This window comes from Lynx rufus, unplaced genomic scaffold (assembly GCF_022079265.1).
Source record: "Lynx rufus isolate CCGP_SWC_20201006 ecotype Redwood Valley unplaced genomic scaffold, mLynRuf1.p SCAF_15, whole genome shotgun sequence".
Classification (NCBI taxonomy): domain Eukaryota; kingdom Metazoa; phylum Chordata; class Mammalia; order Carnivora; family Felidae; genus Lynx; species Lynx rufus.
Window position 1 is genome coordinate 50,264,826 of NW_025814829.1, and position 279,062 is coordinate 50,543,887.

At 40.8% G+C, this 279,062-nt stretch overlaps 1 protein-coding gene and 2 pseudogenes across 1 annotated transcript; 1 reads left to right on the forward strand and 2 right to left on the reverse strand.

Annotated features, from left to right (window-relative positions):
• Window positions 1–16,201: 16,201 nt before the first annotated feature.
• On the forward strand, window positions 16,202–17,620 carry LOC124509871 (adenylosuccinate lyase-like; annotated as a pseudogene).
• Window positions 17,621–36,761: 19,141 nt separating this feature from the next.
• Window positions 36,762–175,542, reverse strand: MROH9 (maestro heat like repeat family member 9). The gene is made up of 21 exons (XM_047076468.1): window positions 175,376–175,542; window positions 174,569–174,638; window positions 110,067–110,146; window positions 95,053–95,188; window positions 94,406–94,492; window positions 91,896–92,000; window positions 77,884–78,019; window positions 71,595–71,719; window positions 69,289–69,438; window positions 65,341–65,495; window positions 62,588–62,753; window positions 61,293–61,435; window positions 60,158–60,295; window positions 58,007–58,127; window positions 51,370–51,507; window positions 48,398–48,574; window positions 45,615–45,767; window positions 45,397–45,513; window positions 44,703–44,805; window positions 38,575–38,637; window positions 36,762–37,048 (listed from the first exon to the last, which is right to left on the reverse strand). Exons 1-21 carry the CDS (start codon window positions 175,540–175,542, stop codon window positions 36,762–36,764), a joined length of 2,817 nt encoding a protein of 938 aa, XP_046932424.1.
• Window positions 88,706–91,601, reverse strand: LOC124510353 (ferritin light chain-like; annotated as a pseudogene).
• Window positions 175,543–279,062: the final 103,520 nt, after the last annotated feature.

Genomic DNA, 279,062 nt, shown 5'->3' on the forward strand with positions numbered 1-279,062 from the left:
CTGCTTGAGATTCTCTCTCTGTGTCTCTCTCTCTCTCTCCCTTTCTCTCTCCTCCTCCCCCACTTGTGCACATACATGCATGCACTCTTTTTCTTAAAAATAAATAAATAAAACTTAAAAAAAAGAGGGGGGGCACCTGAGTGGCTCAGTCGGTTGAGCGTCCGACTTCAGCCTAGGTCATGATCTCATGGTCTGTGGGTTCGAGCCCTGTGTCGGGCTCTGTGCTGACAGCTCAGTCTGGAGCCTGCTTTGGATTCTGTGTGTCTCTCTCTCTGCCCTTCTCCTGCTTGTGCTCTCTCTCTCTCTCTCTGTCTCTCTCAAAAATGAATAAACATTAAAAAAATTTTTTTCATAAAAAAAAGATAATTATGGTTAAATGAGGTCATTAGGATAGGCTCTAATCCAGTATGAGACTGTAGCACAGACATATGCAGAAGAAAGACTGTGTGAAGACAGAGAGAAAGCAGGCGTGTAGGTCAATTTTTAGGCATCAACTTGCCTGGCATAAGTGATGCCCAGAGAGCTGGTAAAACATGGTTTCTGGGTGTGTCTGTGAGAGTTTCTGATTAGCACTGCATCAGTAAAGTGAGTGAAGATCCCCCTCACCAAGGAGGCCGGGCAGCATCCAATCCACTGGGGGCCTGAACAGAACAGAAACAGGGGGGAAGGGTATATCTGGTCTCTTCCTTTTGGAGCTGGGACATCCAACCCCTTCTGCCCTTGAATATTGGAGATTCTGGTTCTCAGTCCTGGCTCTCCAGCTTGCAGAAGGCAGATAGTGGGGCTTTGTGGCCTCCAGAATTACTGAACCCAATTCCTATACTCTGTTACATGTGTCTCCAAATGGCTCTTCGTTCTGTTTCTCTGGAGAACCCTGACTAATCCAGCAGGGAGAGGCCTCAGAAGAAATCCTCATCTTCATCTGGGACTTCCAGCCTCCAGAGCTGTGAAGAAATAAATTTCTGGGTTTTTAGCCACCTGATCTGTGGTATTTGTTATGGCAGCCCTACGAAAGTAATATAGGAGGTTCAGGGTTCTGGAAATATAAGAGGTGGAGGTCCCAAAGCAGGATTGCTTGAATTTAAGATACGAGTGGTGGAGTAATTCCTGGTGATGACAGGGTCCAGGGCGTAGCTGTGGGAACAGGGGCTAAGTGGTGAGGAGGTGAAGGTTACTAGATACAAAGAGAGCAGAGCACACACTGTAAAAGGGAAATGACTTAAGACCAGTTTCATAATGTCATAAGAAACAGAAATTCAACCTGTTGTTGGCAACTGAGGGATCCGTTTACAATAGGCTTTGTAAATGTCTTTTCTAACAAAAATGCTCATGAGATAATCAATGTGCAAGTGGCTTTTTATTTCAAACCATAAAATAAAATCTCTGAAGCTTGGTATACATGAATATAGGCCTGTTAAAGAATAAATGCTCTCTAAAGAATGATCTGATTTATCTGCCCTACAAAATGCTTTCACCCCATGACTTTTCCTCCCCTATAAACTCAGTTTGATATGGCAATGAAATTATATGGGTGCATAGTTCCCAGGGACGGCCCAGAGCCTGGCATGCAACATGGTGTGTTTGTTGAACTGGTAGTGCCTCTGCAAAGGGAGAGCCATCCAATTCCTCCTTCTAGTGGTGGGCTTGCCCAATTGCCTGAACCTCCCAAGATAAACAACGTTGGCAATAACAGGATATCACCAACCCACATAGGAGAAGTCCTCCCTGGAACTTCTACAAGCCCCCATGTCACTGTTTTTCTCAAAGCAGGTAGCTTCGCGTCCTTCGTCCAAGCAACTCCAAGAAGAGTAACTCGTAACCGTGATCTCCAGTGGTAGGGACAAAGCAAACCAGCCCTGCTGTGAAGCATCTAGCACCGAGGTGGCCTTTTCTGGTTTTACTCCCCAGACTTGTGCAGAGTTGGAGAGGTTGCTTGGAACAGCTCGCTCTCACCCACATTTCTCCCCTTCCCCTACTTTATGGTTCCCCATAGAACTTCCCATGATCTAACCTTTATTTATTTGTTTTGTTTATTATCTATTCTTGCCTTCTGCTGGATATAAGCTTCATAAAGGCAAAGACTCCTTTCGATTTTATTTGCTGCTGTATCCTCAGCACTTAGAACAGTGCCTGACGCACCGCCAGGCACTCATTAGTAATAATGTGAGTCGAAAACCCCGGTAAAATGGATTGTCTTTGCCCCAACTCTGCCTGAGAGTTTTGACCGATTCACTGGGTTTGACCCATTCACCAGGAAGTTGGTTTGGGAGCTGGTTTTTTAATGTTCTTAGGGCCCAGGGAAGAGTTAAACCAAGTGAGGATTTTTGGTTTTTTGTTTTTTAAATTTTATTATTTTTTTTAATGTTTATTCGTTTTTGAGAGACAGAGAGAGACCAGGAGTGAGCGGAGGAGGGGCAGAGAGAGAGGGAGACACAGAATCGGAAGCAGGCCCCTGTTTTGAGCTGTCAGCACAGAGCCCAAGGGGGGGCTCGAACACCAAACCGTGAGATCATGACCTGAGCCGAAGTCAGACGCTTAACTAACTGAGCCACCCAGGCACCCCAAAGTGAGGGTTTTTGGAGTTCTTAGAGGACTACTAGTTAATAGGCTGTGCAAATCCAGGCCACAAGGCTACTGGAAGCTGTTTTCATTTACACAGCAATATGCTTCCTACAGCTACCTGTGAGCATGTCAGAGCTATAGTGGGAAATTAGAAGTGTCTGTGGGGTGGGTGGGTCACTTCACTCAGTCTTGGTTTCTTCCAGGGCAAACTAATGATAATAACACCTACATCACAGCAACGTGCTGCAGATTCAATGAGGTCTATGTGATAGTGTCTGGTTCCCCTTAAGCATCCATTGTAGAGCAACAATTTTTGAGTTCCTACCACATATTGTATAGGCATTGCCTCTAATCGAGTCCTATAAGATAGACGTGACCTTTTCCATTTTACAAATGAGCACCAGTGCTCAGAGGAGGTTAAGTGACTTCCTAAGGCACATAGTTAATGTTAAATCTCGACACACTAAGCACAGATATTTTACATGAACTGGGCTGGCCCTAATGTGACTCAATACTACTAAGCCACAGATAGCTTAACATTTTTTTTTTTTTTTTTTGAGAGAGAGAGACAGAGAGCAAACAAGGTAGGGGCAGAGAGAGAGGGAGACACAGAATCCCAAGCAGGCTTCAGGCTCTGAGCTGTCAGCACAGAGCCTGACGCGGGGCTCGAACCCACGAACTGTGTGATCATGACCTGAGCCGAAGTCGGACGCTTAACTGACTGAGCCACCCAGGTGCCCCCCACAGCTAGCTTAACATTTAACATGGATTGCAAACTGTGACAACATATGCATGATGATCTATCTGTGTCTCCCTCCTTAATCTGGGCGTTCTCAGAATAATATTCCTGGGTTTGGAGAATTTTTCTCCATTGCCTGGTAACTGTTATCAGGATTGCCGAAAAATTCTTGAATGTCTTCCAAAACAAGCAGAGAATGAATCTTAATTATTTTAACACAGGCTTTGTATCATTTGGGCAGCTGTTTATTCTTTCTCAGTTTATTTTTGTTGTCTTCCTCCACCAGAGTGTGAGGGCCATGGAATCCAGACTGTGCCCCCAGTTTCTAGAGCAGCGCCTCGTGCTAGTAGATACATACTTAATTGAATAAAAAGAAAATAAGTGAATAAATGAAGATAGGGAGTCTTTTCTAACAGTATATGGCTCCATAGTTCTAAATTTATGTTCCATATCTGCCTTTTATGCTGTTAAGGGTAGGGATTGTAATGTCATGTTATGGGCTCACATACGACATTTTCTTCTGAAAGCAACACAGTGGTTTGTTTTCTCCAACAATTACAGGAACCAGTGATGGATTTCTGCCAAGTGTTAGAAGGGCCCGACAGGCTTAGTAGTCGTAAAGCAAACACACTGCAGGCAAGATGTGCACTATTCTGACATGTTCTGACATTAGTGATCTCATTCAATTCCCAAAACAACACTGTGAGGGAGGTATTATGATCATCTCCAGGACACAAATGAAGAAATTGAGGCACTAAAAACAATCACCCAAAGTCATACCGCTAGCAATTAGCGCACAATTAGCAGAGCTGGGATTTGAACCCAAGCCTTCAGCCTCCAGAGTCTAAGTGCTTAATTACTTCTCTACAGAGCCTCTTGAAATCAGTGAATTCACAGTAAATATGAACAGCGATAATAACTATATAGTGGGACAGTATTTTGATATATTAAAGAATTTAGTTGTTGTTCTCAGTATTTCCTGAACTGTACAACCCTTTCCCTCCTTCAAATCTCAGTGATTTAGTATCTTCCGGGGGCATAGAACACAGGAAAAAAAAAAAAAAAGTAAGCTCTGTGCATAAACAAAGGCTTTGAAAGAATACCATTTTATCTCACCCCCGGGCCAGGTGGGCTTATCTTCTCATTGGAGGAGATAGAACTGGAAATTGTGGTGCTGGCTTCCCCTCCCTTAAGTTCTCTTGATGGGAGAGAGGGAAGAAAGTACTGCAGGGATCTGCAGGTGTGAGACCGAAAGGACCTGAGCCTCCTGCCCATCCCTTATAGGCCCAGGGAAACACCAGGAGGCTGATAAGCACCCTCCCCCCAACCCCCCAAAGTCCCAGGCTTCTCTGGTCCGGCATGAAATGGGGACAGTGGAATATAAAAGGCAAAGTGCCTGAGCTAGCCCCATCTAATTTCTCATAGTTGGTGTTTAGAAGAAGGAACAGTCTTTCTCATGGATCAGAGAGGCACGCGTGGCAGAGACAGCTGAGTGTCGTGAGGTCTTGAGGTGGGAACGAACAGGGCCCAGGGATGACTTAGTGGATGAATGACAGAACACCTGACAGACATGAGGTAGTGTAGGCAGATATCACTGTGGTGATGTCGAGCAAAGACCAGCTGCATCAACCTTCCTGTCCCCCGAGCACCTTGATGGCTTGGTGCTAGGGAGCCATTCAGCCTCCCCCTGCAGGATGGAGCTGGGGCAACACTGGAACTGACTGAGGAGGCTTCTGTTACCAGGCAGAAAAGGGGCTTGTAACAAAAATTATTATAGGAAAATACAATTAATATAGACAACTAAATGTCTTGCATATTAGAATTCGTGCTTGTGAATCATCTTCAGTAGAGCAGGTAACATTTATTGTTTGCTACATGCCAAGAACTGTGCCAGTATCTTGCATCGGGTCCTCAGGCTTTATCTCCTTGGAGTGAAATAAAAGAACAGAAATTTGGAATTAATGTTTATCATCTTGTTTCTCTCATCCTTTATATTCAATTTCCAAGACCTATGGCGTCTACATCCAAAATACACATGGACTCCATCCACTTTTTATTTTGCCTGGTACCACCATAGTCTAAGTTACGGTCAAAGCTGCCACGTATAAAGACCAGGAGAAAACAGGCAGACTGTGTAAAGCTGAAAGAGGACTGCCTTGACAACCTTTGACAGTGTCTTAAAAGGGGACGGGGGGGGGGGGGGCTAGGGAAAGGTACCTACACATTCTGGAGGCTGGGGTTATCGAAGGGAGGTTTTAAGACAGAAGAAGGCAAGCAAGGTCTTGGTTAGAATGTGTGAACTTGGCAGGAGATGCTGGTCTTCTCTTGGAATCTGTTAAAGAACAAAAATTCAACGGAGTAAATTTGAAGATCTAATTGGCTCTGTTCAACAACTCATGCGCTGGTCATGATTGCTTCTGGTAAATGGAGGGGCACGCTGAGGAGTTGTACAAAATGGAAGGATTTTGTAGACTGGAACAGAGCAGTTGGGACAAGGAGGTTATTAGCAAATGAAAAGAAAGGACTATTTCAGGCAACAATGAAAAGAAAGGACTATTTCAGGCAAGATTAACTTCCCTTAAAGGAAGGTGGTAGGAGGAGGGGGTGGGGGGAGTGTTTTACCATGCAGACTACCTAACTAGTGCTGGTCAGAAAATTCCAGACTGAGTGCTTTAAAATTCCACTCCTGGGAGAGGCTGACATTGCAGTTACCTTAGGTATTAAATCTAGTAGAGCTTACTATAAGTGACTCCATTTGGGGCCTGTTTTTTGTTTTTGTTTTTGTTTCTGGGTTTTTTTGTTTGTTTGTTTTGTTTTAATTTTGTTTCTGTTTTTGTTTTGTTTTTTTTAATAGAACACATGGGTCTGTTCAGAATTATTTGTGGTCTTCTCTTGGTACATATGGATGGGTCTGAATGAAGTGATGGTAAAATTATTTGACCTTGTTTAGTGCCATACATCATGGTTTAGTATGGTCTGTCTCGGTATAATTTGTTACCACTTCTTTCTTGGCCTTGTGCAATGACCCAACTAGTTTCCCTGCTTCCACACTTTTCCACCTCGATTTCTTTCTTGACAAAGCAGCCAAAATGACCTTTTTAAAAAGCTCACCTTGGGCATCATTTTCCTGCCTAAAATGCTTCGTTGGCTTCCCACTGGACTCAAAATAAAATCCAAAATTCTTGGTGCAGCCTGCACCCCTGTCGATAATTCCAGTATCATCCTGTGCAACCCCCCACCCCCAGCTATGTTCCATTAACCCTGGATTCGGGATCTTTGCCTGGATCTCCAGAACCTGAAGTGTGCCTGAGATGACCTGTGCTTCTGGGGAATGAAGGGCACCACCCGTGTTCAGGCTAGCTTCCTGTAGCTCTTCGAGGGAGGTGACCAGAGGATACAGCAGCTTGACAAGACGGTATCGGAAAAGGCAGGATTTAAGGGTTTTCATCACCATACGGCCGACCTGATGTGGGCAACAAAGGCAAGTCGAGGGCAAAGCACAAGCTAACAGTTGTCCAGGTGGGATATGTGTGACATCCCTCAGGCACTCCTGGCTGCCCAGGAACAAAGGAAAGGGAAAAACCAATGGTTAACTGATAGAGGTCACAGTCATGCAGGACGCGAGTCTCCATCAGTTTGCAAATGTCTTAATGGTTTACAAGGAAAAAAGCAATTTTATCAACAGCCAAACTTCCAGAAACCTATAGATTCAATTTCCTGGGACCTTGATGTCACCCTGCCCCCCATAGGATAGAAAATTCTTAATATAATCAGTTAGTTCTTACACTTATAATGCAGCTCTTTCTGCCCATGGGTCCTGTCCTCAGGCTTTTAAGAAGCCACCTTTTTTGTACCAAAGATGTCTCAAGAATTCTTTCCTGACCGTGGGCTCCGAACCCCAACACTATAGATTACATAGTTTTGGTGTCCATCATGGGGCTTTGAGTCTTTTCATCTGGACTCTGAGCCTTGGTGCACATGTGATGAGTACTTCCTCTTCTCTCCCTTTACTTTCATTTCACGGGCTTTTCAATGAATATGGTCTTATTTGAACACTTTCATGTTGATTGCTCAGGCTGCAATCCTCCAGCCTGTGGCCACTCTAAAAAGTAGCCTGCTTTTTGGCTGGAAGCTAGTACCTTGGCCAGAATGGTAGTAAGAGCCACAAACTTGATGCCCTCTCTTTATTCCTGTCCTTATCCAAAGTTGTCTATTTAGACACGGGACCATCAACTAAGTGACTAGCATGGCTACTGATCTTAAGACTCCTGTGTAAGGTTTCCTCCTCACTGGTCTAATGTGATCCCCTTTATATCTCTGGTCTAACTGTTTCTGGCCTAGAGACCTCCGCTCAGAGCTGGTGGAAACCAGTACTTGATTGAATTAAAGCCCAACTGGGGACCCTTTCCTAGGGAAGTTGGCTGTAAAGACTACATGTGCTGGAATGTCATTTAGACCATGATGGATTTCTTAACTGACTGAGCCACCCAGGTGCCCCTAGACCATGATGGATTTCAATCTTTACCGTTCTCTGTCAGTGTCCTCTACTAACTACTTAAACTACAAAATTGGGTAATTTCCCCTTGTAAAACTTTTCTAGTGTTTTCCATAAGGTTAAAAACAGCGGGTTCTTCAAGGTAAACTAAGGCATGGTCTTTTATGGCATGGCCTTCAAGGCATGGCACGGTATCTTGGTCCATATTTTGGCACCCATTTCGCGGTCTAGAATGCAATGGGGACGTGAGGGGATGTTAGCCTCCCTCCTCCAGGGCCTTTAATGGCAGGTGGTGATCATAGCAATTTCATTTGATTTCAGGTCACTTTGACACCAGAAACCTCTTACATATCCTTCGTGGGACACTACCTGGGAGGCGGGGGGGATTTTCTTGGTAATGGACCTTCTCTACTTTTCTAGGAGCATAGGAGCTTCTTCTTCAGCCCCCAAGGATTCTTTCTTGGGATGCCTTTTAAACCACTGGAATCAATTTGGATTGCAAGATCTAAGGAAAAAAGAAAAACTGATCTTCTTCTGTAACATTTCCTGGTCTCAGTACTCCTTAGGAGAAGAGGAAAAATGGCCCATTAACAGGACATTACAACAGGTTGACTGTTGATTTCGGCTCAGGTCACGATCTCACGCTTCATAAGATCGAGCCCCACATGGGGTTCTGCACTGACGGTGCGGAGCCTGCTTGGGATTCTCTTTCTACCTTTCTCTCTGTCCCTTCCCACCCTGTCTCTGAAAATAAATCAATAAACATTTAAAAAAAGAATAGTGTATGGACTCGGCACTATGGGATGAACAGGCACTATTGCTTCATTTATAGCTAAATCGTATACCGTTTGATAGTCTCCATTTGCCTTTTTTACTGGCAAAATTGGAGTGTTAGAAGGAGAGTGACAAGGCTTTGACCGTGTTTAAGAAATTTGTCTATAAGTGGTTGTGATTTGGCCTTGGCCTCAAGTATTAAAGGGTATTGTTTTCTATGCGGTACAGTGGTTGGGACCTTTAAAGTCACTTTAATTGGTTGGGCTCTCAGAGCCCATCCTGGAACATCATAATCCCAAACCTGTAGATTTACTTCCTTCCAGATATTAGAAGGGATATCAGGGTAAGGTTTTAACTCTCCAGGTGTTAAAGACAACGAGCTGTCTCCTTATTTAGTAACTGCTTCCCAGTTTATATGTTAAATCTCATCCCAGTGATGGAGTGGGACAAGATGGAAGGACTAAAAAAACAGGAGCAGCCAACTGACTTTTATATTTATAGGTTAAAGACATTGCTTGATGGCACATTTTAGTTTTCCCCTCTATGCCAACAACTTTATGGTTAGAAAGACAAGTAGGGCCAGTGTGCTGAAAAAGAACAGAATAAGTGGCTCCTGTATCAATAAGAAAATTGACAAACTTACCTCCCACATCCAGGGCAACCCGGGGCTCAGTCATCTAGATGTCAAAGGGAGCCAGACCAGCCTCAGGGCCCTGTCATGCCAGTTTCTCTGGTTTTAACTCTTGGGCAGGGTGGCAAGTGCTTGACCTTCTCTCTCTCTCTGGACACAAGGACAGTCTCTCATCCGATGTCTTTGTTTTTACAAGCAGGGCATGACCCAGGGGGAGAGCCCTTGTTGGGACAATCTCTGCTCCAATATCCCATCTGGCCATGTCTGAAACATGGGATCTTGTCTGACCTGTCATCTGGAGTCAGCCCTTAGCAAGGGCTTCTGGCTAGTCTGGTGTTGTGGGAAGCTCGAGATAGCGGCAGCCAATATTTGAGACAATTATCACACCCTGTAACTTAGCCCTCTGGTCCTTTTCTGGTATTAATGCCATGTCACTATTATTGAAAACTCCAAAAGCCACCTCTAAGAGGTGCTGAGTGGGAATTTGAGAGTCTAAAGTCATTTTTTGTTAACTTCCAGCGGATGTGAAGTGCCCACTGATTTATAAAATGCGTGTTTAAAATAGTCATTCCTTCAGGTATAGTTGGGTCCAGATTTGTATATTTAGGATTAGCGTTCTATTAAGCAACCCTGAAATAGAGCAGGATTTTAATCAACTCTTTGGGTGACTTCCTGATTTTTGTTAAAATTTACAGGTTTAGTAAATCCTTTTTTCATTCCTTCTGTCAAACCATACGTCTCGTCTTTCCCTTTCCTGACTATCCTGATAGTTTCAATGTGGTTCAGTATTTGGGACAGCAGCTCTCTCCGCAGATAATGTTCCCTGTCTCTTGTTGCCAGTTCATCAGCGAACTCTTGATCTCCTGCCCAGATGCAGTTCTTTTCCTCAAGGATTCAACAAAGGGTTAATATGATATCTACATATCCAGGTCATATCCTACATGACAGATATTTGTTGAAGGTCCTCAATAAACTGAGAGTATTTTCAGAATATCATCCTCATTGTTGTCTTATCTGAGCCAGGTCTGCCATGGAGACATGGACTCTCATTGTGCCCATTTCTCCATTGGCAACTTCCTAAAAGGGCGGATTCCAAATTTAGGTGGATCTTCTGGAAGACAGGGAGTCCCACTCCAACTAAGTCCCAGCTGGGCTTGGAGCAGAGAGGTCTTGGGTTTATAAGGAGAAGGCATAGCAACAGAGCCAGTATCTTCTTTGTCTGGACTGACTGGTGATTCCTCCACTAAGCCCAGCTTTATTAGGAGGAATGGGCCTACATAGACATCATCATCCAGTATGTCCAGAGGGATTTTATTAACCTGGTTGGTGGCTAGAAAAATTCTTCAAGAGGACCTCAGGTCTGGATCCTGATTTAGGGACATGAAGGCCTGAGCATAGGGTACCACAGTCCATTTGCCCTGCTTCTTGCAGAAGACATCTGATAGATCGTATTGAAGCTTAATGTCCTGTTAATGGGCCATTTTTCCTCTTCTCCTAAGGAGTACTGAGACCAGGAAATGTTACAGAAGAAGATCAGTTTTTCTTTTTTCCTTAGATCTTGCAATCCAAATTGATTCCAGTGGTTTAAAAGGCATCCCAAGAAAGAATCCTTGGGGGCTGAAGAAGAAGCTCCTATGCTCCTAGAAAAGTAGAGAAGGTCCATTACCAAGAAAATCCCCCCTGCCTCCCAGGTAGTGTCCCACGAAGGATATGTAAGAGGTTTCTGGTGTCAAAGTGACCTGAAATCAAATGAAATTGCTATGCTCACCACCTGCCATTAAAGGCCCTGGAGGAGGGAGGCTAACATCCCCTCACGTCCCCATTGCATTCTAGACTGCGAAATGCGTGCCAAAATACGTTCCTCCAAACGCAGCAGGAAAACAGGGACAAGCTTTGGGGGTTCTTACCCAGAAATTAGGAAATGAAACAAGACCAGTGGGCTATTTTTCAAAGTCACTTGATAATGTAGCTCAAGGATGGCCAACTTGTCTCTGAGCAGTGGCTGCAACAGCCCTCCTGGTAGAAGGAGCCTCAGAACTTAGTATGGGACAGTCCCTGACTGTGATGACTCCACATCCGGTCCAGAGTGTCTTAGAAACCAAAGGCCACCAATAGATAATGGGAGGCCGACTTACTAAATTCCAGGCTATGCTTTTAGATACATGAAATAACACTTAAAACCTGTCAAATTTTGGGGCGCCTGGGTGGCTCAGTTGGGTGAGCATCTGACTTTGGCTCAGGTCATGATCTCATAGTTTGTGAGTTTGAGCCCCGTGTCGGGCTCTGTGCTGACAGCTCAGAGCATGGAGCCTGTTTCAGATTCTGTGTCTCTCCATCTCTCCGCCCCTCCCCTGCTCATGCTTTGTGTCTCTCAATAATAAATAAACGATTAAAAAAATTAAAAAAAACAAAACCTGTCAAATTTTAAACCCAGCTACCCTTATACCTGGGCCTGACCATCGTACTTCTATGTTGGAACATGACTGCTCAGATTATCAATCTTGTTCATTCTAGCAGATCAGATTTAAAAGATTCCTCTATTGAAAATGCAGATGATAATTAGTTTACTGATGGCAGTAGCTTCATGGATGAGGGAGAGAGAAAAGCTGGATATGCTATAGTTAGTCTAATTAAGACCATTGAGGCAAAAGCCCTTCCAATAAATACTTCTGCTCAAAAGACTGAATTGATAGCTCTTATCCATGCTCCTCGATTGGAGCTTCAAATATGTTTTTCTGATGCTACATATCCATGGAGAAGTCTGGAAGGAAAGAGGACTAGTTTCAAGGCATAATTCCCCAATCAAATATGGGCCTGAAATTATTACTCCTCTTGAGGCTGTATACCTACCTAAGGAGGTACCTGTAATTCACCTCAAAGGATATCCAAAGGATATGATCTAAAATCTAAAAGAAACAATTCAGCAGACCATCATGCCAAGCAGGCAGCGTGGGATAAACAAATATTTGATCTTATACCAGTCTTAACTCCAATAAAGTCCATAGCTCCAGTCTATTCAGGCCAAGAAATTCATATAGCCCAGGAACAAGGATATTAAAAAAATGCACAAGAGTGAAAAATCTTCATACCCAAGAATAATCGACAGAAGGTAACACAGGGTTTATAAACACCAGGCTATTCATTTGGGCAAAAATGCTTTAAAACATTTAATTAAAAATATATTTGATGGAGTAAACTTCACAGCCTCAGTAAAGCAGTTCCACCAATCCTGTATTGTTTGTGTGCAGGTAAATCCAGAAGGCACCATCCGCCCTCCCCCACTTTTAAACCAGTCCAAAGACTTGGATCATACCCAGGAGAGGACTGGAAGCCTGATTTCACACAAATGCCTCCTTGCAAAGGCTGTAAGTTTCTACTAGTGTTTATTGATACCTTCACTGGATGGATCGAGGCCTTTCCATGTGAAACCGAAAGAACCACAGAAGTAACCAAAGTTTTGTTGCGAGAAATTATTCCCACATTTGGCCTTCCACAATCCCTTCAAAGTGACAATGGTCCCTCTTTTACTGCAGAAACAACTCAACAAATAGTGCAAGTTTTAAAAACTAAGTATTTTCTGTGTTCAGTCTGGCATCCACAATCCTCTGGGAAGGTAGGAAAAGCTAACCATACTTTAAAATGACACCTTACTGGGGCGCCTGGGTGGCTCAGTTGGTTGAGCGTCCAACTTCAGCTCAAGTCATGATCTCGCGGTTTGTGAGTTCGAGCCCCGCCCCGGGCTCTGTGCTGACAGCTGGGAGCCTGGAGCCTGCTTCGGATTCTGTGTCTCCTCTCTCTGCCCATCTCCCTGCTTGGGCTCTGTCTCTCTCTGTCTCTCAAAAATAAATAAATAAATGTAAAAAACAAGAATTTAAAATGACACCTTACTAAACTTAGTCTTAGAGACCCAGGAAAATTGGGTTACTCTTTTACCAATATGATTTCTCAGAGCAAGAACTGCTTCAAAACAACCTCTAGGACTCAACCTTTTGAGTATTTTACGGAAAGCCATTTCTTCCAGTGGATCTGTTATTAGATGAAGATTGTAATGCTTTGTTAAATTATTCACTTGAGGCTAGTTTAATTCACAAATTACTTAATGAGTATACTGATCAATGCTCCCCAAACCTGATTTAACTACAACTGAAAGTCCACCCCATGTAAGTCCTGGAGATATAGTTTATTGAAAGAATTGGAAGTCAAATACAGCCGGAGACTTAAATCTAAAATGGAAAGGTCCATATCGGGTCATATTATGTACTCCCCCTGCAGTAAAATTAGAGGGACACTTCACGGGCTCATATATCTAGAATAAAACCTGTACCTCCTTCACAGGAGACCCATGAGCAAACAAATGCACCTCCAACTCTGTGAACCTGTAGAAGATCTCAAACTCCTCTTCAAATGATGTTGAAGGTTGTATATTTCCTCTTTGATTTCTGTCCACCTATCTTGGCTGACAATTCCTTTCTACAATGGGCACAACATGATGCTAAACTACAAAATCAAACAGCTAGTTGCATATGTGGAGTTTTGCCCATGTCAAGTACATCTGGGTTACCCTGGTGGGTTTCCCTTTTACAAGGCACAGATTGGCTCTCTCTCTATTCTTATATTTCAGTGAGGATATATAATGATGCAATGTCTTGTGATAAACCTATCACTAATTAGGATGTTTCTTCCTGGCCCATGATCGATAGGATATGGAATTTACTGGGACATAACCAGACTTTTTCATGCCCTCAAACTATTACAATCTTAACTGATTTTATAAACCCACAAATTGCTGCCTGCCAACAAGTGCCATAGTTATGAAACCCTACTTATCACTATGCTGAGAATGGCATATATCAAATTTGGGATGTATATTTATGGCTCACACCCACGACTGGACAGCTCAGTCAAAAGGCACTTTTATGCTGGGGACAAAGAAATCTTACATATGATACCTGGGAAAATAGCCAACATCTGGGCGTTTAGGATGGCTATCATTAGAAACAAGTTCCCAAACCATTGTGCTCCAGGCTACTGACAAGTTCGCTACTGATTGGATAAGGCAACCTGGAATCAGACAGCCAGCTCCAAACAGAACCCACTGGTTATGTGGGACTAACCTATGGCCCTGGCTTCCTCCAGAGTGGATAGGTTGTTGCACCCTAAGTTTTGCCTGGATTCATGGGCACATTAACAAAACCATCTCTACCCTGACTAATCTTCCCAATTTAAAACAAAGGTGGGAGCACCCGGGTGGCTCAGTTGGTTAAGTGTCTGACTTCAGCTCAGGTCACGATCTTGTGGTTTGTGGGTTTGAGCCCCGCCCGCATTGGGCTCTGTGCTGACAGCTCAGAGCCTGGAGCCTGCTTCAGGATCTGTGTCTCCCTCTCTCTCTGCCCCTCTCCCGCTTGCCCTCTGTCTCTGTTTCTCTCTCTCAAAAATAAAAACATTAAAAAAAAATAAAAAAACAACAAAGATGGACACGATCTGGTTTTCAATGGTATGATCATTTGGCATCCATTTTTCTCCATCTGTAGGGTTAGAACGTATAATTTGGCACATGGAAGTCCTCAGTAAATACACCATAAAGGCACTCAGTGATTCACAGAACAGTATCTCCTTACTTAATACTGAAGTTGCACAGATGAACAAAGCAGTTCTACAAAATAGAGTGGCTTCAGATGCTCTAACCACAGCACAAGGTGGCACATAGGCCATTATTAAAACAGAATTCTGTGTGCACAACCCAGGTTATCACAGAAATGTCACAGGGTTATTTAAAAATGTGAATATCCAAATTGGGGCTCTACAAAGTCCTTCTCTCTCGTTTTTTAAAAAATTTGTTTTTGGGGCACCTGGGTGGCTCGGTCGGTTAAGCATCTGACTTCCGCTCAAGTCATGATCTCAAGGTCCGTGAGTTCGAGCCCCGCGTCGGGCTCTGTGCTGACAGCTCAGAGCCTGGAGCCTGTTTCAGATTCTGTGTCTCCCTCTCTCTCTGCCCCTCCCCTGTTCATGCTCTGTCTCTCTGTCTCAAAAATAAATAAACGTTAAAAAAAAATTATTTTTTAAGTGGGGTAGGGGCAGAGAGAGAGGGAGAGAGAGAATCCCACACAGGCTTCACACTGTCAGTGGTGCAAGGGCAGAGCCCCATGTGGGGCTTGAACTCATGAACCGTGAGATCATGACCTGAGCTGACATTGAGACTCGGATGCTTAACTGACTAAGCCACCCCAAAATCCTTCTCTCTCTTTCAATGATTGGTTACGTTCCTGGCCTGGGGAGGGTTATGGTCAACAATTAGGGATCTTTTCATTGGACTTCTCATTCTTTTTTTTTTTTTCACATTTATTTATTTTTGAGAAACAGAGTGAGACAAAGCGTCAGAGTGAGACTGAGCCGAGGTCGGATGCTCAACCAACTGAGCCACCCGGGCACCCCTGGACTTCTCATTCTTTTTTTTTTTTTTTTTTTAATTTTTTTTTTCAACGTTTATTTATTTTTGGGACAGAGAGAGACAGAGCATGAACGGGGGAGGGGCAGAGAGAGAGGGAGACACAGAATCGGAAACAGGCTCCAGGCTCTGAGCCATCAGCCCAGAGCCTGACGCGGGGCTCGAACTCCCGGACCGCGAGATCGTGACCTGGCTGAAGTCGGACGCTTAACCGACTGCACCACCCAGGCGCCCCTGGACTTCTCATTCTTATAGCCACACTCATCGTAGTGTGTTGCTTTCTTAATAACTCACTACTTGGTGCCAAGACTCCTTCCCCGCCATAACTTCAAGCTGCAGGTGATCCTTTCCACTCCACACGTGTGGCCCCCCCTTGGACTTGCTGCTTCTCCTTTCTTAACTCCTACTTACAAAAGCCCCCCACTGACAGTGTTGACCCATAGTTAGGGACATCCCCACGCCCCTATTCAGCAGGAAGAAGTTACAGAAGACAAGACCTTCCACTCTCAGCAACCTTAAAGATTTAGAGGTTAAAATTGTTCAGGGTGACGAATGATGTGGGGAAACCGAGGCAAGCTGAGGTCAAAGCACAAGCTAACAACCACCTGGGAGAGGGGAGGAACCTCCCAGGTCAGGTGGGATGAGTGTGACATCCCTTGGGCACTCCTGGCTGCCCAAGAACCAAGGAAAGGGAAAAAACTAATGGTTCACTGATAGAGATCCCAGCCATGCAGGACAGAGTCTCCATCAGTTTATAACTATCTTAATGATTACAAGGTAAAAAGCAATCAAAAAAACTTTTTTAATGTTCATTTATTTTTAAGAGAGAGAGAGCGAGCGAGCAGGGGAGGGGCCGAGAGAGAGAGGGAGACACAGAATCCGAAGCAGGCTCCAGGCTCGGAGCTGTCAGCACGGAGCCCGACGCAGGGCTCGAACTCACGAACAGTGAGATCGTGACCTGAGCTGAAGTCAGATGCTTAATGACTGAGCCACCTAGGCGCCCCTAAGGTAAAAAGCAATTTTATCCATAGCAAACTTCCAGAAACCTGTAGATTCAACTTCTTGGGACCCTGACGTCATCCTCCCCTCCATAGGATAGAAAATTTGTATATAATCAGTCACTCCTTACACTTACAATGCAGCTCTTTCTGCCCATGGGTCCTGTCCCCATGCTTTAATAAAACCACTTTTTTTTCTGCAACAAAGATGTCTCCAGAATTCTTTCTTGGCTGTCGGCTCTGAACCTCAACACTTCAAACCACATCAGACCTATATACGAAAAGTGGCTATTCAGGTGCTGGCTAGGTTGGGGGCATTCACGCATAAAATTTGTACTGACATATGACTCCTGGCACACCTCAGGGAGATAAGGGAACCCTCTGAGAGACAGCAGATTGACCCAAGTGCAATGCCACGCAAGCGGAACCCTGTGTGCTCAGAGCGGTGCTGCAGCATCTGTGCATTGGTTTGAGGGCACAGCGGATGACAGTGTCCATCTATGTATCTGTTTGGCTGACAGTGTCCATCTATGTATCTGTTTGGCTGAGGCACTTCTCGCTGCAGATGTTACACTGAATACGCTGCAGAACATTTCTGAAGGATTGGTGGTATACCCCAAAGTAATTGAGCAGTGCGTTCAGCAAGAGTTGCCTTTCATGGCCACGGAGAATGTCATCACGGCCATGGTGAAAGCTGGGGCTAGCTTCCAGGATCGCCACGAGACAATAAGAGTGCTTTCCTAACAGGCAGCTGCTGCGGTCAAGCAGGAAGGAAGCGGGTGACAATGACCTCATAGAGCGAAGCCAGGATGATGCCTCTATCAGTCCCATTCACTCCCAGTCGGACCATCTACTGGATCCTTCTTTTACAGGTTGTGCATCCCAACAGGTGCAGAGATTCTTAGAAGAGGAGGTTTATCCCCTGCTAAAACCACATGAAGGTGTCATGAACTTGAAAGCAGAATTACGTCTGTAGAGTTGGAAGAGAATTAAACAAGAAATCCTCATTGGCTCTGTTAACTTTTGTTACTGAGTCACGGAAACTTGCTCCTCCAGTGCCTTATTTTACCTCAAGAGCCGTTAACCTGCAATTGATAGGGTACTTTTTGTTTGCATGACACATTTCTCAACATTCACAATGCAGAAATAAACTACGTTAACTTGGACTCTGTTTTCTCTGTGTTTTCATTTGCCTGTTCTAACAACAACCCAAAAATGATCTATCTGTAACACAGCCCAGTCTCTGTCACTTCGGCACATCACAGGGGTAGAAAAGAGTCACACGGCTAGCACCCTTTCGTCTAAGGCAGAACTTCATGCCTCCCCGGACCACAAGCCCATTTCCCTCCAGAGATCCAGCCCAGAGCCCAGCTGAACACACAAATAGGCAAGCAGAATGAAGTTGGCCCCAGGCCTCCGCACATCTCACCTCCCCCCGCCATGGCCCTCCAAGCTTCCTGGCTACACCCTTCTGCCCCCCACTCCCAGGCCAACTCCTAGCCTCTGAGTCACCGGGGAGCTTTCTTTGTGGGATAGTTAACCAGGGTTTCAGTGTTAATATAAAACAATGTCCAGTGAAATCCATTGTTTCCTAAGTGACTCCCCTATTTTAATGACAACTGATGCTGCCTCTGTGCCTTCATACATGATGTCCCCTCTGCCTGGATGATCCCCAACTCTTCCAGATACTACATTCCTATAGAATCCGTCTGTGCATAAAGAAACCTCTCAAATCCCCATTTTATATTGGGTCCTTTAGGACATGATCTCAGCTCCTGTTATATTTTACAGCATATATTTTATAATCGTACGCTAATTTGTACATTTATATGTCTAATATCGCCTCTCTAGTAGATCGTAAACTTCATGAACTTACTACTAACTCAGTGCAAATGAAAGAATTGTAGGGAGTGTGTGTACCCAGGCTTGGCTTTGGAAAAGAAGGTGGGTGTCCTTCTGAAGCCCTGGGCTCACTTCTGCTCCGTATACCTAAAGGTAGCTTAGTCTGCGACCAGGTCATAAGAAAGGTAATTTTTAAAATTTTAAGTAGCGATACAGTAAAACCTTGCATTGCAAGTAACTTGTCAGTGAGTGTTCCCCAAGATGAGCAAATGTTTCTAATAAATTTTGACTTGATAAATGAGCAATATCTTGCCATATGAGTAGTGCATCATGCCAAAAGTCACATGACTGCAACTGAGACAATAATTCTTGAAATTCGCTTTGATAGACAAGTGCTCTGCGTTACAAGCATGTTTCTGGAGCGAATTATGCCCGCGAACCAAGGTTTTACTGTAGATCCTTGCTACAACAAATAACTGTGTTGTGAAGGTGACAGATGTGTAAAGTGTGGAGGCCGCTTTTAGGCAAACAGGCTCGAGTGATGGGATACAGAAAGGGCCTGGTGACCACCTGGCTGAATACAGACAGGCCCTTCGGGCAACTCACCCTGAAATATCCATAGGCTCTAACTGACCAGCGGGCGACTTGCAGCTAGGCACGCTTACCCAAAAAGGGAAATTCTGTACGTCACCATACCTCCTCACTTTCCCTCCTTGAAAGTGGCCTCCACCCTCTGCCTCCTTGCAGACTGCCTCTCCTCTGCTGTCCTGCGACGCCCCCCTGTGGTGTATTCCATAAACTTCTATCTCCTTTGTTCTGCCTCGGGTGAATTCTTTCACCTCCCGTGCCACTGGCATCCACCTGATGGTTGCCCCACATTTGGAGGTCCCCATCGAATTGAGAGACACCATTTAGGCACCACATTAAGGTTGATAATAATTAGGATCTTTAGATGAATGTAAGATACTGTAACCAAAGTGTGATGCCCTCATGTCATGAGCCTAAAACAATTGGAAATAGCAGAGCTTGACAATCAAAAGTTGGGTAGGCGAGAGTCAGAAAATTTGGGTTTGAATATTTGAACTTTGCCTACTGGTTATGTATCCTTGGGCAAATTACTGTCTCTGTGCCTTGGTTTGTTTATCTATAAAAAAGGAATAGGGGCTACTGGGTGGCTCAGTCGGTTAAGCGTCCGACTTCGGCTCAGGTCATGATCTCACGGTCCGTGAGTTCGAGCCCCGTGTCGGGCTCTGTGCTGACAGCTCAGAGCCTGGAGCCTGTTTCGGATTCTGTGTCTCCCTCTCTCTCTGACCCCCCCACCCCCACCCCCATTCATGCTCTGTCTATCTCTGTCTCAAAAATAAATAAACATTAAAAAAAAAAGGAATAAAAAATTCCTTGCCTTCAGAAGGCCGATATAAAGATAAAATAACACATATAAAGTGCTTGGCTCTTAGGGGCTGTTAAAAATAAAACAAAATTCAACCAGCAATTTTGAAGATCTAATTGGCTTCCTTGAGCAATTCGTGAATTAGGAAGCTTGCCGTCCAGCAAGTAGAGAGGTGCTGCGAGGAATTGTACAAGATGAAAGGTTTTTACAGGAAAGAGGTTGGAGCAAGGAAGCTGATTAGCAAAAGAAAAGAAAGATTTGCTACATCTTCTTTTGGCAGGGAAGGGAAAGGCAGGGTTTGTTTGTTTGTTTGTTTGTTTGTTTAAGTGGGACACATTTGGCACAGAATGCTACATTAGTTTCAGGTATACGACATAGTTTTTCAATAAGTCTATGCGGTCTGCTATGCACATCACAGGTGTAGTTACCACCTGCCACCAAACAACCTACTAGAATACTATTGACTGTATTCCCTCTGCTGTACCTTTAATCCCCGTGATGTATTCATTCCATGTCTGGAAGAACGTGCCTTCCTCTCCCCTTTATCCCCTCCCTCTCGCTTCCCGCAACCATCAGTTTCTTCTCAGTATTTGTGGGTCAGGTTCTGCTTTTTGTTTGTTTATTCATTTGCCTTCTAGGTTCCACATATAAGCAGAGTCCTGTGGTATTTGTCTTTCTCTGACTTATCTCACCCAGCACAGTACCCTCTAGGTCCATCTATGTTGCCACAGATGGCAAGATCTCATTTTTGTGTGTGTGATTTGGTAATATTCCATTATATACATCTTTACCAGTTCATCTCTTGATGGACATTGGGGCTGCTTCCATATCTTGGCTATTGCAAATGATGCTGCAATAAACATAGGGGTGCATATATCTCTTCGAATTAGAGTTTTTGTTTTCTTCAGGTAAATATCCAGAAGTGGAATTACTGGATCGTATGGTGGCTTTATTTTTAACTTTTATGAGGAGCCTCCATACTGTCCTCGACAGTGACTGCATCAGTTTACATTCCCACCGGCAGGGTGTGACGGTTTCTTCTCCCCACATCTTCCCCAACACTTGTTATTTCTTGTCTTTTTAAGACTAGCCATTCTGACAGGTGTAAGGTAATAGTTCACTGTGGTGATTTCAAGGTGATATTTCATTTGACAGAGTTGGTTGTGTTTTTTGTTTGTTTGTTTGTTTGTTTGTTTACCATGCAGATTGCTTCTAGCACTGATCAGGAAATTTCGAGACTGACTGTTAAAGGATCACATTCCTGAAATGGTTGAAACTGTACAGGTTGAAACCGTAGTTCTTGGTTTGCTGTCCTGGGGAGCCAATGACTCCATTTGGAATTTGTTGTTTCTTTCTTTTTTTAATGGAAGAGCCCTGTACAAGTTTACTATGACCTGTTGAGACACAAAAGCATACTTCAGGGAACAGGTATGGGAAACCCATGGAAATGACAGAACCAAGCAGGTGTCTGTTATTTTGTGATTCTGGCTTAACAAATTAAAAAATCGCAAAGAAAGTTTAGAAGTCAATGTTTATGCTTCAAGAGAATAGTACTTTTTATAACTATTTCATTTAGTAAAGACTTAAGAGTTTGAAATACCTGTAATATCCTCTGAATGCATGATTATGCTTATTTTAAACTTTTCTGAAGTAGAGAATATTTCATTGCTGGGATTAGTTTATGAATTTTTTTGTCACTAAACACATCTGTAAAGTGATAGACACTTTATGAGTAAGGAATGACCTAAAATACTCTCAAACTTCAATATATTATTCAATGGCTTTTGCAATTACTAATATTGCATGTATTTTAGGCCTTACTGACTTATGGTCTCTATATCTTTTTTTTTTTTTTTTTGAGAGAGAGAGAGAGAGCTTGAGCAAAGGGGGAGAGGGGCAGAGGGAGAGGGAGAGAGAGACTTAAGCAGGCTCCACACTCAGCTTGGAGCCCCATGCTAGGCTCAATCCCATGACCCTGGGATCATGACCTGAGTCAAAATCAAGAGTCAAAGGCTCAACCAACTGAGCCACCCAGACACCTCTCTGTATCTTCTTAAACAACACAGTGGGAGCACCTGAGTGGCTCAGTCAGTTAAGCATCCAATTCTTGATTTTGGCTCAGGTCATGATCTCACAGTTCGTGGGATGGAGTCCTGCATGGGACTCTGTGCTGACAGTGCAGAGCTGCTTGGGATTCTCTCTCTCTCCCCCTCTCTCTGCCCCTTCACTGCCTTGTTTGCTCTCTCTCTCTTGCTCTCCCTCTCTCTTCCTCAAAATAAATACATAGACATTAAAAACAAACAAAAAAAAGAACACTGTGAAACAGCCTTTCCTAGCTTATTTATTGCAATGAACATCATGGTCATTAGCCACTGTTGGTCCAGATAACCCCTATTACTTGGGGCTGTTCCTCCACTTTCCTATTCTTCCTGTTTTTTGCTACTCTTGACTATAGTTATAACCCCTTAATGGAATACCTTCCTCTATAGCTTGACAGTTGGTGAAGGAAACTATGCTGGGACATATTCCATATCTGTAGGTGGTGAAAGGGAAAATAAAAGAGAGGAAGGCATTAACTGAAATCAAGCTGTAAAGAAATAGGACATCAAAATACCAGGGATTAAAGTCTCCGACACTGTGGGCTAGCTTAGTGCTTCTGGCCTCGAAAACATACTTCTAAGGAGCGGTCCAGTTCCAATCAATACATGATTATAGAATTGTGGTTCCCGTGTTTCTTGATGAAGGATCTCCAAAAAAGAATATTTTTTAGCATTCTCCTTCCAAACTATAGATTCGCAGTTCTCGACTTTTTCTCTATGTTGTGGTGAGGTGGTGGGGGAAGAGGGCCAGAGAGAAGGTTTCCTAGAAAAGGAATCAGCAGAGTCTAGTGAAACCAGAGCATTAGAAGCAAACTTATGAGTTCTAGCCCAGCTCTGTGACTGAGCATGGGGTGGCTGAAGGAAGTTGGCTTAATGTTTTGAGGCTGTACTTTTTGCGTCTACTTTTTTGCATCTACCCAACTCACTGGGTTGGGAGGAATAGAGAGGGATACTGCCTTTTGTGATAAGTGTGATGCTGAGTTTTGAAATATTCAAAGTGAAAGGAAAATGTAATGTTCCATCTCTTGTTCCCCGTGTCAGCCTGGACAGAAGCCCTCACGAGACCTCATCTGTCGGCGTGACTCACTTTCCTGACTCTACCCTTGCTTCTTCCATCTCCAACAGATTGCCACCAAAAGAATGCTTTTCCTGAGAGTCTGATTAAATCACGGCTCTGCCCCACATTGCAATGGCACCCTCCACAGAATGAGCTTAAATGTCTCTGCAAAACATTTTTTTAATTCCCCAAATATTTACCCTGTTCCTAATATGGACCAGGCATTGCACAAAGCGCTAGGGATTCAATGAGAAATATGGCACCGCCCTAATCGCAGAGGAACTTGTAGACTAATGAGGAGAAAGCAGACAATTTCTGTCTTGGTCTGTTCAGGCCGCCATAACAAAGTACCGCACGGTTGGTGGCTTATGAACAACAGACATTTATTTCTCACCGTTCTGGAGGTTGGAAGTCCGGTTTCAGGGTGCTGGCACCTGGTCAGCTTGCAGACTTCTTACTGTATCTTCACATGGCAGCAGGGACTAGGGAGCGCTGTGGGATCTCTTCTCGAAGGGCTCCACACTCATGACCTCATCACCTCCAAAGACTCCACCTCCTAACACCATCACATTGGGGGCTAGGATTTAATATATGAATTTGGGGGGAACACTAACATTCATGCTATAGCAATTTCTTCATTTACTTTTTCAATGACACTGGCTTATTTAAAAAATCATTCACCTGATCAACATATATTTGAGTGTCTGTTTTTTTTAGATATGAAATTTATTGTCAAATTGGTTTCCATTGAGTGTCTATGAAACGATAGGACTAGGACTTGGGGTAACAGTGGTGGATGAAATTAAATATTCACCCTCTTAGTGCTCTCATTCTGGCTTAGATGACTCCCAAAAATACTACATCTCAGAACTATAGAAAGGAAAATGCAAAAATTAACTTTCCTACCCTATATCTTTCATTTCTACTTCCCAAAGGTAATCATCATTAATGACTTTTTGTGTTTCCAAGATGTTCTATGCTTATGCCAAATGCAGGACTATTTTATTTTTAAGCGAATGGATCAAGCTCTAACTCTACACAATGTATTTAACTGAGTCATATTTAACACGATTGCAATAGGTATGTGTCTTACAATCAATATCATCTTATATTTCTGAGGGACAGAATATTTTTCTTCTATTCTTTTCTTTTTGGTACATAAAATCAGGGTGAGTCTTAGGGTTGAGTCAATAAAATATGGTATTTTAATAGTACAGGACTTGACTACAAGAACACAATACTGAGCCAGTCAGGATTGCATTAATTACATTAGACTACGAGTAACAGAGATTAAAAACAATAGCTAAAAAAGGAATGTAATTTTTCCTTACCTAATAAGAAGATCAGGAGTTGAGAATGCAGAGTATATGCATGGCTTTAATAACCCCCCAGGGTTCAAACTCCTTTTGTCTTTCTGCTTCTCATGGCGGTCACACTTGGTGGCTCTTTTCTTCCCAATAGAGTGACCACATTCCAGGCAGGAAGAAAGATGTCATCTGCCTCTAACCACTCAATATGCAGCAGTGGAGAAGGAACAGGTAAACGTAATAAACAAAAACTACCATTCAGGAAAGGGGACGATGGGAAACATGTGGTGGTCACCGGTCCATAGCTATCATCAAATTCTGCCTGGCAGACGTGGTGAGGACTCTGGGCCTTAGCACAGGGGAAGCTCATTGGTTACACAAGCTGGCAACTCCCGAGTCTGCTTTCTGGGAGCATCTTCCTTGTGCATTGTCCTCTGTGGACCTCGATCTTTCCTCTCCGAGGTGAGGATTATAATGGATGCACTTCTAGGAGTTTGCCCAGCTTTTGAAACCCACTTATTTTGGTGGCAGCTTGAGTGCACTGAGATTATTCTAGCACCTAAAAGCTTTTACAGGCCAGGTTTAGGGCACCTTTGACCACTTTATTCTATCTAGATTTTGCAAGCCTGCTGTCTGTTTGCTTCCAGTCATTTCCACACATCAGAAACAACGGCCAAAGATCTTGTGAAGACATACTTTTTACATGTGACAATTCTGACCTTTTCCCCACTGGCTTCTGTGCTACCTTTTCAGATGGCTCCTGCTGTGAGGAAATTTGAGAAAATGGCAAATTCGATCACACCAGAAGCTTTCTGCTCTTTTATGAAAGTAGCACTGATTTTCTCTCCTAAGCCTGTACTTATAATGCCTTCTGTTTGAAGTAGGGTAGCAGTTGGCTTTCTTAACTCTGCAAGGCTACAAACTATGGAACTGTGGTAGGTTGTACTGTCCCAGAATGGGTGCATTATCCCCAGTCCCCCGTGTTCTTCTTACAATCTTACTGTGACACTCCTATTGAATGATGGGTTCTAAGCTCCTTCCTTAAGCATCCCGGTTGCTTGTGGCTACTGTACAAGTGACATTTTGGTCATAAAAGTGATATGGCTTCCTTCCATTCTCTTAGAAGGCTCACTCCTAGGACTGTGAGAAAGCCCAAGCCACATAGAAAAGTCATGGTAGCTATTCTGGACAACAGACCCAGCCCCCATCAACCTCCCTTCATATGAATGCTGGGGACTGTTCAATCAAATGAAATAAAAATAAAAATGACCATTTTCAGAAAATACTGAAAGTAGACATAGATGTGTAGCACGCTGGGAGATAAAAACTAGTCTCGATGATGTTTGAATAAAGTGTTTCAATTATGGATCGATGAATTAAAGACATAAATCATTGTGATCGGTTAAAACTATTGAAGGGATAACCTCATAGGACTATTACTCTGAAAAATACTGAAGGTTTTTTGCTTGCCCATAGCAAGAGTTTTGTTAAGATAACAAGTAATGTTTTTAAGGTTTGAGAATTCTCACTGTACATACTTTTTGAAAATATGCTTTTGAAAGATACTTTTGAAAGACAGTTCCTGATTTATTATTTAAAAAAGTTTTTTAAATATTTATTTATTTTTGAGAGAGAGAGGAGGGGCAGAGAGAGAGGGAAATACAGAATCTGAAGCAGACTCTAGGTTCCGAGCTGTCAGCACGGAGTCCAACATGGGGTTTGGACCCACCAACCACGAGATCATGACCTGAACCGAAGTCGGACGCTTCACCCACTGAGCCACTCAGGTGCCCTGACAGTTGCTGAGATATTAAAGGGAATACTCAAAATGGTAAACAGATAATTTGAAACGTAAGAAACACTGAATGTGTATACTGAGGGTAAAATGTAATGATAGAGAAATATGAAAGTTTTACATAAAAATGTTTTGAAGACCGTATGTCTCAACTCATCTATTGTTTGATTTGTAGACAGCCATCATATGTGAACATTTGCCCATATATCTGAATTCCACACGAGATGCTATGTTAGTCAAGATAATTAGGATAAACTTTGGGAATACACAGACTTGGAAATCCAATGGTTTAACATTAAAAGCATATTTTTTACTCACATAATGTGGGTTGGACACTTTCTCTGGGACGTTATCCTCCAAATGGAGACTCAAGGATCCAAGGACCTTTCATGATATATTGCCATCATCTTTCACAAATGACCTTTGATGCAGAAAGGGAAGAGCAAGCATATCTAGTGCTCACACCTCAACACAGAAGTGACACTCGTCGCTCACTCGTATTTGACCGGCACTTGCCAACCTAACTGCAAAGGACTCTGGGAAATCTTCCTCTTCCTATGTACTAGAAAGGGTCAAGGACTTGCTATCGATCACATCACTCTGCTACAAACTCTATTATTAAACTGATTATGCTAATAAAATCCAAGCTCTTATAGACTTGTCCACTTTCTGCACTATGCAAAAAAAAAAAAAAAAGGATCGGAATAGAGCTCTACTGTTGTCTGTCCAATGAAGAGTAGCGCGTTGTATATCAGATCAGGCTACGGGAAGCCACGTCCACTGAGGAGTGGCCGCATCACCCAGATGTCACCAGATTCGAGCAGAGAGCATTAACTGGATGAAACTACTGTCTTTCTTGGGGGAAAGGGTACGTTCTGACGGAATGGGAGACTTGTGTTATGTTCTTCATTCTCCTCCAGAAAGAATCCTTTAAACTCACTTATTTGAAGACACAATTGATGAGTACTATATTTCATTAGGATAATCCTTAAGGTAGAGCACTGACATCTCATCTCAACAGAGAAGTTTTTATGGCGAAGGATGAAAGATTTTAAAGTGTAACTTCGGGCTGTTTGAGCTGGGTATTCGGAGTGGGGCTATATTCATCGGAGTGAAGATAGTTGTTTATTTCTGTGTCATATAAAAGTACGGGATGGGCAGGGTCTACTGAGAAGCCATCCAGATGCCCAGGCTAGTGGGGGCTCTGCCCTAGTCCAAAGAGCGTGTTACTGTCTGCAGGGTTGAAGCTGAGTTCCACCTCCACATGCAACCAGCCGAAAGACACAAAGCAGATGACCAGGCTGTGGGATTTCCTCTTAAGCAAGTGATGCCAAAGTTGTACACTTTGCTTCTACTCGCCTTCCATTGGTGTGAAATTTGGCCACCTCTAGTCTTAAAGGGACTGGTCTCTGCTTGAGAAGCTAAGTATCTATGTGGGGACATTCAGCAGACTCCGCCGTGGAGGGCTTTCCTCTGCTTTGAAATCACTTCCTAAGACCTTCCTCACCAGAGAACTCCATATTCAGAAGTTATACATTGTCTCCCTTCTTTTCAAAAGGAAGAAGATATCTTAGTTGCCATGATAGGCACAGACCGAATATAGGCAAACCATCCCCTGCAGCGTGTCCACAACCGTAGAAAGTAGCTTGTCTTTGGGTTTAGGCTCTGAAACCTTCACTTGCAGACTGGCCTCACTCGCCAAATACATTCATTGGCTGATCTGCGGGCCTCATAAGGACACACTGAGGCTCTGATTCCAGATGCTTGCCCTCTAGGCGAAATGCACCTAAGGTCGCATAGCAGGAGGGAGATTTGAGAGAGATTCCTCCCAGGCCATGCCATCATGGGCAGGGGGGAGTCATGTACGTTGTAGTAGAGGCAAAAAGCATCACTATGTGTGCAGACCATGGTTCAGGGAGGGTAGTGGTCTTGGTCGGGATGTTGGGTCGTGTTCTCAGTGCTCAGGGAGAGTGGAGCCATTTTCTATCAGTCTTCTTAAAAAAATATGGGGTAAGATTCACACAATCTAAAGTAATTTAAAAGTGTACAAATTCATGACATTTAGTACATTCATAATTTTGTACAACCATCACCTCTATTTAGTTCTTTCTTTTTTTAAAGTTTTCTTTTATTTTAATTTATTTTGAGAGAGAGAGAATGAGCAGGGGATGGGCAGAGAGAGAGGGAGAGAGAGAATACCAAGTAGGTTCCCTGCTGTCAGTGTGGAACCTGATGTGGGGTTCGAACCCACGACCATGAGATTACGACCAAGAGTTGGACATTTAACCGACTGAGCCACCCAGGCGTCCCACCTCTGCCTAGTTCTAGGACATTTTCATCACTCCAAAAGGAAACCCTATATATTAAACAGTTACTCCTCATTTCTTCCTGTTCCCTGCTGTGGCCCCACTAATCTGCATTCTGGTTCTCGAATTATCTGTTCTGAAATTTTGTATAAATAGAATCATACAGTATGTGGTCTTGTGTGGCCGGCTTCCTTCACTTAGCATAATTGTTTTTAAGATTCATCCATGTTGTGATATGTATCAGCACTCCATTCCTTTTTATGGCTGGATAATATTCCATTGTACGAATAAACCATATTTTGTATGCCCATTTATCTGTTGATGGGCATTTGGTTTGTTTCTACCTTTTTTCCTTCTACTTTTGACACACACACTGTTATGTAATTTTTTTCCCCTGAGAATCCCAGTGTTCAGGTACCATTGGCTTGTTAACTAACACACCAGGTGCTTTGGCATTTTGGCTCTTGGGAACAACCTGTCACACGGCCAGAGGAGGAGGCCAGAGGACCTCCAGCTACATCCTGGGAGAAGCCGGCTCTGTGGAATCCTGCAGAGCTGTGTGCGAATCTGGTGTCTCTAGCCTTAGTCAAATCTTAGAGATTTTCTTCATTGGCAAGCCTGGGATAATAAAGTTCGCCTTAAATTGTTACTGTGAGGATTGCGGGAGGTGAAATGTATATGAGGTAACTTGTACGCGGATGGGCACACTTTGTGCTTGTCAGTTCCCTGCAAATGTGTAAAGGGCTTCGGATATGTTTCAGAGGAGATGGGCTGTGAAGACCGAAGATGTGTTGCGATCACTGTGATATACGTTCCTGACCCCAGATGTCAACGGCAGGCCCTCGGGCCCAGCCCAGGGGCATCTGGCTGGTGGCCCTTGCTGGTGTCAAGTCAGCTAAAGCTTCCTTTCGATTTCAGGGCAGCATCGGCTACTCACAAATTCCTATTCCTTTGGTAGCACCCTCTCCTCGGGCCCTAAGGGTTGTCTCACTGCTTTATTGAATCTGGCACTCTACCAGGTGCACGGGCATGAACACAGAAGACTCTTTTTCTCAAAAGACTCCCATCTAGTGGACAAAACATCTGAATGCAGCAGTTGAATTTTTTTTTTTTAACGTTTATTTATTTTTGAGACAGAGAGAGACAGAGCATGAACGGGGGAGGGTCACAGAGAGAGGGAGACACAGAATCTGAAACAGGCTCCAGGCTCCAGGCTCTGAGCTGTCAGCACAGAGCCCAACGCGGGGCTCGAGCCCACGGACCACGAGATCATGACCTGAGCCAAAGTCGGATGCTTAACCGACTGAGCCACCCAGGCACCCCTGAATGCAGCAGTTAAAATCTGCTATCATAGATATTGTGACTCTGGCGGGGAGCACAGAGGGACACCGCCGCTAGTCTTAGGAAGCCAAGGAAAGGCACCAGGAGGGGGTGAAGAATTAGCCAAATCCCCAAATCAAGTGGGAATTAATGAAGTAAAAACATGATTCGGATGAAGCAGGCTGAAATCATTTGACCTTTCTGAGCCTCAGTTGTTATGTCTGTAAAGTGAGGGCCATATTAGAGTTCTTGTGATAAGTGAAACATAAAAACACTATGTTTAAAATTCCTGGGGGCAGTACCTTGAAATTCATAGCCTTGTGATAAATGGGAGCCCTTGATTCTATTATTTTAAAGGGAAAGAGGAAGAAGAGGGTTGTAAGGGCAGGAACAATAATAAAATTAGTAATAACAATGGTAGTAATGTTTATGAATGATTAAATATTAGACAGTGTACTTAAGTGGTCTTTGCATACTATCTTAGGACAAGTTAGATGAGTGTCATCACACTTTAAGAGTTGGGTACAGTCCGGGGCACCTGGATGGCTCAGTTGGTTGGGCGTCCCACTTCAGCTCAGGTCATGGTCTCAAGGTCCATGAGTCTGAGCCCCACGTCAGGCTCTGTGCTGACGGCTCAGAGCCTGGAGCCTGTTTCGGATTCTGTGTCTCCCTCTCTCTCTGCCCCTCCCCCGTTCATGCTCTGTCTCTCTCTGTCTCAAAAATAAATAAACGTTAAAAAAAAAAAAGAGTTGGGTGCAATCCGTATCCCCATTTTATGGAGGAGGAAGCTGAGACACAAAAGTGTCAGCGATCCTGCCCGCACCCACGCAGAGCTAGCACGCGGTGGGATCCAGGTCGACAGATTCTAAAGTTTTGGCTCCCAATCGCTGTGTGGGGACAGCTGCATGTGGTCCCTTAAGACAGCAGCATAGATAATAGGAGGAGGTCAGGACATAACGAGGCTAGAGAAGATAAGCAGGGCCAGGAGAGGGAAGGTTTGCCAAACTCAGGAGTTAGAATTTCACGCTGAGAACAAGGACTCACTGAAGACTTCTCAGGAGAATGACGTGCCTGGGTTTTCTCTGGGGGATCCGACAAAAGGAGCAAGACTTCTAGTGGTGACCCCCAAATCAGTGAGAGGCCAATGGACAGTGCACAATCCAGGGAGGGAGCTCGGCTGCGAAAGATCACCCAGCCATACGTTCTCTTAGTCCCTGCAGCCTGAATAGCTGAGGATGGAGGGAGGGGTGTGAACAGAGGGAAGGTGCATGGAGAGAACGTCTCTCCCAGCTGAGAGGCTTCCAGGAATAACCACCACTCTCAGGGATCCAAATAAGGGGGAAAACCTGCACTAGGGATTTGGCCTTTACTGACCCAACGCCTTATGTTAACACAATCCGTTCTAAGGCGTTCACCTATAATTACACCGTGAAAGCTTCATAATAATCCTGTTTCCTGGGGAATATTAACTCCATTTCACAGCAAGAGAACCTGAAATGAAATGGATTACCTAAGGCTTCGAGCTAGTAAGTGGAGAGCGCAAGACTCAACCCCACGACTCCTCAATGCGAGTCTAGATTCTTCTATCATTATTCCGAGAGGGAGACCTTGGAGTAGTGGTTCGCTTTGAATGCCGCCAGGTTTTAAGACCACCACAATACTTCCTTGCCCAAAACACTCCGTTCTTCATCAGACGTGCCCACGTGATCTTTGCCTCCACCTCAACACCATGTGCGTAATTTGCCTTCTATTAACTCGACATCGATGTCTATTTAGATATTGCAAAGAAAGCAAAATCTGCTGGAAAGTAAGCAAATTGATATAAGTGTAGTAAACATCTAATTTTTACTTCGTCAGTGTTTAGAATCCTGACTATCCTAGTCCACACAGGAGCTCTGCTTAGAATTTAGGTACTTTTTCTTTTTACAGGGAACTAGACTCTCTTTTCCTGCTGCTCACCGCGCTGTAGAAGAACTGACTGGCAATATCTTATTAGAATCGTGTGTCTGGAAATGCTTAATTTATATCCTTATTCCCCAGGAGAGTGCCTTGCTTACACTAGACACTTAACAAATGTTTGTTTATAAATGACTGGTTCCTGTCTAATTGGTTCCTACGGCGCAATAAATCATAGATACATTTTATAAGGTTTTTCTTCACATGTCAGACACAGTGCTGGATGCTGGGGATACACAAATGTCTAAAACCAGTCTCCAGGATGAACTCATAACATTGATTTATAGTATTGTCTTCCCTCTAGATCACCTGGATTCTTTTTTTTTTTTTAATGTTTATTTTGAAAGAGAGAGAGAGAGAAAGCAGGGAAGGGGCAGAGAGAGAGAGAGAGATAGAGAGAGAGAGAATCCCAAGCACAGAGCCTGGTGTGAGGTTCGGTCTCATGAGGCATGAGATCATGACCTGAGCCCAAATCAAGAGTCAGACGCTTAACCAACTGGGCCACCCAGGCACCCCATCCAGCTGGAATCTTAAAAAACATTGATGCCCAGGCCTCAGACTGGAAGATTCTGATGTAAATGGTCTAGATTAAAGTCAGCTTGCTGTTATTTAAAAAACAAACGAACATGGGGCGCCTGGGTGGCTCAGTCAGTTAAGCGTCGGTCTTCGGCTCAGGTCATGATCTCGCGATTTGTGAGTTCGAGCCCCACTCTATGCCGACAGCTCGGAGCCTGGAGCCTGCTTCGAATTCTGTGTCTCCCTCTCTCTCTGCCCCTCCCCTGCTCATACTCTGTCTCTCTCTGTCTCTCAAAAATAAATAAATGTTAAAAAAAATTTTTAAAAACAAACAACTGTCCAAGTGATTCCAGTATATATAACGAGGTTTTATAGCCAGTGGGAAAAATCGATCCCTAAAAGGCAAATACAATGTGGTAGTGATTGAGATCCCTGGGTCTGGAGTCCCTGAGGCTAAATATTCTATCTTCCTCTCCCTAAGATGGTGACGATTTACACGACCTTTCTGAGACTTGGATTCCTAAAGGGTAAAATAGAAACAGTAATAAGAGTCAACTGCTGAGATATTTGGAAGAATAAATTTGGATCGTACAATAGAGCACCTTGTACAGTGTCTGGCATATAGTCGCCACTCAGTTTTGTCAATTTCTGTCGCTATTTTGTTCGAAGGAAGTGGGCAGAATGTGCAACAGGAACATACTGAGAGTTAGAGAGGGTATCTCAGTGGGAGGCTATTTCCTTCCCTGACCGGGTGCCACCATCATTTTGTTGCATAGAAGAGAGGCCGGTGGTCTTTTCTGGAACAGTGACCTCACCGGGGACCACTTACATTCTCTCCAGCTCCATGGACATCAAAGCTAATAGAGTATACGGTAGTGCCTCATCTGCACAATGGGGCAAAAATATACCTTTTCCAGGGTTATTGTGAAAATGAATTAAGATAATCATAAGACAAATGCTGACCACATAGTAGGTATCCAACAAATGGTAGCCCATTCCTTATACCACGGGCCACAACAATGTACCTAATCAAGCTTTGGCTGAGTCTTCCCATTATTATTATTACCAACACATCTAGCCTCTTAGTATCAGAAAACCTGGTTATGTGTTCATTCGTTCATTCATTCATCCATCCATGTGATAAATATATATTAAATATTATTATGCATAAGGCACTGTGCCAGGCCCCTGGCGGATACAGGGGCGACCAAGCAGACACGGTGCATGACCTTATAGAGCTGACGTTTTAGCAATGGGATCAGGGCATAGGCAACTCATTGTAAAATAAATTACTTTTTTCCATTAATTTGTTCCGTAATTATCCTAGTTATTACCCTAGTTATTCTAGTAATTGTGGTTAGTGCTACAGAGGCATATAGAGGGTTCTGTGAACATGAATTTTGAGTTGGCGTTTGCAAGATGGGTAGGGGGGCATCTGGGTGGCTCAGACGATTAAGCGTCCAGCTTTGGCTCAGGTCATGATCTCATGGTTCGTGAGTTGGAGCCCTGCTTTGGGCTCTCTGCTGTCACTGCAGAGCCCGATTCAGATCCTCTGTCTCCCTCTCTCTCTGCCTTTCCTCTTCTCTCTCTCTTCCTCAAAAATAAATAAACATTAAAAAAAAAGAAAGAAAGAAAGATGGGTACTAACTGGCTAGGTGATGATGTGTTTCAGGCACAGGAAGAGCATGAGCGCAGGCCCTAATGCATGGGTCACACAGAGATGAGAAAGCCAGTGGCCCCGGAGAGCAGAGAGCGAGGGGTGAGTATTCCAGGATGGTGGCCATGTTCTGCACAGCACCAAAGGTCACATTCATGATTGCCATGGGGAAGCCTGCAAGAATTATTAAAATTTTTGCAAATGGCAGTAACACAGACATGTGCCAGCAGGGAATGTGCTATTTATTTAGAATCACAATTGGACCTCAGGAAGATAGGACGTTTTGCAAGAAGGCCTTTATGTCTTCAGAGCATATGGAAATTCAGGCTAGAGTTGGAACCTGTGGAGAGCCAACTGTTTTACAACAAAGTGAAAAGAGCTCATGATTCCTGGGAAGTCAAGGAATTCAGGGTGGTGGGCGGCGGGGTGGGGAGAAGAGATGGGAGGGAGAAAGTGGAGAGAGAGCCGGGAGATGATGAAGAGGCTATAGTGTCAGTTGGGTGTGAGGATGGGGTGGCCTAATGGACTTCGAAGAGCATGTCTAATGTATAAATAGCACAGAATATCAGATATTTTACAGAAACCTCGACATTTGCGTAAGGTCCATTATACTCATTGCTGTCTGTGTGCGTGCGTGTGTGTGTGTGTGTGTGTGTGCGTGTGTGTTTGAGTGGGGAGAGTTAGAGTTTACTTTGGTTTGCTTTGTTTTGTAGAAATCTAGGTATCTTAGTTCCCTATTTCTGCTCTGCCAAATGTAGTGGCTTAAAACAGCATCAACTTATTGTCTTACAGTTTGGGGGTTCAGATGTCCAAAATGCGTTTCACTGGGAACAAAATCAAGGTGTTGGTAGCATTGTGCTCCCTCTGGAGGCTCTGGGAGGGAATCCATTCCCTTGCCTTTTTAAGCTTCTAGAATTGCCTTCCTTGGTTTCTGGTCCCTACCTCCAGCTTCAAAGCAAGGGTGTTGCATCTCCAAAAATCTCTTTCCTCTCTGGCCTCCCGTTTTGTTCTTATAAAGAACCTATAATTATATTTGGCCTACCTGGATAATCCAGGCTAATCTCCTCACCTCAAGATCCTTTAATTGATCATGTTTGTAAAGCTCCTTTTGCCACGGAAGGTAAAATATTCGCAGATTCTGGGGATCAGGAATTGGATATCGTTAGGAGGGTTGTTATGTAGCCTACCACACTAGGTATCCTGCTCACTTAAAGGTGGGAAAGGAAGTTGCTTTGATTTTGAGAAGTGAGGTCTGGAACATCTGGGTAAGAATGAAGTAATATGGACTAAGGAGTAAATTAAAAGTATCCATTCTTTCATTATGTTTAATATTAACCAACACTTATGAATATCTGAAAATTCTTACTGAAGCGTGAGGGCAACATGTCCTGTTAGCACTTCATTCATTGGCATGCGTTCACTGAGCATTCATCTGGTGCCAGGCACCACGGGGCTCTAGAGTACTCCACCAGGCATAAGATACAGCATTTACCTTTAAGAAACTTCAATGTTGTGGGGCAGGAAGAGAAAAAAAACAATGATTTCACTACAAGCTGGTAAATGCAACGAGAGCACACAGAGCATTAAGGCAAAACACAGGAGCAACACTCCAAAGGGTCCTGGAAAGTGCATCTTCCATACACGGGTCAGGGTTGAATTAGAGAGGCACGACCAAGGATGTGACTGCAAGCAACCATGGGGGACGTAGTCTCTGCAAGACTGTCGTCTTCACATTGATGCCAAGTTTGAAGTCTCAAGCTCAATGCGGTTGGGAAGGGAAGGGGGGGTGTAAAGTAGGACAGCAAGGACGGGGTAGAACCCACAGTCTTGGAGCGGCGGTAGTCTCCTATGGCTTCTACCGTCCATGGCTGTCCCACAGGGGAAGCTGGTGTCCTTTGTCAATGGAACTAAACCCACTGGCTCAGAAGTCAGAGAGGTGGAAGGAGGACCCCAGGGGAGATGCAGTGACTGCTACCCCACACCAGTGCGGTGGGCCCACGAAGCAGTGGAAATGTGCGAGCGTTGCGAGTTGACACATTACAAAGACACAACACCTGAACCGTAGGGGTTACCGGTAGTTTCCTGCGGCTGGAGGGGTTGATGCCAGAGAGGGAGCACAGGGTGGGAGGGAGGTAGGGTGAGGGGAATGAAAGATGAGCCCAAGCAACAGGTCAGGCAAGACCATTGAGGACTTTCTGATGGGTCAGGATGGCGGGACACCAGATCCTGAGGGCAATGGTCACCACTAACTAGGACGGGTTATCCTATTTTCATTTCAAAAAGTTTAAAGTGATGGGCACAGCATCATCTTCCCCTCAGGCCTCAGCTCTCCCCACTCTTTCCTTGCCCGCCTGTGTCCTTAACAAAGTCTCTAGCTCTCCCCCAACACTCTTCTTGCCTCAGTGTCTCCAACAAGAATGCAAGAATACAGGGGCTCCCCTTCGTCCTGCAGTGCAAGTTCCGTTCCTTCCTTTTTGAAACTGCCCTGGGCAGCATTTGCCCAAGCAGGATGGAAACAGCCATGCTGTGACTCTCCTGAGAACAGAAACCCTGTTTATATCATCCAGATGTCCCCACCGCCTACCATCGTGCCTGGTACTTGGAAGGTGTTCAGTAGACGCAGGTTGATTTGATCAAAATCAAGAGCTTCTCATCAAATGCTTTGCTTATATGATTTTTCAATTTTATTAGCGGATTTGATGAGGTGAACTCTCTGCTCAGCATCAAACATAAAGAAGCAATAGATTTCTCTATTTGAATAGAGAGTTAAGAAGCGACAGGAAAGGCTTCCAGCATCCTTCAGAAAAGCACGTACCTATAGACTCAAGTTATCAGGTGGGAAAGGAAAATCATTCCTCTTCTGGGAAGTTCTTCAAGTCTCATTCTTTACAAACATGTATACATAATTCTCATCGGTAAGTCCTTCCTTGTCACCATCGGTTTCCTTAATCTTCATAGGACTGCTGGCCAGGTTGTTGGGCCAGTTATAATTGTAAAGAGGCTTCAATTTTTTTATATAGATGAAGTGAAATAATCTTCGGAAGGTTTGTTTAACATGTGAGGACGTCAGTCTATGGGCTATTTCCTTAAAAATTTTGTGGGTGATTTCTGCCAACTGCCTGATGATGGGATCTTCATCCCAAAGCACTCTGTCAATAGCTGTTAAGAGCAGAAGAACCTTTAGTTCAAGACGTCTCTTTCGTGGTCGAGAAGCTCGAACCCTGAACAAACACCATGTCTCACAGAGTCTCTCCTTCTCTCCTCTCCACCCTTAAATTTCACTATTTTGGCTAGAAGCAGCCAGGAAGTTTTGCCTGCTATCCCCACCAGACCTCATTAAAAGAAAAATAGGAATTCTCACTAAACATTGACTGAGTGCCTGTCATGTGCTAAGCATTCTGCTACATGGCATAAATATATATTCATCAAGAGGCTCAGTAGTACTCATAATAATGAGAAAAGTTGGAATCTGTCTAAACATTCATCAACAGAGAACCACGTAAAAATCTGCCATATCATAAAATGAAATGGCACACACATATTACTACGATCATGCAAACCCCTGTTTCTTGGCATGAATATATGAATATTGGCATGAATATATGAGGAAATGAGAAAGTTACACAACTTTTTGATAATTCAAAAAGTAAATATATAATAGCTTATATTCTTTAAAAATATCTGAGATAATACATATACCAAAAGGCTAATGTCATTATATCCAGACACCAGGCTTGTGGGAGTTATTTTCTTCTTAACAAGAAGAAATGGTGGGGGGAGGGGAGGACAGATGTGGAAAAGGGAGGAGAAGGAGCAGGAAGAGAAGGGGGAGAGAAAGAAGATTCTGAGGACACGGAGGCAGAATTACAGGGCTTAGCATTTGCAGGTTGTCCACAGATAGGTATTGAAGAAATGAGTGAATGGGGGGAATGAGGGAATAAAAAAGGAAGATCATAATGTGTCGATGTCGGTTTATCAGTTGTAACAAACATCTGGAGTGGGGGAGACGTTGATGGTGGGGGAGGCTGTGCAACATTGTGAGGGCAGGAGGTATATAGGAAATCTCTGTACCTTCCTGTCAATTTTGCTGTAAATCTAAAACTGCTTTAAAAAATAAAGTCTATTACACACACGCACACACATACACACACACACACACACACACACACACACACACGGAAGGGAGGGAAGCTGCCACCCTATTTTCTATCCCACCTGTTTGTAAATCTGATCCTGATGAGGAAATAGAGGCTAAGAGAGAGATGCCAAAGTTCGGACATCTCGAGAGCAAACACTGTTCCTTAATTCTCTCCGGTGCAAGTGGAGAAAGGGGAAGGAACGGAAGGGAGGAAAGGGAAGCAGAAAAGGGAAAGGAAGAAAAGAAAAGAAAAGAGAAGAAAAGAAAAGAAAAGAAAAAAGAAAAGAGAAGAAAAGAGAAAAAAAGAAATGAAAAAGAAGAGAAAAGAAAAGAAAAAAGAAAAGAAAAGAAATAAAAGAAGAGAAGAGAAAAGAAAAGAAAAAAGATACCCTTTAACCTAGTTTTTCCATTGATTCCTCCCTACCACCCTCCTCCCGTCCCTGGCACCATTATAGAACACATATGTGAATTGAATCACAGACAGTGAATTCACTTAGACTTATACATAACTCATACATACAGATTTCATTATAACTTCAACACTTACCTTCAAGCATGACTTCAATTTCATCTCTGAGCAGTAAATGGCCACCTGATTTTGCCAAGTACCCTACGCACAAAGTAGTATTAGAGTGACCCCAAAATACATTGTGGAAATGCATCCTCTAATCTAGCTGCCTCCATAGCTTTCCTCAAAGCAAACCGTGTCTTAAGATTATCCTTGGAACACCTTTTAGTGCTTTCAAATAATTATTATTTAATGATACTTTTTATGGAGATATATTTATGTGTATCAATGTGCATAAATCATATTGGCACAGCTCAGTGCATGATTACTGAGAACATTTCTAGCTCCACTTAGGTCATTAAATAGAAAAACTGCTACCATTCCAGAAGTCTCTGGCATGCCCTTCCCAATCTCCTCCCCCACCCCTTAGATTATTCTTTAGCTCAACTTGTTGTTGAGCATTATTGGGAGATTCATCCAACTTCTTTAATGAAGCAATAGTTCACTCATTTCCACTGCTACATATCAGGAGTTGGCAAATAAAGTTTTCTTGGAACAAAGCCAAGCTCATTGGCTCATATATTTATGTATTATCCATTGCTACTTTTATCCATTCTACTTTTATGGCAGAGCTGAGTAGTTTTGACAGAGACCAGACAGTACTCATATTTTAAAACAATTACTATCTGTTCCTTTACAGAAAAAGTTTGCTGAACGCTGTTATGTGATACTCCATCTTATGAATGCAGCATTTAAAAAAATCCATTCTGCTGCTGCTGAACAATTTGAGGCTATACAAATAATGATATTATCATGGGCATTCTTGTACATGAATTTTGGTATGCATTTGTATGCATTAATGTTTGGTATGTAGCTAGCAGAAGACTTATTGGCTAAGGGATATGCTTATCTTCCCCTTTAATTGTTACTGTTAAACAGTTTCCATAGTGGTTGTATCAATTTTCACTCCCACCTGTAACTATGAACATTTCCATTGCTTTGCCTCCTACCACTTGACATTGTTAGTCTTTTTCCTTTCAGTTATTCTCATGGATTTGGTGGCATCACACTGTGATTTTCTTTGCTGTTTTGGTCATGATTAATAAGAATTTTATATAGTGTTTATTGGCCACTTTTATATTTCTTTTGCAAAATGCCTGTTCTGACAAGTCCCTTGCCTGTTTTTATATTGAGTTGTCTTTTACTTATGTATTTGTAGGCGTTTTTATTCTGGGTACTAATCTTTTTAAATGTTACATGCCTTACAAATTCTTCTCCTGCTTTGGGGCTAAACTTTTCCATTTTTTTTTTTAATAAACAGAAGTCTTTAATCTTAATGTAGTCTAGTTCACCATCTTTTTATTTATGGTTAGTGAATTTTGGGGTTCTTATAAGAAATCTTTGCTGTCTCAAGGTCATCCTGATATCCTACTACTCAGTATTTACTTCTAGAAGCTTTATTGTGCTACCTCTTACACTTTTGGATTGTAGATCCAACTGTAATTATATTGCATAAAATAGGAGTCAAGATATTTTTTATATCCCTGTGTGATTAACCCAGAACCATTAAAGCAAACACTGTCCTTTCCCTATTGCTGTGCAGGGTCACTTGTATCATAATTGTGTGTGTGGCGGGGGCGGAGGGGGGGGGTAGTGTCTTGACTTCATTCGATCACAATGCCACTGCCACATTACCTTAATGTATACTGTGTCCTGATATCTACCCAGTAGTATAAGTTTTCAACGTTGTGGTTCTTCCTTAAATCATCTTGGCTATTCTCAAACCATTACATTTTCATGTAAAATTTAGAATCAGCTTGTCTCATTTCACACGCAGACACACCACACACACACACACACACACACACACTCACACTCAGAGCCCCTGGTGAGATTTTGTTTGGGATTGCACTGAATTTACAGATCAGTTTGGGGAAGAGTCGAAGCTACCATACTCTCTGATCCTTTAGTTCACCAACATTATATATCTAAGTTTCTAAAAATTGTCTCAGCATTTTCTGGTTTTCTGCGTACCCATCTTGGGCATCTTTCTGTAGTTTTATTTTGAGTTATTTCAGGATTTTTTGGTGCTATTGTATTAGGCATTTTCAAAAATTTGATTTCCCGATGGTTTATTCTTAGTATATAGAAATCCAGTTGATCTTTGTATTTTGATGCTGTGTCTAGAAAGCTTGCTAAATTTATGTATTAATTCAAACAATTTTTCTGAATTCCTTCCAGTGTTCTAAATATTTTTAAATATAATTATTTATCTACATATTTTAAAAGTTTTATTTTCCTTTTACAAACCTAGATGTGTTATTTCTTGTTATTACCTTATTTCAGTTTTGGAAAATTCTTGGCCTTTACCCTTCAAATATTTTTGTCTCATTCTTCTTCCTCTCTCCTTATGGATGTGTATTTTTCACCTTTTCACCATGTCTCATACTCTTATGCTCTTTTCCTATTTTCTACTCTTATCTCTTCAAACTTTGATCTTGAAGCTGAATATTTTGTTCTGACAGATCTAATTCTCAAAGTCTCTTTTCAGGTCTTTCTAATCTGCTGTTAATTTTACCCACTGAATTATGCATTCCATTTTATTAATCTCTTAAACACATTTATAATTTCTATTTTAAAGCTCATTCAAGAATTGTATATCCTGGATTCTATTTCCACTGTTTGGTTTTTTCTTGCATTAAAAAATTCTTTCTATATGTCTGTTTTTTTTTAATTTTATTTTATTAAATGTCAGCTATTTTGTACAGAATTCTATGCCAATAATGGGAATTTTTAGGAATTTCTTGTCTTTTCTTATGGATTTATAAAGAATCTTCAGACAGTGAGAACTCACCCTTCATTTGTGGTATCATCTCAATTTGGGTTCTGACTGTTTATAGTGGTTTTGCCCTGCAGAAGTATTTACTTTTTTTCATAGTTTATCAATCTTTTCCTCATGGTTCCTAGATTTTGACCCTTACTTTAGAAAGGTCTTGTCCACCCCATGACTATACAATAAATTTTTCCATACTATTCTACTTTATTTATCATTATGGTTTCATTTTTAGCATATGAGCCTTTGACTATCTGGAATTTATTTGCAGTAAGTAAGTAAGATAGGAATGAAATAATTTTTGAAATTCCAGATGGCTCACCAGGTGTCCCGAAGCTATTTAAGGAAGATTCTATATTCTCATCCCTGTTAGTTAAAGCCAATGATTCACTTTAAAACACTGCCTGTTTTGATAGTTGTTTCTGGACGGTACTTTGTTCTAGTTGTTTGTCTATTTATTCTATGTGATTTTAAGTACTGTAGCTGTATTAATATCTGATAGAGCTAGTCCCCCACCCCCACCCCTGGCCCCATCTTTTTTTTTCTCTTGATCAGAATTTCCTGGATATTCTTGTATGCTAACTTTCCACATTATTTTTAGAATCAACATGTCAGTTTTGCAAAAAGAAAGCCATACTGATATTCGAATTGGCAGTGCATTCCATGCATAGATCCATGTAGGAAAGAATTGGCACATTTTATTTTCTTTGGTTTTTTTTAAGTTTATTTATTTATTTTAGAGAGGGGGGAAGGGACAGGGAGAAAGGGAGAGAGCGAATCCCAAGTAGGCTCTGTGGAGCCTGATGCGGGGCTTGGATTCACGACTCTGAGGTCATGCACTGAGCTGAAATCAAGAGTTGGATGCTCAATGGACTGAGCCACCCAGGCACCCCAGAACTGGCACATTTTTAAACTTGATTCTTTCTTTCCCAAAATTTGGTTTATACCCTTCTATTTTTTCAGATCTTCTTTGTGTCTTTCAGTAATACTTGCAAGGTTTTGGTTTTTTTTTTTCCATAGAAATATTGCACACATTGTACTTTCTTTTTCCATCTCCCTTCCTTCCTTTCGTCTGTCCACACTTCTTTCATTCCTTCCTCCCTCACTCATCTCCAACCCGCCCCCCAGGACTCTTATTTCTTTTTCTTTTCTTCCTTTCCCCCCTTTTTGCTGCTCTCTCCTTTTCCCTTCCTTCTTCTTTCCTCTCTCTTCTTTTCATTCCATTTAGGATTTTGTAGGCACTATTCTACTTTATTTTAGGGTTGAATACCGAAGTGGAGAAATCTAAGGCCAGATTTACTTATTTTGTAACTTATAGATGACATTTCCCCCCCCCCCCCAAATGCTCAAAGAATTCTTTAACTGTGAAGTTCCATAACTTCATTAGGAAATGTCTTAATGCTGCATTCTGTATAAAATGTTTCTTGAAAAACATTTTATCAAACCTCAGTTTATTTAATTCTTTTATTTCTTAAATTATACCTTTTTTTAAAGTTTATTTATTTTGAGAGAGACAGAGAGCATGAGCAGGGGAGGGGCAGAGACAGAGGGAGAGAGAGAGAATCCCAAGCAGGCTCTGCACTGTCAAGGCAGAGCCTGACATGGGGCTCAAACTTAACCAAACCATGAGATCATGACCTCAGCCGAAACCGAGAGTTGGATGCTTAACCGACTGAGCCACCCAGGAGCCCCTTAAGTCATACCTTTGGAATGAACGCCTTTTTGCTCTAATCATTTTCTTTAAAAAAATTTTTTTAATTTTTTTAATATTTATTTATTTTTGAGAGAGAGAGACAGAGACAGAGACAGAATGCGAATCGGGGAGGGGCAGAGAGAGAGGGAGGCACAGAATCCAAAGCAGGCTCCAGACTCTGAGCTGACCGCAGAGAGCCTGACACGGGGCTCAAACTCACCAGCCATGAGAACATAACCTGAGCTGAATTTGGACGCTTAACTGCCTGAGCCACCCAGGCGCCCCTAATCATTTTTCTTCTTCAGGGATATTTATGCATAGTTGGCATTTCTTTTATCTATCTTCTGGATTGCTCATTGTCCCTTAGCTTTTCAAACTGTTTCTTGCCGGTTTTCATTCCTCTTGCTAGCATTTCTCAACCCTGTACCTGTTGTTCCTTCCTTCCTAAGGTTCTCAACAATCTATATTTTCTCTTCTGCTGGTTATAGTGTACTAATGGTTATATAGTTTTTTCTTACGCTTTCCCCCCATTCTTTGAAAGCTGATTTTTCCTGTGCTCCCGTTCTCCTATCATATACTGCCCGTGTGTTGACATTATACCTTAGATCTTTACATAACAAAGTTTTGGGTTCACAGAAATCTATATCATGGTTTTTGTCTGGTCTGTAGAAACATTTTCTAATTTTTTTTTTGTCCTCCATTTTCCCCATGGAAATACCTCTGTAGAAAGATAATGCCTTTTTCAATTATTTATTTTGGGATCTTGCAATATTAGTTATAGAGGACTGTTTGCAGAAAGTTCCAGGGTAGAATTCAGGATAGGAGCTCTTTCCGGTTTGAAATAAAGTTCTTATGACACAGGATTTTCTGCACGTTTGTGTTGCATTGCTCCTCTAAGCCCCAGAGAGATTGTGAGCTCTAGTGATGAGCCTGGTTTGATTCGTCTTCTACCTTCGCTGACTGACAGACTCCTCTCTACAAGTCCGACTGACATGACTATTTCCTCAGTTCTGGGTGCCCCTACTACTCCATGATGCTAAATAGGGTCAAGGGAAGATCCCACTACCAAACAGGGAACTCACTTCCTGTCATTCCAAATAAAGGTTTATTAATTTTGATCTTTATGGTAACAAACTAGTGAGGGGGGACAAAACCCCTGTTTGGTCAGGTTTGTACAAGATCGAAAACTTTAGTTGTCCTCTGTTAGAATCTTCCTGCACCTCCCCTCCCCCCACAACACTTTTGAAAGAACTTTATTGGATTCAGTAGCATTTCCTCATCTGTAATTTGTAGTTACAGTTGTCCTGTTTTATTGAAGATGGTATTTGTATTTTTTATATTCTTCTTGCTCTTTGGGTAGATTTTTAGGCAGTGAAGGGGAAGAATTAGCAATGGTTTGACACCATCTTAAAATCTGAAATTCATCCTGTTGAATGCACTTTGTATAATAATACTTACTGTGTTAGCAAATAGAACTCTATTCTCATCACATATCTAACTTTGATTAATAGATACCACCATGGCAGGTGCTGCCCCTCATAAACCAAGAAAATTTGTATTTTTTTAAGGAAGACTTCAAGCTGCTACCCCATTCTGTACCTTGTAAGGCAAATTAAAAAATGAGAATTGAATTTTATTTACCAATTAAAATAACTGATGCTTTCCTCAGATATATTCGGGAGCTTCTCAGGAACCCCAAGGTGTCAGATATCAAATCTGTAATGTAGTTCTCATGAGAAACAAGCTGAAAATAAAATGGGGGGGGATCTCAGTCATTGGCAAAAGCATGTTTCTTCTAGAGAGGCTTCCAGAAAAAAGAGCTTGGTTGCTTATACCAAATTAGGACCAATTTAAACCTTGGAGATTTCTACGTATACACTTTACCCTTTTGTTTGGAGATGTTATTCAGTTTATTATATGATTCCTAAGCCCAACTTTGTGTTTCCAACTTTTGCGTAGCATTCTTCCAGCCCCACTTGTCTATTGCTGCAATTCATGCTGGTTTCCAGAACACCAGCTCATTAAGATGATGACAAAGTAACTCCAGTTTTGCTTCTGGTGATCTAAATGCTGTTCCTACGTTTATCACCATCCGTAGCTCAAAGTAAGTGGGTTGGAGAAAGATAATCAGAGGCGATCCATGTTGGGGAAGAAGCGGAAAATTTAATTTTTTTCTGGTCTTAAGCCCTGGCTTGTAACTATTCATGTCTTATCTTTTCTTCACATTCCTTCTCCAGGGTCCACTCCTGTCCCTGCCACACCTTTCATCACTTTGGGTCTCCTTTCAAGTTATTTCTAGAACTCCTAAGGTAGTACACATTGTGGGGTTACTTACAAGATTGTTACAGATGTTGAGCACCACCAGCTCAAAATTGTAATATTTGTCTTTGAGCAAATAAGATGTTGACCAGTTTAATTCTGATGTACAGATTGTTAATGTATGTCTACATGCCTGTGAAGCAGAAAAAGGTCACTGAGGATCTGCTCGTCTGATGTTACCAAAAACACTATGATTCTCTGCAAAACTAGGAAAAATGAGATCACAGGACTTACTTTAACTACACTGATATCTGTGTCCTCCAAAAACAGGATCAGGGGCACCAAGCCTCCAAGAACCACATCATTTAGCATCCACATGTAATGACTCATGTCCCTGAGTAATTCACCAAAGTGTCGAATGGCCATACTCCGAATGCCTTCATTACTCTACAATATGCACACAGAGAAAGGTCACATATGAGGATATTACTAAGGCTTTTTTCTTTAAGCAGTGGGAGATACATATCTCACACTTGTGTATATATGTTTAAATATATTTACATGTATATATACTATATGTGTATATATACCATGTAGATATATGTACATACATACATATATATAATTATAATTATCATTTATTTCTAGAAAAGATTCATCTCAGTCTAAGTAGTCAGCTTTTTTCTGATTGGAAAATAAAGATTCGCTTACTCAAATTCAGATACATTATGAAAATTCCCTGTGAAAAGTGTTTCTTAAATTCAGGAAGACGGTATTTAAGAACGTTCTAAAAATATAAATTGGAATAATCTGTATAACCTGGAAGTAATTTCTATAAAGGTGCTTAAAGTAACCATGGTGCATTCAAAGGCTGTAGGCCTTTGCAGATTACTGGTGAATACCAATGGGAACTCTTTGCATATTGGCATAAGAACCAGGTTTCTAAGAGCTTGCTTATGCCAAATAGGAGGGTTTTGGGATTATAAAAAGCTAGGAGAGAAAAACTGCAAGTCAGAGAAGAGGTTAATCTTTAAAAATATCGTATCACTTCCCAGTTTTTGTTCATGATTTCATTAACTGCTTTTCCTTTCTGTTTTCAGAAATATATTAGATATATTCCCAGCAAAATACAAATGGCTAATGTGGCTTTGTATGTTCCTTCCCGGAGGTAACAAATGTGGATCAAAGCTCAAACCTAAAGCAATGGTCATCAAGTCATGTCCTTGGGGCTAGGAAGCTGATGTAAACAAGCAAAGCAGGTAGCAAGGAGAGGAGGGGGGCTTGAAGCAGAGGGCTCGGGCCTGTCTCAGAGAGGGCACCAAGCTCCTGCAGACTGTTGCCAAATGGGTTTGTGGGCTCCAGTATTCTCAAATCTTCTGGTATTTCATTTACAATTCAGATTTCTGGAGAAATCTCCCAGTTTAAAAATAATGGACTCAGACAACAGTCTAAATGTAACACAAATGATATAAAATGACAGCCAAATGTAACACACCCACGAAGTGCATTCATCTGTGGGTTACCTGTTGTATCCTTAGTCTACAGGAAGATATGCTAACCATTGAAAGCCTATCTGGACCAGTGGAAAGAGCTTTTAGTGCCCCACACCTGATGAAATCCTGTTTTTATTCCCCATAGATTAAGCTTGAGCAAATTATTCTTTTCTTTTAAAATGGAGACACATAGTGGGGTGCCTGGGTGGCTCAGTTGGTTAAGCGGCCAACTTCGGCTCAGGTCATGATCTCGCGGTCCGTGAGTTCGAGCCCCGCGTCGGGCTCAGAGCCTGGAGCCTGTTTCAGATTCTGTGTCTCCCTCTCTCTGACCCTCCCCCGTTCATGCTCTGTCTCTCTCTGTCTCAAAAATAAATAAACATAAAAAAAAAATTAAAAAAAAATGGAGACACATAGTGTCATAGTTTCATTGATATCCAGTAGTTTTCAAATACTCTATGTCCGAGGGATGACTTAGGGTAAATCGATATTTGGTACTTTCCTCTCTGATTTTGCCTCCTTTCATTTGGTTTGGTTTGATTATTTATTTATTTAGTTTAGTTGAGTTTAGTTTTTTTTTTCCCAAGTGATTTCATTTTGAAAATAATTTATTACATGGACATTCCCACTACTTATTAGCTGTGTGAACTTGGCCAAATATTCATTTCTCTTTGCTTTATTTTCCTTACATGTAAACTGGATAATAGTAATAGAGTTGTTTAGAGAATTATATGAGGTAGTCCATGTAAATCCCTTAGAATAGTGATTGGTACTTAGTAAATGCTCAATAAATCCATTTACCATTATTATTACTATGTCCTTATGAAAATAATTTTTGCCACTAAATTTATTCTTTTTTTATAATTTAATAATCTGTGCCCTTCTTCAATGAAACCTGAATAATTAAGAGCCTATAAATTTTGGCAAAATAATTTTCTACGAAATAATTCTCTGGTTCACAAGCAACTCATAGAAGTGTTTAAAAATAAATAGATTCTCCATGGCATACCAAAGTGTTGTTGCTTATTAAAATATCTTGCTTTCACCCAACTTTTCTGGAACACATTTACTATACAAAATGAGAATTTTCAAAATGCACAACTTTTTGATGAAAGACCCTTTACTTAGAGTTTTATATGATAATAACTAACACATTTGGGGCATTGTACCCGTCATCTCTAATGCCCATAATACACGTGCCACTCTCTCTATTTTATAGGTGGAGAGGCTGGAACATTAAGAGACTAAATCACCTGCTCAACATTTCACAGCTCATAAGAGGCAGAACAGGGATTTGAACCCAGGGAATCCAGACCCAGGGTTAGCCGAGATACAGCTACTGAGCTACAATTCCTCTTTCATGCAAAGACAGAGGCTATTTTTTGCTTCTCTTTTCTTATGGGCCGACTTTTCCAGGTCCTCACGGGTTAGTTTTATATGTATATAACTATATAGAGAGAGATTGTACTTCTTTGACTCATATTGTTATCTCTGGAAAAGATAGTGCTTCTGCACAAAATGACTATTTTCTGGGCCTTCAGCTTATCTATAAAACCGAATGATGTCACGTATGTAACTGTAACTCACGTGATCCATCAGAGGGCAGTAGCTGGAAGCAATCCTAATACACAAAGAAGAGTAGGTCACCTTGTCCAGTTTGCCTAAAAGTCTTCGAAGGGTGAGTAAGGCCCGAATTATAACAGTCTTTTCTTTTGAGAGGAAGGCATCCAAGATGGATATTAATAAGCTGCAGACATTTTCTATCTATAGATACAAGAGGAAAATGGTTGGATTTTGGAGCTAGAAGGAGACTTGAGGTAGCATTTGGTACCAAACACACCAGAGTTTGGGCAGGATGCAGGGGTGTGGGGGGGGGGTTGCCCCCAGACGGTCAACTGTCACATTGTCAAAAATTTTGTAAGCTGATTGTTAAAACAGACTCTCAACTCTAGACAACAAACTGATGGCTGCCAGAGGGGAGGGGGGTGGGCAGAGGGTGAAATAGGTGAAGGGGATCAAGAGTACACTTATCACAATGAACACCCCATGGGTGACGTATAGAGTTGTTGAATCACTCTATTGCACACCTGAAACTAATATAACACGGCATGTTAACTACACTGGAATCAAAATTTAAAAAGTCACTATTAAAAACCAAGTTTGGTAAATCCGTAAAGAAATAAAACAACGGTAATAAATACTCAAAACTTATCACTTCCTATTTCTTTGCCTCCAGTTTACTCTTATATGCCATTGAGGGCATATGATACACGTATCCTATCTGTATGGTAGGAATATTAAATTGTGATGTGCTACTGTGTATCTCTCCCCAATTCTTTGTTTAATGACGCCCCTTTGACAGCTTGAAATTAGCCGCATGGAGAGTACCTACACCAGAGAAATTGGTGTTATTTCCAGAGAGGTGACCGTTAAGCATTCACCAGCACATCACGAACAGTGTGACCTCTAAACCGGGTGCCAGTGACTTGTGTGGACGTGAGAGCCACCGAGCTGCTGAGCCAAGGCCTGGGAGTCAGAGACAGCAGATTATAAAGCAAGGAAAAAGGCAAAAAGGAGACACCTTCTCTTCTCAAAGAAGAGAAACAAAGGCTGGAAAGAAAAGAAGCGAAAGAAACAGAGACCATTTACCAAAAAAATAGCCAGAGGCCTTGCATCTGGCTAGAAAGTTGTCTTTACCAATAGGTAGTATGTGATCTCAACCCAGCTCCCTCTCCACTGTTTCTCTCTTTCTCTCCTAGCTAACCTTGACATAGAATCTTCCTTTCAGTTGTTAATAACATTGGGAAGAGTGCCAGACAAGGCAATAAATAACTCTGATTACTAATAGAATACACACTGACATGTGTGATTTATTTAAAGCAAACAGACCATGGCTCATGTCTCTCTAAGTGCAAAAATGGGTGCCCACTGACCGGCTTTGAGCATTCAGAGACTATGCTTCATAGATAAACAAGGATTTATTATTAAATTTATTATTAAATCAACAATGGGTTATGGAATCAGCATAATGCCATTATGCGAGATACTTTGGGATGGGTGAAGTAGGTGATGGGGATTAAGGAGTGCACTTGTGATGAGCATTGGGTATTGCATGTAAGTGCTACTAAATTGTACATAAGAAACTAATATTACACCGTATGTTAACTGACTGGAATTCAAAAAACAACTAAGGAAAAAGGAATTTATAAGAGAATTACAAAACGTAAGGGTATGCTTAGATTCAATCTTCCTGGAAAGCAAGAAGTGTTCACATGATTCAGTAGGAAACAGTGTAAGACAGTGATTCTCAAGTTTAAACTGTGTTAGAATCACTTGGAAGACTTACAAAAACACAGGTTGGTGTCCCCCCCACCCCCACCCCCACCCCCACCCCCACCCCCACCCCAGGATTCCTGATTCCACAGGCCTGGGGTGGGGCCTGACAATTTGCATTTCTTTTTTTTTTTTTTTAATTTTTTTTCAACGTTTTTATTTATTTTTGGGACAGAGAGAGACAGAGCATGAACGGGGGAGGGGCAGAGAGAGAGGGAGACACAGAATCGGAAACAGGCTCCAGGCTCTGAGCCATCAGCCCAGAGCCTGACGCGGGGCTCGAACTCACGGACCGCGAGATCGTGACCTGGCTGAAGTCGGACGCTTAACCGACTGCGCCACCCAGGCGCCCCAACAGTTTGCATTTCTAACAAGTTTTCTGGGAGATGCTGACACGGCTGGCCCAAGCATCATACATAGAGGATTTTTTTTTAAGTTTATTTATTTATTTTGAGACAGAGCAAGAGAGTCGGGGAGGGGCAGAGAGCGAGGGAGAGAGAGAATCCCGGGCAGGCTCTCCACTGTCCGCACGGAGCCTGACTCGGGGCTCGAACCCACAAACCGTGTGAGATTATGAGAGTCAGACGCTTAACTGACTGAGCCACCCAGGTGCCCCATAGAGAATTTTTGATATAAAGTATTGTATAAGCGAGTGCTGACAGTTGGTGTGGCTCTGAGAAGAACGAGGCTGCCAGGTCAGAATATTCCGCGGAATTTGACTTGAGCTGAAAAAGGAGACAGATGTGAATATGTATGGGTGAAGGAGGAACGTGTTGTGAGGTGTGGAAGAAAAACCTTGAGCGAGGGCCCCAAGATCGGAATTAATGTGTCAGCACCTGTGTGTATTGAAGGGGAAATTAACTTAACGTGTGCGTGGTTTCGACTGAAAGAAAAGAGTTTGTGTAGGACGATGCTGCTCAATTCCGAGGGCAATGAATGATTTTGTGGGGAAAATGTAAACAAGGTCATTACGCTCCTGAATTTACTTACACCACCAGTTCTACTCAACCCAATTTTCTTGCCGACAAAACATCAGGCTTTGATACTGGGTTAGCTGTTAGAAACTGAGAAATATCAATGTTTTATCAGTAAAGATATTGAGCAATATCAAATCTCAGGTTAACTTTGATGGTGATGGCATTCACAAACCACACCCACCCCCCTCCCCACACACGCACACACACACACACACACACACACACACACACACACACATTCGCGCGTACCTCATTGATAACTGGTGCCATGTTGGCAATTTTCTGGAGGCTCAGTTTGCTAACTGCAGGATTGGAGTCATTGACCCAGTTTCTGAAGAGAACCAAAAATTCTTCTGGGAATGGGTCCTTGAAGAAGTTATTCAGAAGCTGCAAGAAAATAGTCAACAAGATCATAAGCAGAATAAAGGCCAATGCACGATTTCTGCTTCAGCCATAAAAATCAAGACATTCTTGGTAAAACGTAGCATGAATGTCACTAAAATTCCAAATGCGTATATGTATCGCTACACACATTTCTGTGTTCATAATTTCTGAGTTCTCTGGAAGGAGAAGTAGCAGTCATAATAGGAAATACATGCATATATATCTATATATCATCTGTATCTATATCTGTATATGTCTATAGTTGACCTTTGATCAACACAGGTTTGAACTCTGTGGGTCCACTTATATGCAGATTTTTTTACACCACAGTACTATAAATGTATTTCCTTTTCCTTATGATTTTTTAAAATAGCATTTTCTTTTCTCTAGCTTACTTTATTGTTAGAATACAGTATATAATACATATAACATACAGAATATGTGTTAATTGATGGTTTATGTCATTGGAAAGGCTTCCAATCAACAGTAGACTATCAATGGTTAGGTTTTGGGGGGACTCAAAGTTACATGTGGATTTTTGATGGCATGGAGGTCAGTGTTCCAACTCCCATGTTGTTAGAAATTAAATATATATATATATATATATATATATATGTATATATATATATATATTGTTTTTCTCTCCATTCTCGGGAACTTAGTGACTCAATTTAAATTACCTCCCTCTCTCAGATTGTAGTTCGGTAGGTGAATTCCTTAACAGAGAATGGTTATATATACTCAGAGGCCGTGCCTACCATGGGCCAGGCACTATGCTAGTAAATGGGGAAACAGTAGTGAGCAAAACAGTCTCAATCTATGACCTTGTGGTCATGACTGGCAAGAAAGGCTGATACTGTACAACAATGCTATACTACACTATAAGAGATAGGATACTATGCCAATGAAAACAGAGTTGCTAATTGTGATCAGTACTAGCAAGAAAAGCTACAAGGTGCCACAAAAACATTTAAAGGAGAAGTGAATTTAGATTGTGCACTTGTAGACTGAAATTAGAATGAGGATTGTTATTTAGATTTGGACTTGAAAGCAGAGTTGGCATTAGCTAGATAAAGTGTTTGGAGAAGATAACCCCAAGGAAGGTAGCCCATGTGCAAAGGCCCTGTGGTAGATGAGCAGGGTGTGTTTGAACATCTGAAAGAAGGCCAGAGTGATAGGATGAGAAGGGAAGAGAAGACTGAAAGGTAGTGAGGCTGGAGGGCGGGCAGGGATGGGGAGGCCAGTTTATGGAGTTTTAGTATTTAATAGCTAATACCCAAAATGAAGATGTGATTACCACGAGCCTTTATACATCTAGTAACTAGCAGCCAAAATAAACATATTTTAAAAATGTCTTAGAAACACAAGTGACAGTTTAACAAAAAACATTTCAAGAATCTAAAATATGACTAAGGTCAAGTACATAGAAAAATAGAGAGCAAGAGAGCAAAAGTGAGAGGGAAGGAGAGACCATATATTCTTTTCAACATTCCAAACAACTTTCACAGAAATTGATTATCAGATCAAAAAAATCAATAACTTCCCTAAAACAAATCATTTAAAAAGCACCTTTAAAAAAATCATGATGTATGTAAGAAAAGAAGAAACCAAGAAGAAAGTTTAAATGGAAGAAAAAAAGCCCATAAGCACTTGGAAATTTAAGAGAATTCTCCCTTTTGTGGATCAAAATGGTAAACCACAGAGGAACTCAAACATACAACAAAGATTACTGCAGAACAATGAAAATAAAAATAAAATGGATGTGTACACGGTGGTTGGAAGTAAATGCACAACTTGACTTTGCTTGAAAAGAAGTGTTAAAAATGAATACATTGTTTATTTCCTGAAATTATGAGAAATAAAATATCACAAGCAATAAGAACATGCTAAAGAAAATTGGTGTAAGAAAATAACAAGGAGAGAAGCAGGGGTTATGGACTTGGGAATCAGAAACACAGTGGATTAATCAATCTAATGGCTGTGCTATGGGAAAAAAAGCATTATAATAGACAAATTTTGACCAATATCATATTAAAAAGAACAAACAAAATGAGCAGTGAGAAAAGGGGTGTGACATAGATTGAAATTTAAAGAGAATATTGGATATTCTCTGTGTCAATGGTTTCTAACCAAGATGCACAGTAGGATCTTCTGGCACAGCTTTGCTTTGCTTTTCTTTTCTTTTCTTTTCTTTTCTTTTCTTTTCTTTTCTTTTCTTTTCTTTCTTTTTTTCTTTTCTTTCTTTCTTTCTTTCTTTCTTTCTTTCTTTCTTTCTTTCTTTCTTAATGTGTATTTATTTTTGAGAGAGAGGGAGAGCACGAGTTGCGGGGGGGGGGGGCGGACAGGAGGAAAAGGAGGAAAAGGGTTAGAAGCAGGCTCTGCCCTGAGATTAGAGAGCTCAAGGCTGAACCATGATGTATTCTTTTTTTTTAGTCAGGAGATCATTTGGACAATGTTGATATATTCAGTTCAAATCTAATAAAACAGAGTTTATATTAGCTTTTTATGGCTTTATGTTTGCCTCATCTTTCTCTCACCTGGAAAAACTTGGTGCCAACAGTATTAATATATTTGCTTACTTGCTTTCTGCTGTAAAATTTATACCATAGTCTTAAAATTATAGTATCAACATACAGTATCTATAAACCTCCTGGATAAAAGTGAATATTTCTTTATAGAATTTTTTTTGTCCTTAGAATATATTTCACTAAGGATATATTTATTGTCAAAGTACATGTTCATAGATCACTTTATATCCTTCACAAATGTGTGTATTTGAGGGAGAGACACAGAGACAGAGAGAGAATTATACCATTCACTGAGAAAAACACCAAGATCGGAATGGGTAAATGGGCAAGGGAGAGGTCAGATAATTCACAAAATGGAACTTTAAAGGCCAAGGCAAAAACACATGATTCAGGAAAGTAATTTGAACACAAGTAACAATGTGGTATCCTTATTCTTCATACATCAGGATCATATACCTAGAAAATCCAAGGGAATTAACAAAAATATTATTAGAATTACTGTTAGGGCACAGGAGAGTAGCTGAATTTAAGACAATACAGTCTAATTTTCCTGAACATCCCCAGCAATAATGAGCTTGAAAATTGAATGAAAAAGGCCACATTTGGGAAAACAGTATGGAGGTTCCTCAAAAAATTAAAACTAGAAATACCATATGCTCCAATAATTCCACTATTGGGTATTTTCCCAAAGAAAACAAAAATACGAATTCAAAAAGATACATGCACCCCTATGTTTATTGCAGCATTATTTACATTAGCCAAGATATGGAAGCAACCCAAGTGTCCATCCATAGATGAATGGGTAAAGATGTGGCACACACACAGCGGAATATTATCCAGCCATTAAAAAGGTGAGATGTTGCATTTGCAACAACACGGATGGACCTAGAGAGTATCACGCTGACTGAAATAATTCAGACAGAGAAAGACAAATACCACACGGTTTCACTCATATGTGGAACCTAAAAAACAGAACAAACAAATAAGAAGCAGAATCAGGTTCATAAATACAGAGAACAAACTGATGTTTGCCAAAAAGAAGAGGGAGGGGGAGAGGGACAGGCAAAATGGTGGAAGAGAGTGGGAGATACAGGCTTCCAGTTATGGAATGCATAAATCACGGGAATAAAAGATACAGCACTGGGAATACAGTCAGTGGTATTGTAATAGCGTTGCGCAGTGAAAGCTACACATCGTAGAATCACTATGTTGTACACCTGAACCTACTGTAATATTGGGTGGTAGCTATCTCAAAACACAAAACAAACCCGAAAACCTGTACCCAAAGTGATACTTAATAAAGATAAATTTGAGAACCAAAACAAAGAAGCCACATTTACACTAACAGCTTAGAATAATACAAAGTACTTAAGAATTCCAAAACTAATATGTAAGACTTATATGAAAATGGCAAAATATTGAATAAAAAAAGAGAAGTGGAAATATTGTAAAGATTCCTAAGAAGCACATAGCTTTAATTCAACTGCATAGTTTCAGTGAAAGTGTTTTTCCTTTAAACCTGACAAAATTACTTTAAAATGTAACCAGAAGGGCAAATACATAGGAAGGACTAAAGACATTTTGAAGAGAGTGTAGGGAAAGTCGTTTTGCAAGATATTAAAGTTTACTGCAGGGGCCCCTGCGTGGCTCAGGACTGGTTAAGTGTCTGACTTTGGTTCAGGTCATGATCTCATGGTTCGTGGGTTCAAGCCCCGCGTCAGGCTCTGTGCTGACAGCTCAGAGCCTGGATCCTGCTTCAGATTCTGTGTCTCCCCCTCTCTCTGCCCCTTCCCCACTCATGCTCTGTCTCTCCCTCTCTCTCAAAAATAAATAAACAAAAATTTTTTTTTATTTTATTGCAAACTGCCATAATTCCATTTTGATATTTCCACAGGAGTGAAAATATAAATGGAGCCTAACAGTGTAATCCGGGGTAGACCCTACTATGGGTGTGTGTTGTGTGTATGTGTGTATGTACATGAAATTAATAATAGAATTCATGAAGTTAGTATCACCAGTGAGTAGTGAATTTAAGGCTTATTAATTAAATGATGCTGGGATCGGAAGTTAATTATTCACTGAAAACTAAAGTTATATCCTACTTCATGGTATACCATATAAACTTCATGGGAAACGACATTACATGTAAAAAATTATACAAATGTGAATAGATTATAAACGAATATTTGTCAATTCTTCAGCCACAGTGGATTTTTAATGCTTAATTTTTAAAAAAAAATCATGTTTAATAAACAAAATTAAAAGGCAAACAACAAACTGGGCCCCGATTATCAACAGGCATTATAATTAAATGTGTAACATACTTAACATCCTTCACAAATTTCTGTGTGTGTGTGTTGTGTGAGAGAGAGGGAGAGACACAGCGACAGAGGATCACACAATTCATTGAGAAAAACACTAAGACTTTTGTAGGCAAATGGGCAAAGGAGAGATCGGATTGCTCAGATTATGGAAATTTAATTTCTGAATGATGATAGTTTTAAAATGTTCAACCTCTCGAAACATTTAAAAATTAAGGACAAGTCAAATCACATCCTCCTCTGAAATTGGAAAACTCATCAATAATGGCAAGAGTGCAGTGGGAGGACCCACAAACTGCACGGGAGCCTTCCAGAAATCAGTCTAGCAATAACAATCCTTGGCCTTGAGAATGCTTATACTCTTCTGTTATCATTTCAGATACTTGGAATCTATTAGAAGGAAGTAAGCTAAAATACTAAAAGAAAGAAGATTTAGGCACAAACATGTAAACCCTATGGTTACTTAGATCAGTAGAAAATTAGAAATAACATATATAAATAAATGTCATAAGCATCAATAGTACCGTGTTAAATATTGCTGGCTGACAAGACTAAACTAAGGTAAAATACATAGATTGTGCGCTCAGAACAGCTAAAGGCCACGTCACCTCATAGTCAACTGGACAGTTGAGGATTGCCCAGAAGCTTCAATTAGAGAAAGCAGTAGAAGAATGTGGTCATTACTCAGCTCCTGGAAGGACAGGCCTGCCAATCTCCAATAGCAGTAAGCACCATATTCATGATTAGACAGGCAATCAGGTTTCGCTATCGTCTGTCACAGTAATAACGCTTCTATCTATAAATATAAATAAATCTTAGGTCATTTGTAAACTTCTTTTGAATGTATCATTTTATAGGAGCAATTATGTATGTCATATTTAGGCCTACTTAATGTTTGTATATACTTAAAGGACAATACAATGAAAATAATGAATCGTATAATAAAAGTAATGAGAGATTCAAATGGATCAAGCAAGTTTGAAACCATTGGTGATTTGGTACCGCAATGTTCAGTTAAACTGATTTATGTATATTTCTAAAAGCTTTAGAAGTAGGTAGTATATAATCTTTTATAGTTTGTTAACTGTTTCGCTGACTATGATGTTTGAAATTACATCAAAATTTTGAGAATACTTAATATGGTGCCTTAGACCAGTACTTAATTATATATTACCTCTATGGAAAAATTATATTTGACTCAGATAATTTCAACTTAAACAACTTTCTACCTGCCTTTTAGAAATCAAAGGACTTCCTCAATTTGCTTGACTCTAGTATAGTATTACAATCTATGGTAGATATTTATACACAAATTAATGTAGCTCTATATCTTCATTTTACTCAGTCATTTGGACCGTTCCTTTTTTTCCCCCCAGTCTGAAGTATCATTCATTTCCCAGATGCTACCTGCTATCTTTAAGTAAACTCAATTATCCCTTGATATACTTTCACAAGCATGCAGAGATATACGACTACAAAAATAACTGAGTCTTTGCAAATCCACATCTTCTAGGAAACGACTAAAGTTATCCGTCATTGTCTTAACCCTTGATAAGAATCAATATTCAGAGAGGGAGATAAAAGGTTGGAGTGTTGCCTTAAGTTTGCGTAAGGAAAGAGGACCTGGTTGTTCATTCTCCTAATAAAACTCACTTCAGTGAAGAATATTACTGTGATGACACTGTCTTCTGACCGTCTAGGACCTTCCACTGAGAGCTTGTAGAGATACTGCAAAGTCTCTGGAAACTGTGGAAAGTTGTATTCACTGAGGGTTCTGTAAAAGAGAATAAGGCACTGAATTAGCAAAGACGATGAAAACTCTTCCTGCATCAGCAAATGCTACTGGTATGCTAGAGAGAAGCATTATCCTCATATTTTGTACTCCCAGGTAAAAATAAAGATCTTTTCTAGGGGCGCCTGGGTGGCTCAGTCGGTTAAGCGTCCGACTTCAGTTCAGGTCACGATCTCGCGGTCCGTGAGTTCGAGCCCCGTGTCGGGCTCTGGGCTGATGGCTCAGAGCCTGGAGCCTGCTTCTGATTCTGTGTCTCCCTCTCTCTCTGCCCCTCCCCCGTTCATGCTCTGTCTCTCTCTGTCTCAAAAATAAATAAATGTTAAAAAAAAATAAAAAATAAATAAAAAAAATACAGATCTTTTCTAATCCCTAGTCCAAGGCAAACTGCATCCCCATTCTGAATTCTATGCAGACTCCAGGGAATTATATATACCTGGATCACTGACAATGTCTCTTTCTTTAACATCACTCCTTTTCCTATCTTTCCCCTCCTGTGCCACGTAACAGAATGCCCTATAATACCGCAAGCTCCTTCCTGCCTGACCAAAAGAAGAGAAAACAAATAGCGCAAAATAAATACCCTAGCAATCCAAGATGGCTGCATAGGTCACCATCATGGTTTTAGACCAAGTCCTTCCTTGGAACGATACAATGAAGAAGAGAGTTTGGGACTATCGTGTGTTACTTGGGAGGAGAGGTGGTGAGTCCCGATTCACTAAGCCATTCTGGACAGTGACCAGGCTTACGGTTGTCCTGACACACTGGTCTGGATCAGATGGGTGGTGGCAGGCCTGGGAAAGTTGCCGTGACAGGTTTCATTTGAAGACTCTGGGTTGGCATTCTAAACCAGGGCTTCTCAAACTTTAACGTGCATGCAAATTACCCAGGGATCTTGCTAAAAAGCAGATTCTGGTTCAGTGGGTCTGGAGTGGGCCCTGTGAGATCCCATTCTGCTTTCTATTTGTAACTTGCAGGTGCTGCTGTAGCTGCTGGTCTGTGGACCACACTTCGAGTAAGAAGATCCAAAAGTACTAAGGATATTGTGGTTCTTAACTAGTGGCCACTTGTGGGGTGCAGATGTATCATACTTTTATAAAATGTGTTCCTGAAATCTATGTGCAAATAATATGCCATGTGAAGTGCAGCAAAAGCCCAGAGACCATAGAGCCTGTACTTTCTGAGTTGTTACAACTTCAAATGGTCTATTATGTGGTCAAGTCCATGTATCTTGATTTTTGATCAGAAAATCTGATCCCTATAATCAGAAATTTGCTATTCACTAAGAAGCTAACTAGAAAGAAAAAAAAAAAAACCTCTGGTACAAGAAAAATCAAACTTCTCTTTCCTGCTTTTCCAAATTTGTCTCATTGAGAACAGATTTCTATTGAACCTCTTTAAGTATTTTTTTTAATTTTTTTTAACGTTTATTTATTTTTGAGACAGAGAGAGACAGAGCATGAACAGGGGAGGGGCAGAGAGAGAGGGAGACACAGAATCTGAAACAGGCTCCAGGCTCTGAGGGGTCAGCACAGAGCCCGACGCGGGGCTCGAACTCACGGACCGCGAGATCATGACCTGAGCCGAAGTCGGATGCTTAACCGACTGAGCCACCCAGGCACCCCTCTATTGAACCTCTTTAAAGTGGGAGCACATCCATAACTGTCTGATGCCTGCAGAGCGGGAATCAGCTAACAGTAGAGGAAAGAAAAAGTAAATTTACCTGGTTCTCCATATCTGAAAGAGAAACCTGCTCTTTGGAGGGAGGATGACTAGGTATCTTTATCATCAAGTAGGAGGACAAGGAAAGGGAAAACTATCCCAATAAGTAATAAACTCCTCAAAATAAGGGAAGAATTAGAAATCAAATGGCAATTCAGGGCAATTTAGGAGAGACTGGGAAGTCGGAGTGGATATTGATGGCGTTCACACATGGCTTCACTGAAGAAAGATGGAGACAGAGACAGAAAGATGAGATAGAGACAGAGAACCCTGTGCAGAGCCCCCGTTCTTACTTGGCAATAAGGTAGACCCCCTGATGGTGAAACAGCTCTTCGGAAAACTGGTTCCAGCAATTCTTTTTCTTTAGAGCAATATCCACCTGCTGCAGTCCAGAACAATTCAGCAGAACTCTCAGGGCATCCCGGGCATAGCTAAGGCCCCAAAGAAGAGCCGAGTCACCACTTGACAGTGGCCTTCACATAGTGAAGTTCGTGTGACCTGCCTTTTCATTCTGTCTGGGGCAGGATGCTGGTTTGGGGAAAGGGGATGTTTCAAAGGAAACCAACTTTCAGTGCTCTCCGTCTTTCCTGATTAACAGTACATGGGATTGAGGGTTCAATTGAAATGGTGGCATGTAAAATCTGGGATTAATCATGGAGCAGCTTAGTCATTTGTTAGCTTAACAGGTTATTAGCACAAAATATTAAATGATGTGATAATTTGCTGAAAGTGTCCGCAGGGTTTCTTCTGCAGATGGCTTTAAATAAATAGATACATTCTCATCTGTGTGGGATGATTTGGTGCATGTCTGCTTGAAAGACAGAGAATGGGTTAAATATCTTAATGGGATGCGTTGTGCTTTGGAGTTTTGCCTGGCTTAGAAGTCCACCCCTGATGCGGGCAAATAGCAGGCAGTGGGTCCAGATTTCCCTGGGGCAAAGCTAACTGTACCGCCTTGGGTGAAAGGGAACAGCTGAATCTTACATGGACAGAATGTGTACCCTCTTAAGCCCACACGTCACATCACCAATCATAAAACTTCACAGTTCATAAAGCACATTTGCACGCGTTATTTTAATCTCACACGTACAATTACCCTGAGAAATCACTTTCAGGGAGTAAATGGCAGAGCTAGCATGGGCCTGGCTTTGGTTCTAAAGCTCCTACCTGCTCTCTCTCCCCTTGGTGTCCCCCAACCCGCTCCGACTGTGGCAGAAAGTGGGGGTGCTTCTTTATACACGCCACATACACTCGGGGAGGGTGCTAGCTCACTTCTAGGTACTCGGGGTAGTTTCACAAAGAAAACTGTAATAAATGAATGCATTGCGTAGGATTATAAGGAGTTCCACATGAACCCGAGGGACTAGAAATAGTTGACAGCTGGGAGCTTATTTCTTATTGACTCTGAAATAACCACTGCAATCTCACAACGGCCTGTCCTCTGTCACCAGTCTCAGTTCACTGATGTAGAAGACTTGGAGCATGAGGGCCATCAGGAGCTGGGGGAAAAACTGGGCCACTGCTTTCTTGTACGAACCAACAGGCAGCAATGTGCACAGGGCCTGGGATGCCTACAAGGGAAGGAAAAAGAAGTCAAGAATGTAGCCATCTGCCTCTAAACCCAGTCAGCCTTAGTGAGGGGGAAGGGAGGAACACCGCAATCCCTCCTGCAACCCCCTGAAGGCAGCCTGGAGCGTGCATGCATATTCATTCATTCCCTAACAGCTATGGAGTCCATTTTAAATGGAACTATGCCCAGTATTCTATGGCAATGAACTCTCAAAGTACTATCAACAACCCCCTAGGTGCCAAACTGGAGGAAGCAAGCTGGTTCCCAAGGACAGTATACTTCCCAGTGCCCCTTCATATGTGGCCATGAAGGATGGTCCTACCAATAACCCAGGTCCTTCCCGTGCTTCAACAATCCAGGCCAGTGAGATGGTTAAGAGGAGACAGGCCAGATCACTAACAGTTGTTGGGCCCACGAACCACTGCAACACCCACCTGCCACATCAGAGAAACACATCGCACCACCTCACATTTGTGGAGCACTACCCATTTTGTTTCCCATTATGTCTCTGTAAGACTAGAATTTACTCCCAGGAGTGGTGAGTTTAGTCCTTGGGAGATACAAAATGGTGGGCGCAAATGACATCAGGGCTTCACATGCATATCAAAGTCTATCCAGTCTAGCCGGTGGCTAGTCTCTGAGACCATCTCCAAACTTCCGCCCTTGCTCCATTTTCTCCTTTCAGTTTCCTTGGAGTCACTCACTTACTAGGCAAGCTCCCATCTACAGGGCTTTTGTCTTTCTGTCTAGATATTCTTCTCTCTTGCCCAGGTATTTGCAAGGATCACTCCTTCACTCTCTGACTGGATGCCACCTCAGCAGAGGCCCCTCCCCTGACCAACCTTCCTAAACTCCCTGTCACTTTCTTTTACTCACATCACTTTATGTCTTTTCTCAGCTCTATATCATCTGATACATAACACAGTTTTTTGTTCATTGTCTGTGTCTTTTACCGAATGTATGCTTCCTGGTCGAGGTGTGGCATGCAGTAGGCGCTCAATAAATATGTGTTGGATGAATGAATGAATGAATGAATGAGAGGACAGTGTCCAGAAGTATGACCGAGTCCGTGGGAAGATGGGGATTTTCATGATCAGAAAAACAACACCAGGACAAGGAAGCACTTAGTACTTAATACTTAAGTATTACTTACCGCTACAGGCATCATATTAGTAGTATCGAGAGAGAAACGTCTTCTTTCCGGGAGGCTAGCATGCACTTCCCCAGGCTTTCCTTTCAGTATCAATAAGATTGTTTTCAGCACATGAGGGGCCACGCTTGACTCAGAACCTGCCGCGTGCCACATCAGTATCAAAGTGCTGCAAACACAGCCCCCACCCCCCGCCCAACCATCACGATGAGAATCAGGTTGTTCATTTCCTGCTTAATACAGTGTCATGAATCGAAGTCTTTTTTTTCTTTTACTTGTTTATATACCAAAGAGATCACAGACAAGTCTAAACCAAACTGGCATGCTCATTTCCAAATGATCTCATTAAGTCTCTTGTCCTTGAAAACAGAGGAAGAGTGTCCGTGAGATCTTATGGAAAATACAGTCTGCAAGTCTGCAAGTTGATTTCCTACCACATTTAATTTTTTTAAAATGTTTATTCATTTTTGAGAGACAGAGACGGAGCATGAGCCGGGGAGGGTCAGAGAGAGGGAGACACAGAATCCGAAGCAGGCTCCAGGCTCTGAGCTGTCAGCACGGAGCCCGACGCGCGGCTCGAACTCACGGACCGCGAGATCATGACCTGAGCCGAAGTCGGCCGCTTAACTGACTGAGCCACCCAGGCGCCGTGATTTTCTACCATATTTAAATATCCATCCAGCTCAGTATCAAGAACTGATCAGCTTTCCCCACTCCGTGCTCTGGTCCTCCCATCTTGTGACCTCGTTTCTCCAGGAATAACAGAATATTTAAAAAACTGGTATGGAAATACAAATTAACGTATAAATAAATATATCAATTAAAAAAAAAACCCAAAGAGGTAGAAATACTAAGTAAAAGATTAACTATATAAATTTAAATATTAGAAAATTAGATTTAAAAAATTGAGCTCAGGGGGGTGGGCCCTTTAGTGAAAGGTCACACACATTCTAGTGGCACAGGTGTCACTAGCACCCCGGCTTCTCTACCTCCAGTCCCCTCCCTCCCTCTGCACACCTAGCCACTTTTCAAGATTATTTTTACTAGTGCTCATCTTAAAAACTGCTACACATCTCTGTGTGGGTACATTCCTGATACCTTGTCAATCCGTGTGGGGTTCTGGACCCTAGTGCTCAGTCTCTCTGAGTTTAGGTTCCTAATAGGGGGCCTGGTCCCCTGGAAGAGACATACCAGCTCTTTAGAATCCCTTACTCAACGGTTCCTGCCTTTGGGGCTCAGCTTACAACCAAGCTTAGACCCACACGGACATCAGTTTCACATGGTCTGTCTCATTCCCTTACCTCTCAGATCATACCTTCTAACCGATCAGACATTTCTCCTGTTTGTCTGGTGTAGCTCAACTCTAAATCCCACTCTTTTCTGCCTCAGCCCTCACCTAGATACACAAGATCTGCTCATGACTATTTAAAAAAAAATTTTCTTAATGTTTATTTTTGAGAGAGAGAGCGCACAAGTCAGGGAGGAGCAGAGAGAGAGGGAGACACAGAATCCAAAGCAGGCTCCAGCCTCTGAGCTGTCAGCACAGAGCCCGACGCGGGGCTCGAACTCACAAACCGTGAGACTGTGACTGGAGCCAAAGTCAGACGCTTAACAGACTGAGCTACCCAGGCGCCCCTGCTGGTGACTATTTTAATGAAATTCACTTAACTCTATGCTTGCTTTCTGTACTCCCTCATTTCATATCGTTTGTACTGGATTCACTGGCAACTTGTACCCATTTTCAACAAAATGCTCGAAGGCTGGTAATATTTTACATACAATGGGGTGCTTAATTCCTGAATGAGAAAACACTGAGTCTTATGAAGATTTTTAATTTCCAGGAATTTTCTAGGTAGTAAAATACTTTGTGAGTTTAAACCTCCTAAATAAATACAAGCTTTCAGTTGGAAAAAGAAAGTCAGTCATATAATTGGTTTGGCATTTTGTGAGTTTTGATGTCCTTTTACAGATGTTAACTCATTTAACCCACAATAATTGCTTTACAGATCAAAAAGAATTTTCCTCATTTCACAGACAGGGAAATCTGATCGAGGAATTTAGAAACTTGTGTGGCTGGGAAGGAATTCAGGTTCGTTTCCAAAGCCTGCATCCTTTTCGTAATGTGACTTCCTGCCTTTTACACTGCTAATAGTAGAGAAGTATTACCTTCCTTCTCAAGGTACCTTCTCAAGGTAGAAATGGAGTGATGTCCTTTACTCTGCTCCTCTAATGTGTGTTAGGCTCATACTGTCCCATAGGCTCACACTGGTATTCTTTTCCCCTTAATATTTTCTGTGATCCTGGATCATGAATTTCAGATAAACATGTAAGTAACAGGGCACTCTCCATTATATCTGGGAATTTTTAATGTTTCATTATTTTATTGGCAGGTGGAAATGCCTTCCATCTGCTCTTCATAAGTGAGAAAAAAAGCACTGTAAGTTTTATTACTTATGGGGAAAACGTCCATCATCACTCTGAGGAGTGATTTGTTCCCGTGGTATATGCAGCAGAACACAATTTAAAGCCTCAGATAAAAAATAGTGACGATGATCATTTGTCAGTGGTCTATAGTATTGTGTAGATATCGTACAAGAATATGAATAACATGTATGATCTTATTTAAGCTTTATGATCGTCCCGTGTGTTACAAACATAGATACCCTCTTTGAGAAAAAAAAGAAGCCCGAGTCTAGCTCTGTCTGATTCTGGAGACTGGGAACAAAGCACTGTAGGAAGGGGTGAGGGGGCCTTACTCGTCCGCTGGAACTGGATAATCCATAAGCTGAAAGATGACCTTCTTTGGTGAAGTACGTGTCAGCAAGGTAGTGACCCGCAGCATAGCTTGCCTCATCACATGAGAAGAGTTTTCACGGAGTTTCTTATAAATAGCATCCACAATCTTAGACACCTGGAAAAGTAATTTCAAGGGTCAAACAAGTGCCTCTTGTTCCATGGCAACCTGTCAACCAAGGCATTTCTTGGATGTAAGAATTCGGTCCTTTTCAGAATGGCCACGGCAGCAATTTATACACAAATACGCACTAGAGGAAAGCATATTCACGTGTGCGACTACACAATGTAAAATACTTATTTGGATGAGAAGAAGCCTGTCTATTTACTATAGTGGAAAAATACCTGTTTTTTTTTTAATTTTAATTTATTTACTAAAATTTTTTAATGTTTATTTTTGAGAGACAGAGCATGAGCGGGGGAAGGGCAGAGAGAGGGGGAGACACAGAATCCAAGGCAGGCTCCAGGCTCTGAGCTGTCAGCACAGAGCCCGAAGCTGGGCTCGAACTCACAAGCCACGAGATCATGACCTGAGCCAGAGTCGGACGCTCAACCGACTGAACCACCCAGGTACCCCAAAATACCCATTAAAAAGTTTATTTGGGGAAGGTAGGCTTCATGATATAAAACACATAGGCTCAGTGTAGAAAACGTGTATAATTCAAGTCCTTTAAGAAGGAAGTCAAAATAGGGGCGCCTGGGTGACTCAGTTGGTTGGGCGTCGGACTTCAGCCAGGTCACGATCTCATGGCTCATGAGTTCAAGCCCCGCCTTGGACTGTGGGCTGACAGCTCAGAGCCTGGAGCCTACTTCAGATTCTGTGTCTCCCTCTCTCTGTCTCTGTCTCTGTCTCTCTCTCTCTCTCTCTCTCTGCTCCTTCCCCACTCATGCTCTCTCTCTCTCTCTCTCAAAAAATGAATAAACATTAAAAAAAATGGAAAAAAAAGAAGGAAGTCAAAATAATGGAACAGAAAAACAATGGAACTGTATCCTTTAAAAACTTTCTGGCAATTAAAGAAGACTTGAATGTGCATATGGAATGGGGAAACTGTGTTTGGAAGAATGGCCCAGAATGGTAAACACTGAGTCATAAGCTTGCAAATTTTATTCATAAGTCCTATGTGTGTTCAATGTTTTCCCCTTTTTATGCATTCCTAAACAAGGAGATTTCTAGTTAGACCTGAAATTTGTCTCAAGCTAATGGTTGTAGATTCAACATCAATTTTCATCTTCCTGGATGCCTGCATTTTTTATTTGGAAATACTCCTCAGAGATCATAAGCTGAGATGTTGGTTGACGTAAATTTACATCCCATTGTGATTGCCTCATGTACAATTCGGTTAGTTATCTGTGCACAGCCCTCTACTCCAAACAAAAGAAAAAAAAAAAAATAAGCGAAGTGTTAAGAGTGCAGGACATTCCTTCCGCCATATATGCTCCAAGGGGAGCACGAAGTGGGAGACAATTAAACATTACTCTTCTCCATAGACATTTTTTAAAACATTTACTTATTTTTGAGAGACGGTGAGAGAGCGCAGGCGCTCTCATCCCCTTTTCTCCTCATCCCGTTCCTTTCCAGGCAGCGCGCCCCCTACAACAAGCCAGCTATGTCACTGTATGCTCAAGTGTGCTGTAATGATCTGCTTTCATTCTCGAGAAAAGACTTGCTGTGTTAAGGTTATTTAGAGACTGGAAACACACAGACTCCATATGCAGTTGCAGTGGTTTCCAGGGATAATTTTAACTATGCACAATTTCCCACTATAACTGATTTTAGAACCCAGCCCTGTTTAAGATGACAATCCACTGTACTCAGTACTTTAATTGTTTGTGGGAGCTTGGGTGGAGCGATGAATTGCTGAACCCCGTTTCTGTTCGGTTGCTTTCTCTCTGTTTAATGATTTTACTGCGGCAGAGGCTAGTTTCACACGTCTAGTTTTCTGTTGGGCTCCTCTTCCCCTCCAGGGCCTTGGTATGGCTTTATCCACCCTCTCTTTCTCACCGCATGAGAGAAGAGCTTAATTTATCAAGGAAAGGACTGTCGCCCTCCAGCTTTCCCCTTGGTCCAACTTGCCTTCTGGAATGCTCCTGGATGTAGCCATGTTGGGAGTTCTGTAGAAAGCTTTACCTCCCCTTTCCTGCTCGCTGAATTTGAGTATGAGCTCTCAGTTTATTTTCTTTTTTCGTTTTTTCAAACATTTTCAAACATTGATTCATTTTGGAGAGACCGAGCGCCCGTGGGGGAAGGGCAGAGTGAGAGGGAGACAGAAGCCAAAGCTCTGTCAGCACAGAGCCCGACATGGGGTTTGAACCCATGAGCCGTGAGGTCATGACCTGAGCCGAAGCCGGATGCTCAACCGACTGAGCCACCCAGGCTCCCCTCTCAGTTTATTTTCAGTCGAATAACACCATGTGTCAGCATCAGAAACTGAGAGTTCAGCCCTCATGTCACCATCAGATCAGGGCTGGTTTCATGAGCATGTGACCTATGCATTTGACAGGGTTCCGCACTTAGAAGGTTCAGAGCTTTGCTGTCGCCATCTCGAATATTGAAATAATTTTATTTTTGAGCTTGTGTTTTCGAAGTGAAGTCCCATGGGACCATAGAGCATGCACGTGAGCCGGGAAGTTGGTGGCTGTGGCTCCCGTGTGCAGTCCCGTTCACATGCAACGTGCACAGTCTAAGTGCACAGACTTCCAGCGGACCCGAGATGTGTAGCAGTCAGTGGGAAATCACAGCGCGTATAAGATAAGCATTCATTGAAGCCTCAACCACTTAAATGGAAAATGATGACTCATCAATCAGCTGAAGGTAGAAGGCGTTAATAGAAAGTGTGAATGTCAGAAATGAAATACAAACAATCGAGTTAGTTTTGTGTATTGCTTCCACTCTTTTGGTGCGAACGAAAACATATTCATGTATGAGGGGTCACTTGCATTATTTTCTTGAGTTAAACACTTCTGTGTTTTCACCTGTAAATGGCATGGCACGATGTAAAAATGGCTGGTAAAATTTGTGCTACTTTAAAATTTTAGTTTTTTTTTTTTTAACTTAAAGACATTAAGTAGAAAATAAAAATGCTATGACAAATTGAGAGAAAGAGAGAGACCATGGAGGAAAGGGGGGAAAAACTTCATAGGACTGTATATATATTTTAGGTTTTCATTTAAATTCTAGTTAGTTAACATATAGTGTAATATTGGTTACAGGAGTAGAATTTAGTGACATATGATTGTATATTTAATGGCACTTTAAATTTTTTTTTTCAACGTTTTTTATTTATTTTTGGGACAGAGAGAGACAGAGCATGAACGGGGGAGGGGCAGAGAGAGAGGGAGACACAGAATCGGAAACAGGCTCCAGGCTCCGAGCCATCAGCCCAGAGCCTGACACGGGGCTCGAACTCACGGACCGTGAGATCGTGACCTGGCTGAAGTCGGACGCTTAACCGACTGCGCCACCCAGGCGCCCCTTTAATGGCACTTTAAATAATAGCACATGTTTTGAACAGGAAGCCCCACGTTTATTTGCACTTGGCCCCACAAATCATATAGCCAGGCCTGCGGCAAGCTGAGGGTCCCTGAAAACTTTCCTTAGTGGCTACGCAGGAGATTTCAATTATATCTGCATTATTCTACAGTTATTAATGTATTTCTTTAAAAAAACTGACACAAATGTGGCAAAATGTTATTATTTGGTATGATTGGCAGGTAAACATTCATGCCATTGTTTTCCACACTTTCCGTATGCTTGAAATATTTCACACACAAAAAACCCTCATTTGATCAAAGCGACATGTTGAACAATAACAAGAAGTACATAGGAAAAGAAGTAGCATATAACAAAGGCAACGAGAGAACAAAGTTAGAGAGTAAACTCCGTGCCCCCTACTCATTGTCAAGTGTCTTACCATGGTGACCTTATGGGCATGATACTCCAGAGTCAGTTTCAGTATGGTTGATGCCTTGAATGCAGTTACACAATTAGGTGAAGACAGTGTCATCAGGAGACTCCACACAAAGTCGGTCAGCAAGGACGGCATTAAAGTTTGTCCTACGCTCTGAAACCAAAAGGAGAGCCATGACCTCAGGGCTGACCAACAACAACATAAGAAAGACCGCTGAATTCTATCATCCTGGAGAAGCTCCAGGCCCAGGGGCCAGGTACCGCTACATGGTTTTGGGGGGGCCTTAGGCATTTTTGCAGTTCTAGCCCTCTTCCTTCACTCAAAAATGTTAAAAGTCATATTTCACAAGTGTGGTGATATTGAGATGACTAGAATTCAAGTGGAATTGCATTTTTTTTTTCTTCTGATTTTTAAAGCGGCTCAAATATTTTCATCTGGATAAGTCAGCTGTGGGGCCAGGCCAGGAAGAAATGAAAAACTATGAACCGCTTGCAAGAGGCTCAGAGGAGGCTGCCCATCCACTCATTAGCCTAATCATGGCACTCAGGGTCCCGAGTCCAGGGCACTGGATGGAGGATGGAAGGAAGTAGAAGAACTTTCTAGTAAATTCTAATTTTTTTTAATGTTTATTTATTATTGAGAAAGAGAGAGACAGACAGACAGAGCATGAGCAGGGGAGGAGCAGAGAGAGGGGGAGACACAGAATCCGAAGCAGGATCCAGGCTCCGAGCTGTCAGCACACAGCCCGATGCGGGGCTTGAACCCATGAACCGTGAGATCATGACCTGAGCCGAAGTCGGTCACTCAACCAGCTGAGCCACCCAGGCGCCCCTCTAATAAATTCTAGATGCTTGGTTTCTTCATGTAAATGGATAACTTCATAGTCAACCAGGCTTGTGATTTTTGAGGTGTGGGGTGGGTGAGAATAAATGCTTGATTCTGGAAAAATGCACTATCATCTGTGTCTCTTTGGTGAAATGACTCAGTAATTCAAATTCAAATTTACGGTGCATATTTAAGACATCTATGCAGTATTTTTGACTATGTTATGTAAGATGTATCACTTCCACACCTCAGCTTCACATGATTCTATCCCCTCGGCCATGGGAGGAGAAGACACTGCTTCACGTATGTACTTTTTAGCAGGAACCAAAAGACTCTCCCACTTCCAGAGATGAGCTAGCCTTGAAGGGCGTCCCCAGCAACTGTGCTGAGCTGTTGGCTCCATGTGTGTGGCTAGAGGGCCAGGTATTAGACAGCCCAACCTAGGCTGCAGAGCTGGGTGACCTCGCAAGTGTGTGGATAAGCCCATGTACCTTGAAGAAAGCGAGGGAGTGTACAGAGCCCCGTAGGTTTCCCCAAGGGTTGGGGTCAGTGTAAAAATTATTTACGCGGTACTGAGGTTTATCACTTCAACTTAAAATTTGTTTTAATAAGGTTTTTATTTTTTAGAGAGAGAGTACAAGCAGGGGAGAGGAGCTGAGGGGGAAAGAGAGAGAGAGAGAGAGAGAGAGAGAGAGAGAGAGAGAGAGAGAGAGAATATTAAGCAGGGTCCATGCTCAGTGCGGAGCCCAATGTGGGGCTCGATCTCATGACTGTGAGATCATGACCTGAGCCCAAATTAAGAGTTGGATGCTTAACCAATGGAACCACCCAGGGACCCCTAATAGGTGTTTTAAAACAAAATCTAAAGCAAGTTATTTTGATGTTTGCTGAGTAAATTATAATACTATTGAAAAGCCTGTTGATTGATGACTCCACTAACTTTGCTGAATAACCAGAGTTCCCCATCTTTAGTGACATATTTATTAATCAAACAAAAGAAGTATAAAACTAGAAAATACCTCATGTGCATGCTATAAGGATTACATAAAAATAATATAAATTGCTATATTCAGGAATATTTGGCATCATTCTTACTCATAGAGATGCAAATCATGAAGGCAAACACTCTACATATTATTTACTCTGTGCTTCACTGAAGTTTAAAAACATGGAAAAATTTATTAAAAGTAGAAACTGTTGAAATCAGTTGCCACTACGGACTCCTGGGTGGCTTAGTCGGTTAAGCATCCCACTTCCGCTCAGGTCATGATCTCACTCCTGGTGGGTTCAAGCCCTGCGTCAGGCTCTGAGCTGTCTCCCAGTCTCTCTGCCCCTCCTCTGTCTCTCTCTTAAAAATAAATAAACATAAGAAAGAAGAAAGAAAGAAAGAAAGAAAGAAAGAAAGAAAGAAAGAAAGAAGTTGTCACTAAAAGTAATAATACACATGAAAGAAAAGCCATTGGATAAAGCGGGGGGTAAGTTACCTGGGCAATTTTAGCTCTGTCTCGTTGCAAGACTTTGGGTACAAATTCTGTATCACAGGATGGAGACAGGAGGCAGTGATTTCCATGCTTCTCATACTTTGTAGATTTAGTTTTTTCAATGTCCTCTGTATTGAGAAAAAGAGTTTAAGGTTTTTGTTGATCATCAGTTCCTTCTATGACATTGCTGTTTCCAATTTCTCCTTCCTATCCGATTCTGGAGATATAAAGTGTTCTGAACATTTAACTCTCTGCTGACAGTTTGATCACATCAGATATTATGACAGCACAGACTCAGAGTCTATAAAGTGTTTAAGTGAGGCCTCTGTGAAATACGAATGAAAGACATAGATCATTTTAATAGGTTCAGCAGATATTGAATATATTTAGGCCATCAAATGCATCATTCAGCGCCCTGGAAAAGCTGTCGCTAAGGTGGAGGGTTTCTTGATAGGAGACCAGACTTGGAGGCATTTTGCAAAGAGCTGGGAAAGTCATATAGCAGGAAAGCCAGGAGCTCTCAGTGAAAGCTTCAGGTGCTGATGTCTTTAGTTCCAGAGAAGGTAACTTGCAACGATTTTTGTTTGTTTGTTAACAGCTCCATAGGGATATAATTGACATCCAGTTTGTCTAAAATGTACAATTTGGTAAGATTTTATATATGTATATTATATACTCACAAAAACATTACTGCAATAAAAAAAATAAACAAAAAATTTAAAAAAACCCAATCATATTCATTGCCGCCACCACACCTGCTCCCCTGTACCCACCCCTGATCCAAAGACATCCACAGTTCTGTTTTCTGTCATTGGCTTTCTGTCAAGTGTTTACTTTCTGATCTTAGATAAGTGGATTCATATAGGATGTACTCTTCTGTTGTGTCGCATGTTGCCCTCAGCGAAATTGTTTTATGATTTACCCAAGTGGTTATAGGTATAGGTATAGGTATAGGTATAGGTATAGGTTATCATTCCTGTTTTACTGATGAATACTATTCCATCGTCTGCTTACCCATTTGCCTATTGATGGACATTTGGGTTGTTTCCAGGGTTTTGTCTTTTCCAAATAAAGGTGCTGTCAACATTTGTGTACATGTTTTGCTCTGGGTATCTGCTTTCATTTCTCTTAGCTAAATCCCAAGTTATGGAATGACTGGGTCATTTGGTCGATGTGTGTTTATCTTTTTAGGATAAACGGCCAAATTGTTTGCCAAAGTTGTTGTACCATGTCACGCTCCCTCTGGCAACGTGAGAGTCCCAGCTGCTTCACATCTTTAATAACATATGGTGTGGTCAGAGTTTCCATTTGAAACATCCTAATGAATATGTAGTGGGATCTCGGGCAGTTTTTAAGCTACACGTCTTTTATGACCAAATATTGAACATCTTTTGATGTGTGTCTTTGCCATCTGTGTCTCTTTGGGGAAATGACTCAGTAATTCAAATTCAAATTTACCATTTTTTAATTTGGTTGTCTGTTTTCTTACAGAGTTTGGAGTGTTCATTTTTAAATTCTGGGTGTGAGCCTTTTGTCAGATATGTAACTTGCAAATATTTTCTCCCAGTCTGTGGCTTATCTGTTCTCTTAGCAGTGTCTTTCAAAGAGCAGAAATACTTAATTTTTCACTTTTAAAATGTATAGGTCATGCTTTTGGTGTTGTGTTTAAGACATCTTTGCCTAACTCAAGGTACAAGGACTTCTTGTTTCATAGTTTTAACGATGGGTCCATAGTTATGGACCCACACGGGCCCATTTTGAATTAACTTTTGCATTACATATAAGATATAGATCAAAGTTCTTTGGCATAGATACATAACCAATTTTTCTTTTTTAAAATTTTTTTTTCAACGTTTTATTTATTTTTGGGACAGAGAGAGACAGAGCATGAACGGGGGAGGGGCAGAGAGAGAGGGAGACACAGAATCGGAAACAGGCTCCAGGCTCTGAGCCATCAGCCCAGAGCCTGACGCGGGGCTCGAACTCACGGACCGCGAGATCGGGACCTGGCTGAAGTCGGACGCTTAACCGACTGCGCCACCCAGGCGCCCCCATAACCAATTTTTCAACACCATTTATCGATGTTTACTCTTTCTCCATTGAATTGCCTTTGACTCTTTATCAAAAATCATTTGACCATATATGTGCGGATCTATTTAAAAACGTTTGCACTTATGTACTTGAGGAACATTGGTCTGTAGTTTTTTGCTTTTGTTTTTGTTGTCATGTCTTTATGTGGTTTTGGTATCAGAATGTTGCTGGCCTCCTTGAATGATTTGGCGTGTTTCCTCATTCTCACATTTCTGGAAGAATTTGGGTAGGATTGGAATACTTTCTTTTTTTTTTTTTTTTTTTTTAATTTTTTTTTTCAACGTTTATTTATTTTTGGGACAGAGAGAGAGACAGAGCATGAACGGGGGAGGGCCAGGGAGAGAGGGAGACACAGAATGGGAAACAGGCTCCAGGCTCTGAGCCATCAGCCCAGAGCCCGACGCGGGGCTCGAACTCACGGACCGCGAGATCGTGACCTGGCTGAAGTCGGACGCTTAACCGACTGCGCCACCCAGGCGCCCCGGATTGGAATACTTTCTACCTTTAAGTGTTTGCTAGAACATTACAGTCTGGCGTTTTCTTTGTAGGTATTTTTTCATTTAGTTCAAAATGCTTTCAATTTCTACTTTTATTTCTTTTTTTTTGACTCATGGGTTACTTAGAAGTGGATTACCTGGTTTCCGAATATTTTGAATTTTCCAGGTATCTTTCTAGTTTTATTTCTAGGTTAATTCCATTTTGGTCAGAGAATACATTTTGGACGAATTAAAGACTTTACACTTTCTTAAGATTTGATTCATGGCTTGAATGTGGTCTATTTTGGTAAGTTTTCTGTTTTTCCCTTGAGGAGAATGTTCGTTTTTCCATTATTGGTGGAATGTTCTCTATATATTAATTAGGTCAAGTTGGTTCAAGTCTATATCCTTAAAAATTTTCTGTGTGATTATGAATTATTGAGAAAGAGATACTGAATTCTATGACTATAATTGTACATCTGCTCCTTGTAGTTCTATCCTTTTTTAAAAAATTATTTTTAGAGAGAGCATGTGCACAAGCGAGTGGGGGCAGAGGGAGAAGAAGGGAAAGTGTCTCAAGCAGGCTCCCTGCTCTGCATGGAGAGTGTTGCGGGACTCAATCTCATGACCCTGAGGTGGTGACCTGAGCTGAAATCAAGAGTCAGATGCTTAACCGACTGAGCCACCCAGGCGCCCCCTAGCTCTATCCATTTTTGGTTAATGTATTTTAATTTTTATAAATTTTTTATTTTAGGGACATACATGTTTAGCATTGTTGTCTTATTAATTAATTGACCCCTTTATCATTATGAAATGATCCTCTTTTTCCCTGGAAGCATTCTTTGCTCTGAAATATATATTTTTTGATATTGATTCAGCCTCTCTAATTTCTTTTTGACTAGTGTTACTGTGTTATCTTCCAACTTTTAACTTTTATTCTATTTATGGCTTTGCATTTAAACTGGGTTTCTCATAGGGCAGCATATAGTTGAGCCTTGCTTTTTATCCAATCTGATAATCTCCACCTTTTCACTGGAGGTGTTCAGAATATTTACATTTACTCTAGATGGCTTTAAGTCTTCACTATTTGTTTTCTATTTTTCCCATCTGTTCTTTCTATTTTTCCTCTTTTTTGTCTTCTTTTAAAGTAGTTTTTAAAACATTACATCTCAATTTGGCTTACTATATGTACCTCTTGGCTATATTATTTAGGAGGCTGCTTTAAGGTTTATATTACACATCTTTAACTTATCACAGTTTACTCGTTAAGTGACATGTCACACTCTGTTTGCAGGAACCTTAAAAAGTAATCCTACTTCCTCTTTCAAGCCTCTATTGTTGTCATATAGCTTTTACATTATTATTTTTTGCCTTGAACAGTTGATTATCATTTTAAAAGATTAAATAATGAGAAGGGGCGCCTGGGTGGCTCAGTCAGTTAAACATCCGACTTTAGCTCAGATCATGAACTCACAGTTCATGAGTTCGAACCCCATGTCGGGCTCTGTACTGACAGCTCAGAGCCTGGAGCCCGCTTCGGATTCTGTGTCTCCCTCACTCAATGCCCCTCTTCCCACTCATGCTCTCTCTCTCTCTCAACTAAATAAACATTAAAAAAAATTTTTTTAAATAATGAGGACAGAATATTTACCTACGTAGTTGCAACCCATTACTCTTCATTCCTTTATGCGGATCTAGATTTTCACCTGGATGTTTTTCCTTGAAGGATTTCCTTTAATATTTCTTTTAGTGCAGATCTGCTGGCAATGAATTCTAGCAGCTCTTGTATATCTAAACATGTCTTTATTTCACTTTTGTTTTTAAAAGATTTTTTGCTGGCTAAAGAATTCTAGATTGCCTTTTTCCCCCCTGTACATTGAGAGGCTGCTCCATTGTTTATGGCTTTTACTGATAAGAAATTTACTGTCATATTTACTTTTGTTCCTGTGAATGAAATGTGTCTTATTTTCTCTGGCCCTCTTGAAAATTACACTGTTAATTTTTGCCAGAGTGTTCTTCACCTCAGATATTATGCTTTTAATCTCCAGACGTTCAATTGAGGTCTTTTAGAAATTTTTCTATGTCTCTACTTAACATGTTCATCTTTTTCTTGGACTCTTTAAATAATTGGAATATATTGTAACAATTGTTTTAACATCCCTTTCTACGAATTATATCATCTGAGCTATTTCTGGGTCAGTTTTGATTCATTTCTCTCCTCATTATGTGCTGTGGTCTGATTCTGTGCAAGTGTAATAATTGTTATTGGACACTGTGAATTTTAACTTGTTGACTGCTGAAATATTGGTATTCCTAGGAGTAGGTTTGAGCTTCATTCTGATTAACATTTAAAGTATTTGGAGATAACCTGATCTTTTTAGATCTTATTTTTAAGGTCTGTTAAGTGGCACTAAAACAATGTAGTCTAGAGATTGTCTTTTCCTTCTAATGAAACAAAACCCTTTGAGTACTCTTCCTCATTACTTGTGCATTATGAAGTTTTAAATGTTGGCTTATCGTCATAGGCACTATTCTCAGCCTTTGCGAGTTCATTGGATTTTTCTCCCTAAACATTCTCCCCTGGCCTCAGGTAGTTTCCTTCACATTCGTATTCTTTTTGTTGTTGTTGTTGTTAAGTTTATTTACTTCTTTGAGAGAGTGAGCATGAGTGGGGGAGGGGCAGAAAGAGGGGGAGAGAGAGAGAGAGAGAGAGAGAGAGAGAGAGAGAGAGAGAAAGAGGATACCAAGCAGGCTCTGTGTTGTCAGTGTGGAGCCTGACACAGGGCTCAAAGCCACGAACTATGAGATCATGACCTGAGCAGAATCAGTTAACTGAACCACCCATGCATCCTCTCACATGCGTGTTCTGACCACTACCTACCTGAATAAGGAGAACCCTGTGCAAATCTCTGGAGCTCTTTCTTTGTGCACTCCTCTCTGGCCCTCAGACCTGTGGGCTCTAGCTATCATGACCTCTCTGGATCCCTAATTCTGTCTCTTCTTGGTGACACCATTGGGTTGCAGTCTACAAACTTACTTTAGGTGGTAAGCTCAAGCAACTGTAGACCCCACCTCATTTTGTTTATTTATTTCCCTCTCTCATAAATCATTGTCCTTTGTTATCTGATGTTCAATGCCTTACACACAATTATATATATATATATATATATATATGTGTGTGTATATATATATACACATATATATATATGTTTATATTTATACATTTAGTCATGTATTACAGGATGGTAAATCTTTTCTCTAAGTTATTTGGAAATAGTAAGATACTTTCAGGACTTGCTTTTATGCTTTGTTAGGCAGGCCACAGAAGCATTTACTGCTGGTGGCTAATTTTCCCCCACCCCTGAAGCAAGAATCTCAATATTCCATTTGATGCCCCATTAGAGGGGGAAAATATACCTCCTTTTTTAAAAAGTCCCATTGGTACCATTTCTTCTCTTTCTCCTCTTCTTCCCCACAGCATTCCTGTCCCCAGCATTAACACCCAACACTAATCCAAGTATAGTACTTTATAGATCTTGAAGAACCATGATTGGCATATCTTGATCATTCTAAAAAGATTATGAAAGGCGTATTAGAAAGTGGAGCTATAGATGTTGGGGCAGGCTTTAGAAATCTACAGACATAGAGCCTTCTTGGGACCCACAAGGAGAACAGTTAGGGACAATTTGTAGTACCCCTTAGAAGAGATGGTAAATCATTCTTACCGTTCTGACACTTTGCAATGCAGAGGAGGTGATGCATGCCCAAGGATGCTTGTTGTGTGATTGAGACGTCATTATGGCAACACAGAAGAGACAATTCTGCTGCCAGGACACCCAGACATGGAGCGTCAACACTTGCCTAATGGGAAGAAACAAGGGAGAAAAATGCATTTTCTGTGCCTAGTCAACATCGAATGTCGGTATCCAATCCTCTAATATCTATATCGGACTAGGGTTAGAGGATGAGCTTCCAAATTTACCAAATCTATGTTCAAATATGTTACTACCTCAGTTTCCTTCTCTGTGAAATGTAGATAACAAATGCTGCCTTATAATAGTTATTGTGGGGACGATTTACGACAAAAAAGCAAGTTCTTAGCAAAGTGTTTGGAAATAATGGGAACTCAACTAATGTTAGTTTCTATTCTGTAAATTAGGTAGCAATTTTCAGGCAGCACATTCCAGGATATTGGGGCAGAGGGAGGATATCCAAAAACTGTCATGTGCTCTTGTCTATGTATGACACACTTCAGATGCTTCTGTAAGCCACTGGAGAAATGTAACTTTTCCTCCTGGAGTTGTTCTGATTCTTCCCAAAGAAATTCATTTTTTAAAAATTCAGAGCATTTACTTTTGATGTCAAAGCTACTATCACAACCTTTATGTATTTCTTCCTACAACGTCCTGTGACACAGGCTGTTCAAATAGTTAGATTTTCATCTTGATTGACTAGTCAAGAAGAAAGGAGAGGTGGAAGAGACATTCTGGTTTTGTGAAGGTTTGAGTACCGTTACCAAATATTTTTTAAACAAAGGGGGCTCTGTTCACAGGTAGGTTTGGTAAACTAGTAGGCCTTCTTGTTTCTAAGACAGGTGATTATTTTTCTTAAATAGATGTTTCGAGGATTAGAGCAAATGTTGGTGGTAAAAGTTAGAACCAAGTCAACCCTGTGGGAGGATCCCACGGCCTGTTTCTCTTTCTTTCTACTTCTCTCATATGTCTGCTTAGCTCTGCCTCTCATATTGCTTGATCCACCCCTTTCTCTCAACCTTAAACACACACACATGCACACACACACACACACACACACACAGTCATTTCTAAAGAGGAATGTGAAGTGAACTGGGTCATGGGTCAAGGGCATAACTGAACAAGGTTACTGGGAGTGATGGTCTCAGAGGAAGAAGGAGAGATAATCCTTTACTTCTGTGGATTCTTTGTAAGGCTGGCCTTGGGGTCCCTCTACTCTAGGAGTCCTATGAGTTAGGAGAATCTAGAAGCAGACAGTACAGACATTACTCTGGGCTCTAGGGAGACATGTTTTCCTTCCCTGGGTGCTCTTTTCTTTGGAATTGCAGCCCAGGTTTCTTTTTCCATCTAATGGCAAGATTTTAAGAACCACCATCACACTGTGGGACTGAGTGGTACTTCTCTTTTGGGCCTGATGGGGGAGTAATCCTCTCAGCTTAGTTCACAGAAGTTGGGAACCCTTTACAAGGGATTGCCCCTAAAGTCTTATTTGCCTCCAATGGCTTTTCTGATTATGCCTCCTCAAGAACTTGTGGATGTGCAATTACCAGGTGTTTTTGTAAATGAAGCTATCAGTGGTCTATCTATTCTGTTTGCCAGGTTGGGTCTGTCTAATTTCTGTCTCTATTGTAGGTGTGGCTGTTTCTAGATTGCATGGCACGTTTGAGGAGGATGGGGAACATGACAGGAGAAAGGCTCTGCACTGTGGAGCACACTGATTATGCCCTTCAGAAGTGTACCAACAACAGCTACACTCTCTCCAACACAAGACTTTGGGAACTTCCAATACAATATGGCCCTGCTTTTATAGAAAATCTATCCAAGTGCTGAAAGGAAAATAAGCATTAAGATCTGGAGAAAAAAAAAAAACTTCTCAGAATCCATCCCTAAGCTGGAGTATTTCTGCTCACTTTTCTGACCCTTTCTTACTGGATTCCTTCTTTGTAGATGTGGCCTCTCCGGTTCCTTGTCTTAACAATAATGGTAGTTTAGGTACTAAATTCCAGAGGCAACCACTCCTAAGTGTTTTTAGCTGCTTCTTCTGGAGGTCACCTTTTTATCTCTAAATAATGGACTCCCATTTCTGTTCTAATATCAGTTTGGGACATTGCCTATCTATTCCTGCTGTGATAAATTAGGGGTTATCACATCTTTCTGTTTTACCACCATCCTCTCTATACAGCTTGTTACTCATTATGGCACATTACTATTTGTAGTCCTTCCCTTTTCTGTTTTCATAATATGGCAGTACTTTTATTTCTCGTTTCATAGTATACAAATACCTTGTTGATCTTCTGCTTTATAGAGTAAGTGTTTTGGAGCCCTTGTATTTCCCTTCAACTTTTTTCTACCATGTCTTCTACTTTCTTACTACTTTTGCCTGTACTTTATCGTGCATTTATTTATTGTGGCAAAAAATATACATAACCTACAATTTACCATTTTAACCCTTTTAAAGTACCCAATTCAGTAGCATAAATCACATTCACAATGTGGAACAACCACCACCTCTCTCTAGCTCTAAATCTTTTTCATCACCTCAAGTGAAAACCGCTAACCAGTCAGTCTTTATTCTTTGGTAACCACAGTCCCTGTCAACCACAAAGCTGATTTCTGTCTCTGTGGATTTGCCTATTCTGCCATTTCATGTAAATTTCATAGACCATGTAGGCTTTTAGGTCTAATTTCTTTCACTTAGTGTAATGTTTTCCAGTTTTATTAATGTTGCAGTATATATCCGACCTCATTTCTCTTTTTGGTGGAGTAATATTCCATTGTATGAATATACCACATTTTATCTGTCCATTCACTTTGTTGATGGACATTTAGGTTGTTTCCACGTCTTGGCTATTGCGAATTATGCTGCAATGAACATTTGTGTAAAAGTTTTTGTTTGACCAGCTCTTTCAAATTCTTTTGGGTATATACCTAGGATTGCTGGGTCATATGGTAATTGTGTATTTAACTTGTTGAAGAACCACTAAACTCTTCCCTGCATTTTTGCTTTTGCATTGTTAAGTTATAGCATTTAATGGGATTCGATAACTTATTTGAGTTTTCTGTGATTGATCCTAAAAGTTGAAAATCAATAATGTGGTCTTATTATTATGATTAAGTAAAATTGTTTAATGCATAGGCCATTTTTACTTTAATTATATTTTCTTTTGGCATATAATTATGTTTTCTCTACTCTTTTCAAGGCTAAATTCTCACCTGTGACCTGAATTGACTCTTTATTTTGATAATCATGTTTCTCTCTTTATTTGTCTTGGGCTGACTCTGGTATTGGGAGGGGTTAATCCAAATGTCTGACAAATCTTGGTTATCTAGTCATACTTACAAATGCAATGCTTCTTGGCAGAATTTATGTATGTGAGCAAGGCTCATCAACAGGTGGGCTTTGCTTTAGAGTGGTTAGGTGGGGACGCTGGGGTTACACTGAAATATTTCTGAACAATCAGGATAATTTTCTCAGGGGATTTTCTAGCCATTTTGAGGAAGAAGTCCTCAAATTTTATCTGCCAGTGGACCCAGGTCCCTGTGGAATATAGTACATGTGTAAAGGGGGATGGAAGGCAATAGAGTCTTCTGTATAAACTTTCAGTGAATCCTTTCAGTTAATGCATGTATTTTCAACTCTGCTTTGCCTCTCACCCTTCATCATTACTTGGGCCTCCAAGCTCCAGCTTCTCCAGAGTTGCATAGGGCAAACTGCTTCCTAAAAAGCTGTACCCCATCCTAATGTTCACATGCACCTGTCTTTCAGCTTCCTTTGTGAGGCTTTGTCAGTTACCATTTTCTATCTTTTCTATCATCCTATTGACATCTAGCCCACCTAAAACTTTACTAATTTGACAAATTTCATCACTTCCATTTTGTGAGGACTTTAGAGGGAGAGGAGAGAAAGGCATGCAGATAATCTGTTAGCTTTGACTGGAAATCCTCCACTCATCTTTTATTTATTTATTTATTTTAAAATTTAATTCCAGGTAGCTAATATACAGGGTTGGTTATATTACTTTCAGGTGTACAATGTGATTCAACACTTCCATACATTACCCGGTGTTCATCATCACAAGTGCACTCCTTAATCTCCATCACCTATTTAATCCATGCCTCTCCCCACTTCCCCTTCGGTAACCATCAGTTCATTCTCTACAGTTAAGAGTCTGTTTCTTAGTTTGTCTCTCTCTCTCTTTTTCCCTTTGCCCATTTGTTTTGTTTCTTAAATTCCACTTATGATTAAAGTCATATGGTATTTGTCCTTCTCTGACTTCTTCTATTTAGTCTTATACTCTCTAGCTCCATCTATGTCATGGCAAACAGCGTGATTTCATTCTTTTTTATGGCTGAGGAATGTTTCATTGTGTGTGTGTGTGTGTGTGTGTGTGTGTGTGTGTGTGTGTGTATAGATACCACTTCTTTATCCATTCATCAGTTGATGGACATTTAGGCTATTTCCATATCTTGGCTATGTAAATAATGCTGCTATAAACATAGGGGTGCATGTATCTCTTTGAATTAGTGTTTTTGTATTCTTTGGGTAAATACCTAGTAGTGCAATTTCTGGATCACAGAGCAGTTCTGTTTTTAACTTTTTGAGGAATCTCCATTCTGTTTTCCACAGTGGTCGCACCAGTTCACATTCCCAGCAACAGTGCCAGAGGGTTCCTTCTCCTCCACATCCTTGCCAACATGTGTTGTTTCTTATGTTTTTGATTTAGCCATTCTGAGATGTTGGAGGCGATATCTCATTGTATGAATTTACATTTCACTGATGGTAAGTGATGATGAGCATATTTTCATATGTCTGTTGGCCATCTGGAGGTCTCCTTTGGAGAAATGTCTATTTATGTCTTCTGCTCATCTTTAATTGGATTATTTGTTTTTTGGGTGTTGAGTTTTATAAGCTCTTTGTATTTTGGATACTAACTCTTTATCAGATATGTCATTTGCAAATATCTTCTCCCATTCAATAAGTTGTTATTGTGCATGGTGTAAGAAGGGGTCAGTTTCATTTTTTGCATATAGCTGTCCAGTTTTTCCAATACCATTTATTAAAGATACTGTTTTTTCCCCCACTCAATATTTTTTCCTGCTTTCTTGAAGATTAATTGACCATGTAAATGTGGGTTTATTTCTGGGTTTTGTATTCTGTTCTATTGATACATGTATCTGTTTTTGTGCCAGTACCATCATGTTTTGATTACTACCGCTTTGTAATATAAGTTGAAGCCCAACATTGTGATCCCTCCAGCTTTGTTTTTCTCTTTCAAGATTGCTTTGGCCATTTGGGGTCTTTTGTGCTTCCGTACAAATTTTAAGATTCTTTGTTCTAGTTCTGTGAAAAATGCTGGTGGTATTTTGATAGGGATTGCATTAAATCTGTAGATTCCTTTGGGTAGTGTAGACATTTTAAAAATACTTGTTCTTCCAACCCACGAACATGGAATGTATTTCCATTTCTTTGTGTCGTCTTCAATTTCTTTCATCAGTGTTCTATAGTTTTCAGAGTTCAGGTCTTTCACCTTTTTGGTTAGGTTTATTCCTAGGTATCTTATTATTTTTGGTGCAATTGTAAGTGGGATTGTTAATTTCTCTTTCTGCTGCTTCATTATAGGTGTGTAGAAATGCAAATAGATTTCTGGGTATTGATTTTTTTATTTTTTTCAATATATGAAGTTTATTGTCAAATTGGTTTCCATACAACATCTTGGTATTGATTTTGTATCCTCTGACTTCACTGAATTAGTGGATCAGTTGTAGCAGTTTTTTGGTAGAGTTTTTAGGTTTTCTCTATATAGTAGCATGTCATCTGCAAGTAGTGAAAAGTTCACTTCTTCCTCATCATTTTGGATGCCTTTTATTTCTTTCTGTTGTCTGGTTGCTGTGGGTAGGACTTACTTCCAGTACTGTGTTGAATAAAAGTGGTGAGAATGGACTTCTTCCTGACCTTAAGGGAAAAGCTCTCATTTTCCCCCTATTAAAGATAATGTTAGCTGTGGGTTTTTAATACATGGCCTTTATTATGTTGAGATATGTTTCCTTTAGATGTACCTTGTTGAGGGTTTTTATCATGAATGGACATTTTACCTTGTCGAATGCTTTTTCTGCATCTATTGAAATGATCATATGGTTCTTATCCTTTCTCTTATTGATGTGATGTATTACACTGATTAATTTGCAAATATTGAACCATTTGCATCCTGAGAATAAGTCCCACTGGATTGTAGTGAATAATTTTTTTTAATGTATTGGTGAATTCAGTTTGCTAATATTTTGTTGAGTATTTTTGGATCTATGTTCACCAGAGATATTAGCCTGTGGTTCTCTTATTTTGTGGTTATATTTACCTCGTTTGGGTATCAGGTTAATGCTGGTCTCATAGAATGAATTTGGAAGTTTTCCTTTCTCTTTTATATTTTGGAAGAGTTTGTGAAGAACAGGTATTAACTTGTATTTAAATGTTTTATAGAATTTGTTTATGAAACCATCTGGCCCTGGCCCTTCATTTTTTGGGAGTTTTTTGATTACTGATTTCATTTCTTTGCTGGCTATTGATCTGTTCAAAGTATGTATTTCTTCCTGTTTCAGTTTTGGCAGTTTATAGATTTCTAGGAATTTATTCATTTCTTCTAGGTTGTCCAATTTGTTGGCATATATTTTTTAATAATATTCTACTATAATTGTTTGTTTTTCTGTGGTGTTGGCTGTTAGTTCTCTCTCATTTGTGATTTTATTTATTTCAGTCTTTTTACTTTTTTTCATGATAAGCCTGGCTAGAGGCCTATCAATTCTATTGACCTTTTCAAAGAACCTGCTCCTGGTTTCATTGATTTATTCTACAGTGTGTGTGTTTTAGTTTCTACATTTTATTACTTATTATTCCATATTCATTTATTCCTGCTCTAATCTTTATTATTCCCTCCTTCTGCTGGTCTTACGTTTTGTTTCTTGCTCCTTTTTCTAGCTTATTTAGGTGTAAGGTTAGGTTGTATATTTGAGGTAGGTATGTATTTCTATAAATTTCCTTCTTTTTTTTTAAAATTTTTTAACGTTTTTATTTATTTTTGAGACAGAGAGGGACAGAGCATGAATGGGGGAGGGTCAGAGAGAGGGAGACACAGAATCTGAAACAGGCTCCAGGCTCTGAGCTGTCAGCACAGAGCCCGACGCGGGGCTCGAACTCATGGACCGCGAAATCATGACCTGAGCCGAAGTCGGCCGCTCAACCGACTGAGCCACCCAGGCGCCCCTAAATTTCCTTCTTAAAACTGCTTTTGCTGTATCTCAAAGGTTTTGAACCACTGTGTTTTCATTTTTATTTGTTTCCGTGTAATTTTTTATTTCCTCTTGTATTTCCTGGTTGACCCATTCATTGTTTAGCTGCATGTTATTGAACTTCCGTATGTTTGTGGTCTTTCTAGAATTTTCTTGTAGTTGATTTCTAGTTTCACGTGTGATGGTCAGAAAAGATCATCTTTTTTGCATTTGTTGAGACTTTTTTCCTGGCCTCATAGGTGATCTATTCTGGAGAATGTTCCATGTGCGCTTGAAAAGAAAGTGTATTCTGCACTTCTATGATGGAGTGCTCTGAATATATGTTAAATCCATATGGTCAAGTGTGTCATTCAAAACTACTGTGTTCTTATTGATTTTCTATTTGGATGATCTCTCCATTAATTTAAGTGGGGGTGTTAAAGTCTTTTATTTAGTGTATCACTATCAACTAATTCCTTTATGTTTGTTATTGTTTTATGTATTTGAGTGGTCTCATGTTGAGTGCATAAATATTTATAATTGTTGTACCATCTTGTTGAATTGTTCCTTTTATTATTTTATAGTGCCTTTCTTTGTCTCTTATTACAGTCTATTTTAAAGTCTAGTTTGTGTGATCTAAGTTTTGATACTCTTTCTTTTGACATCCATTTGCATGATAACAGTTTTTCCATCCCTTTGCTTTCAATCTGCACGTGTCTTTAGGACTGAAATGAGTCTCTTGTCTTTTGTCCAGTTTGTCATCCTAGGTCTTTTGATTAGAGCACTTAGTCTATTTCCGTTCAAAGTAATTATTGATAGATATGTATTTATTGCCATTTTGTCATCTGTTTTGTGGTGGGTTTTGAAGATTTTCTCTGATCCTTTCTTGTCTTTCTTTTGTAGTTGGCTCATTTTCTTTAGTGATATATTTGGAATTCTTTCTCTTTATTCTTTGCATGTTTATCAGTGGTTTTTGATATATGGTTACCATTGGTTTGTATATAACCTCTTCTGCATGTCACAGTCTATATTAAGTTGATGGTCACTTAAGTTTGAACCCATTCTTTTCTCCTCTCCTCCCCACGTTTTAGTCATATGTTGTCATATTTTGCATCTTTTTATTTTGTGACTTGACTGATTTTTTTTTTTTTACAGAAATAGTCCTTTTTACTGCTTTTGTGTTTCCTACCTTCATATTGTCAGTTTTGGTCTTTGCTTTCCACTCACAGAGTCCCCTTTAGTATTTCTTGCAGGGCTGGTTTAGTGGTCATGAACTCTTTTAGTTTTTGTTTGTCGGGGAAACTGTTTATCACTCCTTCTATTTTGAATGATAGCCTTGCTGGACAGAGCTTTCTTGGCTTCAGATTTTTCTCATGCAGCACTTTGAATATATCATGAACTCCAGCCTGCCAAGTTTCTGTTGAAAAATCTCCTTCTGGCCTCATGGGTTTTCCCTTGTAACTGACTGATGCTTTTTCTCTTGCTATTTAAACCATTTTTTTTTCTTTATCATTATATTTTGCCATTTTAATTTTGATGTATCTTGGTGTGGATCTGCTTTTGTTGATTTTGTTGGGGAATCTCTGTGCTCCCTGGATCTGGATGTCTGTTTCCTTCTCCCCAAATTAGGGAAGTTTTCAGCTATTATTTCTTCAAATAAATTTTCTCCCCACTTTTTTCTCTCTTTTCTTCTACTGGGACCCTTACAATATGAGTGTTATTATGTTTGATGGAGTCACTGAGTTCTCTAAGTCTATTCTTGTTTTGCATAATTCTTTTTTTCTTTTTTCAGTGTGATTGGTTTCCATTACTCTGTCTTCCAGGTCATTGGAAGACCTTGATTCATTCCTCTGCTTCTTCCAGTCTGCTATTCATTCCCTCAAGCATGTCTCTGATTTTATTTATTCAGCCCTCTATCTATGCTATGTAATTCTTTATCATGTGTTAATGGTCTCACTGATGCCTTCCACTCTCTCTTCAAGTCCAGCAAGTATCTTTATGATCACTACTTTAAATTTTCTATCAAGCATGTTATTTATATATTTTTTACTTAGATCTGCCTGTAATCTTGTCCTGTTCTTTCACTTGGGACAAATTCCTCTGTCTTCTCATTTTGTCTAAGTCTCTGTGCCTGCTTCTCTGTGTCAGAACAGTCAGCTATGTCTCCTGTTCTTGAAGGTAATGGCCTTATGAAGAAGAGGTCCTGTAGTGCCCTATAATGTAAGCTCCCTTATTCCCCAGGGCTTGTCACTTCAGGGAGTATCTTCAATGTGTGCTGTGTGTGCTCTGCTGTTGTGTCCTGGCCACTTTATCCTGAAGCTCAATTGTCTGTCTCTCTGCCTATTGTGGGAAGTGTTTGGTCCTTGGTTCGAATGTGACAAGTTTTAACTAGGTGTGCTCTGGTCCGCTTGTGAGATGATACCCATTGCCACCTCTACCAGAACTGAAGCCCTGCAAAACTCTTGGGACAGGAGACTCAACATGGGCAGGGGTTTGGGCCAGCCAGTTTTCTTGGAAAGGGCACCTGCTGGGCTGGGACCAAGCAAGCATGATTGGGAAGGGTGATTCTGCTGGAGCATGGTGGCGGTGGTGGGGGGGGGGGGTCCGGGCTTCATGTAAGCAAATTAGGTAGTGATTGCGCTGTCCTGGTTGCTGCACATGGGTCTGTGTTAATGCTGAGGGGAAGGAGAAGGAAACGACATCTGCCAGTTCCCTTGTTCATGGAGGGGGGTTTCTGCATGAATGTTGCCTTTCTGGGGCACACTCAGAGAAGAGCAAATAACCTCCTCACTGTGTGCCCCAAGTGCTTTTCATATCACTGTTTCCATGCTGTATGTCCATAGGCTGCCTGTTTGCTTTCCCTCTAAGAGCAGCACAATGTCCTCTAAGCTCTTCTAGAGCCAAGTCTGCTGACCTTTAAAGCTCCAGGCTTTAAGCCCCAGTGATTGCAAGAACTCATGAAATTTGGCTCCTCTCACTTTCCAAGCCAATTGCCATGGGGATTCATCTTCCCCGCGTGCTACCCACTGTGCTAGTCTGTCTCTTGCCCTTCTCTTCGACCACATCTCCCTCCCTACCACAGAATTCATGATTTGTTTTTTTCCCAAATGGTGTGTCCACACTTCCTACCATCTTTGATTTGGGCTCTTCTGGACTCTTCTCTACTTTTAGTTGTGGAGTTTATTCTGCCAGTCTTCAGGTTGATTTCTAGGGTACTTAAGATGATTTGGTAGTCACCTACTTGTATGTGTTGGACAAGGCAAGCCTAGGGTCCTCCTACTCCACCCCCATCTTCCTCCCTAAATCCCACCCATCTTCTTTTGGTGGGGGGATTCCCACTCATCTAGTTATTATTATTATTATTATTATTGCTGCTAAAAGCTTTATCGTTTACATTTGGCCCATAGCTTGGGAGAGGGCTGCAGGGTGGTTAAAAAGCTGCCTAGTGGCTGCGGGAAGAGGCTCAGGCACAAGCCCTCGCACCAGGGGGATGCCAGAGGGGCCCCTCAAAAAGGCTGCTGGGCTCCAGAAGCTCTTAGTTATGCTTCGGGGTGAGGCTTTTTAAGAGATACTCATTCAGCCCAGCCTGGGGGTCAGCCAGCCTATGGAGGTTTGTCAGGTGGTCGCCCATCTTCTTGATGACTTTTACCGCTTCATCGAGGAAATGATTCTCTAGCAAGTCACAGAAATGGGGGTCTGCATGGGCAGAACGCAGGGCACGCAGACCCAAAAGGGGCTGGTTCAGGCTCTTCTCCAGAACCAGGGCGGCTTCCGTGGAATCCAGGGTTTTACCCCCACTCATCTTGATATGGCTTCTGCATGTTCCAGAAGAGGGCATGGCTGCCACACTGGTTTTCCATCTTCAACAGACGCTCAGTGCCCTCCCACTTCTCCTCAGCCAATTCTTGAAAGAAGTGGCTTATGCCTTTAGAGCCACATCCTCATGGCAAAATAGAAGCCCAGAGAGAGGTAGGTGTAAGAGGCCCACAGATGTCTGTTGACCAGGCAGTTGACAGCGGCCTCCACCTCTGTGGAATAATTCTGACGAATCTGGGTGCTCCTGGTTGATCGGTAATAAGGAGTTAAGCTCAAAATAGGGTATCGGCTGGTCCTGGAAGCAGAGGGTGGCCAAGAAGATGGCTCCAAAGGTTGCAACTGGAAAAAAGTTTGGAGAGTGGTTGGAGGCTGATAAAAGGGGCGCCCCTGAGTCTGTTCCATCCAAACACTGTTGAAGCAAGAGAAAGATTGGCAGGACCACTGGTGCGCTGCCCCACCCATCTCTCAAATGCTGAAAGACTGTGCCAAAAGAACAAACCCAGGAAAAGTCTTTCTGTTAATGATATAAGATGACACGATTAGCTCACGTTTCTTTGCCTGTTTGAAAATTGAATAGTTTAATTGAAGGGACAAATATTCTTTGAGTGTGGAAGTTCTTCACCCTGATAGGCACATAGGTCATATAAGGGGAATTACTACAGGAAAGAGTATTTTTGATAGACTATAAATGGTAGTTTGGATTATTTAATAATACAAGGGCCACTGAGATTCTGGAAGGTATAGAATAGGGTAATTTATTTTTTTATGTTTCTTTATTTATTTTTGAGAGAGAGAGAGCGAGCGCCCACAAGTCGGGGAGGGGCAGGGAGAGAGACACAGAATGTGGAGCAGGCTCCGGGCTCAGCACTATCAAGTGCAGAGCCCGAAGCGGGACTCAGACTCATGAAGCATGAGATCATGACCTGAGCCGAAGTCAGACGCTTAACCGACTGAGCCATCCAGGCACCCCAGGATACAGTAATTTATGAAAGAAAAAAAAAGTCTTTCCAGTGAACGGACAGCACGTGAGCACAGAATAGGTAGTTATATATAATTAGAGAAGGGCAAAGCAGATCTTCACTGATTATCTACAATGTGTCAGACACACAGATACAGAGACAAGGCCTGGGGGAAGCCTAGTTTTAATTTAATAATGCATTCATCTGTTTTATTTCATATATTTGTCCTCTCTCCCCCATTAATTTCACTGACTTAACCATGTTTAGAGGACATTATCCTAAAGAGAAAGTTAACTTAATAAAGTTTTATGCCTGCTTGACTATGACGAACTGGTTGATGCTAGCTTAGCTTCTATGTTCTGGAACATGCTGGTGTGCTTCCACCTGCTGGTCCTTAGTGAACATTGCAGAACAAAGTAATCCGTTACCCTGTTTGACTTCTCAAATCTCAGTTGTAAGCAGGGACACCCAATTTATGACAGGCTTCTGCACACATGTGAATTTACAGATTTATTTTTTTAACAGTTGAGGGATGAGATGTGTGTAGGGGAGAATGAACTTCACGAACATAATCAAAATTGAGAAGAGGTGATAGAAGATGACAAAACTCCAAAATGTCATACCTGCTACCTGAGTGGAACTCACTAGAATATAAATGAACAAGTATATGTATACTGAATACAAATGCAAAAGCAGACAGCCGCTCATGAATAGATCTTGGTCAGACAGTCGCCATCAAAGACTTGCTGAGTGCATGAAACATTTAGAAACTGTTCAGAAAACAGGCTGGAGTTGCGAACTGCACTTAATCTCAAGCCTTGCTGCAAAATTTTGAATGACTAGCCTTTCAGACATATGAACGGACAACCAAGCCATTTTAGAAATAGAAGGCTGCCTTCCCTGGCCAGGCAACCAGAAGATTGAAGCAAATCACTCCATCTCTCTTTTGAAATAGAGAATTAGCTGATGCAAAGAACATCCTGGACTGCATTTCCTCCTGTAAGTAAACTATGTTACCTTCCAAAGCTGATTTTAAACAAAACAGTAAAAATTCAGGTATATTGTAAAGTGTATCTAGGCTTTTTGTCTCAATATGTCAAAAGCTCTCTGTATAAGAGGTAGAAAATGGGTACGTGAAGGTGTCATCACGAATGTATGTTTCTGGCCCCCTTTATTCTGAACTCCTGAATGATTCAAACAATCAGGTGAGCAATTAGAAGACTTATGTTTAAAAATCACAGTTTAAGAATGAGTTTCAAAACAGAGACTGGATACACGCTATCCAAAAGGGAGAGAAATGTTCATAGACGGCAAGGATTTTTAGGAGGCAAGGAATGATGTTATTAAAAATACAGAAAACCCCAGTAAATACTGGCAATTATGAGATGCCTGTTTGCTTTCCAGCTGAAAGGCAACCGTTAGAAAGTCCAATCACATCCCAGTGTTGGTGAAGGTGTGGGCAAATGATTACTCTAATATCCACAGGAATACAAACCGGAGGATAATTTTGTAATGCTAAAACTGTAACCTATCCATACTCTTTGATCTATTATCTTTCTAAGCATTTCTAAGTGAACAAGCACTTGAAAAAAGATAACCATTTGTATATTGTTTGAAGTAGGAAAAAAAAAACCCCAAACATACCCGAATTTCCATCTATAGTTAAATTACAATACATCAAAACTACGGGGATATATGCTTTGGCTGAAAGAATGAGATACACTTACATGCATTGCCATGAAAATATCTGAGGGACAGATTGTTCAGTGAAAAAATCGAGTTGCAGAGCCATGTAAAATCACGTAGGATATTGACTCTTCTCAGTATCCCAACCTGCCCGCATGCTCATACCAAGCAGGCATTTAGAACTCTCCAGCCTCAAGACTTGGAAGGCAGCACTACAGGGACTCGGCCTTCAGGAGCGGGTGGCGTAATTGCACTGTCACTTACGTATCCCCTGACTTTCCTGGAGGCAAAGCTCAGCACCCTGCTGATGACCACCATGGCTCTTTCCTGCAGGTATGAACTGTCTTCATTCATCCACATGGCCATGTCCTGTGGGAAACACAAGAATCATCCTAGAGCGTGGTGTTTCCGTTTCTATAAGTCCCCTCCTTTTAGTCTCCGTCTCCACCATGTCAAGGGTCCCCGGGGGGCTCCTGATTATGTCACATCTAACCTACGTTGCTCTCAAAAAGACGGACAACCGGCTAGTTGTATGCTGCAAGCTATCTAGCACACTTCATCTATTGTAGCAACTACACCTGGGTAGCATGTTACTAATGTTATTTGTTTGTTTTCTATTTACTATGATATTTTTTACTTAAATTCCAGTTAGTTAACATATAGTGTAGCATTGGTTTCAGGAGTAGAATTTAGTAATTCACCACTTACATGTACCACCCCGTGCTCATGCCAGTAAGTGTCTTCCTTAATGCCCATCACCCATTTAGCCCATCCCCCCCACCCACCTCCCCTCCAGCATGGGTTGTATGTTACTTAATTCTATCCAACGAGTCTTTACTAATGTGCAACCTAACGGTCACTTTGTCAGTCATCATAAAGAGCTTAACATGAGGCTGTGATGGGATTATCTGCTGCTTCTCGTCTTTTTCTTTCAAAGTACTATCCTCTCTCTTTAATCACAGGACCTGACTTTCTATTTTAAAAGAGAATTGAAATGTCATCTGATCCTGAAATGTCATTTTACTCCAGAATTTCCTCTGCAGATTCAACACTCAGTTATTTTCTGGCTCATGGGTGCAGAAAATATTCCTGGAGGCAGCTCGGTTAGAAGGTTCTTGCTAATTTTGATTCAACTCCATCTTGCTGTAACTTCTATTTGTTCTAAATCTCCAGATGCAGGGACATATTTACAAGCTTGGGAAGGGAAGAAGACTGCCTATGCCTCACATGCCAGCTACCATCAACAGATTTCTTAAGGCACTCTGCTGGAGTCCATGGAATTTATGCTAAATGTCCTCCTTTCACTTGCTCCTATTGTATAAAACTGGTCTGACGTCCATTTCCCAGGGCAGAAGAGTCTAAATCCCTGGAGGTCAGTCTCTGCCTTTTCTACGTGTGGGCTTTCAGCTTTTTGAGGATCAAGAGAGTTTCTAGACATGGAAGGTATAAGAGCAACATGGTTAAGTACCAGGTTACCAAGTTCGAGTAGCTCCCCCATTCATGAGCATTGTACATACTATTCCTCCTCGCTCTGCTTCCATTTCCTTATCTGCATAATGGGGGTGGGAGGGATGATGGTAACTTCCTCATAGGTTTATTGTAAGGATTAAATGAAATAACCCATATATGAAGTACTCAGCTTAGTGCCTGATGTAGAACAAATGCTCAATAAACAATGGTTTATTGGTTGAAAGAGCATGCATGGGGAAATAGTTCTAAGAATGGAATAATCACAACTACTTTAAAGGGCTGTGAGGTGAAATTTTTAAAGTACACAGAAAATATTTGGCTTAAATTAGGCACAAAGGAACTCAGCAGATTTTATTTTTCCTCACATTCCTTCTTGTCTTCATAGATTCCAATTCTGCTTCTTGACTTGAACGTATTTTATAGTTTGCACAGACTCATAATGCTCCTGGTAGAATCAGTCACTCTGGTTCCCCAGTATTTTCAGACAGGTTCCCCTGATGCCATCTTGCTAGAAATGCACAGCTAAAGGTCGTCAGATATCCTGAGCAGTCTCCTGTCTCTGACTGAGATGTTAAAAACAGTGAAGTCTTGATGTAAGTGGGGTTTGGCGCAGCTGTTACACCTTCCTCTGTTAGTTATCATGGTGTCCATGAGGATGGGATGCTCATGGGATTCTCCAGTCCCAGGGCTGTGGGGGAACAAGCAATCATATAGACACTATCGAAGTATGATTTAATGTCGCACGGACCTGAAGGCGATTTAGGCCAGTCACCCTCTCCTCTCTGTTAACCCATATTGGATTCACTTTTACATTGCCACATAACATTTATCTTAAGTGTCTGGTGATGCCATCTTCCCCAAATTGCATTCTTTTTTTTTTTTTTAATGTTTATTTATTTTTGAGACAGAGAGAGACAGAGCATGAACGAGGGAGGGGCAGAGAGAGAGGGAGACACAGAATCCGAAGCAGGCTCCAGGCTCTGAGCTGTCAGCACAGAGCCCGATGCGGGGCTCGAACTCACGGACCGCGAGATCATGACCTGAGCCGAAGTCGGACGCTCAACCGACTGAGCCACCCAGGCGCCCCATCCCCCAAATTGCATTCTTAAAAGTGTGTCTCTGTAATCCAAATAAAGGGAAGTGATTTCATTTGGGGGATATTTTACACCTTCGGAGGAAACAAAAGATCAGCCACCAAATACTTGAAGAAGATGCAAATATGACAAAAGGGAAATGATCAGTGAAATACAGTGAGCTCTTTTAGATTTCAGACCAGAGAACAAAAGTGCTTGCTTTCCCTTTACCTTTAAGATTTGCAGTTTGTAGAGGTCTTTAGACACCAAGATGAGAAGAGTGTCTTCATACATGTTTAAAATATTTTGATATAAATTCTGAAAAACAAAAATATTGCACAAACAGTCGGCCAGATAAAATTAGATGTAATTGTACTCCACGTCTATAGTTTTGTGTCCCGGGGCCCTGAGTTCTCCCCGTACACCGAAGGCAAGAAAGGAACGAGGTAGCTATAGAGATGGGACCTCACGCAGTACAATGTGCCGTGAACCGCTCCCCCATCTTACAAGGCAGGTGCACTGTGTAGCTGTGCTGAGGAAATGGAGACCAGAGGTGTTGTTGACCTTACTGTAGGGCTCTTCCTCTCTCCACCTTTCTTTGCTCCTCTTTTCTTCTTTGCAGCCTTGGCCCATAAACTCTGTCCTTGCTAAAACAATTAACCTAAACTCTCTTCACTCATTTGTTCTCATAACTCCTATACGGTCCATTAAATCCCAAGGATTGTGGAATTCACAAGGAGTCCAGAGGCGCTGGAGTAGACTGTTTATTATATCTCAAAAGAGTGAAGGAGGTAGCAAAGGGCATTTGGTGCAAGGGCATTTGTCAGGATTGCTGTGGCGCATAACAGTGCCTCTTCCTAACTGAAGCGGAGACTTACCTCTATGTCCTCTTTGTCATCTTCACTGCTCCCCATTTGCCTCACTTTCTCAAGACTTGGAATAGAAAATACCTTTTTAAAGGATGACTCTATTATCTTCAGTTGGGATTCAAATTGCAGAGAGGGATCTACAAAGCTAATGAGAAAAAAGGTACAATTATTCAACAGAGAAGATAACAAATGCAACCTAACTTTGGTGGCTCGTCCTTGGGTCAGAGAGAATGTGCTAGAAAATGAGACCCAGCTCCTGGCTTTATATAACATGTGGACTTTTAAATATTCCCATAAAGATGACAATGGCACTGTAAATACAAAGGAATGAATTTCTTTGTAAAAAATCATCTGTAATCAGTTATTTAGAAACCAGAATATATTTCTCCATAGACACAATAATGCAAAGAGTGGTTATATTTCCAGGCAAGCCCACAAAGCCATGCTGAGCTTTAGTTGAAATGTATTACTGCCACATTTTCTCTAAACCACCATACAACGTTTCTCACATTTAATATTTCTGATACTATGGGGTTGCATCCCTCCAGTTATTGGCAAAAGAAACCTGCCCATCAGCAGTTAGATCAATTATGACATAATTGTTATTCCTTTGATATATGTGATGTGGATAACAGTCCTTCCTGATTTTTGGGGAGGTGAAAATGTTTTCTTATTTTTTGAAAAGATGGTGATATTGACGGTAAGGCAGGAAATTTTGTGCTGGATTCGGAATATCTTTTCTCTACTGGACAGGAAAATTGAAATATCTAATACCCACTGTTTGAAATGGAAGCTCTTAGAATATATTAGATCATTTTCAAATCTTGGGAAGATTAATTTGACTTCTTTATGGTGTATGGATGATCAGACTCTGAATAGACCCCCAACAAACAAAAGCTCAGGACCAGATGGCTTCACAGGTATATTCTACCAAACATTTAAAGAAGAGTTGGGGCCCCTGGGTGGCTCAGTCGGTTAAGCGTCCGACTTCAGCTCAGGTCATGATCTCGCGGTCTGTGGGTTCGAGGCCCGCGTCGGGCTCTGTGCTGACAGCTCAGAGCCTGGAGCCTGCTTCGGATTCTGTGTCTCCCTCTCTCTCTGGCCCTCCCCTGTTCATGCTCTGTCTCTCTCTGTCTCAAAAATAAATAAACGTTAAAAAAAATTAAAAAAATAAATAAATAAAGAAGAGTTAATAACGATTCTTCTCAAACTTAACAAAAAAAAAAAAATAGAAGAGGAAGGCAAACTTCCAAATTCATTCTATGAGGCCAGCATTATCCTGATACAAAACCAGATAAAGACACCACGTGGACACACAAAAAAAGAGAACTACAGGCCAATATCTCTGGTGAACATAGATCCAAAATCCTCGACAAAATACTAGCAAATGGAATCCAACAATACATTAAAAATATCATTTATCACAATCAAGTAGGATTTATTCCCTAAATGCAAAGTGCTGTTCAATATCGGCAAAGCAATTAACATGATACATCACGTCAATCAGAGACAGGATAAAAACTATATTGATTGTTTTAATAGATGCAGAAAAAGCATCTGACAAAGTATAACATCAATTCATGATAAAAACCCTCGACAAAGTACATCTAGAAGGAACATATCTCAACATAATAAAGGCCACGTATTAAAAACCCACAGCTAACATCTTTAATGGCAGAAAAACCGAGAGCTTTTCCTTTAAGTTCAGGAAGAAGTCCATTCTCACCACTTTTATTCAACATAGTACTGGAAGTAAGTCCTACCCACAGCAACCAGACAACAGAAAGAAATAAAAGGCATCCAAAATGATGAGGAAGAAGTGAACTTTTCACTACTTGCAGATGACATGCTACTATATAGAGAAAACCTAAAAACTCTACCAAAAAACTGCTACAACTGATCCATGAATTCAGTGAAGTCAGAGGATACAAAATCAATACCCAGAAATCTTTGCATTTCTACACACCTATAATGAAGCAGCAGAAAGAGAAATTAACAATCCCACTTACAATTGCACCAAAAATAATAAGATACCTAGGAATAAACCTAACCAAAGAGGTGAAAGACCTGTACTCTGAAAACTATAGAACACTGATGAAAGAAATTGAAGACGACACAAAGAAATGGAAAGACATTCCATGTTCATGGATTGGAAGAACAAGTGTTGGTAAAATGTCTACACTACCCAAAGGAATCTACAGATTTAATGCAATCCCTATCAAAATACCACCAGCATTTTTCACAGAACTAGAACAAAGAATCTTAAAATTTGTATGGAAGCACAAAAGACCCCAAATGGCCAAAGCAATCTTGAAAGAGAAAAACAAAGCTGGAGGGATCACAATGTTGGGCTTCAACTTATATTACAAGGCAGTAGTAATCAAAATATTATGGTACTGGCACAAAAATAGACATATAGATCAATAGGACAGAATAGAAACCCCAGAAATAGACACACAATTACATGGTCAATTAATCTTCAAGAAAGCAGGAAAGAATATTGAGTGGGAAAAAGGCAGTCTCTCCTAAAATGGTATTGGAAAAACTGGCTACATGCAAAAGAATGAAACTGCTCGCTTTCATACACAATACACAATAATAAAGTCAAGGTGGATTAAGTATATAAGTGTGAGACCTGAAACCATAAAAATCCTGCAAGAGAATACAGGCACTAATTTCTGACTTTGGCCATAACATATTTGTAGATAGGTCTCTTGAGGCAAGGAAACAAAAGCAAAAATAGACTATTGGGACTACATCAAAATAAAAAGCTTCTGCACAGAAAAGGAAACAACAAACAAAACTAAAAGACAACCTACTGATTGAGAGAAGATATTTGCAAATGACATGTTCAATATAGGTTTAGTATCCAAGATATATAAAGAATTCATGAAATTCAACACCCAAAAAACAAATAATCCAATTTAAAAATGGGCAGAAGACATGAATAGACATTTCTCCCCAGAGGCCATCCAGCCAACAGACACATGAAAAGATGCTCCTCATCACTCATCATCAGGGAAATTCAAATCAAAACCACAATGAGATATCACTTCCCACCTGTCAGAATGGCTAGAGTCAACAATACAAGAAACAACAGGTTTGGGCAAGGATGTGGAGAAAAAGGAACCCTCTTGCGTTGTTGGTGGGAATGTAAAATGGTACAGCCATTGTGGAAGAAAATATGGAGGTCTTTCAGAACATGAACAATAGAACTACCCTACAATCCGGTAATCGTGCTACTGGGTATTTACCCAAAGAATATGAAAACACTAATTTAAAAGGATATATGCACCCCTATGTTTATAGCAGCATTGTTTACAATAGCCAAATTATGGGAGCAGCCTAAATGTCCATCCATAGATGAATGGATAGAGAAGTGTGCATACACACACACACACACACACACACACACACACACAACTAGAATATTACTCAGTCATGAAAAGAATGAAATGTTATCATTTGCAACAACATAAATTGATCTAGAGAATATAATGCTGAGCAAAATAAGCTGGTCAGAGAAAGACAAATGTCATATGATTTCACTCATATGTGGATTTAGGAAAAAAAACCCAAATGTACAAAGGGGAAAAAAAAAAGAGGCAAATGAATAAACAGACTCTTAACTGGAGTCTGGTAGCAGATGGTTACCAGAAGGGAGGGAGGTCAGGGGAATGGATGAAATAGGTGAAGGAGATTAACATTATACTTATCTTGCTGAGCACTGACTAATAATATATGGAACTGGTGAATCACTTACTATATTGTATGCCTGAAACTAATAAACACTGAATGTTAACTACACTGGAATTAAAATAATAAAAAATTAACCAATTTCATTTACGAGTATAAAATTAAAGTTTTTAGAATAAGAGTTTTTTTGAAACGATAAAATAATTTTGAAATGCCACCAATTATGGTTTATCATTGGAAGGTAAGGATGGTCCAATGTCTTAAAAACTATTGATTAGCACATGCCTATTAATAGATTAAATAAAAAAATCATGCTTTAGTCAATCTTGGAAAAGGAATAAATATCAACATCATATTCTAAGGAAAAAGATCTGTAAAATAATTTCTCGAAAGGTTTTATTTAAACCAAGATCCACCATTTTGCTAATTGAGAAGTAGTTTTTATTAAAACAACTTTATTTTTATTGAGAAGAGTTTTTATTAAAAACAGGAACAACATAAGGGTTCAATTTCCAATTTAAAATATTATGTCAGAGTTTGCTGTATTTCGAATAAGACATGGTCTAATAAAAATAGTTCAGTGAGCTCAATCAAACACAGGATAAATATGCCCCCCTAAAAATCCCATATGCATCCCAGTATATCAGAAATTGCTGTTCAAACAAAATGGGGGGTAAACCCTGAAATATAGTATAACTAAGAAGCTAGTCTAGTAATGTGCAGAATCTATGTCAAATATACCTCAAATTTAAAAAAAAATTTTAATGTTAATTTATTTTTGAGAGAGACAGAGACAGAGACAGAGCATGAGCGGGGGTGGGGGGGGAAGGGGGAAGAGAGAGGGGGAGACACAGAATCTGAAGGAGGCCCCAGGCTCTGAGCTGTCAGCAACAGAGCTCAACGTGGGGCTTGACCCACAAACCATGAAATCTGACCTGAGCCGGTCGGATGCTTAACTGACTGAGCCACCCAGGCACCCCAAAGATACAATCAACTTTTAAGAAAGAACATAAAACAGAACGTGAATAATTAGAAATATAGATTTATAAAGAGGAAGAACATTTATAAATGTCACTTAATCTCAAATCGTTTTACAAACTCTGAAAATGCAATTAAAATTTCAGGACATTTTCACCAGAAGTTGACAAAATATGTTTACCTTTCACTTAGAAAGATAAAAATTTATCTTAGGTTACCATGCTGGAAATGATCAATAAAATAAGGAAAATCCAGCTTGATCAGATAATAAAATCTATTACAAAACAGCTCTAAATCAAACCACTTTAGTGGTGGGACTACAACAAAATTCTAAACAATGGAAGAGAATGTATATTCTAGAGAACACCCTAACATGGGAATAGAAAATATCTAGATAAATACTCCATTGCCCTTACCAGGCCAAATGTGGGACTAATTTATTGTGATAGTATTTCATGTTGGCTCAGAACGCGCTTTTAGAACACTTTATTTAATTAAAAATTTTATTGAGATATTTGTAGATTCACATACTGTTGTAAGAAATAATATAGAGAGGGGCGCCTGGGTGGCTCAGTCGGTTGAGCACCCGACTTAGCTCAGGTCATGATCTCACAGTTTGTGAGTTTGAGCCCTGCGTCGGGCTCTGTGCTGGCAGCTCAGAGCCTGGAGCCTGCTTCAGATTCTGTGTCCATCTCTCTGCCCCTCCCTTGCTCGTTCTCTGCCTCAGTCTGTCTGTCTCTCTCTCAAATATGAAAAATAAAAAAATAAATAAATGAAGGAAATAATACAGAGAAACATCTAACACGCTCACCTCAGTTTTCCCAAACGGTAACATTCTCCAAAGACTATAGTATATCGCCATCAGAATACTGATATTGATTCAATCCACCAATCTTGTTCAGATTTCCCCAGTTTTATTTGTGCTCGTGTGCATATGTGTGTGTGTATTTAGTTCTATACAATTTTATCACACATGGAGCCTCATATATCACCACTGCCATCAAGATGCTCAAGAACAGCTTGGAACCCTTAAACCCATAGCTATTCCATTACACAGATGAATTAAAAAAAAAAACACAGAGTGTTTGGAAATGAGGCATTTTAAATAAGTGTTATCTGTATTGGGGTCAGCCAACATTGTCTGTAACTGCCCAGATAAGAAGTATGTTAGGCTTTGCTGGCCAAATTGTCTATGTCTACTTATTTCTGTCATTGTGATGTAAAAGCAGTCATAGACAATACGTGAATATATAAACGTAGCTGTGTTCAACAAAACTTTCTTTATGGAGCCTGAAATTTGAATTTCATATAGCATTTACATGTTATGAGATAGTCTTCCTCTTTTAAACCCCCTCCAACTATTTAAAAACATAAGAGACATTCTTTTCTCTCAGAATGTACAAAACCAGGAGGCTGCAAAAAACAGCAGGATTTAGTTCATAGACCATAGTTTGTTGACTTCCGGTCTGTATTATGGAATTGGAAAGATATTTTAAAGTAGTTCATACATAAAAATATCTATTATAGACTGGAGGGTAACAAAAATTGAATAACAGAAAACTAGGAGAAAGTGAACATAATATTAAAGTGCAATGGAAAATTAATTTTATACCAGATATCACATAAAACATGAACAAAAATACAGCTATGACTATAAAATCAATTCTAACAAGATAAAAAAGAATAAAAAATTTTAAAACCATAAAAATATCATGAGAAGCTTACTAAATATATACCACCACTAAAACCCTAATGAAGTGACAGAGATAATGAGAAAATTCTCACATGAGAAAATTTATAAATATATAAACATACAGAAAATATTGAGTCTTGCTTTTTTGAAAGGAATACAAATTAAAATAATAATGAGGTATAATTTTGAACCTATTAAATCAGTAAAGTATAAAAATGTATTTATATATCTGTATCTTCTTGTGGCTAGGCTTTGAAGAGCCATTATTAGTGAGGTTTTTCTGGACAGCAGACTGACTCCTTATGAAAAGCTCTAAGAAACTTTTCATCCCATCTGTGTTAGTTTGGGTCCAGGGGAAGCAGACACCAAAACAGGATGAGAGATGCCTGAGATTTCTAAGAGAGAGAAGGAAGGAAGGAAGGAAGGAAGGAAGGAAGGAAGGAAGGGAAGGAGGAAGGAAGGAAGGAAAGAAGGAAGGAAGGAAGGAAGGAAGGAAGGAAGGAAGGAAGGAAGGAAGGAAGGAAGGGAAGGAGGAAGGAAGGAAGGAAGGAAGGTAGGAAGGAAGGAAGGAAGGGAGAGAGGGAAGGAGGAAGGAAGGAAGGAAGGAAGGAAGGGAGAGAGGGAAGGAGGAAGGAAGGAAGGTAGGTTTGGGTAGAAAGTAGCTGAGACTACAGCAAGTTCCAAAAAGGCTTCAGCGAGGTAGATGGGTTTCCTCAATTCAAAGACACCCATCAGAATTGACTGGCCCACCATGTTGCCTGGACAAATGTGCTGATGAATCCACATAGGCAACAGCTGGGATTGTCAACTAATTAGGGTCCCCAGCCAAAGGGCATTTTTGTAGTTACCTATCATCTAAATCAGTAGCCTCACCCTCAGAAGGCTATTTCAAAAAAACAGAGAAGATACGATCTTTTATATACAAAGATGATTATCATAATATTGGTAAAATAAAATGCAATTTAGAAAATTTCAAAATTTGGGAATATTCTAGTGCCATTAAAATGAAAATATGATTAGGCAGAAAAAATAAACTTAAGACATAGTGCCAAAAGGAAAAATATTACAGAAAATTGAATTGTACAATCTGCTTATTTAAAAAAAATTTTTTTAATTTTATTTTTTCTAATTTACATCCAAATTAGTTAGCATATAGTGCAACAATAATTTCAGGAGTAAATTCCTTAATGCCCCTTACCCATTTAGCCCATCCCCCTCCCACAAGCCCTCCAGCAACCCTCTGTTTGTTCTCCATATTTAAGTATCTTATGTTTTGCTCCCCTCACTGTTTTTATATTATTTTTGCTTCCCTTTCCTTATGTTCATCTGTTTTGTATCTTAAAGTCCTCATATGAGTGAAGTCATATGATTTTTGTCCCTCTCTGACTAATTTCGTTTAGCATAATACCCTCCAGTTCCATTCACGTAGTTGCAAATGGCAAGCTTTCATTCTTTTTGATTGCTGAGTAATACTCCATTGTGTGTGTGTGTGTGTGTGTGTGTGTGTGTGTGTGTGTGTATGCCACATCTTCTTTATCCATTCATCTATTGATTGACATTTGGGCTCTTGCCATACTTTGGCTATTGTTGATAATGCTGCTATAAACAAGGGGGTGCATGTGTCCCTTCGAAGCAGCATACCTGTATCCCTTGGATAAATACTTAGTGCAATTGCTGGGTTGTAGGGTAGTTCTATTTTTAATTTTTTTTAACTTTTTTTTTTAATGTTTATTTACTTTTGACAGAGAGAGAGAGACAGAGCATGAGCAGGGGAGGGGCAGAGAGAGACGGAGACACAGAATCCAAAGCAGGCTCCAGGTTCTGAACTGTCAGCACAGAGTCCAACACGGGGCTCGAACTCACAAACTGTGAGATCATGACCTGAGCTGAAGTCGGTTGCCCAACCGACTGAGCCACCCAGGTGCCCCTAATTTTTTGAGGAACCTCCATACTGTTTTCTAGAGTGGCTGCACCAGCTTGCATTCCCACCAGCAGTGCCAAAGAGATCCTCTTTCTCTGCATCCTCTCCAACAGCTGTTGTTGCCTGAGTTGTTAATGTTAGCCATTCTGACAGGTTCATGAGGTGGTACCTCATTATGATTTTGATTTGTATTTCCCTGATGATGAGTGAAGTTGAGCATCTTTTCATGTGTCGGTTAGCCACCTGGATGTCTTCTTTGGAGAAATGTCTATTCATGCCTTTTGCCCATTTCTTCACTGAGTTATTTGTTTTGTGGGGGGTGTTGAGTTTGATAAGTTCTTTATCGATTTTGGATACTAACCCTTTATCTGATATATCGTTTCCAAATATCTTCTCCCATTCTGTCAGTTATCTTTTAGTTTTTCTGATTGTTTCCTTCACTGTGTAGAAGCTTTTTATTTTGATGAGGTCCTAATAGTTAATTTTTGCTTTTGTTTCCCTTGTCTCCAGAGACGTGTTGATAAGAAGTTGCTGTGGCCAAGATCAAAGAGGATTTTGCCTGCTTTCTCCTCGAGGATATTGATGGCTTCCTGTCTTACATTTAGGTCTTTCATCCATTTTGAGTTTATTTTTGTGTATGGTGTAAGAAAGTGGTCCAGTTTCATTTCTCTGCATGTCACTGTCCAGTTTTCCCAGCACCACTTGAAGAGACTGTCTTTATTCCTTTGGATATTCTTTCCTGCTTTGTCAAAGATTAGTTGGCCACACATTAGTGGGTCCATTTCTGGGTTCTCTATTGTGTTCCATTGATCTGAGTGTCTGCGTTTGTGATAGTACCATACTGTCTTGATGATTACAACTTTGTAGTTTAGCTTGAAGTCTGGGATTGTGATGCCTCCTGCCTTGGTTTTCTTTTTCAAGATTGCTTTGGCCACTCGGGGTCTTTTATGGTTCCCTACAAATTTTAGGATTATTTGTTCTAGGGCTGTGAAGAATGCTGGTGCTATTTTGATAGGGATTGCATTGAATATGTAGATTGCTTTGGGTAGTATCGACATTTTAACAATATTTGTTCTTCCTATCCAGGAGCATGGAATCTTTTTCCATTTTTCTTTGTTTTTGTTTGTGTGTGTGTATGTCTTCTTCAATTTCTTTCATAAGCTTTCTATAGTTTTCAGTGTATAGATTTTTCACCTCTTTGGTTAGATTTATTACTAGGTATTTTACGGTTTTTGGTGCAATTATAAATGGTATCGATTCCTTCATTTCTCTTTTTGTCACTTCATTGTTGGTGTATAAGAATGCAATCGATTTCTGTGCATTGATTTTATATCCTGCAACTTTGCTGAACTCATGAATCAGTTCTAGAAGTTTTTTGGTGGAATCCTTTGGGTTTTCCATATAGAGTATCATGTCATTTGCCAAAAGTGAAAGTTTGACCTCCTTCTGGTTGATTTGGATGCCTTTTATTTCTTTATGTTGTCTGATTTCAGAGACTAAGACTTCCAATACTATGTTGAATAATAGTGGCTAGAGTGGACACTCCTGTCTTGTTCCTGACCTTAGGGGGAAAGCTTTCAATTTTTCCCCATTGAGGATGATATTAGCATTGGGTCTTTAATATATGGCTTTTATGATCTCGAGGTATGATCCTTCTATCCCTACTTTCTGGAGGATTTTTATCAATAAAGGATGCTGTATTTTCCCAAATGCTTTCTCTGCATCTGTTGAGAGGGTTCTTGTCCTTTCTTTTATTGACGTGATGAATCACATTGATTGTTTTGCGGATATTGAATCAGCCCTGCATCCCAGGTATAAATCCCACTTGGTTATGGTGAATAATTTTTTTAATGTATTGTTGGATCTGGTTAGCTAACTTCTTGAGGATTTTTGCATCCATGTTCATCAGAGAAATTGGTCTATAGTTCTCCTTTTAGTGGGGTCTCTGGCTGGTTTTGGGATCAAGGTAATACTAGCTTCATAGAAAGAGTTTAGAAGTTTTCTTTCCATTTCTATTTTTTGGAACATCTTCAAGAGAGTAGGTGTTAACTATTCCCTATGTGTTTGATAGGATTACCCTAGAAAGCCATCTGGCCCTGGGCTGTTGTTTTTTGGGAGATTTTTGATTACTAATTCGATTTCTTTACTGGTTATGGGTCTGTTCAAATTTTCCATTTCTTCCTGTTTTAGTTTTGATAGTGTATATGTGTCTAGGAATTTTTCCATTTCTTCCAGATTGCCCATTTTATTGTCATATAATTGCTCATAATGTTCTCTTATTGTTTTTATTTCTTCTGTGTTGGTTGTGATCTCTCCTCTTTCATTCTTGATTTTATTTATATGGGTCCTTTCCTTTTTCTTTTTGATCAAACTGGCTAGTGGTTTATCAATTTTGTTAATTCTTTCAAGGAACCAGCTTCTGGTTTCATTGATCTGTTCTACTGGTTTTTTTTTTTCTTCTTCTTCTTCTTCTTTTTTTTTTTTTTTTTTTGGTTTCGATAGCATTAATTTCTGCTCTAATCTTTATTATTTCATGTCTTCTGCTGGTTTTGGGTTTTATTTGCTGTTCTTTTTCCAGCTCCTTAAGACATAAGGTTAGGTTGTGTATCTGAGGTCTTTCTTCCTTCTTTAGGAAGGCCTGGATTGCTATATACTTTCCTCTTATGACAGCCTTTCCTGCATCCCAGAGATTTTGGATTGTGGTGTTACCATTTTCATTGGCTTTATGAACTTTTTAATTTCCTCTTTAACTTCTTGGTTATCCCATTCATTCTTTAGTAGGATGGTATTTACTCTCCAAGTATTTGTTACCTTTCCAAATTGTTTCTTGTCGTTGATTTTAAGTTTCATAGCGTTGTTGTCTGAAAATATGCATGGTATGATCTCGATCTTTTTGTACTTGTTGAGGGCTGATTTGTGTCCAAGTATGTGGTCTATTCTGGAGAATGTTCCATGTGCACTGGAGAAGAATGTATATTCTGCTGCTTTAGGATGAAATGCTCTGAATGTATCTGTTAAGTCCATCTGGTCCAGTGTGTCATTCAAAGCCATTGTTTCCTTGTTAATTTTTTTATGAGATGACCTGTCCATTGCTGTGAGTGGGGTGTTGAAGTCTCCTACTATTATGGTATTACTATCAATGAGTTTCTTTATGTTTGTGATTAATTGATTTATATATTTGGGCGCTCTCACATTTGGAGCATAAATATTTACAATTGTTAGGTCTTCTTGGTGGATAGACCCCTTGATTATGATATAATGCCCTTCTGCATCTCTTGATACAGTATTTATTTTAAAGTCTAAATTGTCTGATGTAAGTATGGCTACTCCGGCTTTCTTTTGTTGACCATTAGCATGATAGTTGGTTCTCCACCCGCTTCCTTTCAATCTGAAGTTGTCTTTAGGTCTAAAGTGGGTGTCTTGTAAAGAGCATATAGATGGATCTTGTTTTCTTATCCACTCTGTTACCCTATGTATTTTGATTGGAACATTTAGTCCATTGATGTTTAGAGTGAGTACGGAAAGATATGAATTTATTGCCATTATGTTGCTTATAGAGGTGGTTTCTGATGGTGTTCTCTGGTCCTTTCTAGTCTTTGTTGCTTTTAGTATTTATTTATTTATTTATTTTTCATCTTTTCTCCCCTCAGAGAGTCCCCCTTAAAATTTCTTGCAAGCCTGGTTTAGTGGTCACAAACTACTTTAATTTTTGTTTGTCTGGGAAACTCTTTATCTCTCCTTCTATTTTGAATGACAGCCTGCTGGGTAAAGAATTCTTGGCTGCATATTTTTCTGATTCAGCACACTGAATATATCCTGCCACTCCTTTCTGGCCTGCCAAGTTTCTGTGGATAGGTCTGCTGCAAACCTGATCTGTCTTCCCTGGTAGGTTAAGGATTTTTTTTCCCTTGCTGCTTTCATGATTCTCTCCTTGCCTGAGTATTTTGTGAATTTGACTATGATATGCCTTGTTGATGGTCGGTTTTTGTTGAATCTAATGGGAGTTCTCTGTGCTTCCTGGATTTGATGTCTGTGTCTTTCCCCAGGTTAGAAAAGTTTTCTGCTATGATTTGCTCACATAACCCTTCTACCCTTATTTCTCTCTCTTTCTCTTTTGGGACCTCTGTTCTGATGTTCTTCCTTTTTAATGAGTCACTGATTTCTCTTAATTCTTAAATTGTGCTCCTTTGCCTTAATCTCCCTCTTTTTTTCTGCTTCATTATTCTCCATAAGTTTGTCTATATCACTGATTCTCTGTCCTGCCTCATCCATCCTTGCCACCGCGGCATCCATGTGAGATTTCAGCTCAATTATAGCATTTTTTAATTTCATCCTGACTAGCTTTTACTTCTTTTATCTCTGCAGAAGGGGATTCTAATCTATTTTCAAGTTCAGCTAGTATTCTTATTATCATGATTCTAAATTCTGATTCAGACATCTTGCTTATACAAGCAAGTGTTAGTTAAGTCCCTTGCTGTCATTTCTTCCTGCTCTTTCTTTTCTGGTGAATTCCTTCATTTCATCATTTTGAAGGGAGAAAAAGGAATTTGATGGGAGAAAAGAAGTAAAAGCTAGTCAGGATGAAATTAAAAAATGCTATAACTGAGCTGAGATGTCAAAGGGATGCCACGGTGGCAAGGATGGATGAGGCAGGACAGAGAATCAGCGATATAGACAAACTTATGGAGAATAATGAAGCAGAAAAAAAGAGGGAGATTAAGGCAAAGGAGAATAATTTAAGAATTAAGAGAAATCAGTGACTCGTTTTCTCCCTTTTCTCCCTTCAAATTTCATCATTTTGAAGGGAGAAAAGGAATTAATGAGGTAAAAAAATTAACATTAAAATATATATTAAAATTTTAAAAAATATATTAAAATTAAAAAATTAAAAACAAACACACACACAAAAATCAAATAAATGATGCTACATCCTGGGTATGTTTTGGTGTGTGTGTTGAAAGGGGCTTGATAGATTAGAGAAAAAAGGAGAAAGAAAAAAAAAAGAAATCTTTTGAAAATTTGAAAAAATGAATACACTGAAGTAGACTAAAATGAAATGATGGAACTAAAATAGAATTTAAAAAAACTTACACAAAAGTAAAAAATACAGTAGAAAAAAATTAAATAAAAATATTTTTAATGCAAACTGAAAGTAAAAATGAATTTTTTCTCTCTCTGTATTCAAGAAAAAGAAATGAAAAAGAGAAAAAAGAAAAAAAAGAAAATTGAATAGATGGACCGGCAAACAGACTGAAATACGATTGAAATTACTTTGTTTTCCCCTAGAAGTGAAACTATGAAGGGCTTTATAGTCCATAAACTAAGCAGGCAGAGAGACTTGTGTCCTGAAGAGGGAGGTTGGCCCTTTGGGTGGGGCTTAGTGTAACGACTCCGTTGTCCACTAGATGGCGCAGCTAGCTTACTGGGGTGGGTTGTTGTGGCGCTGCAGGTGTGTGTGTGCGCGCGCGCGCGCATGCGCGGGACAGTGAAAATGGTGTCACCTGGTTACCCGCTCTCTAATATCGGAACTCTGTTCTCCCTGATCAGCAATCGCACACCCGTCTTCTGTCTTCAGCTTCCGCCCACTCCCCGCTCTTACACTGTCCATGACCAAGCCCCAGGCAGCACCTCCCTCCTGAGTTTTATGTCAGATGCGGCTGTGTCTCCCGACCCCTTACTTCTGAGGGACTGCGGCTCTGACCCTTTCTGCCCCTCTGCGGAGGGTCTCACCGAGCAATGGCCGGGTGCCGGCCGCACCCGGGAACGTTCGCCGGACCCTGCTGGTGCCCACGCCCTGAGACTGCAGCCGGGGGCCAGCCCGCCCCAGAGAAAGTTGGCGCGATCGTGTAGCAGCGGCGTTTCAGGGATTATGGAAAATCACAACACGCATCTGGCACTGGGCTCCACCCCCAGCGTCCTTGTTCCAGCACCAGGAATGTGGCCATTCTCCCGGGTCTGCCGGGGTCTTTGCCTGTGCGGGGGCCAGGCTGCCTCTACCAGGTGTCCTCCCAGCGGGGGAACCATCTCTCCCATGTGGCCTGAAGCCCCCCGGACTCCACTCTGCTCCTGGGGATTCGCCCTTCCCACCCCAGCACCACCAGGTATGGAGCTGTGGCATTTCAGCCTCTGTGCTCCCCCTATTTATAGTCTTAAGGGAATTTAAACCCTCTCCTTTCTCCTTTCTCCCTTTTTAGTTCAGTCCCTGTGGGTGTTTCCACTTTTCCACTTTCTCTCCAGCTGCTTTTGGGGGGGGGTGCCTTTCCCGTATTCTCCCCCCGTCTCCATCTTCTCTCCGCACACAAAAGTGGCTCCTTGTCCTATGTGGCTTCTCTCTCCCCCAGTTCACCTCTCCACACCGTGTACCTGCTGAGTTCTGTGGTTCAGGTTGTGCAGATTGTTGTGTGAATCCTCAGATCAGTTTTCTAGGTGTGCAGGACGGTTTAGTGTTGGTCTGGCTGTATTTCATGGATGTGAGACACACAAAAACTTCCATGCTGTTCCGCCATCTTGGCTCCTCCCCTCTACAATCTGCTTATTTTTCTACAATAATTAGACTGTTTATCTATGCAATACAGAAGAGTTGAGGAAGAACATGAGAAAGAAAGAAATAACAGCTGCTGAATTAGGATGGTAGGATTTGGAGTAATTTTCTGTTTTTCACAAGTGTGAGTTTTCTCTATTGTGTTTTAAAGATATTCAGTCAGTGAAATGCGAGAGCATTATAGCTTCTTGTACCTGGAGTTCACGGCGAGGATCATGGCTTGATCACCGAAAAGGCCTGAGTATACATCCCATAGGCTGGTAGCTATGTGCTCCTGGAAAAAAGAAAAGAATAAATGATGGCAGCCCTTGAGGCATCACACGTAGTTCTCTCCTTCACTGAGAGCAACGGACCAAACTGGACGGGACTAGAAGTCCAAGAGTTCATAGTGTTGAGACCAAATTAATTTAAACTCATGATAGCATCTTGGCCTAAATGGTGGCCTTTTACATTCAACCACTGTGCTTCTATAAGTAGCATTTCTGGACAAAATGTTGTCGAGGATGCCCTCTACGACACCGTAACTGTTAAGTACAGTCTACTCGGTGTGGGGTCTCTTGATAAAAATACCAGCAGGATGATTTAAATCAGGACTTAGTGAAGAATGTCTTCTGCTATAGAGTGAGAACCATGTTATAGGTTAATGTACAGTGATTTAAACTTATCAATTATAATCAGTGAGATCCTATGCAGACTTTCCCGATCTTTATTGAAGAAACTGGAGACCTGGGGCAAGTCTGGTGGAGGAGTATCTCTTTTCTTGTGTGCATCCTTATCTTGTTTATACAAGCCTCTGTGGCAATGTCACTTCTTGCATCAGAACCAATAGTGCTGTTTCCGGAAATTCCCAGCCTGTACTTCTGAAACAACTCAACGTTCTTTTTTAGGTGCTGCTGTAAAATAATGCTATTTCTGAGGGTATTTATTCTCTCTAATGCATAGGCAAACACCTGCCACTGACTACTTATCACCCTGAAAAAAGCCCTGTCCTGTCTGCTCAGTGCCGCTCCTCTGACTCCAGTATTGAGTACCTGTGGGGTCTGTGTCTTACCTTTGTGGGATGTCAGAATTAATCCAGTAGATAGGGCTATATGCCTGTGAAGTCCATGTTATGGACTGCAAGTTTGTGTCCCCTCCAAGACCATATGTTGAAACTCGAATCCCCAATGCGATGGTATTTGGAAATGGGCCTTTGGGAGATAATGAGGCTCAGATGAAGTCATGAGAGTAGGACTCCAAGATGGAATCCGTGCCCTTATAAGAGAGATCCAAAAGAGCTCACTTTCTCTCTCTTTCTGCCACGTGAGGATGCAGGGAGGTGGCCGTCTGAAAACCAGGGGGACCAACCTCACTCAGACATTAAATCTGTTGTATTGTTTTTAAAAAAATTGTTTTTAATGTTTATTTAATTTTGAGACAGAGAGAGAGAACATGAGCAGGGGAGGGGCAGAGAGAGAGGGAGACACAGAATCTGAAATAGGCTCCAGGCTCTGAGCTGTCAGCGCAGAGCCGGCTGCAGGGCTCCAACTCGTCAACTGCAAGATCAAGACCTGAGCCTAAGTCAGACGCTCAACCGACGAAACCCCCCAGGTGCCCCAAATCTGTCATATTCTGATCTTGGCTTTCCCAGACTCTAGAGCTGTGAGACACCTCCGCTGTTTAAGCCACTCAGTCCATGGAATCTTGTTAAATCAGCCAGAACTAAGACATTTAAGAAACGTCCTGTTTGGGATTGGAACTAAAAACTGGCATTTCCTCACTAGGCACAAGTATCCTGCCATGACCTTCCTGGGTAATAGCACCCTGAACACTTTCTAACACCCCCCTCCCTGGGCTGTGCTGAGACCGAGTGGTGTAAAAGACTTATTCTTCTTTCTCTAGAATATTTATATCCATACCTATCGTTGATTCCTAACAACACCAAATGTGATTTTATTCAATCTTAAGAGAATAAGTCTTTGCTATGTTGTTTATTAGCATATCACATTATCATTACGTAGAGAACATAAAACCTACATGGCAGACAACTCTCACTGTGACATGGGAACTATAAATGGTGGTTTGTCTAGTTTGAAATTAGACATTTTTGTCCTTGGCACTGTTTTCTTTCAATTTGGCCAGAAATACACTAGTATTTCTCTGGGCAGTGACTAATAGCATGTTCTGTCACTATATAAGCAATGTTCTTCTGGGACTATTGCCTCACTGGGAACTTTCCTCATAGACAGAGTTCTAATTGGGTGTTAGTCCTTGGAAATCAATTTGTAACACTTCAAATTGAAATCTGTGGTTCTCAACCCTGGCTGTACACTCAGGGCCTGAAAAATAACCAATTTTGATTCCTGGGCCACACCTCCAGAGATTTAAGAGGTCTGTATTCAAGATCACGCGCACACACACACACACACACACACACACACACACACACAGAGCAAGGCTTCCAGGTGATTCTGAAGTACATCCAGGATTGAGCAGCACTTTTTAAGTGAACTATTTCCACTCAACCCTGGAGCTTGCTTCACAGTAATACATTGTCAATTAGTTGATCTATAATAACACAGACTTCTGTTCCCCATCTGTCAGCCAGCTTCTCTTTATTTTCGTGGAGCCAAATTTGTTACTACAACTCCATCACCAGGTTATTGTTCTGCTCACATTACCTTCACATCACACTGTTGTTGATTAACTGAGTTACAGCACACCCCTTCCTTCTCGTGAACGTGCTTTTGCCTGTGCTATAGGTACCACTGATATTAATGTAATACCCAAAGCCAGTGCGCATCTCAGTAAGCAATAGGTTTGTCTAACATCTATACGTGGGTTCTGAACTGGTGTGAACCTAGGAAGTTATAGGAATTGGCCAGGAATTTTACCTGCTTTCCCCAGTTAGGCTCTTTGTTATTATTCAGACTACATAACATGCTCACCGGAGTTCCCCGAAATTTCTCAGGGCCACCTCTGGGGAGTTAGGACTATCATTCTGGCTTTAACTTCTGTTATATGGATAAGTTCTCTTTCATCTCATTTTCAATTACTCCTTCATCACTATGGCTCTTCACTGGAAACCCACAGTAAATGATAAGATGGTCACAATCCTGGAAATCTATACTTTGTAATATATTTCATAATACTAGCTTCTAGGACCAGCCTGGTAGGACTTAAGCTTCCATATTTATTATTTTGGCTTTCTTCTTTAAGCTGACCATCTGCTTTTTATATATATCTTATATCACTGACATTTTTGTTCAATATCTGTTGTCATTCTTGGCCAGAAAAATTGGAGTCGTGCCAGTTTGACTAGTTCCTTAAGCCTCAGATGTTTCAAATCACAGACATTATGTGTTTCTGATGCCACCTTAGCCCGAGGGCAAATGGTATTATCATAATAATCATTATTCTGAGGGAATTTGAACTCCCTTCTAGTAATTCTCAAGCAATCCTGGGAATGCTCAAAGGGAACCATTTGGTTCCATTCCAACCATTAACATTGCAATGGCCGAAGGGATCCAAGAGGACTTGGTCCTCTAGAATATAATGTGAGTCTGCACCTTTTCCTTCATCTCTAGCTCCCTAGAATGTCTCTTTCTTTGACAAAAGCAAAATACTAAAGTGCAGAGAGATGAGGAATCTGAATTGTGGGCATGAATATCCATGCATTGAGAAAGGGTTTAATGCTTTCGAGAAGTAGCTCTCAACCCTGGCTGAGCCTTAAAATCATCTTCGGATACCTTCAAAAGATCCACATGCCTAGAACTCACCCCACACCAGTGAATCCAGATCTCTGGAGGTATGGCCCTAGCAATAGTTTTTTGTTTTTGTTTCTGAAGCTCCATATATAATTGTAATATGAAGCCAGAATTGAGAACCACTGTGTTACAGGACACGAAAGAAGGCCTTCTGGCCAGAGCAAAGCATGCTAAGTCATGGGCCCAGAGAGGCCAGATCACAGCAAGTCCTCTTGTGAGGCCTAAAGATTTGCTACTCATCTTTAAGAACAAGTGGGTGTGTGTGGGGGGGGGGGGACGTAGTCATTTAATCAAAAGGGGGACAAGGTCACAAGTCCGCTTGATTGAACAAGGTAAACTGATTACAAGGAGAACAGTTAAGGCTCATGTTACTCAGGAGAGAGACTATAATAGAAGAGGGTTGGTTCCGGTGTTGGCAGAGGAAATAAGAGAGATTTAAGAGATACATAGTCACTGGTGACAGTGCTTAAAGGTCCCAAAAGAAAAAGACGGAAAAACATCTTTAGGATTTGGAGCCACAAAGGCCACTGGAGACTTGGGTGGAAGAGTTCGGTGCAAAGTTGTGTCGATCCTCACATTGGCGGGTTCTCTATGCTGAGCATTCAGTGCGGGTCTCACATTTGGATCTGAGATCCTCAGCTATCCTCAGACACAAACGAACAAAGAAAAAGGCACTACTGGCCAAAGGTTACTTTTCCTTTCTATAAGACCAAAGTCAACACATGAGGCTCAAAAAAGCAAGTCTATATTATTGTGGCAAAATCAAAACCATGTGTACCTGCCTTTTGACTGATTCTGGTGTAAACGATTAAGACTCATTGGGGCACCTGGGTGGCTCAGTCGGTTAAGCTCTGACTTCGGCTCAGGTCATGATCTCACAGATCGTGAGTTTGAGCCCTGTGTTGGGCTCTGTGCTGACAGCTCAGAGCCTGGAACCTGTTGCAGATTCTGTGTCTCCCTGTCTCTCTCTGCCCCTCCCCACTTGCATTCTGTCTCTGTCTCTCTGTCAAAAATTAAGAAAAAAAATTTATAAAAAGATTAATACTCACTGAAGAAACCTTGACATTGCGTGCCTGGAGACCTCAGACCTTTCTTTTTATCATTTTTTTCAGGTAGACTTCTGTGCTTTCTCTGATTCCTCTTCCCCAAACAGAGCAGTGAGCGTTTCTGCTGAACTGCATTAGTAAAGGCCACCAGAGTGCACTCTCTTGAGGTAACTCAAAAGTTACAGCATGCCTGTAAAATCAAAGGGTGTCTACAGACCCAGAGACCCAACTATCCCTGACTTCCTAAATGGGAAGGATTTCCACTTTCTTGACTGGGGCCTGCAAAAAGAGGAACTTTATTTTTAAGCTTAAGTATACATGGATATCATAACCAAGTTAGTGTGTCCTGTATCTACTTGGTACTTGTTAGTGAAAGTGTTGTTTTGGGTCCAAATCTCAACGTGACTTCATTCATGCAATTCTCAAACTTGCCGGTGGTGGCCCACTGTGCAGCCCTATGTTCACAGATATCTGTATCAGTACCTGATAGAAGTCTGCTGATATAACTTCCTGCTTTCTTCCCCTCCCACCTCTTTAATGCCATCTTTTAAACCCTCAGAACTTGTAATAGATATTACTTGGTATGTAATATAAAAAAAGAAACTGAGTAAAACAGATCATGAAAACCATCACGTTCGCATCAACTCCGACAGCTCAAGAGGGTGCGGGTCTCTGATTATTCTCATTTTTAAAAATAAGAGTGTCCTACTTCCATAAAACTAGAAGAACATCGAAAATTTATCATATATCCACTTCACAAAGAAAATCTCTTTAAGTTCCCAGAGATAGAAATTATGCAGGTCACGTTGTTTTGCAACAATGCGGGATGTGAAACAGAAGAATGGGACAACAGAGATTCATATGTAAAAATACATATTGATATTTTTACCTCATGCCTACACAAAAAGAACTCAAAATGGATGATAGATCTAAATGTAAAAGCCAAAACTATAAAACCTTTAGAAGAAAAATAGGAAAACATTTTTGTCATTTTTGGTTCAGGGACAGTTTTCTTTGATATGGCTGCAAAACACAGTCAATAAAAGGAAAAAAACGATAAATTAGACTTGATTAATGCTAAAGCCTTTTGCTCTTCAAAAGATACCATTAAGGAAAAGATAAGACAATCAATGTACTGACAGAAAATATTTGCCAATCATATAATCTACACTCAATAACCGTACAGTCTATAAAATACCCCAAAATAAATGGTTAAGAAATGTCCAAGGTCTACACGAAGAAAAAAACTTTACTGAAGATTCAAGTAAGGGGAAAGAAACATACATGTGCCAGATGACAAGACAGTAATTTAAAGAAGTAAATTCTCTGTAAATTAATCTGTAATTTTAGTGCAATTCTAATCAAAATGCCAAAGAAATTCTGGGAGAAATTTGACAAGTATATTCCAAAGTCCATCTGGAAGTACAAATGAGTAAAATTAGCTGATATATTTTTGAAAAAGAGAAATAAGGGGATAGATTTGTCTAATTAGAGACAGAAAGATTTTGGTTTATATATTTCCGCTATCTTTAGTAGTTTTAAAGTGTGATAACTCCTTTATTGCTGACTTGCTATGATGGCATCGCCTATCCCTGTGGAAGCCAAAACATGCTGCTGAGGCTGTTCCCGCCCTCTGGTCAAAGGCATTGATGCTGCTGCTAATCCTTGCTGATAGGCTCCCATGGCTGCTGGTAGCCGTTATCAAGAGAATCGGGGTCGCACAAAAGGGGCTCTTGCTTTAGAGCAAGAGCCACAGGCAACCTCATTTACTGTCATCATTTCCAGCTGCTTGTTGCTTTTCTCTCTCATAGCAGCCCCATCGTCCTAGCACTCAGCAGCTACCTCAGTGAGAGCCTCTCCTCTCCTCTCCACCATCTGCTTACCCTTGAACCACACCTTGATAATCTCTTCACATGAGATGTGCTCTTTTCCTGCAGGCTCTTTCATTTGTTAGTTCTGTCTCAATGGGAGTGGTCCAGACGTCCTTGAAGCCTAGCAGGAACTCAATTTAGGCTCAAACCCCGACGCCCATGTCAAACAAGTTTCTGTTTTATATCCTATGGGCCATCTGACCATGTTTTTCTTTTTCTTTTGTTTCCTGTATTCGACTATTTCCAACCTAAGTCTATGTCACAATTTGATTTCTAGACTTGATCGTTCCACAGCTAAGAGAAACAGAGACCCTGCTCCTGAAAACAAAGTAAGGCCTGAATTGTAGTGCAGTTTTCACCTTTGTAGGACCATGTTCTTGAAGCTGTCTCACTAATTCCTACTGTGACTCCAGAGACCCTGGAGCTCACTCCATGAGCTTGTATCCTGGCTCTGCCGCTTGGCAGCTAAATGGGCAGGTCACTTGCTGCCCTGTCTCTTCAGTTGCCAGGAGGGGATAGCAATAGTACTCACCGTGGAGGGCCGTCACAAGGATTAAATGACTTAGTTATTTAAAGCCATTGGAGCATGACTACCATGTTATAAATGCTATGGACGTGTTAGCTGTTCTCCCTATGATTGGAGCAGGGAAGGGGTTCCCTCTCTCATGGCTCCCCTCACCTTCTTGTCTTTATTTCTCCAGGTCATGGCTGTGAATTGGGAAAAACAGTTTTCTTTTTCTGTCTGCTCATGGCATTACTTCTGATCCAGTTTGGTGGGAAGGGGTTTCACAGTGATGACGGAAGGAAGGATATGAGGCTGTTGTAGGAGATCATTTAGGAGATGGGGGGTGGGTAAGTGGGGAAAACAGTGGGATGGTGAGTCAAAACTTTCATCCTTTTGAATTAGTGTTGAAAGTCATTTCCAGGGGGCACATGAGGGTAAGCAAGAATATGATTCTTCAGGGAAGAAAAAACTAAAGCCAGTTTTCAATCAAACTGCCTCTTTCCTTGCCCCAGATACATGTATTTTAAACACGAATTATGATACCCTTGTAATAGAGACAGTGAACAAGTTATTTTGTTTTACTTTATTTTTATTTACCCGGGAGATTTCAGTTACATTAATGTCTTCTAGAATCTCACTTACCAGGCGATGCCATTTCACGATGGACCGTAGACACTGGAGACCGGTTACTAGTCAGGGAGAAGAAGGAGACTAGTTAAAAGGGAATCAACTTAATCTCTTATCATCTTAGCGGGATGTATCCCCAAATTTGAGGCTAGTATGATCTTGATGGCAAAACCCATCAAGGATAGTATGCACACACACCCACACACGCGCACACTAAAACTTCAGATACTGAACAACACTTAGTAAAAAGGTTAGCAGACAGAATACAGAGACACATTAAAAGAATAATAAGCTATAACCAAGTGGTATTTATTCCAAACGTGCAGGGATGGTTCAATAAAAGAGAGCTCATAACACAATTATTAACATTAATTGCTTTAAAAAGAAGAAAATTTACATAATAATTTTTGTGGAGGCAAAAAAATCTGATAAAATTGTAAGCATATTCTTTTTTTTAAGTTTATTAATTTATTTTGAGAGAGTCAGAGACAGCACGAGTGAGGGAGGGGAAAGGGGGATGGGGAGAGAGAGAGAATCCCAAGCAGGCTCTGCACTGTCAGCACAGAGCCCGATGCGGGGCTCGAACTCATGTACCCAGAGATCATGACCTGAGACGAAATCAAGAGTCAGATGCCTAACTGACTGAGCCACGCAAGCGCCCTGTTTTGTAAGCCTATTCTTGATAACAGTTCTTAATAAAGTAGATATGTGGTTAATTTCTCAATGTGATATATAAGCACAAAAGCTAGGACCAGATATAATAAGGAAATGATTAGAAGCATTCTCATTGAAATAAAGAATGAGACAAAAATTTCTACCACTATTTGCCATTTCTGCACATAACCATCCAGTATTTTTATTTAAAAAAAATTTTTTTTAGTTTATTTATTTTGAAAGAGAGAGTATTAGCGGAGGAAGGTCAGAGAGAGAGAGACAGACAGAATCCCAAGCAGGCTCTGCACTGTCAGCACAGAGCCCGACTCGAGGCTCAATCTCACTAACCATGAGGTCATGACCTGAGCCAAAATCAAGAGTCAGATGCTGAACCCACTGAGCCACCCAGGTACCTCATCATCCAGTATTTTTAAAAATAGAAATAATATATTACAAAGGAAAAATATATTATTTTTTATTTACTCACTCCATGGACAATAATGTGAATGCTCTTTAAATTTCTCTATGTTATCAGAATGACGAGTTAGATTGGAGTTTATCAGTTACTGAAATATTTGGAAAATTCTTTTATAGAAACTTTAGGACCTGGGATACTTTGTTTGAGGAGATAGCCCTTTGGTAATTATTCTTACTTCTTCCATTTTAATTGCTCTGCCTAGATTTTCTAGGTCTTCTGAAGTTCTTTAGATTTTTTTTTTTGGAATAATTTTAGATTTTCAGAAAATTTGCAAAGCTAGTAAGAGATCTCATATACCCCTCACGCAGCTTCCCCTAATGTTAGCATTGTACGTTACCATGGCACATTTGTCAAAGCTAAGAAATTAATATTAGTACGGTTCTATTAACTAAACTATAGAGTTCATGTGGATTTCACCCATTTTTCCCATTCCAGGATCCCACTGCATTCAGTCATCCTGCTGCCTTAGTTTCCTCTGACCTGTAACTGTTTTTGCAACTTTCCCTTGTTCACGACCTTGACAGTTTTGAAAAGGACTAGTCAGGTATTTTGCAGACTGTCCCTTGACTTGCATTTGTCGGGTGTTTTCCTCATAATAAGACTGGGTTTTTAGGAAAGAATGTCACTCAAGTGAAGTGTCCTCTTCATCATGAGAAGGTATCAAAATTTGAGCTTAGTAGTCTTCTTATTCCTCTCATCAAATTCAGGAATTCAGCCTTGTCTTTATGTATGCCTTCTTTTTTTTGTTTGTTTTTGTTTTGTTTTTAAATACGAAATTTACTGTCAAATTGGTTTCCATACAACGCCCAGTGCTCATTCCAAAAGGTGCCCTCTTCAATACCCATCACCCACTTTCCCCTCCCTCCCACCCCCCATCAACCCTCAGTTTGTTCTCAGTTTTTAAGAGTCTCTTATGCTTTGGCTCTCTCCCTCTCTAACCTCTTTTTTTTTCCTTCCCCTCCCCCATGGGTTCCTGTTAAGTTTCTCAGGATCCACATAAGAGTGAAAACATATGGTATCTGTCTTTCTCTGTAGGACTTATTTCACTTAACGTAACACTCTCCAGTTCCATCCATGTTGCTACAAAAGGCCATATTTTATTCTTTCTCGTTGCTGTGTAGTACTCCGTTGTGTATATAAACCACAATTTCTTTATCCATTCGTCAGTTGATGGACATTTCGGCTCTTTCCATAATTTGGCTATTGTTGAGAGTGCTGCTATAAACATTGGGGTACAAGTGCCCCTATGCATCAGCTCTCTTGTATCCCTTGAATGCATGCCTTCTTTTTTGACTGCCTTTTTTGGATTTATTTACTTACTTACTTACTTATTTTCTAACTTCTTGCTTTGGATATATGATTCAATTACTTTCATTCTTTCTGGTAGTCTAAATATTGAAGGTTATGGATCTTTTTCTGTTTGCAGTTTTGGCTGTGTGCTGTAGGTCCTGCGATGTGTTACCAACATTCTGCAATTTCCGTATTAATTTCCTCGTTGACCCAAGAATTGTTCAAAATAGAGTAGGACAGATGGCAAAATGGTAGGTTGTTTTTTGTTTTCGTCTTTGCTTAGTCTCATAAGTTTGTTATTACTTTCTAATGTTTTGCCTTGTGATCAGAAAGTATTTTCGCTATTTCTACATTTTGGAACTTATGCAGAGATTTCTAACCTAACAGGGTGATCTTTTGTGAATAGACCTTTTGTGCTCACTGGGAAAAAAAATACATTCTCTGTTTTTAATGGATAGAGACTGATATACAGATCTCTCTCACACAACATACACATACATATACATATTTACCTTTGTCTTTGCTGTATCCTAAATTCTTACTTGCTTTCTGAATCTTTGATGTCATGCTGACAAAGGTGAATTAAATTCTTCTAATAGTACTGCAAAAGAGTGTTTTGTGTTAGTATATGAACTAGTAACGTTCTTATAGTTTTGTTTTGCTCTATCATTTTTTTTTTTGCCCAAAGGTACTTTTATTAAGGGGTAATATACACAAAGTGCATAAAATCTTAAGAGTACAGCTCAATGACTTCTTACATATTTATACAACCATGTAACCATGAAGGTGTAAAACATTTCCAGTGTCTGAAAGGGTACCCTTGTGCCCTTTTCAGTGGGAACCCTTCTCCCTCGCACCCTCCCTGTCCCCCCCTCCAGCCCGAGATAACCACTATTCTGACAGCTAACATCAGAGGATTAGTTTTGCCTTTTCTTGAACTTCATGTAGGTGAGATTGTATCTTTTGCACACTATTTGATTTCCTGTAAGACTTTTTTTTGTGCTTGGTGATTTGTAGTTGTAGTTAAATTTCAGGAATTTCAGTAGATTTCAGGAATACGTGTATTATTTTCCATTGCTTTATCGTTTTCATGCTACTATGTTGTACGGAATGCACATTGTATTTATTTTCTTTTGCTGTGTAACAAATTACTACAAGCTTAATGGCTTAAAAAACCATCCATTTACTGTTTGACGATTTCTACAGGTCAGAAGGTTTAAGCTCTGCTTAGGGTCTCACACAGCTGGAGTTGAGGTGTCGGCAGGGACTGCAATCTCATTTGAGGCACAGGATCCTCCCCTAGGTCATTTGGGTGTTTGGCAGAAATCAGTTCCTTGAGACCGTTAAGATTGGAGGGCCACTCTCTTGCTGGCTGTGTCTGAGTGCACCTTTCAGCTCCTAGAGGCCATCCCTTGCCACGTGGGCAAGACCTTCTCTCACTCCAATCTCTGACTTCCGTCTCCCACGTTTAGACCCAAACTTGCACCAGGCCCACTAGGGCAACACCCATTTTGATCAACTCAAAGTCAGCTGCCTAATAACCTTTATTGCATCTGTAAAATCCCTTTTGCCATATTATGGAACATTGTCATATCTCATCACAGGCAGAGAGCAGCCCACATCCTGCCTTACCTTTCCAGCTTCATGGGGGAGGGATTTATTCAAAGCATGGATACTGAGAGACAGGAATATTGGGGGGCATCTTACAATTCTTCTTATGTAGATTTTTATAATTATTTTGTCTTCATTATGGATTATACATTTTCTCATTAAGTGCTGCTTAAAAATACATTTAATGTTTTAAAGTCTTTTTTTTTTTTTGAGAGAGAGAGAAAGAGAGAGCTCGAGTGGGGAAGGAGCAGAGAGAGAGAGGGAGAGAGAGCGAGAATCCCAAGTAGGCTCCAGGCCCAGTGTGGAGCCCAATGTGGGGCTTGATCTCAAGACAGTGAAATCAAGACCTGAGCCAAAATCAAGGGTTGGAGGCTTAATGGACTGAGCAAGCCAGGCATTTATTTCCAAGTGTGGAATTCAAGTTATCTGGATTAAGATCTCAACTCCTAATTTGCTGTCACAATTATTTGTGTACATTTTCCTGGAATGCTTTTTTTCCATCTTTTTATTTACAACCATTTTGAGATCTTTTGTTTTATAAATGTCTCTAGTATGTAGCATATTTCTGGGTTTTATTTGTAATTCAGCCAGATTCTTTCCTTCTTTTTTTTTTTAATTTTTTTTGAATGTTTATATATTTTTGAGAGAGAGACAGACAGAGCATGAGCAGGGGAGGGGCAGAAGAGAGAGGGAGACACAGAATCTGAAGCAGGCTCCAGGCTGTGAGCTGTCAGCACAGAGCCTGATGTGGGGCTCAAACTCACAAGCCGTGAGATCATGACCTGAGCCGAAGTCGGACGCCCAACCGACTGAGCCACCCAGGTGCCCCAGATTCTTTTCTTCTTATAGGTGAGTTTTGATGTATTTACATAATGGATTTGGGTTTTTACTTTTGTCCTATTTTTAAGTCTGCTTTTGTTGTAGCTACCTTTAAATCCTTTATGATTTGGTATTTTCTCCCTTACTTTGTGTGTGTGTGTGTGTGTGTGTGTGTGTGTGTGTGTATAATGTGATGTGTTTGAGTGTTTCTTTAATACGAAAGGCTTATATTCCTCTTGTGATTATGATTAATATGACTAACTTTTTGTAATGTATTTATTCTTCAAAACTTTAGAGCGAATCTGTCGAGTCCCAACTGTGAGCCAAGATGAAATTTTTGAAATCAACAATGAATTTTTATTTCCTCCCCTCCCTCATTCTCCATATAATTTTAGCTGATTACTTAGTGAAACCTTTATGCTTTTCTGTTTATATTACAGTGGACCCTTGAACAACAGGAGTTTGAACTGTATGGGCCCATTTATATGTGGATTTTTTTCAGTGTATACCATAGAGTACTATAAATGTATGTTATCAGTAAGGCTTCCAGTCAACAGTAGGCTATCAGTAGTTAGGTTTTTGGGGAATCAAACATTATATGCAGGTTTTTGACTGGCACAGAGTTTGATGCCCCTGACCCCTGTCTTGTTCAAGGGTTGACTGTCCTTGATAACTTATTAATCCCTAAGCTTTAATAATGAAGAAATCAATGTCCTGACATTACCTTCCCTTTTGTTTTCTAATTTTTATGTTATTAGTTATATCATTTCTATATTTTCAAAGTTTATAATATTTATATTCAGTTCTGAAATAATAATCTTCATTTTCCTTCATTGTCTTAGCCCTACATTGAGCTAGATCCACTGTCATCGGCCATACTTTGCCCATTCATCTCTAGTTGGGTTAAAGTTCATTTTCTGTTAGTCTATTGAGGAGGGGAATCACGTGAGTTCTTTCATGTTAAAAAATGTGTGTTACATTCACTCTGAATTAAAGTCTGGCTGAGTCACAACATTGTTGGGCCACAGCATCTTCCTCAAGGATTTTAGAGGCTCAGCTCCAGAGTCCTCTAGCATTGAATAGATTAATTGAACGTTTTTCCCTTTTCTTGGATTTCCAAAGCATCTTTTATTTACCTTTGAAAATCACCATTTTCGATGTGATTTCAATCAGCCATTTTCAATGGCTATAACTCACCATTGATTGTCTTGAGTTAATTCTTCTGGGGACGTAGCCTGGTTTTCAATCTATACATTCATGGAAAGTTTTACTAAAATTTGTATTTAAATACTTTCTTCTGTTATTTTAGTTCTCTTCTTTGGTGATACCAATTGTGCTTACATATGATGTCTTAAAAAAATTTTTTTTATTTTTTTATTTTTATTTTTATTTTTTTTTTATTTTTTCAACGTTTATTTATTTTTGGGACAGAGAGAGACAGAGCATGAACAGGGGAGGGGCAGAGAGAGAGGGAGACACAGAATCGGAAACAGTCTCCAGGCTCTGAGCCATCAGCCCAGAGCCTGACGCGGGGCTCGAACTCACGGACCGCGAGATCGTGACCTGGCTGAAGTCAGACGCTTAACCGACTGCGCCACCCAGGCACCCCAAAAAAATTTTTTTTTTTTACTGTTTCTTTATTTTTGAGAGACAGAGTGTGAGTGGGAGAGGGGCAGAGACAGAAGGAGAGACAGAATCCAAAGCAGGCTCCAGGCTCTGAGCTGCCAACACAGAGCCCGATGTGGGCCTCAAACCCACGAACCGTGAGATCGTGACCTGAGCTGAAGTCAGGCGCTTAACCGACTGAGCCACCCAGGCACCCCAAAAATGTCTTTTAAAAAGTCTTTCTAGGTGACTTCAATTTGTCCTTCCTGCTCCTTATCATGTTCGCAGCAATGTTTATTTTCTTTGTACTGTTTCCGACATGCCCTTTGTTTTTGTAGAATATTTCTCTCCTCCATTTCTTTTCTGAGCTGCACTATTCTTCCCTGAATTCTTATATCTCTATTTTATCCTCACATTTTATATATAAAATTGTTTCATTGAATTGTAAAGTCTTTGTCATCTGCTCTTTGAAAATATTTTTCTAAAATTATTTGTCACTTATTTTTATATTACTTTCCTGCTTTTTTTCTTGTAAAATCTTTCTTTGATTCCTTTGTAATCATTACTCAGTATCGAATGAGATGAACTATCCTCCGATCAAATGTTTGTTGGACCTTCATGTGGAGGAATTCTCTTCCTGACCCAAAATTGTGTGTGTGTAAGTTTGCTCTTTCAGCCTTATTCTTCCCCAGCTATTTGATCCTGTCAGCTTTAAAGCTACTACGGAATATCTCGTATCCATCCTGAGCCCTCTGCACTAGGGCTTATCTTTCTGACTCCTTGCTTAGTTCAGCGTCACCACTTATCCTTGGTTCAAAACCAGAACCAAAGGTTATCCATTCCCAGGGAGGCATGTCTGGATCCAAACATGGGAACAAAAGCCTCATCCCCGAAATGTTGTATGTGCTCACAGTTTAGCTCTTTTTTCATTTGTTGAGTGTTTGCATTGTCATTTCCAAACACTTTGCATCTTACTACATGAATGTGCCTAGTCTATCCCACCAAAGATTTCGCTTTGGGAAAAATTCACTCTTTAAAATTCTCATGGGATTAAATACATAAATTTTAAATTTATGAATAAATTTTAGGACAGATCTAGGATTTTCTCCCTGATCCGATTTTTGTTATTCTATGCTTCTATGTGTGTCTGGTTTATTTTAATAAATTGTGATTAGCGTTTCTTAAACTGATGTGTACACTGATTAGTCTCACGGGCTTTTCACCACCTGATGGATTTGTTTCCTGATTCCTTGAAGTCCAGCTTCATTGAAGAAAATGAAAGGTTTTCTGGATGGGAATTCAATTTTAGACTTTGGGTGCTTGGGTTGAGTCCAAATTTTGTGGGTGCCAGCCAATAGGTGGTTTAGATGGCCATCAGCTAACACAGGAGCTCAAATGCCTGCAAGGCAGAAGAGATGTGGGCAGATCGTGGAAAAGATGATAGACATGAAGTCAGGAGATCAATGAACAAAGATGAACTCTTCCAATTGGCAAATTTGGTAAGAACTTTAGAAGAGGGTAGATGGTGAGGTACATCCTCATGTATCCGTACTTGTTTCTTTTAACAATACAAACTAAGGAAAGTGGTCACCTGAGAAAGAAGACAGGCTTTTGACTGACTGAAGGGTTAATAGGAGAAAAATTACTTACTTGTGTGTAACCTCTCTGTTATTGGTGATGAGGCACAGTAGTGAAAAGAAACTCAAGTACTTTACCTCTTAGCCAAAAGTAAAATACTCTGTCAACTAAAGGAATCCTTTGAGATGTTGTCATTTGTCATGGTAACCATGTGTTTCAGAGATTCCATTCTGGAATGGATGTGGTTCCCTCTCGAAAGTACTGACATGTCCAAGTGGCCACTAATGCTTACTTGTCACTGCTGTAGAGGGAAGCTTCTGGTTCATACATCACCAGCACTGAAAGGTAGTTTTGCACACCACCAGCCCAACAGAAGCCAGGCAAAGAATATGGATAAAAATTCACAGAAGAGGAAAACTAATCAATAAATATTAAGGGATGCTTAAGCTGCCTTGAAGTCACTGGAATGTACATAATAAGATAGCATTTCACAACAAATAAGTAAAAATAAAGATACAATTCCCACTCCATAAAATTCATTTTCTAAAAGTTTGCAATTCAGTAGTTTTAAATATATTTACAGAGTTGGGCAACTATGTGTCCCTATCCAATTTTAGAATATTTTCATTAATCCCAAGAGAAACCCTGTGCCAATTTGAAGTTACTCACTGTCTCCTTCCCCTAACACCTGGCTGTCACTAATCTATTTTTTGTCTCCATGGATTTGCCTATTCTGGACGTTTCATATAAATGGAATCCTACAACGTATAGCTTTTTGTGACTGGCTTCATTCACTTAGCATAATGTTTTCAAAATGCATCCATGTTGTGGCCTGCATGGGTACTACATTCCTTTGTATGGCTGACCAATATTCCAGGGTATAGATAGGCCACATTTGTTTATCCATTTGCCAGTTAATGTAGGTTTGGGTTGTTTTTTTACTTTTTGGCTATTATGAATAATATTGTTATGAACATTCATGTACAGAGTTTTGTGTGAACCTATGTTTTTATTTCTCTTGGGTATATACTAGAGAAGGAAAGTTGCTGGTTCATATGGTAGCTTTATTTTTAATTTCTGAAGAACTACCAACCTGCTTTCCAAAGTGGCTTCACCATTTCAGAATCTCATCTGCAATGTCTGAGGGTTCCAATTTCCCCATATGCTTGCCAACACTTAATATCATCTTTTTTAATTATTATTATAGCCATCCCTGTGGGTGTGAAGTGGTATATCTCACTGTAATTTTGATTTGTATCTCCTTTGTGCATGTTTTTATCTACTAATTAGCTATTTGTGTATCTTCCTTGGAGATGAGTCTATGTAAGACCTTTGCCTATTTTTAAATTGAGTTATATTTGTCTTCTTATTGTTGAGTTGTAAGTGATTTTCCAGATACTCTGGGTATGAGACACTTACCAGATATATGATTTGCAAATATTTTCCCCCATTCTGTGAATTGTTGAAGGGTCCATTGTAGCACAGTTTCTAATTTTAATAAATTCCAATTTATCTGTATTTTTTCTTTTGTTGATTGTGTTTTTGATGTCAGATCTAAGAAAAAATTGCTTAAACCAACTACACTCTAAGATTTAAACCTATATTTTCTTCCAAGAGTTTTACAGTTTTAGGTCTTACATTTAGGTGTTTGATGCATTTTGAGTTAGTTTTAGTATATGATGTAAAAATAGGAGTTTATTCTTTGCATGTGCAATACCTACTTATCTCTACCATTTCTTTTTTTTAATTTTTTTAAAACATTTATTTATTTATTGAGAGAGAGAGACAGAGCATGAGTGGGGGAGGAGCAGAAAGAGACAGAATCCAAAGCAGGTTCCAGTCTCTGAGCTTCAGCACAGAGCCTGATGCGGGGCTCAAACCCACTGAGCCGAAGTAGGATACTTAACTGACTGAGCTACCCAGGTGCCCCAATCTCTACCATTTCTTAAAAAGACTATTTTTTTTTTCTCTATTGAATTGTCTTGGCATTCTCATTGGAAACAAACTGACTAAATGGTAAGGGTTTATTTATTTCTGGACTTGGTTCTATCCCATTGATCTGTCTATATGCCTATCCTATGTCAGTACTGTCTTGATTACTTTTCAGTAAGCTTTTCAGTAAGCGACTTTTCAGTAGCTTTTCAGTAAGCTTTAAAATCACTTTAATTTTTTTTTTTTTACTTTACTTCAAAATCACTTTTACTTTTAAAATCACTTACTTTTCAGTAGCTTTTCAGTAAGCTTTAAAATCACTAAGTGTGAGTCATCCAAACTTGATCTCCTTTTTCAAGATTGTACTGGCCATTCTGGGTCGCTTCCATTTCTATATGCATTTTAGGATCAACTTGTCAGTTCCTACAATGAATACAGTGGGCATTTTGGTAAAGATTGCATCAAATCTGTAGATCAATTTGAGGAATGTTGCCATCTTAATGATATTAAGTTCTGATACATGAACATGTGTCTTTCCATTTATTTATCTCACATCGTTTTGTGGTTTTCAGTCCACAAGCCTTGCATTTCTCTAGTTAAATTTGCGCCTAACCGTTTATACTTTTTAATGTGATTCTGAAGGAAATTGATTTTTCTTAATGTCATTTTTGGATTGTTCACTGCTAATGTGTAAAAATACAAGTGATTTTTATATACAAGATTTTTTTTTATCTGCAAGTGAAAAGAGTTTTACTTTTTTCTTTCCAATCTGGATGCCTCTTCTTTTTTTTGTCTAATTACCCTGGCTAAAACCTCCAGTACAGTGTTGACTTGTAGGTATAGATAGAAGTAGTGAGGGAATTCAATTTTTCACCACTAAGTATGGTGTCAGCTGTGGGTTTTCATAGATTCTTTTTATTAGGTTGAGGAAGCCCCCCTTCTAACCTTAGTTTGTTAAGTATTTTTTATCATGAAAGGATATTAAGTTTTGTCAAATGTTTTTCTGCATCTATTGAGGTGCTCATAAGGTTTTTGTCCTTTATCATATTAACATGGTGTTTTGCATTAATTAATTTTTGGATGACAAATCACCATTGCATTTATAAAATAAATTCCACTTGATCATGGGATATAATCCTTTTTATACGTCACCAGGTTCAGTTTGCTACTCTTTTGTTGAGGATTTTTACATCTATGTTTAATAGAGTTAGTGATCTGTAGTTTTATTTTCTTGAGATACCTTTGTCTGGCGTTGCTTTCAGAGTAATGCTGGGCTCACAGAATGAATTGGACAATGTTCAATCTTCTTGTTTTTTGTTTTTGTTTTTTAAGAAGAGTTTATAAAGAATTGATGTTGATCTGTCTTTAAACACTTGGTAGAGTTCACCAGGAAAGCCGTCTGTTCTTGAGATTTTTCTTTGCAGGAAAGTTTTTGATTAATAATTTAATCTCTTGTTATAATTACATCCAATCTAATTTTTTTCTACTTCTTGAGAAGTTTTGATAGTTTGTGTCTCTCTGGAGATCTGTCCATTACATCTATGTTATTTAGTTTGTTGTCATGCATTTGTTCAGAGTGTTCCCTTATAATCCTTTTGATTTCTAGAAGGTTGATAGTAATGGCTTCTTACCATTGATTTTAGCCATTTCAGGTTTTCCCTTTTTTCTTGGGCAATATAGCCAATGGTTTATGATTTTGCTATCTTTTCAAATAGCCAAGTTTGGGTTTCAATTAATTTCCTTCCCTCCCCACCATCTCTATTTCATTTATGTTCACCCTAATCTTTGTTTCTTTACTTCTGTTAGCTTTGGATTAAGTTTGCTTTTTTTTTTTTTTCTCTAGTTTTTAAAGTAGAAAGTTTGTTGTTGATTTGAGATCCTTTTGCATTCTTTATTTTTAAGTTTATTTATTTTTTATTTTATTTTTTAAAAAAAATGTTTATTTATTTATTTTTGAGAGAGAGGGAGACAGAGAATCCCAAACAGGCTCCACACAGCCCAAAGCCCAACAGAGGGCTCAAACTCCTGAGTCATGAGATCATGACCTGAGCCGAAGTCAAGAGTTAGATGCTTGACTGAGCTACCCAGGCACCCCTATTTTTTTTTTAATTTTAGAGAGAGAGAGAGAGACAGACAGACAGACAGACAGAATCTTAAGCAGGTTCCATGCTCAGTGTGGAGCCTGATGCAGGGCTCGATCTCAAGATCCTGGGATCACGACCTGAGTTGAAATCAAGAGTCGAACATTCAACCGAGCCACCAAGGTGTCCCCTTTTTTCTTCCTTAATATATGCATTTACTGCTATAAATATAGAGATGTACTGAAGGAGCCTGAGTCAGGTAAAGATAAGCCCTGTAAATGGTATTTTTCAAGGGGACAACAAACAAATCAAACAGGGGTGGTTATTTGGAGGAATTAGGGGGAAGCTATACTGCCCTTTCTAGCAGCGTCTGGGCTCCTAATTTTCATAGCTACTGTGGTTTTAATGTTGTGGATTTTCATCCTTTTTTTTTTTTTTTTTTTTTTTTTTTAGTAAATAGTCCTTAGATGACTGCAAACCTTTGACTGGTTCCCCAAATTCTGAAAAGAAGTTGATTTTGACAATTTTGCCAGTGTCCTCATCTCTTTTATGGATGAACAGAGTTTTAGAAGTCCTTACTCCACCATTACAAAAGTACCTGCACAGTATTGTTTCCAATAGGAAAAAAAAATACTGTTGGGAAAAAAATTTCTTACAGTAAAGAGAATGGACAGATAAATTGTGATCTCTTTATACAATGGAATTCAGCAGTTCAAATAAAGGACTAAGATTATATATCCATACATGAATAGCTATAAAAAACAAAGTATAGAATGATACCTACAGTACAATAATATTTATATAATTAAAACACACACTGAATAATATTTTTGATGGGTGCATATATAGAGAGAAAATTGTTTCTACAAAACATTGGCTAGGAGAATAAATACCATATGCATGATAGTGATGGGGAATGGGATTGGAATGAAGGAAAAAAATAAGACCAACTTTTCCCATAATATTTTCTTTATTTTATTAAAGAAAATGGGGACACATGAGTGTATGCTATATTTTTTTTGTGCTTTTTTCTACGTACAAGTTAGGAAGAAAGAAGAAAGTCATAATGGATTAGATTCCTCTGTTCTCTGGGAATTCATTTAACTCTGCCCAATTTTTTGTAATCTATGGGTTGAGAGAAAACAAAAGACAAGAGTAAAATAAATTTCAGTCGAACCACAATTGGATCTGTTATAAAATGATTTTGAAATAGCTTTCAAATCTGGAATGCCAAATTCTGGTTTTCGTTTTGCTTTTAAATAATTACAAGTTCAAACCAGACAGAAAAATGTGAATCATTGGATTTCTTCCTCTCTAAAAATCTCCATAGCATGTCTCTGCTCCAACCAGGGAAAGGGAGTGGAAAATTTTGGCATTGCTTTTCTACTTTTCTCCATAGTGTTAATTTGTAACACCTTCATAGTTTCCTAAAGTAGGAAAGGAAGTTGCTTTATAATTACCACTTGAAAGAACATAGTACCTCTCTTCCAGAGATATTTTGACATTCTATCAATGATGTGGGGGCACAAACATTCTATTTTGCCAGTCGGAAGTGGGAGAATCTGAATTTCCATGATACAAAGACATTTTTCCCACCCGACTACTTGACAAGGAGGTTAAAGGTGAAAAACAAATCCCAAGCCTAACTCCTCTTGGCCCGTGATTTCAGCCCCGTAAAGGATCAAAGCTGAGATGTTTGCATTATAATATGTAACCACTAGATGTCACTAAAGATAAAACTTGTAGGCACTGGCCATTGTCACTGGGAAAGCAGAACAGGCAAGTGAAATTCACCATGTTAATGGAGAAAACTGAAATTTATACCTTTAGGTGAGAAAATGGAAAGAGGCCTCTCTCTAGCCCAATACCCCTAGGAAATGGTTTCAGACTCTTTCATATCTGTGTGTGGACCCATTTGGGTTGGCATTACCTTTTAACCGAAAAATAACTATATGAGCTCACAACTCAACAGATATGTTATAGGATGACTGTTAATAAAATGAAGTTAAAATTCCAAGCTTCAAATGCTGGAGTCCCTCCTGGGAATTGCGTCTAAAATTCCAACAGCTTCTCCCAGGTGGTAATGAGGCAGATACATCGAATTCTCTTTAGACAAGAAGTGATTGAATTCTTTTTAGACCAGAGATGTGAGATAAAGATTCTTCTTTTTCAAATCCACTTCTACTGTTCGCTCTGATGTTTTCCCCCTCCTATGTTTTTATTCTGAAAACCATAATTGGCAAGTAGTATGAATTCAATGCATAGTTGTGGAAGGAATAATAAGAATCAAGGGAAGGAAACCAACATTTATTTAGTGCCTCTCTAAGCCTTGTTCTCTGCAACTTTCTTACATTCTTCATGAAAAATCCTGCGAGGGAGTTCTTGCAACCACTGCTTTGTACAAGCAATGCTCACAGGATATAATCACGAATGATCTTTGCTTTTATTTCTCATTGTTCTTTTAAACTTTATTCAGAAGAAAAGCTCTTTCCCTGATCCTGGATAAAATCCCCAGGTGCATCTGTGACATTTCTGATCTCTCGTATAATCACTTTTACTGTCACAACTTAGTAATTAAGACTGTCCAATTTGGGGGCTTCTCAGTGGCTCAGTCAGTTAAATGTCTGACTCTTGATTTTGGCTCAGGTCATGATCTCACAGTTTGGGAGTTTAAGGCCCACATCAGGCTCTGTGCTGATAGCACAAAGCCTGGTTGGGATTCTCTCTCTCCCTCTCTCTCTCTCTCTGCCCCTCTCCTCTTTCAAAATAAATAAATAAACTTTAAAAAATGTCCAATTTTGTTTAAGAACTTATTTCAATCAAAATCACAGCTTTCTCCTCCCCAGGCTAGGGCTGGTGTTGGTCTGGCCACCTCCATGAAGGGGTAAGGTAAGGTTCTTCTCTTTCTCGTTGAATTCCTCCTCCAACCCCTAACATGGGTTGGACAGGGTGGGAAACAAGGAGAAATGAGGAGGGCAGTAAAATTTCTTTCTTTGAACAGTGCTTTGGAGATATTCAGAGGTTCCTACTAAAAACATGTAATTGCACACTTCCCAAGGTAGAAGAATTTCTGGCTGGCCATTCTTCCTCAGTTTTTTTGTATACCTTATTTTCTTTAACAGTTTCATTTATATACTTTTCTTTCCTTTAACGTATCAAATGGTGTGGCATTTTCTTCTTCTATAATAACAGAATCCCCAAATTTAAGCTGAATACATGGCTGCTTGGAATAAGGACTACATTTCCCCACCGCCCTTATCATGGTCTACATGCAAATTCTTGGAGGCATCAGTAAATGGAGAGATTTTCTTTGTTTTCTTTTTCCTCTTTCCTATTGTCTGCATGGTAATTGCAGACTGGACAATGAGATGAAAGCCCTGTGCCGAGAGCCTTGGTGATCACGGGACTGACTTGATAGCCTTGCACTGTCCACCTCTGGGCCATATTCATAAACAAACAAACTTCCAACCTTCTGTTTTAAGTTTTTGTCACACACAAACAAAGTTCTAACCGATAGAAACACACAACTAAGTGAGATTTAATTTTAGGAACGCTTTTGCTGATAAAGTCACCAACTGAACAACAAAAGTGTTTTTCCAATTTGTGGATAAAAGGTGGAGAAAAGTTCCTTAGTTTAAAATTATTCTTTCATAAATCTCACTTGCATATTTGGTGTCATTACTGATGATCTGTTTGAATAGATAAATGAGTAAGTACCAAGCATTATTACTGGGAGAAGTTTTAAGCAACCAGTCTTAGATTCATGGCTTCTTTTTCCAAAGTAACAGTTTTCACAGTTGTGATTTTATATTACACATCTATGGTAACACAGATTTGTTAGAAAATTATTCACAGATTTTTGATCAAATACATTTTGATACTACTTCATGGTAAGTCTCAAACTACAACTGAGGAGCTGGAGAAACACTACTTTTTGGGTTGACTGGTGGACATTTGAAGGAGCAGGAAGGCTTGGGGCACCCGGGTGGCTCAGTCGGTTAAGCATCTGACTTTGGCTCAGGTCATGACCTCATGGTTTGTGGGTTCGAGCCCCACATCGGGCCCTGTGCTGACAGCTCAGAGACCGGATCCTGCTTCGGATTCTGTGTCTCCCTCTCTCTTTCTGCCCCTCCCCCACTCGCACTTAGTCTGTCTCTCGAAAATGAATAAAGGTTAAAAAAAATTTTTTTTGAAGGAGCAGGAAGGCAGTTGTGTATGGGAGGGGGAAATTGGTTTCTTATTAATGAAAACTTTCAAAAGTTCACCTTTCCTATGTTTATAAACTAAAGTGTCCCAAAGAAACTTTCTTGTTTTCTCCTCCCATGTTCCACCCCCCACCTTTGCTCTTTATTTTCCTTTCTTTCTTTCTTTTTTTTTTTTTTTTTTTTGGTTGTGTTTCAAAATAGAAAGGGCATGGTTAAGATGAGCAGAGACTGTTCTGATTCTTTTATTACCTAGCATTTAATTATAGGAATGGTTAATATGTGAGGCTAAAAATATGGCTAGTGGAAAACCATACCTAATGGAAAACCCAACTGGAAAGCAGCAGGTTGGCACCAGCCATGGCATGTGCATTAGAGCTCAGTTCTACTGTGTGTCTTATTTCATTTAGCAATTTTATTTACTTTTTTAAAATTAAAAAAAAATTAAATGCTTGTTTATTTTGAGAGAGAGAGAGAGAGAGAGAGAAAGCAGGGGAGAGGCAGAGAGAGACAGACACAGAATCCGAAGCAGGCTCCAGGCTCTGAGCTGTCAACACAGAGCCCGACATGGGGCTTGAACTCACAAGCTGAGATCATGACCTGAGCCGAAGTCAGACACTTAACCGACTGAGCCGCCCAGGTGCCCCTTATTTAATCATTTTAAACTTGGCTTTTAATTAATAAAAAACTTCTTCAAGACTACAGCAAATAATTATGCCAAGTTTTGGTAAAACAAAACAAAACAAGAACTCCCCTTCCCACCTTTGCACTGAAGAAAATTACCCAAATCATAGGCCCTAATTTTGTAAGTTCTCCTTCTAGAGATGTGGAAATTTGGGAGGAGGGTGGGGCAACTAGTTATACAACATTTTCATTTAGACATGGTAATTCTTAGAACAGATTATTGAATTTAGAATGAAATTCTTGTGACGGGAAATGGGAAAAAAAGAGGAAAGTCCATAAACAATTATAACACACAATTTGTTATATCCTATTATACAGCAAAATTTGAGAAGTGTTGCAAAAGGACAAGATTCTCCCGTGGAAGTCTTTAAATATGAAAAATCTGTAATATTCTAACACCAAGTGTTTATTTTTATTTAAAAAAAATTTTTTTTTCAACGTTTATTTATTTTGGGGACAGAGAGAGACAGAGCATGAACGGGGGAGGGGCAGAGAGAGAGGGAGACACAGAATCGGAAACAGGCTCCAGGCTCTGAGCCATCAGCCCAGAGCCTGACGCGGGGCTCGAACTCACGGACCGCGAGATCGTGACCTGGCCGAAGTCGGACGCTTAACCGACTGCGCCACCCAGGCGCCCCCCAAGTGTTTATTTTTAAAAGACTTTTGGTAAAATGTAGGGCACAGAACATTACACAATAATTTTTCTCACCTTTTATACTACCAAATTTCGAAAGTAGATAGAAAACATAGAAACTCATCTACATTCGGTAAAAAAAAACAAACAAAAAATGACTCTAAAAACTATGATCTACTTAAACACCTGGAGTTGTTTTTTCCCCCCTGAGCATTAAGGAATGAAACCCTCAAAGAACACTTTGATGGGATTATGAATACAAAAACAGAGACTGAAGATTTACCAGTGAAACAAAGAAACTTTATTGCTCTCATGGTCTCCTTCTAGTGTGGGGAAATGGACAATAAACAAGTAAATGAATACAAATGGTAGTATGCCATCTAGTTCTAAGTGTTACAAAGTAAAACAAGGTAAAATCAGAGGCAGAAATTTGGGGCATAAGAGGAGTGAGTGTAGTTTGCAATTTTAAAGAGTGTGGATAGCAAATGCTTCAGTGAGAAAATGATATTTACGCAAAGGCCTACAGGGAGTGACAGTGAGAGCCATGCATCTACCTGGCCAAGGGGCACTTCTGGTAGAGGAGAGAACAAGTATAAATGCTCTAAGGCCAGAACATGCTTGCACTGCTCAAAGACCAGCGAGGAGACCACTATAGTTGGACAGAGGTGAGAGACAGGTCAAGCATTAGGAGAGGTAAGAGGGGGATGCCACAGGCTAGGGTAAGGACCTCACCATTGTATGCCATTGGGAAGGGCAAGCCATTGGGAGTTTTGGGCAGAGGAAGGACAGATGTAACATACCTTTCTGATGCTGTTTGGAGAACACTCTTGAAGTTAGCCTAATGCAAAATTACACAGAGCAGGTAAGAGATGGCTGTAATAACTTAGGCAAGAGGTGATGGGGCTGGAGCAGAGTGGAAGCAGTGTCAGTAGGAAGAGTGGTTGGATTCTGACTGTTTTCAATGTAGGGCTTCTGCATTAGCTGAATGGAGTATGTGCTGGTGTGAGAGGAAGAGAGAAGTCATGAGCAAATAGAAGAATGTATGCGCCATTATATAAAACAGGGAAGCCTGGGAGGGACGGGAGCAAGGATGGTATAGAAGAAAAGGAGGCCTGTTTTATACGTTCATTATGCAGATGTTCAAGTAGAGATGCTGAGTGGACAATTGGATATGATAATTTTTTTTAATGACATAGGATGCATTACAAGGCTCTGGAGAAGGTATGGATTAGACAACAGAGAGTATAGGCAAAACTGGTTATTCAGGGGACAGCAACAGAAATTTAAGTTGGATTAAAGAGATGAATGCTGGGGCGCCTGGGTGGCTCAGTCGGTTGAATGGCCGACTTCGGCTCAGGTCACGATCTCGTGGTCCGTGAGTTCGAGCCCCGCGTCGGGCTCTAAGCTGACAGCTTGGAGCCTGTTTCGGATTCTGTGTCTCCCTCTCTCTCTGCCCCTCCCCCGTTCATGCTCTGTCTCTCTCTGTCCCAAAAATAAAATAAAACGTTAAAAAAAAAAAAAGAGATGAATGCTTTTAAAAAATCACAGCAGAAAATATGAGCAAATTTCTGACCTGAATAGAAAAAGATCTGAGTCTAAAAATAATGGAGGGGCACCTGGGTGGCTCAGTCGTTGACAAGTCTGACTCTTGATTTCAGCTCAGGTCACGATCTCACAGTTCGTGGGATTGAGCCCCACATCAGGCTCTTTGCTGACAGCGCAGAACCTGCTTGGGATTCTCTCTCTCCCTCTTTCTCTGCCCCTCCCCTGCACGCTCTGTCTCTCTGTCTCTCTGTCTCTCTCTGTCTCTCTCTCTCTGTCTCAAAAATAAATAAACTTAAAAAAAAAATTCAAAGGCCATGAAGATACAATTTACTGAAAAAGAAAAGGCCAGTAAATATATTCTAAGTGTTCAAACCAACCAATAATCAAAATGATGAAAATGACTACATAGCTCTCCCCATCTTTTTTTGCTTATCAAAACGTGTGTCCCCAGCAGCATGGGATGCTGTCATTCAATGCTGTGGGGACATGGTTGGACCTCCTATCACAAAATTAGGAGACATAAATCCAGACCCTTGGAGGAGTTCCTACTTTGTGACATCACAACAATCCCAGTTCAAAAGATCTAAGAGAGATAGAGACACATTCAAAATCTTGTTTACAGAGGCTTTCGTTGCAGTGTTATTTATACAGTGAAACATAGGAATAATGTAAGTCTCAACAAAAGAAATATGGTTAACTCAATTATGAGGCATACCTAAAACCAAAGAATACTGTGCAGCTATTAAAATTTTGTTTTGGAGAATTTTTCAAGATAAAGGAAACTCTAACAATGTAATTTTTTAGTAAATAAAATCAGAATACGAAACTGTGCACAGCATGAATCTAATGACATAAACATTAAAGAAAAAATATGTGGGTCAAAAACTGTTCCCCATATAAAAAAAAATCACGGGATGCCCCATGTACGTAATAGACTAGACGATAGACATTACCCACAACCCGGAGATGTAAGTGAAACCATCCTAGACCATCAAGCCTCAGCTGAGCCATCCCAGACCTGGAGAATCTCACAGACAACCCAAAGGATTGAGAAACCATCAATATTGAAAAATAATAAATCTTTGGTCTTTTAAGCTACCATGTTTTGTGCAGTTTGTTATGTCACCAAAGCCAATGGATACACTTAGTTCCTCAAGCTCAGAAAGCAACTGTTCTTTTTCCCATGATTATGGCATCTAGGAAAGGAAGGATCTTATTCTCAACAGGATGAATGGTACCAGTGAACCGGCAGGCAAAGGGCACACCGTGCACCCCCTTACCTCAAGAAAAGCAGGCTTTATCACGGATGGAAGCTTCCTCCTGTTAACTTTGGGCGGTAACATCATCTTGCCCTGGCCCTTTGAGAAGCCGGTGAGCAAAGGCTCATCAGAGGTTCAGTACTTCCAGAGTTTTGCCTGCCTCCCTCTGCCTTATTCTAGGTGCCCCAAAATGGGAAGAAAGACTGGACCTAGTTAATTGAATGAATAAAGTCATACTTCAGGGTAGAGGAAAGCAGCTGACTATCAAACACTTTTTTTTTTTTAATTTTTTTTTCCAACGTTTATTTATTTTTAAGACAGAGAGAGACAGAGCATGAACGGGGGAGGGGCAGAGAGAGAGGGAGACACAGAATCGGAAGCAGGCTCCAGGCTCTGAGCCATCAGCCCAGAGGCCGACGCGGGGCTCGAACTCACGGACCGCGAGATCGTGACCTGGCTGAAGTCGGACGCTTAACCGACTGCGCCACCCAGGCGCCCCTATCAAACACTTTTTGTCAGGTACCTGAGAAGAAAGGCAGACAGAGAATTCAAATGGCATTTGAGTATTGGAAAAACAGGTTGTCATTTTTTGGCAACACATTCCAATGCTTTCTTAAGGACCTCTGGTGGACGTTTTTCCCTCCCTTCATTTTTCAGCCCATTTATGCTTCCAGGGAAAGCCAATCCTTATGCTTCTGATTCATTTACACTTAACTCATCACAGTGTTTTCCAAAACTATTTCCAGTGGGTCTGTAAAACATGATTTCATGTACCAAGAGAATGAGTTCCTAATCCTTCCTATCCCAGATAGCACACAACGAAGTGACATTCCCTAGGAAAATTATTAGAATTCAGCTTCACAGGGCAAATAGGTCTCGGCTGGATAATTTGCTTTACTGCTCCCCATGCTCAGTAGAACTCAACAAAGGAAACCAGAAGGTCCTGGTGGCCCGAAGCAGCTTGGAATTAGTTTGGTGGGGAGAGACAACCAGAACTGTCCTGGACATGTTGACAGATTCCAGGCTTGGGACGATGCACACATCACCTCATCTGACTGAGTGGGCTGTCGGTAACAACTAAAATTGTAGTGGGGGCTCTGGGGTGCAAGAGCTCCTGACTCCTGGGGTTGCCAACAGACCAGGCTTGCCCGCTCACCCCTGACAAAATCCAAAGGCTGAGAAACAAGGGCTGGTGAAAAAAGAATTTATCTCAATGAGGCCAACACCAGGAAGATATCCGGCTACAGGCTCAAAGACTCTCCAACGTGCTGAAAATTCTTCCAGGTTTATATAAGATAATGCGGGGCAAAGGTGGGTGAGTGCCTGCAGGTAGGCAACAAAAGTCAAATCAGTCACTGCCTTGAAGTCAGTCATTGGTGGCATCTTGCTGGCTCAGGGCAGGGGGTAGTTTTGTTTCCCATTGGAATGCCTTGCCCTCGGGGTCTTCTGCCTGAGTCAAGGGACAAGCTGGAAAGAAGAAATTAGAAAAGATGAGGTCAAAATAGAGGCAGCTGAAGTTGTCTTTTACAATAACTCACTGGAGCAGCTCTTATAGCCAGGCATTGAGTTATATTCTCCTGGACTGGATTAAGCAACCTTCTTAATGGCAGTGAATAAACGCAATCTGATGAACACTTCTAGAGAAGCATTTGCTATCTCAGAGAAGTGTTGTCCTACTTCCTTTGCTTAACCAATTTAACTACCTGGACTCTATCCTAATGAAATTTGATTCATCAAGCATCCTCTCCCTTTTGTATTCTTTCTCAATTGTTTCCTTCCAGTCAGCATATAAGCATGCATGGCCCTCCATTCAAATTCCCTTCCTTAAACCTCTGTCTCTACCATTCTACCTTCTCCCCTTCAGCTAACATTCTAGGAAAATTGACTCATACTCCTACTATCCATACTTTGATTCTCAAATGCTTCTCAACCTGTTTTTTTTTTTTTTTTTAAACTCTACCTACTTAAAATTGTTCTGGCTAAGCTTGGCCAAGATCTTCATAATTAGTATATCTAGCGGAACAGACATGTTGTGTAACAGAGCCAACATGAGTTCACTCCTTGGTGTTGGAAACTGTACCAGGTTGAGTTGTCGCACAAAGTAAACTTGTATTTGCAGTCAGTAAGGAGATCACAGGGAATGGCTTCCAAAGTTGTGACTCTCCAAGAGAGGGTGAATGGGTTTCTTTTGTTTAGGGTTAGGATGAATATTTAGATAAGGAAGCCTTGTCATCCTATGTAGAAGTGGGCATAAGGTCACGTATGTGCCTTAACCAAACATGCTTAGATATACATTGTATGTTATGTAAATGAGGCTGAGGCTCCTCCTTGGGCAGAGATTTTAGTATTATAATGAGGTAAAGGTAATTGTAGGTCATGCCAGAGGTCATTCCATGGTCCATCTAGGCAAGTGTGAGTCAGGTTAGCTCAACCAGTCTGGGTGGTCTGTGCCTGCAAGAGGTCTTGTCAGGGCAGTCGCCATCGACTGGGGGTTGGTTTTCAGATTTTATTTGTGTATGTTTTTAAAATTTTTTTAACGTTTCTTTATTTTTGAGAGAGAGAGAGAGACAGACAGACAGACAGACAGAGCTCAAGAGGGGAACGGCCAGAGAGAGAAGGAGACACAGAATCCGAAGCAGGCTCCAAGCTCTGAGCTGTCAGCACAGAGCCCGATGCGGGGCTTGAACTCACGAACCCCGAGATCATGACCTGAGCCAAAGTTGGATGCTTAACCGACTGAGCCGCCCAGGTGCCCCTCAGGTTTTATTTGTTTGAGTTAAGGGGAAAGCTCGAAAGGAGAGCTTAGGGGGAAAATGTGAGACAAAGGTTAGTGAGTACAAGCAGGTGGGCAGTAGAGGCCAGGTCTTGGGGTCTCACTGGTGACAGTTGCACTGCATATCACTCTCGATGTCTCTGCTGCATTGAATCTTATAGGAGTGTCTCCCTACATTGATGTGTATCACCAACAAGGAAGCTCAGTTGAGTTTCTGTGTCCAGAATTTTATTGGGGTTTCATTACATAGGCATGATTAATTGAATCATTGATCATGTGATTGAACTAGATCTCCAGCCCCTCTTCCCTTCCTGTAACTGTCTGGTGACAGTTCTGGCATGGCCAGAAACCATCTAGAGGCCCACCGTGAGTCACCTTGGTAGCGTAAACTCAGGGGTCCATTATGAATAACAAGACACTCCTCTCACTAAGGAAATTCTAAGTGTTTGGAGGCTGCCTCCCAGGACAGACAGGGATAAACACCAGCCAAATTCTTTTTTACACAACACTCAACTAAAACCTTTGCAGCCACATTGGAATTCTGTAGGGTAGGGGTGGTTTACAGAAGGACGCTATGGGGTTTCAACACACATGAAGCATGCGTGTTTAAAAAGAATCTGATGTATGGAAATCATATTTATAAAAACAAATTGAATACAACAATAATGGAAAGGTATCAAATAACCATATGACAGTTTAATATGCAGGCATTAAAATTATGCTCAAAGAATTAAAAAAAGGGTTTTTTTAATGTTTATTTATTTTTTAAAGAGACAGCAAGTGGGCGAGGAGCAGAGAGAGAGAGATACAGAATCTGAAGCAGCTCTAGGCTCCAAGCTGTTAGCACAGAGCCCCACACGGGACTTGAATTCGTGAACTGTGAGATCATGACCTAACCCAAAGTCGATTGACTGAGCCACCCAGGCACCCCCATGACAAAATTTTTTAAAACATAAAAAAATACTTAGATAACGTTAACCTTTTCATATGGACAAAGAACAAGCAAAAAGGACAAAAACACAGTGAATGAATGTTAGCAATAACTGTAGTTGGGAAGGAGTGGAAAATGGTGAAGGAGGCATGACTCTCTCCAGTAGAGTCCAGGCCCAAGGGCTGGAGCTCGGGGGGCAGGAGGCTGTGAAGTCCGTACCGGCTGTGAGATTAAAATGGTAAAGCTTTGTGTCGTCTCCTGTATATCAGCATGAGATAGGAAATAAAGCTGCAACCTAGCCTCATTAAAGGCAATAATGAGGAAAAAATATAAAACACTTTTGTGCTTTTATTTCTACTGAGTTCAGACTGCTTAACTGCTTAACTGGTTTAATGAGAGGGAGGCAAAGAGAGAGGGAAGTGTTAACAGTGGTTTCCATTTTTTTTAATGATTCCTATTTCTTTATGCCAACTTTTATTAGTAAATTTTAAATTTTCACAAATTTTTTTATAGTGAATATGTATTTTCCTCTTAAAAAAATCCCATAAGTTACAAAATGGTAACGTGGCATTAAGGATGATTTTTCTATTGTCTTTCCTCACCCCCTTTTCCCCCTTTGCCCCCAGAAAAAATGTAAAACACTTTCTACGTGTTCTATAAGGAAAAGGCTTTAGTTTTATGCTTAGAAAAGACAACCAGTAAACGTTTAAAGAAATAGGAAGTGATTACCTGCCTGACAAAGGTTCATCTGAGAATTCTTTTCAAAACCAAGTTTTCTTGATGAATATTTGATACATCGATGTGCAAAACTGTGCTATCCGGTTGGCCCACACACCTATTGTATCAAACTAGCTATATTTGCACCTAACTTGGCTTTATCTGTTACATTACTTTGGTGGAAATTTCCCCCCAATTATGAGGTTAACAATAGAGTTGCTATCCAATGCTGGTAAATTGAAGGCAAAGATTTTACAGTCCTTTGAAATGCTAATGTGAAATTCTACAAAAAAGGAATGATCGTTCTTGAATACTCTACAAAAACTTAAAGTCATTCCTAGATTGACTAAGAATTGTCCCATCCAATTTCTTCCCATGGTAGAAATTCCAAATGTATTTTTCACATTTCAGATGCAAAATGCTTTTATTGTATTTAATGTAATTTCTCATTTTGTATTTGATTTTTATCTATTTACATTTCCTTTCTTCATTTACCGCTTAACTATAGGATCAGTTTGTGGCCTGCCCTGAAGATACTCTCTTCTATCTTCCATTAAAGGTTACTTTTGATAGAACCCAAGTAGGAATTAAGCTCTTTTTAAGAGCCTTTTCTTCCTCGCCTCTCCTCTAGTCTTTATTCCTTTTTTTTTTTTTACTTCAGATTATAGTCTGTCAGAATCTATACGCTATACGGCAGCAGTTTTCAGTGTCATCAGCGGGTGATTTGTTGGCCTCTGAGAGCCTATCAGGGGGTCCATGAGTCAAAATGATCTTCATGATAATGTATTTATGGTCAAAAGCATTGGTAGATAAGACTGCTAGTCCTTTAATATAATCAATACAGGGACCCCACGCTGTTCCAACAAGCACTGTATTTTTCACCACCATACACTCACAGTAAAAGAAAAATAAAACAAAGCTAGTGTGTGTCCTTTTAATAGTCTGTGTAACAAAATGGGAAGATGCACAAAGCACTTCTCTCTAGATAATGAAATATGGCAGCTTACTATGTTTAAGGATAAGCACACATGTGATTATTTGAGTCGTGAGCTGAGCTCTCTGCCTTTATTCATGAAACCTTTTTTTTTTTACTTGAAGGAAGGAAGGACACACTACTGTTAAACAACAAAATTCAACTGTGGAAATTTAAAGATCAAATTGGCTTTATGAAAAGATTTATGAATCAGGCAACATCCCATCTAGTAAACAGAAAGGAGCCCCAAAGAGCTACAGAAAAGGAAAAAAAATTAAAGGCAGAGGAGGGGTGGGACAAGGAGGTCATGAATTAAAAAAAGGATTATTTTGGGCCGGGACATGTTTTTGGGGGAGACAAAAGGGTCTATTAAATGGATTATTCAACTGTTGCTGCAGAGAATCCCAGACTGTCTAGTTAAAATTGTATTCCTGGGCGGGGACTAAAACAGCAATTAAGTTAGGCATTAAGTTTTGGTTTGGTGACATCAGCTTAGCACAAGTGAGTCCATTTTGGGTGTGTCGTTTCTTTTTTTAACACTGTGATTATTCATACTCAGGTATTTGGTGGACATTTTCTCAAAAAGAAGTGAAGTGAGTTTGTCACTTCAGGGAAAACAAGTATCTGTTGCCAATGATAAAATTAGAGGTTTAGAAAGAAAATGAGAATCTTGGAAAATTTTGTCCACCACCTTGAGTTTGACAGCTTCCCAATACATAAAGGTTTTTCTGATGAATTGGTGGTGATATTAATAAATGTGATTTGGTAAGCCAATATGTTTCAAATTACCAATGTATGATGTCACAAAATCAGACATGAGTGAAAGATGTTCTCAGGGTACAAGAAGATAAATGGATTTTAATGTAATAGAGTATGAAAAGTTTGTTGATATGGTTTCAGATTCCACATTGCAAGTAATTTAAGAAATTACTGCTTATTAAGTTTTAGCAAAGAATAGCCAAAAAGGCATGTGAAAAGGCACATGGAAAGACATGATGTCCAGGAGGCTACAGGTAAGTTCAGTCGTTACTAGAACAGTGGTCCTTTTGCAAGCGTATTTGCTACAGAGAACTGTTTTTAAGACATCAAACTCCTTTGTGAAAATTACTGCTTAGTTTATGAAGTGCTTCCCTGTGTGCAAATGGCCTCTAAGAGCAGTAACTGGTTCATAGTTTTCTTTCCCATCAAAAATTTACATGGTGAGGATACATGAAAAGGGTTGATTGACCTTTGTGAAGGGCTGTTTTGCTTAACAGTACGTTTTAAAGACAATATTTTGAATTGACTTCAATTTTTAATTTCCTTGGGAACATTTCTTCAATTTAAGCCACTGAAATGTCCCAAGAAGAAATGACCTGTTAACAGATAAGTTTAAAATGTCTTTGAAATACACTTTCACTCTCAAGTGCCTCACAGATTAAAGCTTTGTTCTTGGCAATGCGAGAAACATACACCCTTCTTGAAAACTGTTTTTGGGAAAGAATATGCTTACTTTGGATGTTCCTTGTGAACAGTTAGGACACTCTCAAATAGAACAAATGTTTCCTTTATTTCAAGGCAAATGAATGATATTTTCAGATGCCTCCGAACAGACCTCAAAAATGATCCCTGCCCCAGGAAACCAGAGATCTAAATGGTGATAGGCACTAATGTGTAGGGTTTGACCTATACAATCCTTTGGAAACTTGACTCTGCAAAACAAAGAGATGAGTGGTGGGGAATGATTCAGTTTCCTACTAACCAGGGAGTGGTGTTCTGGTGTCTGCTCCACCCCTCCTCAGCCCCACCACACTGATTCCATTCTCTTTCTCAAGATTTTGGGAAATCCCAGAATAAGATAGCTTGTGACTCTAGTCATAATTAGATTCGTGGGTGAATGCACTTTCCTTACAGATGTGATGTTGGGATGTCAGAAACACATAACTTGTCTTACTGGGATCTTGAGATCTGAATTCTATGGGCTGTAGAAATGCCAGCTGTGTGATTTTTAACACGTTACTTGACTTCTCTGGGCCCTAGTTTTCTCCTCGATAAAAGAAAGGGAAAACACATGCTAGTTTCACAGTGCTATAGTTTTATGAAACTTGTCCGATCTTTGGTTCTTGGACACCACAGAAAAGAGTTGGTAAGTATCTCCACACACACCTAACTTTCCCACCTTTGCAGACCTAAGCCGAATTTTCTTTTTTTGTGCTCACATTTGGTCTCAAAATCATACTCATTTCAAGACTTTAGGAAGCTATGACCAAATGATTAGAGTTGGAAAGTTTTCCAGTTGAGCTTCAAAATTAATTCCTGGTTAGAATGACCTCTCTTTATTTTTTATTTATTTTAAAGTTTATTTATTTATTTTGAAAAAGAGAGAGAGGGAGAAGGTGGGAGGGGCAGAGAGAGAGGGAGAGAATCTCAAGCAGGCTCTGCACCATGAGTGCAGAGCCTGATGCAGGGTTCCAATCCATGAACCGTGAGATCATGACCTGAGCCGAAACCAAGAGTCTGACACTTAACTGACTGGGCGCCACCCAGGCGCCCCAAATGACTTCTTTAAATAGTTAACATGTATCAATATAAACTGTGTATCTGTCACAGTTCTAAGTGCTTTGCATATATTCATTCATTGAATCTTGGCAACTTTTGTTAAGCAAGGACCATTACTATGCCCACTGAATGAATGAAGAAACTGAGGAATAAGATTTTTTTTTTTTGTAGTACTTATTACTGTGGTTACTCAGCTGATAAGTAGTAGAGAGCTGTAGTCTGAACCACAATCCTGCATTGTTTTAAAAATTCATTGGGGCGCCTGGGTGGCGCAGTAGGTTAAGCGTCCGACTTCAGCCAGGTCACGATCTCGCAGTCTGTGAGTTCGAGCCCTGCGTCGGGCTCTGGGCTGATGGCTCAGAGCCTGGAGCCTGTTTCCGATTCTGTGTCTCCCTCTCTCTCTGCCCCTCCCCCGTTCATGCTCTGTCTCTCTCTGTCCCAAAAATAAATAAACGTTGAAAAAAAATTTTTTTTAAAAATAAATAAATAAAAATTCATTTCTGCTTGTTTTTCCCTTATTTTACACTGTTTATTATGGAAATATTAAAACATATGTGAAAGCAGCAAGAACATTATAATACCTATCACCCAACCTCAATAAGTATCAAACATGACCAAACATGTTTTAACTATACATTTCTTATCTTCTCCAGCTAGATTAATTTCAAAAAAATCCCATCTATCATATCCTTTCTCTGCAAATACTTCAATAGGTATCTGTAAAAGATTCCCACCAATACCATTAAATAAACTAACAAATAATTCCTCAATATGATAAAGTATTTAGTCAACACTCAGACTTTCTTGATTGCCTGATAATTGTTTAAAATTTATTGTTTTACAGTTTGTTCAAATCAGAACCCAAAAGTGTTTACACTTGCATTCGATTGATACATGTTTTAAATCCCTTTCAAACCATAGGCTTCTCTCCCTCTTGTCATATATTTGTGGAGGAAATTGGTCTGTTTATTGCGTAGGATTTCCTAAGGTCTGGATTTGTTTATTGCATTCTGTGGTGTCACTAACGTGTTCCTCTGTCCCCTGCAGTTCCTGTAAGCTGGAAATTTGATCTAAGGCTTGATAAGATTCAGATTTGATTTTTGGCAAGAATACCTGGCAGATGTATTGTGAATGTTTTATGTATCGTACCAGTAGCCACGACATGCCTGGCTATTTTTCTTTTTGTGATATTAAGATTGATGGATTCTGGTATTGTCAGTCTGAGCCATCCGTTATAATGTTCCCTTTCAGCCTTTCAACTAATGATTTTAGTATCCACTGATGATTATTGGTTACATCTGCTATTTCATTAAGGCTTGCAAAATGGCGATTTCTTTTTTTTCCATTCATATAAAGTGTTTTTAATTTTATTTTTAATATATTTATATAAAAATGTATTAATATAAATTTATTTATATAAACAATTTATTATCGATATAATTTATTGATATGAATTATACAAAATTATATATAGTTTATTGTCAAGTTAGCTAACATACAGTGTATACAGTGTGCTCTTGGCTTCCGGAGTAGATTCCCATGATTCATCACTTGCAACACCCAGTGCTCATCCCAACCAGTGCCCTCCTCGATGCCCGTCACCCACCTCCCTGCTCCCCACCCCCATCAACCCTCAGTTTGTTCTCTGTATTTAAGAGTCTCTTGTGGTTTGCCTCCCTCCTTGTTTGAAACTATTTTTCCCCTTCCCTCCCCCACCATGGTCTTCTGTTAAGTTTCTCAACTTTCACATATGAGTGAAAACATGATGTCTGTCTTTCTCTGACTGACATATTTCACTTAGCATAATAATCTCCAGTCCCATCCATGTTGCTGCAAATGTTAAGATTTCATTCTTTTTCATTGCCAAGTAGTGTTCCATTGTGTATAAAAACCATATCTTCTTTATCCATTCATCAGTGGATGGACATTTGGGCTCTTTCCTAATTTGGCTATTGTTCATAGTGCTGCTATAAACATTAGGGTACACGTGCCCCTATGAATCAGCACTCTTATATCTGCAAAATGGTGATTTCCAATTCTATCTTTCCTTCTGTATTTGTTAGCTGGAATTCTGATACAAGAAAGAATCTCTCTTTATGAACTATTAGCTTAAGGTAGAGGTCCCATATTTTTCTGCCTATCTTTATGTGGTTGACATATGTGTCTCACCTTTGGCTTCTAAAGCAATGCACAACTTAAACTAGTTACAGTAAGATTCATATGTTGGAATTTTGGAAAAGGCAAACAATAAAATAGAAAGATAATAATAAAATATCATTGCACACCAGTCTTTCGACAACTCATCAAAAATTATAACACATGAAAGATGTGTTCATATTAAATTTTTATCTTAACTTTTGATTCCAGTCTGGACTGGTTTACTCACTTGTTCATTTATACGTTAAAGGAATGTGAATTGAGACCTATTGCAATGTGCTGTGCCAGTCACTGGCTACACAACATCAAACAAAATGGTCTCTGTTCTTTCTGGGCTCCCAGTCTAGTGGGAAAGAGAAAAATTAAGTAATTACACAAATGTGACTTGCTATATGAATGCAGAAAAATCTCAGAGGTGGAGTGGCTCATCAAGCAGTCTGTTTTAAGTCTTTTTTTCTTTAGAATCTCCATTTCTAAATCCTGAACCATGCAGGCAGAACACTAATGCTTTAATTGTTCATGAAAATCACAAAATGACCAATTAGATTCACTACAATAACCTCACTGAAACTTGCTAGAGAATGCTGTTTCCCCATAGCTTAATGATTATATTCCACCCCCACCCCCACCCCCACCCCTGAGTGGCTAATGATCAGCAGAATGTTCCATGATCTTCATGGAAGCCATGACGGAGGTAGTGTGGTGGGGTGTGGAAGGGGGTGTGGTTCAACCACAGTGACCAGCATGTGTCTTCTCAGCGCTCTGTGCAGGGAGATGAGAAGAATTACACACGGATGTTCCTTGGCTTCCAAGTTAAAGTTCTCAACTTCAAAGTTCTGAAATGAGGAATGATATTAAAGTTTGATGTTCCTTGGCTTCCAAGTTAAAGTTCTCAACTTCAAAGTTCTGAAATGAGGAATGATATTAAAGTTTTCTTATTGACACTGTAAATTCCAAAATGTCAATTTTATAATTGCCAAACACTTGCTTTGGTGATATATTTTAGCAACATACAGCATTTATATGGCCAGAACCTGTTAGTGTGGGGACAGTAGTATCACCATTTGCATTATTGAGGATGAGATATTAGGATTAAAACAATTTTTTTAATGTTTATTTTATTTTTGAGAGAGAAAGACAGAGCATGAGTGGGGGAGGGGAAGAGAGAGAAAGAGAGAGAGAGACAGAATCTGAAGCAGGCTCCAGGCTCTGAGCAGTCAGCACAGAACCAGGAGATCAGGACCTGACCCAAAGTTGGATGCTTAACCTACTGAGCCACCCAGGTGCCCTAAGATATTAGGATTTTTAAAATTATTTTATTTTATTTTATTTTATTTTATTTTATTTTATTTTATTTTATTTTATTTTATTTTATTTTATCTTATTTTAAGAGAAAGCATAAGCAGAGGCAGAAAGAGAGGGAGAAGAAGAATCTTAAGTAGTCTCCATGCTCAGTGTGGAGCCCAGTGTGGGGCTTGATCCCTGATCCTGGGATCATGACCTGAACTGAAATCAAGAGTTGGTCACTTAACTGACTGAGTCACCCAGGTGCCTCGATATTATGATTTTCAAAAGAAGGCTAAGCTGACCCTGTAGTCGCTCACAGAGGTCTCAGTTGTTCCACATTTGGGGATTTCCTTTTCTCTCTGGAGAAAGAAATGAATGATTTGTTAAGAACTGAGAAAAGCAAGAGTAAACAAAACAAAACAAAATAACACACATAAGAGAACTAAGAAATGCTTCCACTGCCAAATGGAAACAAAAAATGAGGAAATTATTTGGAAGTTAAGGTTGAAACCTTTTTTCTTGCCTATTTCAAATGAAGCTGGCAGAGTTGGCCATTGACACAGCACTGATTTCAGTGAGAGATGTCAGCATCCGGGGTTCAGGGTTGATTAGGAATATCTGGAACTATCTGAGAGAGTCAACAAATGCTCTGATTCCTAACAAGCTGTGAGTTGATTTTTTTCTAATTTAGTAAACTAAAAAAGGAAGAAAAGAAGCATGTGATTAAACAATACTTCGTGCTGATGGAGTGTATGCTAACTTATTTATGGTCACACAGTCAGTAAGAGGTAGACTTGGGTTTTGAAACCAAATATTCTAATCCTGGGACCCCACGTTATATCTACTGTGTTACACTTTGTTCAGAAAGAATCGACTGACCTACACGTCAGGTTGTTTCACCGATCAAGAGGTAAATACATGGGCTGACAAAATTTGCAAATAATACCCCTAAAATAAAGTAATCATCATAACAAAAATTTTTAATACTAGGATTTCTGATTATTGAAAATTCTGATGACTGAATTTTAAATTGATATAAAAATTAATGGTCTTATGAATTGATTGCTCAACAAAAAGCCTGCAGAAATGTTGCTTTAGGTTATACCACTGCGGGGGCACCTGGGTGGCCCAGTTGGGTAAGCATCTGACTCTTGATTTCGGCTCAGGTCATATCTCAGGGTTTGTGGGATCGAGCCCCACATTGGACTCCGTGCTGACAGCATGGAGCCTGCTTGGGATTCTCTCTCTCTCTCTCTCTCTCTCTCTAAGTAAATAAATAAATAAACATTAAAAAAGATTATACCACTGTGAAGAAAAATAAAATCCATGAAGACTAGCTCTAGTATATGGATACCAAGAAAAAGAAAGGGGCAGCAATAAAGAAGTAGAAGGAGAAGAATACAAGTGTCTCCTTGAGGTTCAGAATAGAATTGCTTGATCTGGGTTTGCCTGGGGATCTCAGGGCAAAAGTCCTCAGAGGCAGGACGTAAATGCCATGAAGGTGGGGCCTATACCCATTTTGATCACCAATGGCTTACCCAGTATTTTAGGCACACACAAAAATTGCTGAAGAAACAAATGAGTGTTATAAAAATGTTTGAGTCCTCAGCAATGAGGCCCAGTGGCTTCACAGGGAATGGGGAAAGAAAAGCTATGAGCTTCCCTTGAAACTGAGATCCAGAGGTTAAAAATGGGTACTATCCAATAAAATCAAGTATATTTGCATGGAAAAAGGAAAAAAAAAGTACTAATCCACTTTCTAGAGTCAAGGCAACATTTTACAGAGAACTTCAATGCCTTTAGGGTCTATTGGGGGCTGTAGTTACATCAATCAGTGCATGTGTATTTTTGAGGATAACTTGCCTAATGTGGTAGCCATGAGCCACATGTGACTATATATAAAATAAAAATCCAGTCCCTTAGTTGCTCCACCCCCATTTTTCAAGTGCTCAATAGCCACATGTGGCTAGTGGCTACCAAACTGGACAGCTCAGCTCTAGAATACTCTCATTATTACCGAGAGTTTTACTGAATATTGCGGCTATAAGGAATGAACAGAAAATAATTATTATGTTCAAAGAGTGGATCTTGATAGAGTTCAGACAAGCAAGTCAACTGCCACCATCCATGCTGACAGCAGCACAAGAAGAGTCCTTATTTTTTACCCACACGACTAGATAAAATTGTCTTTCTGGGGTTTGCTGCTTCCCACCTCTGGGCGGAAATCTAGAGCGGTTCCCATGAGTTTTGTGGTCACTCTCAAATGTGATTTTTTTATTCATGAAATTTAGTTCAGTAATTATTTTGTCTAATTTTACCTCATAATCAAAATTCTAATCTTCACTACTAAGATTAACTACTAAGAGTTCCCTTAATGAGTTCCCTTAAGAGTCCCTCTGGCTGGCAAACACCTCTCTCTCCTCTGGCCCTGGTTTTCAAGCCCCTGTGAGACTGCCTTCTTCGGAGATGACTCTAGGCTGGTCGTTGGGAAAAAATTCATTGTTGTATTTCCAGAACACATAACAATGCCCGGCACTGGTACTCAATATGTCCTTGTAGTTAAATAAAGATAGTCACTAGTTTTGTAAGTAAATGAAGTTTAATTTTATACTCAAGTACTCATCAAGAGTGGAAAAAAAAGGGGCGGGTAGGCATTTAGGAAGAGATGGGATCAAAGAACAAAATTATAGTATGAGTTTTTTTTCATTATAAATCTTAAAATGAAAGTATAATCTATATCAAGTAAAATATACAGAATTTAAGGGCTGAAGAGTTTGCTCAAATGCATACACCCTTGTAGCCCATATTTCTTCCAAGATATGGAACATTTTAATCAGGCCAGAGATATCTTTCCTGCCTCCTTACAGTTAATACCAGTTAATCACCCATTACCCCACCCCTGAGAACCATAGATTTGTTTTAACTGTTTTAGAACAGTTTAATATAAATCAAATACCATTACATAAAATTAAATACTATCAATTCCTTTGTGTCTGGCTTTTTTAACTCTGCATGTTTCTGAGGTTTAGCCATGTTATGTGTGGTATTACACTCTATGGATGCGTGACATTTTGTTCATTCATTTGTTAATGGACATTTGGGGCATTTTCAATTTTTAAGCTATTATGAATAAACTTGCTTTGAACATTCGCTTTTTAAAATATAGGTTTCCATTTCTGTCGGTTAAGTACCAAAAAGTGGAATTGCTGGAATATAGATAAGTATACGTTTGACTTTATGAAAGACTGACAGAATGTTTTCAGTGTGGTTTTACCCTATAATATTCCCGCCACCAGTGTATTAGAAATTTGATCATTCCCCATATTCATTGGAATGAACACCACAATTGGTGTTATCAGTCTTTCTATTTTAAACATTCTAATGAGTAACAACTGGTATCTCGTTGTTATTTTTTTAAATGTTTTTTTATGTTATATTTGAGAGAGAGACAGACAGAGGACAAGCGGGGGGGGGGGGGGGGTGGGCAGAATCTGAAGCAGGCTCCAGGCTCCAAGCTGTCACCAGAGAGCCCGAGGTGGGGCTTGAGCCCACAAGCAGTGAGATCATGACCTGGGCCAAAGTCCCAGGCTTAACTGACTGAGCCACCCAGGTGCTCCAGTATTTCATTGTGATTTTAATTTGTATTTTTTTCCCTGATGACTGATGATAGAGTATTTTAAACTTTTTCATATGCAAATTGGCCACTTGTATATTTCCTTGCACAATGCTTGTTCAAGTATCGTGTCCTTTTAAAAATGTATGTATAGGGGTGCCTGGGTGGCGCAGTCGGTTAAGCGTCCAACTTCAGCCAGGTCACGATCTCGCGGTCCGTGAGTTCGAGCCCCGCGTCGGGCTCTGGGCTGATGGCTCAGAGCCTGGAGCCTGTTTCCGATTCTGTGTCTCCCTCTCTCTCTGCCCCTCCCCCGTTCATGCTCTGTCTCTCTCTGTCCCAAAAATAAATAAACGTTGAAAAAAAAAATTTTTTTAAAAAAATAAAAAAAAATAAAAATGTATGTATATATAAATTAATAATAATATATAAAAAATAGAATATATATACACATAATATATTTTCTCCCAGTCTGTGGCTTGTTTTCAGGTTGTCTTAACAGTATCTTTCAAAATGTTTAATTTTGCTGAAGTTGATTTAACATTTTTTGTTTTATGATTAGTGTTTATTAGGTCATGTTTAGGAAATTTTTGCCTGCACCAACATCAGGAAGATATTTTCCTTTTGTTTTTGTTTTTTTTTCTTTTTTTTTTCCTAGAAACTATATATGCTTGACTTTTATATTTAGGTCTATGATCCATCTCAAAATAATTGTTTATGTAACATGTGAGGTATAGGTTGAGGCTCATTTATTTTCATATAAGTAGTAGTTGGTCCAACACCATTTATTGAAAAGACTTTCTTCCACTGAATTCCTCTGGATTCTTAATTTAAAAAAAAAGTCAGAGAGCCTGGGTTCAGTCAGCTGAGCATCTGACACTTGATTTCGGCTCAGGTCATGATTCTAGAGTTGTGGGATTGAACCTGGTGACGGGCACCACACAGAGCATGGAGGTTTCTTGAGATTCTCTCTCTCTCTTTCTCTCTCCCCCTCTGCCCCTCTCCCATGCTCGCTTGCTCTCTCTCTCTCTCTCTCTCTCAAAAAAAAAAAATCAATTGAGTGAAAACTATGGGTTGATTTCTGAACTCTTTGTTTTGTCTCATTAACCTATTTGCCTGTCTTTATGCTAATATCACACTCTCTTGATTATTGTAGCTTTATATTAAGTCTTGAAATCAGCAGTCTGTGTCCTTCAAGTTTATTCTTTTTCAAGTTTGTTTTAACTCTTCTTGGTCCTTGGCATTTTCCTAAAGATTTTATAAAGAGGTTGTCAGTTTCATTAAAAAAAAAAAAAAGGCCTGGTGATTTTGATTACTGCTGTTTTGAATCCATAAGTTAATTTCAAAAGGATTGATATCAAAACAATATTGAGTCTTTTAATCTATGAACATGGTATATCTCGACATTTATTTAGCTCTTTAATTTCAGCAGTGTTTATAGTTTTGCATGTATAGGTCTTACTTAAACATCACTAAATTTGCCTCTAAGTATATAATATTATTGGAAGCTATTGTAAATGGTATTGTTTTCTTTAATTTTATTTTCCAAATCTCAATGTTAGTATCTAGAATTAAAATTAAAGTTTTGTATACTGGCCTTACATCCTGTGACCTTGCTAAATTTATGTATTTGTTATATTAGATTGAGGATTTGTTTAGAATTTTCCATGTCACCTGTGAATGAAGATGGTCTTATATCTTCCTTTCCAATATGCATGTCATTTATTTATTTTTCTTGTCTTAGTCAATTGGTTGGGATCTCCAGTAGAATGGTGAATAGAAGTGGTAACATGGATTTCTTTCTTTGTCACTTCCAGAAATCTATATTGAAACTTTGGCCAAATCATAAGCTACACATGCTCAGGGCAAGAGTCTATGAGGCTGGACAAAGTAAGACTACCAGAGAAGAATGACTTCTGAGGCACTTTGAGCTAAGCAACTACTAGAGCTCATGCAGGGGTAGAAAATGTTCAAGGTTCAACAGAACGAGTAGAAAGACCTTATATAATAGCCTAAAAATCCAATAAAGATCTAATAAATGCTAAGCCTACTTAGTGGCCTGCTCTCTCCATCATAATAAAGTTGGAACTATCCTAATTCACTCATACATTAAGCTGTCTTTGATACTTCATTTTCCTTTCAAGGTACCATCTAATGATTACCTTAAACAGATATCACTTCTTGGGGGTTGGGAAGTCCTCACTCAGATTCTTTAACATCTTCTCCCTTACACATACCTATCCCTACTCTCAGTACATTAACTATACGAAATGCTTAAGTGCCTTTCTTAACAAGAAGGTCATAACCCATGTTAGGATTACAGCACAATATAGAAGAATGTAATTCAGAGAAGTATGAGTAGAAATTTTGGAAATGAAGAAAGGAAAACCAAAATCAGAAAGAAATAGTTAATAATAAGAATCACTAGATTGGGAAGTCATATGCCAGAGAGAGTAGTGAGAGCATTACCATAATTTAAGGTTAATTTAATTCATAGAAGTCTTAGAATACACAGCATAAGAATAACTCTTTGGCCAGAGCAATAGAGAAGATAACTTACTTTTTCTCAGTTTTGGAAAATACCACATTACCACAGTTAAAAAAATAATAAAAGAAAGAAAAAAATACCACAGGCAAAATTTGAGCTGTTTTGCCTTGCCAAGAATAACAGGAAGACACTTATGCCATCACTCAAAGCATAAAAATACAGTGAACTGCGGTCTAAATCCATCATCTGCCTTTGACACCAAATTTTTACCAGCCATATAGTCTGTCTGCCTTCTTTATCTCTTTGAACTATTTGGAAAGTAATTTATTTTGAGCCACTTTGGGCTGATGCTGGCCCTCAGTTCTGTGCCTGCCTCTCCCAATGCGTGTTTTAGGAATTGCATCAGCACACATGAAAGGAATTCCAGGTTGGGTTAGTCTTTCTGGCTTTATCCAGTCAGGGGAAGCTATGGGTGTAAACAGTGAAGGCAAGGGAGTACAGTGACGAATGGGTTGAGGCATCATTGTCTTTTCAGTCCACAGTAGAAGGGGTCTTTCCCTACCATTTTATATCTCTCTGCAACATAGTGCATTATACACTGATAGGGAGGTCCAGGCACAGTTCCGTAGTCTGGAGGATGTTTTTAGAACTAGTCTTTAGCTGAAGTGTCTCTTATTTTGAGTTGCAAAGTAATCATAAGAATGGAGTGGATCGCAAGAAGAGATTAGTGGGATAGACTGAAATGGTCAGGACACAGAAACTGGCTCCAATCGGTTGTCAAAACAAAGAGGGATCTAAAGCAAGTAATAGGAGCTGGGCTACAAAGCCAAAAGATCAAAGGCCCATGAGATGAGAGATAGAAAAACCTGGTCAAGTGAGCAAGTGAAGAAGTTGGAGGGTGCTTACAGCAAACACTGGCAACAGAGAGCCATTATGTGGGGGGGGGGGGAGTTTTACTTTCTCACACTAGTATGAAGGTGGACCAAGATTAGAGCAAGCAGTTGTATTCAGTTAAATCCAGCTGATTCTACCTGGGCTGAATTGATATAAACTGAAAGAATGGAAAGAAATGAATAGAAATTGTATTGGATTTCACAATTTCCCTTTAGAAACAGTTTATATCACATATATTTATATTTATATAATATAATATACAATATACAAATTTTAATGTCTGTTCCTAAGCCTAAGCTTATGAATAATTTAGACAAAGCATTGTGTTATCTGAATTTAATAGTTGTGTCTGGGTATATAAAATACTATCTATTATATACCATTACGTATAATGGTATTTACATATATTATCTGTGCCCCTGTTCTTTGTACATCTTAACCTGGTATAATGCTATCGATGCTTCACGACGGAAAATAACTTTGTAAAAATATGAGCCCAAGTATGGGATGAGGCAAAAAGAATGAGATAAAAAAGAACTTGTAGACTGAATTAAACAGATTATGAACTAATAACAGCGTTGCAAAATTCATAAATGAATTAGGACAAGGAAGTGAATAGGCATGATTGAAAGCGGAGATAATGGCATGTGGCAGATGTTGACAAAAGATTTGAGCCACTAGGGGAAGACGATAGTTGTGAGAGACAAATATAATCTAGCATTGAAGGAAGTATCCCTGAGATAATAACAAAAATTTCCCTGAAATAAAAGAATGAATTGAATTTACAGCTTGAGAGGGCACTTTGCATATTAAAAAATGATAGAAAATTAGTGCTATCTAGAATCCTGGTTAAATTACTGAACTTTAAAAAAAAAAAGCTTTTTAAAAAAGAATTGCTTTAGATAAATAGGCAGGAAAAGTGAGACACCAAAGGAGGAAAAAAATTCCAGAATATCATGAGGCAGGTCTACAAGCCTCTATAGGAACAAATGTCAGACCCTAGAATATTTAACCCAGCCAATTCAAGAAATAAGAGAAACGACCAACACCTCATATATGAAAAAGATAAAGGACTGTAGAGCTCAGTGAAGATTTCTTGACTAAAACATTCAATAATAATAAAAAGAAAACCCAGCCAATTAAGTGATTTTTAAAGAAATTAAGAAACACCAGATTGGAAAACTGGTCAAGTTAAACCAAATGCTGGTGGCTGTTGAATCCATTTAAAAATAGGAAGAAAAGAAAATTGTAGGCATTTATGGTTGCAAAACACAATATAAATGTTGTAACCCTTAAATAAAAATAACATAAGTAACAAAATCAGGAAGGTGGGGTATTAAAGGAAGTGTAACAATACTAATTGCTTCATTGTTGGTGGGAGAGAGGAAAATGGGTCTGATATTGGGAATGTAGCTACTAGAAAAAGTGGCACCAATTTAATTTTCTTCATATATTCCTATTAAAATTAGATTTTTAAAATCAATAAGTGACACAGAAGAAATTTTGACCTCATATTTAGTAATTTATTTGCTTCTTTTTCTTCTTACAGTAAAATTAAGTGTTTGGTATTATTTAAAATAGCATAAAGAGTATGATCCCGTTCTTATAAAATTAATTCCGTCTATCTACCCTGCTGATACCCTCGATTGCTTTGTTGTATTCAAGTTTTATTAATTTCTTTTCTTCTCTAGAGTTAATTTTTCTTTTACTTCTATATAAGCAGCACATTAGCAAACAAATTACAATTATCCTAACAATTTTTTTAAATTATCCTAAAAAATTACAAAATTTAGTATTTTCAACATTATTTAGTTGTAAATATATTTCTATTTTGTTTTATACCATGAGTATTTTTAAGTTTTTTAAAAATTTCATATAGAGGGGATATTTTATCTTTTTGTTATTAATTTTTTGTTTAATTCTATGCTATTGTGTGGTTAATTTTTTATACATATTATTTTTTTGGGGGGGGAGAGAGAGAGAGTGCATGTGGGGGGCGAGGGACAGAGTGGAGAGAGAGAGAGAGAGAGAGAGAGAGAGAGAGAAACCCAAGCAGGCTCTATGCCCAGCATGGAGTTCAATGGGGGGCGATCTATCTCATGACTGTGAGATCATGACCAGAGCTGAAATCAAGAGTCAGCCACCCAAGTGCCCCTATACATTTTATGTTCTTAAAAACAGTGTATATTTTCTAATTAAAGGGAGAAAATTTCTATGGATATAAAAATAGAAATATGGATATTAGATCAAGCTTGGTAATGGTTGATTCAAATCTTGTATATTATAGTTAATTCTTGGTTTGGTCTGATGGAGGACATATTTATTTCAGATTTTTCTTTATATATTAGAAACTATGGCTTTCAGGTGCATATAATTTCTCCTTGGTGATTTCTCTTTATATTGTTGTGTTGTATTACACTTTATTTATATTAACTTTCTCTAAATTCTATGTTGTCTGGTATGAACATTATAAAATAAGCTTTTTCCCCTTAGAGTTGTATGGTGTATCTTCTTTTCATAACTGCATTTCAGCCTGAATCATTTTATTTTAGTTTTAGGTCTTATAAGTAGCAGATAGCTGGATTTTATTCTTTATTTTATCCAAAACTTCTCATCCCTCTCTTTTAATAGTTACTCTCATTGCATTTACACTTATTTTAATTATTAAAATGTGGATTTATTCCTTCGGTCTCATTTTGTGTTTTTCTATTTACTACTGTTTCTTTTCTTCATCCCCCCCCCCTTTTTTTTGTAGGATCATTAAAGTTCAATATATTTCCCTTTTATTTTCTTCTCTCGGTTCAGAAACTAAATATTTCTAATCCTTTAGTGCCTACCCTAAACTTTCTATTGTTTTACTGTGCATAGTCAGCTTTAAATATTTTAATGGCATATAAAGTTATTCATTACTTGTGTTCTTCTCTTGAATAATAGGATGTAGCACTCATTGAACCTACCAAAGTTAATCATTAGGGGGTGCCTGGGTGGCTCAGTCAGTCAAGAGGCTGACTCTTGGTTTCGGCTCAGGTCATGATCTCTTGGTTCATGGTATTGAGCCCTGAGTTGGGCTCTGTGCTGACAGCATGCATCCTGCTTGGGATTCTCTCTTTCCCTCTGCCCCTCCCCACCTCTCACTCTCTCAAAATAAATAAATAAACTTATGAAAAAATTAGTCATTAGTGTTTTGGTTTTTTTTTATAGTTGCTGATTAATTAATTTATGGACTTGGTTTATTAATTTCATACCTCCTGCTGTTTTTTATATTCTACTCCTGCCTCATAAGCTCCTCTTTCTTCTAGGCTTCCCCTAATATTTACAGGGCTTTGAACAAAAATATGAATAAAAGTCCACAGATCCTGTGTTTAAATATGTAATAGTTGTAAATAAAGCCCATCAATTATAAGTAAATGGTATTCTAAAATCCTTCTTGACAAATATGCCTTTATAACAACCTCAAAGTCTAGGTTCAAATTCAGATTTCTTGGACTTCCAAGCCAGAAAATCATGGCTCGGGAGAGCAGTGTCCTGCAGCTTGCACCCATTCTGCTCTCAACGTGGCTCCATCCAACACAATTAAAGACCTTACGTATGTGTTTAAAGATCTCCCCACCATCCATCCACGCCCCATCCACACCCTTGCAAACAGTTCCCTTTTGGTCATCTCTTGGGTCACAGGGATGTGACCACTGGTGGCAGCTCCCACTCTTGTAACGACAAACTAGGGAAAGAGACCTATACAGGATCTGTAAGTAGGCTCAGGGCTGTTTGGGCAGGAAATTCAGAGGTTCTGGGTATTGAGACCAGGGTCAAGAAGGTGGGCACATCCCCTTAGCTCTATAGATTCTGCCTGGTAGTAGAGGTACAGAAAAATGCAGAAGAAAAGGAAAGAGCTATAGCTTAGGGCTTAGGAGAGTTACCTGATTCTTTAAGTGAAAATGTCATGAAGCACATCCTTTGATAATACTTTCAGTGCAAAATTGCATAGTAAGCTGTGTTTTCCCTTTCCCTCTTAAATAATAGTTTAGCTAAGTAAAAAAATCTAGATTTATGATTATTTTCCCTTCACCATTGTTCTGATTTCTACTGCTTGAATTAAATACCTGATTTTAATCTCAATGTCATTACTTTACAGGCAATCTGCAATTTCACTTCATGTATCAGTTTGAAGGGTTGTCATGAAATGTTAGCCCTTGTCGTTTATGGACAGCAGTCTCATCAATCCATGGATGCATAATAAATACCAGCAATGGTCTTAGAAGTCATTTGTGGAGGAGAGAAATTGCAATGCTCTTCTGCTTCTTCTCCATCCCCTGCTTCTGCCTTCGTTTATTTGGAAGGGGAAGTTCACCCACATTTTTGACCCTATGTTCCTGTGAAGTTGGGTGGCTGAGGCAGGCTAACTGTTCTTATCCACAAGGCTAGTTATTTCAGTAAATTTAGAGTATGCTATGCTAATTATGCTAGATGGGAGTAGGGAGAGAAGAGCCCAGTCCTGCCTCAAAGCCCAAGATGGCCGACAAACCCTCCACCTGAAATGCTGGTATGTCATTCCATATTTGGCTATCTGGCCTTGCTCCAATATCTCCTTCAACAGAGAGCCCTGAGGTAGGGGCAGGGTGGGATATAGACACTAAAACCTCCCGCTGGAATCTTTAGCAGAATTAAATTCATCTTCTTTATTGGATAGAATAGATGGTACAACTGAAGCACAGAGAGGTGAAACTTTATACCCAAGTTATAAAGTTCGTTACTGAAGTAGCAGAAAATTGAACTTAGATCTAATGTCTGGCTCAGGAATAATTCCAGGATCCTTTATTGAGCTTTTCACTTCTCTATTTTCTCAACCTGCTTCCTTCACCAAGGGAGTTTCCTGCACCACATTCTCTACCAATATAATCCTTAAGACAAAAAAAAAAAAATAATAATCCTTAAGACAACTGCATGTGTATGGAAGGGGCAGAGATTTTGGAGTCAGGAAGAGCTGGGTTTGAATTCTGCTTCTACCATTTGCTAGCTCTGGAAACTACAAGTGTTAATCTCTTGGAGCCTCAATTTTTTCATCTTTAAAATAGGGATAAGGACACGTGTTTCAAAGCATCCTTCTAAGGTCACTATGAAGCTCCTAGCTCTGTACTTGGCCCACAGTAAGAAACTAAATAAGTGATTGGTGTTTTTATTGGTGTTTTTTTTATTAGTGTTTTTCATTTGAACGCATTGACTTTGGCCCCACATTCCTCTTTTCTTTAAGGGAGCTCTTATCTTCATCCCATATTTGCCTTTGTGGGTGTTTAATGAATTTATGGAAAGTTCTCCGGGTAGAGATACATCTCATTTGCTGAGAGGGTAGAACTTCATACATTGTACACGAAGACTAAGAAGTGGTGATTGATATTATTATGTGATAAATGGAGAGTTGACAAATAGAACATAGCCATTTGATGCAGAATTCGTGCTTGGAGTTTGTTCATAACTCATTAGTCTGCTCCCAACCCAGCATATGAGTCATAGCCCCTGAATGCCAGCCTCGGGGACATGGAGACCAGCTTCTCCTTGACCGCATAATGTCAGAAGGCCCTCAGTGTGAATGTGTTAAGATGCTCAGCTACTGCATAATTAGTGTCTTGGTTCTCCTTCCTGGATTTCCAGCATTTGCCCCCATATCGCCCTGGGTTGTGTCACCCTGTACTGCCTCTCACTTGACATTCTCATGGGAATTCCTGACTGATTCCTGGAAAATGGGGGATGGGACTAAGTTATGAAAGTTTCAAGGATTTTGTTACAGATCCGTGTAAGTCATCAGAGAAAGAGAGCGTGGGATAGTCGGGATAACATTTTAACTCCAAAGGTGGAAATTATATTACTCAACCTCATGATTCTTGGGAAACAAGGAGAGTCTCTGCTTCTTGGCCAAGGTTCATGAGATCCAAAAGCTACACATACTCAAGCTTCTGGAAACCAAAGTAGCAGGCTGTCATTATGAGAAGACCCAGTCAGTGTACCACTCCAGGAACTTCAAGGGAGAAGTGGGAATGGGTACCATTGTCCCCCCAAATTATGATAATGTGGTTTCAGATTTTAAATACATGGCCGTGAAGTCCCTGAGCTTTGATGTATTAGAGGCAGGCCTTCCTGAAGGACACTTTGAGCGGTGTGTAAGAGACAATAGAGAACATGTATGAATATTGACTTTCAATTAAGACAGATTCCTTATCTCATGTTGGCATTTACTACTAACTGACCGACCCCGGTAAGTTATCTGCCATGTATAGGCTTCAGTTTCCACATCTGAACACTGGGGATATTTAATACCTATTTCACAGAGTGCTTGTTTCTTTTGAGGATTAGAGGAGCTCATGTGTCTAAAACATTCATCACAGTGAATGGACCTTATTAAAGGCTCAATAAATGGCAGTTTTCTTAGGTGGTAACCAAGTCACATATGTCTGTTGGGCTAAAGTAATTGAATATTTATTAAACACCAACTCTGCCCCAGACACCTTGCATCAGATACTAAGCACAGAGATGATCTTGTTGTTCAGTCCTCAAGATGCATGGGTCTATGTGTCATGTCTTATGACCATTTTGTTTTTATCTCCAAGACTCCATGAGAGCAGAGACTTTGTATGTTTTCTGTTAATGCTTCCCCATGGTCCAGAAGAGTAAATAAATTGAACAAATATTCACTGAAGTTTTATTTCTACCAGGCAGTGTTCTAGGTATGGGCAGATGTAAATGTACAAATCAGTCCCAAATCTGTAAGTTCCTTGAGGAACTTACATTTTGGAGGAATGAAGCTACTTAATAATAATAATAATAATAATAATAATAAATTTGCCACAAACCTTTTTTTCTAACTTGTGTATAGAAACTTTCCCTGAAGAACAGAGGTAATTCAGAAATACCTGGGCCCCAGGTAGCATGATGCCATTTATAAGCCACCACCACAGACACGTTTTCCAAGGTCACCAAGCCTCCTTACAGCTTCTCTGAGGGTGACATGTAAATGTGGGGTCTAAGAGAACATTGGGCTCATTTGGGGAGAAGAGTTTCACACTTCTAGCTTAGGAGTCTGGTCTCCAGCCCATAGGACCACTTCATCGTTCCCCACCCTAGAAGGCAGCACGGGGCCAAGCCTGGGGCCCCGGGGGGGGGGGGGGGGCGGGGGTTAAGAGAACTTGCCCTGACCAGTAGGTGTGTGCCTGCTGCATTTCTAGATCTGTTCTCCTCGGGGACCGAGTGCCTCCTTCATCAAGAAAGCTGCCAGCATTCACAATTGGAACATATACAGGCCAGCAGGTTCTGATTAATCCAAATTGGAACTATTCAAACAGTCACAAGAAGAGATCTTTTCCCCTGAAGGAATTTACATGTGAGGAGAGACTAAGATGGGAAATAAACATTTCTATAATGATTAAAGTTAATTGGCTTGAAAGGATGCCTCTGAAAGAAATGCTTTCTGGTTTTAGTTCCAATCTATTTCGGGACAAGCCTGTTTTTCATAAGATTGGTAACTGCAAACAGATACTGCCCTTTCATTGGAAACAGATGGCACAGGACATAATTAAAGAAGTATGCACTGGCATCTCAAATAACTGCTTTCAATTACAGCATTTCAAGAGTATTAAGGGGAAATATTTTAAACAAGACCACTGCAAAAATAGATTTTGTCATTAACTTTGAAATAATATTTGACTTAAGGCTGAAATTTCCATGTGCCAGGTCTGGATCTCACAAGCTGATGCTGATTGGTGCAAGAGAAATTGAATCATTATGGTCCTATCGTTCAAGGGGGAAAAAAATCTTCTTTCTCTCTCTCTCTCTTTTTTTTTTAACACAGAGAAAAACTGTATTTTTCCTCTGGTAAGACTTGCATTTTATTTTGCACTTGAATCTCAGTCATATTTCACAACCTTGAGGGGCTTTCATAGTGAAACCATTTCAAGGTGAAGTCCACGAATGTGTTATGAATGTGGCTGTCTCTGTGTGTATGTAGGCGGTGGGGATAGGCCTGCCCCCCACCATGAAGTATGTTTATATGCCCTGTAGCCCACATTGTTAAGTATATGCTGTACATGTTCATGCTGAGATGTATACATAAAACCTCCATATTAGGTGACGGGCAAAGTGGGCAGATTGCCTGGGCTGGTACATTCGTAATCTGAAGTTTGCTTATTGTAATTTTTCTCATTAGGTCATTTTAATGGAGATTATAATAATTATAAGATAGTTGCACAACACTGACAAGTTACAAAATGCCTCCCTCGTATTGTGCTGTGTAACGTATTGGAATGCTGTTTATTTCTCTGAACAAATACTCATTTACTGAGCGTCTAACATACGGCAGGCCCCGGGGCCAAGCGATAAACAATGAAGCTCCTTCCTTGCCCTCCTGGAGCTTATGGTCAGATGGTGGGTATAGACAAGTGAAAGATCAGAATGCAGGATGGAAAAAAAGCTACGGTGGAGGGTAGTCAGGGTGGCACAGAAGCTCTGAGTAGGGTACCTCACCCCAAAGGTGGCTTCTCCTCTTTAACCTTAAACTTGGTTTTCGAAACAGGTTAATGCAACTGTCCAATACAGGTATCCCCTCCCCCTTTGCAAAAGATGGCAGTGTGCCCCTTTGCTTTGACAGAAGGCCTTACATTTGTGCCTGTTTTCATGAACCAAAAGAAATCGGAAGAAGATGTTTGCTTTCACACACACACACACACACACACACGCACACACACACACACACAAAAGGTGAAAAGTGAAAATAGCGTTTCAGGTTTGTTTTGCAGAACTGTTAGGAAGGGCAGCGCACACCCTGAGAGCCACGGTGAGGCCACCAGGTTCCTTCCCCGGAACTTCCCTGGGCATTTCAGCATCCAGCTTTGAACTGTGTCTTATGAGCATGTTTGCTTTATCGAGTTTATTTTTGTATCCATTAGCAAGATGTGCCCTAAGGTATCAGAAAAGCCTGAGAGAGGTTATTTTTGGGGTCTGGGCATGCCCAAAAGGTTTTCCATGTAAATTAATGGTAATTGTTTCTTCATTTTACTCCATTTTGGCTTATAAAAGATTTCATAGGAACACTCCACTTTCAGACAGCGGGGGTGGCGGGGGGGGGGGGTGGAATCTATATATCACCTTAGCGGCTCAGGCACATATACTTAAAAAAAAATTTTTTAACGTTTATTTACTTTTCAGAGACAGGGCATGAGCAGGGGAGGGGCAGAGAGAGAGAAAGAGACACAGAATCTGAAGCAGGCTCCAGGCCCTGAGCTGTCAGCACCAGAGCCCGACGTGGGGCTTGAACCCACAAACTGTGAGATCATGACCTGAGCTGAAGTCACATGTTCAACCAACTGAGCCACCCAGACACCCCCACATATACTTTTTAATGGACCAATGGCTCCTAATGATGATAGCAGCAATTGGGCAGATATCGTACAATTTACTGATCACTGATGGGCATTAATGAATCAATAAACACAGCATACATTTACTTTTGATTATATGTACACACTCGGGTACACACGCGGGGAGAGACAGAGACAGAGAGCACATGCACGTGCCATACTACTCCTTATCCACCAAAGATGGGTGTTAAGCTCTGTCTACCTGTGGGGATGGGTTAGGTCTAAGCTATCCCTGCTGTCACTCACCCAACTTTCACTAATGGTGTGCATTCTTAAATTTTTTTTTTAATGTTTTATTTATTTTTGAGACAGAGAGAGACAGAGCATGAGCAGTGGAGGGCAGAGAGAGAGGGAGACAGAATCTGAAGCAGGCTCCAGGCTCTGAGCTGTCAGCACAGAGCCTGACACCGGGCTCGAACTCACCAACTGCGAGTTCATGACCTGAGCCGAGGTCGGACGCCCAACCGACTGAGCCACCCAGGCGCCCCAAATGGTGTGCATTCTTGACATGGCTGAAGGAAGGGTTGTGGTGAATAACAAGTAAAAGAGCAAAAAACTAACCAGTCCATGCAGCTCTCTTTTCACCATATGGATAATATATAGAATGTTGCAATTGGATTTTTAGACTTTTAAAAATTTTTTTGGAGTAATTAAGGCTTTAAGGAGCTTAGTAATTTCCTTCAAGGTTGTACTCAATATTCCACTTATCCATGAAGACATTCAGATTAACCCTACCCAATAATTAGCTTTTCCTTATTTTGGATACTCTCTATAGTTTGTGTGTGTGTGTGTGTGTGCGTGTGAGCAGGGAGGGGCAGGAGGAAGAGAGGGTGAGATTGTGTATCTTATATCCTTTATTTTTATTTATAGGGAGTGAAAGGCAGTATCATGAATGTTAATTCCATGTGTTCAAGAAAACAAGAATTCTGGACTCTGGCTAAGGGAGGGGTGAAGGAGATTTAATACCCTAAATGATGATGAAAAGTGAAGGAAGAAAAATCCTTTTAATAAGGAAACTTCAAATTCTTCAGGGGAAAGCCCTTTTTTTAAGGGTTGGGGATGACCCAGATTGGTGGACTAAATGACCCCTATTCTCCACCTTCCCCTGCATCCATACCCTTACCACAGTCTCATTGTGGGGGTGCATTTCCATGCGTCTCAGACTTTGGGCTCAGCCGTGTGACTTGCCTTGACAATGTAGGTGGGATTGACCGGGCCAGTTCCATGCCCAGGTCTTAAGAAGCCTCACATGCTTCCTCTCACTCCCTGTTGCCTCTGCTCCTTCTATGAGAGAAACATGCCTTGGCCAGCTTTCAATCCCAGGACAATGAGAGACATGTGGAGCTGAGCCACCCCAACTGGCCCAGAGAAACACAGTCACCCAGGGATCTACCCAGCTGAGCCCTGCCTCGCCTCAGCTCAGCCAACCCACAGATTTTAAAAATAACTGATTGTTTCATTAAACCCCTGAATTTGGGGGTCATTTGTTATTCAGAAATATTGTGTCAAAACTAATTCATATACTGCGGAAGAAATGTTGGTGTCTGGAGGGAGGAAGCACGTGGAGCTAGACACAGGCTTCCTTCTGGCTCTTCCCCTGGGCCTCCATAATCTCTGGAGAGGCAGCTATCTGGGAAAACGGCCGGCTTGCCTGGTGGTCAGCTGAATTCCTTGACTTGGTGAAATTCATTTCCTGCTTATTTGACCAGAAACTCTGCTTTTCAAAATTTAGAGCAAGATCACACAGTTTGAGGGGTGGGAGGGTATTACTTGTGGTTCATAAATCTTCAAAATCTGACAATAACCAAGCTAAATGCAGTCTGGGGCCAACAGATTAATTTAGGATTGTCTATGCTTCTTATATTCTAAAATACTATGTAAACTCCTGGATTATAAAGGATAATCCCAATTTTTTTTTTTTTGGCCTGGTTTAGTGCCAGGTAAATACAAGAATTAATTAATTAATTAATTAATATATAAACTCTTTTGCTATAAGGGCAGTTCTCCAGTGATGTGGTCCTTATTGTCAGCCGGGCAGGGGGTCATACAATCCAAAATCCCATTTTTAGCATGTGCTTTTGGGATCATTTCTGGTAAAGATTGCCTAAGGTAAGTTTCTCAATGAAACAGTCTCTTTGCAACAGAGGTCACTGGCAATTTCAGGAGCAGCTCCAGAGTTAGGATGTCCCTTAAGGAGAGTGAGACAGGAATTTAAATTCTGCTAAAGAACTAAATGTTAAAGGTTCCTGGGTTGTCAGGCCTATGTTGCACAATCTGGATAATCAGCTGAATGTTCAATTTGTCCCTTTCTTCTCCAAGCCATTCTCAATGTCACCTAATAGCTTTCAGATTCCTTCTTGCCCAACTTTCTCCCCCTCAAATCATGGGATTTATATTCCGTGATTTCGGAAGACATAGGCTGAGACTTTGAGTGATTTAATCTTTCTTAACCAGTCCTTATTAGGAAATCTAATCACCTATACTTATACAGACTGAAGGCTAATTGCCTCAACAAGCACGCATTGAGAATGTCAATGAGCAATTTAAAACTATCTCCAAGGTCAATGTCATTGGTCCCATCTGTCTTCTCTCCTTGATCTCAGAAAAATCCATCTCTGCTGTACAGGATTATACCTTTGAGGTGATGACCAGATGCCCAAGTGGAAGCATCCTGTTGCACAACCCTTGGACTTCACTGAAGAGGTACGTCTAGAAAAAATAATCATAATCATTATCATAACAGCTGGGATATTTACCAGATGTAGGATCATCAGGGAAGTTATGCTTTACTAAGTGCTTTACTTTCATTAGCTCATTGAAACCTCACAACGATCCTATGAAGTCGTAACTATTGTCAACCCCAGGGATGTTAAACCACTTGCAGTTAATAAGTAGTTGGGATGGGATTTGCACTCTGGTCTATCAGACTTCTCAGTTATTGCTTTTCACTACTTTGCTGATGCTGCGTCTGCTTTCACGATTTTGCTGAGACATGATTTTGCTTATTTTCTCAAAAGACAAGGACATTTTTTTCCACTTGTCCTTTTTACAAGTAAAGGGTACTCTGAATCTCACTTCATGCCAACTTTCTCTTGAGAGAACTCCAACAACACTTAACAGCTTCTGAATGTAGCAGTGAATGACCCTAGCTCTTTTCTCATTTAGACTCTTTCCATTCAGTCCAAGGGTCACCACACTGAAGTGTCAAACAAGATGGGTTTATGAAGGAAATACAGAAAAATCTAATGTGTTACTGAGAATTTCACAAGGTAACAGACACAAGAACTACTGTGGCCTTACCCCAATGAGGTCCTTACCTCTGCTGAGTTTTACCATAAACATTAACTTTAAAAATAAATCTCACATGTTTAATTTGCTATTTTCTTCTTTCTGAAAATAACAAAGCATTCCCAAGAGATTACCTGGGGCTAAGGAGAGTAAATCACTGTTTTAGGCAGACCAAAGTTTTGAAGAAAGTCTACTCAAAGAGATTTCATGTGGCAAGCTGTCTAGGTCCTACTCGTGGGACAGGCCATAGAGTTAAAAAAAGAAAAGAAAAAGAAACTTTTTCAAGACTATGAGAAAAGCAGTACTTTATGCTATTTAGAGGAGCTTGGGAGACTTTCCCCCTCTTTGGTAAATGCCACAAAGGAGGCATTTCTCATGAAAACTTAAGTAGGAGACAGGCTGTAACATGGTGAGAGCTGGCCTCTGGGAATAGTTATGGGAGAGAGCGTGGAGCCAGGACCAGTAATTATGAGACACCAAGGAAAAAAGCAGAGGTTGCATAGACGTAAAATATTCCGAGAGGAAGAAAGAGAGTAAATACTTTAAATGAAAGTAGTTCTCACCATACAAAACCCAACAGCGTTCACATCTGGTGTAGCAGAAATTGTATTAGACTTGGACATATCCTGGAAAGTATATTGAAAACTTGGATATATGTTTCAAGCTATGCTGGATCGTCGAGAGACCCGGCATTTGAATCTTAGACCCACGTTTAACAATGTGAGTGACCTTGAGCAATGTATGACAGCCCCAAATTCATTATTTGCAAAAACGGAAGTCATGAAACAACATATGTGGAAGGACCAGCATACCTAGTAGGTGTTCGAAATGTATTTGTTGCATCTAAATCATATAGCCAGTTTACACGAGGGACAAGAAGGCCTATTGTGGCCAACAGAACTGGGAATGGATCTCAGATTTCTCAAAACCAATCACTTGGTAACCATCAGGACAAGAGGATAGAGTTCGGCTACAGAACTAAAAACGAACAGGGTGGAGTCACTGAGTGCCTAAGCGGACAGCACTGTGGTAGGAGCAGAGAATAAAAAAGGAGCACCTATTGGGCACTGCTTCTGTCAATCAAGTTTAGGTGGCTCGCCACAAAAAGAACACAAGCATTGGGGTCAGACTTGCTTTCAAGTCTTGACTTTGCGTGTGTGACTTGGGTATAGCCTTTTCCAAGCCTCGGTTCCTGCATCCATAAAATGGGCACAAAAATACTGCCCTGCCATTGAAAGATTACAGATGATTATGAAAAAATGCCCAGCAGTTAGTAGACGTTTGATGCATGGCAGTTATTGTTACTTAAAAGGCCGTAGCTCCTTCTGAGCAGAAACTGAACCTCATGAATCTTTGTATTCTTCATTGTGTTTAGCACAATGCCTGTCATATATTAGGTATAATAAATCTTCATTAAATGGATAAATAAATAAAAAAAAAAGTGTTCAATGTTCTTGCACTAATTGCCATCAGATGGAGCTTTTGTCTCACTTGAGAGTTTTTTCCCCTAAAAGACCAACCGAGCACCACCTTTGACTTCAAGACAGAAGAACTACTTGGGAGTGTAGCATATCTTTAAGACAGAAGAACTACAATAGACATAAATTGGCTGGCTGGGGGTGTTTGCCTATTAATGGCACATTCAACTCCCACCTAAACATTGGTCATACCTTTGGTTTTGGACTCAGTCCTATATTCATTTCCCAGCGCCATCATGTCTGACAAGTCACTTTGGGAAAGTTAGTTACCTCTTTGAACTTAATTTCCTCATTCATAAATAATGACCTTAACAGTTGATGTGAAGATTGAAGGAGACAGCCTACGTAGAGTGCCAGACATATAATAGGCAGGGCAAGATTTGAAACTCGGTATATGACACCAAAGCTCAAGCTCTTTATATTACATTTGATTTCCAAAGGGTTTTAAACTCCTTGAAGAAAGGAGCCATATCTTATTCAGAAGCACTTTGCATATACCTTAGTGCCCAGCATAACGCAGGGCAAAGAGTAGACATGTAATCAATACTTGTGGAGCTGAATTGCTTCCAACTGTTATCCATTCTGTAAGTGAATCAAGAACATTTCTGCTGGAAAATATGCCTTTGGGCCCAAGGAACCATAATTGATTCACAAAAACAAGAATACCGAAGAAACTTTCTTTCCCTTCTTAATATTATGAGACTGGTTGTTTGAGGGGAAAAAACACAGACATTCTATCGTTTTGCTTTAATAAAGCTTTAGGCGAGTTAAACACTTAAGATGCTTCTAGAAGTGAGTAACAGAAAACCTAGATGAAACTAGCTTCACGAGTAAGTACGTTTATTGGCTTGCATGCTTGGAAGTGTGTGTCAGGACTGGTTCATCCAGTTCAGCGATGTGATCAAGGATCCAAGTTCCTTTTGTCTCTCTTCTGATAACAGTGTTGGCTTCATCACGGATGTAAGTTGCTCACTGGTAGAAACTAGGCTACATGTTGCCTCATTCATTTCTGGAAAGAACACATGAGAGAAAGTATGCCACTCCCAAGCCCAGAACATATTTTTTCCCTTCATAACGTTCCCACTCCTCAAACAGTAATTGTCCTTGGGACGCCTGGGTGGCTCAGACACTTGAGCAGCCAACTCTTGATTTCAGCTTAGGTCATGATCCCAGGGTTGTGGGATCGAGCCACACATGGGACTCCGTGCTGAGTGTGGGTGGATCCTGCTGGGATTCTCTTTCTCTCTTTGTCCCTCTCCCCTGCTTACACACTCTCTTTCTCCAAAAAATTTAAAAAAAAAAATAAAAAAAAACCGAGTACTTGTCATCAGTGGAATGCCATGCACTGATAGGCTTAGATTAGGGATCCTGGCAAGGGATATGATATGATGGTTGGAGTTGGGGTCAATTTCTCAAATGCCATTGTTTCTACATAGGGGTGGGAGTGGAGTGGGGAAAAGAATGAAGGGGATTCAGTCACTGTGCCCCAGCAAAGAGTAGCATGTTTGCAGAAAAGATGTGGAAGTTTTGTCTAGATGATATAATTGGGCTGACCCATAGCTGGTTAAATAGTTCCCTGGCTAACAAGCTAGAGAGAGAAGTGACATATCACATACATCGGGAAGCTTCCATTCCTTTACCCTGCCAGCCAGATTGGGTTAAGTGCTCCTCCACCCTGCTTTTAAACAAAACTAGGAATTATTTCACACAAATACAGCCTGTTTATTATATACTTATGTAATTAGCTTCCAACCCAACCACGAGGCTGTCGAAAGCACATGTGGCCTTACCATCTTATTAGCCTCACCACATGACACAGAACCTGACATACAAAGAGGTCAATTTTTAAATATGACTGAATGAGCAAAACAATGGGTAGAAGTTTTAGGAAGGGAGATTTCAAATCCTCGTATGGGTGAAAAGAAAACTTCCCAACAATAAATGTATTATGTAAATTACTAACAGTCATCAATCACTTAACCATAAAGAAGATGGATGTTGGATGAGGATACCTTTTAGGTTTCTTTTGATCTTGGAATTCAATGATGTTCCGAGTTTACTGATGGTGATCATGATGTACACCACATGATGGTGGCCCAGATGGTTCCCATATAGAAGTCAGGACATCCTGGGTGACAGGAAGGTGCTATGATCAGTTGTTTGGCTCATGAAAATTTGAACCTTCTCTCCAGGGCCACGATCTCTACAAAGGGAGCACATTCCATTCTCCATGTCAGCTGTGATGACCAGTCCTTGCCGATTGTGATGTGGTGTGCACTTAGCATTCTCTGTTTATAGGCCAGATTCCAAGACAACAAGAAACATAATCGAAAGAAGCTCGTGAGCCACTATAGTACCAGAGACGGGGAAGGTATTTCTTAACAGCTCGAGCCATCTTTAGCTCTAACAGTCTTTAAGGAAGAGCATAAACAAACACAGAAGTCAACGTGGCAGACGTCCAGTGTTTACCTGGTGCTGGGTATTGCGCAGGCCCTCTGTTTAGGGCAATAATGAGCACACGGAGACAAGGTTCTGGCCTACAATGAAGTTTAGAGTTTAGTTGGATATTTGCAAGATGCACACATTGTGCGCGCGTGCGTACACACACACACACACACACACACGCAATACTTGAGAAATGTACAAAACAACATCCAGGGCAGCAAAGGGGTGATCAGACACTATAACACCCAGGAATGTTCTACACACAGAACAGCCTTCTACTCACCTCCTATCCTGTGCTAACCGTTCAGTTTGCTTCTAACACAGACACTTTATCTTATTAGGACTACTTTTTAAAAAAATATGTATTTATTTTGAAGGAGAGAGAGAGAGAGAATGCACACAAGCAGTGGAGGGGCAGAGAAAGAGGGAGAGGGAGAGAGAGAATCCCAAGCAGGCTCCTTGCTGTGAGCATAGAACCCAATGGGGAGCTCGATCATACGAACTGTGAGATCATGACCTAAGCCAAAATCAAGTCAGACTCATAACCAGCTGAGCCACCCAGGCACCCCTAGAACTGACTTTCTTAAACTCTTTGAGTTCACTAAATATTTCATGCAACCTTAGCTTGCTCTCTGTTGAAGTCATATTTTTAGCACCATTTTTATTAGTATAAAAGTGACACATCATTCTTCTACCCCTCAGAACCAGTGAGCATAGTGGTATATGTTCTCTCATTGTGTGTGTGTGTGTGTGTGTGTGTTCTTTCACAAATTTATGAGGTTTTCACATGCTAGAACACTACATATATATATATATATATATATATATATATATATATATAGCTCAGTCTTTAAGGAAGAGTGTAATATATACCTAGACATATTCTATATCTTTATATATATATATATATATATATATATATATGCAAAATTGTTAACTGTGGTTTTCTCTGGGGGAGGAATAGTGTTGGGACTTTTATTCTACACTCTTCTACATTGTTCTTTTAAGGAACAAAGAAGTATTTGAATAAATTACTGAAATTTCTAAGGGAGAAAATACAATCTCTAGTTGCCAGTTGTCCAGTTGCCAACGAAAAGTACCTATTCTCTTAATCTGACTCATGACAGTGGTCTTCATCTTTGGGGGCAGGGCAAGAAATGAAAAAAAAAAAGGTACTTTTTTTTCCCTAGAGGGGAATAAAGACAGAAAAATGAGAAAGAAGAGTCTTGAGTTTTTACTAGAGCCCCAAAGTACTTAATGATTAAAAGAGCAAGTTGCAGGGTGCCTCGGTGGCTCAGTCAGTTAAGGGTCCAACTTCGGCTCAGGTCACGATCTCATAGTTTGTGAGTTCGAGCCCTGAATCTGGCTCTGTGCTGACAGCTCGGAGCCTGGAGCCTGGGTCAGATTCTGTGTCTCCCTCTCTCTGCCCTTCCCCCACTCATGCGCACGCGCGCACGCTCTCTCTCTCTCTCTCTCTCTCAAATAAACATTTAAAAAATAAATAAAACAACAACAACAAGCAAGTGTCAGGGGATAAAGGGCACTCTACGCTGGAGAAGTAGTCATTCTCAGAGGGCTTCTCAGGGGGCAGGAGTCTTGTGTAGAGAAAGCTGAACCACCTGGAAATGAGGGAGCATGAGTCTTAGAGCTGGTTCTGCTAAACCCAGATCTTTGAACCTGGAGGAGTCATGGCATCTCTGTTGGCTTCAGTTTCTCATCTTTTAGGATAGATAATTCTGGAATATTTGAAAACTGAAAATCACCAGGGACTCTAAACTCTTCAACCTTACCAAGTAAAGGCAATGAAAAGGAAAACGCAAACAAACTGCAAAACGAACATCTGTCATGGCGTTCCATCATCATGTCATACACGAAAGGACACATTAGTGCCAAAGTGCAAGGACACAATCTTACGTTTAAAAAATTAGGGGCGCCTGCGTGCCTCGGTCAGTTAAGCGTCTGACTCTTGATTTTGGTTCAGGTCATGAACTCATGGTTTGTGAGACCGAGTCCCAAATCGGACTCTGTGCTGACAGTGCGGAGCCTGCTTGGGATTCTGTCTCTCCGTGTCCCTTCTCCACTTGCACTCTCTTTCTGCTTCTCTCTGACCCTCCTCCGCTTGCATGCTCTCCCTCTCTGTCTTAAAATAAATACACATTAAAAAAAAAACTTTAAAAAAATCAGCCTTGTGTAAAAACTCTCAAAATCTGCCCTTATTTGTCTCTTTGCTTCATCGGCAACTGCAAACTTTGTCATGGACTGCACTTGGGAACCTCAACGCCAAGCCCTGTGAATTTCTTCCTGGGGCTACAGTGCCTTCGGGCTCTGATCCTGTGCCTGACCCCAGACAGCTCACCGAATGGCAAATTCAGAGACTGCAAAGGTGGAGTAGAAGCCACACCGCGGGGCACCGAGGTTCAGCACTGAGAAAATAATCATTATTGAATAATGGCCACACGCCAGGTACACATGTGGGTGACGAAATTCCACGGAGAACAAAATAAACACAGGAGCTGCCTTCATGGAACTTATTCTTTTCCATTAGGGAACCAGATTACTAACAAGGACACAGGAAATATGGAGTATATCAGAGGGTCTTAGATACCACAGAGAAAAAATAAAGCCTAGTAACTTTGATAGGTAGTCATTCAAGTGTGAAAAGTGGTCAGGAATGGTCTTCCTGAGCAGAATCTGGAAGGAAAGGAAGGAGTGAACCGTGTAGATATCTAAGGGAGAGCACTTTGGCACAAGGTCTAGTAACTACAAATGCCCTTAAGTAGGAAGTGTGCTTGATATAGTCCAGGAACAGCTAGGCTGGGAGGTAAGACAGGGAGGAAGTTGAAGTCAGAGGTAGTAAACACACAGGACCTTAGGAGCTCGGAGAAGGACTGGCTCTTCTGAGTGCACAGCGAGCTAGTGGAGGGGGTCATGCAGCAAGTGACACAGTCTGATTTATGTTTTAATAAAATTGCTCTGCTACTGTATAAACTCTGGGTGGACAAAGGCAGAAGCAGGGAATCCAGCTGATGTTGTAATTTCCAGCCTAGGGAATAAAAAGAATAGACAGAGGAAGGTGCTCCCTGAAACATACACACGCCTGTGCTGTTTCTCCTGCCGCTTTCAGGGTTGGAGAAATAGGGAAACAATGTGTTTTTCAGTGGGAGGAAGGCTAAGATTTAGAAATACACATATCTGTACCTGTGTATATATGTTTACTATATCTCCGTATGTTTGCTATATATCTTTAGATATTTGCTTATACTGTATGCTACACATGAAATGTTTCTTGATGACTAAATGCTTTCCCTCTAGTTCCACCCTAATTTTAGTTCCCTTAAGACTTTCCTTCTTACTTCTACTTTTATTAGTTAATTATTTTATATATTCCATGGAAACCCCATGTATCAGTCAAGATGGACCAGGTTATGCGGCTGTAACAAACAGACCTCAAAATCTTGATTTAACACCACAAAAGTATATGCCTAATGTGAATCAGCAGGCGGACGCTGATGGTATTGGTTACAAGAGACCAGATTGAAAAAAGCTTCACTTCAACCCTTGGATCCACAGTTGTTGAGGCAGGAAAAGGGTACGTGGAAAATTCTGTACTGCCTTTTAAAGCCCAGAAATAACATCCACTGTTTTCCCTCACACCTCACTGGAGTAAGTCATACAGCCCTACTAACTTCCATGAGGAAGGAAAATGCAGTTGTACCAAGTACCTGGAAGAATAAGTGGAAAAACGTCAGACAGTCCTAATGATTCCCATGGTCTGGCTCTCTTTCTGATTGGATCCCATGTTTGCTTTGCTTTTACCCTTACAATTGGAGCTTTCCTGGATAAATCTTCCCTGTTTATCTTAATTGAAATTTTTATTACCTATAAATACCCCCAATCACTCATACTCATGTTCAGATGACATTGTGCATTACCTTATATTGTAGTTATTTTTGTACAGACATACAAGTGACATCTGCTGTTCCGAGTGCTCACCTATCTTTTTCTTTACCTGACTAGGTTGGTCTTTGTAGCCAGAAAATCAATCCAAAGAGGTCCTAGGGGGAAATGTATTTCACAAAGATTAAAAAAAAGAAAATGGAGATGCCTGTTTCCTTTAGACCCCTTCTGTTCTTGGATAATACAACCTTCCCTTCCCATCTGTCATGCCCTCTTGGGTTTCCAATACATGTGGCAATGGGAGCAAGGAATTCCAGATGTTCTCTGCTGCCTGAAGCCCAGCCAAAGTTCATTTTGTTAAGTGCTTGCTAGCAAGGGAAAAGCAACAGCATCAAGTGGTTCTGTCGTTAGACTGACGCACTGGTGAGTGGTAGGGCGCCATCTTGAACAGTGGTGTTAGGCTTCCAACTCTGAAGACACTCTAAGACGGTCCCAAACAAAGACATTATTTTGATTTTCCAGGTTGGGGACTGAGCTCCACATGTCATCTCACTATTCAGAGTATCACACTTTCTTTCTTGACATTCTAGAGACTCCTGACTGCATAGCAATATGACGTGGAGAGGAAAGTGCAAAGCTGCAGAAGCCTTCCAGGTGGAACCATCTTTTCAGACTTCTTAAACAATTATCTGATTTATTAAAAGTAAGGTCTCCTCTTAATTAAGTAACCTGTGTTAAAGATTGCTATTTTTGTCAGCAGTCCTATAAATAAAGGAGAGTGAACACGCAGGGTGAGAAGAAGCAATAGAGCGATGCCAAGATAGACAAAAATCCTTGGGAGGACCTGGGTGGTGGCGGGGGGGGGGGGTGCGGAATGTCATGTTTTAAAACAGACTCCTACATTTTGCCATGAGTAGAAACAATATTTCATTTGTTTGACTAAATAGGATGATTCTTGCAAGCGGGGACTGTTTTTCCTTTTTTTCTTTCCTTGCATACTGCAGCCTAACATTTTGCATCAATGTCTACAGGAGACATCAATAAACACTTGTCCAATGAACAGACAGAAATGGTACCAAGCTTTCTTTTTCTATCCAACAGGTGGCATTGTTGTTTTATAATTGGCCTTAGAACCAGCCCAGCAGCTAAGCAACCACCAACATCTGTTTCTGTTGTTGTTGCTGTTGTTTAAAAAAAAAAAATCCCACCTATTGTTCATGGAATAGGGCAGAAATGACGAGAACACATATTCTTTTTAGAGCACTTTATTGTTGAGAAGACAAATATGGCTGATGAGTCATTTCTATTACAGGGCATTAGCGAATGATAAGAAATACTTAGCTTTCCCCCTTTCGATTCCTCTGGATGGACGGAAAAGGAATTCTGTGTTTTCTTTGCATTTCTGTCAGTGACCCATTTAACATAACGCACACAGCTTTAATTTACACATTAATTCCCTAAATCACTTACGTATTGAAACAGTGGCATTTACAGACTGTGGGTTTCATGCTTATTATTCAAAGCTGGAGAAGGAGGGAGCTGCAAAAGAAAGACATGACCCTACCTCTGTCGACCCTGCCTCTATCGTCCAAAATTTGTTGCAATCTAAGTAGTGAGATAAGATATATAGAAATCATATTAGTAATCATCTAGGCAATAATTTAGTAATCTAGATAACCTAATAATCTAGTCATAATCTATGTTAATTTTCATGCTAACAATTTGAACTAAGTATTAAACATTATCTTTATGTGACTTTTATTTCCTATAGGAGCTTAATTAATTAGTGCACTTCTCTCTTGACTCCTTGAAAACAAGCATAAAGATTTATGCAAACATGAACTTATTAATTTAACTTCAAACATGACTAAACTCCAGAATGCCAGTAATTTACTAAATATCATGAGAGTGTGCCTCTTTTCCCAAAGGTACCTCAGTTACATTTTATCCATCCTCTTAGTAGAAATTAAAAGTGTATATATATTTATACTTCTTCGTTGCTTCCTTGTCAGGAAAAAACTGTGTTCAGCTGTGAGAAGAGTGGCCAAATGACTAATTAGGATTACTAAAATTTCATCCATTTTGATTCACTAATATAAAGCCTTTAAAATAGGGAAAGTGTAGGGGCACCTGGGGGCTCACTCGCTTAAGCGTCCAACTTCAGCTCGGGTCATGATCTCACAATCCATGAGTTTGAGCCCAGCCTCGGGCTCTGCACTGACAGCTCAGAACCTGGAGCCTGCTTCAGATTCTGGGTCTCCCTCTCTCCCCTGCTCGCACTCTGTCTCTGTCACTGTCTCTCTCTCTCTTTCTGAAAAATAAATAAACATTAAAAAAAATTTTTAACAGGGAAAGTGCATAGACACATATATACACATAAGTTGATATATATATCCAAAAAATAGCTCATCTTTTTCTATCCTTCAAGAAATAAACAAAAAACCCACACAAACTCCAAAAATCTATAACCTTTCTTTCAGTCCAAAAATAAAATATTTCCGGGGAATGAGGAGTGAGGGTTGAGGGGAAACAGCAAAAAATAAGGGAGATCCATTTAGGCACAGTTTGATTTCTAATCAGGGTATAGGTTAGCAAGAACATGTAAATATCATAATCTTATTTAGAAATTTACCAAGCCACTTTGACAGCTCATTTTATGAGCTTGCAAGTATTTTTTTTTTCATTGTTGAGGAATGGGGTATTTTGGTTAATCTAATAATCTGGTTTATCCTTACCGTGGGTACTTATTAACTCATTCCAGCTGAGTTTCAGGATTCCTAATTGGGCATCTGGCCACTTTACATGCAGGCTGAAAAGATTTTATTTTCAAAGGGAAATGACTAAGTGTTATGAATACACATTTTAAATTTCTACTAAGATATCAGTAGGAGTATTACTGGTATCCCTCATCGCAAATTAGAACTATAATAAATTGCTAGAATTCTGAAGTTTATTTGTCTGACATTGTATTAGTACTTGAGTGTTTGCTTAATCACAGTTCAAAAGAATGAAATGTTTTCTTGTGATTCCCATGCTTGTTTTCAAGGGTTGAGAGATGATGCCTTTATATTTATTCTTTAAAAAAAAAAGTAAAGAAGAAAAAACTTGGACATAATTTTGACTCTGGGGGAAAATCCATGGCTCCCTACATTGCGTAAGATCTATTTTTGCATATTTGTTAAGACACTTCCTAGGTTTAGTTACTTTATTTTCCCATCACAGGGAACTAGTTATCAGGGTATCAAACATATAAAATGTTGCCTCGATGCTTTTCAACTTCTTTTGTTTTCTGGAAAAACCCTAAAGTCAGGTCAAGTTTTATTTCCTAGTACTAGGAATAGCCTCCAGAAGTTTCTAGATACTTCCTAAGTACTCATGAGGCAATGTGTAATGAGAAAGGGGAAATGCTGAGTGCACATCTGGACAAAGGCTTTGGGAAAAATTAGAGAGAAGGCTGATACCCCAACATGGCAAGGTGTGTGGAATGCAGGCGTTCTTAACTGTGTTGGTTGGGAAGAGATGTTGTTTATAAACCTTCTGGAATTCACTTGAGTAATTTGTGTTAAAAGAACCTTTAACAACGTGCAAACTCTTTGACCTTGCAATTCTTAAGGAAACAAATGGACTTTTGTACAGGATCTATATACAAGGATAGTCAACACAATGGTTTTGGTTTTGGTTTTTTATAACAACTAAAAATTCATAATAACCCGGTGGCCATCAATAGAGGATTGGTTAAATAAGGTATACCAATTTATATATAACAGAATGTTGTAGAATGATTCAAGAGGAAGAAATAAATACCTTTATTTATTAACATGGAAAATGTTCATGGCATATTGTTGAGTGATAAAAAGGAGATTACAAGTGTTGATACCTTTGTAGGAAGAAATATGAACATACATATGTGTGCATGTACGAATAGGAATAATCAAGAAGACTACCTACTAAAATTCTAACCATAGGGTCACCTGGGTGGCTCAGTCAGTTGGGCGTCCGACATTGGCTGGGGTCATGATCTCGCGGTCCATGAGTTCAGGCCCCGCATCAGGCTCTGTGCTGACAGCTCGGAGGCTGGAGCCTGTTTCAGATTCTGTGTCTCCCTCTCTCTCTCTGTCCCCCCCCCCCCGCTCACGCTCTGTCTCTGAGAAATGAATAAACCTTAAAAAAATAAAATAATATACAATACAATACAATACAATACAATACAATTCTAACCATAATTTTGTTTAGGTAAGATTACGGATTATTTTATTTTCTTCTTATTTACTGTGCTTTCTGCATATATATATATTTATGTATACACACACACATATGTACATAAATACACCCAGGAAAGTAAAAAAAAAAAAAAAAAGCCTATTTTTATTACACACACACACACACACACACACACACACACAGCAATGAAATGAGCTCCTGAAGGTAATGTGCATGCCTTGGTTATCTATCTCTCCAACTAATAGCTTTAACTTCCAATTTAATAAATATTTTGAACAACTCAATGTGCAAGGCTCTGTACTCCTTTGTTTCCTCATCATTAGGCCTCCCTTCTGCTCCCTTTCCTTCCTCTCTGCCCCCTCCTCCTGTCCCCTTAGGTCTCTCTCTTCCTTTTCCTCCCTCTTAGTCTCTAGTCTCTTCCCCTCATTTCACAACCCCTGCACTGGCTCTCTTCAAACACCTGCCACCATGCTCTGAGAGATCAGTCTTCACTCACGCTTCCCATTCCCTTCTATATTCCCTTTCAGTTTCATTGGCTCACTAACCTTCTGCCACCTGGATTTTGCCCTTACCTCTCAAAGAAAATTTATCTGGCAAAACCATGAATAAATTCCCAATTCTAGTTGTTCCTAACGAACCGAGAATTCCAGTAGTCTCATATGAGGGCTTATTTCTGTATTTTCTTCTGGTCTTTCCCCGTGTGTGTACATAATTTCACAGAGCTATAACTAGCATAGAAACAATCTTTGTATTTTCTTTCCTTTTTAACATAATACTGTTACTTTCTATACCTTCACTCCATATGCATCATAATCACCCTCAACATTTGCACAGTAGTGGATGATTTTACTTATGGCTAAGACCCTAGGCTTTGGAGTTCTCTTGCTTGTATTCAAGTCTTATCTTCACCACCAACTGTCTACGTGACGTAAGTTAGCTAGGAATGCACCCTTTACTTTTCTCATCAGTGAAATGGGGTAATACAGTACTACGCCGTAGAGCAATTATGAGGATAAAATGAGATGATGTATACTAAACTCTAGAACAGTGGCAAGTACATAGTAAATATTCAACAGTAGCTATTTTTATTATAGTCTATCAAAATGCACCTTCCTTAACGTGTACACTCTCTTTTCTAGACTTTTAAGTTATTACCTATATGTTGTTATCATAAAGAAAGTTGCAGTGGGCATTTGGTGCAAATAAGTCTTTTTCTGTCTTTTAAATTTGGTTTGATTTTAGAATATAATGCCCTAAAAAAAGAAGTCCCAGAATTGGAAAATGAGAGGGTTCAAGAAGCCTGGACATCTCATGTCTCTGGCACACTCTTCTTCAAATGACAATTTTTATCTCAGTTGTCATCTGCCGTTGGTGCTTACGCAAGTTCTCCCAAATACAACTGACACGGATAGCGTCATTCCTTCAATGACTGACAGGGCCATAGATGTAAAATTGGACTCCATTGTCACGTCAGTAAGAATCTCTTTGACTTTCTATTGTGGCCAGTCTTTTAGATGCTTACCCACCTATTAAATTTTGTCTTGCATAAATCAGCTTCTCCTTAATGTTCAAAACTATTGATTTTCCCCCACAAAACTGCTCTGCCTCCTGTCACCTCCATCTGCCCCTTATAGAGGGACACCTCTATGCACCCAATTTCTCAGGACAAAAGCTTGGCGTCACCCTGGGCGCTCCACACCCAGCCCATCAGCAAGTCTGTCTCTTTTTCCTCAGTAGAATCTGGAAATACGATTCAATCAAAGACAACCCATGCTACAGAGGTGCTCGAGTGACTTTTTTGGATTGACACAACTGTTCCATATCTTGCTTATGGTGTGATCACTTGACTGTGTATATTTGCCAAAGCCTATTGAAATGTACACTTACCACGGATGAATTCTCTATATGTAACTTACACCCTTATGAAACTGATTCAAAATTTTTCTCCTGCAAGCAAGACAATCTTGCATTCGACTTACAGTGCTTTGCCCTTTGTGCTCTACAAGAAATCCAGTTTTCCAACACATTTTGGTCTTTGTCCTTGATTTCCCATTTGGATCTAGATTGTGTCTTTCCCCAAAGCTGCAAATTCATAAAGGCCTCTCCCTACTTGGTCTTGTCTGAAGAATTTGCTTTTACAAGAGGACTCGGGCCATGTAGTCAATTTATCTTGCAGCAATTCCACCTGACAGGGTTGCCCAGTGGGAGAGGGGTCATCTGTCCTTGAAGCACCCAGCACCTTCTTGAGCAACTGTGCATAATGGCCCCTCATGCATGGCACCACCTGGAGCTAGCTGTTAACAGTGCTTGAAATGACTGCCCTCATCAATTTTATTTTGAGGCTGAGTGAAGGCTTGGGAATGCCAGAGGGACGACACTGTGAGTAGTTATTCAGATGTTGACAGTTCACATCCCAAGGGAGTGAGATTCAAGTTAGGGGAAAGGGATAAATCCAGAGAAAGAAGAGTGTTCAAGAAGGCCTGACATAAAGAGTTCTGGGGAATTAGGGCAAACACTGGGTACCCAGAAGAAGGAGTGAAGATTCATGAGAAGCCAGATGCTCCGGAAGCAAAGGCAGGAGATCCTGTTTTATAATTGTACCTGGCTTCTTGCTTGGGTTGGAGCTCTACAGATACCTGGAGCTTCTAGAAATAGAGCTGAATTCCTAGTCCCCCTTGGATATTGAAATGCAGACCACTCCTTTGGGAACCCGCCCTAAAAAAACGTATCCTTTCTTTTTTTTTTTAAGTTTTTAAAATTTATTTATTTTGAGAGAAAGAGAGCCCCAGTGGGGGAGGGAGAGAGAGATCTCAAGCAGGCTCCATGTATTCACTGCAGAGCCAGATGCAGAGCTCGATCTCAAGAACCATGAGATCATGACCTGAGCCGAAATCAAGAATCGGATGCTTAACTGACTGAGTCACCCAGGCGCCCCTGCAAACTCATCCTTTCATAAGACTACATTCCTTGCTTCCAGAGCACTTATCAGTTTGTAACAGTAGATTAATTAATGCACTGTTTTCATTACAGTCCCTTCCTGTCTGAATTCAAATCCCCATGAAAACAGTACCTCCCCCTATTGTGATCATTATTCTATCCCTAGTACCTGTCATATAATATTTATTTAACTAGTATTTCTTAAATAAACAGTCCTAAGAGGTAAGTACTGTTATTACCCCTGTTTTCCACAATGCAACTGAAGACAGGTTAACATTAAAAGCATAAAAGGCAAAATTTTTTAATGTTTTTTAATTTATTTTGAGAGAGAGAGAGAAAGAGAGGGAGAGACAGAGGGAGAGAGACAGAAAGAATCTCAAGCAGGCCCCACACTATCAGAGCAGAACGTGACGCAGGGCTCTATCCCGTGAACTGTAAGATCGTGACCTGAGCCAAAATCAGGTGTCAGACGCTCCACCGACTGAGCCACTCAGGTGCCCCTAAACTGCAAATTTTAATTGTGTTATGGAATATGCTACTGGGACGGGTAATGTGAGTTAGTTTTGTCTGGTTCCCTCATTGTCACATGGCAGCAAGACAGACTTTAAAGAAAGGGAAATCAGAAGTAAGGTTTGATGAAGTACCATGAGGCAAGAAAAGTTCGAGCACGCTTTCGGCTAGAGTCCACGAGAAATGAAATACACCAAAGACAAATGTCTCTCCTGCCCAACCGATGTCATGGAAAGTACAAGGTCTTTAGGCTCAGAGAGGCCTGGGGTTGGGTGTCGGTATTTACCTCCCACAAGGTAAATAATCTTGAGAAAGTAACCTAACTCTTCTGCGATTCCTCATTATACATAGAAACAATTGATCTTTCATGAGCTTCCTGCAAGAACTAAATTACAATGTAGCTTGAATCCAGCAATAGGATCCTAAGGCATTTGCATAAAAGCGATGAAAATGTATTTCCGAAAAACCCTTGCATAGAAAACTTTATAGCAGCTTTCTGAATAATAGCTAAACACTGGGAGCGGCCTGCTGGTCTATCAATGAAAAAATGGAAAAGCACACTGGAGTGTATTCACCCAATGGACTACTTTTCAACAATAGAAAGGAGCAAAGTACGCAACGTGGATAATGTCATCAACATATTATAAGCTCAAAAGGCCAGACAAATGCTGTATGACTCTATTTACATAGACTCTATTTACAATTTTACTTTGTGAAGTAAAATGTAATAGAAATGATCGATAATGTAATAATTAGAATAAATGGTTGCTTGTGTAGAAGGAGGAGAGCAAAGATTGACTAGGAAGGGGTAGGATGGAATTTTGTAGGGTAATAATAGTATTTAATTTCTTGAAAGGGATTTAAGTTTACATGTGTTGTATGTATATATGTTTCTCAAAACCCAGCAAGTGTTTGCTTAAGATTTACGCAAAGATTGGGGCGCCTGGGTGGCTCGGTTAAGCGTCCGACTTCGGCTCAGGTCATATCACAGTTCGTGAGTTCGAGCCCCACGTCCGGCTCTGTGCTGACAGCTCAGAGCCTGGAGCCTGCTTCAGATTCTGTGACTCCCCATGTCTCTGACTCTCCCCTGCCCACATTCTGTCTCTGTCTCTGTCTCTCTCCCAAAAAATAAAAAAATGTTTAAAAAAATTTATGCATTTCACTGTGTGTAAATTCTACCACGGAAGAAAATTAAACTGTAAGCAATACTGAACTAGTGATGTGGTATAGGCAGGGGTAGCACGGTCATGGCTACAGGATAACTAGACTAGAACTAGTAACTGTAGAACGACTAGAACTAGGCCCCGTTTACCGAGCTTGATGGCATTTTTTAAAAAGGTGGTTTGCTGGAGGGATGAATAGATAAATAGATAGTTAATGAAACAAGTCTGGTGAAGTGCGAACGGTAGAATTTCAATGGCGGGTCAAGGTAAAACACTTTGAACTTCTCACAAATCCTCACAAACCTGGGGCCACGACCTCAGCTGAAATCAAGAGTCGGATGCTCAACCAACCGAGCCACCAGGCTCAGGGATCTCTGGACACGCACAGTGCTTCGTTTGATGCTCTCTGTGCAAACTGGGCCTTTTTGTCAGCTGCGTGTTAACCCGTGGTCCCTAATCAGCTGCTGGCTCTTGGAGAAGAGTGTATCTGATCCATCTGTCCCCCTCACAGTTCCCAAAAGACAACCTTGCACACGGTAGAAAGTAAAGATCAGCTGTTTGCCTAACTGATGAAAGCTCTATCAGGAAGAAAGTAAGTTAGAAGAAATATGGGTATTTGGAAACAGGTCCCTCTTTGGCATTTCCATGACTACACAGATCACTGTTTTCAGGTGTAAATGATTGCTCAGCCACTTTTTTTTCTTTGTGGCAATTCTCTTTACACCCATCAGGTTTTGAAACTGTTGGTGACAGATTCTTTTTGCGTGTGGAGTACAGTGGTATCTTTCAGAGGCCAGCCGAAACAACACCAAGAAACAGCACCACCATACTGGTGAATGCACGCATAGGGTTATGTTCAGCTGTTCTCCCCAGATGCTTGTGCCCAGTAGAAAGCTGAATGTCATTTGGGTGTTGTAGCCAGAATAGTGTTTATCAGTTCAGGCCACACTAGGAAATTAGCATGAGGTTATAGTCTCTTGTTACGTTCTCTCTTAACCCGAAATTTACAGATAGTTTCATGTCACAAAGAAAATCTAGTATAAATCTGCTACTCCAGAATGCACATAATAATTAGTGGTCAAAGAGGGCCAGGTTTAAGGGGGGAAACTGGGCATTTATTGCAAAGGAAGTATTAGAGAAATTTAGAGCTAAACGCGACCTTGGGTATTTTGAACCCACAGTTTCACTTTCATGTTAGAGAATGGAAATCTAGAGAATGTAAGTCATTGGCTAAAGAAACTTGGTTCATTAGAAGGGTTGATGGGGAAGGAGGCTCCCGATTCCCCTACAGTGCTCCTCACTTATCCATACCATGTGATTTAAGAGAATTTGATGTAAAAGAGTTTTCCGTGTCTTTCCTTTAGCCACATCATCGTCACCATCATTGCCACCCATAACTACGCTGCATCTGACCATGTGCCAGGTACCGGCAAACCTAATTCATAAATTATCTGACCACATGCACATACGTTATGTCTTCATGCATTACCGCCTTATGAGGTCGCATCAAGTTGTAAGAACCCTCCACCACCATCTTCTGAGATATTTTTAATCCCATCTCACAGATGAGGAAACTAAGCTCACCGTGCCGGGAATCAACTCATCGGCAATTCCTGCTTCAAAGGGTTCACACCTGAGTGCAGGAGAAAGTCTTTGGAAAGGGAATTCCGCCTCTCCCTCACAGTTTGATCAGGTAGTTTCCAGCGTGCCTTTGCTCGCCACAATTGAAATCTGATGACTTTGTTACCGTCATGATGATCTCATGGGGGAAAGGACAGGAAAAGGTAGAGGTCTTTCCTTCTCTCATTCATGTTTCTTCTTCTTCTCCTTTCTTATTCCAGGGGCTCCATAGGTACTCTTCACCCCAATTTCCCTTATATCTTACAGCTATCTGCCGCAGAGACTTGTTCCTTCTTTCTTAGTATTTACCGTTCAGTCCTTACCATATACACACTACAACCTGTCACAGTTCAGCACCCTTAGACAACATGTTTGTCATGAGAGCCAGGAAATAATGCAGGTAGAGTGACGGATGGTTCAACGTCCTTTCCAAAAAGAATCTGAGGGAGCAAAAAGTCATCAGGGTTCTGGGCTTGGGGGTAGGGGGTCAGTATCAGGCGGAGTATCTCGTAGCTTGAGGGAGAGTCAGTTTTCAGGAATACCATTTTGGCTTTCCCTTTTCTTGATGCTGAAGTGAACACAATTGTATTTCTTGATGGGCCACGTGTTCATTTCTGCAGCCTGCCAGCCTGGGTACGATTTGGATCGACAGGTAGTTCCATTCTGTGTAGGGTGTTGGTGTCACAAATGACACCTGTAAGAGATTTCAAAATCTGTCCCGTGACTTTTTAGTCATTCCAAACAAATCTGTTTTCCCAGCGCCGCTATTCCTGCCCTGGAACCCACCTCTGCTCCTTTTCTTTTCTTTTCTTTTCTTGACCAGCAGTGGGAGGGACAGGGGCAGGGACAGCCTTGGTAGTGGCACCTCTGGTCACCGTGTTAATGACTTACCCATTTATTAGGTGCCTGACCTTGGCCACATTACCCGATTCCTCAAAATCTCCATTTTTCTTTGGCAAAGTGGGTATAAAAATAGCGCTCGCCTTGTGTAATGATTAAGTTAGATGATGCGGTATTAAGTACCATGCATGTCACGTGGTGCTTAATAAACATTAGCAAATATTATTATTAATCTGTCATGATACCACCATCCAATAGCAGCTGAGACCAGAAGCAAGAGACCGAGCAGAAAAAAAGAGTAGGAGTAGATTTGAAGCAGAGCAAGCCAAGGACAACACCGGACAAGAGACTGTTCTTGCTCCGCATTTCTTGAAATCCCTGCTGCTGAAATGCTTACAAATCTTGGGCTTATGAATAAAGCCTTGCTTTTCTGTAATTCACAATCAAAATGTAGGCATTGACAAAGAGGAAGAAAGACATCTTTTTATCTGCTTTTCTACATATGGGTAAATGAGAAACAGAGTACAGAGAGACGGGTGGAAGGGTTCGGGTGGATCTCTCCACATGTGCCCCAAGATTGCTCTTTGTAGACAATGTCTTTATAGACATTGAAGGGCTAGCATCTCTCCTTTCCTTCAAGCTAGGAAACGGACCCACCTCAGCCTGCCACGTGGGCAGAAAGGAACTGGAGTTTGACTTTCAAAAGGGAGACGGATGATCTTGGGAGGAATTGTAGTTTTCACTTACTAGGTAACTGTGTGAGCTGAAGGTTTACTAGATAAAATGCACAGCTTATTGGCAGAGAAGTGTGATGTTACCTGGTTGGAATACACATAGGTATCGTGTGGTACAATTAACATTTGGCAAACCCAACCCAGGGCACATGACCTTGATTTCCAAGGTGGACTTGGCCTTAGTTGAGCTTCTTCTTTTTAAGGGGAGCAATGTGGTTGGGTCCCTACATATCCCTTTCCATTTTTTACCAGGAGTCCAAGTGTAAGCTACTACAGTTCTTGGATCCATATTACAGTAATAAATAATCATGGTTTTGATGGCACCTTTGTGTCCCAGAAGCCACACCACAGTGCATTTGTATTTCTACCTCCCAAGATCTGCTCTCTCCTCTTCTGTAGGAAGAAAGACAACATAGGACAGGCTCACAATAACACATCAGTGAGGCTTATCCAGAATAAATGGGAAGAAAGCTGCCACAGATCTATACAACGTTCAGATTTCTTGACTAGCTGTGTGTTTGAAAGTAAGTGGGAGGGCGCAGATGGAAAGAGGAAGAAGACTCACCGCCTATCTTGCAACCCATCACTGTGTCCCCAGAGATTCCCAAACCTCCATTTTACCCAGCCTGCTAAGAATGAGGACTGATTCATTGATTAACATACTAAACAAGTATCAAATATGTCTTATAGTCAAGACACTGGGGACATGGCAATGAACAAAACAGACAAAAGTCTCCACCCATGAAAAGTGGTAGGTAAGATCAGAGATTCAATGTGGGTGTAGGGTGTGCAGTGCAGTGAGCAGGAAGAGTGGATATAGAGGCCATTGCACGGACTTTGGACTTTACTTTGGATGATACGGGAAAACGCTGGAAAGTTTTGAACACAGCAGTGACGTCATCTGACTTACTTTTGATCTTTCTGACTACTGGGTGAATTTAGCCTAAGGAGACACAAGGGCAGAAGCAGGAAGAGGGGCTCTGAGGTTATTGAGACCACATAAACAAGCCATGATGACAGGTAGGGCCAGGGATGACAGTTGGGGGGTAATAATTTGGGTGTCATCGTTATATAAATGGCATTTGAAGCCTGGAAAAAGGTTGAGCTCACTTGGGGACAAAGTTCGGCCAACTACCGAAGGCTGGGCTCTCCAACATTCGGAGGACGGGGAGTTGAAGATGAACCAGTAAAAGACACGGGGAAGGAATAGCCGTGAAGGTGGCACTACTTCGGACCCCAAGTGAAGGAAGCACGTCCAACACAGCTGCTAAATCAAATAAGATGAGAATTGAGGCGTGATCCTTGGTTTTAGCAACTTAGAGGTCATTTGAGACCCTTATGAACTGGTTCTAGTGAAGGGGTCAGAGGAGAAAGAGCAGAGTGGAGAACAATTATCTGGGAGACCAGGAGAAAGAACAGGGTAGGGGAATAAAATAGGCCCCCGGGCAGCATTAAGGATCCACCTGAGTTGGTGGTGGCAGTGACTTTAAAGATGACCAGTCTTGGGGCGCCTGGGTGGCGCAGTCGGTTAAGCGTCCGACTTCAGCCAGGTCACGATCTCGCGGTCTGTGAGTTCGAGCCCCGCGTCGGGCTCTGGGCTGATGGCTCAGAGCCTGGAGCCTGTTTCCGATTCTGTGTCTCCCTCTCTCTCTGCCCCTCCCCCGTTCATGCTCTGTCTCTCTCTGTCCCAAAAATAAAAAAAAATAAAAAAAAAAAAAAAAATGACCAGTCTTTCTGCAGCCGCATAGATGCTGGTGAAAAGGAGGCAGAGGGTTGTTGTAACCAAGGCGGCAGTTTTATCAAGCGAGTACAATGAAGTCAGATGGGGGCATGGGACTGGACAGTGAGTGGAAAGGCCCCATTATAACAACTGATTGGAGAATTTAAGCTGTGTAAGCAAAGTGCAGAGGAGTGACAATAGGGGGAAATTCATAGGATCAATAAATTAAAGGGGAAGTGACATTAAAGGATGCTTGACTTGGGTGCCACAGTGAAAGAGTGAGAATTTAATGTGGGCCAGAGCACGGGGTGTTTGAGATTGATACCAGAGAGAATTGTAGTTATTGATGACAAAGAGGTCTACAGTGTGACATGATTGGCTAGCGTGGCTGTAAAAGGTCAGAATTTATGCTAAAAATGAAAGCTTTTATTAAAAGTTCATTAGCCCACAAAATTGTCCTTGGCCCTCCTTTTTTTTTTTTAAAGTTTATTTATTTTGAGAGAGAGAGCACACGTGTGGGCGTGAGTGGGGGAGAGGAGAGAGAGAGAGAGAGAGGAAGAGAGAATCCCAAGCAGGCTCCGCACTGTTAGCCCAGAGCAGGACGTGGGGCACAAACTCACAAACCATGAGATCAGGACCTGAGCCAAGATCTAGAGTCGGCCACTTAACTGCCTGAGCCACCCAGGCGCCCTGGATATTGTTGCAATTCTTATCACTATGATTCATTGACATACACAGCCCTTCCTTGAGCTAACATATAATCATGTAAGCCATCATAATCAGAGTTTCGGCTCTTCTCTCCTTGTGAATTTCTGTAATTTTGCATTCTAGAAACCAGTTAGGTAAAAATCCCAGTGGTTTCTTCCTTAAGCGGTGAATGGCAGAATTAAGAGTTATCCAGAATGTCAGAATATAAGTGAACATGGTATGATTTAAGTCATTAGCGCCTAGGTCAACCTGCTGGAAATAAGTGAGGTCAGACAATTTGGGCAATTGCTGCATTTAAGTGCACTCGAGGCACATAGCAATGGGTAACTAAAAGCTAAAATCAGGGAGCACAGGCTCCTCAGGCAGCAGAGTGAGATGCTCGGGCAGAGAGAGCAGACCTGGCTCCCATGGCAGCTTCTGGACCCATCTGCAGAAACCAAACCCTGGCCACCTGCCTATGCACCCTGGCCACTGCCCTGGGAAGGTCTGACAAGGATCTGGAAGGGATTATTGAGTTTTATAGCTGCAAGGAAATTGGACTCTGCAAGGCAATTATAGTGTGTCAGACTGTAGAGCCCTTAATAATTTCAGACGTTGGGATTTGGTTCAAAGGGGAGCAGTATGGCTGGCATCGGGTGAAATACAGATAAGGACCTAGGGGTAGTAAGGAAGGCGTTTCTGAATACCTGAGCCTAGCCTGTGAATATCTCTTGGCGGGGAGAAGTGGGACTCAGCCTTTTTCTATTGCCCTATGTGTTTGGGGTTCGAGCACTGTGCTGGGAAAAGTCAAGGCTGGGAAGAGGGCAGCCCGTTGATGTGGGGAGAAAGAAAGAGAAGTGGGCAACTCACTTGCCTATCACATGTTCAGCACCTCCCGTCCATTATTTCATACAATCGTCATAACAATCCCATGCAATTGGTATTAATGTTATGCCGATTTCGTAGCTAAAGAAACTGAGGTTAAAAATATAAGTAACTTGCCCAAGATTACCCAGCTGAGCACAGCTTTGACCTCAAGTCTGCCTGATTCTAAAGTTCTTATCTGTCACATTAATTTGACTCCCCACTGTGACCACCTTCTATGAGCTTCTCATGGGCAGGGCAATGTATTAGGCCGTGTCTATCTAATGCAATGTCCTCAGTTCACAGAGAAGGAAATAGAGGCTCAAAGAAATGATACATCTAAGTTCACACAACCGGTACATGGGGGGTCAACACTAAGACACCCTGTTTTTCTTGAGTCTTAACCTTCTTTGGGTGACAGTCAAACAGGAAAAAAGAGAATAGTTAGCCAGCCCCCTTGCTCTCTTTATGGTTAACAGTCATTTCCACACACAGCTATTTCATTTAGCCTTCAAATAACCTGAAGGCATTTAGTAATACTGTTTCCATTTTTTCTTTCCGCATAAAAAAACAAGTTTAGGAAGGCTAAGTGACTCTCCCTGTAATACTTAACTTGTAAGTCATGAAGAAGGGCCATGTGTTTGGTCTTTGGACTACAGATCGAATTTACTTATTCATTCAACATTGGTTGAGCTCTTCCCACGTGTCAAGCTTTGGGTTAAGAACTGCAGCCATAGAGGTAAATGAGGCACAGTGCTGGTTCTCAAGGAGCTCACCGTCTAATAAGGGATTCAGCCAAAACAAAAAACAAAACAAAACAAAAAACAAAACAAAACAAAACAAAACACAAAAACACCCAGACGATGTCAGGAAGTAACCAGCTCTTACTCTTGGTTAGCACAGTCCCAGCGTTCTTATGGGGATGTGGGACTGAGGTCTCACTTGCCAGAACTATTAAGGTACCAACAGTGGGAACTCCTCGTTCCTCTTCAGCCTTTGTCAACAGCAGTAATTTTGTGTATGTGTGAAAAGTAAAGTGTAGCCAAGTTCCCACTGAAGCGAGGAGGGAATGCATCACTGGACAGAAGGACAGTTCTTTTCAGGGTTTCATGACCCCAAATGCCTTTACATGTTCACGATCAAGGCACCGTGCTTCTCTACTTCTATCACTTCCATGAGTTCCTCTCAGAAATAGCAGTTAGGCCAGAGAAGGAAGCTCGCGTCCTTGACAGGGTAAGAAAAGGAAGAATTGGGGAGTGTGAAAGAATGGTAAAGAGGGGAAGAACACGGCTTTGTATGGGCTCGGATAACAAAAGAAAAGGCTCTGGTGAGAAAAAAAGCAAAGTAATATTTTCATAAAAATTCCTTTTGGAAGACAGCCAGACAGGCCAGGTCAACTCTAGCCTCGGAGGCCAGCCTCCATGACTATTTTGGGATTTCCAAAAGGGAAAGCCACAGCGATGAAGCACAGCTGAGCAAGAGGAAGCCAAGAGTTTCATCAGCAAAGACTTCATCTTGACTTGTTTTGCAGGGGAAACAAAGGTGGGGAGGCCCTGTGCTGTCCCTCAGGGATGTGTGGAATATTCAAAAATATTAATTTTGGAACAACAGTGCCTGTGGTTCTGAAAACAAGATAACTAAGCCAGAGATATGGTTGATTGGATTGGCGAAAAGTCCCTCTGAACCCCCTGAGGACGCCCATTCCAAGTCCCCACAGGCCTTCAACAGAAAATCAAAATGACACAATATACAGCCAGATGGACTGCAGCCTCGGGGTGCCTCCAAATATCTCACACAAACCATAATCTAGCAGGGTAGGGGGAGGCCAGAAATTTTAATAATTACAGAGGAAATCAAAGCTTGATCTGACTAGCCACAAACTCCTTGCTACAAAGTCTAGGTGTTTTGCAGCTGGCCCTTCCAGAATACAGGGACAACTCCACACTGCAATGTCCCTGACATGTGTATGCACTTGGATGCCCTGTTTCCCTGCCCCCAAATGCCAGGTTTAGTCCTAGTGCGTAATAGCCACTTGGAATCACCAGCACAAGTCTTAGCCTTCTTTCCTGTGTCTGCCCAGTTCAAAGCTTGCCTGTGCAACTCAGGAAATTCTGCCTAGTAGCTGCTCATTTGAATGTATGGATGTGTAGACAATACTAGCGGTTTGATGTGTTCATTCTCCTAGAAGTAGGCTGTTTTAACCTCTAGATTCAGTGCATTAACTCAAAAGAATGACTACCTGCTGATGGAACTTTTGAGGAACAAGGGCAGATTAGAGAGGGTGTGTGAAAGCAGAAGGTACCTTCCTTATCTCTGTACATTATAACACAGAAATCATTACGTGATCTGCTTCTGGGTAAATTTAACTCTAATTCCATGGACACACTTAGAAATATATTTTGGTCACTCATAATAAGATTTATAAACTTCTAGAATCCCATTTCACAGGGAGGAAAAAAAATCTGTTAGTGTCTTGATACATTTTCTTCTAGTCCTGTATCCTAGGACTCAGTATTGTAAAAAAAAATGTCAAATTGCCACGAATTGATTTGTAAATTCAAAGGATAGTGGGATAGATACGTGACGAATCAAAAAAGTAAAATGTTAATGGTGGATGAAAGTGATGGGTCTGAATGTATTCACTGTAAACTTTTTTTTTCAAATTTTCCATATGTTTGCCATTTTTCATAATAAAATGTTGGGAAAGTATATTATTGTTGTGACTACAATTACAGAAAAACACTTGCCCCCTATAAACTCCTGGTTTAGGATGAACTTTTAAAATTGGAATTACTGAGTCAGAAGTATGAGTATGTCAAGGTTTTTTATACTGACATGAAAATACTCCAAATATTGATTCCAAGTTATACTCTTACTGGTAGACTATCTGAGACTATTGAGATAGCATTTTCAAAAATCATGAACAACTTTAATGAGTTCTAATTTACAGAGTGGAATTCACAGATCTTACATGTATAACTCACTGGGTTTGTATAAATGCATTCACCCGTGTAGTCAACACCCCTAACAAGATATAGAACATTTCTATCACCCCAGAGAATTCCTTCTTGCCCCACCTCACCTCAGGCAACCACTATGCTGATTTCTTTCTACATGATTACTCTTGTCTTTTTGGAGTTGCCTATACATTGAGTGATACGGTATATATTCTTCTGAGTCTGTCTTCTTTGCATGTGTAAAAGATCCATTCATGTTGTTGCAGTAGCTTGTTCCTTTGTATTGCCGAGTAACATTTCATCGTAGAGGTAAATACAGTCATTATTCATCGCCTTGTTAATGGATGCGACATAGCATTTTAAATTTAAAAAAAAATGCAATTCAATGTACCTATATTCCATTCATGTGGGAAAGTAAATTGTGTGCATTTGACCAAGGTCTTTTGACGTCAATGTCTGTGCACAGATAAATAGATAATGTGTAGTGGGGGGTTGGGAATCGATTTTAAATCCGAGGAAAGCGATCTACAGAAGGGTGACGTTGGTCGCCACCTGGAGGTTGGACCTGATTACGACACAAAAGCAGCACCCCAAAATTATCTTCATCCACACTGTATTTCTCGTAAAAACCTATAAATGATCTCTAAGAAAAGACTCAATGTTCTATGGCCAATTTCTATTTTCCTTCTGTGGCATATATTTCAAACAGTGGGTGAGAATTTCCCAGGAGAAGAAATTCGTTTTATCTTCTCTCTAAACATTTCACTACAACTTAATTAATTGGCAATAATTCTATTTTTAATCCTCACGGAATTAGGTTTACGTAAGACATGAAAGGCATCTGGTCAAAAAATCACAAAGTAGTATTCCAGAATTTTAGGACCGGAGGGGACACTTGCAGTCACCTAGCTCAAATTCCTTATTGTTCAAGTAAAGAAAGTGAGGCCCGGAGAGATTGTGGGATCTGTCAGAGGTCTTAAGGCAAATTGTACCAGACATGGGACCAGAATGTTGGCTTCCTGGGGTACAGTGTATCTATCACCATCCCACACCACCTTGCCTTTCTATGGGCTGAGGTCAGGCAGCCTTGTATAACTCGGGTCCTACGAGCCATGAGCTGTTTTCTAGGGCACAAGGGAGCTATCAGGACCCAATCGGGAGTGTGTCCCCCTCTTCTATGACCGTGCGCTTACCTTCCAGCCCTGAGGTCACGAAGCCTCAGGCCTCTCTATTCTTTCCTGCATGTGGATGTCTCACAATTGGGCCATCCACGACTCTGGCCTCATACTTTAGTAGCCTACCAGGAATGTGTCAAGCTCAACACCCATGAAACTTAACAATTTCTAATTTTTGCTTTTGAAAATTTTTATGTTTTTATAGCAGCTGTGATTACTCAGAAGGTCTACACAGTGTAATGGGCCTCTAATTCAGCAAAGGCAACAAGAACAAAAAGATCTTTACTAAACACCCAGCCCATAGCAACAAACTCAGACTTAAAGACATTGCCATAAATAAATAACTTCCCAAATGAAAAATGTCAGCAGGCAAAGGTTGGTCTCTATATCAGAAAAACATAAAGTAGGATGAGGAAGGACAGCGTTCGCATGAAGCTTTGGTGCAGCCTCATCTAGTAAGATGACACAAGCTTACTGCTGATGGAAAAATCCTGGGTGCAAGTTTGCATCAGCGCAGTGAGTCCCCAAGGTGTCCCTGGCTTCGTGTTTTGCAATATTCTCGGGTAAGGGCTTAGCAACACCTCTTTGCTGGTGGAAGAGGGGAATGTGATGCCAACCCACACCCCACTATCGGTTAGATTCTTAAGTCGGGTGGTTATCCTCAAACTGGTTCCAGAAAATACCTAGAGGTCATGATGCTCCCTGTAAAGAAAGTATCAGGGAACACTGATCTGTCTCATCGCACCAAATATACACGAACAGTTTTCACTAGCAGAAAACATGTCGCTGTTCTGTATAAGCAAGGTGAAGTCATAGCCACATTACACTGCACAGAAAAGCAAGGGATTATGTTAAGCACCCCTGGTTGTTTACAAGCACTTTCTGTTTTTCCAAGAGAGCAAAAGCTCAAGGCAAAGTTAAAAAAGAAGACATTCTATTCACTCTTTTTTTTTTTCAGTGAGAAAATGTGAGAACAGAGCCACTATTTTAGGAGCTGAAGACTTTTTCCCAATACTCTGTTGAGATTCAGTTTGAGAGCTACTATTGTAGAAGAAAATATTCTCCCTGAAGGGCCCTGATTCTTCTTTCTCCTTCTTCATTATCTACCCTCCTCAGCAGGCACATAACCCCCTAAGGGTCTTCTTGCCACCCCCTTTCTAAAAAAAAAATGATGGGGCACCTGGGTGGCTCAGTCGGTTAAGCATCCGACTTCGGCTCAGGTCATGATCTCATGGTTTGTGAGTTGAAGCCCCGCGTCGGGCTCTGTGCTAACAGCTCAGAGCCTGGACCCAGCTTCAGATTCTGTGTCTTGCTCTCTCTCTGCCCCTCCCCTGCTCACGCTCTGTCTCTCTCTGTCTCAAAAATAAATTTGAAAACATGAAAATTTTTTTAAAAAAATGATGATGATGATTGTTTAATAAATTCCTTTGCAATGAGATATAAATTACCATTAGGGCACAATGTGTGTGTGTGTGTGTGTGTGTGTGTGTGTGTGTGTGTGTTTAAATTATATCCAAGGAGGTTTACTTTTGATTTAATAAGAATAAATAGTCTTAAGTCAAAGGAATGAAGCTGTAATTGTAGGCATCAACAAACAAGGTAACAAGCTCAAATGGCAGCCAATGAGGACACTGTCACAGAGTTAAAGGCAACATCGCATATGCCAAAAAGAAATGGCTGAGCTCTGAAGGGTATAAAGCTACGTAAAGAAAAGAAGGCGCAGGAAAAGCTATTCCATCTGAGGGTGGCTTGCCTGAAGTTTATATTCCAGCATACGGATGTAGCACTGATGAATGAAGGATTGTTGGAGGTTTAGATATTGGTGGAGTTTCAATTCTTTTCCATCTGAAACTGGAACCTCCCTGTCCATTTCTCTGTATTCTGAGACTTCAGCTTGAATTGATTTTTCTTTTAATTAGGATTATTTTTTAACTTGTCCTTTTGAAATAATGTTAGATTCATGAAAAATTGCAAACCAGCGCAAGAACTTTGGTCTACCCTTTCCACAGTTTTCCCCATGGTACAATGATCAAAACAAAAACAAAGGAAACGAAACAAAACAGCAATCCTGATACAATACTACTAATGAACCTACAGATAGACCTTATTCAGATTTCACTGGTTGTCCCACTATTGTCTTTCTTTTTTTTTTTTTTTTTTTTTTTTTTTGGTCCAGGAACTATTTACCGGTCACGTTGCCTCAGCCTCATCCAGTCTGGGACTGTTCCTCAGCCTTTCTTTGCATTTCATGACCTTGGAACTTTCAATGAGCTCTTCCATTTGGTTTGTCTGATGCTTTCCTGTGATTAATTCGGGATGCTCATTTTTGGCAAGGATTCCACGGGAGGGATTTTGCCCCCTTCTCGGTGCATCATAATAAGAGGTAGATTATGCAGAAATGTCTCATTGCTGCTGATGCTAACTTTGATGAAGGTGGTGACTTCCAAGTTTCTATACTAAGTCACTACTTTTCTCTTTGAAATTAACAAGTTTCTTGTGGGAGATTTTTTTAGAAAATGCAAGTATCGTGTCATACTTCTGTCTACTGACTTTAATATTCAGGATCATTTTTGCCTGCAACAGAAATAATGGTGGTACTTGACAAATGGTAATTTTCTGTAACCTCCTTGCTTGCTTTTTGTCTTTTCTTCTTTTTCTCTCCTTCCCTCCCTTCCGTTCCCTTCCCTTCTCTCCTCTCTCTCCCTGCTTCCCTCCCTCCCTCTGTCCTTCTTTCTTTCCCTTTAAATTGTCTCTATTTAGCCTTGGGAGTTCTTCCAAGTCAGCTCCTATGTCTTTTCAATGTCCCTCCATCACTTTTGAGCATTTCCTTAATTCCTGGCACCACAGAATATTCCAGGCTATTTCTGTATTTTCCTTGGCCCAACCCTGGAATTAACCATTTCTCCAATGAACCCTGGTTCCTTTTATTGGATGGTAGTATTTAGAAACCAAAACCCGGTGCTAGTTACGCTCAGATTCTACTGCCATTGCTTCTAGAAAGAGCAGAGAAAACTAGGAAATACATGTATGCCCATACGTACACATGCACATGTCTGTCACCTGTCTCCATCTATCTGTCAATCATCCATCACCTGCGAAAGGCCATGAGATCGTACTGATACCTCTGATTTGAATTCAACACCACAGGTTTCATTATCTAGACTTCTCTCTTTTTCTGACAGGGATAAATCTGGCTCTCATTTTCTGCAGTATATTTTTCTATTTGCTCAGTCCTAGAAAACACTAAACGTGGTTTCAGAACTCGTAACCCATACTCCTGTGCGAAACAAGTTTATTAACTAGAGTACGACATGTGTTACATTTGGTCGGGTGGGGGGATTTACTCTTACAGTACATGATACTGTACATAGTCAAATACTGTCTTCCAAAGTTACTTAGGCTAGTTGTTTTCTTCCCTGTGGTTTGGTTATTCAGTTATTCATTTTTATATATTTAGGCTCATTAGTTACTGTTTGTATTACATTACCCCCACACCTCAGTCCATCTAACTACTTATTTATTTGGGAGGTATATGAAACATTCCATGGTTCCAAAAGTCTGAATTAAACAAAAGGATGTGCCCAGAGAAGTTTGGTTGATGGTTTACAGTTAATATTTTATGCCAATTATTTATTTATGTCAGTGTCTCTCTGGATGTTATTTCAGCCCCAGATGAATGCTCAATTCATGATTTCTCTGTTCTTATCTCAGACAGTTTGTAGAAGGGAACTCAAGTTATAGACAAAGTTATGGATACATAAAGGAAGATATATCCAAGGATTTATACAAGTATATATTTGCGCGTTAATGGAAATCATTTTTGTCTTCAAAATGTTTTTTACTCAATAGTCTACACTCAAAACCAATATTTCCAGGGCAGTCCTGATCGAGTCGAAGTTGTTAGGAAGCTCTGGTAGCACCAGAGCCAGCAAAGGCTGCTGAGGGGTCTGAGAGAACCGTTTCCCAAACTTCTGAACCACAGCACGTGTGCCTACAGAAGCAAGGACATGTGCGGGACCACAGTGGCTAGCTGAGTGTTTCTCCTTGCTTGTTTTCTCTCCTGTAGGGAGCTTTGGGCTGTGCTGAGTACTCACTCCCTTTTATCTGGCCTTTACAACCCCATATTCACGGTTGCTTTTTCCTTTTTTCTTCTTCTGTCCCTCATGTTTCAAACTCAACGTGCAGAAATCTATTGCATTGCTAGACACTAATAACGAAGCAGCAGAAAGAGAAATTAAGAGAACAAATCCATTAACAATTGCACCAAAAATAGTAAGGTGCCTAGGAATACATCTAACCAAAGAGGAAAAAAGACCTGTACTCTGAAACCTTTAAAACACTGATGAAAGAAATTGCAGATGACACAAAGGAATGGAAAGACATTCCACGCTCATGGATTGGAAAAACAAACATTATTAAAGTGTCTATACTCTCCAAAGCAATGCACACATTCAGTGCAATCCCTATCAAAATACCAACAGCACATTTCACGGAGCTAGAACAAACAACCCTAAAATCTGTATGGAACCACAAAAGATGCCAAATTTCCCAATGTTTCAAACTCTTGTTCTCCCATCAGAGAGTCTCTGATCCACATTTGTTGCCACAAATTCTGAGAAAAATGTAAACACAGGATCAAAAATCCAAACGTGGGCTGTCTTCTTTATAAATGGCTATTTGTGTTCTTTCTTTTCCCTCCAAACTACTGCGGATTGTTTTCCCCAAATAGCCAGAACAATTGGTTCAAAGCAAACATAAACCATTTAGTGAAGAACAAATCCTTTCCAAATCCCTCTCCATCACAGACAGCACGAGTCAGGAAGGAAGTAGGATCCTTACTGGAAGAGATAGTGTGTGGGAGGGGGGTTAACGACCGGCTCTGCCCAGAGAGTTTAACTGTGCCAAACTAGCAAGGTCATCGTCTCGCAAACGCACAAGCTTAGTCTTCTTTCTTGTGCACCGTAGACTCTGGTATTAGATTTACTTTTATATGAATATAACAGAAGATAAAGAAATCATGGTGAAGCTGAAAGAACGATGGACTTCAGGTAATCGTTTTTCCACGTGAGTTATTATTAATGCTTCAACATACCCCCTATACTGAGAGGCACAGTGTTCTGAGAAGCATTAGTCAGTTGGAATACTACACTGGAAAAATGTACTATTTAATGCCAGACAGTATGTAATGATTCTCTACTATGGCATGTGAGGAAAATAATTCACCCGAGGTGTGTGCAAATTATGTTATTTTTACAATGTCAAAATGTAAGCCCATTGAATCTTATTATTTGACTTCAATGTCATAGTTATTTAATTCTATGTTCTGTGTTTAAATCAAGTCTCTAATTTCTACCAGTCCTTGTATCATCATGACCTGTCCTTTGCTGAGGTGCTCTGAGTTCCTGTAAGCATGAAAGCATGTGTCTCTTGCATTTGTACCTCGACGATCTTTGTCTAGCAATGAAAGTCTTTGTTTTCATTTTTGCCTACCTGCGGGTTTTATAGACCTCGTTCCTCTGTCTTCCAGTATTGACCGCTACAATGTCAGGTCTGACACCAGTGCCATTTCTTCCCCTTTTATGAGTGATTTTAATGTCTGTTTTGCTTCTTGCCTGGATGTTCTGACGTTCTTTCATTTTTCTTCAAGTTCAGTTACTTCACCAAGAGGTGTTTCCAAGTTCCTGCCCTTGTCTCTTTTTCCTAAGACACGTTTTGACCTCCAAGTCCGACACATCTTGCCCCCCCCCCCACATCTTTTCCAACCATTGGTCTTTTCCAGCCTTTTCTACAGTAACCAACTTGGTAAGACGAGACCTGGCAGAATCTTGCATCTGACAGCACCCAAATCCATCCTTTTGTGCCGAGGGCTTCTCTGAGGTAGAGATTCGGGATTCCTGTGGGGACTCTCTCCGCACCTGTTACATGTGTAATCCTGGAAGTGCATGGGGTTAACATTCAGTGGAGATGACCTTGATGGGGGAGGGCAGGCGATGGTGCATTAATGCTGTTCCTTCTATCCTGAGTGCACATCCCCTTCAGTGGTTCTGAGTGTTCCACAGTAGTGCCTGACTTCAGAAAACCCACACTGGCTTGTCTTCTTTCCCTCCTTTATTCTTCCCCTATCTTCTCCTGTTGCCTGCAACTATTTCCTCAAATAACTACCTGCATACAGAGCTGGTCTCAGCTTCTGCTTTCTGGGGACAAATTGATTCCTAAAAATTTATTATAGGTCTGCAACTTTTCATTCAATCATTTTTTGTCAGGTTTTCTTCTCTGTAAATGTTTTCCAGTCTTCACTTTTCTCCCCCCATGGTATTTACTGAAATCTCCTCAAGTCTGCCCCGAGTTTTGAAACAAATTTTCACAGTCCCAAGTGATGCAAATATTTGAAGTGATATTATTTTTCTCTTTTATGTCTTTCCAGAGCTCTGCCAATCTACTCTTCACTCCTTTGGGTAGATGATCCTTCTTTGAACTCTTGTTTCACCTATTGGTATCTTTTTTTTTTTTTAATTTTTAAACTTTCAAAGGATCACGATGTATGTGAGAGTAATTATAATTTCATGATGTGTGTACTTTACATGCTTCTTGCTTACTTTCCTTCCTTTAAAAAAAAATAAAATCAAATCATTGCTTTATATACGCCTGGATCCCATGCAAGTTTCTTTCTGCACAGATGCCATTTCTAGTGAGTCCTCAATTAGCTGGAAAAGAGTGGGAGGGAGGGCGGTGTGAACAAGGAACACAGTGTGTATTGTGGGGTCTACGTTACTCCCGTTTCCTTAAGCAACCATCTCAGTTCAGCTTCAGAGCAAATAGATTATGTAGCACCCAGTGATGCCCTTTGTACTGTTATCTGCATTACACTCTCATGGTTTCTATTTCTCCTCCCCTTTTCACCTCGTTTTCACCTCTGGTGCCTCTCTCAGTCAAGAGGTGGGATGAGAGTAGCTACCCTCCTTGTGTTATTTTGTGGCATTTCACGGAGCAACTCAAGAGACAATCCTCGACTTTCCAAGGGCCAGTACCAACCCCTAGAGTTCCGTGCCCTAATTAAAAAATTATAGAGGGTTTTCAAGTTCCCAAATTCTGGTCCCCAACTAATAACATCAGCCTTCCCTGCGAACCTGTTAGAAGTACAGATTCACAAGGGTCACCAATTGAGTGAGACACCCTGGGGGCCGAGGCAGTTTTCTGTCCCTGGAGAAAATCCCTACTCGGTTCTGATGCAAACTAAAATTTGAGAACCACTCTTCAGAAGAATCTCTTCCTGAAAACAAAGATGGAGAAGAATCTGTCTTAATTCTCAATATCTTCCCTCATTTTTGGTCCACATTACACAGCATTTTGGGTTGAGAATTGTAGCTTAGGGTTCTGGCTTTTTCTTTGCCATAAGAAGATGGAGGGCATTATTCTCCTTTAATTGCTTTTAGTGTGGTTCAAGGGAGGAGGCAGGAATAAAATAATTCAGGTTTGTTCTTGTTCAGAGATAGTGACCCTTTCCTCCAAGTCAGGGCAATGTATTCAAATTTCAAGTCTTCATCAAAGCTGTGGAGCCTAAGCAAGGCCTGCTTTCCATTTGACCAGGGATCTGCCGTTTTAGGGGTAGAAAGTTCAGGAACAGAACAAGCTGACTCCTGCTCGCAAATTGTGAGACTGGTTCAAGTCATCACAAGTCTGCGTGCTGTTTCTTTTTCTTTTTCCTTTTCTTTTCTTTTCTTTTCTTTTCTTTTCTTTTCTTTTCGAGAGAGAGCTGTGAGAGAGAGAGCATGGGGGGAGGGGCAGAAAGAGAGGGAGAGAGAGAGCATCTCAAGCAAACTCTGTGCTTTCAGCACTGAGCCCAACTCCGGGCTTGATCTGACAGCTCTGACATCTTGACTTGAGCCCAGATCAAGATTCAGACGCCCAACTGGCTGAGCCACCCAGGTGGCCCTCTGTGTGCTACTTCTGACTTTTCCTGTGCCTCATCTCGTCTTAAATTGAGGTCATGACACGCCTTCTTCTTGGCTGGATGCTTGTCAAAAATGTATCATCGCACGTGGCCAAGCTGTGGCACACGGCAGGAACACCCACAAACAAAAGCCACCCCACCCAGTCATTTCAAGCCCTCCTGCTCCCAACATCCAAATGGATTCGCTTATTCTTCATTTTGTTGGTCACCGATTAAATGTGTAGGAAAAGACTACCTGAGGTGCATCTTGTCTTGTTGGCCAATCTACAGCCGGTTGTTACCAATCTGTGCTGAGACTGGTCCAGAGAGACTGAGCACTTAGAAACGTATACAGCAGTTTGACAACGCTGTGACATCCCAGCAGGTGGTCAGCAGAGGAGTATCACTGGAGCAGGGTATAAGCCAATGTGAGTGGGCTTACACTCAGGAAGTGAGTTGCATGTGTCTCGAGTTATCAGGCTGGCTAGAACTGGTTGCATAATTTTCAGGGCCCAGGGCAAAATGGAAATGTGGCCTCCCTTGTTAAAAAATGATTAAGACCCTCAAGATAGCGGCCAAGCATTAAAGCCAGCCAGGGGCCCTTCCAAGCACTGGGCGTTGTGCAAATGGACAGGTCACACACCCACGAAGCCAGGCCTGCATGCCCTGCGGGATTGTGTCATAACCTGTGATATTTTACATCACCTGTAAACGAAACGTGTACAAAAATCTCAGAAAGGATAAGCATATTTTCTTATAACTGACTGTTTTTATTCCCAATTTGAATTTGAATTTGGCTCAGTTTAATTTGAACTCAGGCCTGCTTTTCAGTTTACAGTTTAGCATTATTAGATCAGTTAAGATTATAAATTGTCGTATTAATTTTTAACTCATATTTGCAGAGTGTAAAATCTCCCTGGACTTTTTGTCAGGAAAAGGTGCACCTCTTTTGAAGGTAGCAGTGGTGATAAAGCAAATGATGACAGTGGAAGTAATTTAAAAATTCAAAATCCAAGGAGTTTGGATTAGTTGGATTGAGAAGTCTCATGACCCGCGCCTATTGGATTCTATATTGTAGTCATGACAGAGGGTGGCATGAGTTATTGCAGAGATGTATTATTGGCGGATAAAGCAATGAAACCACCAAAGCATGAGTACCATTAACATATAAAACATGAAGAACTAAGTTCAAATCCAACAAATATTTTTATAAGACAAGACATATTAAATAAGCTTTTTCTAGTCATGAGTCTTTGGAATGTTTTGTTACATTTAAATGTTGACACAGCATTGATTGCCTGTAGATTTTCTTTCATTCTGGTATGGTCATATTCATCTTATCAAAAACGGGAGTTGTGTCAAAAAATTCTCGGGACACCTGGGTGGCTCAGTCAGTTAAGCGTCTGACTTTGGCTCAGGTCATGATCTCATGGGCCATGAGTTCGAGCCCCGCATCGGGCTCTGTGCTGACAGCTCGGAGCCTGCAGCCTCCTTCCGATTCTGTCTCTCCCTCTCTCTCTGCCCTTCCCCTGCTCATGCTCTGTCTTTCTCTGTCTCAAAAATAAAAACATGAAAAAAAATTTTTTTTTTAAATTTTCAACATGAATATTAAATCTATGCAGTTAATGACAAAAATGTGGCTGAGTATTCTGGGATAGTACTTCTTAAGCCAAATTTTAAAAGCATGTGAGGCAAAATAATTTTATACAATACACACATACATTATATAGATTTGATATTTATTTATTATTTATTTATTTATATCAAATTCAAGGTTTTCCGTTCAGTGAAAGACCCCTAGACAAAGTCAATAGATGAATGACATTGTATTTCTAACGTCAAAAACCAGGATGAAGTTATTTGGAATTTATTAGAAACTCTCGATAATTAACTGGAAGAAGACAAAAACACCAAAGATACGAAAACATACTTGACAGAAGAGGAACCCCTACAGGCTAATAAGCACATGAATGAGCTACTCATAATCATGAGTGATCAGAGAAATAGAGGCTAAAATAACGACCTATTACTTTATATGTGTTAGACTGGTCCAAAAAAAAAAAGGGAAGGGGAGCGGGCTGAAATGCCAACATTTAACATTTATCCTGAACATCACATGGAGTCAGACATTCCAGGGTTTAAGCAACAAATCACATTCATTCTTCCCCCCCTTGGGAAGATGACTCTGGCTCTGGGACAGACAATCGGGCATCCCACAGTATCGTTTCCCACGTCTTTGTTAATAATAGAAATCCCAATTTGTAGCTAAATCTATGGCCACTTGAAATAAACTCCATGCATACCCACTTCTCATAGCTAAGTGTGGCAATATGACTAAATAGTGTCCAATAAGCTGCAAGCTGAGTGAACAGATTGAACTTCTGGAAGTTGGGATCCCTTCTTTGTCCTTTCCCCCATGCTGCTAGCTGAAATACGGTTGTGATTGCCCGAGCTCAAGCAGACGTTTTGGACGGCATGGAAAAAAGTCACATGCTGTTGAGCTCCTGATTCTTGAGTTTGGCTCAGGTCATGATCCCAGGGTCATGGGATCGAGTTCTCCATCAGGCTGCTGACAGCACAGAGCTGCTTGGGATTCTCCCTCTCCCTCTCTCTCTCTACCCCTCTCCCATTCGCTCGCATGCTCTCACTCTCTCAAAATAAATAAATAAACTTTTTTTTTTTTAAGTTGCATGCTAAAAACCGGGGAAATAGCAAGATGGGAGGAACCTGGGTCCCTGCCAAAGAACCCCAGTTCTGACTCTTGCCCCATCAAAGTCCAGGCATCTTAGGAGCACCTGGGTGGCCCAGTCAGTTAAGCATCCGACTTTGGCTCAGGTCACAATCTCACAGTTTGTGGGTTCGAACGTCACATGGAGGTCTGTGCTGACAGCTCCGAGCCTGGAGCCTGCTTCCGATTCTGTCTCTCCCTCGCTCTCTGCCCCTCCCCCGCTCGTGCTCTGTTTCTCTCTGGCTCTCAAAAATAAACAACAACAAAAAAAGTCCAGACATCTTGTGCTTGAGAGGGCAATACATTTCTATCTTGTTTATTCTGATTTTCCTCTTACCTGTAGCCAAACCCTAACTGATACGGCCTGCGTGAGAAAAATAATGCCAGCAAATAAGACAAAAAATTACACAAAAACCAAAAAGTGACGGGGACCCGAACGAGGATGGTGAGGCAGTGAGAGGACAGAGAGATGAGCAAATGTGAGGCTTTTGGGAGTTGGCACTGACAGGGGCTGTGACTGGTGAGATGTGGGGATAAGAAAGAAGGGTGTTGATACTATTGACATTGGGGCCGGATAATCCTTTGTGGTGGGGCTGTCCTGTGCACGGCAGGATGCTTAACAGCATCTCTGACCTCTACACCAGTCACCACCACAGCAATCAAATTGCCAAATGTCCCTTTGGGGGCAAGATTGCCCCTGGCTGCGAACCACTGACATAAGAGCAATTTTGCTGCTTGTTAAGTAAGGTACTTGCCTGGCGTTCCCGCGTCTCCAGGCTTGTTGCGGGAATGGACACTGATATGTAATTCACATTAAGAATCACACCTGGGGGGCGCCTGGGTGCCTCAGTCAGTTGGGCGTCGGACTTTGCCTCAAGTCATGATCTCATGGTTCATGAGTTCGAGCCCCACGTCGGGCTCTGTGCTGACAGATCAGAGCCTGGAGCCTGTTTCAGGTTCTGTTGTCTCCCTCTCTCCGCCCCTCCCCTGCTCACGCTCTCTCTCTCAAAAATAAATAAACATTAAAAAAAGAAAAAAGAACATGCTGAAGAAGCTTTCTAGGGGTTTCTAGGAAGAGTTTCTGGTCTCCCAAAAGAAGGCCACAAGAAGGGATAGCTTTTCCTTTTCAGAATATGACTGTGTCGATGGAAAGCCTGGATCTATGGCCACCATTGTGTACTCAGCTGACTCACGTGGTAGTGTAGACCTGACCTCACTTGGTTGAGTGCTGTCTTATCCATATTCTATTCCTGGTTTTCCGAGTATGTGAACCCCAAACCCCCTTTAAAATTTAACCCGGTTTCTGCTACTTGCAGGCAAGATCCTCTAACCTACACAGTGACTGGCAGGATCAGTTCTAGAGGAGTTTTTAGGGGCAGATGCCAGACTGAGGTGGTTTGAGCACCGAGTGGGAGGCAAAAAGCAGAAGTCGATGAGTGAGAAAGACTCTGGAAAAGTTTTAACAGCGAGGGGACACAGATAATGCATTAGGTGCAGGATGGAGATTGCAGAAGTGTATTTGTTTAGTTAAATGTGGGGAGGACTTGAGATCTTTAATTCTTAATGAGAAGGGGCCAGTAAAAAAAACAAGAGCTGTAGCTATAAATAGAACAAGGCAGGAGAGTTCCCAATAGAGCAAAGTCCCTCAGGAAGGAGAAGGGTGTATAGATGGAGTGGATTATTTTGGGGAGAAGGCAGAACGTCTGTCGTAGTCTGACACCAGGGATGGAAAAGGAAATGCAGATAAATTTGCAGTGTGGAGGCAACACGCTAGGGAAATCCTACTTTGATCATTCCAGTTTGTCCACGAAGTTGGCAGGGAGAGAGCAGAGGAGGCCGTGTATCAAACACACGAGGACATTCTCAGAAACTCGAAGGAACTATTCAGATAGAAGGTGCTACGTATTCTTCATGTACATAAATCGGGACTGTAATTCGCTCACTGCGATCACATCTATTGGGCAAAATGAGTCCTTTTCACTGTCCACGTCGTACAAGATGCCCAGAGACAGGTTGGAAGAAAGAGGTCCGAGAGTGGCATCCAGCCTGGGCTTCACGGGATGAACAGTTGCAAAGGTCAATGGAGCCCCCGCCCCACCCCCAATGCTGAGCTACTTGTCCTTGGTGTAGTGTGTTGTGTATCCCAGGCCCTTCTGAGATGAAGTTCAGGGCAGGGGGAGCCTTTACCGCTACTGCTTCCCAAACAAATGTGAGAACGGCTGCTTAAAGTCCGCTTTAACATGGTTTTCCACTGGAACCTCTTGTCTGAACTTTAATAATCGGGAGTTTGGAAATCGTTAAGTAGCTGCCTTGACTTGTTTTAACTCGATGGCTACAGACATTTCATCAAGCTGACATAGGATTTATGTCTCAATAACACAATAACATGTAGTGAGCACCATGGTTCCAGAACGATTTATGCCTGGTCTGCAACTGGAGAATGATTTACGCCCGAACGAGGGGTAGAGTAATGAGAGCCTCCGCTAGGACACCCCGCATCCTGCTACTGGACTGCTTTCTCCCCCGGGGGTGGAGAGGAGATAGCAACATTCAGTCCCTGACCTTTCTCCTTGATCGTTGTGTCATTAGGAAAGAAAAAAAAAAAAAAAAATAGAAGCCTGAACCAGTCCTCTTTTCCATGCAAAATGTTTCCAATCACTCTGGTTCCCATTAAACTCTAAATCAAGACTGATTCAGTCTTGGACAAGACAGGGGTGGACACTATCACAGGAACTCAACACCAGACAATGTCCCTCAGTTTTCCCATCCCTAATTTAGCCCTGCTGACAGGACTGTGCCGGGACCACGTGCCCACCCAGGAGCTGATCCTCTCGTGCGAGAGCCACTGGTTGCTTGTCTCGAGTCTGTGCTGATACGCACAACACATCGGCTGCTGGGTCCCCAGGATGCCACAGAGGTCACCGCGAATGCTTAGGTGACTCCCGAGAGGCACCAGCACGGAGAAGGAAATCCCCAGTGGTTCAGAGTATGGGCTCTGGAGTCAGCAAGCCTGGAACGCACCCTGGGTCCACCGTTATCTGGCTCTAAAACCTTGGGCCCATTACTTAATCTCTTTGTGCCTCAGTTGCCTCACCTAGAAATTGGGACAATAGTATCTAACTCAGGGGATCGTTCTGAGAAAATCTGACCCCTAGAATATCCCAAATGCCGGTAGCGGAATAATCAAAAGAGAAAACAAGGGGAAGGCAGAGGGGAACAAGCTTAATTTCAGCACCGAAGCACCTTAGGACAGAGAAAAGAGAGTGAGACTTGTAGTCATGCGTCCTGGCTGAACTCCCAGTGTTTCCATGGAAACGATACTAAGGATGCCACGTGGCTCTCAGGAGAAACACGTGAGAAAACATTTGCGCAAACACCTAATGCTCGGCAGATATTACGTAGATATGCACGTTCTTCCTTCTTTGCAAGCAAGCAGGGAAAATTAGATGCGTACCGATCTGGATCCCCCGAGTGTTAGTTCCCGAGGGTGGTGTCAGTCTTGTGGGGGAAGGCTGGTCTTGCACAACTTTGCAGAGGGGGTACAGGTTTCTTCTGCCCTCCTCCTGCTTTCCTCTCGACATTGTTTCTCCAGCCAGGCACACCCACTCCCGGTGTCCACACAGACTCGCCTTTTCAAATTGTTGTCCCAGGCACAAAGCAGTACTTCGTTGTACTACTAATGACAGGAGGGGCCATGAAAACGAGGGTACCAGAATTTTAATTCGAAACTCCTCGTGGTTAAACCTCCTGACCCCCAAGGAGAAAAGGAAAGCCTTAAAGACCGATGGGCACTGTGATAAGGATGACATCTTAGAAAGACTTCGTGTGCAGGCCCTTCTAGCTTCTCCATCTTTCCCCCCCTCGCCAGGTAGCCTGAGGATCTGTGTCTTCCAGATCCTCTGCTTTTGACTCAAGCTGGCTATCATCAATCTGCTCTCCTCTCATGTGGCCCCCAGCCCCGGTCCCTTTACTCACAGAATCTGTCTTCGCTAGACTTGTCACTGAGCCATTCTGGGACCTCGCGCACCAGACTCCGAGGACAAGTCCATGTTGTCATGGCTCTCTCACCTCTTTGCCCTCTGGCACACACCCGTTACCATGGAAATAAATGCCCAAACGAATCCATGCTCCTCGTAATGCCAAAGCTTCCACAGGGCTTTCTATCGCCAATCTGAAGGAAACCTGTACACGCTATTGAATTTAAATTTCGTGCAAGTATTTGCTTCCTAAGCAATAAAGAAACCGGAAGTAAAACCACACGTGGTTTTCAAAACTGCCTCAGAGTGGCCCAGTCATTGTTTTTTTTAACCAAAATATTTTATTTCCTTTGGACCTGAGGGAAGGTGAATACATTATAATTCATTCATTCCAAGCAAAAGTTTTAAAGGTGAGAAAAATAGATTAGCACGTGCACTCAGAGCTGCAATATTTTCACCCACCCAGTTCTGCACGTAGATCCTGACCCCATACCTGGAAAGGTGTTGGTATTATTCAGGACACAGCTTAGACCTGGTTTCTACCCCAAGACAGCATACCGTCTGCATATGGACTATCTGAGTTTTACCAGGTTGACCGAAATTACCTGTTCAGTCTGTCCATTTCCCTCCACTGGACAGGGAGCAGGAAAAGGGCTTCGTTAACTTTGTGATTCAGATGTCTTCTGTCCTAAGTTGACACTTAAAATCCATTTTGTTGCAGATTTCAACACTACTTAATATTCTCCAGGGGAAAATGAATCCTCAGGCCCAACAGCATTATTGAACCACAGAGACTTTCCTGAAGTTTTTGCAGGAGAGATTAAGACAGAGTTTAGAAAATCTTAAAGCCCCACAGCAGGCGTCTTAAAGTTCTTCATCAGTTGTGGGGTTTTCTCCAGACTCCTTCCATCTCCCCAGACAATCTCTGAACTCAGATCGGAGCAGTCCTGTTCATTCCGCAGGCGGGGTTAGGGGGGCCTGAAGCCCAGCCACGCTGCCCTCTCCAGGCTGAGAGCCCGTGTGCGGGCTGTAGACACCACAGGAAAGAAATCTTTCTCTTTTCTTTTCTTTTTTCAACGTTTATTCATTTTTGAGAGACAGACAGAGGGACAGAGCGCGAGCAGGGGAGGGGCAGAGAGAGAGAGAGAGAGGCAGAATCTGAAGCAGGCTCCAGGCCCTGAGCTGCCAACACAGACCCCAGTGCAGGGCTTGAACCCACGAGCCCTGAGATCACGACCCAAGCCGAAGTCGGACGCTTCACCGACTGAGCCACCCCAGAAATCTTTTTCTTTGCCCGTGGACACTGTCCACTTTGCAAACCGTGCCTCCAGCTCGGTGTCACTTGAACAGGGACCTTTTCTTACTTTCCACAGCAGCTCTGATGAGTTAGAGGCCCTGGCGTTGCTCTGTCTTCTCTGTACCTGTCTGTCAGAGCGAATCTGATGCAGAATCAATGTTTTACAAGTAAAAACCAAGTATCAGTCGACACCAAAAGAGTATCTGAGACAGCAAATGCAAAAAAGTCTTATAAATAGAAAGTGGTATAATTTTTGAATGCCCTTGTCTTATGCCTGTAGGAATCACGTGTCTTGGCCAACATTTGCAGCAACATCAACATGGATTCTTGCTAAAATTTCCACTTTATCATGTGTACAATTTTTTTCACAGCAAAATCTGTAGGAATATTTTTTCTACATCTCCTTTTAACCATCAATAAAATTAAATTCAGAACAGGAGGAAAATGAGGGAACTTGTTCTCCTTCAGGGAAAGTCTGAAGTATAAAATATCTTTAGAGAAATACATTTTGTTACTTCCAAGGACTCAATAGCCTCCAGTTAAGAAAACAAAATGTTGCCAAGTGGAGGAACTTAAGCAATCTATTTTAGTGACTGCATACAAGTCGGTAATTAAAATACAAATTTCTTTGTTGCAGATAGATCTTTCCAAAACTTGGAAATTCCCTCTCTCATAAGTAAAGCGTCTCCCATAAGTAAAGCATCTCTCTTTGTGCTTTTATTGAGAGTTGCATTCATTTAATAAACTACCTGTTAACAACTTAAAAGTAAATTTCATCCTCACTTCTGTGAAAGTGGTCATTTTCTTAAATAACGAAGTTCAATCAGGGGTCGTCTACTTTGTATTCCCCAATGCAGCTAACTATGTAGGATTACTCTCCCTCCTGCTATAACCTCCCGCCCATCACCCCCTCCCAAATCCGCACACGCTCAGATACTACTTTTCCTTCAAGAGGTCCCCATGGAAGAGAATATCGAAGTGCCACCATCCGGTGTGGTCAGAGCTCACAAATAAAAGAGGTAAATTTCAGTTACCTGGAAACACCTATATCCTACCAAAGTTGCAATCATTCTCTCACTTATAAATTCTAAGTTTAAATTAAACCAAATCCCAATCTCTCTTGGCTCCAACTCTTCCTTTTGGTGAAGTTTTGCATTCTTGGTTTAAAGAAAAGAAAGGCTTACTTTTTTTTTTTTTTAAGGGGCTCAAGGCTTCTTGGACATCGAATGGTTTTTACAAAGTACCATTTTGTTGAGTGCAAAAGAATAAGAAACAGCTGGCTTACATTTCCTTTGAAATGCACATTTAGTTAAAAATTAAAGACAAAAATAAAAAGCACTGGAGAAAAACACTTTCTGGTTTTGCCAAGACCCAAACCATTTAAGAAAAAGAAGGGATAAGAAAGAAGAGAAAAGAATGGTTTGACATGTTTTTGCCAAACCAGGTCCCCTTTCTGTGGTCCTCAAGTTCATTAAGCCTGAAATAAAATAGCGCAAGATACAGAATTAGTTTGAGCTGGCTCTGGAAACAGTTATAGGTCTGTTAAGCATGAAGGGATTCAATAAATATTTCTCCTTTCTTTTCTCTTCTATCCCAAGAATAGTTGCAGTGGTTTTTTTTTTTCTTACTAGTTTCTGAATTTTGCCAAACTCTCCCTGATAGATAGAAGAGGGATTGAATTTAAGTAGAAAAGTACATGCTGGTTGCTAAAGTTCCTGGAAACATGTTTGTACTACAAATAGTAAATAAATAATAAAAGTGATTCCAGGGAATGAAAAGTTACTAGCTCCCTGCCAACTTGCTTTCATCACACAGTAGAAAAACAAAAAGTCCATCTTGCCCTAGAATTATAGGTAAAATGGGCCCATATGTGGTCATGTTGACTCCAATTCAATTTAACAAACACTATTCAGCACCTACCATGTTCAAATCAAAGAACTAGGTGCTATAAGAGGATTTAAATACATGAACAATGACTTCAGAAATGGGTGAAAGGGAAAAAACTAAAATGAGCTGGAAAACTTCCCGCATCACAACAGTGAAATTGATTTATTCGACACCGGAGTTCTCAAGATGCAAAATTTCATGAAATTATCTTTTTTTCCTAAAGTGGTTTACAACGTTAGGTTCCGAAATGTATATCAAAACCTTACATTCAAGGCATCACCTGACTATCCCATTACTTCGGAAACACTTGTTTAGAAAGTGCTTCAGAGTGGCAAAATTTGGAGAGATTCATCATGCTTATTTGAAAGTCTCCCTTTCGAATTTCCAGAGCTAAGTTACCTGATGAGAAAAAAAATATTTTTTATGGTTTCATCCATTTATGTGGCCTAAATTTAAATGCCTCATGCCACTGTTGGCAGACTTGAGAAAAGTTCATCTTCTGTACTTGTGATTTTTCTCCCTTTCAGATTTCCTTCACTCCCAACACAAACTCAGATAGACCCAAGTTTCTCACTACTCTTCAATGCTGCCTGAATTTTTCTCCCGAAAAGCAATCTGATATTAATGCTAAAGTAACACTATCTTATGTCTTCTGGAAAGTCTTTGTACTTCTTAAAAAGACACTCACGAGGGGCGCCTGGGTGGCTCAGTCGGTTAAGCGTCCGACTTCGGCTCAGGTCGCTATCTCGCGGTCCGTGAGTTCGAGCCCCGCGTCGGGCTCTGTGCTGACAGCTTGGAGCCTGGAGCCTGTTTCAGATTCTGTGTCTCCCTCTCTCTCTGACCCTCCCCCGTTCATGCTCTGTCTCTCTCTCTGTCTCAAAAATAAATAAACGTTAAAAAAAATTTTTTTTTAAAAAAAGGACACTTACGAGAGGCTTTTAATAACCCATAAAAGTTGTTTCCCATCAGGATTTGTAAGGAGAAGGTTCCAGGGCTGGCAGTACACAGCCGGTGCTATGCTAGTGGCTGAGAGAGGTGGTTCATCATGACTGAGACAGGGAAGGTACGCATTACTGGGGTCATCAGTGGAGATTCAGGGATAGGTGGTTGGCACCGGGGACCCAACATGACAGCGTGGCACTCTCTGGGAAAATAGGAGCCGGCAGCTGGGCATCCTGGCAACAGGCGGTAGATCCTATAGTCCAGACTGACTCACAGGCAGTAGTCAGGGTGCTTGGGTGCCCAGGCACCAGTCCCTGACCTGGGGGCAGCGAGGAGCCCTGTTGTCTAGGGGAGGAAAAGGCAAGAGTGGAAGAGAAGGCCTGGGAGACCAGTTTCTCAGAAGGGAGCCCAGAACAGAAGCTCTGGTTTGAATCGGGACAGCTGTCAAGCTTTCTGGAGTGGCCATAAGGATGTGCGCGATGGGTAAGGGGCCAGCACGGTCTTAGGTTCGGAAACAAGAGCCTCAGGCTCGCAGAGCCCCACTTTCAGTACGAGGTCACTGCTGGAAGGAGCTGGGCATCCTGAACAGATGTGGAAACTCCTTTGGCTCGCCCTGGGGCTGACTGAGTCCAGTGAGTTCAAGAACAAAGCCCGCCAGAGGGGGGACAGGCAGAGGAGGAGGGAAACGCAGGGGAGACGAGTCTGGAGATGGCAAGAATGGGTTTCCGTCATGTGGGAGAGAAATAGGCCCAGGACAAGGAAGGGCACCTCCTCTGGTGTTCGGAAGATGTGTGATCTATTTCTTCTGGTTAGACGTCAGCCTTAGGAATATTCCGGTTTTGAAGTCTAATATGCCTTTTCGTCCCTCGGCAGGTCTGCTTGCCGCTCTCAAAAGGGCAAAAAAAAGCTTCGCTTTTAAGTATTAATAGAGTGGGATTTACATTTCCTAATGAGAGCATTGCAATTTAAAATAGCAGGAGACCGCCAAAAACTTCCAAGAGGGTAATTCTGTTTTTGCAAAAGCTGATGAAACTTGATGACAAAGTCATAGGAGGTAGGAAATTCTGGGTAAACTGAGGATGGCAAAATTTTGGGATCAGGGCCATGTCTCTCAGTCTATTAGTACTTCTTAAAACCCTAGGGACACGGAGGCTGGACCCAGTAATCCTGTACAGCAAGAAATTGCTAACTGGTACCAGTAGGTGACCATCCACATGACCTCACCTTGCCTTGCCCAGCTCCAGCTTTGTCTTGAAAAGGACTTGGTCTTGACCCACTCTCTCGGGTTCGTGGTCTGCCCATCCAGCCCACACTTCTGTCTTTCCTTCTTGCTTGGCCCTCCTCGTAGTGACCTGCCTCCCAGTCTCTAGCCACTGCCCGGCAGCATCCCAGCCCACACTCCAACTGCCTCCTGGGGTTTTCTAAACCTGGCACCTTTCTCTGTTCTTGACCGAGCTCGAGTAACTTTCACAGTGCGTCACAGAGCTTGGCACTTAAGCATCGCTTTAAAACACTTACTGAATTTAATTCGGTGCTCATCTTTCTTACTGGTGAACAGAAGGAGGATTTCCCAAATTATCCTACCCGTGATATGTTGAAAACACCTCTGAGCTCTACCTGGGGTCCGACGACGTAGAGCCATGGAGGAAGTCAAGCGCCATTTATGCTACCTGTATCCTGGGGCAACGCAGGCTACAGTGGGGCTAAGGCCTTCCGTGCCTTGTGCTATGGGTCATAAGGATCCACTTCTGCGAACCTGATTAAATCACAGCACAAATCTACATACCATCTGAAAAGTGCATTTCTGTGGGACAGCTTATTCCCCATGGGGCTGGAGAAGTGAGACATCTCTGTATCTGATTCTGTTTTATGAAGAACACAAACAATTTGGGACTTTTAAGAAAACCCTCTGGGCTTCTCGAGCAATGTTGAGGCTGGCCACCAGCCACTCCTGCTGTAGGCCAGTGTATGAAAGAGTGTCTTCCGGGCAAATCCCCTGTTTTATAACAGCAAACCCACACCAGCCCTCCGCACGACAGTACGTCGTGCTTACTGCTGTTGGTTAACAAAAGTTCCCCAAAAGGGACTGTCTGGGAATCCTTCTGCCTCTCTTCCCTTCCGAGTCTTTCTCCTCTCCTTCCCGCCCTGCGCACAGGATGCCATCAACAGGGGTGTGCATTTCCAGGCACCCAATACAGCCAGCAGCATGCGCCCTGTAATAGGTTTACCAACATAAACCAGAAGGATCAGTCCAGGAAAGCCTCCTTTTCAGGTGTAACCTAAATGTTTGCCTATTTCTCAAAGAACCCCGAGGGAGTCATGGTTCTTGCAGGATTGACTGCCTCAGACCACTTTGTGATTTGACAGGCTGGTTCTAGTCTCCGGGGGACACTGGTGATCTTCCTGGGCCCCCTCCTACCCCCTAATGTACCCCTAAGTAACAGATTATCCAAATGAAACTCAGTCTTAGCTTTACCCGGAAAACGAACTCCAACTTCTCCCATACCCCAAAGTCAGATGATCCATGCAGGCTTTGCAAAGGAGATGCCTTTGATACCTTGGCCTTGTACCCACTTGGGAGCATAAAATACTTGAAGTTAAAGTGCCCAGGGACTGTACGATCAAAACAGAGTTTTGAGAGGAGCTGTTAGTGTATTATGGTTTGCTTTCTTGCCTTGTCCCCGACTAGAGAATCCTAGGCAAAGGGGCATTTTGGAGTGTTTGATACACGTCCCCGGGGGCTCGGACCGTATGGTGGCACCTGGCTGACACCTGAGAAATCAAAAAGACGAGAGACTGCAGCTGACCAGTGGGATCTGCCTGCCATGGGGCGCTGGGGGACCTGCGTCCCCAGGGAGAAACAGTGGGAGGGTGGCGTTCCCGGTCGTCACCAGAGACAGATGCCGCTTCACAACAGTACTAGTCAGGTAGACTTCCTGGCCCCTTTTCAGGGCACTAGACGACAGAGGGAATGCAGACGTATCACCGGCTCCGCGGCAGGTGCCGAAAGGTGGACCCACAGGGTGGGAACCAGGCTGAAGGGCATGGCTGGCTCCAGACCCGCGCGGCAGCCGTGGGCTCCGGGGCCTCCCAGAGTCCCCTGGCATTGGTTTGCTGCACTTAGACATTTTAGGGTGGCATGCTATTTCGAGAATTTAATCAGAGCTTCAAGTCTTGCACAACATTTGAAATGGGATATCAGGGCGTCTCCCGACCTCTCGAAGGCTGCTCGCAGACCACCTTTTACTTTTCTCTACCACCTGTCCTACCAGGTGAAGAAGCCCTGATTTAACCCAGCCCACTCCATGCAGCGAGCCCTGAGTATCAGCCAGTTCCCGGTGTTTGCGTGGTTTTCACGGCCTCCTCCGGAACCACCGGCCAGGGAACGCTAGCCTCACGCTCCCGCTTCCCAGGCCGGACCCCTTCTTCCCGGTCTCTGACCTGGAATCTTATGTTTTTCACATTTGTGATGTCTTTCTGCCCACCCCCCCCCCCCTTGATTATAATTCTATAGCTCCCTTCTTTCCACCTTAATAATCCCCCACCCAATGCAGTCTAATCCTGACCCTGGGAACCCCGTACCTCCCATCCAACATCCAAGCATCCTTGTCTGGAGACCATCCCTTTAAAAATCTGTCTAAATCTTGCTTAGCTTAAGGATTGGATCTAGGTTAAAGTAAAAACAAAAAATGCCTTTGGGAGAAGTAACATTTAAACTCTTTGTCTTTCATTTGCATTTCCGTGTTAATAAGTTTCAGATCTGTGCTTCAGAGACGATTTTGTTGAAGAGAGTTTGAGAATAGCATCATGAGAGGAAACCCTGTTAAGAGAGGGTGGGGTGTAAAAGTGTTCATTTTTTTTTCTGTTCCTCATTTGTGCTCTGGACCCACCCTAAGCTGGAGGTCTACAACGTAGTACAGAAAAAAGCTTCTCTGACAGAAAACACTTGGGTTATTGCTGAGAGTGTTTTGGATGGTGTGGCATCAACTACCACGAGCTAGAAATTGTGTGTGTGTCGTGTTGATGTGCGCCTGATGAGCGAGAGACCGAATCGCTACCTCTATCCTCCGAGTGTGGCCCCGCGGAAGGCATAGGATGGACGCAGCACTCTCCCAATGCTGTGGTTCTCAGTGACTCAGTAATAGACGTAGGTCAGCGAACTGAGCAAACCAGACAGCCTGACTTTTTCTTACCCAACAGAAACTTGCATTTTTAACATGTATTCGCATCATCATTTAGGGATTTATGCCTGCAAATCCACTATCATTAAAGAGTTACGTGCACGCACTCCCCCTTTCCACTGCAGGGATTACAAACCCCTAATGATAGTAAATTATTCTCTCCTGCACCGTATACTACGATTCCTCTGTGGCATTTTCTAGGCTGTTTTGGAAGGCCCTACAGCCCTAATGAAGTGTTATTTATACTACACGCTGATTTTCTGCTTTCTTTTTAAAGTTTCTCCTGGTTCCATCTTTTTTGATTTATCGTACATTCAGCAGACCTAAGTATAAAAGCCATTTTTCTGTCACTCTTCAAACTTAAAATGAACAAGACTTTTTATGAAGTGTAATTTTCAATAACAATGAAATATTAGAAGCCCCTCTTGGAGTTCCTTGTTCCATTCCTGCCTGTGTTTTTTTTTTTTTTTTTTTTTTCTTTTCTTTTCTTTTCTCCCTGGTTTCCCACCAGGGTGATCTATGACCGCCCGTAGCCTCTGCAATATGGAAATGGAGATCCAGTGGGGGTGTCAGAAGACTTTCCCGCTACTTGATTATTGAATACCGTAGACGTGTGCTCAACAGGCCGTGCGTACAATTAATGAACTAATGACTTAACTTAATTTGGGGTTTTGTGAGGCTTGAAAGTGCACAAAGAGGTATAAGGTTAGCTTTCTAGAAGGTAGCCGTTTTCCACTGATGTTGGTCTCCTGTATACTTGCATCTAAAACAAATAACTTCTAATCATTCTAAGAGCCAAAGACCAGGTGCTTTCTAATCAGTCGATCTAGATTCAAATCACCACTGCACCATTTTCTGGCTTTGTGATTTAAAGGCCTCTATAAAGCTTCTAGAAAATGGATATAATCAAAGTACCATCTGAAGAACACGTGATTGGATATGTGAAAGGGGTTAATGTGATTTATATAATATATTCTCAATAAATGTTATCTGCCCTCCTCTCTCTTTGCTTTCCTTTCCTTTCCTCTTCTCCATTCCCTCACTGTACTAGAACTAAATTCATTCCTAAATCAATAAGTTCGTTGTGGTATCCATGGTGGACAAATTTCCTTGTCTTCCCACGGCCATCACCACCGCCCCTGTCCCTACGCACTCCCTTCTTTTGCTTGCTAAGGGAAGTTGATTCCTAGAACAGCTTCGGGCAGGGAATCTTCATTGAAATAGGACAATAGTAGTAATTCCATAATCTTGGAAAGTGACTGGTTTAGGCATAGACAAGTGGCTTAAGCTATGGTGGGGGAAGGAGGGCCTTGGGGGAAAGTTTTTCTCACTAATAAAAAGATTTTGGGGGGACTTCTGGGAAGATAGCAGAGTAGGAGAATCCTATGCTCACCTTGTCCCACAGACATACCTACATCACACATCAGTGCAACCAAGCCAGAAAACGACCTGAAGACTGGTAGAACAGACTTTCCACACAGGGGAGGCCGCATCAGAAGGTTAGGAAGGACAGCAACTCAGTGAGGAACCAAACTTCCAGTGAGACTGATCACTAAAGGGAGGGACACCACAATCACAAAGGAGAGAGGAAAGCATACCCCACACCAGACGATCCAGGCACGGGGGACCTGTAACTAGGAAGATGAGTCCCCATAACATTTGTCTTTGAAAACCAGTGGAACTTAGCTTCATGAGCCTTGTTTGCCTGTTCCTTTTGTTTTGTGTTTGCAACCAGGGGGGCTTAGGTCTGCCTAAGGTAAAAATCAGTAGGTTTAGCTCTGGAAGAACCAGTGGGCGATAGGAAACGGAGTCCTGCCCCTTAAAGAGACAGCATTACAAATAACTCCACTGAAATACAACATAGAAGCAGCAGTTTGAAAAGCTCCTGGAGTATAGGTGAAGGAGATTTGTTTACTGATCTCAGAACACATGCTGGCAGGGCGCGGATCTTTAGGCGACTTCTCCAAAAACAAAAGAGCTGGTCCGTGTCATTTATCTCTCCCCCACCCCCACGCAGCCTAGATAGCCAGACACCTATGGAAATCCGCAAGAACATCTTCCACCTACTTGGCTGACGCTTCATGCCCCTGAGCTCTCTCCTCCGATCTGCCCCAACCAGCCCCACTCAGCAGGAGTCCCGCCAAATCTCATCCCGCCAGCCCCCCCCCCCCCCCCCCCGCAGGGACCGGCGCCACCTCACTGTGACTCCTGCCGTGAGGAGAGGGGAAGATAACCGCACACACCAGTTCCACTGGAGCACCAACAGCTGGGTCTTACAACGACGGCGGCAGCGGCAGCGTGGAGAGAGTGTGCTGCTGATCAGTGCCTCTGTGGTCCCAGCACACCAACTGGGGGCAGGCCTCTGATCTGACTGCCAGTCCCGCCTGTTAAGAGCTCCCCAGGGGACAAGATAGGGAGAGTTCCCTGCAGTTAGGGCTAAGGCAGCCCCCACCCATGGCCTGGGGGCAGGCATCTGATTTGACTGCTGGGATCCCCACCAACAGAAACCTCTCAGAGAACAGCAGAGGGAGAGTGCCTTGCAGTGTGGTGCCACTGAAGTTCTGGCAAATGGGCTGAGGGCAGGCGTCTGGTCTGACTGCTGACGTCACCCAGCTACAAGCCTGTGGCATCCCTGGGCTGACCCCTTAACAGCACAGGGCAATAGGCAAAAAGAGCCATGGCACCGAAAATATATCTATAAAGATCACTCAAGGGATTCACAAAATAAAAGGGTGTATAGTATGACGTCATATACATAAATTGTGGAGGGAAGGAGTAAAAATTAGTGGTTCTAGAATGGGCTCAAACTGTGACCATTGGGCACAGCACACTCTACTGGGCATGTCTATTGGGCAAAGTAGATTTCACACAAAGTCTGTAACAAGACAAATAAAAACACTGCATAAAGGTAAGGAAAACAATCCAACAAGAAGATATAGCAATTATAAATATTTGTACATTTAACATGGGAGCACCTGAATACATAAAGTAACTATTAACAGAGATAAAGCAAGAAATTGAAGTTCTACGATAATAGTAGGGGGCTTTAACACCTGACTTAAATCAACGGATAGGTCACCCAAACAGAAAATCAACAAGGAAACAGTCACTTTAAATGACACATTGGACCACATAGATCTAACAGATATATTTAGAACAGTCCATCCAAAAACAGCATAATGCACATTCCTCTCAAGTGCACATGGAACATTCTCCAGGATAGATAACATGCTAGGCCGCAAAACAAGTCTTAACAAATTCAAAAAGATTGAAATCACATACGTGCATCTTTTCCAACCACAATGGTATGAGACTAGAAATCAACCACAAGAAGAAATGTGGAAAGAACACAAATACGTGGAAGCTAACTAGCATGCTGTTGTAAACAATGAACGTGTCAACCAGGAAATCAAAGAAGAAATCAAAAAATACATGTTAGACAAATGAAAATAAAACCACGATGGCCCAAAAATCTTTGGGACGCAGCAACAGCTGTTCTAAGAGGGAAGATTCTAGCAGTAGAGGCCTACATCAGAAGCAAGAAAAATCTCAAATAAACAACCTAAACTTACACCTAAAGGAGCTAAAAAAAAGAGGACAAACAAAACCCAAAGCCAATCGAAGTAAGGAAATTAAATAAAGATGAGAGCAGAAATAAATGCAATAGAGACTAAAAAAATAATATAACAGATCGGTGAAACCAGAAGCTGGTTCTTTAAAAAGATCAACAAAATTGATAAACCTTTAGCCAGCCTCATGAAGAGAGAGAGAGAGAGAGGACTCAAATAGCCAAAATCAGAAATGAAAGAGGAGAAATACCAACTGGTATCACATAAATACACAATATTATAAGAGAATATTATGAAAAATTATATGTCAACAAATTGGACAACCTACAAGACATGGATAAATTCCTAGAAACATATAACTTCCCAAAACTGAATCAGACAATTTGAACAGACCAATTACTAGTAATGAAACTGAATCAGTCATCAAAACTCTCCCAACAAACAAAAGTCAAGGAACAGATGGCTTCACAGGTGAATTCTATCAAACATTTAAAGAAGAGTTAATACCTATTCTTCTCAAACTGTTTCAAATGATAGAAGAGGAAGGAAAACTTCCAAATTTATTCTACAAGGCCAGCATTGCCTTAAGACCAAAACCAGATAAAGACACTACAAAAAAGAAAACTATGGGCCAGTATCTCTGATGAACAGATATACAAAAATCCACAACAAAATGTGAAGAAACCAAATCCCAGAAGGCATTAACGTATCACTCACCATGATCAAACGGGATCGATTTGAGGGATGCAAGAATAGTTTGATATTTGCAAATCAATCAGCTTGATACATCAGATTAAGAGAAAAGATTAAAAACCACATGATCATCTCAAAAGATGCAGAAAAAGCACATGACAAAGTACAACATCCATTTATGACAAACTCTCAACAAAGTAGGTCTAGAGGGAATGTACCTCAAAGGCCATATATGAAAATTGCACAGTTAACATCGTCCTCAGTGGTTACAAACGGAGAGCTTTTCTCCTAAGGTCAGGAACAAGACAAGGATGTCCACTCTCACCACTTCTATTCAACATAGTACTGACAGTCCTAGCCACAGCAAATCAACAAGAAAAAGGAATAAAATAAAGAAAAGTACTCAAATTTTGTAAGGAAGAAATAAAACTTTCACTACTTCCAGATGACATGATATTATATATAGAAAACCCTAAAGAATCCACTAAAAAGCTACTAAAACTGATTGAATGGATGAAAGATCTAAATGTAAGACCTGAAACCATAAAATTTCTAGAAAATGTAGGCATTAATTTCTTTGACACCAGCTGTAGAAAAATTTTCTTAGATATGTCTTCTCTGGCAAGAGAAACAAAAGCAAAATTAAACTCTTGCAACTACACCAAAATAGAAATCTTCTGCGTGGTGAAGGAAACCATAAACAAAACAAAATGGCAATCAACTTAATGGGAGAAGATATTTGCAAATTATATACAAATGATATATTCAATAAGGGGTTAATATGCAACATATATAAAGAACTTATACAACTCAACACTAAAAAATAATAATCCAATGAGAAATGGGCAGAGACCTACTCCAAAGAAGACATACAGATAGCCAACAGACACATGAAAAGGGGCTCAATATCACTAAGCATCGGGAAAATGCAAATAAAACCTCAGTAAGATACCTGTCCGAATGGGTATCGGTGAGGATGTGGAGAAAAATGAACCCGCGTGCACTGTTGGTGGGAATGCAAACTGGTGTCGCTGTGGAAAACAGCATGGAGTTTCCTCAAAAAATTAAAAATAGAATGACCATGTGATCCAGTAATTCCACTCCTGGGTGTTTACCTCTCCAAAATGAAAACACTAATTTGAGAAGATATATGCACCACTATGTTTATGAGAAGATATATGCACCACAATATGAGAAGATATATGCACCACTATGGCTATTATTTACAATAGCCAAGTTATGGAAGCAACTCAAGTGTCCATGGAAAGATGAATGGGTATAGACATGGTATATATATAAACAATGGAAGATTACTCAGCCGTAAAGAATGAAATTCTGCCATTTGCAACAACATGGGTGGACCTAGGAAGTATAATGGTAAGTGAAATAAGTTAATAAAAGACAAACACTGTATGATTTCACTCATATGTGGAATTTAAGAAACAAAACAAATGAACAAAGAAAAAAAGAGACAAACTAAAAAGGATTCTTGACTATAGAGAACAAACTGGTGGTTGCAGGAGGAGAGGTGGGTGGGGGTGGGTGGGTGAAACAGATAAAGGGAATTGATGAGCCCTGAGAAATGTGTACAGTTGTTGAATCTTTATATCGTACACCCGAAACTAATATAACACCGTATGTTAATTATGCTTAAATAACAATAAAAAAAAAGATTTATGAAGCACATCCCCCCCCGCCTCCTCTTTTTATTTTTTTTTATTTTTTATTTTTTTTATTTATTTTTGGGACAGAGAGAGACAGAGCATGAACGGGGGAGGGGCAGAGAGAGAGGGAGACACAGAATCGGAAACAGGCTCCAGGCTTCGAGCCATCAGCCCAGAGCCTGACGCGGGGCTGGATCTCACGGACCGCGAGATCGTGACCTGGCTGAAGTCGGACGCTTAACCGACTGCGCCACCCAGGCGCCCCCCGCCTCCTCTTTTTAAATAAATGTGCTCATGTCTTCATGGGATGCTTGAAACTGCTGCAGCTACGCTCTTGAACATGAGATGTCACCAACACGTATGGCAGAGAGACGGAAACCCCATCACTGTGCTGCTGAACAGTCTCCTTCCAGATTCCCTGCCGCGTTAAACAACACATGCCTCAGGACTGAAGGGTCTCTGTGGCAGAGTTCTGTTCCCCGCAGCAGAAATCAGCTAACTGCCAGCGTGCCACAGACCCAAGTAAAAGTCCCAGCTTTCTTTGTGCATGAGCTTCGGCATGTTACCTAAATTCACAAGCCTCAGTCACCTTTTGTATATAATGGGGTCAGTAATTTTACCCATTAAAATTACTTGGATAGGAGGCCTCAACAAACGCACATAGACTAGGGGAGGATTTGGATAAAAACCTCACCGATGTGTGATACTCAATTCCGCTACTCCGGGCAGCTAGCTGGCTCTTCTCTTGCTTCTCCCGTCTCTAGGTTTCTGTCCCTGAAGCCGAGGGCCTGGAAAGGGGCTGGACACCCCATTACACACACTCACACCTCAAAGGAACTATGAAGGGGGACCCAGTGTTCATGTGACCCAGGTAAGAATCTGTAGTCTCGCGGGAAAATGTGAGGCCTGAAGAGCTTTTTTAATGCTGGCGGCTGAGTGGGGAGAGGAATTGGATCTCTTAATTTCTCTCTAGAATAACTGTCTTTGACATAGTACCCCAAAGTGTCTTCCTTTGCCCCCTCTAAGTTCTTCCTGGAACAATTGCTTCTATTGTGATATATGAATTGGGATCTTCTGCATTATTAGATATTGGTTCCTTGCATTCTTTCCATCCCCAAATATATAAAACTAGTCTTATTTTCTTAATCTTCACCTGAATCCTTTCCTAGATTTTAGTACTTGTGTTTATGTTTCCTTTTTTCCCCCTCACTTTGCCTCACACTTGAACTTTTCCTTGATTCTTTCATAGTAACTGGATCCCCCAGCCCCTTTTCCTTTTTGGGCTGAGTCTGTGTCATCTCAGTTTCCCAGAAGTCTGCACGGAAATCCTCCAAACTGGGAGCCCGAGTTCTTTCCTTTCTGCCCTTATGCCGGCAAGTTGGCTCAGGGTCGAGGTGTCGCCAGGCACAGCAGATAAAGCCAGCATCACCATTTCTGAGATTTAAAGTGTATTTATTGCTTCGGATCACAGAGAATGTCAACATGGTTTCCAAAAGAAACCCTATAGGACGATCAGTGGAACTTGGTTATTTATTTATTTCTTTGTTTAGGTTGCCCAGCAGCAGAACCTTCTCCCTGTGTTGGGGAATTTGGCACTATAGGTTTGGAGCAGCAAGGCCCCCACAGGCCAGATACCTGGTTTCTCTGATCCCTAGCCACTAGGGGACAGCCACGCCTTCAGCATGAAAACACAGCATTATGAAGACACAAGGACTGTTTAGAATCTGCTTTAGTGACCATGATGGCAGAGCTCAGTGTCCCCAACTGGGGGCCATGGCCACACGCTCACCAGACCAGACGGTTGGGGGGGGAGGGGAAGGGAAAGGTAGTGTGTTTCTGGACAATCAACTTTCCTTCTGGGACCTTTCTCTCCAGGCCACCAATGAATCTGAGAGCTACAAAGGACTCCTCTAATCACTTCCTTTTGCTTAAGTTAGCTAATCCCTGTTTCTGTTGTTTGCAACCAAAAAACCCTCTTACTTCTTACTTCTCTTATTTCATTAAGTCGTGCAAATGGCAGGGTCTTTAGATGAGAGGACTTGGGGACAAATGCTCCCATTAACATTGCCTTGGGCAATGAAGTTAACTTGTCTGAGCCTCAGTCTTCGCCCCTGAAGAAGGGGGAAATAATATCAAACTCACAGAAGTATGGAAAGAATCAAGTGAAATTTTATATGGAAAACTCTCGGCCATTTTTATTAAAACTTGGCTCTGCCTTCCTGCCACTTACAGTTTATTTGGGAAACTATGGCATGCACACATATTAGTGATGGGTAACATTCGTATTGACGCATAGCAATATCTCGTGCATCATTCTAAATAAATGCACTGTTGCACTTATTAGCTCATTAACCTATGTCACAACTCTGTGAAGTAGGTAGTATTACTCATATTTTATAGATGAGGAAACTGAAGCTTCTAGAGAGGTTCATAAGTAGTGAAATAGAACACAGTGGGAATTCAAACCCAGAGCGAAGCCGGGACTCGTACCCCAGATCCTAACTGGTTCACCCTTATGAAGTTATTCTGCCTTCTGAGGGTAGCATACAACTGCCAAAAGATAGATGCAAGCAACATATTCTGCTGAGTTCACAAGAGAAAAAGAATGCTCAGAGTTTCAAGAAGCAAGGGAAGGCTTTGTAAGAGAAACAGGTCACATTTCTAAGATAATCAGATTACAACGGTACCAGAATCTCAGACTCTTTGGACATAATTTTGTTTTTACTCTGCCAATTTTTTCCCATCTTTCTTAGTCTGTCCAACTTTTATTTATTCTGAAAACTCAACCAAACAGTATTCCCTCCAGGAAATCTTCCCTGACTTTCATTGACTGGGTCAGGCACCTCTTCGATGTTCGCCAAAAATATACACATTCCTATGCCTGTCCTATAAATATTGACTCATTTGTCTGCTTACAGTCACTAGCCTGTGGATACTGTGAATGCAGGAGTCATGTCTGTCTTATTAATCACTCTACTCCCAACATCTAACACAGTACCTGGCACGCAGTTAAGTTGTCAATCAGTGTTTATTGAATGAATGTAGAATGAATATTCCCAGCAGACAAAACCACAGAGAGACAAATCTGCCTGAAGACAGAAGGTTTGAGGTAGAAAGTATTTTGCAATTTCACCAATGTCAAAGTATCCTGGCTTCTTCCAGAATTTGATTGCAAAAATATAGATAACCAAGATAATTAAATTAGAAGAGAGGCCAAAGCAAACTGTGGGTGTTGTATAAAAGAGATACGAAAATGAAATTTTATGAGCATGTTTAATCTAAAAAAAAGAAAACTACCACTCCACCTCATTATGGCCACAACCAGTCATTTTGAATGGATAGTGGTGATTATAAGCTCAGCTCAGGGGTGTGTGTGTGTGTGCGTGTGTGTGAGAGTGTGTGTGTGTGTGTGCATGGACACATGTAGTTATGTGTACGTATATTCTTGGGTGAAATTTTGTGATTAATCATTTCATAGACAATCAGAATTTCATGTGCACTGGGATTTTTTCCTAAGCTATCCTTTTGAAAGTCTCACACTCATAGAAATAATGTTGGCTCTTTTTTCGCCATAACGTTTTGATTAGTCTGGCTCCAACAAGTCTGGGTTTGTCCTCTATCTGCATGCTTCTTGAGGAAAAAGCTCCTTGGTCACGACAGACCAATATATGCACCTGAAACATTGTTTGAATAATCTAAGTGTTAGAATATGTGCCAAGAAGAAGGATATAGGAAGAATTATAGGAGTCAAGACACAGCAGGGCAGAATGGGCTGGAATTATTAGGGGATTCCTCCTGGGTAGGAGAAGAAGGATCATAAGTGTCTTTGGGGAGCAGTTTCAGTGAGACAGCGAACAATATGGCAAATACTATGGAGTAGGGCATAAGAAATGGGTGCGGATCACTTTTTGGAAGGATGGCAATGTGGCAATAGAATGTAAGAATGAGGATAATATTTGGTGGCAGAGAGAGCCTGGGAGGGTGCCGGTCCTAACAATTTCTTATTATTAATATACAGTAAAATTGAATTTTGTCACGCACAGTTCTGTGAATTTTAACACCTGTAGAGATTCGTGTAACCACCTGACCATAGTCAGGACACAGAACTGTTCCCTCATCCCAAATAACTCCTGGCTATGCCCCTCTCCAAGCTCTCCCTCTCCCCATCCCTAGCCCTGGCAACCACTGATCTCTTGGCCATTATAGATTTCTTTTCATAAATACCATAGTAATGTAATCATACAATATGCAACATTTTGAGACTGGCTTCTTTCAGTTATCACGATGTCTTTGAGGTTCATTCAGCTAATGTCTCAATAGTTCATTCCTTTTCATTGCTACATAGTATACCATTGTATGGATGGACCTCAGTTTATCGACCCATTCAGCTGTTAAAGGGGCACTAGCTGTTTCTCGCTTTTTGGTGATTACAAATAGAACTGCTATAAACATTCACGTACAGGTTTCTGTACACACAGGCTTTCATTTCTCTAAATACCTAAGAGGGAAATTGTGAGGTCTTATGTGAAGTGTATGTTTAACTTTAGAATAACTGTGAAACTGTGTTCTAGAATGGCTGTATCATGTCGCATTACCGGCAGGAAGTTACCAGACGTTTCGATTGCTGTGCATCTTTGCTAGCCACGTAGCATTACCTCATCATAGTTATAATTCACGGTAATTCAGTGGCTAAGGATGTGGAACATTTTTTCATGTGCTTATCTGATGTCAGTGTATCCTCTTCGATGAAATGCCCACATCATGGACCCATTTTTAAATTGGGGTTGTTTGTGTTTTGACTGTTGGGTTTTGAGCGTTCTTTACATCTTCTGGATACAAGACTTTGTCAAATGTGTGATTTGCAAATATTTTCTTCCAGTCTGTGGTTTGTCTTTTCACCCTCTTAAACGTGTCTTTTGCAGGGCAACATTTTTATGCAGTCCAATTTCTCCATTTTGTTTTCTTTAATGGATCGTGCTTTTGGTGTAATGTCCAAGAATTCTTTGCCTGCTCCCAGGTCACAAAGATTTTCTTCTACGTTTTCTTCTGAAAGTTTTTAAGTTTTGCCTCTTGTGTTTAGATCTATGAACCAACTTGAATTCATTTTTGTAAAAGTTGTGAGGCTAAATTTCATTGTTTTTGCAGACTGATGTTCAATCGTGCCATTTATTGAAAAGACTGTCTTTTCCTCCATTGAATGCCTTTGTGCCTGAGTCCAAGAATCAGGAAGGAGTGCCAGTATCTGAGGACAGGAAAAATTGGATGGCTCAGCTCAAGCAGAGAGAGAACAAATTTACCCTTCTTCTGCTTTCTTGTTTCACTTGGGCCCTGAAGGCACTGGGTGATGCCCACCCCACCCACACTGAGGAGGGCCATCCCCTCTACTCAGCTCACTAATCCAAATGCTAATCTCTTCTGGAAAACTCTTACAGCCACACCTAGAAATAGTTTCACAAGCTATCTGGCCATACCTTCGCCCAGTCAAGCTGGCACAGAAAATTAAGCAACACACAGTGTTTTCTTCCGGTGTCAGCAGTGCTTGGCTTTTGACACACTTTCCTAAAAACCCCAAGTTTCCAAAGGTCTGATATGGTCTGTGGCAAAGCAAGGGAGATGCTTTTCTTGTGTTTCCCTCTCAGAGGAATCCCCAACAGCTTTGTCTGGTGCCACAAAATTTTATAAGGACTTTAGTTAACAGCTCTCTCTGTTTTTATGCTCCACTTAGTTTTTGGTCTGAAGTTCAGGGAAGACTAGGATGGGAGACAATTTCTACTGACAAACACCAAACTTTATTTAGAATTTTTCCTCCTTTACAAAATTGAGTTTTTATCATTTGATCAGATTTATTACCCCTGGATCCTTCTTTCCTGGGAACGTTTTCCTCGCGAAGGCTCCTCATGTCTCTGCAAAGGGACATGTGTTGAGCCCATCTCACCATATCCTGAGACATGCCAGAAGTTTCCAAAGTACCCATGCGAGTAGGTTTCTGGTAAATCCCCCCCCCATCAGTTTGCCAATCATTTTGGACTTCCACTTGGACTCAAGCTGAGGTAGCCCCACCCCCGGTACAAGTTCCTATAACGTAATGACCGAAGCATCTCTGGGAGGAAATTCTTAATGTTATCAATTCTACAGGCAAGAAGGTTACGCCTTCAACTCATTAAGGGATGTGCTTGAGGGCTTCCTAGACTAAGAAGTGGAATGCAGATTGTGTGACTCTAAATACAGTAAAATCTTTATTTTCAAGCATGATTTGTTCTGGAAACATGCTTGTAATCCAAAGCGCTTGCATACCAAAGCAAATTTCCCCATAAGAAATAACGGGAACTGTGACGCTTTATCCCAGAACTCCAAAAATATTCACATAAAAGCGATTACAATGCTGTGATATAACAAAATAATAAAGAAAATACAAGCTATAAAGAAAAATAAACAAATGAACCTGCACCTACCTTTGAAAACCTTCATGGCTGGTGTGAGGGAGGCAAGAGAGAGGAAGGTTATTGTGTAGGACAACTTTCACTATCACTAATGGATGTTGACTACAGTACGTTATTAATAAACTCTTGTCATATACTGTATTTAACATATATATTATGTATAATAATGTATACATATAAAGTATTGCCGGCAATAAGGCAGCAGAGGAAAGGGTTTATATCTTCAGTCAGCCCGACCTAAAATAAGGCGAAACATTCCTAAGCTTCCTCTCATACAGAAAAGCAGAGGAATGTCCATTCCTTTGAAGTGACAAAAAGTACACTACTGTCACTTGTGGGCACCTTCCAACATTCAGAAAGATCCCTGATTCTTGCCAAAGACCACAGCCTGAGACTGAGCATCCGAGCATGGGAGACGATCACCCACAATCCCGCAGCGCGAAAGAGAGAGAGAGAGAGAGAGAAGAACCATTGGCTCAGTTGTGATCATGTGACATTTGACATCGCGTACTGTCACATTGCAAGACGTCGCTCGTTTGTCAAGTTACAATGTGCTAGAAACGTTTGCCCGCCTTGCGGAACACTCGCAGAATAAGTTACTCGCAATCCAAGGCCCTACTGTGCTATTATTCTTCCCATCAAACTATAGACAAGGGCTTAGAAGTCCTCCTTGGCGATCATCTGCCAACCTGTCTACCAAAGCCAGGGGATCCCACCAATCAGTTCAAGCCCCCCTTCGCATGCTGCTCTACGGTAAAGGCAGAGCAGGTTGGGAAGGCTTGTCCACACTATCACTGAAGGTCTACATGGCAAAGGAATTAAAGCCAGAGACACTGTAGCCACGAAGAACCCTATTTGAATTCTCCCTCTTCCACTTACTTAGGGAATATTTCTCAAACTCGCTAAGCCTCACTTTCCTACGTACAAAATAGGGATATTAAGAATTGCCCCACAGAATTGTTTAAGAGGAGAAAGGCGGGTGCCTGGGTGGCTCAGTCAGTTAAGCCTCTGACTTCAGCTCGGGTCACGATCTCACGGCTTGTGGGTTCAAGCCCCACATCGGGCTCTGTACTGACAGCTCAGAGCCTGGAGCCTGCTTTGGATTCTGTGTGGGTCTCTCTCTCTCTGCCCCTCCCCTGCTCGCTCACTCTCTCTCAAAAAAATGAATAAACGTTAAAAAGTTAAAAAAAAAAAAAAAAAAAAGGGGAGAAAGGAGCCAGCATGTCAGGTTGTTAGTACTGTCCCTAGAATGTAATGCTTCCTCAAGAAATGGCAACTGTTACAGATTAATTCATTAATTATTGTTATTATATTTTGAACATATTAGGTAATATTATGTACATATTTGAACATATTAGGTAAATTGTACTCAATATATCATCTTTTTAATGGGCAAGAGCACATTATTGTGGGTAGTAAGTTCCCACAGTTCAAGTGCTCTCCAACATTTGCAATTAAATCAATTTTGAAAACGGCACTCAGGATAGCACCAGATTGGACCCCAGAGTAGGGTTCAGGAAATGAGACATAAGGAAGAAAGTTTCCTCAAAGAAATGAATTAAAATCTGGTTAGGATTTATACTCTTCAGAACGTACTGAAATGGTGGGGGATTAAATTTCAGCCATCTTTACTCCAAAGAAATATATAAAGCAAAAGTTAATTTGAGATACATTTTCATTTCAGGGGATTATTTTTAAAGTTTGATTACTAGCATTCTTAGTCTGTTTGCTGCTGGGAAGTAAAAACACACAAACAAACACAAAACACAAACACAAAAAACACTCCCAAATAACACCCCCCTCCCCAGTTTTGTCCCTCAGATTCAGTTGCTCATTCCCTTTTGGTTAAATGCTACAAATGAAGGTTTTCCCCAAGGCACATTTTCTTTTTCTTTTCTGTTTTCTGGAAAGAAAACAACAGATTAAGAGACAAAATACTATTTTTCCCAATAGTCATGTTTGGAGGCTATAATCATTATAGGAAGGTAATGTTGAAAAATCAACCTGAAAAGAGTTTATCAGGTGCACTTATTGTATATTGAGCAATACGTTGAAATTAGATAAATATACAATAAAGAAATAATGGTCTAGTTAAGACAGAACTGGAACACATCAAGCGATAAAAAGAAAAGCAGTTTCGTAATTTGGCACTGAAGTTGATACGTAAAAGTAACACAGAACAGCATCATCCGATCCCCACAAAGCTAACTTGAAGAGACAGAACATTTCCATGACCAAGTACAACAAAACACAGTCATCATGTTATATTTCTAGAGAGAAGATATAAATCCAAAGGTATACATCCAAGTCTGTCCAGTTAGAGAAGACTGAGAAGGAGACATTGGTTGCATCATTTACAGACCAGGCGATGATACCAAATGGATAGCACATACATTTGCAGTTATGACATTTTATCATGTTAATTTCTGTGTCCCCAATGCCAAGTGCTATGCTTGACGGTGTGTAGATGTTTGTCCTGGTACTTTAGAAAGCTCTAAGGACATAGTGCTGTACATGAGACGTTAGTCCTAAACTCTCATGGAGCTTATATAAATAAACAATATAGCAGGGGCACCTGGGTGGTCCAGCTGGTTGAGTGTCCAACTCTTGATTTTGGCTCAGGTCATGATCTTACGGTTTTGGGTTCGAGCCCCACATCACTTTCAGTGCAGAGCCTGCTTGGGACTCTCTCCCTCTCCCTCTCTGCCCCTCCCCTGCTTTCTCTCTCTCTCTCTCTCTCTCTCTCTCAAACATTTTTAAAAAGTAAACAATGTACCACATAGTGAAAAAGCTATGAAGGACCATGCTGTTATTATTATTATTTAATATTTTATTGTTGGGGGGTGCCTGGCTGGCTCAGTTAGTTAAGTGTCAAACTCTTGGTTTAGACTCAGGTCATGATCTCACGGTTTGTGAGTTTGAGCCTCACGTCAGGCTCCGTGCTCTACGCCTGCTTGGGATTTTCTCTCTCCCTCTCTCTCTCTCTCAAAATAAATAAAAGAACATTTGAGAAAAAGAAAAAAGGAAAAACAGAGAAAACGTGACCTGTCATTCTTTGCCTTGTCACAACTACCCTAGTCTGAGAGACTGTAGGATCACATCGCTCCCCAGTTTACATCAGAGATGTCATGTGTCCTCTCCAATCCCCCCTCCCCGAGACACTAAGTTCTTCAATATCTAGTTTTATATTTCATTCATTATTTTTTTTTTCACATGCTCTGAATTTTCTCTCCCGGGGCCTTACACACATGAGCAAATAAGAAATATGTGCTGACTTCCACAACCTTTTTAACACTTGTTGACTCATCTTTAATCTCTTTCTCCATGTCACACTGTAAGAATACATGCCTTCTGTTTCCATCCTTCCCCAAAGCACGTGCCCTCTTCTTTCGAGAAACCTTTTATTTGAATATAATGCCACAGACTGTTGCGTATGATGCACTGATTCGCCGTCTCTGAACATTCCGCTGTGCTCACTGCAAGTGTGACTGCCGTCTGTCAGCATACAGCGAGTGCTATTACAGTACCATGGACCAGATTCCCTCTGTTGTGCCTTGCTTCCCATGACTTATTCATTCCATAACTGGAAGCCTGCCTCTGCCACTCCCCTTGCCCCATTTTGCCCCTCCCTCCACCCCCTTGCCCTCTGGCACGCACCCTCTTTTGTGGATAGTTTTTACTCTGGGTATTGTTGCAAACCTTAGGCTACTTTCCACCTGATTTGCACGGCGACAGAGAACCTTACGAGAAAACACGTGAGATTTATCAAGGTCCTGAATAATTGGGCCTGGGCAGCACAGCAAAGGAATGGAAGTTCTGTCCTCCTAAAGGCAGATCCTAAGAGAAGGTAAGAAAGATATGCCAAACCAGGCTAGGCTGGGAACCTAGGACTCTTACCCACGAGGAATCAAGAAGAGGTCAAAGATGCTACAAACATAACAGTGGATGCAAAATCTGACATCCAATAACCCCGTGAAATTCAGAGATCCAGATGTCAAAGGCAAGTGGCCACCAAAATGTCACCCAAAAGCCCGAGCAACCAAAAGTGTTAGACCTCGAAAGAAACCCATTTTTGCTTTAAGGATGCCTTCTTCATTCACCCCCTTCGTTCCTGGCTCATGCTTCACTAGAGGAACTTCCCGTGTGAGGCAGAGAAAAATCTACTCGTGGGGCCTCAGTCAGAAAGGATGCTATGCTTACTTCTTCCTGAACTCGACACCCAGGGGTTCACGGGAAAATCAGCCTAACAGTAAACCTCGGTTTCATGGTCACACGCCTGCCATTAAATGGCGTGTTAGACACCGCACTCCTATCTTGTTATGTGTTTTCATCCGCTGGTATTTGGCTCACTCTTTCCCATTTCTCGACTCCAGGAATAGTTTATCTCTTAAATAAAACAAATAACACTGTCAGAAAGTTTATCCTAATAATTAGCTTGAATTTATTGCTTTAAAGGCACTAAATCGTTCTCCTTCGTAGGCACTGGGAACTTTAAAACATTCACACACCATTACACACATCCCTCCTGAATTATGGTTTGACCGGGCAGAGTCGAATCTCTCGTTGTTTCTTCAACCCTGCTAGCAATCCTTCAAATCACTGCCGTTCTTCTATACCTTCTCCATCAATCACCAGCATCTCTGTTGCATCGAGGGTGCTGATGTTTAAACCTCTCAGATGCAGCGCCTCATTGGAAGGTCCCTATTCCTTTCCTAAAACTCAGCAATGCCTTTCCTGATGTGTCAGATGTTGACTTATTTTTCTGTCTAATCTAATTTATCGATGGTTTCCATAACCCAAATTTCTTATGGAATCAACGGGATAAAGGGAAGTCTGCCGTATGGTAAAGCTTGAGAGAGTGAACTTCTGATAGCCTTTTACCTCTTGTTCATTTATTCAGTGAGGTTCCCATCTATTTATATCTGTAGCTTTGAAATATTCTTAACCCTCTTCCTTGAGCAGTGCGATTGACGTACCTCATTTGGGTCTTTAATCCAACTTTAACTGTATCAATTGACGTGGCCAAGTTGAGCTTCATCTTCAAGATGAAACCATACTGATTGGGACAGACACTTGATAGAGTAACAATTCACCAGTGTTCTTGAGATTCCACCAACTGTGACTTTTGCTACTTACACATCCTTTAGTTTCTCAGAGTTCATCCAATTGATTGGCAACACTCCCCGCTGTGACATTATCCCCTAGTTTTGCTTTGCTTGGCAGAAGCTCTCACATCATTTACACCATACAATCACTAATTTAAAAGTTACGGGCAGAGATGACACGCAAGAATTTGAATTCTGTAGCAGCGACTGGAGTCATTCACTTAGATCTTTGGGTGTTTCTCTTGGAATTCATGTGGTTCTAAATAGTCTCACCAAAAACTTAAAAACAAAGAAAAAATATACTCTGTGGTCTTCTGGCTTACCAACAGATAAACGTTCGTTTCAAAAGTGCAAGTTGAATAATAGCTACCAAGCCAACGGTGCAATGCAATCTAAACATTCAAGGAAAATAAAATCTGAGTACGACCAGCTTGTTATTTGAGACTGTGAGAGCCCAGATTGAGCCAAATGTGAGATTCTTACGAACCCTTACCACACACCTGACATCAGAACAAGTGACTCAGAAAGAGTTCAGCCAACACCACGACTTTCTCCAAACATTTCCTCCAAGCGTCCTTTAGTGCAAGTTTAAATTTCACATCTTCAGGCTAAAATGAAATTCCTCAAGTCTTTCCTTGCATGACTTGTTTTGAAACACAATAAGGCTTTTTCCTGATTGACCAAAATTATTGTGCCTGTGTGCAGTTTCCAAGATTTAAGTCGGGGATAAATCTGAGCAGGATAAAATGTCTGGCACTGTTTCTTTGCTGGGTATAGAGAAGCGAGGGTGGGGAATGCTCTTAGAAGAGTGTAAAGGGAATTCAGTGCTTTGGACACCACCTCCTGATCCACTCCATCACCAGAAACTTCAAATCACTAAAGCTGAAGCAATTCCTGGGCATTCCCGCCCCCAGCTAGCAAGGACATTTCATTGCCTTCACGCTTCAAGAGCTTTTTTTTCCATTCCCAGAAATGTCCTATATTTTCTTCTAAGTTATTTCTTCTGACAGTTTCTTAAAAAAAAAACAACACATTAACTTCTCAATGCATCTAGCATTTGTTTTGCTGTATGACATAAGGTGAGAATCTAATTTGTTTTTTCTCTAAATAGTCCATTTCAACACCATCCTACCTCTAATTTAATAGTATTTTTATTTTATAGGTATAGAGATTAAAAAAGATCAATAATTGGGTAATCAGATTTCCAAGTGACCTACTAACTTATGTCAATCAAAACCTTTACTAATAAAATAATCCAAACAACTACCTATTAATGCAAAAATGATTGAGGAAATAGTTATGTAAGCCCCTTGCAAAGTGTGTTAACATTACTGTGAAATAGTTTAAACAACAGGAAAGTCCTGTTTATCCCCCTCTCCATTAAATAAACAGGCTTCTCATCCCCTACTCATATATCTACAACCTTAAACCTTCCGTCTTCTGCTTTCCATAGCTTAAAACTCTTCTCAGACTGCTATTTTCATAGGGCTTTGTTTCCTGTTCAAATTCTCCGAGGAGGACATTTGCCTCATGTTGTTCTAACCCTTTTGTCATGGAAAGGAAAGAGATGGCTTTGGAGTTGGACAAACCTGGAGTCACACGTTGGCTTCATTGCTTAGTCATTGGTGGCTTTGGATAAATTACAGGGCCACTCTGGACCTCATGTTCCACATCTGTTCACTGGGGATCTCTGAGACATAAGAAGATTAGCACTAATGTAAATGCACTGCTTTATAAGAGAAAGTCATGATTGTTTTCTATTGTGTGATTTTGCTTGAACCGCAGGCTGCAGACTCATGATGTAGGCTGATAAAAGAGTGATTACTCGGAGATCCTGGGCTTGGAGGTGGATGTAGTTTGGGGTTATTCATCTTTAGAGAGAGGACGAACGCATTTTCACTGTGGAATATTTACAGGTATGTTGGCCAAAACATTATTGAAAGTTAATGCATAGAAATGAAAAGATGGAGGGGGGCACCTGGGCGGCTCAGCTGGTTAAACGTCCAATTCTTGATTTCTGCTCAGGTCATAATCCCAGGGTGGTGGGATCGAGCCCCATGTCAGGCTCCAGGCTGATCATTGAATCTGCTTAAGATTCTCTCTCTCTCTCTCTCTCTCTCTCTTTCTCTCTCCCTCTGCTCCTCTCCTCTGCTAGCACTCCCTCTTCAAAATAAAAAAAAAAAAAAGCAATGAAAATGTGGATATTTGGATGGCCAAGAGCATGGAGTACATGTAAACTTGGTTTTGGTTTTGTTTTAATACAGTAACTTCATATTTGATGGAACCATACAAAAGATGCTCTGTGCTCCCCTAGCTGGAAGATAAGCAAAGAATCTAAATCAGGTTATTTTTTATTTTATTTATTTTAAATTTTTAAATTTTATTTATTTATTTATTTATTTATTTATTTATTTATTTTTATTTTTATTTTTGTTGAGTGCAAGTGGGGGAGAAGGGAAGTGGGAGAGAGACAGAGAATCTTAAGCAGGCTCCATGCCATGAATCTGGGATCACGGCCTGAACTGAGATCAAGAGTCAGATGCTCCACCGACAGAGCCACCCAGGCACCCCACATTTTAATTTATTTTTTTATTTTCATTTATTTATTTATTTTATTTATGTAAATTCAAGTTCGTTAACACACAGGGTAGTGCTGGTTTCAGGAGTAGAACCCAGTGGTTCATCACTTATATGTAACACCCAGTGCTCACCCCCACAAGTGCCCTCCTTAATGCCCATCACCCATTTAGCCCATCCCCCCACCCAACACCCCCCCCTAGCAACCCTCAGTTTATTCTCCGTATTGAAGAGTCTCTTAAGGTTTGTCTCCCTCTCTGTTTTTATCTTATTTTTCCTTCCCTTCCCCTATGTTCATCTATTTTGTTTCTTAAATTACACCTATGAGTGAAATCATGACATTTGCCTTCCTCTGACTGACTTACATTGTTTAGCATAACACCTTCTAGTTCCACCCACGTTGTTGCAAATGGCAAGATTTTATTTTATTTATTTTATTTTACTTTATTTTATTTTAGTCCAGTGTAATCAACATACAGTGTTATATTAATAAATTAGGCTATTTGGACCCAAGCTTTCTAGAATTTCATCTTAAGCACACCGACAAAGGCTGAATATTCATCTCTGACATTACTAAACTTTGGAGGGGCCAGGCTGGTAGAGGAACTAACCATCCTTTCCTGCTACCTGGATGTGTGGGGTACCCTGGTCGCTGCTCTTTCTAAGCCTGGTTCTGCAGCTTTCCCTTTGATCCACAGACGGCCCTGTGTTCTCCCAATGCGTTCAAGTTAGCCAGAGTCAGGTTCTAAACTTGCAGCAAAGAACCTGAGCGAATAGAATCCTCACTTGATACAAGCGGCGGCTGGACTTCTGAAGCTAAGGAACTCTCGGGAGGTTTCCATAGCCAGTATGTGTCAGTTCCAGGATATGAACCTAGACAGTTCAATTTTAGAATTAGCATCCTTCTGCCCCTGGCTCTTGCCACACATGCGACTTTTGAAATCTTGAGATCACTGGGCTTTGGGAAGCTTCCTTTATCCTTCGGGGAAGCGTCTTCATGCCAGGGTTAGAAAAACCAACAAAAGCGTCAACAACAATAAGCCGGGAAGCAAATGACATCACTTAGGGGACTCTGTCTGGTTGTAGCACATATTTTCCTATCTACACACTGTTTCCCATGCCTTTTGAGTTTAAGCAGTCTCTATTTGAATTTTAGCCACAGCAGTTCCTTTCCTCCTGCTTCTGAAGCCTGAAGTGAAAAGTCAGAAAGCCGAGCAAACTTAGCAGTAGCTGCTTCTGTTCACTCCCCTTTCACACCTGTCAGGGAAAAAAAAAAAGCCCCCTCCTCTGTGAACCAGTTTCTGCACATCCCAGCTAAGCTAATCCAGTCTCTCAGTTATTCCTTCAGTAATTACTGGACCCGCTCTGTGCTGGCCACCTTGCTGCTTCCCCAACCGCAATTGCTTTCTTAGGAATACTCCTCTTTTCTAGATCTCTCTCTCTGCTGGAAGCTTTTCTCAAGTTTGAGGTTCTCCTATCCTAACACCAAAAACAAATCCCTCAACCTGATGTTTCCCTCTAGCTAGTGACCTTCTTCACAGTATCTTTCAATGTTTGGGTTCTCGCTGTATTTGAAATTGATTCTCGAGTTTGGTTTGAGGCAGTGTTATAATTTCACTTTTCTCATATGTGAATTATAGCTGTTTCAGCTCCATTTATTAAATAATTTCTCCTTTCTCATGCCACCTCTATCCTATATCAAAATTCCACATAGTCATATACTGTTTTGAGAGCTAATTTGTGTAATTGGTCAATGAGTCCGTCCCTATACCATATACTCTTTCTAATCTTTATATTTAGAGCCACAAGTCTCTTCTCCCTCTTTCCCTTTTCAGAAACAAATTAGCTATTCTCTGCCTTTTGATTCTCTGCATAAATTTTAAAGTCAACCTGACCAAAAATCCTGTTGGGATTAATTCTGCTCCTTGAGAATACACAGCCTATTTACCTCTATTTATAATTGTTATACACTTACTTTGTCGGGACTATTCTATCACTATTGATCACTGATTCCTTAGGACAATTTTCTAGATAGCAAAATGTTTAGTATAATATATTCTCTTCCCACCAAACATTGTGTTATAGAAAATTTTTAATGTCCAGAATAGGTTGAAAGAAGAATAAAATGCATTCCATGTACCAGACATCTAAATGGAACAAGTGTTAACATTTTGCCATTTCAAAGATGCAGACGTTGTGAGTCTCCTAAAAATTAAGACATTTCTATATCTCTTCAAAGTAAGGAAATTTTTCTTTATATTCATACTACTATTATTACCTTAGATAAAATTAACCATAAATCTCTAATATAACATCGGTTCATATTAAAATATCCCCCAGTTGTCCACAAAATATCTTAATTAGCTTTTTTATGAAAAAAATCTGATTGATTGAAGTTTACCCATCATATTTGATTGTATATCTTTATAGTCTCTCTTAATTGAGAACAGTCTCACTACCTCTTTTTTTTTTTTTTTTAACAACATCGAATTTTGAAGAGACTGGGCCAGTTGTCTTGTAGAACTTCTACGATCTGAATTTGCCTGACTGATTGTTTCCATCTGGATGTCAATTATCTTGCTTCTTTTATCTTCTATATTCCTGTAAACTGGAAGTTTGGTTTAAAGGAATAATTAGCTTCAGGTCAAACATGTTCAATATGAATACTTTATAGGGAATGCTATGTGTTTCATATTATGTTATATCGGGTGGCACATAAAATCAAATTGTCTTACTCTTGGTGATGTCAAATATGAGCCCTTGATAAAGAGGGTAAGAGTCAGATCTTTCCGTTGTAAAGTCGTGTATGTTTTCATCCTTAGAGTTAGAAAGTTACGAGATAGTTTGGTTCCGTGTGAATATAGCCTTTTTTCAGCTTTATTAAGGTATAATTGACAAATAAAACTATAAGATACTTGAAGTGTATAACATGATGGTTTGGTATACATACACATTGTGAAAGGATTTCCACCATCAAATCACTTAACACATCCATTACCTCTCATATTTACATGTGGTGGGGGGAGGGTCTGTCTGTGGGTGTGTGAAAACACAAGTTCTACTCTCTCGGCAAATTTCAATTAAACAACACAGTATTTTCAACTCTAGTCACCGTCTAATATAGTATTAGATCCCCAGACTTGATTCATCTTAAAACTCTAACTTTGTACCCTTTAACCAAGCTCTCCCTGTATCTCCCACCCCCAGCCCCAAACAACAACCATTCTACTCTGCTTTTATGAGTTCAACTTTATTTTTTTAGCTTCCACATATAAGTGATACCAAACAGTATTTTTGGTCTTTATCTGTCTGGCTTATTTCACTTAGCATAATGCCCTCCAGTTTCATCCATGCTGCTGCAAATGGCAGGATTTCTTTTTTTAAAGCTGAATATTATTTCATTGTCTTTAATACACACACCTCACATTTTCTTCATTCATCTGTTGACAGATGCTAAGGTTTTATCTTTATCTTAGGTTTTATCTTTAGCAAAGATATCTTTGTTATCTCTTGTCTTTTGATAATAGACATCCGAACAGGTGTTTAAATTGAGTTATTTGGTGTTTTTGCTATTGAGTTGTATGAATTCCATATATATTTTGTATATTAACCCCTTATTGGGTACGTGGTTTGCAAATATTTTCTTCCATTCTATAGGTTTCCTTTTCATTTCGTTGATAATTTCTTTTGCTGTGCAGAAATTTTTAAATTTGATGTAGTCTAATGTGTTTATTTTGTCTTTGTTACCTTAGCTTTTGTTGTCAAATCCAAAAACTCATTTCCAAGATGAATGTTAAGGAGATTATTTCCTTTGTCTATTTCCAGGAATTTTATGGTTTCAGGTCTTAACATTAAACTCTTCAATTTTTTTTTTTTATTTTTGTGGACGGTGTCAGAGAGGGGTCCAGTTTTGTTACTTGGCATGTGGCTATTCAGTTTTCCCAACACCATTTATTGAAGAGACTATCCTTTCCTTCTTGTATATTCTTGGATCCTTTATCAAAAATTAGTTGAACATATATGCATGGATTTATTTCTGTTCCACTGATCTATGTGTCTGTTTTGTGTTAATATCAAATTGTATTACCTTTCATTTTCTATTAATGTGGTGTATCACATTTACTGATTTGCAAGTGTTGAACCATCCTTGTATCCCTGGAATAAATCCCACTTGATCATGGTGTATGATCCTTTTAATGTACTATCTTTTTTACAATTTTTTTTAAATGTTTATTCTTGAGACAGAGACAGAGCGTGAACAGGGGAGGGGCAGAGAGAGGGGGAGACACAGAATCTGAAACAGGCTCCAGGCTCTGAGCCATCAGCACAGAGCCTGACGCGGGGCTCGAACCCACGAACTGTGAGATCATGACCGGAGCCAAAGTCGGACGCTTAACTGACAGAGCCACCCAGACACCCCTTTAATGTACTATTGAATTCAGTTTCTTAATATTTTGTTGAGGATCTTTGCATCTGTGTTCATGAAGGATATTGGCTTTCAATTTTCTCACCTTGAAAATGTCCTTGTCTGGTTTTTATAATCAGTGTAATGGTGGACTCATGAAATGACTTTGAAAGTGTTCCTTCTATTCTAGTTTTTTGAAGGAGTTTGAGAAAGATTGATAACAATTCTTCTTTAAATGTTTGGTAGAATTCCCCATGAAGCCATCTGGTTCTGGACTTTTCTTTGCTGGGAGGTTTTTCATTCCTGATTCAATCTCCTTAAAAGTAACTGGTCTGTTGAGGTTTTCTGTTTCTTCATGATTCAGTCTTGGTACATTGTACATTTCCAGGAATTTTTCCATTTCTTCTCAGTTATCTAATCTGTTGGCGTATAAATAATTGTTCATAGTCATTTCTCATGACACTTTGTGTGGTATCATTTATGATACCATTTGTCTCCTCTTTCATTTCTAATTTTATTGATTTGTATCTTCTCTCTTTTCTTAGTCTAGCTGTTTGTCAGTTCTGTTTATCTTTTTAAAAAACCACCTCTTAGTTTCATTGATCTATTGTCTTTTTAGGTTCTTTTTCATTTATTTCCACTCTGACCATTGTTATTTCCTTCTTTCTGCTAAATTTGACCTTCCTTGTCCCTTGCTACAATTTTCAACTTAAAGTTTATTTGGTCTGATATAACTATAGCTACCCTTGCTTTCTTCTGATTTTGATTTACTTGTAATATCTTTTTCCATCCCTTCACTTTCAGTCTATATGTTTCCTTAAAGCTGATGTGAGCTTTTTGTAGGCAGCATATAGTTGGGTCATTTTTTTTTTTTTTTTAATCCATTCAGGCACTCTAGGTCTTTGGATTGGAGAATCTCGTCCATTCACATGTAAATTCACTATTGATAGAATATGGATTTACTCTTGCCATTTTATTGTTTTCTGGCTCTTTCACAACCCCTTGTTCTTTTGTTTTCTCTCTTTCTTCCTTTCTTTTTTCTTGTCTTTCTGCTTTCTTCCTTTGTGATCTGATGGTTTTCTGTAGTGCTACGCTTTGACCCCTCTCTTTTTATCTTTTTGTCTGCTCTATGTTTTTTGCTCTGTAGCTAACACAAATCTTACATAAAACATATTTATTACAGTCTATGTTAAATTGATAATAACTTAAATGTATTCAAAAGCTCTACAGTTTTCTGCCACCCCCAACATTCTATGTTTTGACATCACCGTTTACATTGCTTTACATTGTGTATCCACTGACAAATTACTGTGGCCATAATTATTTTTAATAACTAAACCTAGAGTTTAATGATACTAGTGTTTCATAATACTAGAGTTATGTTTTTCATCCACCCATAACATGAGAGATTAGATTTATCCTCGAATCATTGCTAGGTTAACATATGTAAATGTGGATCTAGTCCATCTAGACTCTACAACACCAACTCAGAATTCATTTTATCCTTTGAAGCCAAAAGCACAAATGCTAATACCTATTATAAGGTTGAGTAATGCCTCTACGTGTTCACATTCTTTTCCATAAATTTGAGCGTGCGTGCGGATAGCACTGAATTTCCTTCCTAAGTCTCAGGACTGACCATGTTATTTGCAGGGACCCGTGTAAAATGAAAATGCAGGACCCCTTGTTTAAAAATTGTGAAGAATTTTAAGGTGTCAACAGCACAGCATTAAATCAAGCATGGGGCTTTTCTAAGTACAAGACCCTTTGTGACTGCACAGGAAGCTCACCCTTGAGCCAGCCCTGCTCACTCTCCTTCCTAAGGGGAGATGAACAACTGATCTCTAATCTACACTTGACAATCACTTGACAACAATACTGCTTAGATTTTCTGTATGTAAGACTAAAAACTCTATCCTCCACTTTCTTTTCTTTGTTTTAGGTAGGCCCCATGCCTAGTATGGGACTTGAACTCACGACCCTGAGATCAAGCCCCAGACTCTTCACCCACTGAGCCAGGAAGATGCCCTTACCCTTAACTTTAAAACAACACCTTTAAGTTACTTAAAACAGCCAGGGTGCCTGGCTGGCTCAGTCAGTGGTACATGTGACTCTTGATGTTGGGGTCCTGAGTTTGAGCCCCATGTTGGGCGTAGAGATTACTAAAAATAAACAAATAAACTGAAAAAACTAAATAAACTTTAAAATAGCAAACCTCACTCCCATGATCACATCACAGAACTTTTATAATCAAATCAGGAATCTGGTACATATAAAGGATTAGGGCATTTTACCCAGCAAAACACTGTCTTCACGACTCTGTGGGGTAGAAATAAGTGTTGCTATTTTGCAGATGAATAAAGAGACCGAGAGAGACTAAGTAACTTATATATGATCACTTAGGAGGAGATTTTACAAGCTACTAGTTAAGCCCAGAGCCACCTGCCCCTAAAGCCCACAGTTTTTCCATTATATCATGCTACTTCTTTTGTGGCAGTGGAAAAACACGCAAAGTCATGGACTAAGGAGTTGGATTGTGAGACATTTAGTATTTTCCCTAAGCAAATAAAACCTTCCTCTTGTTTTCTCTGTATGTCTTCCCTGTTTATCCCAGATCCTTCGGTCTCAGGCATGTGTGAACAAGACAATATATGATTTTTAAAAAGAACAAGGCTATCTACTGAGGCTCAGGGAGATCCCTACCGGGACTGCTGTCATGGTCAGTCTCAAATATCAGGGGCAGATGCAGTCTATTAGGAATTACAAGGCCAGCTGTTGTTTTATATCATTAGGCCTTTGAAACCAACTGGGAAAAATCTCCTTCTGCCAAGAGGCAAGTCTCCAGGCTCTGCAACAAATATCAATTCCAATTTGGTTGAAGTTGTGCAGGGTTTTTTGTTTTGTTTTGTTTTTTTCATTTTCTCATGATTCCAGAAGTGATTCTCTGCACATTGGTTGGAGCCGAACCTGAAGTATGTCATATTTTCCATCTAGACTGAAGAAGATGTGCATTTATCCATGCCTTCTAAAACAGAGCTGGGGCACACCATTTCCGTCTAGATTGAAGATGTGCATTTATTTATGCTCTCTAAACCGGAGAGGAGGCTTAACAGTTGTTGGGACTTTGAGCCCAGAACAGTGCATAATTTGCAGAGGCGATCATCTTGCCTTAGACAATGGAAAAAAGGATTATAATTTGTTTTCCTCTCTTGCGAACAGTTCCATTGTCCAGTCAAGGTTACCAGCCATCCAGAAATTCACAAGTGGTTCTCCCTGGCAAAATTGGATTTGGGATTTGACATTAATTCTGATGATTTCATAGCATTTTAGAAGCATGAAATGTTAACGTTGGAAAGGACTTTGGAGACCACATAATCCAAATACCTCATTTTAAGGATGAGGACATTGATGTTCAGAGATGTTTCAAGGTGGCCGAAGTCATAAAGCTGGAGTATGAGCTGGTCCTGGAAATCAGAAGTTCTGATCCTTATTTACTTCTGTTTCTATTACCCCACAGCTGCCTCCTTTGATTTAGTTGACATGTCAAACTCCGTTTGCTCTGACTCTGCCAGCAGTTTCCAATTCAGTGGGGAAGCTCCTTGAAATAGGAACGTTGAAACGAATCAAGTTTTATTGAGCATATACTTACTGGTTTTTTTTTTTTTGAAAGAGTATTTAACACAGCACTCCGCGTGGTGCCTTGTACATGCAGAGACTTCAATCATCCTTCCATCCATTTACTTAGTCAACAAGTATCAAATATATATTGAGCATAAGAAATAATAGATGCTCATAAAGATGGAATTCATCGTTCATTTCTACTAAGATAAATAACAGGTGGCTTCTGCCCTAAAGGAGCTTGCAGTCCGGTGGGACATAAATATGAACAATTAATAATGGTTTAATCAATAATCACACACAAAAGTAGATTCAATTACAAAGTCACAATAAAAGCACTACAGAAAGATGAAATTTTACAAAGGGCCTTACTGAGTAAGTAGCATATGGAATCAAATCTATAGACTCCAATGGAGGAATAGCATTATAGGCTGAGAAAAGAGCAGGCCCAAAGGTGCAGCAGTATGAAAGGTCAGGCGATATTCTGAAATCATGGAAGGGGATAGGCTGCACAGCCCATGAACAGGATATGGAGGTAGAAAGACAAAATTACATCAGGACTTGGTGGCAATGGGACAATAGGCAGAGGAACGCACGTCTCATCATGGAAACAACGGGGCCATTACAGTGAGGGAACTGAGATGATCCAATCTGTACGTTTGGGAATGGCGTAAACGTTGTACCGGAAAAGCAAGAGAAGAGAGATAATTAGTAAATAATTACCAAGGTATCTCCACCCAGTGTAAATTAGATAATCCCACTGATTGTGTTTGATTAGGTCACTTTCTCCTTCAAGATCCTAAAATAGCTCCTATCGATAATCCTTTAAAATCTAAAATCTGGGGCGCCTGGGTGGCGCAGTCGGTTAAGCGTCCGACTTCAGCCAGGTCACGATCTCGCGGTCCGTGAGTTCGAGCCCCGCGTCAGGCTCTGGGCTGACGGCTCGGAGCCTGGAGCCTGTTTCCGATTCTGTGTCTCCCTCTCTCTCTGCCCCTCCCCCGTTCATGCTCTGTCTCTCTCTGTCCCCAAAATAAATAAACGTTGAAAATCTAAAATCTTTAGCCCTTCACCAGATTCCTATCCTACGTTGTGGACAAAAAACAAATGTAATAAAATCTTTGTGCTTGAACATTGGCAGATTATTTACAAGACACTTTCTTATTCACTGTCCCGTTTGATCCTCACAATTATCCCCTACAGTAGGCAGGAAGGAAGAGGTTGATAAATTCATTTTACAGATGATAAAATAAAGGCTCAGAAAGGCTAATATTGACTTATTGAGAGCCTATTAAGCATGTTATTCTATTACTCCACTTCTCTAAACTCACATGTCTAGTAAATGGCAATGACCTCCCAGGTCCTTGACTTCTCTTCTCCGATGATGTTGCCCTCCCTGACCTCGGTGACACCCTCCCATGGGCATTGCCTGGACTTTGTCACTACCAATAACCACAGCACCTCCAACTTTCTTCATTCTTATCCAATTTTCCCACCCACTCCCCTTGTCAATCCCATCAGTCCAACCTCAGTAATGCTTTAACCTCACCGCTATGAATAACCCTACCCCCTTCTCACTGGTTCTCATTCCTTTGATGTCTCTTGTCTTACACAGCATAAATTTATAGCTAATCATTAGCATCTCTCTATTACATACATCCTTAAGAAGCTCGCCTTTCTCGTTGTGTCAAAGCCACAGCCCAGAAGCCCAATCATTCCATCTATTCTGCTCCTGCACTCAATGCCACTGAACATGGCTGGAAAAAAAAACACAAGCCACTCTGTCTGCTCTGACCTTAACTTCATAACCACAAACCTCACATGGGCCTTAACGCTGTCAGAAAACCAAGGTATCCGCACCTAGTCCATTCATTGTGCTATTTAACAATTTAACACACCAGCTTTTCTTTCCCCAGATGTCCAACACCCCCTTCCTCCACCCCAACCCCCCCCCTCAACTGATGACCTTGTCTCCTGCTTTTCTGGGACAACTGAAGCAAACAGAAAAGAAATTTTAGACTCACATCATGATATCCACTTACCTATTGGCATATGCGGCCACATGCTCTGCCCTCCTGCCTGTTACTAAACATGCACTCTCTCCCTGCTCCTCCGTAAGCCAAGCTATCCACCTGCATTGGGCAGATTCTGTCCCCTCTCACCTGCTTGAGGACCCGAATCTCGGGGTTCTCCCTTCTCACACCCACATCAATTTCCCCCTCTGTAGAGGTCAGTTCCAACCAGCATACACATATCTTGTTATTTCCTCCATCTGAAGACCAAAACCAAAAATAGTGCTTCATCTATCAATACTAGTCTATGCCCTTGCTCCCCTCTGCAGCACAGTTCTGTCTACACTTGGTGCTTCTGATTTCTCTCATCTCTTAAACTCACTTTAATCAAGCTATTACCTCCTATTAAAAGTAAAGTCACTAATGGCTTCCCCATTGCTAAGCCCAGAGATAAGGGATTCGTTAAACACCATAAATGCACAGGACAGCACCACCCCCCACCCCCAACAAAGAATCATCTGACTGGGAATGTCAGTGCTGAGGCTGAGAAACTCTTGTTTATCCTCATCACAGCTGTTAGAGTGATCCTTGCTTTTGAGAGAGAGAGAGAGAGAGAGAGAGAGAGAGAGAACAAGCAGGGGAGAGGGGCAGGGGGCGAGAGAATCTTAAGTAGGCTCCACACTCAGCACAGAGCTGGATACTGTGCTCGATCCTATGACTCTGGGATAATGACAGAGACGAAATCAAGAGTCAGACCCTCAACTGTTCAACTGACTGAGACACCCAGGCGCCCCTAGAGTGGAGTGATCCTTTTTCTTCCTTCCTTCCTTCCTTCCTTCCTTCCTTCCTTCCTTCCTTCCTTTCTCTTTCTTTCTTTCTCTCTCTCTCTCTTTCTTTCTTTCCTTCTTTTTGAGAGAAAGAGAGAGGGCACAAGCGAGCGAAGGGCAGAGAAAGATTGAGAGAGAGAGAGAGAGAGAGAGAAGCAAGGCTCACCAGAAGCGGAGCTCATGTTTTACCCAAAGCAGGACTTGTGCTCACCAGAAATGGGACTCGAACTCATGAACCGTGAGATCATGACCCAAGCTGAGGTCAGATGCTTCACGACTGAGCCACCCAGGCATCTGATCCTTTTTTAAGAAACAAAATTAAAATTTCATATTAAAAAAGAAAGAAAGTGGGTGATGGGCATCGAGGAGGGCACCAGTTGGGATGAGCACTGGGTGTTGTATGGAAACCCATTTGACAATAAATTTCATATTAAAAACAAAACAAAAGAAAAAAACCAAAATTAAATCTGGGCACCCCTCTGTTAAAAACTCTTCAAAATGTCTCCGTATCGTGAAAGTAAAACCACCATTTCTACAATAACTTATAAGGCTCTATAGGATCTGGCGCCTGATGTTCTAGCATGCTCCATCAGGCTTATTCTGCTACAGAGGAACTGCCTCTATGTTGTTCTTTAAATATGCTGGTTATGCTGCCCCTTGAGGCCTGCTGCAATCATTCACTCTGGCCAGGATACACTCATACCCCCACGTTTAATCCAAATCCCACCTACTCTTACTGGTTGGCATCACAACCTGCTTCCTCCCCTGCCATTTCTGACTCTCCTTACTCCGTTTTCTGTTTTCTATTTCCCATAGCAATTATTACTTTCTAACATGCTATAAAATTTACTTTGTTATGTATGTTGTTTACTGTCTGTCTCTAGAACATAAGCTCCATCAATGTGCCCAACAATCTAGAAGCATGCTTGCAGACGAGGCGCCTGGGTGATTCAGTCAGTTGAGCATCAGACTTCAATTCAGGTCATGATCTCATGGCTTGTGGGTTCGAGCCCCATGTCGGCTCAGAGCCTGGAGCCTGCTTCAGCTTCTGTGTCTCCCTCTCTCTCTCTCTCTCTCTCTCTGCCCCTCCCCCACTCCCACTCTGTCTGTCTCTCTCTCTCTCTCAAAATAAATAAACATTAAAAAAGATTTTTTAGAAGGATGCTTGCATATAGGAAACCATATTTTTTGAATGGTTGAAGGTTGCTTGAAGGCAAGAAGCCCAACCCAAAGTTGGGTTATGTTCACATAAGTAGATAGATCAAGTCATTTGCAGAACAAATCTGAAAGGAAGACATTCTCAATCCTATTCTTCAGGTAAACAAGAAGTCTGTGACTTGCCCTAATTCGTGCAGCTAGTATATAGGGAGCAGGCTCCAAACCCTGGTCTACTTGACCCCAACTCGCTGTTCTTTAAGCAGTGTTAACCTGCATGTCAATAATCAGCATGAGATTAACATGGGCAGAGTGGGGGAATCTTACGTGAGTTTCACCACTCAAAAAGCTGAGCATAATAAAGGTGCAGAAAAAAAAACAGGTTAATAAACAAAGTTGGCAAAACCCTTTCTGAAAGAATCGAGGCAGTAAGAGTAGAAGAAAAGAGGGAAAAGGACAGTATTCTCAGAGAATCACAGAATGGGCAGGAACATAGAGACTGTGCAGTCCTCATTCAACAGATGAGAATGCTAACGTCTGGGGGCAGGACAATTTAATCCCGTTAAAAATAGCTCTGACATGGCAAGAGTCAGGATGGAAACTTGGACATCCTGCTCTATCCAGTGCCCTTTTGATCATATCTCCTCCGTAAAGTAGAGCTGCTCTTCAAAATAAAATTGGCCACTGTGAGAAGACACAACAAAAATTTGAACAATTCGATTTAACTCAAGGGTGAAGGGAGTGGACTACTCAGGATGAGAAACTATTTTTAACAGATTATTTTCAAATTCAGATGATAACAAAAACTACGTTTAGGAGTGTTGTTAAATATTAAGGCTGCAGTGGTCTATACTAATTAGCACACTATTGTTAATGTGCATTGCTGATATATAAACACAGGCTATAAATACATAAATACAGGGGCACCTGGGCGACTCAGTTGTTAAGGGTCTGACTTTGGCCCAGGTCATGATCTCACAGTTCACGGGTTCAAGCCCCGTGTCAGGCTCTGAGCTGTCAGCACAGATTCTGAGCCTGCTTCGGATTCTGTGTCTCCCTCTCTCTCTCTCTGCCGCCTCCCCCCACCACTTGCGCTCTGTGTCTCTTTCTCAAAAGTAAACATTAAAAAAATTTCAATACACGAATACATATTTTTAACACATAATTATGCTTTCTATCGTAATCCAGAACTGTTTTCTCTCTTAAATTCCAAACCTTTCCACAAGCCATGGCCCACCTCTCAAATCTAGCAGATAGGCATTTATTTATGTGTGTACGTGTGTTACGTATGTATAAGTACTTATTTATGCCTTGTCTCTGAGCGTGCCAGGACTATGCACTCATTTCCCAGATTCTACCCCTGCCCCACCCATGTATATTTATAGCCACCAGAGCTGCATGGAGGATAGGCGGGTCCCCCAAGCCTCAGCATGAAGCAACTTTCCAGAGCACCAGATCCTTCTCCCTTCTCAGTGGCCAGCGTATCTCTGGCATTCAGGATTCCATTCCGGCTGGCTGCCAAACAGGAGAGCTACAAACCAGAAGAAGAGGGTAAGAACGGGATTCCAGAGGACCTTACCCTGGGGTCCAGTCTCTTGGGTTAAATTATAATACGTTACTAAAAACTGTTAATTTCTCTTCAATTAGTTTTCTATTCAGTACATCAGAAAATTCTTCCTTCTTCCTAAATAGGTTAGTGTGCCATAAAAAGTCATACTTTTGCTATATCCTGTTTTCCAAAAACCTTTTATAGTGGCTCTTTGGGCACTCATCTGCCTGCTTCTAAGTTATCTTGCATAGATCTTTCTTCAGACAATAGGATCTTCCAGAGCAGGATCTCTTTCTAGTTAATCTTGTGTGCCTGATAATAGTAATAGGAGTAGTAATTCTTTTCTAAAATTTTTTATTTTAATTCCAGTACACTTAACCTACAGTGTTATATTCGTTTCAGGTGTACAATATAAACATTTCCACACAACACCCGGGCTAGTTGTGGTAAAAGGATAATCTTAATCCCCTTCACCTATTTCACCCACTCCCCACCTCCCTCCCCTCTGGTAACCTTTACTTTATTCTCTATAGTTAAGAGTCTGTCTTTTAGTTTGTCTCTTTTTTCCTTGTTCATTTGTTTTGCTTCTTAAATTCCACATATGAGTGAGATCATATGATATTTGTTTTTCTCTGATGGACTCATTTCACTTAGTATTATACCCTCCATATCTATCCATGTTGTCGCAAATGGCAAGATTTTGTTCTTTTTATGGCTGAGTAATATTCCAGTGTGTGTGTGTGTGTGTGTGTGTGTGTGTGTGCACCACATCTTTTTTTTATGCATTCATCTATTGAGGGACACTTCTTCCATTCAATAGGTTGCTTTTTAATATTGTTGGCTATTTCTTTGGCTGTACAGAAGCTTTTTATATTGACACAGTCCCAATAGTTTATTTTGCCTTTTATTTTCCTTGCCTCAGGAGCCATATCTAGGAAACTGTTGCTATGGCTTTTGTCAGAGAAATTTTTGCCTGTGTTCTCTTCTAGGATTTTTATGTTTTCAGGTCTCACATTTAGATCTTTAACCCATTTTGAGTTTATTTTTGTGTATGGCGTGAGAAACTGGTCCGCTTTCATTCTTTTGCATGTGGCTGTCCAGTTTTCGCAACACCATTTGTTGAAGAGGCTGTCTTTTTCTCATTGCCATATTCTCACCTCCTTTACCAAAGGCTAATTGACCCTATAATCATGGGTTTATATCTGGGCTCTCTATTCTGTTCTATTGATCTATGTGTCTATTTTATACCAGTACCATACTATTTTGATTACTACAGCTTTGTAGTATGTCTTGATATCTGGGACTGTGACACCTCCAGCTTTGTTCTTCTTTTTCAAGATTGCTTTGGCTTCGGGGCACCTGGGTGGCTCAGTCGGTTGAGCATCCGACTTCAGCTCAGATCACAATCTCGCGGTTCGTGAGTCTGAGCCCCGCATTGGGCCCTTTGCTGACGGCTTGGAGCCTGGAGCCTGCTTCGGATTATGTGTCTCCCTCTCTCTCTGCCCCTCCCCAACTTGAGCTCTGTCTCTCTCTGTCTCTCAAAAATCAATAAATGGAAAAAATTTTTTTTAAAAATTAGAAAAAAAAGATTGCTTTGGCTTCTTGGAGTCTTTTGTGATTCCATACACATGTTAAGATTATTTGTTCTACTTCTATGAAGAATGTTGTTGGTATTTTGATAGGCATTGCTTTAAATCTGTAGATTGCTTTGGGTAGTATGGACATTTTAACAACATTGATTGTCCCAATCCACAAGCATGGTATACCTTCCCATTTGTTTGTGTTGTCTTCAATTTCTTTCATTAATGTTTTGTAGTTTTCAGAGTACGTGTTTTTCACTACCTTGGTTAAGTTTATTCCTAGGTATTTTATTATTTTTGGTGCAACTATAAATGGGATGATTTTCTTAATTCCTTTTTCTGCTGCTTCATTGTTAGTGTCTAGAAATGCAATGAATTTCTGCATATAGATTTTGTAGCCCGCAACCATAATGAATTCATCTATCAGTTCTAGTAGTTTTTGGGTGGAGTCACTAGGGTTTTCTATATGCAGTACCATGCCATCTGCAAAGAGTTTTACTTCTTCTGTATCAATCTGAATGCCTTTTATTTCTGTTTGTTGTCTGACCGCTGTGGCTAGGACTTCCAGTACTATGTTGAATACAAATAGTGAGAGTGGACATCCTGGTCTTATTCCTGACCCAAGGGGAAAAGCTCTCAGTTTTTCCCTATAGAGTATGATGTTTGCTGTAGGTTTTTCATAAATAACCTTTATGGTGTTGAAGTATGTTCCGCCTAAACCTACTTTGTTGAGGCTTTTATCAGGAACGGTTGTTGTACTTTGTCAAATGCCTTTTCTACATCTATTGAGATGATCATATGGGTTTTATCCTCCTCTTATTAACATGATGTATCATGTTGATTGTTTTGTAAATATCAAACCACCCTTGCATCCCTGGAATCAATCCCACTTGATTATGATGAGTGACTTTTTAAATGTATTGTTGGATTCGGTTTGCTAATATTTTGCTGAGGATTTTTGCATATCTATTCATCAGAAATATTGGCCTATAGTTCTCTCTCTCTCTCTCTCGGTAATGTCTTTATCTGGCTTTGTATCAGGGTGATGCTGGCTTCAAAAATTGAATTTGGAAGCTTTCCTTCCTTTTCTATACTTTTGGAATAGTTTGAGGAGAATAGGTATCAACTCTTCTTTCAATATTTGATAGAATTCACCTGTGAAGCTGTCTGGTCCTGGACTTTTGTTTGTTGGGAGTTTTTTTCTTTTTTAAATTACAGACTCATTTTCATTGCTGGTGATCAGTGTGTTCAAATTTTCTATTTCTTCCTGATTCCGTTTTGGAGGTTATATATTTCTAGGAATTTACCCATTTCTTGTAGATTGTCCAATTTGTTGACATCTACCGTTTCATAATATTCTTGCAATCCTTTGTATTTCCGTGGTGTCAATTGTTTTTTTTTTTAATTTTGTTTTTAATGTTTATTTATTCTTGAGACAGAGAGAGACAGTGTGAACAGGGGAGGGGCAGAGAGAGAGGGAGACACAGAATCCAAAACAGGCTCCAGGCTCCGAGCTGTCAGCACAGAGCCCAATGCAAGGCTTGAACCCATGGACCGTGAGATCATGACCTGAGCCAAAGTCAGACGCTCAACCGACTGAACCACCCAGGCACCTCTCCGTGGTGTCAGTTGTTATTTCTCCTCTTCCATTTATGATTTTGTTTATTGGATTCTTCTCTTTCTCTCTTTTTCTGGATACTGTAGGTGTAAGGTTAGGTTGTTTCTTTGAGATTCTTCTTGCTTCCTGAGGTACGCCCGTATTGCTCTAAACTTTCCTCTTAGAACAGCTTTTGCTGCATCTCAAAGATTTTGGATCATTGTGTTTTCATGTTCATTTACCTCCAGTGATGTTTTGATCTCCTCTTTGATTTCTTGGCTTGTTCATTAATTGTTTTGTAGCGTGTTATTTAACCTCCATGTATTTTTGTTCTTTCCAAGATTTTTTCTTGTGAATGATTCTTAATATGAGCATAATGCATCACAATTTTCAAAGGATGTTCATACACCCTATCTCACTTTATTTTCACATGTTGGTAAAGTATACGTATTAGAAGTTTAGGTCTAAAGACATTTACAAGACTCACTTGGTATCATAAAACTAATAAGCTGTGACTCTGGATCTAGAATATAGAACTCTTATTGCTACCAATGTTAAAAAACAGTATAATAATAATAAGAAGAAGATTTTTAAAATCCATTAAACTTAGTGATTACAAAGTCATTGGAGATATTCATGAGTATAGTTTCTGTAGCATAGTGGTAATAAAAGCAGTTTTAAAAGTCTGTAGTATGTCTCACAGTAAGAAAATGGAAAAAGAAAATTAACTTGAGGATTTTGATAGTAAAATGGAGACAGGTAAAAAGATCAGGTTGATGGAGTTGCAGGTCAAGAGCCTGTTTTTAGGTCATAAAATATGAGCATATTGACATGTAATAAGAGAGCAAAAAGGCTAGAAAAACTATATCAGCATGGTATAAAGAGTATCTTCCTGAAGAGTTGTTTTGAGAGAAGAGAGAAATAAAGACAAAAGTGTCTAGAAAGAGATAATTTGATCTCAACGTCTCTCTTTAAATTGCATTTTTGAGAAAATACCACAGCCGCCGATTTCAAATTAAAAATACATGAAGATGTTCTACAGACGTATCTTCTATTCATTCAACAGATGTTGATTAAGTCTCTGCTGTATGGTAGGCACTGTTTATCCTTGGATTTAACTTCTCAGCAATGACTCTCTGAAGTAGTTGTTTCGATCCCCACTTTTCTGATGGGGAAACTGAGTCTATCAAGTCTGTGATTTTCCTAAGGTCTCCCAGCTAACCCAGGGACAGGCCAATGTCTCACAGGAGCTCTTTCCAGCACATTAACCCCCCTTGCAGAGGATTTACCACCTACTAGGCCAGTAATACAGGTAAAGTGGGCAATTACTGGATACCCTGGACACACCCACACGGGGGGCTGTGAGGTTCCTATCCACCTGGAGACCATCAGAGGAGGCTTCGTAAGATAAAACAGTTTAAAATATCTCTTTGAGATATTTAAGAAGCTATTTCAAATACGCAGCAAATGTTCTATTTTTAACTGCCTTGTTTTTCTGAAATTCTCGCAATGCCTTTGAGAAAGGCGTTGCAGCAAGGAAACTGGTGTTAGCTACTTTGTCCTCTAGTGCAGTTCTTTCTGGAGCCACCATGTGGTATTGTTGTGCAATGAAAATAGCTCCGTCTTCCGGCAACCTGGCCTTCCCTTGCCCAGTTCCAATCTGAGTATCTTCTCTGAATATTACCTGTCAATTCCGTAATAGGTGCTTGTATCCTTTCCCTGACGTAGGGCTTTATAAATGTCTACGTTCTCCACTTTCTCTAGAAGCTGAGGGAAATGGCTGGCCAAATACATTTGTTCAGACAAAAAGCCACTAGGGCATCTGTTCCCCTGTCACTGTTTCAAAGAAAAAGGACACTTGTCTATCTGTGGGCTGGCCGCCTTTTATCACAGCATCACAGGGGATAGCAGTAGTCAGCCCACACTCTGTTGAAGCGACCCCATGGCCAGGGCATAGGATAGCACCACTCGGATGCACTGGCTTGAGCTGGTTCTTTGATGCTCCGCAGCTCTTCCATCATGAAAGCCACATAAAAGCACATGAAAAATTAGGTCTCACATTGTCACCCCCTAAGGGAAAGCTATCGCTGGGGGAGGGCAGTTCACACTGGCTGGGATTTGTGGAAGGAGAACACTGAGCTTTGGAATTTGCACCGGAAGTCCTGGAATCTCCTTGGAAACCTCTGGAAAGGGTTGGGTCTCAAATTTCCCATCTGTCCTTGAAAGATTATCCTTGTTTTCTACCCATCAGGATCACCATCGTTACTGTTTATTAAATTCTTATTGGCTTTACATTATTTTGCCGTCCTGTCTGGATACGCTAAAGGACAATTGCTCAGACACCATCTGAGATTGTGTTGGAAGTGAAACAACACCTCAAATCAAATGGAAAGGGTGTGCTTAAGGCAAATAACCGTACAACCTCTAATACTTTTGTATTGCTGAGGAGTTTTCAAAGTATCTTCTCATGCATTATCTCTTTCGATCTCACAGCAACTCTGGAAGGCAGGTGTGACGTTTAGTGATTTTCCTCAAGTCACCAAGTGACAAAGGCGAGGTGGAACTCAGGCTTCTGATGCTCAGTACATTGTGTTTCCAGCATGCCTCAGCTACCCAGGCTAAGAGGCAGAATATAACAAACAAATTGTACGCTCAGTAAATGGAGTTTGGGACACAAGGCAAGGAAAAGGCATGACAGGGGACAGAGTATTGGGGAAACAAAGGACAGTGAGATTTCGCTGATCAAAATATAGTACATGCTTGGAACTCCCTTTTGGTAGAAATCTCATAAAATAGCTGGGTAGGCTGCAGGGAAGTTGATTCCACAACTTAAGAAAATCTCATCAGCTAATGTTTGTCATGATGTCTTTCATTTGAAAATGTGCTTTGCACATGTGAGTGCCTAATAAATGCTACTTGATAATGACAATGAGGACTGATGAACTGAAATCACCTTTGGCACTGAACTTGTCAGCTTTCACATGAGCTGCATGTGATGAGGCACCCTGCATCCCATTACCAGCTTGCTGAGCATTTGAGTCTGTAATAGTCACTTTTAGAACCCACTGTGGTGGGGGTACAAGGGCTGGTAACACAAGGCCATATACACGCAATGCCAATCATCCCGATGAGAACTGAAAAATTCAGTCAATCATCTAGGGATCTATCCACATGACACCAAACATCTGGATCCCTGAGTGTCTCCAGTTTTCACCAGCTTGGTGCCATGTAGATGCTTACACTGACTCATAGAGGCCAGTAATGCTCCAAGATAAATAAACTTTTACATAGCATGGCACATTTGGGGCCACAAGAGTATATTCCATTCATTCCTTCGCTCAGTAAACACATTTGTAAGAGGGAGAACTATGTGTCACCAATCACTGTTCTGGTACAAGGGACCAAACATATACAAAGTCCTCATGATCTAATTCAGGAAGACAGTGATTATAATGCACGGTAATAAAGTCTATCATAAAGACGTAAACAAAATGCCAAGAGAATGCAAAGCGGAAACGAGCTATCTCTGTCTAACAGAGCCTGCAAAGCTTCAAAGATGAGGTAGCATTTGAACCAGGCTTTGTGACACGTCAGCAGAGTGGGCGTGGGTGTTCCAGGTGAAAAAGAAAGTCAGGGAGTAGCATATAGGAAGACAAAGACATTCTTAAAAGCACTTTTTAGAAAAAAGGAGAAATTAAGAGGGGAGTAGAACTTGAGGTATATTGGCTATACCTTCTCGAGGTCCTGTGCATTAGAGGACCAGGCTTCAGTCGGCCTCCACCTACACACCTTCCATGAACCAAGAAGTCCTTGGGAAAGAGAACATACTCACTCAGAGCTCATACCCGTGCCCTCCCCACCACCCCACCCTTATCCTTTGCAGACCACAGTCTGCTTTCCCAGGGTCAAAATGCCCCTGTCCAAATGGCCCCCAAACATACTGGAGAGCTTGCAAAGGCCTTTCCCCCAAATCCATCCTTCCAAATGCAGACCACGCGATTGATGAGAGCACCCACGGGCTGAGATGAAGCCAAAGAGGGTGAGCGTGTGGTCAAGCTTGGATGCATGAGCCAGAGTCCACATGGTGTGTATGAGGCCCCTCACGTTGTGGCTGAAGCTGAAGGTCGGCTGTAACCAGGGGCTGGGAGCAGCCACCCCACATGCTTAAGAGTGGAACTCACAAGAGTCCAAGAAATCTAACTTAGAAGGTAGACTGCCAGATTGTTGTAAAGGCAGGATACTCAACGTGGGATAGTACAGCATGTATTATTTAACAGTCTGTTATCTTGTTTTATAACTTTAAATATCTAAATGCCTGTTATGTGAGCTTCCACTGATAGCCTTGACCTGCATTTTATAAATTTTAGAGACAAGTCTGTATTTTGGGGAAACTGGTTAGAGAAGGAGCTGGAAAGGCTGGGTCCAGACTGTGAAGGGTTTTACATGAAAGGCTCGGCATAGACTTTTCTAAAAATACCTTTGTGAGATGTCAAATGGCTCAAACTTCCCTCTTTCATATCTTCTCCAACTGCTCCTGCTCTCAGAGATGCCTTTCTTTTCCAAGCTACCATTATGACGATTGGCCACAACATAGAGGTTAGCTCTTAATTAGACTATCGAATTGATTCATGAATATCATCTTAACTCCCCTACCTGACTATTAGCTCTAATGTAAGATAATAAATGTCTAACATTTATTTTTTATCTTCCGTGGATGTCTTGCATAATTTTAGGGTGGTGGTTTTTCTAGCAACCACTTAAGGATTCATTGCACAAAGTTGTTGACGAAAAGCAAATTTCAGGGTCACAACTGAGCCATGTTCTGATGCCAACCTTTTCACATTCCTCTATCCTTTTGGGACTGGCTATACAACTTGCAGCACCCAGTGCAAAATGAGAGTGTGGGGCCTCTTGTTCAAAAATGAAGAATCCCAGGAAGGAGATAGGGCCAAGCCTGGGGTCCTTCTGAGCATGGGGTCCTGCATGATGGCACAGGTATGCTTCCTTTTCCTCACTTAAGACAAGATGCCTTTCCAGCAGGCTTTGTTAGTCAACTCAGTGGAAATGGTCTTTATAACTCTTTCCCAAAGTGTGGTTCAGTGGTAGACAATCTGATTTTAGATGGTGCACAGATGGACATTTGTTTAGTGTAATGGTTATGTACCAATGTGTTATGATATATGTAATAGTTATGCAAATAGGCTTTAGGGAAATACAATTTGCACATCAATCAATAACTTCATGTTTATTATTGTTTGGGACAAGGCTAAGTTAAAAAATGGATTGAATTAAAGAAAAATATTAAGTAAATAAGAGTACGGATGGTATGCAGATGTTGTAGAAAGCATAAGATGGTATTTACATGATGGGAGTTTGGAAGCCGTGCAAAACTGAATGGTTAAGGTGTCCTAATGCCCTTATCTATTTGCGTAGCATTCTTGGGCCACAACTGACCTTTGATTTTTTGTCCTGGCAGATCCCTTTTTTGTGTTTTCCTACTTGTCTGGTACAAGGTTTTCCAGTTTTGAAAAAGAAAGTCCACTGAATCTGGAGTCTGGGAGTCCCCAGAAATCCCAGGATTCCACAGTCCGTGATGGACCCCTTCACCCTACCCTTTCCTGACCCTATTTTGCAGATGGAGAAGACTCTTTCTTTACTAGGGGCAGAAAACGGAACCACAAAGCTCTTTCTACCAATTTCGAGTTGACTTTCCACCCAAGCTTTTGCTCTTCCCAGTTTTAGACCTGTGCATGCAAAATTTTAGCAAAGATCATTCAAGACAACCGCCCGAATTTATACCCTTTATTTAATTAAAATACTTTGGTTTTTTCAATTTTTTTGAACGTTTATTCATTCTTGAGAGACAGAGCATGAGTGGGGATGGGGTGGAGAGAGACAGAGGGAGACACAGAATCCGAAGCAGCTCCAGGCTCTGAGCTGTCAGCACAGAGCCCGACGCAGGGCTCGAACCACAAACCGTGAGATCATGACCTGAGCCGAAGTCGGACGCTCAACCGACTGAGCCACCCGGGCGCCCCAAATTAAAATACTTTTAAAAATGTACAAAATGAAATTCCTAATCTTATTTGATCTTATCAACCTTCCAGGAAAGTGTTAGTATATCTGTATTGCCAAGTGGCTTGCCCCGGATTGCCCGGAGGGCGAGTCTGTGTAGGAAAGCTTGTATATAGCTCTTCCAGTTTCCAAATGTGTAATATTTCCACCATCCTTTGCTGGGGCACTTAACACCAGAGCTCCAGGATTCTGTTCTAGAATGAGATTTCTTCCTAAATTTATCCAAGGCCAGTGTTCTACATTCCCAACAGGTATTAATCTTAGGGACTTGGGAACAAGAAATCCGAATTCCTAGGAATTCCCGAAGTCATAAGGTATTCTTAAAATACTTCCAACGTTCTTTATCCTCTGTACTCATCATGGATGTCTAAAAAGTGCTTGTTTAATAAATATATTTACTATTGCTGATGGATTTATCAATGTTGATTGTGAACAAGTAAGAGATACTAAGTTTGGTTGTACCAGCAAGAACTATGATCCACAGCAGATATTCAAACAGTAGAGAACATTATTGGGTACTCTTTAAATGATGTAACATTTGGCTTTTCAAAACAGGATAACGGCAGTACATAGAATCGCATGCCAGTATCATCAGCTGAAGGACTCATTTCGCCTCCCCAACTTGTTATTTCTAGAAATGCTATTCCAAGAATTTATATCAAACATTCCACGTGATTAGACTTACTGATACTTGTTTTATTTACAGGAACGACTCTGTTCGCAGCACAGAGACCGTGGTCCGACCACAAGCAAGGCTGATCAGACTGTGATCTCTCCTGCGTGCTGCCGCCCTCCTAGTGAAGATGCTGCCTTTGCACTTGCCCTCCACACGTCCCCGCTTCCCGAGATTCCTTCGACTCAGCAACATCTCTGCGTTGCTGATCAAGTTTAAATCTCTCAGGAGATACTACATTTCTCACCATTTTCTTGATTTCTCAGCCTATTTTCCTTGGGATTCATTTAGAAAAGACGATAAAGGTAAAAGATACACTGGAAGAAATTTCCAAATGAAACACTACCTGTGCCGGGCAGGGATCCAGGATCCCAAGCATCTGGGCGGAGCCCTTAGGTCAAATTATTTGTGTTCTGAGAAAGAGAAGGGCAACAACTAAGTAACGTTTTTAAAAGCACTTCCTGTTTTTAAGTAAAGAATGCTTTAAGCCTCATATTAGGTAATAAGCGTTCTACATGGACTTAAAATCCAGTCTTCCCAGGAAGAGCTATTATTTAGGAGTTAATTGCTGTTGCTTGTTCAGTCTTTCTGTGGCCGTCAGATTATTGCTGAGTGGGGGCCTCATAAACAAGAAGCTTCCTAGCCTGTCCTCTCCAGACCAAATGGACATGTGTTTCCCATTTCAACATTTCATTGCCCCAACTGAAAACAAATCAGCTGTGTCTTTGGGATCTGAAGGGGAGAAGGTTGGGATTTATTCCTGGACAAGCCTGAGGAAAACATTACCCTAATGGATGAAATATGTTTGTACTAAAGACTTCTTAGAAGTGTTGAACTGATCTTTCCCAACTCGATCTCCTTTTCTTTGAAAAGAGAGAAAATGCAAGAAAGTCCTTGGGTACTCTCCTAGAGCTTTGTCCTCAAAGGAGGAGTAATGGATACAACTTGCTTTGGTTTCGGTAAGCATCAGAAGGAGTGGCCACTGTCTTTGGAGATTATTCACGCACCTTTGACAATGTGGTCCAGAAGTCCCATTCTCTGTTGGCCATACACAGCAATAGAAACCCACTTCCTGTTTTCTAAAGCCAAATTCCTCCTTTGGTTCAGTTTTTCCCAAGAAGGCTCTCCCTGATTTCTCAATACTCAATGTGGTCAGCAAGAAAATTGGTGCTGGAAAAAATATTTGACTTTCTGTGTAGAAAATAATGGTCTCCTAAGACTGCAAGCCCACTGTGGAGGAATTTTGGCTTATTTTATGTTTTGTACCCTAATGGAGCACAGGAAATAGGAAAATAGATTATTTTCCTTGGAAAACCCTGAGTGTGTTTGGTTTAGCAATTGGACAATTTTTAAGAGTTCAAACTGGCCAGCACAACGTGGAGCCATTCTCAAAACGGCATGTCAGGGTCTGAAGCATAATTAGGAAAATTCATCAACACTAACGGCTTTATTCTGAAATCTGTGCGATAGGACTGCCTGGCCAGCACAATATGTGGGTATTTTTCTTTTCCGGGTTTCATTTTGCCATAAAAGACTTGGAAACGCAAAGAAACTGGAGAGATGGCATGCCCCACAGGGTCCCCAAGGACCCGCTAGCTAACCAGAAGCTGGCACCTTGCTTGTTTCAGTGCTAGGCCACTCAAGCAGTGAAGGTATGTCAGAGTGGTATAAAAAGTCTATTTAAAATTATCCTGGGGCACCTGACTTTGGCTCAGGTCATCATCTCACAGTTCGTGGGTTCGAGCCCCACGTCGGGCTCTGTGCTGACAGCTCAGAGCCTGGAGCTTGCTTCAGATTCTGTCTCTCCCTCTCTCTCTGCCCTTCTGTTCACGCTCTGTCTCTGTGTCAAAAATAAATAAACACTAAAAAATTTTTTTAAATAAAAAAATAAAAAATAAATTATCCTCATGTAGATACCCAAATCAAACTGAAAATGAATTGTGGAAGTCACTCACAACAAGAAACCTCACTCAAGCTGGTAAGCCTCCATCTGGAGATAGCATGAGGGAACTCTTCTTATTTTAGGCAAGAACAAACCTAGGCTCCCAGAACCAACCTGATTGTCTCTTAGCAGAGACAATTTGAGCAGAATCATCAGGGGTCAGTCTGTGGTTTGCCCTAGATTACCTTCTGGCTTTCCTATTCCATGGTATGATGTCTTTCTTTTTGAGTTTTAATTTTTTTAATTTTTTTAAATGTTTTGTTTATTTTTGAGACAGAGACAGAGCATGAGCAGGGGAGGGGAAGAGAGAGAGGGAGACACAGAATCTGAAGCAGGCTCCAGGCTCCAAGCTGTCAGCACAGAGCCCAACGTGGGGCTTGAACCCATGAACTGTAGATCATGACCTGAGCCGAAGTTGAATGCTCAACCAACTGAGCCACCCAGGCGCCCCTTGAGTTTTAATTTTTTAAAGTGAGACCGTAGGTTTTCCTTACAATCATCATTCTGTAATGCCAAACGAGAGTTTACGTGGCAAGATGATTCGCATTCGTGTGAAATGTAAGCATATTATCTCATGCTGAAAATCAGATTCAGTTTGTATTTGGTACCAACATGGTTGCCTTCCAATAGTAGACGGTGCCTAAATTTCAGGAAATTTCAAGGTATGCATACAGATATATTAATCATCAAGAGAAGTATAAATACAAGAATAAGTAATAAAGATTATAATAATGGTTATCATTGCTTATTTGCAGATCCTAGTTCTTGAGGCGTTGAGGACAATTCTGAACATATAAAATTCTCAGAAGTGATAGTGGGAACTTTGTTTTGGGTCTGGATGTTCCATCAGTTGATCGACACACACCATGAGTTTAACCATTACTTTGCAGCTCAAGCCATTGATCAACAACGGTTCCTAGATCTCACTTCCTACAAGTCAAACTCTGCACCACAGGGTCGTTCCAGGAGCTTCTGTTTCTGCTACTACATACTTTATTGGTGTCTCTAAATTTTTCTTAGAGTTCTACAGTCAGGCTATTTTTAAATCAACTTTATTGAGGCCATAGTTTACATACAAGGAAATATACTTAGTTTTTGCATGTGGTTTGAAGAGCTTCAGCAAACGTGTGTAGTCATGTAACTATCATCCCAGTCAAGATGGAGAGAACAGTGCAACCACCCCAAAAAAGATCCCTTGTAATGTTTGCAGTCAATCCTCCCAATTCCATCCCCAGGCAACCTACTGAATTTATACTCCTCCAGATTGGATTTGTCTTTTCTAGAGTCTCACGTAATGGAAGCAAACATAGACACTCTTTTATCTGTATCTTCTTGCAGTCAACATGTTTTTGAGATTCATTCATGTTGTAGCATGAATCAGTAGTCTGGCCTTCTCCTTGCCAAGTAGTATTTGATTGTATATATATACCACACGTATGTTTATTCATTCACCTGTTGTGGGCATGTAGGTGGTTTCCATTGGGGTTATTATGAATCAAATGGCTATAAACATTTGGGTATAAGTTTTTACATAGCTAAATGTTTTCATTTCTCTTGGATGAAAACCTAGGAGTGGAATTTCTTGGTCACATGGTACTGTATTTTCAGCTTGATAAGAAACTAACACAATGTTCTACAAAAGGATTATATCATTTTTCATGTCCACCAGCAATGTATAAGATTTCCAGTTGCCCTACAACCCCACCAACAGTTGGTATTGACGATCTCTTTCGTTGTAGCCATTCTAGGGGGTAGGTAGTGGAAAACACACCAGGAAAGACATTGCTTTACATAGATTTTGTTCCTTTGGAACTAGAAGTCCACTAACCGGTTATCTAAAATATATAAACAATGAGGACCATTTTGAAATGAATTCTGTGCTTCAAGTCCATGAGCTATTCTTTCAAGTTTTGGGTCATTTGAGATTTTGACAAGCTTACATCTTTTTTTACCTTCGTATAAGTAACCGATTAAACGATTAAGAAAAAATGGACCTAGTCCCAAGTTCTGAGATAAGCTAATAAAGACAGATAACCTTTGGATATGGTTTCTCAGCCAGTCAAAAATCATATCCAATTGCACTCTGTCATTATCTATCTCATTTTTCTGTTTGTTGTTGTTGTTGTTGTTGTTGACAAATGAGAAACTTACTAAAAAAATCCTCTTGGGCATCTTCAACTTTGTAGCTACCAGTCTGAGGATAAAGCCATCAAGTAAAAGAGTACAGAATCCCTACCATACTAAGTTTCTTTTTTTTTTTTTTAATTTTTTTTTCAACGTTTATTTATTTTTGGGACAGAGAGAGACAGAGCATGAATGGGGGAGGGGCAGAGAGAGAGGGAGACACAGAATCGGAAACAGGCTCCAGGCTCCGAGCCATCAGCCCAGAGCCTGACGCGGGGCTCGAACTCACGGACCGCGAGATCGTGACCTGGCTGAAGTCAGACGCTTAACCGACTGCGCCACCCAGGAGCCCCCTGAGTTTCTTAATTTGGGGGCACCTGGGTGGCTAAGTCGGTTAAGCATACAGCTCTTGATTTAGTTCAGGTCCTGATCCCATGGTTTGTGGGTTCAAGCCCTGCATTGAGCCTGCTTGATTTTCTCTCTCTCTCTCTCTCTCTCTGTCTCTCAAAATGAATAAACTTTAAAAATCTTTAAAAAAAGCTTTCTTAATTTTTAAAAGGTCTTCAAAAAGGAAAGTGACAAGTACTTTAGAATATCCTAACCTACCAGTTTACTAATCCTGCCCATTTAAAAGAGCATAATCAACACATCCTATCCTCTTGTGGTCATATTCACTTTTATCTTTTTCTAGAAAAGCATCCATTCACTAGTTTTCTGGGAAACAAATAAAACAAGACAATACATTTTAGCAGGGGGCTTGGATTGACCTAAAGACCAAATGCAAACATTACTTCAATAAGTCAAGCTGGATTCGCTTTTTAAAAGGATCCTTAAGGAAGTTAGTACTGTTAGAATACACAGCACAGTTTCCAGGAAAAATGGAAGGGCACATTTCCACACCATAATATCCCGTACAGTTACGGATGCTAACATCTTAGTAAGTGAGGGTCACATCAGCCTTCAGGAAACCTAGCTGCTTTGCTTCCTTGGTCCTATATAGGCCAAAGCAGGCCTGAACATATGCCTGAGATTATCAAACTGATTATTACACAATGTCTTATATTATTATTAGGTACAGTTCCGCATAGTACGTTCAGAAATCTCCCTCAGCCTCCATAGGTCACCATGAGTTCAGTCCAGGTATGTTCCAAAACTCAATAGAGTGGGATAAAGACAAGGGTCAATTACTGTGACGTCTCCAACAGCCAGACCAGCATCATCATAGACTGCCTGTAGGGCTTCTTCCCTACACACGCACAGGGAGAATATCTGTTATCTCCCCTCCTTAAAACTTTGTAATATCTTCCTGGACATATGCTTCTGGAATACCTTCTGCTGTCTATGACTTTCAGATATGGCCTATCGTGTTTTCCCATCATATTTCTTTAGTTAATGATATGATGTTTAACCAATTTATAATGAAAAGGTGGTCTATATAATGAGCTCTTTGATATTTAAAAATTATTTTATATTGTCAATATTCATAAAAATCAAGCTCATTAGTTGTCTTGTTCAGCTCTTCTGTATGCTTCCTAATTTTTAATCTGCTTTATCATTGGCTGAGAAAAGTACGTTAGAATTTCCAACTGTGATTGTGGATTTTTATGTAATTCTGTCATTTTATGTTCTAGAAATTTTAAGGTTATGTCATTAAATGTTTAGTGTTCTTTCAAATTGTTACGGCTTGGTGTTGAATTGTTCTTTTTGTCATTATGTAATGATGCTCCCTATCCCTAATGGTGCTTTGCCTTGACGTCTATGTTATCTCTCATTCGTATGGAAAGACTAGGTTTCTTTGGTCTAATACTCATCTAATTTATATTCTCTTCAAAATCCCATCCTTGTGTTTTATGCATCTCCTGTCAATAGCATATACTCGCAGGCTATTTAATGCCATCTGACCACCAGCAATTTATTTCATATTGGCGTGAGATGGGGGAAAGAGGTGTATTCTTTCCTTGGGAGGATGGGGACTGAGTTAGGTACCCAGTGAGAGAGACTGCAGGGTGTGTGGGAGCCAGCCCCAGACTTCAGTGTTTTGAGGCTGAAAGAAGGACATGTCACAATCATTCCCAGGCCCCCATGGTGACTGCTTTTTCCCTCACTGACCCAAAAACAGTTGACTCCAAGAAGACTCTCTGAAAACTCGCTTGGAGCCAGGAAGGCAGAGGTTGGGAGTGAGGAGAAAGAGGGAGGGCCATCCAGGCTGAGGGAAGTTCTCTAGCAGGCTGGCATCTGACACTCCATCCCTGAGGAGAAGGGACATCGCACAGACAAGGACACTAGGGAGACGGAACTGAACTAAAACACTTCAGGGCCTTGTCTGCCCTTAGAAATGATCTCTGTGCTCTAGGGCTTTGTGCCTGAGCTCTTCTGTGTCACTAAAGAGAAAAAAGGAATTCATTGAAACTCTGTAGTCACTGTTCTGTAGAATTGCCATTGGGGTAGGGGAGAGGGCGTCTCAACTTCTGAGCGCCATTTTGGTATCCCAGGCAAAACACACACACACACACACACACACACACACACCCCTCAATTTTTAAAAAGTTTTTATTTAAATTGCAGTTAGTTAACATACAGTGTAACATTTCAGGTGTACAATATAATAGTTTCAGGTGTGCAATAGACTGATTCAACTCTTGCATACAACATCCAGTGCTCAGCATAGCAAGTACCCTCCTTAATCCCCATCGCCCATTTAACCCATCCCCCCACCCCCTCCCCTCTGGTAACCATCAGTTTGTTCTCTATGGTTAGGAGCCTGTTTCTTGGCTTGCCTCCTTCTTTCTTTGCTCATTTGTTTTGTTTCTTAAATTCCACATATGAGTGAAATCGTATGGTATTTGTCTTTCTCTGACTGACTTACCTCACTTAGCATAATACTCTCTAGCTCTATCAATGTCCCTGCAAATGGCAAGATTTCATTCGTTCTCATGGCTGAGTAGTATTCCGTTATATATATATATATATATATATATATATATATGTATATATATATGTATATATATATATACACACACATATATAAATAATAAGCAAGTATATATGTATATATGTATATGAATATATATAATATAATATTATAACATATATAATATTATATATTACATATATTATATATAATAAGCAAGTACATATGTATATGTGTATATGAATATACAATATATAATATATATTATATATTACATATTATATATATTATATATATATATAATAAGCAAGTATATATATGTATATGTGTATATATACACCCATATAAATTTACACACACACATACATATACCACATCTTCTCCATCAATTCATCACCTGAAGGACACCACTTGGGCTGTTTCCATAATTTGACTATTGCAGACAACATTGCTGTTACAACATCAGGGTACATAGGGTACCTGTATCCCTTTGAGTTAGTATTTTTGTATTCTTTGAGTGCGATTGCTGGATCATAGGGTAGTTTTATTTCTAACTTTTTGAGGAACCTCCATACTATTTTCCACAGTGGCTGCACCACTTTGCATTACCGTCAACAGTGCAAGAGGGTTCTCCTTTCTCCACATCCTCGCCAACACCTGTTATTCCTTGTGTTGTTGATTTCAGCCATTCTGACAGGTATGAAGTGATATCTCATTATAGTTTTGATTTGCATTTCCCTAATGATCAGTGATGTTGAGCGCATTTCATGTGTCTGTCTGGATGTCTTCTTTGGAGAAATGTCTGCTCATGTCCTCTGTCCATTTTTAATTGGATTGTTCATTTTTGGGGTGTTGAGTTGTGTAAGTTCTTTATAGATTTTGGATACTAACCCTTCATCAGATATGTCATTTGCAAATATCTCCTCCCATTCTGAAGGCTGATTGTTTCCTTTGCTCTGCAGAAGCTGTTTATTTTGATATAGTCTCAATAGTTTAATTTTGATTTTGTTTCTTTTGCCTCAGGAGACATGTCTAGAAAGAAGTCAATGTCAAAGAAGTTACTGCCTGTAAAAACACCTCAATTTTAAGAGTAGCTAGGCAACAGGAAAACCATCTTGTGTATACTTGTGGGAAGAACAGTGAGGTCGCCCACATTCTATGCAATATGTTCCCTCTTTTCCTTTCTACATTCTTCCTCCTCCTCTTGCTGCCACACTTCCCTCATCTTTAAATTCCTTCTGCTTTCATGCCACACAGAGAGCCTGGGCCTCCTGACCTTTTCAGGACTCTTTTCGCTGTTTCTGAGTTGCCCCTCGATAACATAGAAGGGAAAGGAAATCCACAAGGGGATTCCAGTAGGATGTTAATGCTTTATGGATGTTGTCTTAGTTTATGAGGTAGGTATCATTGTACAAAAGAAGAAAAAAGACACAGAGGGGATAAGCAACTTCCCAAGATCACACTGCAAATAAGTAACCAGGCAGGGACCGGAAACAAGGTCTGTGTTCGTCTCATTACATCCCGTTATCCCCTCAAATTCCCCTCTGTAGAGTTCTCCTCAATGTTTGCAATTCTGCAACAGGATTCTCAGACCCTACACACATACCTCTCTTTCCCCCCATTCCACGTATCAAAACTATGTTCTATTCTTTCAAGATCATGCAGGAATGGCGATGGCTAATAATAACTTCAAGGTATGGGTCACCTGATAGAGACCAGATAATGGATCCTGGAAACTCATATTCTGAAAGCACAAATTTAGGTACAATAGTAAACTGAGGGAGATGTTTTTGGCAGAAATCTTTCAGAGCCGTTGACTCTTCAGTGCCTAGAAGTTTGATTGGGTGAGTTAAGATATATGCAGGATTTTTTTTTTTTTGTCTTCTAAAAAATATAACATTCTTCCTCCCCACTTGGCTACAGCAAAGTCTAGAATTACACAAACACACCCACCTCAGTCTCCCGTCTTCCCCTGCCGAGGCGGTAAGATATACATGCCCATTCTTTTCTCTCCACATTTAACAAATTTTGAAACATGATATGCACAGAAAAGTACAGAGATCAACATCATGAACATGTTGTACTTACCACACAGCTTTTGTTAAACTTTAAGACTTGTCGTACTGGCTTCTCGTATTTTTTATAAGATATTTCAGATGTGTTTGAAGGACCCAGTGTATCTCTCTACCTCCTTACTCAGAAATTGCTTTTCTGAAATTATTATTCTGAAATTGTTTTTCACTCTTACGCGTCTTTTTACATTTTTGCCACTTACATTTGTGTTTACAAACAATACATGATTTTAGTGTGCATTTTTAAGCTTCATGGAAATATGGTCATACAGCTTTCTGCAACTTATTTTTCCCCCTCAGAGTTATGTTTCTGAGAAGGATCCAAGTGGATATGTGTAGCATGGTTCATTCATTTTTTATTTCTGAATAGTATTTCATTATATGAACATATCACAGTTTATTTATTCTCCCGTTGATGGACATTTCATTTGTTTCCAAAATTTTGTTATGACAAGCCATTCTGCAATGAACATTTTCGTTCATGTCTTCCTGTACACATGGGTGAGTTTCTCTAGCTGTCTGGTTTTGCTAGCCTTGATTTACCTCTTCTTAACTGAGTGACACTAAGCAAATAAACATATGACTCTAAGAAGTAGTTTTCAGATGCCTTCAATTTGTGGATGACCTGGCTATCTTCCTTTCAGGAATGCTCCTTTTTTATAACTAGAATAACATTTTCTAGGAAGTCCAGAGTGTCAGGCGTTAATTTTTTGACAGTGTTATTTCATGTATTCATTTACTATTACATCCAATTACTTTATTAGGGGTAATCCAAAAGGCACAAGATGCTATATAACTATATAATATTTATATATATAATATTATATATTATATATATTATATATTATTAAATATAATATAATATAATATAATATAATATAATATAATATTATATAATATTTAAATGTCCAGGGTGGGAGAATCAGAGTGTGTGGTCATTGAGAGCCATGTCTATGAGTTACAACAAGCATCTTGAAATGCAGGTAGTACGGGAGAAAGGAAGGAAAGAAGGATGAAAGGAAGGAGGGAAGAAGGGAAGGAAGCACTGAAGGAAGGAAGGAAGGAAGGAAGGAAGGAAGGAGGGATGGGCTGAAGGAAGGGAGGGAGGGAGGGGGAGAGGAAGGAAGGAAACAAAGGAGAGTAAGAGAGAAGAGAGAGGAAGGAGGTGTATTAGTTAGGTTGGGCTAGGTTGCGGTAACAAATAGACCTGGTTGTATAATGATTAAACATGATAGAACTTTATTTTTCTGTCATATAACACACCAAGATGGTTCCTGGTCAGCAAGATTGCAGCTCTGTTTCCTGCAGTCACTTTTCAGGATCCCAGGTTCTGCTGCTTTACCATCTTTAAAACATGGCTTCCGAAGTTGAAGTCCCCTGGGGGCCAAATGCTGCGGTAGTGCCTAGAACTAGAGATGGGGACAAGAGGAGATGTGTTGGTGCCCGATACAGGCAGACACCCTGGTCCGGATGCACAGTACGCCTCCACCTGCAGGATATAGTGACTGGATCATGGCCGTGCACAGAACAATTCAGGACCCTAGAATCCACCCTCAGGATTTTTGTAACAGGAGCTTGTTTCTCTGATCTTTTCTCCAAAGTGAAATGGACAGATGGTAGCCTGCTATGTGGAGAAAACTTGCCTGCGGAGATGGGAGGCAGACAGAGAGTTCTGACGATGTCAAGTCTCAGTTCTAGTGCCCGAGGTTCTCAGAGCTACCCTAGTTCCTATAGCCCCTCCTTTTGTTCTTTGACCACCCCTACCCATCTAATAAATCCCCTAATGAAACCATCTCAGCCTAATTAGAGTTGAGTTTCTGCCACTTGCAACTGAAAGGTACTTGACAATATAGAAACTGATAAGTAAGTGGAGCATTATCTATTACAGGCCTTGAAATCTAGAAGCAGATGACCAGAGGCACTTCATGGAACAGGGAGGATCTCTACCCAATCCCAAATCTCCAAGACTCCCAAGGGTCAGACAATAGTAAACTCGTTTTTCAAGCAGAGTCGGGAGGTTTGAGACGCGGTGGAAGATATAAGGGCTTAGAAGTATAGGGCAGAGAAATGACTGGAAGTGTTCTTTCTCGGTCCCTTCCCAAACCTCTCTGCTGTCCCTTCTCCCCATAAGCCTGAAACAATGTGTCAAGCCCCCCACCCCCCCCATTCACCGCAAAGCATCATATATGGAGATGCTGCTAAGGATGAAGGGCTGAGTAACTGTCCAAAACTCTTCTGCCACGCTGTCTCAAGGGAGAGGACTAAAGGAGGCTTTCAAACTGAGGTCTTGGGTGAGCAGCGCTCTGTCCTGTTTCTAAGAGGGATAAACAAAGTGAGGCCAGAAGGGATTCACATTCAAGAATTACATCTCAACAAGGTTTCTGGCATGGGTTTCTGTTTCATGGAATCTCCAGAAAGTGACACAAAAGACAGAGCTTTAAAAAAGGTGTATGGCACCCATCCACTGGGGACACTAGAGCAGCGTCGGGGCCCCGGGGACAAATGAAAGTCCGCGTGTTCACATCCATAAATTTGTTATAAATCAACCTAACCAACCGTTCAACAAATTCTGTTCTACCCTCTTATTTTAATGAACATACTTTCGCAGTGACCCGGAAATTCAAGCTATATGTAGAATTCTCAAACTATTTGGAGTTCCTTTCCAGAACACGGCAGTGTGGGGACGCTCTGACTCTCGAAAGCCAGCCTGTGGCCTGTCCACTTCTCTTTTCCCATCCACCCACCCAGCACCAAAAGCAGACCTGCGCATACAAAGGGGGCAACTGCATTATGCATATCCCAGATTCATCTGCGCATCCTGACTCACACAAACATTGGTTCACAGGGGCCTGAAAATGGGCTCAGATGATTGAGCCCTAAATCCCAAGTGCCTGAAGGATGGTCTGCAATAAGGAGTGCAGGTTCCAGGTGGGCACGTCCAGTTGGCCCTGCAGACTCGTTGCCCAGGAGAGGGGCACAGTCAGAAGAGTGCTCATGGATGCCAGGACAAACTGTGCGGATCTTGCCTGATCTAGGGACTTGGGCCTTCTTCCAGGATCTGGGATCTCAGGAGCTGCTTGGGCTCCAGCAATACTTTGGGTTCAGTGAGCAGCCCTAGGGGGCTTTAAATAAAATCCCTTGTAATTTGAACCGGGTGGTAGGTCTCTGCCACCTGCAGCTGAAAGAATCCTTATTAATAAATTTTCAGTGCCAGAATGTCTCAAGCAAGGGGCCTATAAGCCGCTGTTTCTGGTTTTTCTGAAACGCTTATTCTTACCCTGACTTGTCAAAAGGCACCTTCTTCCTCCGGCACCGTGGTAAACTGTACTCTAGAAAATCATGCAGCCAATGGCCTTTCCTACATTCCGGTTAAGCTGGTCTGCTCTACAGCCTTTGAGCATATTGAACATTCCCTTCTCTTTGACAGTTCCTCTTTTTTCAACTCTGGGATAACAAACAAGCTAATCTTCCCCTATTTCTCAAACAGCTCCTTGTAAATGGTCTTCCATAGCCTTTGCTCCAACTGTAGATGTTCTGCAAAGTATAAGCTTCTTCCCTGGGTTGAAACTACAGTTGGCCTTTGAATAACCTAAGGGTGAGGGGCGCCAACCCCCGGTACAATAAAAAATCCATGTATAACTTTTGACTCCCCCAGAACTTAACTACTAATAGCCTACTCTTGACCAGAAGCCTGACCAGTAACACAAAAAGCCTATTGACACAAATTTTGGATATGTATTATATGCTGTATCTTTACAATAAAGCCAGCTAGAGAAAGGAAAACGTTGTTAAGAAAGTCATAAGGAAGAATAAACACATTTACAACACTGGACTGTCAAAAGATCCACGTATCAGCGGTCCCACGCAGTTCAAACACCCGTTGTACAAGCGTCCACTAGACTCCCAAGGGCCATTTATCAGAAGCATGATTTGAGCACGGTGATGATGCGCTCTCTTCTCGAAGAACTCATTCGCTCTGGTACCTCACGGTGTCACCTCCTTAGAGATGAATCCCAAGGTTCGATCTCCATTCGTGACCTTGCCTTCAAGCCCTACTTGCATATCTTCACTTACTGGACACTGACATTTTGGTTTTCAAGTTCAGTCGCACGCTTAAAACTGCAGTTATTGTCCTCTGTCACTGGGTGTCTCCTGTTTCTCTTGGGTTGTCAGTTTTGTCCACTGAGGGATTCATTGTCCTGGTTCCCAGGTTTCAAACCAGTATCATCTTGGACTCTAACCTCTCTTTCCTGACACAAGATCCTACTGATCCTTTCTTTGCAAGACGTGTCCTATTCAACCTTTGCTTTTTGGCTCCACCCCCCTGCCCCCCACCCCAGCTGTTTTTCTGCTTCTCAGTCCTGTTCTGCTCTGGAATAGCTTCATTCTTTGGCCACAATGACCCTGCTAAAGTTGTATTTTTTGCATGACCTCCTTTTTTTTTTTTCCTGATTGATAACTTCCAATGGGTTTCTATGGCCTGAGCAAAATTCCAAACGCCTCTGCCCTGACACACAATACTTTGCAAGATGAAGACTCGGTTTCAATCTCCAGCGTTTTCTTCCATTCAGCTTCACAACAAACCCTCCATTCCATCTGGGCCCATCTTGCCATGGTCCCTGAACACAGATTCCTCCTTTCTGTGTCCCCGTCTTCATCCCATCTCTACTCCCGGGCTTGAAAGGCCAACAACATCTCCTCTCCTCTCAGCGCTCACTGATGAAACAAGCCAGGTCCTCCGAGAAACCCTCAGCCACTGGAGCTCGCTGTCTTGTTTTGTTTTTTCTCCCTCTCCTGGACTGCCGTCTACACTATTTGTTTGTTTGACACAGGGGCTTACTGTCTTGAACTGTTGCATACCTTGGTTCACGGTTAATTTGTATGAAAACGGAACCCATGTCTCCCAATTTGGTTTTCTAGTTCCCTCCCAGGCTCATTCACCCAGCGCGAAACCCAGTAAGCAGCTGCCTAAGAAGTTTTGCCCTGTTGCTTCTGTACTCTAAAATGAAAGTCTGTGCTTTGTATTTTGTCTGTTTTGTCATCCGTTAGCTGGTATTGTGGGCGCTAAAGTGGTGGGTAAAAAATAAGTGAACTTCCATAAAAGTTTCACTTTACACGTACCCATTATACCGACAAAGGCCCCCTGTCCCTCCTACCATTGTCCTTGCTTTAGAGGAATAGATTCTTTTCCTTTTTGAGGAAACACTATCACACTCCAATAAAAGTTCTCTCCTACAAATCCCTCTTACCTTCACTCTTTCCTGCATGTAATCTTAGGTCCCAGCAGATCTATTTTTGAAATTCGAAGAGAAAACAATCAGCAGACTCAAATGTACATAACAAAAGACGACACAGTAGTATCCTTCTTCTTTTTATTGAAAAGGAATCATTTCTATTCTAGCGCAAACAATGTATATTTTACATCATAAAGCAAGATATAATTTACATATTACATTTCTTATGAGATCTTTATACCCTAAGTGTCATTCCCTTTTTTTTATTCAATCACCTTCTCTGGTTAATTTTAACCTGGAAGGTATCCTACAAATCAGCATCTCGTTTGGGGAGGGATTGGGGACACAGATAGTTGGTACGTATTATCTGCACCTGGGTATAATGATGGCGAGGAACAGGGGTGTGTATGCCTTGGGACTTTGTGGCCCCGAGACCCTCTCTTGAGACCTGGCTTGGGAGCCAAAAGGCTACTCCTCTAAATCCGATATCCAACTTCTACCTTAAAAAAAAATCAATAATAAATGAACAATACTGAGTGCTTGTCCCATGTGTATACTTCTTGATCAGGTGCTTAAATAACAGATGCTTTCGTTATCAATGAAAGCTCCTATGGCTGATCTCGGATATTCTCGGATATTCTCATCGTTAATCTCGGACATTCTCAGACATCGCTTCCCAGGCTCTAGTAGTAAAACTGCCCAGTTTCACAGAGCATTTGGGTTTGGGGTTTGGGGTTTTCTGCGCACCGCTGAAAACGGGTGTCAGGATGAAAGCTTCAAATGACTGTTTCACAGGACCTTCTATCCCTTTACACCCTCTTCGAAGACTCCCCCATCCAGCAACATCTTGTCGTGTGTGATTTCTGTTCCCTGCACTATCACCCAAACGCACTTGTGGCTCTTCTCCCCAAAGTCCAAACTCCAAGAGTTCGCCAATGTCTCGGATTGTACTTATTTCACAAAGAATGTTTTAATCTGTTGGACCACACCGTTCCTTTGAATCTTGAGAATCCACAGCAGCTAGCGGGACAGAAGACTTCACCGAGGGACTCTTTAGGAAGCAAGTCATATGTGGTGTTCAGCCAGCCTACATAAAACATCTGTTTAATAGTTGTATTAAAAGAAGAGGGGATCAGTTGGTGAAAGCAAAATGCATAAGATGGGCTTCCTTCTCATTGTGAAAAGAAGTACAGAAGCAACATTCAAAATATGTTTTCAGATCGGTGGCTGTTTGGCTGAAAAAACTACCACCGTTCACTCAAGGTGCCAGGTGGAAGGCGTAGCAAATGTGTGACGAAAGTGCATCTTAGTCCTTGCCTGTCATTCAGAGTTGGCATATTTGGCCAAAGCCAATCTAAAGCTTTTTAATTACTGACAACTAAGATTACTGGAACCAACCTGGTCAGGAATAAAAATAGGTCAAGAATATGTCTGTTCTGTGCATCTTACATTATTCTTTGGTCAAGTGATGTGATTTTTGAGAGGTCTGGAAGTATAAACCTACTTCTCATTTCCAAATATGAGGCTGTAAGTATTTACAGCAAGGTAGCATTTTCTTGCTAGGAAACAAGGCTTCCAGGTACCATATCTTTCCATTAACGTTGTGTACTTTTATAGTCTCTTTCCTCCCATGGCTACAAAGTGCTGCACAAAGAGAAAGTACAGGAAAGAATGAAGGAGCAAATGAAAGGAGCCTCACAACACCCCTGTGAGGTAGGTAAGTATTGTTAAACCCATTTTTACAAAAAAGGTAAACTGAGGCACAGCACGGTGGTGTAGTTTGGTCTAGTCCACCTGACAAGTTACCAAAGCACAGCTGGAGACAAAAAGAAAGAAACAAAGACAGGTCAGTCCTGGCTCGCAGCCCTAGGCACTAAACTTTATTTCAAAATACTGTATTAGAAAGAGAATGGCCCACAGTTGCCTTTTCCATTTTTGGAACTTAGACAAGCCTTTA

What these genes read in the sequence shown, in the direction of transcription:
- MROH9 (XM_047076468.1), bottom strand. Translation starts at nt 175,542, where the DNA reads ATGAAGGCAGCTCCTGTGTTTATTTTGTTCTCCGTGGAATTTCGTCAC. An exon ending in ATGCCCATAAGGTCACCATG is followed by an intron (nt 65,496 to 69,288) that starts GTAAGACACTTG and finishes TTACTTTTCCAG; the next exon opens with GTGTCTAAGATTGTGGATGC. An exon ending in TCAACATCTGTAACAATCTT is followed by an intron (nt 44,806 to 45,396) that starts GTAAGTAACCCC and finishes TTTTATTTTCAG; the next exon opens with CTTGTTTCTCATGAGAACTA.